This window comes from Onychomys torridus, chromosome 7 (genome assembly GCF_903995425.1).
Source record: "Onychomys torridus chromosome 7, mOncTor1.1, whole genome shotgun sequence".
Classification (NCBI taxonomy): domain Eukaryota; kingdom Metazoa; phylum Chordata; class Mammalia; order Rodentia; family Cricetidae; genus Onychomys; species Onychomys torridus.
In genome coordinates this window covers 103,573,901-103,862,258 of record NC_050449.1, presented here as the reverse complement: position 1 = coordinate 103,862,258, position 288,358 = coordinate 103,573,901, and the positions used below count along the sequence as shown (strand labels likewise).

At 42.3% G+C, this 288,358-nt stretch overlaps 4 protein-coding genes across 12 annotated transcripts in view; 1 reads left to right on the top strand and 3 right to left on the bottom strand.

Annotated features, from left to right (window-relative positions):
- Positions 1-80,186, bottom strand: part of Trank1 (tetratricopeptide repeat and ankyrin repeat containing 1) — an 82,467-nt gene extending 2,281 nt beyond the window's left edge. Inside the window, exons 1-21 of the mRNA XM_036194107.1 lie at positions 79,713-80,186; positions 52,395-52,521; positions 48,804-48,954; positions 47,804-47,922; positions 46,062-46,145; positions 45,715-45,853; positions 44,225-44,356; positions 41,449-41,619; positions 31,325-31,579; positions 29,543-29,719; positions 26,084-28,951; positions 22,182-22,381; positions 21,754-21,891; positions 17,461-17,604; positions 16,334-16,490; positions 11,976-12,064; positions 8,639-8,742; positions 8,401-8,533; positions 4,959-5,104; positions 870-3,919; positions 47-145 (exon numbers count right to left, since the gene is read on the bottom strand). Coding sequence (XP_036050000.1) covers positions 47-145; positions 870-3,919; positions 4,959-5,104; positions 8,401-8,533; positions 8,639-8,742; positions 11,976-12,064; positions 16,334-16,490; positions 17,461-17,604; positions 21,754-21,891; positions 22,182-22,381; positions 26,084-28,951; positions 29,543-29,719; positions 31,325-31,579; positions 41,449-41,619; positions 44,225-44,356; positions 45,715-45,853; positions 46,062-46,145; positions 47,804-47,922; positions 48,804-48,954; positions 52,395-52,521; positions 79,713-80,122 — 8,893 coding nt within the window. The 5' untranslated portion in view covers positions 80,123-80,186. The remainder of the gene's footprint in view (positions 1-46; positions 146-869; positions 3,920-4,958; positions 5,105-8,400; positions 8,534-8,638; positions 8,743-11,975; positions 12,065-16,333; positions 16,491-17,460; positions 17,605-21,753; positions 21,892-22,181; positions 22,382-26,083; positions 28,952-29,542; positions 29,720-31,324; positions 31,580-41,448; positions 41,620-44,224; positions 44,357-45,714; positions 45,854-46,061; positions 46,146-47,803; positions 47,923-48,803; positions 48,955-52,394; positions 52,522-79,712) is intronic.
- Positions 80,187-97,055: 16,869 nt separating this feature from the next.
- Epm2aip1 (EPM2A interacting protein 1) lies at positions 97,056-101,046 on the bottom strand. Its single transcript, XM_036192562.1, has one exon. The coding sequence runs from the start codon at positions 100,914-100,916 to the stop codon at positions 99,096-99,098; it is 1,821 nt and encodes a 606-aa protein (XP_036048455.1). The 5' UTR covers positions 100,917-101,046; the 3' UTR covers positions 97,056-99,095.
- A 221-nt stretch (positions 101,047-101,267) lies between these two features.
- On the top strand, positions 101,268-152,398 carry Mlh1 (mutL homolog 1). Of its 3 annotated transcripts, none has more exons than XM_036194076.1 (19): positions 101,268-101,466; positions 103,528-103,613; positions 106,594-106,692; positions 108,901-108,974; positions 112,089-112,161; positions 113,246-113,337; positions 114,389-114,431; positions 114,799-114,887; positions 116,895-117,007; positions 121,529-121,622; positions 123,545-123,698; positions 136,745-137,124; positions 139,494-139,642; positions 143,997-144,105; positions 146,356-146,419; positions 148,352-148,516; positions 150,029-150,121; positions 150,250-150,363; positions 151,569-152,398. In XM_036194076.1, exons 6-19 carry the CDS (start codon positions 113,270-113,272, stop codon positions 151,734-151,736), a joined length of 1,803 nt encoding a protein of 600 aa, XP_036049969.1. In that variant the 5' UTR covers positions 101,268-101,466; positions 103,528-103,613; positions 106,594-106,692; positions 108,901-108,974; positions 112,089-112,161; positions 113,246-113,269; the 3' UTR covers positions 151,737-152,398. The 3 variants fall into 3 exon arrangements, with proteins under 3 accessions (XP_036049969.1, XP_036049967.1, XP_036049968.1); XM_036194074.1 differs by having other exon boundaries at positions 103,523-103,613; XM_036194075.1 differs by having other exon boundaries at positions 103,523-103,613; positions 150,856-151,636.
- A 76-nt stretch (positions 152,399-152,474) lies between these two features.
- On the bottom strand, positions 152,475-262,629 carry Lrrfip2 (LRR binding FLII interacting protein 2). Of its 7 annotated transcripts, XM_036193365.1 has the most exons (28): positions 262,360-262,629; positions 260,995-261,066; positions 241,919-242,064; positions 223,638-223,724; positions 215,236-215,292; positions 215,097-215,141; positions 211,725-211,793; positions 209,318-209,392; positions 206,435-206,497; positions 205,476-205,550; positions 203,464-203,514; positions 202,616-202,663; positions 202,229-202,285; positions 199,083-199,151; positions 197,245-197,340; positions 192,786-192,830; positions 191,331-191,447; positions 188,462-188,533; positions 180,678-180,848; positions 174,367-174,459; positions 172,169-172,261; positions 166,520-166,621; positions 166,151-166,289; positions 164,306-164,355; positions 160,634-160,754; positions 158,014-158,093; positions 156,760-156,864; positions 152,475-156,187 (listed from the first exon to the last, which is right to left on the bottom strand). In XM_036193365.1, exons 3-28 carry the CDS (start codon positions 242,006-242,008, stop codon positions 156,077-156,079), a joined length of 2,181 nt encoding a protein of 726 aa, XP_036049258.1. In that variant the 5' UTR covers positions 242,009-242,064; positions 260,995-261,066; positions 262,360-262,629; the 3' UTR covers positions 152,475-156,076. The 7 variants fall into 7 exon arrangements, with proteins under 7 accessions (XP_036049258.1, XP_036049259.1, XP_036049261.1 ...); XM_036193366.1 differs by lacking the exons at positions 197,245-197,340; positions 199,083-199,151; positions 202,229-202,285; ... (6 more) ...; positions 215,097-215,141; positions 215,236-215,292; XM_036193368.1 differs by lacking the exons at positions 172,169-172,261; positions 197,245-197,340; positions 199,083-199,151; ... (7 more) ...; positions 215,097-215,141; positions 215,236-215,292.
- Between the last annotated feature and the right edge of the window lie 25,729 nt (positions 262,630-288,358).

The following is a 288,358-nucleotide window of genomic DNA, read 5'->3' as shown; positions in this document are numbered from 1 at the left end:
ACCACAGGATCCAAAGTATCACCTGTCCTAGGAGAACAGGCCTTACCTTCATCTTTTAAGCGGAGCTCTGTCTTCTTCAGCCACTCCTGAGCATTCTTGACTGACAGGGCCAGAATTTTGACCTGTCGAGTCATCACCTCCTCGGCTACAGAAACCAAAGCACAGAGGCTCTGAGTAAAGAGATGGCTTCAGGCATTAGAGCATCAAGCACTAGGCCAACATCCCCACAACCCAAAGCTGCCTTCTGCCACCATAAGCACTGGCTGCCTTAAGCACTAGCTCAGTGCCACAGCTGTGCATCTGCGGATTGCCAAAAGCAAACCTTTCCGGCAAACTTGTACTCAAAAGTTCATTAAGCCCTAACCTGGGAAAAGTGTCTAAACTACAGAACTTTTTCAATGTAATTTTGTTAAGTTTATGCTTCATTTCCAGTGCTGCTAAGAAACAGCTAGTAAAGAAGCAAGGGGGAAACTTGACTGCAGAGCAGATGAGAACACTTACTATGGAAGCTCACACTGAGTGTAACTCAGGGCTATCCTAAGAAGAGACACATGTACTCAGTTTCTACCCTAGGGCTCAGCATCTAGTTGAAAGAAACGATCACTGGATGAGTAACACAACAGCACCTCAAAGAGTTTTCTCACAACTGTAAACCTTCTCCCTGTGTCTTCTCCATAGAATTAGACAGCAAACCACTTCCTCATCTGAAGCACCCAGAGAAACCATACCAGCTTACACTAACCACAAATATTCAACAGTGAGATTTTGCTGGAATCTGAGAACAGCCTTTTCTTGTCCCCCCCTAAGTCAGCGGTAACTAAGCCCCTGGCAGGTCTACTAGTACCTGGACCAATCCCATGAGCTCTCACCTTCAGCCCAGGCCTTCCGTCTGTAGAGCTCCTCCACCAGATCTGAAACCCTCCTGATGTGCTCCTGCACCTTTCTCTGCAGCATGTGGCTCTGCTCCTTGGAGCCCAAGTGGCCACGGATCCAGATGCTCTGCTCAATGTCCTGCACCACTACTTTGCCTTCTTCGATGGCTGGGTCCACCTTTTCATGGAAAAACTCTAGATATTTCTGGTAGGCTGCCTGCTGCCTCCGGTGGCCTTCCAAGCGAATGTGTTGCTCATATGACTCACTGATTCTCTCTCGACACTCTCTCCCTTCCAGTTCAGCCCTGGAAATGATCACAGCCTCTGATGTTCCCTCAAATGCTTTACCAGGACTGAAGTAGCTTTCAGGGCTGCGGGTGAACTTCACACCACACAGGTCACACTGGGTCCTGTCTACATCGGCTCTTTTGAAATTCCCAGCCCTGAGCTCCCTAGCCTCCTCCCTGCTATGCTCTGTCTGGATCCATCTTCTCCAGCTGATGCACAGAGACACCACCAGGCAGGCTCTGCGCAGCTTGCGCTGGATCAAGGCCTTCCGCTGCTTCTGGGAAAGTATGGCAGCCAGAAAATGATCTCGGTCTTCCAGGGCCAGTTCATCTAATTCATGTGTCTCATCTTCACCAAAATCCCACTCTGGGTCAGCAAACTGGTCCACGGGGCCCATACAGAGCAAGCGGTTCAGTCTGACCTCTTCATGACAGAGGCCACGGACCACAGTGCCTTTGGTGTGCACACTGTCCCACCGCCAGTGGCAATCAACCAGGTACTCTTCATCCCGCTCAAAGAGCAGGTCCTGCAGTGCCTCGGCCACAGACTTCACACTGACTGCCATCAACACCCGCTGTACCACTTTCAGCAGCCTCTTGGGCACCTGGTCTGGCCAGTTCATGCTCATCAGCTGCAGCCTTGTCTGGATCTCCCGGAAACGGCGGTACAGAAGTGGCTTGCAGAAGGGCTGCAGGACTTCCTCAGCATTCACCAGCATCACCAAACACAGCACCAGTGTCCGTTCTGCCTCCCCAGAGATCACATAGTCTATTTCACTGAAGGCGTCAAGCAGAACATTGAAGTTCATATTCTCGTAACCACACATCACCTTGACAAGGTAGGAGAGGTGGAACCGGAAGTCCCGGATGGCTCTGGCCACATCCTTTGGCTTGTACTCTTGGATGATGGAGAACACATCCCCAGATTCCCTGTCCTTCTTGCTGAACAGGAACTCCCAGAAGTGCAAGAGTGCAATGTAGCTCTTGGGGAGACACAAGACAGCGTTCTTCCAGAGGCGGGCCAGCACCACTCCACAGTGGATGAACTGCAGCTCCAGCAGCACCACTGTGTTGCTAATACTGGGGACCAGCGGCGCTTTGCACCTCCTAATGAGGACGTTCATGAAGCGGAAAAAGAGCCTCTTGTAGTCTTCAGGGTTCCTATGCACATAGAGCTGGTCCATGGAAGTCTCCAGCAGCCGGATGAAGCACAGATAGGACTTCTCCACATTCTCATCTTCCTTGTTGGGCACCAACATGCCGAATTTTCCTTCCACGCCTTTCACTCTGCTGCCTCTCCCCTTGCTTCTGTCCTCTCGGTCAGACTCTAGCGCTTTCAGTTCCCGGTTATAACTGTCCTCCTCCTGGTGAAGCAGCTTCTCAAAGTCCTCCGGGTAGCTGGAGGACAGAAGGAAAGCCTGCATGGCGCTCACCCACAGGTCTGTGGACTCCCTGCGGCTGTGTGCACTTTCTTTTTGAAACAGGTCATGGATGTACTCTTTCAAGGCGAACCGGTAGGAGCGGAAGGATTTGTAATTTGGCTTGAGGATTTCTTTGCAGGCCATGGGGTTTTCTGACAGCACTCTCTGATGGAAATGCCGGGGGAAGAGGAGGTTTAGGAAGGCTTTGCAAAGGCCATATGTATCTAGAGACAAAATAGAATCTATTTCTTCAAGTTCTTCAGCTAAGACCTTAGGGAATACTTTCTTGGCTTCCAGAAGCAACCCATTAATTGCTACCAAGTGCATTTTTGACTGAACCATGCACTTGGCCTCACAGCGTCTGAGGGGCCTGTGGAAATCTTCACACTGTTCATCCTCACATTTCAAACCCACAATAAATCTCATGCAGATCCCCGAATAGGTCTTCCCAAGCAGGATCTGTGTGATCTGACACAGTCTGCTCAAAAGGTGCTTGTTCAGGGCTAACTTCACTTGATCAGTCACTATTAAGAAGTGATCTTTTGTTTTCTTCTCACTCAAGGTCAAATCCAGTTCAAAAATTATTCTTAATATGGGCCCAGGGTCATTCTGGGCTATCTGGCAATATTTAGCATCCACTTGAGAAATGCCAAAAAACTCAAAGCAAGATTTGACCATTTCTTTCTCAGCATTGTTTGTCACATTTTTAAGGGCCCTGACCAGGTTGAGAAGGACTTCCAAGCCACCTGGAGCCAGGGCCAGAACCTTCTGATGCTCAGACTCACACTGGCTGGCTGCTTCATAGAGGGCTTCTACCACTCCTGCTGAGTGGTTGAGCATGTCAAACTTGATGAAGGCATCTCTAAGCTTCTGAAAGTCCCTCAGGATAACACCTTGCAGGAACTGGGCCTCTGCAATGCCGGACAGCTGGCTGGTTTGATAGCAAAGATCAAGCGCTTCTCTCAGAATAGCCTTTGTATGTTCTATGTCAGAACCTCTGGCTACATTGATGCGGGCAACCCCCAGTAGGCATGAGGCCTGGAAGTCCTTGTTAGCAGTGAGCCTGGCAGCCTCCAGGAGACAGCCATGTTGCTTCATCAATAGGGCAGCCTCTTCTCTCCGACCCTCCTTGTTCAGCAATTCTGCCGCTTCTCCTAGGCATTTCCGTGACTTCAGGAACACCAGCTGATCTTCTACGTCAAGCTTGGAAAGAACAGCCATCATCTCCTTACTCTTATTTGCACTCAGGTACTTTGCAGCAGCTTCCAAGTAAAACTGGCTGGCAGAATAGGAAAGCTTAGGAATGGGAAAGGTCTTGTTCTTTACCATTTCTTCATATCTGTAAAGACAGAGTGTTGTGAGATATTTGTACACTGCGTGAGGACATGTTGCTGTGATTGGTGTAATAAAAAGCTGAACAGCCAATAGCTAGGCAGGAGAATATAGGCGAGACTCTGAGCAGAGAGAGAACGCTAGGAAGAAAGGTGGAGTCGCCAGCCAGAGGAGGAGGAAGCAGGATGGGCAGGCAGTACAGAGATGAGGTAACAAGCCTCATGGAGGAATGCAGATTAAAAAATATGGGTTAATTTAAGTTGTAAGAACTAGCTAGGAACAAGCTTAAGGTAAGGCTGAGCTTTTATAATTAATAAGAAGTAAGCCTCCATGTCAGTATTTGCTTATGGGCTGGCAGTCCTGACAAACCAGTACAACTACAACAGAGGGTATACATGACAACTTGTTACCACCAAAATAGGAAGGTCCTTCCAAAATGCAGTACAAAGCAACTTAAATAAAGCTGCCATGAGCAGATATTAAAGAAAAGATCTAAACCTATCTGGCACTCAAACATTTATAGAAATGTTTAGTTGTCCAGGCAAAATATACTCGTACTGAAAACCAAAACATAATAACCATGTTGGGTATTGGGCTTTGGTAAACATGATTGTGATACTGAAAAAGGACACAATGTGGCTGTGTGTAAACACCAGCTGTGGCAGCAACACTCTTTGTTTTTCATCTAGCTTGCAATTCTGCTTTTTTGCTAGGTGTTCGTGCAAGTGACTGGAATCATGTTACACTGATAAAGCTCTCAGGGGTCCTTGCACTCCACTGGCTAGAGTCAGGATATCCTATTATAAACACGCTGGGATACATCCTTCATCTTTAGCCCTCTCCTGTGATGATGGGTCAGAGCTTGGCATGAGGCTGAAAGGCAGAGTCCACTCTCAAGGAGCTCTGATACTGCACTGAAGTGTCCTCTCCTGTGAGGGAGATTGACATGGCCAGGCACTTCAGAAGCAGCAGAGTGACACCACAGCAGGCCATCCTGAGGGAAGGGAGAAGAAGGCAGAAAGATGCAAAAGAATAAAGCCACCTACTTTTCCACTGCAATAGCGGCTTCTTCAAATAGCTCCTCTTGGCAGTACATCCTGAGTGCAAGGTCAAACTCCTGAATCTGCTCAAAGCATCGGAAAGCATCTTTGAAGCACTGGCTTCGCTTATAGAAATAGGCAGCATCTCTTATCTAGAACAGTAAAATTTTACTGTTATTTAAAGTATTGTAATTTTTAAGCTTAAAAAACTATTACATGGATAATAAAAGTAATTATATATCTATTTCTTAGAATCCAGTTAAAACCACTATAGTATAGATAAAAACTAATTCCTTTTAAAATAAAGGGGCAAAGTTAAGTCCCAATGTCACATCATATACAAAGATGGAGTCCAGGTGGATTCAATTTAAATACAGGGGCTAGAGAGAAGACTCGGCAGTTAAGAGCACTTGCTTGTCTTGCAGAGGACCCAAGTTCAAAACCCAGCCCCTACATGGCAGCTCACAACCAGCCATACCTCCAGTCCCAGAGGATCTAATGCCCTCTTCTGGTCTCCTCAGACACTGCATGCATGCAGTACACACACACACACACACACACACACACACACACACACACACACACATCAAAAATAAAGATTAAAAAGTTTAAAAATTTAGATACAAAAATTATTGAGGAAAAATATATGGGAATATCTGTGACCTGTAAGCAAAAATGTTCCATATAAAACCTAAAGATACAAATCTTAGGAGAAAAGTTAATGAATTTTATGACTTCAAATCTGTTCAACAAAGATCTTATGAAATAAAGCTAAGAAAAAAAGAAATTTTGTGGGTTGGGGATTTAGCTCAGTGGTAGAGCACTTGCCTAGCAAGCGCAAGGCCCTGGGTTCGATCCTCAGCTCAAAAAAAAAAAAAAAGGCAATTTCAAGTTCAGTTCAGTGATGGAGCACTTGCTTAAGATGTATGTAAGGCCCAGGTTCAATTCCCAGCACTGGAAAAGGAGGAAAAGAAGGAAGAGAAAGAAGAGGCAAGGAAGAAAACCAATGTCAGCACTGGGAGCAGCACTGTGCAACAGATCTCTACGAGAACAGACCTGTCTTACTATTGTGTGATCCAATCTAGTGGCCACTAAGTGTGAATAGAGACCTTGTTATATGGGATACTGTATCCTGAAAACTGAAATTTAAATTTTATTTCATTTTAATTAATCTTAAGTAGCCATATCTGACTAGAAGCTACCATATAAAAACTGGCAGGTCTAGAACATAAAAAGAATTTCTGTCGCTACAAAGTAAAGACTTTTGAAACCAGAATTTTAAAGACACCAAAGGCTATAAACCACCATTTACACCAGGAGAATGTGAATAGCTGACATGAAGCTGCTCAACCTCAGTCCAGAGGAATGGAAATTTAATCCACAATGAGATACATCTAGAGGCTTGCAAAAATTAGAATCTGCTAAACATGGCCAAAGACATATGGAACACAGAATCTTTACACACAACATGGCATGGCCATTCTGGACAGAAAGGTGGCTGTACCTAGTAAAATGAGATGATAGCACAACACATCATAAATGGCTCCAGTAGGACTGCCACACCACAGTGTTGTGTGTGGCAACCAGGCACTAGTGGGCAGCCTGAACTTTCATCACTGGAGAAATGGGGCAGTGGTACAGAGAACGCTCAATCTGGAATGGTAACCATGGTCAGAGACACAGCTTAACACAAGAGAAAAGGTGGGAAAGCCAAGACACAGAACAAGACAAGTTTAGACAAGCTTAAAATCCATGTGTATAGGAAACACCACTATCTAATCTTCAGCAATACAAGCATATGAGGCTGAGGCAAGGTTAAAAAGACAAGTGATGCCTGGCTCCTTTCCCATGGCCGGCACTGGGAGGCAAAGTGGGGAAGTGATAGGCGATACCTGCATCTTGTAGCCTTGTATGCTTCAAGATGGTAGCACCAAAGATTGAAGGGAAGAGAGTAAAGAAACTGGAAAGCCTAGAAACTATCTTAATTCCTAGGATGTAGGATGTCTGTTCCCACTAAAATGTAGTATCCCTATTCTACCCCATATTCCATGTAAGTCACATCCCATAACAAACACTGAGTCAGGTCTGCAGCATTGGGAGGGACTAATCTCTTTCTTAGACACTGACCTGGGGCCCACAACTTCAACTTCTCAGGAGCTCTCATTCGCTATTCCCCACTCTGACTTCAATATCCAGGGTGTGCCAAGGATCCTAGAAACTATCACACTGACACACAGACATAGAAAGCCATGTTCCAAATAGAGGGTAGGAAACCTAGGTAGAAAACGCAACAGTTCAGTCCCATGCTTTCTAACCCAGTTTTTGCAACTGGCAGACTGTTTTAAAATTCTTACTCCACCACAATTGATACACTGACAAGGAATTGCTGGGCTGGGGAGACAGTTCAGTGCTTGCTATATAAGCCCCAAGATCAGAATTCTGATCACCAGAACTCACTTAAATGCCTGGTGAGGAGAGTGGCTTTGGAAAGTAAAGATGGAATCCCAGAGCAAGCTAGCAAGCAAAACTGGCCATACCAGTGAGTTCTGGATTTGATTCACTGACCCTGCCTCAATGAGTAAGGTGAAAGAGAGATGGAAGATGATTCCTGACATCAACTTTGGGCACAGGGTGGGCAGACAGACAGGCAAACAGACACAGACACACACACACACACACACAGAGAGAGAGAGAGAGAGAGAGAGAGAGAGAGAGAGAGAGAGAGAGAGAGAGAGAGAGAAAGAAACAAAGGAACTGCTGAGAAAATGCCCACCACTTGGGTACATATCAATGCAATGTACCTATGAACAATTTCTGCTTCCTTTCTTCTCCTGTTTTAACCTTGTCACAGACAAGCAGCCATTTGTGGCCCACTGCCAGTTTGCTGACCACTGAGAAGCTATGTTCCAGACTAGAAGTTCTGCCCCAACAGAGTTTTGGGCAATGATTCTATTCTGTAACAGTGATAATTCACACTATGGCTAGTGACACCGAGGTTCAAGCTTTTAACTTTACTTCCATTTAATTAACTTTATATCAAGTAGCTGCACATGGATGCTGAATTAGACCATAATGATCTAGGTAATTACTAGGAACACAAAAAACTCTCCATGAATACACCAGACTATTCACTCAAGCTGACTCCAGACTGAACATATGGAAAGAGAAAGCAAGAATATTCTAACATCCATCTGGTTTGGGTCTGTGACTTAGCCTCCCAATGGGTGACTTCAGGCCTTGAATATTAACACAGATGTGGATGAACACAAAGACACACACACTCTGTTGAGCAAAGTGAAGAAAGGAAGATCACAGATAACAGGGCCAGCTTCTCCTCCCTTCAAGGATTGGAGTCTCTTTCTGCACAAGCAGAGGCTGAGGGCCCATCCCTGCATTTGATCAGATGAAGCCCCATTCTTCAAGGAGCACCTTTGGGTTGGGGCCATACCTTTCCCAGCCTCTCACATAACTGGGCAGAGAGCTGGAACTCCTTAGCGTAGCTCAAACACTTAAGAGATAGCTTTGGCTCATTGCACTCCAAGTAAGTCTTAGCCAGTTCCAAATATTGCAGCTCCTTCTCCCTGGGGGAAGGGAGAAAATCAGCAGCATTGTCAATGAAATATGGCTAGTATATCCAACCTGCTGCTCTCATCAGGGAGCAGCTGAACTAATCCTGGGACACTTACTTGGGGCTGACTTTCTTTGACTTCATATTCAGAGCAGTGTAGTGGGCCAGAGCCAACTTCTCTTTCTCAACTGCATCTCCTTTCTGGTAACACTTAGCTGCAACCTGGAATATGTCAAAGGTTTGATTCCCAGCAAGGTAATGGAGGTAACAGAACAAGAATTAATGCATGCATTATGTTGCTATGGACAGAGCCCTGTGTCTGGCCCAGTCCAATCTGACAGGGAAGAACAGAAAGGTGCAGGTGATTTAAAGTGGGGAGTCTCCAAAGACAGAGCCCAGCTGTGGGACCGGCTAACACAACCCAACGGTTTCATTAGGAAATAGCCAGTAGCCATGAAAAAAGGTGACTACAACATATATATCTATAGGCTACCACAACACCAACTTTGTTTAAACTTCCAACAGCCTCATGCAGAAGGCATATGCCTCCTCACTGTATATAGTAGCAACCTTAGTCAGAGCCATGGAGCAATGAGCCCAAAGTCACCCACCAGCTTCTCTGGGCTTTGACACAGCTGCTACTACAGTGGCCCTGTGTGCTGATGGACAGCAGTGTAGACGTGGTGGAGTAGAAATGCAATAGAGATAGCATCAGGGCACGCCCAGATCCTTGGAGCATGCAGGTCTATGTTAACAAACCTCTGACTATGACGTGTGCAAAGGAGTGTCAAAGGGTCTCCAAGCATAACCCAAATCCTGGCCAGCAGAAAGCTGCTCTTCTGAAACAGGAGGTCTTGCATTGTCTCAAAGTACGAGCTACAGAAGCAGTAGGCTTGCACTGCACCAGCATTAGCTCTCAATGTCGGTATGGGAGGCACTGAGTGGTGCTTTTTGGTGAATCAGACAGAACAACCTCTCCCACTCATGCTCTTTGCCCCCATCATCCCAGCCCCATGGGTCTGGAACCAGTGCCACCCTCCTTCCCAGGTGGGGCCTTTGCATGCATTGTTCTAGCTGAAATGCTCCCCCTTCCTTTCTCTGCCTAGTTCACTTCATTTATTCTACAAATCTCAGCTCAAGACCCCCTTTCTCAAAGAAGGCTTCCCTGACCAGGACAGGTGGCTCTGGGGACAGCTGGCTCTCATCTGTGACACCTGCAACCACTGAACTGTGCACTTGTCTATGTACCACTGCTGCTCACCATCATATTTTTAGGATCTAAATATAATGTCTGGCCCATCGTTCAACAAGTATTTGTTGGATGAATGATCTTGCATGGTTGTTCTGACACATTCATTGACATGCAGCCAAAAACTCAATAAGCCACCTGAGTCCTGAAGTCCTTTAGCGGGGGTCAAAATAAAGTCAGGCGAGGAGAAGGCTTTTTATAACATTCTCATCTGTGCCGGCTCCCCTAAAAAAATTTTAGATTCAAACATTCAAAAGGTATTTTTAAAGGGATAAATAATTGGAAACCCATGGACAACACATATGGGCAACATCAATGATGTTCTGAAAGGAATGAAGGGTAAGACTTCATATTATACTCTCCGGTCTCGTGCCCACACCTGTGGCTGCCCATCCTGCCTTGCCATTCCCTCCCTGCTGCCTCCCTCCACCCTGCCAAAAAATATTTTGGTTTTACAACAATAGCCAATGTTCAGTGCTTCTTCCCAATTATAACAAGGATCAATAAAAGTTTGGAGCTCTATCACTTTCTATAGCTAAATAGTACATATTTTGAAAATGACTTTCCATACATACCAGATCTATAATAGCATGGTTTTTTCTTCACCTCATCGCTAGAGATCCAAAGGGGCCACAGCCCTCATACCTCTGACCTCTGACACACTCCTTTGAATACACCTTTGCTGCTTCTACCCCAGCATTCATGAGTCTGTCTGTCTCCCTGTCCTTTAATGTGAGCTGTGACTTATCCAGCCAAGGGAATTCAGTAGAAGTGCTACAGGGTTAATTCTAAGACCAGGCCTCTAGGACTGACATTTTTTTTTTTAACCCTGGCATCATATATACTAGCCCAAAGTGACCTGCTAGAGGATCAGAGACAAGTTTTTCAAGAATCCTAGTGACCCCACACCCACTCCCCATTACCAGAGCCAGTAACCAGCTAATCACCAGAAACAGAACACCACAACTGAATGGCAGCTGTGTCAACACACAATTCCCCTAGGTGGGTCCAGAAGCTATTTAGCTATTGAACTGCCAGCCCACAGAACGGGGAGCAGCACAAATGACTTGTGATAAGTCACTAAGTTTGGGCAGGAGTATTTGTTATGCAGCAACAGGTGGCTGAGAAACCCAGATAAGAATTCTTTTCTGTACATGTAAACTACTTCCCCCGCCACAGCAAACGAAACTCTTCTAGGAATTGAGGCTAAGGAAACCTGAAGAGGCCTGTCTCTTGTCTACACCTCGCGGCAGCTTGAATCAGTTCTGACCTCAGCTCTAGAGTCTTCACTGCCGCCTAGTTCCTTCACTCAGGCCCAGCTGCAGACCCCAATAAGAAGGGTCGCTAGCGGAACCCTGAGCCCCACAGTCTGTTTAGACATGGAAGGGAAGCTGCAGGCCTGTTTCTGTGACACTTGAGAAGCTGGACCCCATACATGTAGTACAGAAGGAGAGAATGCCTTCTGCCAAACCCAGCACAGCTGCTCTCAGTCATGGGTACCCAGTGCCCAGGCACCCAGGCAGTCAGCTCAGGAGGTGTGCGTTTCCTGAGCTCAGCCTGTGGTAGTAGATACTGTGGCTACCCACAGCATGCTCCTTCCTTTCTTGCCAGATCAAAAAATCTCATCTACTACAGGGCTGAAGCTGACAGGCAGGACTATACTCCCAGATGACTTTGCAAAGAAGAGGTGCATGTCACCTAGTACTGACCAGGAGAAGTATGGGGAAGTCCACCGGGGACTTTGGATCTAAAGGGAGACCCTAAAGAAGCAAGCGTCTGCCCTCCTTCCATGTGGAATGCTGCTGAGTGGGGTGCCCAGGGCTGCTGAAGCAGCCATTGTGCAGCTACAGAGGGGAACATCTCTAACCAGCTGCAGCTGACAAAGAGAAGAGATAAAAAGTTTGACTGAGCTGCAAAACTCCATCATGAAAATAAATAGGAGAGTTTCTTGACAGGGGACAGGCCATGTCACTCTATCTACCTATCAGTATGTGCTGGCACTTTGCTGAAATGAAGGACTGCACTGACTGGGAGGGAACCAGGCAGAGGGCTCTACTGTGAGGATAAACTCCGAAGTGGCACAATCACTGCCATCCTCACTTTGTCCTAGTCACCAGTGTGACAGTGGGAAACCTTCCCATGAGATCTGCCAAAGCCAGCAGTCACAGGCATCCCTCACCCTTGGCTTCTGGCCCCAGCTCCTTACCTTCCAGCACTGGTGCTTGGCATAATAGTCTCCTTGTGTGATCCACTCACCAGGAGTTGAGGTCTTAACAAACATGCTATCGTCAAAGTCTAAAATGAAAGTGGAAAGTCAGTTTGTTTCTCTAGGCAGTAACCATCAACATATCTGTTTGGAGCCTAAACTACACCCCACCCCCAATTCATTTGTTGAATTCTTAATCTCTACTACTTCAAAATAGGGCTTTTTTTTTTGTAGAGAAGAGCTATATAATGAAGTTTTTAGGGTGGGCCTTAATCCAGTCTCACTTGTTTCTTGTAAGAAATCAGGATACATACACCACACACACACACACACACACACACACACACACACACACACACACACACACACACACCACAGTAGTGCCACATAAAGGAAAGACCAAGTGAGGACACAGTGAGAAGGTGTTCTTCATCTGGAAGCTCAAGAGAGGCCTCAGAAGAAACTAACCCAGTCTACTCCTTGATCTTGGACTTCTAGTTACTAGAAATGGGAGAAAATGACTTTTGTTGCTGTATTGCAGGCAAATGCACTGTGTTGACCTTCTAGACTTCATCAAGATGTATTTTAGCACCAAGACAGGTTGGTGTAGGTTTCAGAAGGAGGAGGTGGAAGTGAGAAACAGACATAATTTGCTTTTTAAATTCTGTTCTACTTTCCTTGTCTGTAGCTATGAACTAGAAGACACATAGCAATTATTAATTCCTCATTGGAAATAAAAAGCCAACTAGTTCTTAGCAAGCTCCCAGAATTCAACAAGGAACAAGGTAACAGGAGTTTACAAAAAACATGCTATTCAGCTTCTGATAGAGTTGCATCTCAATAAACCCCACAGTAATATCATAATTCAAAAGAGCTTTAAAAACAACTAACCTACCAGACATCATGGCTTAACAATCCAGCACACTGTGGTTGCTAACTGTACCCACTTATTACCAGCTGAGGAAAAGGTGAAATTTCAAAATATGGTTTCTACTGAAGTGTATCAATTCTATAGCACTGTAAAGCTGAAAAATTCTAAGCTAAACAAAACCCATTTTTTGTGCTTCCAACTGCAGGTGTTGTCCTCATCACAGTAGGCAATCAAATACATTGCTGTTGGTGAGCACACACTACTATAACCATCCACAGTCTGCCCTTTCTGTTCTACACCAGGCTCTCTGTAACTATACCAGCCCTCCCCACCATTGGCCCTCAGAATGTCACCAGCAACAAGCAGCAATGCACAGCTCATGAAGGACCAGAGATACAGTGAATATTAAGACAATGTCAGCAAGCCAGATCAAAGCTCAAGGGACCAGAGATGCCTAGACTAACAAGTAGCAACTAGAGAAGCAAAGCAACGGTGTTCAGAAGGAACAAAACCCAGACAGAGCTTCACAGCCTGCTCCCTCCCTGCTTTCCTTCCAAAGTCTTCTGAAGCACAGTGCAGCAATGACTGCAGCCTTGAGTGTGGACTCCATGTTCCAGGTGGGAGTATATTCCCACAGCCAAACCCCATCCTACAGCTGAGGAGGACAAGGTGACCATGCTAAAGCAGCCCAAAGTGTATCATCACCACACTCACCTCACATTCCCTGGACTGGAGAGACAGACGGTCTGGGAGAGTTTCCTGTGTTCAACTACAACTTGTGGTTAAGCCTGCCCTTGCTCTTGTGATCCTACTGCTACCATGATACAGAAGGAACTGTCATTCTTGAACATTTTAACTTTGCAAGTAAAAACTACTCATCTTAATCATCTCTTCCAGTGGGAATTAAAGCATATTTGGTGATTAAAAGGAGTATGAGTGAGCTGGGCAGTGGTGACACCTGCCTTTAATCCCCACACTCAGGAGACAGAAGAAGGCAGATCTCTGAGTTTGAGGCCAGCCTGTCTCATTTCAAGACCTCCAGAGCTACACAGAGAAACCCTGTCTTGAAAAATCAAAACAGAAAAAAAAAAAGAAATTGAAAATTATATACTAGGCCAACCCACTCCTTTTCTTTTTAATGATGGAAAAGGGTCCATGAAGAGGAAGTTGGTCCTGAACAAGGTCATGTGACTACTCAGATGGCAAGATCCTTGAAAAGATGAATTTTTAATTTTAAGCCTTCAACTTTTCTCACATAGCACAACAGTTGGGCCCTAGGAAAAGAACATTGGATCCTGGTCCCCAGTTGAGCTATGAGCAATAACTAGAAATAGCCAGGCAAGCAGCAAGCCTCTCTACAGTAGGTAAGCTCTGATAAGTAGATAACCCTTCAAGAAATTAACCATAGTCTAGAGGAACTAACTCATTGACTAGTTCTCAAGAAAAAAAGGCAGTTTTCTTCTCCATAGAGGGAAGATTGTTTTTCCCCATGGTTCTCTTACTTAGAGAACTTCATTTTTTAATTAGCTAATCTTTGTAAATTACAATAATAATAATATGTGATCATTTTTAAACCCTTCTAATACTGCAGAGTATCTAAAGGAGAAGGAAATGATGTCCACATCTACTCAACAAACACATATACATAAGGTCTATACAAAGAGAAGCATTGTAAAGTCTGCTTCAGAAGTAGCAGCTATGCAAATGTGTATTTATGCATTTTCTTTATCCAGACCAGCTCACCATAGGGTCTTTTGTTACTCACAACCAGGAGTTGAATAGATACAAATGATGGCTCCCTTGCTATCTGAATTCTTGGTCCTTGTGCTGTGACACTCAGAAGGCAGAGAGCCAGACAGTACAATCAATCTCACTGTGCTGGTTGGAATGATAATGGCCCCTATTGGCACGTATGTTTGCATGCTTGGTCCCCAGTTGGTGGAACTGTTTGGGAAGGATTGGGAGGTGTGGCCTTGTTGGAAGAGGTATGGGGATGGGCCTTGAAGTTTTCAAAAGCCCATGCCAGGCCCATTGTCTCTCTCTTCCTGCTGCCTGCTACTTATGGATCAGGATGTAAAGCTCTCAGCTACTACTCCACACCATGCCTGTCTTCTTCCTACCATAATGATCACTGACTACTCCTCTAAAATTGTAAGCAAGCCCCTAATTCAGTGCTTTCTAAGAGTTCCCTTGATCATAGCATCTCTCTTCATAGCAATAGAACAGTAACAGGACACTCAATAACCAATTCCTTAATGTACCAGTGTGCAAAATGAGTTTGGTTTAACAGTTATAGACATACAAACATATTTCATATGCATATTTACATACATATGTACATGCAAATGTTCTATTCTGCTATATGCTAATGTACATACAGTTTTTATATTTGTATTAATATAAAGTTCTTTAAAATTGGATCATTCTACCCTGTTTGTATTTTGCTTGTTTTTATGTATCATACCTTGAACATCTTTCCATACCAATAAGTAGAAATCCATCTTAGTCTTTTTAATAATAGCATGATATTTTAGCCTTTTCCATACTGGATATTTGGACTACTTTCATTTTTTATTATTACAACTAGGGCTATGTGTAGTGGGTAGCCATCCCAGCTTTGGCCTGGAAGTTCCAACCCCCATTGAGGCTTCGTAATGGTCACGCCCACAAGGCGGGGCTGAGGGAGGAAGCAGAAGACCCAGGAGGGAGAGGAGAGGTCTGGCTTGGTTCTGGGACCCTGGACACTAGAGGGAGACCAAGCAGAGTTCTCCAGAGAACACCGCTGGACTGTGCCATACCTTTGTCAGACCCTACAACCTATCCCTTCATTTGTAAGTTACCCCACAAAATAAACCTCCCTTTTAATTATGTGGAGTGGCCTTAATAAATTCACCAATATCTGGCACCCAACATGGGGCTCGAACCCACGACCCTGGGATTAAGAGTCCCATGCTCTACTGACTGAGCTAGCCGGGCTGGCATTACCAAAGCCTCAATGGGGGTTGGAACTTCCAGGCCAATGCTGGGATGGCTACCCACTACAAGGCAACTTCAATCAAGCTGCCCAAAAGCTTATAGTACTACTTGTATTATAACACTGTGACCTAGTTCCTGCAGCCCTTATCCAAAACACTCGCTTTTAAAGGACAAATTCCCTGAAGTAGCAAAGTGTCCCCAAATGTGCAACAAACACTCTTTCCCAGACACCTTAACATAAAAAAGTTAAAATGCTTTTTCTTAGAAAATCATGGAGAAGGTGCTATTAACCAAAACAAAACTCTACACCCTAGACTAGAAGCATAGATCAGTGGTAGAGAATTCAGCCTCACATGAATAAGGACCTGGGTTTAATCTTCAGCAGTATAAAGCACAAAACAATAAAAACTGCCCTTTCTACATGATAATCAGAACAGTAGAGAGACACATCTCTCCTCCGACAGCAAGAATATTTTAATGAGATCTTACCTATATTTTAATGAGATCTTACCTTTATTTTCATCTGTCTTTACAACTTGGACAAAATCTCTCCTAATGAAATATTTGAAAGCAGGAGCCCGTTTCTCTAGGTTTTCATCAAAGATCCAAAGGTTGACCCGAGCCCGTGTGATGGCAGTGTACAGCTGTTTCAGCTCTCCATTGAGAAGCTAACAATAAGATTTAGGACACAGATGATGAGTCTTGTGTCCAAGTGACAATGTGAATATGTTTTAAGGAGCTTACTCTGATCTTAGAAAAATATAAAAAACTATGCTAATTTTAAAGTTTATTTTATTTATTATTTGTATGTATAGGGTATATGCATTGTGAGCACATGTGTACAAGTCACAGGACAACTTTGTGGAGTAAGTTCTCTCCTTCTCCTTATATGTAGGTTCTAGGAATTGAGCTCAGGTAGTCAGGTTTGCCTGGCAAGCATTTTGAACCATCTCATTGGCCCACAAAAAAAGAAAAAGGAAAGTTTTGGAGACTACAAAGTTTGTTCTTCAGTTAACATCACTAGCTGCTCTTGCAGAGAACTGAATTCCATTCTTTGTCATGTAAGTTCCCAGCCGGTAACTCATGGATGACAGTAACTGCGGCCCCAGTAGATCCAACATCCTCTACCAGCTTCCCAGGAACCCAAACACACACACATAAATAATAAAATAAACCTGTTTTAAAAATCAAGTTTTAAAGAATTATTGCAAACCTTTGAGAAGGATACCAGGACCTCACAAATGCTGTGACTTGCTTTTTCTTTAAGGTTTTTTGTTTTTGGGGGGTTTTGTTTGTTTGTTTTTGTTTTGTGTGTGTGTGTGTGTGTGTGTGTGTGTGTGTGTGACTTGCTTTTTAAAATTAAGATAGCCATGCCTTGTATGGCAACTATCACATTCTGTGGTTTTATCAACTTTTCTGAATAGAGTTTAGTTCCGCAGGAGATGGAAGGCCCTTCCACCTCCATAAGGTCCAGTGATCTGTAGAGAGGGAGGGGGCAGACAAGACCACCTTTCCCTCCCCCATCCCACTGTCAATGGAATGGAAGGTGCAATTCTCCACTTCTCAGCTCATCTCTCTCCAACTCCTACTTACAGGTTCCATGTTAAATCAGTGTGTGGATGAACTGCAGATACTCACCTTGTACATTTCTGGGCTCACCATAAGGGGCCGAGCCTGAGAGGAGCCTGATTTCTCCAGGGGAACCTCAACCAATGGCCGGTTTTCTTCTCTGGAGTCAGATGACGGTGTGAATGAAGAAATGATCTTCCATTCCTTGTAAGCCTGAACAACAACAACAAGTTGAAGAACAACAGAATTTGCTTTTGAAGTGCCTCCCAAGCTTCTTGGGAGACTGAGCCCCAACTACAGGTGTGGAGCCTTCAACACAAGCTGTATGGGGAACATCCCATGGCCTCAGAATAGATGCTGCATAGGCAGGAGTCGGAGAAGCCACCATGAAAATACACCAACACTTGGGCAAATGACTGAGAAGCCAGATAGAGGAACCCTCTACAGGCAAGAATGCTAAGGGCCCAGGGTGTTACAGTAATTCAAAGAATGTCAGCATATAGTAAGGACAGAGGGAGCCTTACTCCTTCTCACAATGTGGTTAAGAAAGACCACATAGGGACAACATTTAGACACAGGTGGCAGAATTACCTAAATTAATCAACCAATGAATGGAGAAAAAACAGATGCTGTATGTGACATGACAAACAATAGACAAGGCATATTAATAACTAATTCTTCCACTTACTAGCTGACCTTGGACACAGTGTTCTCAAAATAGTGGATAACAGGACAACTCAATTTGTTGGTAAAGAAAAGGAGATAATGTTGAGGGCATAGTGCTTGCTTTTAATTCATTCTTTCTTTTACCCAAACCCCCAAAGCTAATGTGGTTATATGACTAGGGGACAGCAAGTTTTCCTCTAAAGAAGTGGTTCTCAACCTGTAGGTTGTGAAACCCTTGGGGGGGGGGGGGGCAAATGACCTTTTCACAGGGTTGCCTAAGACCATCTGAAAACAGATATTTACATTATGATTCATAACAGTAGCAAAATTACAGTTATGAAATAATGAAATTTTATGGTTGGGGGTCGGCACAACACGAGGAACTGTATTAAAGGGTCACAGCATTAGAAAGGTTGAGAACCACTGCAAAGGGCCATACTTGCATGTTACATGGTCTTTCATTGGTCAACCTGCCACAGTGCTTAAGTAACCACAGACAACATGTGAATGAATGGACATGCTGTATTCCAATAAAGATATTGGTCAATGCTAAACTGAGTTTCACATAATTTCCATGTGCCATGAGATATTATTCTTTGGGTTTTTTCTAACCATTCAAAAACATAAAATCCATTTTTAGTATGAAGATATGAGAAACAGACAGTGAACTGGAATTGGTCAGCAGGCTTCAGAATTGGTTTCTGACCCCAGCAAGGCTGAATTGTCCAGTACATGTGGTACTTAAAATGCAAAATTCCGAGGAGTCTCAAATTCCACAATTCTCGGTGTCCTCTAAATGCAGCCACTTTATTCTCCCAGCTTTTCAATTTTGTAAAGCAGTGCCAACTGCACACACACCTTTGTGATGTTCAAGAATGCCCAAAGCATGGAGTGGATAGAGCTGATAGATGCTTACTTTAGGTTATTCTGCTTAACTACATGACTAAACTAAGATAAATGCCTAAAACACTGTCTACTAAACAGGGCTGGTTGTTTACTATTAAAATCAATTATGAGATTCATTACTATACTTCAAAAAATGAAGTAAACCACAGGTGAAGTCATTTGAACAGCTGAAAGGTTCAGAAAAACTCTTTAGGACATACTCATAACATCCTCTTTGCAAAGCCACTGAGCAGGCAGAGTCAAGGAAAGCAGGTAAAAGTGCTGACATTCAAGAGGACCCTCCTGGCAGGCAAAGAGGCAAAATGACTGCCAAAGGGGCCAGGGAAGCGCCATATATATTCAACTGCTGGGAGAGAAGCAAAACTGCTCAGATGGTTTGTGGCTACCTATTTCCAGGAAGCAAACCTTTTTTATTTTCAAGATGGAGACAGGAAGGTGCATGTGTGTTCATAGCAAAGATAACAGGCCTGAAGCACTTGGGACAATGAAAAGAGCTGCTTCTTCCAAGGAAAAGGCCTGGATTCCACTAGCAAATCTCCCACAAAATTCGTGGTTCAAGGTCCCCCCATCCCTCTCACATATGAGTGTGAAAGAAAGAATGCCCTCAAAAATAGTGTAAATAGCAATCGCTCTTCTAAATTCCCAAGGAGGATAGTATAGAGCTGTCTGAGAGAGTAACTTTTCCCCTAGGGTGAGAGTCTGGCATGACCACTCCTTGTTGTCTCCCCCCTCTGAAGACAACCCGGGATTGTGTGGTTGATCAGCAAAATCCAGTCTACAGAGAAGAACTACAGACAGTGCCCACCCATGTCCAGGCACATCCAGGCCCAAACCCCCACCCAGGCCCAAATGCCAGATGTTCCAAAGCAATGCCTGCCTAGGACACAAAGAGGGACAAAGACAGATGATCTGCACTGTCCCCCATGTCAAACATTGATCACTGTTCAGCAACCTTCATCCAACCACCTCGAAAGAAACCTGAATCCAGACCATGGAGGGGGGGAGGTTTGATCTACTTTCCCTTGCCTCTTTTTTTTTTTTTTTTTTTTTTAATGCATTTCCTCTCCCTGTAGAATTTTTCTGGCCCGGAGGTTGTAAAGGATAAATTGGGGGCATACTTTGCACCAGGGAATGCACAATTGCATTACACCAGGAAGCACTGTATCAAAATCTCACTAGAGGTCTCATTATATACACAGAATAAAGCAAATGCTTCCAAAAGACTCGGTTTAGGTGTTCGTTGCTTTTGTATTTCTGAATTTCACAGAATTCTCAGTCGGCAGCAGGAGGACAGGGAGAAGCCTGTGCCATTCCCAGGAGCTGGTGAAAAGAGTAACTTTTTTTTTAAAGCAAAGCTCCCCCACATAGATCCTTAAATCTTTGACCTTTGACTTTATCACTGGCATGTGCATACAAATGGCACTTAATAAAGGACAGGAATAACAAATTCTTACCCCTTTCTCTTTCAGGAGAGCCTCAGTCCAACCATGACCAGTGGATGTGTTATTAGGAAAAAAAAGTTAGACCTCAGAGATGAACAATGGTAGCAGGGTTAATGAGCATGCATCTGCTTTTCTTAACAAGCCTCCCAGGAAGGGGTGGACATAAGAAATGGCATGATAGAGCTATTCACTGTGGAAGGTTCTAGAAGCCAATTCACATGTGAAAAGGAAGGGAGGACAAACAAAAGGTATCTGGAGCTCAAAGCATTTGGGTTTTCTTCAGATTCTGCTATGAATATTATAACTTTGGACAACTTACTTAACCCAATAACCTTTGGCTTTACCTACAGAACAAAGGTCATAAAAATACTTAGAGCATTGGCGGGATGAGAAATTGCATTCAAAAAGTTCTTTATAAACTGTGAAGCACCTGTTGCAGTATCAGACATAAATACTGTTAAATCAAATATGACATTTTAGAATGATCAGAAAAATTTAAGGAAAGATTCTATTTCAAGGGTCAGATCAGAAGTAGATTTTAAGGAATCACAGCTAAAGGTACACTGATTTAGGTATAAAATAGCCTCTCCAGGTATGTAACAGAAAGTCTGCAACAGGGGCCAGAACACAGCCAGCTATAGCACAAAGAAGACCCATAGCAGCCAGCCTGAGTCCCCACCAAAAGACAATGTTAGTGAAAGGAAGCCAGTGGCTAGACGCCGATGGCAATGGTCTTGACTTAGTGGTTCTCCAACAGTAATTTGGAGACTTAAAAAAACAAAACACAAAAACACATGGCAAGGACCCAGGAACTACATTAAGGCTGACAGAGAAGTCACTGGGGGTCAATCCAGGGACTCTGGCTACTGTGGTCTACACATGTGAAGCTGTGACAGTGAAGCATGCCAAAGGGAGCTAGAGACAGGGTGGCTGTTTTTGTCACCCACATTACCTGATCAGCAGACTGGAACCAAGCCTCACTGTCTTCCTGGAGTTGTTTTTCTATCAACTGACTGTGCCCAGTTCTGTCCTCATAGAGTGGACATTCCTAACCTTGCTTTCATGTAAGGCTCTGCTTAGAACTTGCTCCAACTTAGGCATGCATCCCTGGGAGCCAATGATAACAGCAGCTAAAGAAAACTGGCCCCTGAGTTCTGGCCATTCAGAAGACACAAATACACTCCCCCCCATTAACTCACAAACCCCCGCACTAAATACAAGATGTTCTACAACACACACAGGCACCTGTGACAAACTCTCAACCTTAGCTCCAAACTGTCTTCAGCAGAGCAGAAGTTCTGCTCAGGCACAGACCTTGACTGTGTGAAGAGAATTCCGTGTGACATACCTCAGAATCAGTAAAAAAGTTGTAAAGGAGGACATCATCAAATTCCAATCCTTTTGCCTCATAAACAGTTAGCACAAGTGCTAACCCCAGCTCTTCTGGAATTTTCTCCTTTGCTGTTTCATTGGCCACAAGAATCACCTAAAATAAAATAAACCCAAATAATATGAGATTCTATAAAGACAAATAAAGGAAAGTGTCATCTGTTTCCCTAGGAAATGAGTAATGGTTTTAGAGAGAAATGGCCGGGGTAGACATGGTCAGCAAGGACTGGAAAGATAGTCCCAGGCACTGGCCTTTCTCAAGCACTCACCCATCCTAGATCAAGAGCTACTGGATTCTTGTTTAATAATTCAGCTGCTGTTCCTTCTTCTTCATGACTGAAACTTCAAACTTACTTATTTCAGAACATACAATCCCAACAAGCTTACCTGGTGGGCACCAAATTCAATGGGCTGGGTTTTTCTTTTGTTCCCTCGCAGCAAAATTGCCAAGTCGCTTACACTGCAAGAGTCCAAGAGAGTTGGCTTGGGACCATCAAAAAGTCCAGAATCTCTTGGAAGGCGATCAAAGGATTCTGGGAAGTAGAACTGAAGTAAGTCCACCACTCCAGATGCAAGATTGAGGATTCCTAGGATGAAGGAGAAAGCATCTGTCAGACACTGCACAGCATGGCTGAGTTTTTTTGGATATTTGTTTGGTTTTCCTTTTCACAAATGAGGCAGTATACATCACTGACCCAGGCAGAATACTTCATTCCAAGCTTACATCTAGTTCCCACTTGGGTAACAATGTGGTCCTAGCCCATCTCACTCTGGATGTAGTGGACGAGGGCAGGAATGCGCTGCTGTGCTGAGATGGCCACTTCTGATGACAACTGGAAGATCACTGCCTAAAGAACTCAAGGAAGACAAGTCTCTACAACTACAGATACTGGAATGTCCATATGATATGGTAAGAATAGAGTAAGAAACCAAAAATCCCTGTCTCCTCTCATTGGTCCCCACAGCACTGGAAGCAATATTACCATGGTAACAGCATCAGTAATTGTTAGCTGAAGACAACCAAAGGCTCTATCATCCTTTTACTGCTGAAATAGTACCGTACAAAGAAAAATTATCAGAGTCAGAGAATATACTTTGTAAAAAGCTTTTTTCCACCAGGTCTCATTTCTTATCTACACTCTGAAGCAATACTGACCAAAGCCTGAGAGACAATAGTCACCCTCATGAAAATCACTCCATGGAATCCTTACAAGAACCCAATGGGGCAGATGACACAATGGAGATATTGCTAATGGACTCTATCACCTTAAAAATAACTGAACTCCTCTAAGTGATGGTATCTTAAGTTAGACTGAATACCTATATTTCTGGGTCTCTCTAGTTCCCTTTGAAGCCATATGTCATTTGCCTAACACCAGATAGATTACAATGATCAAGGCAGAACACCATGAAATTCCATGTGTTATCACAACTATTATCAAATAGTAAGAAGAAAATGTATTATTTAATTCTTTAATTATTAAAGGTTTCCAGTATAGACCAATCATGGACATAATTAGTAACTGCTGTTCCTAAGAAAATCAGTTGCCAACTGTGATTCCCTTTCATTAAGATCTAGCAAGGGCCAAAGATTTGCACTAATGGGGGCCTAAAAGGGGCACAAAAGTACCATGGTGAACAACTGGAATTCACTTAAATATCATCCAGGAAACTAGGTAAGTAATTTTTGCTATCACCATATATAAGGAATACAGGCCAACCATAAAAGGGAAATACACACACACATGCTATGCTTGGATTACTTGGGTAAACCTTGAAATATTAAGTAAAATAAACCATACAAAATAGCTACATACTATATCCTTCTACTTACATGAGACATCCATAATAGGCAACTCCATGGAAACAGAAAGATGAGCTGTTGCCAGGGAGTAAAAAGAAGAGAGCAATGAGGGATGGCTGCCTCAATAAATAAGTTAGAGAAGGATCAAAGGTGACTTCTAACTTCAGCCTTGGGCCTCTATACACACATGCATGTACACCTATCTGCAAACCCACATGTGTGTACCAATACACTTAGGACACACAACACACACACATACACAACATGCAGATACATGAAAAATGCAAAAGGAAAAAAAGTTCTCAAGTGTAATGATTTCCCAATTGGCTTGTCTGAGAGAAAAGCTGTTTTAAGTATTGATGAATTATAACCAAATATTACTTACTCTAAGCAAGTATTTCTGACATAAATAAAGTAGACTTGCCTTTTCTTGATGGCACTGGACAAGTGTTAAGTATTGTGAAAATTCAAAGTTCATCATTAGAGTTAATAAGTCCTTTTTGCATTTTGATGTTGAGATAGGGTCTCACTATGTAAACCAGGCTGGCCTTGAACTCAAAGATTTGCCTGCCTCTGCCTGCAGAGTCCTGGAATTACAAGTGTGCACCACCACATCCAGCATTAATAAGTTCTTTAATGTCTTATAATTAAGCAAGGAAGTTGGGAGGTGGGGCACTTTGATGCCCTAACTGACAGCTGTTAAATTCTCCCTTGCTGCCCTGGCCATCTTGAGCAAAAGGACTATCTGTCAAACAGTCAGTGGACTTACCCTTGTGCCAGCACCAGCCATTTGGAATTCCATGAATGCCTTGAGAAAACTATGTATGGTGGCAGCTGACTACCCCAGCTCCTGAAGGCACAGCGACAGTCAGTTTCTAGGAAACTTTGCTATCACTAGGCTCAATGAACTCTAGATGGCCCTGCAACAATTTCCACCTACACCAGAGGAAGAGTAATTCCCCTAGTGACTCAGCAGAAGGGTAGCTAGGAATGGTATTAAAGAGACAACCATTGTTTACATTCAAGGTGTGCTGTGACTGGTACAAGAACCCCTGCTCTGCTGTATAAGCAGGCCATTTGGCTCAGGGAGCTGAGAGACCTCCTCCTGAGCTGCCTCCCTCCCTCAGTGTCACAATATTAGACACAATACAAGGCTTCTAGAAGTGAACGATCTTTTCTCCTCTATTTTGAGTCCACTGAACTGGTAACATGAAGAAAGAAGCAGTCAGTCAGCTGAGGCAGCAGAGTGTCATGAAGACAGTGGCAGGAGAGAGGCCATGGCGGTAGAAGTAGCAGCAGCTGAGCAGCTGACACACAGCTGGCTGATGAAGAAGCACTGAGTTCAGCAGAGCAGCCAGGACAGGGAAGTGGGATGGAGTAAACAGAAAGAGAAGAGAACTAAGGCTGCAGAAGGAGAAAATCCATTAAGGAGCCAAAGGGACACTGTAGGCCCAGGTGGCTGGAAGGGTTCCAAATAGCTGGTTTCAGAGACCCCAGGCTTGAGAGTTAAACCACTGGCCACTGTCAAGAGCTGAAAAGTCCTGGTACTTAAACCCACCTGGAAGGTGCAACACCAAATGTAGCCAAGGGTAAAAAAAACCCTGAGTTTCAGCCATGTCCCCTGAACAATGCTAACACCCACAAACGTGCTAATGTGGAAGTGGGAAACTGGGCCCTACCACTACTGCTGGACTACAGAGAGAGGGATAATTGGTCTTCCTTGAGGATAAGTTCCCTACAAACAACAATGAACAGACTGAGTAAGGAGTGTGTGTGTGTGTGTGTGTGTGTGTGTGTGTGTGTGTGTGTGTAAAACAATAATAATTAAAGAATAGGAAGCCATGAATTTGAGGAGGGGGAGATGGGAGGCTTTGGGGGGAATATAATGAGGGGTAAAGAGATGTACCTGTATTTTAATTTTTTCTAATTTTAAAATAAAAACAAGAAAAGAAATTCTGACTTCCCAGGCTTACACAAGAGCCGTAGCATTTGTAGAGTTAAAGGTTCTACTCCCTGGTGCCTGCACAACTTCTGTGCCAGTCAACAATGCCACCTGCTGTTGCTCCTGCCTGACTGCTGTCACTTCCCACTACTGTAAAATTCCAAGAGATGCAAAAGCTGTTAAAGACCAGCATAAGAAGAACTGCTTCTTGTCAACAACAATCTCTACCAGGTTAGAGCAGATGCACCCAGGCCAGATGACTGGTGTCACTACAAAGGAGTGCTAGTTAGCAAAGGTTTCCAGAGCACTTTAAATGTCTGCATCACAAAAACATGGAATACATGGTCCCTTAAGATTCATTTCTATCAAACCACATTTTCAGTGATGCATTTACAGACAAGTGGAGGCAAAAATCCTAAGTTCTCTTACTCATGAACATATTTACTAGCAAACTTCAAACCCTTAGTCTTACTTCTAATACAGACATAGCCCAAGGCCAATGCCCCAGCCCCTCCCCAGCAGATGAGCCATGGCCTGAGGTACCTGAGTGAGATCTGTAATTCTGGTGCAGCTGGTGAATCCTCTTGGGCTTTCGGACAGCACACTGCTTATCTACTGTGTTTCTGCTGGCATAGTGGAACAGAGAGAGCAGATCACTGAAGCGGAAGGCCACACCCTTCATGATGCTTTGGGCAGTGTCTCCAGTGAGGAACATGGCATTGGGGTCATTGATGCATTTCATCAGCAATGCCAGCTCTGCTTGGGTGAAATCCTGAATCTCATCACCATAGAGCTCGTGGATGGACCAGGGGAGTACCCTGAGCTTTGATAGCCTCCAGGACAGATTGTACAGGACATCTTCTTCATCAAAGTACCCTTTCTGGGACCTGATCTGCTGATACAGGCAGAAGAGGTTGTAGATCTCACTCCTGTCTTCTTTGAAATTGGGGGATCGTTTCCTTCCTAACTTCTTATAGGCTTCCTCAGTCAGTCTCCCATGAGGACAACTAAGAGCCTCAAAAGAGCCCTTCAGGAATGATTTTATTTCTTTCCAAATCAGTGCCGGGTTGTAGGAACTTCTCCCTTTGATCATTTTGGGCCATATCTCATTGGTGAACACCTCAAATGTCACATACACCCGGGGATCACTATCACCTGCATGTGTTTCTGTAGCTTTCTCCTCCTCACTATAGTTCCCATCTGCCTCAACCTCTTCATCATCCTCTTCCCAGCTGGGGATGCTAAATTCTTCCTGTGTGGACCATCCTACAATGGCTCTTTTTAAGCTTCCATCTTCATTTCTCAGAAAAAAAGGCTTTGGCAGAGAAGCATCAAGCAGGAGGAGCAACTGTTTGGAAGTGACAAACAGAGGGAAGTTCTCATCCCTCAGGTCCTGGAGTTTGTGGACACTGGGATCCAGTGGTTTGTAGTGACTGGTGGCCTTGGTAGACTTGCTGAGCTCAATAAAATTCCTTTGCACCTCCTGACACAGAACGTGGTTCTTGGTCACAAAGATCTGATGGAGGTGTTCCAGCTGGTGTGGGTGTTCTGGCACACATCCTCCTGCTATTTGGCTGTCCCCTGCTGGCTCTACAGTGGCTCCCCCAGCACAGCCTTCACTCTCTTGCTCCTCATCTATATTATCCACTGTCTCCACTTTGATGGAACCCTCCTCTTCCTCCTCATCTTCTTCCCGACCTTCTTTTCCAGGCTCTACTTCCAATCTTCTCTTTGGCAAGATCTGTTTGGACAGCAGTGGGCTTCCTGCCTGCTCAGCTTTCTCCCAGTAAACATGGAATTTCTTCCAAAGCCTGTACAAGCAACAGGTTGTTTTCCCAGTGCCACTCCGCCCAATGAGGATGATGGGCTCTAGAGGCCTAGGGTTGAGGTCAATCACAGCGTACTCAAGCTCACCCACTCTGAATGGATACTCCACCGTTGCTGTCATGTCATTGAGGATGTTTAAGGCCATGTTGGTGCTGAAGCTGTGGAACTTCATGATGTTGTACTCTGTCTCCACAGCACTGGCTGGGGGAAAGTACTCAGGATCTACCTGCTCTATGCTCTTCTCAGACTCAGTGTCTTCCACATAGCATCGGGGTATTCGCTTTTGGATTTTCATGTTAGCTGATACTTGCCCTTTGTTGATACCCTTCAGCTTCTTCCGAAGGACACAGGACAAGCCCCGGGTATAAGCACTGCAGATGGCCATGATGGAATCTGACAGCTTGCAGTGATCTAAGACAATGTCCCAGATGCGGATGATCTCTGTATAGACCCGCCCTGATTTTTCCAGAGAGCAGGTGTTCCGATCTGTACCCATAATTTTCTCAGAGTTCTCACTGCACCGAGCAGAGAAGTCAATGGCAAGCTCCCACAACATCCTGGCACCTTTGTCCAGCTTTGCTTCAAAGAGTTGGATGTTTCCTTTTGAGTGTTTCAGCCTCTTCTGCAGGCCCTGGGTCCATTCACCATTCCCCAACTGCTGGATGGCAAGGATTGTTTTCTTCTTTATAACTTTGGTCATAACCTTACTGGACAGCTTCTTTAGCATTTCTGAAGTGCACTCAATCTCCCAGGTCATGTTATCAAAGTCCTGCAGACAGGCCTCAATCTCCTGCATGGTCCAATTTTCCTGATTATCACTGGCTACTCCCAATCTGTTACCTACAGGAACAAGCTGTGAGGCCCCTGGGCCTGCCTGAGCGTGCCCATCCCCAGCCTCGGAGACAACAGGGTTGTTTGTACTACAGCCAGAGCTCCCTCCACTCTGAGCTCCCTGGAGTTTGTCTTTCTTTCCTTCTGTGCCAGCTGCTACCTTGAAAGAGCCTCGCTGGGGATAGTCCTCTGGTAGAGACATATCCAACTCAACCTGCTGGATCAGAACTGTGATGTCCTGTACAAGGCGGTCTCTCAGGGAACGTGTCCTGATGGCTTCAGGCTCATGCCTGGTTACCTGAACATCAGGGAGAATCTCTGTGACTCCAGAGGAAAGGGTTTTGTCAGTGGCACCACATGGCAGAGACCTGAAGGAAGTTTGGGACTTGAGCTGAGACATATGGCCAGGGGCAGAAGACCTGGAGACCCTCCCCAGGTGGGCAGCAGGGTCTTGCCGGTTCTTCCGCCGACTCTCTGTCACAGCTTTGTTCCAGGCCAAAAGCAGAGCATCATTTTTCTTAACACGGTGCCTTACGCCTTTACCCTCTTTGTTCTTCAGGTTGAAGTTGATGTCAAACTTCACCAGCAGATCTATCAGCTTCTTCGTGCGCTTCAACATGCCCTTCTGGAAAAGGAGGTGCATCAATGTGTTTCCATTGCTATCTTGAACGTTAGGATTAAGGTAATAAAATTCGGAAGGGTTGGACAGAAATAAGTCCAACAGGTGGCTGAGGAAGTTAAAGCCAATGTCAGCTGAAAGACACAAACAGAATCCTGTGAGTGCAATGCCACTCTTCTCAGGGGACAGCAGAACTGTGGGTATGAAAGCGTGCCAGTTTGAGGCATCATATAACACTGACCTTCTCGAAAGAGGTAATACTCATTAAATGACCCAATGTTCTCAACCAAGCTAACTTACCCATGGGAAATCTGGCAATGTGGAGGCAGTTTGGTTATCACAATCAGGAAAGTATACTGGCAACCAGTAAGCAGAGGCTATACACAAGATAGCCCCTGTCAACAAATATCTGCCAGCCTGGCTATCAGTGGTACCTCCTAAAATTACCTGATGATATTACAGCAAGATCCTGTAAATCAGGATTCTTGAAAAATTATGAAAATATATGGAAAGTATTTGTAATCTATATACAACCAACTTTAGAACTTAAGCCCCACTCCCACTATGATCTGATCATTCACCATGACATACAAGGACCATTTCTTCAGACCTGGTCAGGAAACAGGCCTTTTCCAAGTGCCTTTTTCCCAGATAAGAGAGCAAAGCATCACTTCTAACATCCAGCTTCTGTCTCCAGAAACAGACTGCTTAAGAAAGAGGCTCACCATTGATGTCCAGGAAGATGTGGAGCGCTGCATGCAAAGGAGTGTCCCCTTCCATGAGAGAAACACCACGGGGGTCTGCACCCTTGGTCAAGAGAATAAAAGCCAGGTCGAAGTCCTCGTGTCTCAGGCACATGAGGAGTGGCCTGTCCTGGCTCTCTTGGAGACCCTCAGGCAGTGCTGGGAGAATGAGAGAAAGAGAGCGTCATGACCCTGGAAGGAGGCAGACCCTGGCTCAGTGAGAGGGGGAAGTTGTTGATCTGACTTCCAAGATGTTCCCTCACCACACACACCCTTTCGGAGCAGCAAGGCTTCCTGGGCCCTCAGAAAATCCTGCTCCTTCAGGGTGCTGTTCTCTGGCCATACCCTCCCACCTCTCCTGTCCCTCCTCTAGTCTTACCACAGTTCCTTCCATAGAGTGAGGATCGGGCACTGGAACAATGGAAACCTTTTTTTGGGGGGCAGGGAGGATTTCGAGATAGGGTTTCTCTGGTAGCTTTGAGTCTTTCCTGGATCTCGCTCTGTAGACCAGGATGGCCTCGAACTCACAGAGATCCACCTGCCTCTGCCTCTCAAGTGCTGGGATTAAGGCGTGTGCCACCACAGCCTGGCACCTTAATGATTTCTAACAGCATCTGCCTGATAGAGTCAGAACCTGAGTATACTTCCTAATGCTTTGCTTCTTCCCTCCCTGACACGCCTCCACTCCACTCACCACCTCACCTTCTTTTAAACTCAGTCCACACTCCCCTTGCACTGCAGCCTCCATAACCTCCACCCGGAGGCAACCCATCCCTGTAAATCTGCAGCCCTGCTTGCTCTACTAGCACCTGATGCTGGAGAGGCTCTGTGAGTGTTGGCTGAATCAAAGACTAAAACAGGAATTCTGTCACAGCAGTACTTTCTGAGATAGCAGCACACAAGGAAGAGGCTTGAAGAAATAACTGGTAAACAGCACTCCATCTCCCTATGAGCCAATACCTGGAGGCTCTGTGCTGTGTGCAGCAGTGTGAAAGACAAGGATCAATACTACTCTTGAAGGGTTACAACTCAGAGGGCAAAACCACACAGCCAAGGCACTATTCCAAGATCCTGCACACATAAGTTCATTTAATGTGCAAAGCAACTCTAAGAAATACAGACTGTTGTTATTCCCATTTTATAAACAGATAAGGGTATGACAGCCTACTCAAGGCCACACATCTAGTAGGGCAAGAATAGTGATGTAGGGAATTTGGGGAGGAAGAGGCTGGTATTTCTGAATTATTTCTTTAAATTAAATCCAATCTAGCACAATGTCCTGCACATTCTAGACACACAGCCAACTCTGTGCTCTTACTGGAGCATCCAATGTTTCTGCCCATGAACTACTTGGCTGTTTCTCTATAAACAAGCACCATAAATTCTACTGAAAAGAATGCCACAAGAGCGGACAAAGGGCCACATAATATCCAGGGCAGAAAATGTTTAGCCAAAAGCCAGGTGGAATTGACCACTGTGACTAAGCCAAAGCCAAGGACCATCCACGTACATGGTGCTTCCCACATAAGAGAAAAATAGGAAAGGACTAACGGGCGTTCAGAAGAACGCAGCATTCCTTCCTCAAGGCAACTCACTTAGGGGTTAAATGTTCTTTAACCCCTCACTGTTTCCAACAAGGAGATACTGGGAGAAAAGGATGCAAATGTGCTGGTTTCTCCACAGGAAGGGACAGATAGGCTACAGTTGAGATGCTGTCCAGACAACTCACAGAGCCTCTGGCCCACTATGCCCTGGCACACTCACCTCCACTGTCAATCAGGCGGCTCAGAAGCTGCGTCTTCCTCTGGTCCCAGGAGCTGAGATGGGGAATGACAGTACAGATGTCCAGGTCTGAGAGGTCACAGTCTTTGATGAGGCAGTTTCTGAGATGTGACTGCCCACTGACTTTGCGGGTGAGCAGCAGAAGTACTTCAGGCCACTTTTGTCTCTCCAGTAAGAACTTGATGAAGGTGTTGGCACAATCTCGGTTAACGTCACAAACCAGGCCAGCAGGAATTTCTTTCAAAATAAGAATAAACTATATTCCAAATTTGTTCATATGATTTCTCTTCCTCACCCAACTAAAACCCAACATACACACATAATTAAAATGGTTTATAAATCAACTTTTAAGCACTGTGAAAGTTTTATGAAGAAATAATGGATTACTTTGGACAAGTTACTTAATCACTAATGAATGTCAGAACAGGCACTGACTCAGGCTCCAGGGCCAAGAATGAAAACTCCCAGTAAAGTAGATAGAGCCTAGCCCAGAGTCCAGAGTTAAGATGTGTTTAAAGACAGAATGTTTGGTTCGGGGCAAAGGAAAGGTCTGCCTTCACTTTTTCATAACATTGGGAGGATACTCTACTCAGATACATTGAATTACAGGGAAATATGAAAGAAGAGCTGAAAAATCCAAAAGGTATTAGAGATGAGCCAGAGGACGTATTAGTCTTTAGTTTCTAACTTGGTCATGGTACATAAGTGTTGAGCCCTACAAGGCCCGGGCTTGAGGCCCAGTGTAACTTCCGGAGCCTAGCTCTCAAATTTGACGACCTGTCCTGGGACATGACTTCCAGGTACCGAGTGACTTAGCACTACCTGACCTAGAATAAGCCTCTGCCTAGTAACTGCTGAGATGGCATCATCTCATTGGCCCGCTATCCTCACTCTATATCCCACCCCCTCCATCACCCCAATCTAAATAAATTCAGTCCTGATACAAAAAAGCGAGTTCCTGCTTCCATAAGACTCCCGGCCCAGTGTGTTTCTCTCCAGTGGATGGGGGAGGTCGGGGTCATTCCGACACTCATCATCCTGCTCAGCCCCAGGGAGAGACCGGCTGGACTCGTCCTGCCTCTACCCTACCTGTCGGTTATATCGGCTAACTTTGAATATACTATGTAGCCCAGATAGGCCTTGAACTCAAATCCCCCTTCCTCAGACTCCTAAGCAGCTGGTACTGATTACAGGTATGTGCCACTGCTCTTGGCTAAATTTGAATTTCAAGTGAACAAACAATTTTTTAGTAGAGCTCATGTAATACTGAGGATATATTTACACTGAAAATTGTTTATCTGAAATTCAAATTTACTGAAAAAGTAGGATAAGGATAAACCACTCCCAAAAAGGTTCCTATGATCTCTCTTTCTCCAACTACAGCAGATGGGAGAAATCAAAGATTAACCAAAAAAAAGAAACTTGATTTGCTCTTACTGGCTTTTGCTTCCCATCTTTTTCTAGATCTTTGAAATGAATATTCATTCTAATACAAGAGAAATTAAATATAGGCTAGTCTGTCATCTTACTTTAACAAGGCAAACTTTTAAACAGATTTCTACAGTTCTGACCTTCAGAAGCTGCTCATGTCCTCCAGGAGCAGCACACTCCCTGCCAAGACCGAAGGAGTTAGGTCTCAGCTAACCAAGACTCTCCCCCATCACAGATTCAGCTGCTGTGATCAAAAGTGGGGGTATTCAACTGTTGTAAGAGAGAGGTGAGTCCATAAATCCAAACATGCTGACAAGTCTGAGGTTAGAGACTTGGGATAATCCCACTGAAAGTTGAAGATGACAGCTGGCCAGAGGACAGGCTGAGCTAAAGATGAAAGACGTGGACCCAGGTGACAACGAAGCCAATTGTGGGATTTCTAACATATAAGTCAAAAAATATTTTAAAAAACAATTTAAGCCAATTTGAGTGTGGCGGGGGAGAGAGATGAGCACAGGAACATACAATCCTCAGCAAAGCCAGGAGGCCTGAGGCCACATACCATACAACATAGAGCCTTTGGGAAGTTTTTTGCCAGACTTCAGTAATTGAATTTTTACTTTCACAACCTTGAGTAAGTTTACATGAGGACAGTTCAGGCATCATGAAATTCCCAGCTCAAAGGTTTCCTAAATGCAATTTGTCCAAAATGTCTGCATCTAATCTCAAAGGAGGTGGTCCCATCCTAGAGTCTGGGGCACACCAGACTCCTTTTATCCTTGGTCCATTATTATACAAAACTAGGCTGACCTTTTATATAATCCAATTTACCTAACCTCACTCTAACAGCTACTGGACATGAGCATTTTAGTAAAGGATGAAGAACTGTTTACTATACATTGTGCAGTTGGCTCTTAGCTGAGGGGAAAAAAAGAGGCAGGATAACAGCACCAGAGACAACTGATCAGTCTAAGTCACATATCCGGCAAATGGTGGAGCCTAGAGTCCCAGGCTCAGCTTTGGCCGTAACCACTGTGATATGCTACATACCCTGAAAAGCATTTGGGGTTTCTCCAGGTATCTTTTCTTGAATTCTCTGTAAAACTGTCACATCCCCTTACAAAGCCAATCTTTCTAGTACTAAGGATTGAACTCAAGGTCCTGTACTTGTTAGGGAAACATCCTACCACTGAGCTACATCTTTAGCCACCTCCCCATCCCCAACTTTTTTTTGAGGGTTTTTTTGTTTTGTTTTGTTTTGTTTTTTTTTTTTGGTCTCACTGTGTATCCCTGGCTGGTCTGGAACTCACTATGTAGACCAGGCTGGCTTCAGACTCACAGAGCTCTGCCTGCCTTTGCCTCCTGAATGCTAGGGATAAAGGCATGTGCCACCCCCAGGCCTCAATTTTTAAAATGCTAAACTTTAGCTACTTAGGACCTAAAATCTTCCATAATTATCTAAGGTGGATCATCTAAAGTTCTTTTAGGATAGTTTCCTGATTTTCTCAGGAAGAAAATAAATTAAACAGCATTCAATTCTACAATAGCCTATACATCCACCTCGGCTAGTATCTACAGAAGAGAGAAATGACTATGGCACTGTGGTTGGAAAGGAAATGGCCCCAAAGGGAGCGGCTGAGGTGTGGCTCTGTTAGAGGAGGGGTGGCCTTGGTGGAGGAAGTGTGTCACTGTGGAGCTCTGAAGGCTCATATATGCTCAAGCCAGGCCCACTGTCTCAGACCACTTCCCCATTGCCTGCAAACCCAAGATGTAGGGCACTCAGCTACTTCACCATGTCTATCTGCCACCATGTCACACCATGATGATAATGGACTAAACCGCTGAAATATAAGTCACCCCAATTAAATGATTTTTCCTTTATAAGAGCTGCTGTGGTCATGGTGTCTCTTCACAGCAATAGAAACTCTAACCAAGACAGGCATATAAAAAATTATTAGAGCACCAGCTTTTATTGCCAGCACTACAAAAACTTGAAGGATCATTAGCAAAACAGCCTCCATACTCCCCAAGTCAAAGTGAAGGCACTCCAAAGTCAGGGGCACAGAGAACAGTAATGGAGATCTGAGGAGGTCCAGGAAGAGTCACATTATTTGATGTGCCTTCTAAAGTCAAACACCAGAAATATACCTACACCCATGTCTGTGATAAATACCTATAGACTCATAATCCAAGAGCCTGAGCTGTGAAGCCGCAGGAGCCACCCTCACTACTACAGGGAGGACACGGCAACCACTTGTCACTGAGACAGAAACTACGCATAGTGTTACAGAGACTGACTTTGACTCCTGGACTTTGCCTCTTCCCTGCATCCAAAAATACCTAGGACTACACTGAAACCACAGGAGAGAAGGGAAGAACAGCCTCTGTAAGAGGAGACTTCATTCCTACTGGGCTGATGGGAGCTTGTACTGGTCCCCCTGTACCACACGTTTAAAAGTCTTCCTGAAAGATCATTCTTCCCCCAAGAAAATTAGTTTAGCATAAAAGTCACATGAAAATGAACAGAAACAAAGAGATAATGCTGTACAATAAACACATGACTGCATGACACAAACTAGTTAAGAAGACAGTTGCAGACTGGAAAACCTCCAGCATCGGGGGAGGTTCATAAAATGTTATAAACAACACAAAATGCTTAAAAGCAGCATTCTAAATGTGACAAATGGTGTCCCTAGATGAAGGCTTCAGGTGCTTTTTTATCATCTAAGTTTTCTGTTCCTTTTTTCAAAATGTCCACAAGCTTAATAAGAGACAAAAGAAACATCAGAAAACAAAGTTGCTTGTGTCCCATAATTGAGATTTTTTTTAAAAAGATGACTATTAACTGAAACATAGCAAGACAGAATAAAAATATGCCAAAGTATAATTAACAAAAGATTGTCATTGTTACACAAAACTCCAATTTTATAAAATATTTGAAGTCAAAATTAAAGGAAGCTTCTGAAGTTGCAACAGAGCTCAGAAGTCATCAAAAATAGAAATAAATCATTTCAAAAAAAGACTTCTGTTTTACCCAAATACTATCACTCAAGGTATAAAAGATAAAACTGGTAAATTTTATTACATACAATGCAATCATCAAGCTAATATATCAATTCCATTTTATAAAAGAAATATAAAAATACATAACTGCCCAGCGGTGGTGACACACGCCTGTAATCCCAGCATTCGGGAGGCAGAGGCAAGTGGATCTCTGTGAGTTCGAGGTCTACAAAGCAAGTTCCAGGACAGGCTCCAAAGCTACAGAGAAACCCTGTCTCGAAAAACAAAAAACAAACAAACAAACAAAAAACCAAAAACCATAACTATGCTTAAAATAAAAGACTAAATGATCAATTCACAGATATTTTAAGTTTTCCTGGTAGGTAAATCCATAGAAAATTAGTATTTTCTTTCCTACATTTCATGCATTTTCTTTAAAAATACTGGCTTACAAAAAGGAAGAAAATGTAGCGGACATCCTAGGTCAACGCCCCAGCCTGCACTAACTGAAAAGAAGAAGCCTCCCTCCCAGTGTTGACAGAACTCAGCAGAAAACATCCAGCTCTTCCAGAGCCTGGATCCAAGCTCACTAGGCAAAGCCTCAGGAGGCAGGGAGGAGGAGAACACAGGCAGCAGCAGACAAAGGCTCCATCTTACTCCTGGTCCTAAGAAAAGGCCTAGCAACAGCAACCAAAGCAAGTGGACATGGTGCCATCTGGTGGTGGCCACCAGGAGCTGTCAAAAACAGTTTTATAATCTTGACTGACCAAGAGTAAAGCTATATTGCTCAAAATGGTGACTGGAGAGAAATGCAGAATCTAGGGTCCCTTCTGAACCTTCCAAATCACAATCTGCATGCACACATTGAGAAATCTCTGGTCTTAAGAACAATATTTGGCAAATCATTTATTTCTCATTTGATGCCAAAGGCTGCCCTATCCAACAAGATTAGTATCACTACCAGTAAACGGGGTACATGACTTTTGGAAAGAGTAAATGGAGAAAGTACCTTTAATCCTATTCTGCAAGCTTTTCAAAATTCATCCAGGTGGAAAACAAAAAAATTGTCCCAACAGTGCTGAGCTCAGGACCACATGTGTAAAAACCAAAACTCATCAGATCAGAGTGATCAAGATGAAGATACAAGCAACCTAGGGGTGGATCCTCCACAAACTGGGATTTTTATTTGTCCTGCAAATGATGAGGATGAGGAGGTAGGCCTACACAACTGAAGGTAGATTCATCCTCGTGTCTGTGCCCCAACACTCTCTTCCTTTGGTTCTTCCAGAGGAAAGACTAAAGTCTAAAAGTAGCCAGATACAGTAACCTGTAACTTACTTACATAAGATCTAACTAAATCAAAGTAAATTTTCAGTTCTCAAATACATAAGCCAGATACATCAATAGCCATATGTGACTAGTAGCTGTTATGTCAGACTAAAGGGATACAGAACACTTCCATCTCCTCAGATGGTACATACATTGCATGGAGCTGATCTAGAAACATATCCCACTGCCACTTTAGTTTTCAAAATTGTACATCAGGAAAAATCTTAAAAACAAAATAACGGTATACAACTCCATGCAGCTATGTACATTCCAAGGGACCATATGATACATGATCCCACTCAGAATTATATTCAAGGATTGCCTTCTAAGCTCTAGCTAGGAATACTTTGATAGATACAGAATTCAACTTACAGTCCCTTCCTGCCACTGACTTCCTTTTCTTGTTCAACTGTATCCTGTTGTTGTTGCTGTCATCACTTTTAATTCTGCATTTCACAATTGTCTTTCACTATTCCTTCAGCATAGCAAGGAATATTTTCATGATCAATGTTCTGAAACATCTCTGCATGATCAGTATCTGCCAATGAGAACTGGAGCCAATGAAAGGTGGAGCCATTGAGAACTGGGGCCAGTGAGAGATGGAGACAGTGAGAACTAAAGACAGTGAGAACTAGAGACAGTGAGAACTGGGGCCAGTGAGAGCTGGAGACAGTGAGAGCTGGAGACAGTGAGAGCTGGAGCCAGTGAGAGATGGAGACAGTGACAGATGGAGACAGTGAAAACTGGGGCCAGTGAGAACTGGAGCCAGTGAGAACTGGGGCCAATGAGAGATGGAGCCAGTGAGAGCTGGAGCCAGTGAGAACTGGGGCCAGTGAGAGCTGGGGCCAGTGAGAGCTGGGGCTTTGAACTAGACTGTAACCACTGTCAACTGGACTACCTGGGAAGCGAACAAGCAATCCTGGAACACTGCACATTCGTTCCTCTTGTGTGTGCTTTTCTGCCAGCAAATACAACTTAACTCTGATGAGCACAGAGACCAGCATAGAGTCCACTGAGCTTCTTCTCTTGGTTCAAAAACCAGACTACTAGTTAATGTTAAAGAAGAGGAGGAGGAAAGCTGTCTCAAGGTTAGGCTGTGGCTCAGACATGGAGCACTTGCTTAGCAAAGACAAGCCCCTGGCTTCCAACCCCACCATCACAATAAGCTAATTAATTAAAGCCTGTGTCAGATGAGATGTCTTTAGGATTAGATGATATTAAAAGGCACCATTAAAAAATATTCAAGCTATTCTAAGAATAAAGGTGAGAATTAATAATTTTATAAACATGTCAGCCACTTCCTACCTATTAACTAATGTTCCTGGTTTTGTTTTTTTGTTTTGTTTTGTTTTGTTTTTGTTTTGTTATTATCTTAAGCCTTCTAAATTCATAGGCAAAGTAATCTCTTTGGTTACTTTAGATTTCTAAAACTGTGAAGGCCATTCTGAAACTGGGATTATATAAACAAGTTATCAGAAAGCGCATCACAATGATGGGCTAATTACACTACCCTATGGGGGAAAATCTTCATTTCTTAAAAGATGAATACATTTAAAAACAAAACCTGGTATATCACAGTCTGAAGTCTGAACATCCATGGGGCAGAGGAGAGTTGAGACTCCACAAACAAGCTTCCCTCCTCTCATTATCATGGCCTCGTGTAAACAACAGAAGAGAGTTTAGATTAATAAAAGTGAAGAGTGTGAAGATGCCAGAGGGTGTTAAATGAAAATCAGCTTCAGTCTCCCCATCTTACTAAGACATTCGTATAACGGGTGCTGAAGAGCTGGCTCAGCAGTTAAGAACACTTATTGTTCTTCAGGAGGACCCAGGTTTGAGTCCCAGCACCAACAGGTCAGGTCACAGCCACCTGTAACTCCAGTTTAAGTGGATCTGACACCCTCTTCTAGACTCATGTATGGTACACTTACACACATGTAGGCAAAACACTCAGAGCCATAAAAGAAAAATAATAAATCTCTTTTAAAAATATCCTGCTGGGTGTTGGTGGTGCACATCTTTAATCCCAGCACTCAGGAGGCAGAGGCAGGTGGATTTCTGTGAGTTCAAGGCCAGCCTGGTCTATAGATTGAGTTTCAGGACAGCCAGGGCTACACACAGAAATTCTGTCTCAAAAACCAAAACAACATCTTACTGAACTCTGGCAATTCCAATAATCTTGAGATGACATCAGACTGTCTCCCACCCCCAGCAACCCACTCCCAACAGCTGCCTTTATCTACCCATTCAAGGGACAGGGTCTTTCTGAGGAACTGAAATAGCTGCAGGATACAAACACTGGCCATTTCATATGTATTATCAATCTCGCCCTTTCATTTACAAATATAAATGACAGAAAAATCAGGAGCTAGTTAAAAAAAGCAATGGTGCCAAGCAATGAATCAGGAAAAGGGGCCAGCAAAACCTCAACAGTAACAGAATAATTAGGTGAGGACGGCATTCTTTGAATGAATGTGGCTGTAGTGACATTCTTAGATGTAGTTTGAGAGATGAGGCAGATGAAAACCACCAGCACTGCAGTAAGAAAGGCTGGAAAGAGGGCTGAGCAGTTAGAGCACTGGCTGCTCTGCTGGAGGACCCGGGTTTGATCCCCAGCACCACATGGCAGCTCACAATTGTGTGTAATCCAGTTTCAGGGGATCTTACACCCTCTTCTGGCCTTTGAGGGCAGCAGGGACACCATGGTGCAATGACATCCATGGATGCAAAACACTCATATACATTCAAATTTTTTAAGAAAAAAATAAAACAAGAAAAGAGTTCTTAGAAATTAAAACAATGGTTTTCCAAATTTTAAAATGTAGCAGTAAACAATGGGAATTACACAAGGAAAAGCTGAAGACCAAATAAGTATATGTATGTGAGGGAAAATAAGGAGAGAAAAATCCAAGATATTTCCCCAATGACTTACTAGTAGTAGAAAAAATTGAAGGGGAATAAAATGATAGGAAATATTTTCCCTTAGCTAAGAAAAAACAGATTAAAAGGAACCAGCAAGTTCTACAAAAGAATAAGTAAAGACCTCCATCCTGATATATCCAAGGGAAATTTCAGAACTAAAGGCCAAGAATATTCTAGGAAAAAAAATGAAATGACTAACATGAGACTTCTGATCAGTGGCGACAGGGGTTAAAAGGAAATTAAATAATTTTTTCAAGTTGTCACACAATTTTATATAATATTGTATAAACCTAAAGATACTATAGATTCACAAATATACCAGTAAAGGCTGCCACTAAATGATGGCAGGTTGCTGATGGTGAAACACAGCCTAATGACCAAAGTACTAACAAGAGGGGATAGGGGAAAAGCAAACTGCTGTCAATAGATAGAACAACTATATCCAAATTATCAAGCAATGTGATGAATATATGGAGTTTCAAAAATTCCATAACTTTACCATCCATGCCTCCTCCATGAAAAACTTAACTTGAGTAGGTATTCTCGAAAATCAAGAAAGAAATCGATAGGTAACAGAAAGTATAGAAGTCATAGATGAGTTCTGGAGGTATTAAACAGCACTACTTAAAGAGGGTCACATTGAAAGAGCAACGGTTTCAAGACAGTTGGTGATTCATTTCTATGGGCCCAGCCATGCCACTTATGGCAGGAAGGGTAATATTTTACACAATCACACTACCATGAAAATGCCACCTACTGGTTTCCAATTTTAGAATCAACCCATAGATGAAGCAGGGAAAACTTAAGAGTTCAGGATAGAAGGTAAGTGGTACAAATCGCACTAGCACACTAGCCTGGCAGTAGAACTAGAATAACCATCCACTCTGTCTTACACAGCAGTCTCTCCAAACCAACAGTCAAGAAATAGAGATGCAAGTGTATTCTGAATTGTCGGCAGTGACCGTTTCTGAGAAGTAGGCTTAATTTTGGTTGTCTCCTATTCTGTATGTTTTTTCTCCCTTGTTCCATGTGAATACATTGTGTGTGGGGGGGGGTCACCCATACTCTTGAAATGTAGACCTGGAAATGTTCCAAGGACATTGTAGATGCTCTATAAGAGTTATCTCATTCTGTTTTTACAAACGCATTTTCTGAACATTGGAGGGGAAAGGTCTCACTTCCACCTACATATGAAGAAAAAATAAATCAATTTGCATCTACTATGACAGAACCAATTCCCCAACACCTCCCCACAAAAAGTAAATTCACAAAGGCAGTATCAGCTACTGCAGCCTTAAAACAAAGCTGGTGTCTCTTTGGACTTTAAAATTGTTCCTATGCAGCTTATTTTATTTTTGTTTAATCAAATAAACAGAGGGTCTTACTGTGAAAAAAAAAAAGTAAATTCACTGGTGCTGTACCTGATAAGCCCTTAGAACTTGAAGCCAGCTTTTCCAGGTGACTGTTGATTTTCTCAATAGCTCTGAAGTTCTTGTTCCTCTTCAGGACATCCACAGCAGACCGAGAGTGTTGATCTAGCAGAGTAGGGTCTGCTCCAAAGCTCAGTAGCATCTGCACATCTTCTGTTTGTCCTGGGGCAGGCCAAAATGAGAAGAGGGGAGGCTCATGGTTCCTTCCATAAGGAGATGTCCCCATGAGTGCTCAAGGGATTGGGGATCCTCTTGTTTAAGGAGCCTAAACTGACAGCCTTAGGCAGTCCACCCAACTGCCCCAAAGCAAGGATCCTGGTGTGGAGTGGGAAGGACAATAGCTTTTAAGAGGTTCAGAAGTGCACTCCTCTCTACCTTTCTCCCCTCTCCTTGGCAACAAGCAAAGAGAGGGGAAATCTGGTTACTAGGCAACAGTTACAGCTGTAAGGATTAGAGTAAGCTGTACTTCAGATTTCTTTATCCCCCAGAGAAGAAGCAGAATATTGTTCCAGAAAAAAATTTAAATAAATTCTTCGTATAATATATATAAATATAATTATATATTACATTATTTATTAGGTGTAACATTATATGTAATAAATATTATATATATATATAGAAACAAAAGCCTGCCTGGTGACAGAAGAAAGAAGCAGCAATTTCTTTGGCATCAGGGTTTGTTATTGTTGTCATTGTCCCCACTTTCTAGTCCCAACCTTCCGGGTGTGACTCCATTTGAGCCCTGGTGTCTGACAAGCATCAAGGTGTCTCAGTGATCACAGGTTTGATTATTTTCAGACTGAAACAGGTATGTCCCTGGGGTGCACAGGACTTAGGCAGGTACAGAGAATTAACTCAATGCTAACCTTCAACTCCCCTGTGTAATATTGACTAAAGCTTACTGTCTGACAAGGATCTCTATGCCAAGGGTCAGGCTGCTCCCTGTGCTGTCTTCTCCCATCTCTACTCACAGCTGCTTCTCTCACCATACAGAAATGAAAAACTTATACTTCCTATCCACTGAGATCTTACTGTGGTAGGCACAATACTAAGCCCTAAAATTCCAGACCCATGGTGTGCATACACCCAATCATACATTAATCTAGGTACTGAGCAATGAGACTCTGCAAATCCACAATCAGCTAACCTTATGACAGATTATCCAGTGGGGCATGACCTAGTTATAGAATCAGATGCCAAAGTTCTGGAGACCAGAGAAGAAAACCAATCATCAAAGACTGGAAGATGAGAGGGCCTTGATGCACAGGAAGTTCTCCCCAGCTGGTTTTGAAGGTAGAGGATGCCACAGAGTGACTATGGGTGGCCTATAGAGCAACTTCAGGCAGACGTTCAAAAAAGAAAACTGAGACCTTAGCCCAGCATCTTAGATTCTGCCCACCAACTATCCTGAACACAGACCTGTAATTCCAGATGAGAACACAGCCAAAGCCAACACTTTGAATTCAGCCTCTCCGGAAAATCAGCAAAAGACACATCATATCAGGCCAGACTACAGGCCCACAGAACTGTGAGCTTAAAAATGGACATCAAACAAAGAGAGGGAGTGTCACTGCAAGCCACCACATTGTTGGTACGTTGTTACATGGCACAGGAAACTAAAGCAATTATAAACAAAGGAGGTAAAATCTTCCCATCTGCAGGGTAGCAAATGGCCAATGAAAACTAACTGATGCTTGTTTTCAATGGCATTGCATGAGCCGGCAAGATAATTCAGCAGGTAAAGGCACTTGCCACTAAGGCTAACAACCTTAGCTCAACTCCTAGAACCTATATGGTGGAAGAAAGAGCACCAATTCCCAAAAGCTGTCTTCTACTTACACACATGCACACAAACACAATGGTGTTGTTGTTTTGTTGTTGTTTTTTTTTTTTTTTAAGAAAGAAATCCCTATTTCCAATGTTGCTTGCCGTCAGAAGGTCACAGCTCAGCCTTGGACACCAAATCTGCTCCAGATGACACCACCACCATGCATAAGAGCCAACATTCCTGTCACCTTCATTGCACTGATGCTGAGGTTTTATTACCATTGTAGAAAAAAATGTTCTGTGTTTGAGGCAGCATCTCACTATATAGAGCAGACTGGCCTCGAACTAAAGAGATCCACCTGCCTCTGTCTCTCCAGTGCTAGGATTAAATATATGTGCCACCACACATGATGAAAAAAAAAGAATGTTTTCTTATATAACCAAGAGAAAACAAATAATGATGGGTCTGAGAGTTTGGGGAAAGTGAGTCATCAAACTGAGCTCCCTGGGAGTGAACAGCTTTCCTCCTTCAGAGTCTAACAAGACTTTCCATGTCACAATAACTAGCCTCTCTTCAGCTATGCCAGTCTCTCTTACATGCAGCCTGTACAGCACCATATGCATGACAGGATGGAAGTTCCATGTTAGGTTCTAAGGACCATAAAGACCACGTCGGTTGCCTGCTTCACAGATTATCTCAGGCAGCCAACACAGATCTGGCATAAAATAAAGCACTTTGTAGCATACAGTCAGGGAGTATGGGGCGGGGTGTGGCCAGAAGCCTATGTTCTTGCATCATTTAACCTCACAGAAGCCACCTGAAAGAGCACAGGAGGCCAGTGATTCTCCTGTCACCCATCTCCTTCATGCTGACAGCCTGTTTTCTCAGTCATATTTAATTCAGGGGAAGTCTGGTCCTTTGAGCCTGCCCTGTGTGGGTTTCTAATGTCTGCAGTCACGGGACCCACACCACACCTTCCAGCATAATCTCTCTACTCACGCTTGATGGAGTATCCTGGGAAGTGGGCAGCAGCAACATGCAGGACAGTGCAGCCAGCATCGTCTGTGTAGTTGATGAGGCCTTTCCACTCAGGCTTATGCTCCATTATCCACCTGAAAAGCTGACTCTCCCCTGGACAGAGATAAGTTGCAAATATTATTTTCTACATAAAATCAACAAAGCAAATCAACTGTATGTCCCCTAAAGGATCAAAATGGGAACTCAGCACACACTTTTACTCTCCAACAAAAGGTGTGAGGAGAGGCAGGCATTTCATGATAATCTCAGGTCAGGTCCTCTAGAAGGCTGGCAGGGATTTTTACCCATTTAACTTACGGGGGGGGGGGGGGGACCTCAGGAAAAAAGATATGAACCAAGCAGGGCAGGGGAAGGAGCTGAGCAAGGGTGTGGCCCAAGCTACATCTGGTTCCCTATTGTAAAGAGACAGGACGGGGTCTTGACCTTCAGGACACAGGCAAATTTCACAAGTCTCCTCATTTGAAAATGAGGTCCAGGATTAGACTGCTGCTTCTAGTCAGGCTTTACTTTCACATGTTTGTCTATGAACCCTGTATAAGAGGAAGACTAGCATGTACAGAATCCTGAGTGCATGACATGGATAATGATGGAACACAAATGAAAGACGGAAGAATAAAGCCACAACATCCGGCCACCTTACCCCCTCCAGGAAGATGACACAGACTAGAAGAGCAAACAGAGCTCTCTTGGCTCCTTCTGGTCCAGGAAGATGTTAAACTTACCCCATCAAGAAAACACAAGTTTCTATCTGAAGTGTTGGTACAAGTGTATGTGTATAATGACAGACTCAAAGATTTAATTTTGTAAAACAAATGATAAGGCTTTAAAGAGTCTATTTTATGAAGATGGAAAGTCTTTAGGTCTAGTGGTACATGCCTGTAGTCCCAGCTACTCTGGAAGCCAAGACAAGAGGAACACAAATCTAAGGCCTGCCTGCATTACACAGTGAATTCAAAGCCAGAGAGTAACTAGCAAAACACAAGTCTTAAAATTAAATGGGTGTGAGAGTAGGAGTAGCTTGCCCAGCATGTGTAAAGGTCCTTCTTTCTGTCCTAAAAGAGGGGGGAGGGGGGAGAAAAGAATGAGAGGGGGGGGAAGGGAGGGGAGGGGAGGGGAGGGGAGGGGAGGGGAGGGGAGGGGAGAAGGCACACAACTGTATCAGTATTAGTCCATGTTCCTCTCAAGGATCCTCCAGCTACAGTCCCAAAACACAGTTGTAGACCCTCTGGGCTACATAGAAAAACATGCTGAGGGACAGAACCATACAAGCCACCTCTGTTTTTACAGTTAGCTGTTCCCATCCCTATCTACCCTTAATAAAGATGCTTTGTCCTTGCTGAAAACCAGAATCGCTTGGACAGTCTGCTTTCAAGTGGCTCAACTCTGGACAGAGCTCTCAGGTTCTGAGCTGTCAAGCAGCTAGGTAGGTGTGTGAAGGGGAGAACACTCACTTGCTTGGATGCAGAGCCGCATGAGGGCATGGAGAGGGTAGGGTCCTATGGTTTCAACATTTGCACCAATGGAGATGAGCCACTGAACCAACTTGGGCACTTGTTCCATTTTCTCATAAAGCCCAATGAAGACATACTTCTGGAAAGAAACAACATACACCAGTAGAGTCATAGATGTTACTACATCAATACAAAACTGAAGCTCCCCCAACCACACATTTCTGAATCAGTAAAACATGAGTGAACTATTCTCAGCCTGAGAGCTGCATAAATAACACAACTACAAGGCAGCAGGTACAAGTGACATGGCCTCCTATAAAGGCACATTTCCAGAATCACTCCCTTACCTCAAAGAGGCTTTTCAGTGACAGCTCAGAGACATAGATATCGCGTGGCAGTCTGTCTTTCTTTGATGACAACAGTAGAAATGACTGCTTGTAAGGAAGAACAAGAAAAGGTTGGCATAGTAATTTTCTCCACAGCTTATTAGAGCAGAAAGGTTACTGTATGTCCCAACAACAACAAACAAAAAACAAGCTTCATCTACTTTTTAAGCTACCTACAAAGTTTGTCAGCCTGAGCCACGATAACCAAAGCCTCTCTGTCTAGCCACCTCCCTGGCTGATTGTAGGCAAAGCTCTTTCCACAGTCCCTCACAACCTACTAAAGACAAGACTCTCTAATATCAAGCATCTTGGCAGAGGATGAGGGTAGTCTGATGTCACACAAACGTAAAATTCCAGGCTCTGTAAAATCATGCCTAGGGATACGGCCCTCATACACATCCCTGCCAATGGACTAGGAGCATAGAAACTGAGAGTAAGGCCATATTTTGCTTCTAGATCCTTTCAGTTTGATGTACAGTCAATGCTCACCTTTCACAGGCCCACTGTCCATGCTCAGTCCTAGATAATGCATTCAGGGCTCTGATAGTCATGACTGCTGGCCTGGCTTTTACAAGATGCCTCAGTCTCCAGTACTTGAAAACTACCTAGACATCACACAGCCAGGATGTTGGGTCTGCCTCCTTGGGCTGAATTCCTGAGCCCTCCATTGATTGTGTAGGATGATAATGTCAGATTACTATAAAGTTCCTTAGCTCAGCAGTTAGAGATGGCTCAGTGGTTAAGAACATTGGCTGTTCTTCCAGAGGACCAGAGTTCAATTCTCAGCATCCACATGATAGCTCATAAACATTTGTAACTCCAGTTCCAGGGGGCCTGATGTTTTCTTTGGGGCACCAGGTAAGCATGTAGTACACAGACATACATGCAGGCAAAAAAAATCATACACATTTAGAAAGAAAAAGCTTGTTAGCCTAGTGCTTAGCACATTGTAAGACTTCAACACACAGTAGCACACTATCACTAGGTGCTCTTCGCCATTCTTTTTAAATTCTCAGCCAAACCCTAAGAAAAATAAGTGAAGTGATTTTGTATGCTGCAACTTACAAGTGAAAATCTGCGATTCAAAGGAGAAATTATTAGTCCAAGTAGTAAATGGAGGACTAAGGTCAAGGATACCCCCAGGCTCTTCTAGCTGTTATTCACCAATCAGCAATTTCCTAAAACTACACAGAAAGCTTGAGTTATGAGAATGGCTCCCTTGGAAAAGTGCGTGTGGTGTAAGTACAGGAATCTGAGCTCAGTGCCTGGCATCCACTTAAAAAGCCAGGCACAGACACAGACATCTACAACTCCAATGGAAGCAAGAGAAGACAAGTCAATCCCTAAACCTCACTGGCCAATCAGCCTAGCTGAATAACGAGCTCTAGGTTAGTGACAGATCTCGTTCAACAAATAAGTAGAGAGTGATCGAGGAAGACACTCAACATCAACCTCAGGCCTCCACACACAAGCACACACATGTGCATATACATCTGCATGCATATATGCACACACAAAGAAGTGCACACCACACACAATATACATAACAGAGGCACATCCACACAGAGAATAAATAAATGTTTTTAAGAAGTTATTCTGGTATCAAGATAAACACAAAATTCATTATATTCCCTTGGTATCAAGAGAAGATTTTATTTAATAGAGTGTGTTCTCCTAGTAAGGGAGCCACCTCCTGTACTCACGTGCCATAATCCTTTCTTTGCCAACTTCTCTATTACAGATTGCCACACTTGGGTTGAAAATCCAGCAGTGAAAATATGATCAAAGCAGGGCAGGAAACTCTGCAAAACAATGGAGTCACCTGAAAGAAAATTGCATAGTTTAGAACTCTCAAGTGAGGGAAGTCTAGAGCCTTGAGGAAATGTTTCCCCAATGAAGACCACATCAAGTTAAATGTAAGTAAAAGATCTCAGGTTGGGGATTTAGCTCAGTGGTAGAGTGCTTGCTAAGCAAGCGCAAGGCCCTGGGTTCGATCCTCAGCTTAAAAAAAAAGATCTCAGGAGGAAAACTCATTTCAAAATGTGAAGTCCATTATGACTGAATAGGGTAACAAACATTTTAAATTTAGCCAGGGCCCTGGATACTCTCAGGGCCATCGACTGCATCATCTCTGGCAAGGGATGTAATACAGAAGGTCTCTCTGAGCCCTCCTGGAAGGAGTAGTAAGGCCTCCATCCCTGGGCAAGGAGGGTTAGAGCTATGATGCCAAACGCACATTGTGAGCTGTTACAGGACCACTAGGTTATTTTCATAATGAACAAGGGGTCAATGAAATGGTGCAGCACAAGAAGGCTTGCTACAGTCTGAAAACTTAAGAAAAAAGATTAATAACATTATTTTTTTAAAAAACTTTTAGCAGATTAGAGAAAAATACTTGAAAGTCATAGGAAATAACAAAATCATCTAACACAAATAGTATAAGTAGGCAATCTCTAACCAGCAACAAAGGACACTTCAGGTTATAAAACAAGACTCTAACAGCTTTAAGTCATTAGTGTAATCAGACTTCCCTGTTTTTACAAAGGTACAAGTCACTGAAGCTTCCAAAATGCCTTCTGGTAAGACCAGTTTCTTTCTAACTGAATATATTAGCCCCAAATGAACACTTTGGAGTCATTTTCCCATGAGGCATTCTGGGTTAAGTAACAAAAACTGAAAATACTTTTTCCCAATTTGACTTACTGCTCATAGTTGTGAAGATCCCAACAAGAAAATCAGGAACCTGCACTTGGTCTTGGCTTCTCTGCAAAAGTCGAAGACCCTCAAAAAACATTCGAGCAGCTTCGTAAGGCTGGAGCAAGTGCAGCAAGGAGTAGCCGGCTCGGTAGTATCCCTGGAAAAGGACAAAGTAAAGCTGATGTTCCCTCAGCCTCTGGCCTGCTGCTGGAAAGAAAACAAAACTGCAGTGTGGGGATATAACTCCAGAAGCCTCACTGTACGCAAAGAAGCTCTCCCCTCTCTCTCACACTCACTGTCTGCCTCGTGTGTGTGTGTGTGTATGTGTGTGTGAGTGTGTGTGTGTGTGTGTGTGTGTGTGTGTGTGTGAGAGAGAGAGAGAGAGAGAGAGAGACAGACAGACAGACAGACAGACAGATGGATGGAGGCTTGTGTGGAAGCCAGAGGTCAACTTCAGGTGTCTTCGGATCCACCTATCTCCCTCTCCAACTAGTGCTGAGGTTAGAGGTACGTGGGTTCTGGGGTTCCAAACTGAGGTCCTTATGCTCTTACAGCAAGTACCTCCCCCACCCCAAGTCATTCCCCTAGAGCCAAGAAGGACTTCTGAGAAGCAGCAAGCACAGGCTTCCCACACTGTACTTTGTGTCATGTCTTTCTGATACACCTTAGCTGTTAGGAAAATATGTATCCATGCCCAACTCTATCATCTCCATAATATCTAACGTGACAGTGAGGGTCGAAAGCAGGCTGCTCCCAGTCATGAGTATGGCTTACTGTTCACACTGCCGATCACAGTCTGGGCAGGACAATGAAAAGTGTCCCGTAGTTGGTGTTCAGGAAAGAGTGAGACTTCTGTGTTTACACAGAAGTTGTTTCTTTTACTCAAAGTAAACACAATTTTCACTATGTGCAAGAAAAAACTGCAATGACATGACAAGCAGAGAGTTACTCAGCTCTGTATTATAAGCAATAGGAACAAGAGGCAAAAACATTTTTTCTGTAAAAAAGAAGAAAATCACAACTAAAAGTGAGAAGAGCCCAAAAAGATGGCTCTGTGAGTAAAGTCACTGACTGACAGGCCTGATGACCTGAATTTCAGTCCAAGACCCACCCGGATAGACAAGACCAACTTCCACAAGTTGTCCTCTGACTACACACACACACACACACACACACACACACACACACACACACACACACACACACACAAATAAATAAATAAATAAGTAAGTAAGTAAGTAAGTAAGTAAATAAATAAATAAATAAATAAATAAATAATAAATAAAATTTAAGAGGGAGAATGGGCCAGGCTGCGGTGGCGCACACCTTTAATCCAAGCACTCAGAGGCAGAGGCAGGTGGATCTCTGCGAGTTCAAGGCCAGCCTTTAATCCAAGCACTCAGAGGCAGAGGCAGGTGGATCTCTGCGAGTTCAAGGCCAGCCTTGTGTACACAGCGAGATCCAGGACAGGCTCCAAAACTATATAGAGAAACCCTGTCTTGGGGAGAAAGAGAGAGAGAGAGAGAGAGAGAGAGAGAGAGAGAGAGGGAGAGAGAATGGTCTGATTTTATAAACACACAAGTGCAGGGCTCCACATAAGACTGAAAGGACACTGTCTCCCCAGTTCTGTCACCTGCAGTGGCAGGGACCCACCAAGACTACTGTCAGAATTAACAGAAAGCGTTCACAACCTGGGTTCATGCAAAAGCAAGCCTTTAGAAATTCCACTTAACCTTGGATCTCTCAGTATTCATTGATCTGAATTAACCTTTCTTTGAATGTCTAAAGAGCTCAGATAACAACTTGAAACAAAGGGAAAACTATATCTGTACTGTGTTGGGTTTGTTGGGATTTTGATTTTTTCCCCCAACCATGTGAGCTAGCACAGAAGTTCCCATTTATTTGTTTCCTCAGATCTAAATTTTCATCTTTTATTCTGTAGGGGTGAAGAGGATGTCAATATTCTATCCCCAAACATGTTGCTTTGTCATAAAGATTATTTTAAGATGTAGGCATTTGTGATCCAAAAGAGGCAGAATAAAGCCTTCCTGGAGTACCCCTCCATCACACCAACCATCAGCCCTGAGGTGTCTGCTCACAAACCTGCTTTCTAAAACAGCTCTTACTTTCCATCTGTTTCCCTCACAAGCTGCAGCCCCTACACCTAGGGTCCCTTGTCTTTCCACTCCTGTTAAAAATAGCATCAACTTTCCGTCTTGTTTCCTTCCTTAGAATCTCCTAGGGAATCCCCATTAAAAACATATCAACAGATAAAACTAAACTGGGAATATCATTCAGAACTTTCTCGGGCCATGGGCAGAACTGTGGGAATGCATGCCAGACCCAACTACTCCCCACTCTAGCATACCTCTGAGAAGAATTCTCAGAAATGTGCTTCTATTTTCAAGCTCAATAGTATCCATTCCCCACACTGGGGATGTAGCTCGGTAGAGGAGTGCTTTCCTGGCATGTACTGTGGGTAAGTACCTACTTATAATGTAAAATATTCAAGCCTCTCTCTTACTATTTGAGTCATTTGTGGCTCGAAGTTCCCCACATCTTCCCATTGTGTTCTGTTGACAACTATTTTGTTTTTGAGTATCTCCTTAATTCTTGCAGCCCTAGGTATCATCCATCTCATTTTACAGTTGAGGAACCTGAGTTTATAGCTAGAATCTCTCATGCACATCACAGCATGTAACAGAGAGGCTAATGTTTGGTGCTATTCCCAGCTTATGAAGGAGCCTTTCTCAACTACTCAGACCACTAATTTCACACTTCAGAGTCTGTTGCCTCAGATAGCTACAGACTACTGTTGAACTTAAAGCCTCATATTTTTATTTCCAAGCTATTCTACTCTTCAGTTTGAGTATGAATTACTCAGGGTCTGACATGACGTCTTTCCTTCCTTTTGTGTGTCTTGAAATTGCATTACAGGGTCAACACTTGGGACATTTCAACTGAAAAAGCCTCAAATTAGTGCTTACCAGGCTTGGCATAGTGGTGCATGCCTTTAATCTCAGCACCCAGAAGGCAGAGACAGGCAGATAGATCTCTTTGAATTCAAGGCTAATCTGGTCTATATAGTGAGCTCCAGGCTAGCCAGGGCTGCATAGTAAGACCTTGTCTAAAAAAAAAAGAAAAGAAATGCACACACCACCACCACCACCACCACCACCACCACTTACTGACCTTTGTTAATAGCCTTGAAGAGTCTCACTAGCCTCTCAAACTTCCCCATCCCCTCAAGGGGTCTGCTTTCTACTGAACTGCCATCTGAAGTGGAGCTTTGCTAAAATGAAGCTCAAGCATCTTCGTCTAACTACATGAAGTCTAAGGAGCTCTCCCTACATACCAATCTCCAGCCTCTCACTGAGCCCCATCTACTAAGGAGTAGGGTTCCACGCTCCCAGGCAGCATGTCTCAACACTCACCATCCCTGTACCTACTCCTCTTGAGGCAGGGCTCCCCCATCCCATGGACCTCTGTCTGAAGAGCAAGTGCATTCAAGAAGAAGCATTCCTAGAACATCCACTTTGACAAGAAGGAAGAAAAACAAGCAAAGTAAGAAGAGGGAAGCAGTCACTGCTACCATACCTTCACATAGGTCGGGTCCCACTGGAGACACTCCTTGGCAGTAAGAAAAGCCTCGTTCCATTTCCCAAGGCTGTAAAATGCATTGGATTTGTTGCACAATATCACAGCCAATTCCCGAGGGGGCGCCCTGTGAGCAAGAACAAACCAGAAATCAGCAAAGACATCATTCTGCAAAATTAGGACACAGACCTCAAAGGCCACCACTCTGGAGCTGGCTGCTGGCTAAAACCAGACAGAGGGTTTTAGCTGGAAATACCTGTTATGCATATAATATGTCTTTTGTAGCCCCCTAAAAAGGCTGGAGCACTTACAATGCACAAACCTGTGTTTCCCTGCTCCCAAATACTCTGCTCACACTTTTAATTATAAATGCTTTCAATATCTTAATTCCATCCCCAGACTGATCTCTACAAATGTCTTTATTTGTAGAGAACATTGGTAAAAATATAACAATGATGATGCCATATAAGTGGGGATGGGAAGGCATTCCTACCAAGACTTTAAAGAGTGCAGATGTGGCATGCACACTATATCATAGGAAGGACCTCTCAGAACACATGATTACAGTCTCCATTGCCAACCCTGAGAATAGGCTATAGACAAGTGGCCTCTGCAGGCTTGAAGGCAGGCTCCATGGGCAGGGAATTCCAGAGTACTTGTACCCATTGTGTGGATTAAAGGGGAGACAAGGGTTTTGGGTGAATGAGGCACAAGCTCCTAACTCCTGCTTGTAAGGAGGAACATAGTTGGAAGATAGCCAAAGAGAAGCTCTCTGAAGCATTGGGGTGGGGGCGGGGAGCAAGGGCCACCATGCCTGCACCCAGGGCATACAGAGCAGCAAGGGTAATGCTGGAAGCAGGCTGGAAGAACAAAGAAAAGTTCCAAATGCACCAGTGTCAGGGGAGCCCAAGTGCCACTGGGATGTTAGACACTCTGAGGGAGAAAACAAGATTTGAACTTTGTAACACAAATTTTTTATTATTTAGAGCTGGGATTAAAGGCATGTGGCTTCTCAAGCAAAGACATGAGATCTCAAGGGCTGGGATTAAAGGTGTGTGCCACCACTGCCTGGTGGTGAAGGGATGTAACCCCAGAGACACACAGGAGGCAGTGGGGTCAGCAGCAGATAATAAGCAACAAGAGAAAGGAATAAAAGACAAACATGGGAAATCTCTTACAAAACAGAAAAGGCTTTGGATGAGGGAGACCCCCACTACACAGGTGACATCTACCTGTAGGAGGGACACAGTGCTTCCTCTCAGAGTTCCTCTCTGTGCCCCCTCCCCGCCCCCACCAGCAAAGCAGAAACCCTGCTAACCCCAGACTTCTGGCTTCCAGAACCATAAGAAAACAAATCTATAGTCTTAAGCCACTAAGTGTATAGTAATTTGTCTCTGCAGCAACAGGAAACTAATAGAACAATAATGCTGAGGCACCATGTGCTTTTTTTCATGCATACAGAGAACTTTCCAGAAATGGCATCACAACAAACTAGATACAGAAGCAGGCAAGATTTACAAAAGCAAATTTCTTATTATACTGTTTATTTTGAGAAATATATTATTCATAAAAACATTATCTTCCTGCATCTATTGTTGCTATTTTAATTTTTATTTTTATGTGAAATGAACTTTTGTAATTACTATTTCAGATGAGCTTAGCAAGCTATAGGTTTCATCCTACTGTTCATGCGTGTTCTTTGTTCTCCTGCTTCCCATTGCCCTCCTGTATCCACAGCCTACTCTGGCTAGGTTCCTTCCTTCACCTAGACAGTCCCCCAATATTTTACACATCAGTAATTATTTTCTCAGTTTTGAGTTCTAGTCCAGACTATATTGACAGTTATAGCCTATAGAAATAAAGAATCTCTGGTATTCTTGATCATTTCTTAGCCTGTCACATGATATTACTATGTCTGAAAACAGGTTTCCTAAAGCTGGAGAGTGAGGAAGGCCTGGGAGCCTGAGCGCCTGTAGTGTGGCCCTGTGGCCAGGGGGAAATGCAGAGAAAACTGACAAGATGAAAGCGATGACAATGAGGACGCCTGGAGGATCAGCCACCCCAAAACTATGACCCTTACCCAAGGGGAGGGAAGAAGTTCTCTTGGGTTTCCTATCAGACTCCATTTCCCTGTCCTAACAGCATCCCTTGACCTCCTGTACTAACGAGGAACAGAGGACAAATGGGAAATGCTATGAGAAAGGAACCAGAAACTAGGTGACAAGGCACGTGAAGAAACCATTAAAAACAAAGCCCTTCTTTAGTCAAAAGGAAACAAAGGCTAGAAAAGCTGAACACTCACCCACACTGTATAACTGCCAAAGAATCTGGATGGCTTCATCATACGTTTAAGAACCTGGGTACCAGATTATTTCAATAGATGAACATAAACAACTAGGTCCACCCTGTAGGAAGTGGAAAGCTGGCCGCCCTGCTTGCTACCAGGCCCATGTGGGGTACAGTCACCTTCAAGCCCATTTTGTGGAGTCCACAGAAGCAATTCATTCTAACCCCACCCACCTTGAAAGAGTACACCCTACCCACATCTCCCGCCAAGGCAGGATGTCTGAGAAGACTTTCCTTTCTCAGTTTCCTTGTAGCAAGATTCCATTTACTCAATGGCCTGCTAGGAGCTGCTTCCAAACATAGGACAATCCAACCCTAAAAGGTGCTGAGCACTAAGACAGGCACATTTACTTGTCACCACAACCCATGAGGAGATCTAGTTCCCAATGTTCATGTATGAAAACAAGCTCAAGGGGGTTCAAGTCACTTGCCTACAGATCTGCAGGTGACACTTTTCATTGTTTTACCCCAGATCTGATCAATTCCAAGTTTCTAACCTAGATCCTATGCATGTTAGGACAAGCAAAATTCAGTTGACAGTCCTTCTTTTGCTTATAACACACTGACACAGAAATCCACTGTGGCTCTAAAGACCCCATCTATACATAGTTAGGTAATGGTACCACCACTTCTCCAGCTCCTTCCTTCTTAAAACTATAATACAAGCCTGGGAACATTTGACCCAGAAGTTGCTTATACCCTCCAAAAAGTCCTTCTTCTTTCCAGTCGTGGCCTCTTCTGCTCACTGTCACAGCTCTGTGACCTAGCATCCAAGGCCACTTAAAGAACTGCTAGAACCATTTGAATGTCAGACATGGAAAGGGGACAGATGACCACCTCGCATTTGTCTCAAAGGTTGGGGAAAAGGGTCTAATAGCCCTGGCTACATGATGGGGACTCTAAATATGATAAACAAAGGCAGGAGCAGAGAGGCCTGAGAAAGCCTTAAGAAGCAACTACCAAGGATACAGGGAAAAAAGTGGGGAGGGGTTCAAAAGAGGTACCCCTTCCAGTATGGTAGTAATGAAGGCAAAGTGGTGGGGAGAGTATTAAATAATGACAACACAGGCATCCATGTATGCCTTGTACCTATGGGGTCATAAAGTCTGTTGAGTGTCTTGTTGGCCAAATAAGTTCTTGTTTCTGTAATAATTCTCATTGCTTTTATCATTTCAAGTCTTGTCAAGGAGTTGGAGGAAGGACCAGAACTGAGCAGATATGATGGTGGCTTAGTTTAAACACACATGAGCTGGCTGTGAAGGACATTTCTGGACCTTTCTGCATTCCTTAGGTAGAACTTTATGAAAATGAAGCCCATGACTTCTATACAAGTCAGAACACAAAACTCCACCCACACTTATTCTGTGATCTCCAAATTACATGACTTGCATTTATTAAGAAATTACTAAGGGGCATGTGAGAAAATGTCAAGAACTGACTTAAATGGTAACAAAGTGGTGTGTTTCTCTTCCAAATACTGCCAGCCATTTGCCCAACAAATATTTATCAAACCAGTCATTACCAGAAAGCTAGAACATGAACATCCCCACAACTGATAAAGGGCTAATACTTGTCCTGTAAAATACCTTTCTATTGCTAGAGAAGTCCAACCAAGAATGTGGTGATTTGTTATAACGCCAGCATTCTAGATGCTAATGCACGATAATGAGTTTGAGGCCAGTCTTTATTACCCAATGAGACAAAAATATTTCAAATTTGAGGAAATAGCCTCGTGGATGTTTACCATAGTGAAAATTGGAAATAATCCTAAATGTTTCATCACTCATAATAGATTTAAGTCGATTATAGATTATCCATGCAATAGAACACCATACATCATCATACATTTTAAAAATCATGTAACAGACATTTAATGACAGAGTAAGTTAGTAAGGAAAAATATGGGCTACACAAAGTCATACAATCCCAAATGAAATTTTCAGCAGATAAAGTATTGAAAATATGACCAAATGGCAGCAGCCACACCACTGAGGCTGAAGTAGGGTTTGGGTTTTCCTCATAGTTTCTCCCGAATTCCGCACTTTACAATGCATGACCTTGATAGCCAGAGCATCAATGACATCCAAATGAGAGTGTAGGAGTACAGCTGGACCCAGCACAGACATCTCCCTGACATGCAGAAGTGCAACGACGTTTGTCACTTCAGAATGCTTTCACAGAAACCTGCAGAGAGCCCTAGGTGCTGCATGGGCAAGTGCTGAAGACAGCTCCACACCACAGTCTACATCACCTCCATGTATCTCGTCCAAAGGAAAGAGGCTGACTACAGCAGAAACTGTGACCACAGACAAAAATCTCTCAAAAGGTTTCTTACCAGGCAACTTCCTGAATCTCTGCTATGGGACTGACCTCCAAGGTCAGGATGACAGGACTCTTTGGCTCCTCATTAAAAAATAGTAATAATAAATTGAAATTGTAATACAAAAATTTGTGGGGCTGGAGAGATGGCTCAAGATTAAGAGCCAGCGCCCACATGGCATCTCACAACTCTCTGTAATTCCAGTCTCAAGGGATCTAACACCTTCTTCTGACCTCCTCTGGCACTACACACACAGTATGTGCAGACATACATAAAAGCAAAATACCCATACACATAAAAATAAATAAATCATTTTTAAACATTTTGTCAACTAGTTCTTTAGACAAAAGCAAAATTTTGGTTATGAGAACTGTGAATCTGATTTGATCTTTTTTTCTGAGGCAGTCTTTGAATTCTTTTGTCTTTGTACCTCATTTGTCACAGAGTGAATCCATAGGAAAGAACATAGGCTATGTCTGAACTAGCCTATTGCAATTATCCATGCAGACTGGGAGTTCTGTGGCTCCCATCAAGCCTGTGTCTAATATTTAAACAGAAGTTCATTGTGGATCCCTGAAACAACAGCAATGCAAAGTGGATGAGGCTACCTTCTCACCTGGTATATGCCATACAAGTTTGGCTTTGTGACCAAAAACTACATAGTCTCTGTTCTCTGCCATAAGAAGACAGAGGTGTTAGCCTATGTCTTCTGAACCAGCCAAAAAGCTGGGAATTCAGGATCCCAAAGATATTAAGCAGAATTCTGCTCTCAGGAGATTGTCTTAAATAAGAGACTCCACTCCAGAAGGAATGTCTATGCCCTGACTTTTGTTAGCCTGGTTCATGCTGGGAAACCCTCAGCTCAGAATCACTTGCCAGGTATCACAAATTAGTGGATCTGTAGTTCAAGGTATCTCCTATTTCCATGTGTGGGCAGAGACATTTACACCTAACTTTAACCACCTGTGGCACCACCTGTGGCAACAATGGTCTTGACCTAGACTCTCCTAGTCTCTGAGAGTGAGTTTGGGATGGTAGCTGACACGGCTTCTACAACTTCAAGAACACCTCTGGCTCTCTGACCCAGCTATCACTCTAACTTCACTGCCTGCTGACAGCCTGTTATGACAATTAACCTGTTTAGCTTTGGTTTTGATTCCTGTATACCCCGACCTACAATTCTCTTTGCATTTCATTATGCCTGTCCCAACACAAAAATGTTACATGCTACTGAAAAGCTCTCAATGAACTTTAGCCGGCATGACTAAATGTTCGAAGCTCTGCTGTGCCCTGCCATATGAATTTAAGGATAAAGGGAGAAGCAGGAGGGGAGAAAGAAAGAGAAGACCTTCGGCTCTTCTCAGTCAAATCTTGTATTCTAAAAACCATCCTACATTCCTTTCTTAGTAAGTTCTTTAGTCCAGAAGAAAAATGGTTAAAATTGTTCTGAACCACCACCAGGCTAATTTGCTTTTAGCAGCTCTTTCTGACCTGTCACCTCTAAGGAGAAACACAGGTTACCTGGCCTTTGCATACAGGCCGGTTGAAGGGCTAGAGCCCCAGAATACGGCAGGACCAAACTCTGAGTTGCAAGCACGTTTCAGCTAGCAGAGGCTGCACCCCTGCTCCAGTTGTAGAAACCCAGTTTCTTGTCTGTTTTGGTTTTATGTGTGGCTTGGAGTTTGAGACATCTGCTTGGATATGCCTTTGGTTTAAAACTGGTTAATATTTAGAGCACTCCATCAACTTTTGTTCACTTTTTTCTCCAGAGCTGAAAAGGAGCTATATATCCAAAAAGAAGGCGGCAAATTATTTAACACATTTCAAAAACAAGCCACTGAAATCCAAATCTGGCAAAGAGAAAAAAATTTAATTTTCATCTTGGCTACAAATCACTCCACATTATGGAAAAATGCAATACAAATGGTTAGAAAACTCAGACCCTCACTGTCACTCATGCTATAGCACAAGATGTGAAGAGAATTAAAAGTGACTGAATCTGTCTTACAAACTATCCTGAATATACCTCTAAAAACTATATGAAATCTGTCTATTGATCCCAGAATATAAGAGGTCTGGCTGGGATGACGATATTCTAAAGAGTTACATAAGTCTCTTCCTTTGGTTATAAGACTACTGAAACAATGGTCTCTAAGAAATTAGAATTTCCCAAGGAGTCTCTCCCTACGAGAAGAAAAAGGCTGAAGCCTGGTGCCAGCCAGATAGGAAACTTGCCTCTGTGAAAGAAATTGCACACACTTCTGACAATATCACACCACCTGGCAGCAAGAGAGAGAGCCCAACCAATGATTGGTCAGTGAAGGGTGTGTTCACACCTGACTGTAACTGCATGGCCATGCACACCTCTAGTCCTCTACATAGACCACAGACAAGTCAGGACATCGGACTCTTGGGCAGAGGCAAGAATGCCTGTGGATACTTTAAAAATAAAAAATAGAAATAGATTAATATATCAGGGCATTAAAAATGACACTGTCCTGCTCTAAAAGAAAAAAAGAAGAAACATTTTACTAGCGTTTACCCACGATATTTAATCTGCACATATGTTTCCCAAAACTTCTTGGTAAAAACATACAATTTCTCTCCAATCTTAAGACATAAAATTCCCAGTCTCACTTAAGAAACTTTCATAATGAAAACCTTGATGATTCTCAGGAGAGAAAAAGGCTAAAAATATTTGCTGCCCATCTCATTTAAAGCCTGACAAGGAAGGGTTGCTTATTTGTTGGTTTTTTTTTTAATTCCATATTTTTATGTAAATGAGTGCTTTGCCTGCATTTATGCCATGTACTATGTGTGCACAGGGCCCACAGAGGTCAGAAGAAATTATCAGATCCCCTGAAGCTGGAGTTACAGATAGTTGTGAGCTGCTATTTGGATGCTAGGAATTGAACTTGGGTCCTCTGGTAGAGCAGCCAGTGCTCTTAACCACTAAGTCATCTCTCCAGGCCCTGATAATGAGATATTTTTGAAGGTTAGGTTTGCTTTTTTTTTTAATCTCTATGGTCAATTCAATTTAACTGAAAGTTGATACTCAGTAAGGTCAGCTTACAATAGAGAAACCTGCATACTGTGTTTACCATGACAGTTCACAATAGTCATGTTATAGAATCTGCCTAAGTAACAACCAAGAGATGAATGGATAAAGAAAATGTGCTAGAGAGGCGACAGAGATGCCTCAATGGTTAAGAGCACTGGTTGTTCTTCCAGACGACTAGAGTTTAATGCCTAGCACTCACATGATGGCTCACAACACAACCATCTGTAATTCTAATTCCAGGAGATCCAATGCCCTCTCCTGTTCTCCAAAGGCACTGAACAGTGTACAGACATACATGGAGACAAAACACTCATATACATAAAATAAAATAAAATAAAAATCTTTTTTAGCACAGGGACAAATAGCCAATCAAATGGAAGCACATGAATTATGAACCAACGGCTGAGGAGCCCCCAGCTAGATCAGGCCCTTGGATAAGTGAGATAAATGAATAGCTTGATTTGTTTGGGAGGCACCCAGTCTGTGGGACCAGGAGAACAGGGGAACCCATGGCTGATGTATAAAATTAAAACACATAATAATAATAAAATAAATTTTTTTAAGAAAAGTAAATCTTTTTAAAGTAAGCAAATTTTTATCTACTGATAAACAGATGAACAACTGTGTGAGATATGTACAATGTAATGTCAGCCTTTAAAAAAGAAGAAATTCTGACATAGTCTATACCATGGATGAATCTTTAAGGCAATATGTTGATGAAATAAACCAGACACAAAGAGACATACAATGCATAATTCCACTTCTCTAGGGTACCACTACAGTCAAATTCATAGACACAAAAGCAAAATGAGGCTTCCTGGGGTGGGAAAAGGAGAAAACATTCCCAGATCAGCTGGAGGGATGAATATGATTGAGATCCTGTCTCAAAACTGAAAGGTAAGATGGTAAAATGTGTGGCTCTTGTGCGTGTGTGTGTGTGTGTGTGTGTGTGTGTGTGTGTATGTGTGTGTGTGTATGAGTGTGTATGTGTGTGTGTGTATGTGTGTGTGTGTGAGTGTATGTGTGTGTGTATATGTGTGTATGTGTGTATGTGTGTGTGTGTGTATGTGTGTATGTGTGTATGTATGTGTATGTGTGTATGTATGTGTGTGTATGTGTGTGTATGTGTGTGTGTGTGTGTATGTGTGTATGTGTGTATGTATGTGTATGTGTGTGTATGTGTGTATGTATGTGTATGTGTGTGTATGTATGTGTGTGTATGTGTGTGTATGTGTGTATGTGTGTATGTATGTGTATGTGTGTGCATGTATGTGTGTGTATGTGTGTGTACGTGTGTGTGTGTATGTGTGTGTGTGTACGTGTGTGTGTATATGTGTGTGTGTGTGTGTGTGTGTGTGTGTGTATGTTTGGCAGTGCTAGTGATCAAATCAAGTCACTGAACCAGTTAAGCACTCTACCACTGAGCTTGCAGCTCCAGCCCTCAGAATTCTGAGACAGAGTCTTGCTTTCTAACTTAGGTCCTTCAACTGTGGATGCCACTAGCCTCCATCTTCTGAATGCTGGGATTATAGAATGAGCCACCATACCCCATCTGTTTTGCATTTAGTTTTTGTTTGTTTTTTTAAATAAAAATAATAAAACAGAGGTTCAGAGAAAACACTAGTACAGTGTAAAAGAATATTTTCTTGATTTGTATTTCTACTTAAAAAGTATTTATTTCCTCATGCACACTAAGCTATGCCAAGATACCCAGAAGCTGACAGGATAGCAAGCCTCCCCATCTCTGGTAGTACTGAATGACATACACCTCAGGAAAGAGAGGGCAGGAAGACACTAATTGTTTCTAGCCACGCTGGGGTCCTGCCCCACTGATATGACAGCAGCTAAAACCTATCCTGTAGCAGGCATCACATGCTAGGCTTACAGCACCCAACATGTACCTACAGTGATCAAGAAAATGAGCACATTATATGATGTGTTATTAGTAAGTGTATATTATCACCATATAATACTATCAACAATTATGAGATAATTATGAAGTTTTTCTAACTGTTTTTGTACATGTCTTTCAATAGATAAGTCTGTATTTGTGAGTGCATTCCAGGGAATAGAATCACTGGGTCATGGGGGAGAATGCACTGTTTAGTTTCAGTAAATACTACCTATTTTCAAGTTAGTTCAGTCTATGCTCTCAACAGGAGAATATTAGAAACATAAATCAACAACGCTTTTTTGATGCTAGGTGTTATCAGTCTTTTTAACTTAACCTAAGGTGGTATCTTGTGGTTTTAAACAGTATTTTCCTAGTGATTGATACTGTGAGTCTTTTCCTGAGTATATTGGCTATATGAATCTCACCTTTTGAAGTTCCTAACTAACCCAATCATAAGGCCATGTTGGGTTTGTGTTGCTGTTGTTAGATTTTTAAATAATAACATGCCTTTGGTTGTGTTGTTTTTAATAAATAGTTACTAGCTAACAGTCTATCAGACCTGTGTTAATTAATTTGTCAGCAAACAGTATCACTACTAGACAGCTGAGAGAGAAGTGGGGTCTGGACAGGAACTTGACACCTGTCATTCATACAAGTCCTAAGCAGCTCAGGAAATAAATTTTCTAAAAACACCTATTACTAGTAAGTGGCTTAGGAGATCTCATTAGATTATATTTTGTTAGATAACATGGTGCCAGTGTACGGTTTTGTAATTAAAAACTAAAAATAGATTAAACTTTTATGGCAGAAATGTGACAGTTGACTCTTAACAACAACGATGTTTGGAATTTGGGAAGCTGACATCTCCATTTGGATGAAATGAGCCATTCTCATGCCCTTTAAAGTAGCTATTCCTGCTTAACTGAGCCCAATTGTGCTTCTGTTATCTACTTCCAGTGCCAATTCCCTTGGCATTAAGAGAAGCTGGCTCAACTCTAGTTTCCAAGGGTTTGATGAGCAAACTGTATCTCCCTGCCAGACTGGTTCAGTACTGACTGTAGATTTTTCTGAAGGACTAAAGAGATACTTTTTGAAGGACTCCCAGACAGTAGGGGCTATTTTTTTCTTGTGGGATGGTATGCATGTCCATATGCACAGGAGTGGGTATCCATGCATGTGTGTTTCAAGGGAAATCATGGGTGTTGTTCCTTAGATTTCTGCTACAGTCCACCTTGGTTTTGTTGTTTGTTTGTTTGTTTGTTTTTTTAAGACATGATCTCTTAGTGGCCTGGGTCTTACAAATTTAGCTGGACTGGCTGGCCAGCTAGCTGCATGGATCCATCCATCTCTGCCTCTTTAGGGCTAGGATTACAAGCATGCAGCACTGGGTCTGGATTTTTTACATAGGTTCTGGGGATGGGCCCCAGGTCTAATGCCTGCACTGCAAGCATTGGCTGTGGGATAAAGCTCTTGCACACTAGTTTAATAAAACGATGACTGGCCAGTAGCCAGGCAGAAGCACAGCGGGGTGAGCAGACTAGGAGAATGCTGGGAAGAGGAAAGGCAGAATGAGGAGAGTCAGCACTGCCAGAAGAAGCAAGATATGAAAGTACCGGTAAGCCACGGCTACATGGCAACTTAGAGACAAATAGAAATGGGTTAAGTTGTAAGAGGTAGCTAGCAAGAATCCTGCCACAGACCATACAGTTTGTAAATAATATAAGCCTCCATGTGTTTACTTGGGTCCAAGTAGCTGTGGGACTGCAGGTGAGAAGGATTTGTCTGAACTGCTGGGGCTGGGGCGGGGCGGAAGGGGCAGGCCGGGCAGGATCAGAGAAACCTTCCAAATACAAGTTTTGCATCTCCTAAGGCAATAGTTCACAACCTCTCAATCTTCCTAATTCTGTGACCCTTTAACACAACTCCTCATGTTGTAGTGACCCCCAATCATAAAATTATTGCTACTTCATAACTGTAATTTTGCTACTGTTACGTATCATAATATAAATATCTGGTATGCAGGATATCTGATACGCAACTCCTGTGAAACAGTCAGTTGGTGCAGGAGTTGCGACCCATAGGTTGAGAACCACTTCACTAGGTCATCTTCCCAGCTCGGCAGCAGGATCTTTGTTTTGTTTTGTTTTGTTTTGTTTTTTTCGAGACAGGGTTTCTCTGTGTAGCTTTGTGCCTTTCCTGGAACTCACTCGGTAGCCCAGGCTGGCCTCGAACTCACAGAGACAGCAGGATCTTTTTTAAAAATCACTTTTCTAAGTTTCCAGAGAGGAGCTATCTGCTACTTCGGGCAATATGGAAAGAGGCTATGAACCTAAGTACCTTGAGATGTGTAGGTGTGTGACCCTAAATGTCCTTCTGCACTAAGCAGAAAGCCAAACCTTGAAGGAAGAGGACAGAGCCCAGAGAATCACAGGACAGTTGGTGGGAGACATTAATCTGAGGAATCTAGAAGTTCTGGACTTATATTTATGAGTGTGCACCAGTTAGGAATGCTTTTGGTTCCCAGAACATTATGACAGTGTTTGAACCAAGAGGGGTGATTTTCTACAAAAACAGAAGCTCGACAGGAAGAGCACACCTCCTCATCTTTCTGTGACACCATCAGGCTTGTCCTTTTGAGGATGAAGAAACTCTAGGCATTATCCTAAAGACAAGAAGAGGGGGACGAGAAGAGCTACCTGGCTCCTGTCACCACTCAATGCTTATAAGTGAGTAAAACTTTTCCCAAGCCCTCAAGTAGACCTCCTGAGTCCCCTGGTGAGAGATGGGAGTAGAAGGAAGGAAGAGGCCAGCATCAGGCCTTATAGTGGTAGCTATTCAAAAAGAAGATTGACAGAGGGTTTCCAACAGCAAGGTGTCTCCAAATGAGCCAGAGTCCTTATTGCCTACCTATTTCTTAAGAGTTAACAGCACAGTAGCTTTCCTCTGGCTACTGCCATTCTATCTAGCTACTATGCTGTTCTACGAACAGCTTTTCCAATATGGTACCACTAGCCAAATATAGATACTAACACTTCAAATTAGATAAAATGTAATTAAAGCACCCACTATCTTTAATATGTATTTTTATATGTGATGAGTGTTTGACTGCATACACATACGAACCTGGTGACCAAGACCAGAAAAATGTATCAGATTCCCTGGAACTGGAATTATAGGTGGATATGAGCTGTGGTGTGGGTACCAGGAATCCAACCCAGGTCCTCTGTTAGAGCAACAAGCACTCTTAATAGCCGGGCCATCTCTCCAGCATAAAGTTCCCATTCTCCAATCACTTGAACCACATCTCAAATGTTCCATGGCTACATGGCTAGTAGCTACTACTGTTCCTTTAAAAGAGTGGTTCTAAACTATTTCCACCATAGCAAAAAGTCCTACTGGGGAGTGCAGTTCTGGGTAGAACTGTCACCCAGGTGAAATATCAAAATATTGTTTTACTAAGTGGAAAATTTGTCTCCACCCCCTATACAACCAATGTATGAACATCCAGGGCTGGATATTTCTGTGCTCTCTAAACAATCCTGTTGCCATCTTGAGCATCATGCTTCTTTCCATTCTGACCATCCCTTAATGTAGAACAAGTAGTACCTGTGATCATGGGCTAAGTTCTCTTGGAAGAACTCCTTGAAGCACAGTTTGGACTAAAAAGTGGGGGTCATAGGTTGTGCTAAGCAAACTTAACCCACATCTCCTAGAGCATGCCCTCTCTGTACCCAGAGCATGGCAACTAGAAATGTGTTGCTTCTCCAAACTACTAAGTGTCTTTTCTACCTAGATCCAAAGATAAGCAATGACTAGCAAAACCAAAGTGCGATCCAAAATTTCCTGACATGATTTCATCGGACAATTGGTTTGCTTGTTGGTTGGTTTGTTTGTTATTTGAGAGCAGGATTGGAAAAAGCCTTACATTTTACTGGTTTGTTCCAGACTTAGCTTGTTGCTGTGCAGATTTTCAATACAATCAATTTTTAGATCATAAATGTCCCCTGACACTCAGACTAGGACTTGACTCACCTCAGACTGACTCACTCTTGTTCCTTGGCTAAGCAGTACTTCAAAATATGTTTTTCATTAAATTTCAGATTACAAATGGAACAGCTCACCCTGTGAGAAAAGCAAAAGCAGGACTCCTAGGGAGGTTAATTAACTTGACACTGCTGTATGACTTGGCATTTACAAGCTGAAATTAACACAGGACTAAAATAACTTGTATCTGTCCAACCTGAGGAAAGAGATTTTGAAAGAAAACTAGAATAACAATATACTAAATTTAGTAAACATATAATTCCTATAGGAAATTTTAAAGAGAATCTTTATTAAATATCTATGAACACCCGTAAGTTTGCAAGACTGATTTATAGGAAAAGTAAAATAAATTTTACTCACCTATCACAGTCTCAGCTTTTACAAATACCCTGCATTTCTGTCTGGGGAAATTCATGACTATAAAATGTCAGATCTTCCTTTATTAATGATTATACTTCAACAAAATTTGATTTAAAATTTAATTACATTTATTTATCTATGGGGGCTGTGCTTTGGCACATGCATGGAAGTCAGAGAACAACTTGCAAGAGTTGCTTCTCTCCTTTCAGCATGTGCTTCCAAGGATCACAGTCAGGTCAGGAGCCTGACACTGCCCTTACCTGCTGAGTCATCTCACCAGCCCCTATTTGATCTTTTAACTTTTACAAAGATGTATAAAGAAATTAATGAAATATATCTCAAGTTCATCTAAGAGATTAAACAAGTCAGAGTAGCCAAGGTATTTTTAATAAGAGAAATATTAAGGTAAAATATTCTTTAGCATTTTTAATGTATTTGTAGAAACTTACCTACATTTTTTGAAGTGGTGCTAACATGTAAAATAATAAGCATGTGAATGGAACATCACAGAATATCCAGAAATAAATATATGACATCAAATTATTCCCTGAGGACAAAGGTAGCTTTTAAATAAACTAAAAGGAATAACTCATGACTTGGTAGAACCTGGAAAAGAAATTTCCCCTTCATACTCTGTGCTAAGTCAAATAATGGATGCTTCAAGGCTATCCACACCCCAGTCACCAGACCAGCACCTGTGAATACATCACACAGCCAAAGAAACTTTACAGATTTATTTTTGTGTACCTTAAGACGGGAATATTCCCCTGCATATGTGGATGAGCCTTATCTAGTCACAAAATCTATAAAAGCAGGGAACTCTGTAGCTGCAGTAGTAGAGATACCAGAGGACAAGGAAAATCCGCAGCTTCAAGCCTAAAAGGCCTTGAAGATGAAGGATCACAGGAAATAGGTTCCTAGTGGCTGAAGAGATGGCTCAGTGGTTAAGAGCACTGTCTGCTCTTGCAGAGGACCCACATTAAGTTCCCAGCACCCACATGGTATCTCACAACCATCTGTAACTCCAGGTTCCAGGGAAACCTGGTGGTGCCCTGTTTGGACTCCATGGCTCTAAACATGGACATGCCTACAGACCAATACCCACACCTATAATGTTTTAATAGAGTAAAGAAATAGACTCCTAGGTGATAGAAAGAGCATGGAAGTTTAGGTCTATGGCCACAAGGAACAAATAGTTCCTGCCGACAAAGTGACTGAGTAAGCTGTCTAGACCACACAGGTGTACATATTTGCCTAAGCTCATTCAGTCAGTGCCTTTTACTACATCAGTTGTCCCATCTTCAGTGAAGCACTGAGAATATGTAAGCACAAATTTTAGATCACCTTCCATGTTCTACGGAGAAATCTGTTCATATCTAGATGACGCATACAGACAGCTTCAATCTGGGACCTACCTACCTCAACACCCAAAAAGAAGCTTGTTTAACAAACTAAAGAGCAATCCCTGACAAAAGCCACCTACAGGAAAACTGGTTTCTTTTAGCTCACAGCTCACATTATATAGTCCATCATGGCAGGGAACCCATGGCACCAGGAACTTGAGGCAGCTGATCACACTGGTCACATGGCACCACAATAAGGAAATAGATGGGGATGAATACTGCTCAATTGCCTTTCTCCATTAACACAGTCCAGGATCTCACCTAGGGAAATAGTGCCATCAACAGTGGACAGGTCTTCCACCCTCAATTATAGCAACAAGATAATCCACCACAGGCATGCCCAGAAGACCATCTCCCATCTCCCAGATTCTATCAAGTTGACAAATAACATTAGCCATCAGAGCACCCTAACAAAAAAAATATACTATACAATATTTTTTATAAAAATACTTTAGATGATCTCTATGTGCTGATATGGAATCATTTTCAAAATATATTTAAAGAAAGCAGGTGCAGAATATTGTGTGTATTATGCTCCATTTTCTGATAAAGCAAATAATAAGTAGACAATTGTTAACTAAGAATATAAATATGCATTTGTTTATATATACATTAATTCTGGCTCAGTCAGTAGAGTGCTTGCAACACAAGCATGACAAATTAAGTTCAGATTCCAACACCTCCATAAAAGAGCTGGAAACAGCAATAGTGTCCAAAACCCTAGCATTGGGAACTGGAGACAGGCAGATCTCTGGAGCTCACTGGTTAGAAAGTCCAGCTGAATTACTTACAATAGCCAGAACCTGGAAACAACCTAGATGCCCCTCAACCAAAGAGCGGATAAAGAAAATGTGGTACATTTACACAATGGGGTTTTACTCAGCAGTAAAAAACAGTGACATCATGAAATCTGCAGGCAAATGGATGGAACTAGAAAATATCATCCTGAGTGAGGTAACCCAGACTCAGAAGGACAAACATGGTATGTACTCATTCATAAGTGGATACTAGATGTAAAGCAAAGGATAACCAGACTGCAACCCACAGCTCCAGGGAGACTAGCCAGCATGGAGGACCCTAGGAGGGATGCATGGATCTCCCAGCAAAGAAGAAATAGATGAGATCCACATGAGCAAACTAGGGGTGGGATGTGGGGTAATAGAGGACAAGGGATAGGGGATGAGATCATAGGGGACCAGGAGGTTTGAGCTGGAACAGGGACAGAGTAGGAGATCAAGGAAAAAGATACCATGATAAATGTAGACATCATGGGGATAGGGATAAACAGAAGTTCCCAGGAATCCACAAGGATTACCCCACCTTAGATTACTGGCAATAGTCAAGAGGGTGCCTGAACTGGCCTACTCTGGGGATCAGATGGGTGAAGACCCTAACTGTCATCACAGAGCCTTCATCCAGTGACTGATAGAAGCAGATGCAGATATCTACGGCTGGGTGCCAGGCCAAGATCCAGGAGTCCAATCAATGAGAGAGAAAGAAGGGATTCTATGAGCAAGGGACACCGAGATCATGATGGGAAAATGTACAGAGACGGCCGGCCAAACTAGGGAAATGCCTGAACTGTGGACCAATAGCTATGGAGCTCCCATGGTACTGGTCTAGGTCCTCTGGATAGGCGAGACAGTTGTTAAGCTTGAACTGTTTAGGGGGCCCCCAGGTAGTGGGAACAGGATCCATCCCTGGTGCATGAGCTGGCTTTTTGGAGCCCAGTGCCTATGGTGAGACACCTTGCACAGTCTTGGTGCAGAGAGGAGGGGCTTGGACCTGCCTCAACTGAATGTACCAGGCTCTGCTGACTCCACATGGGAGATCTTGCCTTGGAGGAGGTGGAAATGGGAGGTGGGTTTTGTGGGGGAAGGCTGGGGGATGTGGGAAGAGGGATAAGAGGGAGATCTGTGGTTGGTATGTAAAAGGAATAGAAAATTTAATAAAATAAATTTAAAAAAAAAGAAAGTCCAGCTGAACAGTGAGCACCAGGTTCAACAAGACAGTGAACAAGAAGACACCCAATGTCCACTCCAGGCTCCATGGACACATACACATAACACAGTATTAACTAACTGATTAATTCAAATACTTTCAATATCTCGACGGACCCATCAGAAGTAAAATTACTTATCCTTACTAGAGACAGGGAAAAGAGTAGAGGAAGGAGCTTTATCTTCATAACCACTTTATATTTTACAGGTTCCTAAATTACCAAAATTCAAAACCATTTTAGTGAAGACAAAAAACAATTTAGATAGTCTTTCCTCATATTTGAGAAAGGGACTCTAATGACACTAAAAGCGGAAGCCCTAAGGAAAGTGACAGACATGAGTCCATCAAGGGACCAGGAAGTCGCTGACAGCACCAAGCTCAGCGAGTGTGGCAGTCATTCTCACCTACACTGGTGGCTAGACAAAGCATCGGTCAACAGAAACATTCAATGTTCAAACCTTGAGCATAGCTTTCAGTTGTTGGGAATTTGTTCTCCAAATATGCTTTATTCACTGTATCGTTCCCTGTAAAAGCAAAAACCATTCAAATGCAAAATTAAACATAAATTTATGTAAAGTGTGGGACATCTTAGAGCAGAACAATACTAAGATATTTAAAAATAAGAGGTACATCTATAAAAAGTGTAGAAACTGTCAAAATATGCCATTAAAGTGAATAAAGCAAATTGGAGGGCAATTTGTAGAGCAACTTGGCAACTTGGAGAACAAGTGAGAGAACTTTGTGTGTGTGTGTGTGTGTGTGTGTGTGTGTGTGTGTGTGTGTCTCTACAAGGACATTTAAGAAATAATAAAATGGGGCTGGAGAGATTGATCCATGGTTAAGTGTTCCTACTGCTCTTCCAAAGGATCTGAGTCCATTTCCCATCACCCATATTGGGAAGTTCCCAACTGCCTTCAAGTCCAGCTCCAAGGGATCTGACACTCTTCTGATTTCCACAGGCACTGCACTAATGTGCACATACACACACACATACATAGTTAAAAATAAAATAAACTAATCAAAGTAGCGGTCTTCATGAAGGAGATCTAGCAATGGGAGAGTGTTCCCGAACTGTGAGAGGTTAGGCTTCTATTCAGTCCCTCCATTTGTGGTAACTCATTCCTGTTGCTTTAGGAAGTGAATGCGCCACCTTGCTAAATATAACACTGAATCACAGAAAAGGCTTAATAAATGATGGTTGGACTCCAACTGCTACAGCCCACAAAGCCTCTGAATGTGCCCCAGGCTGGCATTTTTTCTGCTCACTACTTTTATGGGAGTAATCCAAAGCAGCTGCAGAACAAGAGGAAAAATGTGCTGCATACTTCCTACCCAACAACCCTGTGCTAAACCATTCTCAGCCATTTTCCAGGAAATATGAATGAAAAAAGGTCAATATAGGAGACATATAGTTATTCCAATTTGACAGATCAGGAAACAGGCTTACATAGGAAGGAAGCCTCTTTGAAAGGTACAAGCTCAAGTCTGAAACCAAAATCTGTGCTCATGATCCCTCAGCAAGACAAGGAATACAAAGAGTGACAATGACTAGAAAAACATAAAGGAAGAACTTCAAAGTTGAATGCAAAGCCTCAAAAAATCAACCCAAAGAAACAAAAACAAAAATGTGCATCCATACCTATTTCAAGACAAACAAGAAAGTGGGCATGGGCCAGGCTACACGGTATGTTCATCCACACTCCCACAGACACACATAGGATAAACTATTATTATTGATGTTTCTAGTATAAACATCAATAACACGTTGACTAATAATATGCTGACTAATACTCTTAATAAGCAGCTGGCCCTAGAATCTAGAATCTTCCTCTCTCCTTCCTGATACCGCTCATCCTGCCTACCTGAATTCCTCTTCCTCTATCTATATACAGCTTAAAACCAACTTCCAATTTTTCTTCCTAGGAGGACTGAGCTACAACCTGAGTTCTTGCTCACATCTCCACTCACCTATTCTCAAAGATCTACCCAGCATGAAATGTGTTCTATCCCCATTAGCAAAGCTTATCAATTTATACCCTCAAACCAGAGTCATCAGGTATCTCCGAGGATCATAACTGACTCAAAACAAAAAAAGTCAAACATAAGTTTAAAACAAGAAAACATAATATATCAGAGAGAGAGTTCAGAAGATATACTTAGTACTGATCAGTGTGCTAAGTCTTAAATTAGCACTGTGTGTGCCCCCCACATAGGGTGGGCCCTGATGGACAGAGAAGGATCTGGTCCAAGGCTGACCAAAGTTACAGGCTCACTTCACAGTGTATTATAATACCATGTTTGCACTACATGCTGTGGGAAAGAAACCACATGTAGCTCAGCACACACACATGCACCCTACTAATGGTTTGTTCTGAATTAACTTTCAATCTAGATGTCATTCATACAAATCCTCCCCCAATATAGAGAAAGGATAATGAGGCCACAGAAACATGGCCAAAGGCCCGAGCAGAGGGGTACGACTAAACTTTGTCATGACTGGAAGCCTTTGTTTCCCTTCTCACAATAATCTGGCTAAAGATGAGGTGGAAGACAAATCTTTGGGATGGTGACCCACTGTTTTCTCAGACTGCTGGCTTTCTGAACAAAGTTTAAAAATCACTTCCTGGGGTCAGTGAGATGGGCTCAATGGGTAAAGACACTTGCCACCAAGCCTGACACCTGAGTTTAATCCTCAAGACCCATCCACATGGTGGAAAGAGAGAACTAACTCCAGGGAGTTATCCTCTGACCATCACTCACATGCTATGGCACATGTGTACCACACAGATACTCACATTATCTATCTATATAAATATACATATATTTATATATAGTATATATATACCTTTATGCATAATATAAATACATATATATGTATATATACACCTTTATATGTAACATATATATACCTTTATGTATAAAGATTTGTTCCTGGTTTTTGTTTATGTGATGAATGGTATACGCCAGTTACAAAGGAAAGGGCCCTGGAAGCACCCTGGACCATAAGGAATCTACCCTTGCTCACCCCTGATTATATACAAGCTGCCAAACATTCTTATCAGTGAATCAAGATGGCCAGGTAATCCTCTGTGTTTGCTGTATTGTGCATCCTTAGTCTTATTTCCTCCCAGATATCCTACTTGTTTCTCAGGCTAGAAATCCTGCCCACTTTCAGTACTGCCCTCAAGGACAAGACCCAGTGCTGAGCAAATCAAGAGTCTACATAAATGGTACTTGACCTTCAAAGGCTGAAACTGATAAACTCAGAATTGCCTTGAGCACAGAAGACACACAGTCCCACCAGCTTACCAGGTTCATGGAGTTTAGTTAAGCAGGCTATGGTGAGTGCAGAGTAGGCAACATCTAGGCAAAGGATGGAGCTAATTCAAGCAAACTGGGCCCAGGATATCATAGGTAAAGATCATTTACCCTTCCAGATTTTTTAACAACAACAAAAAAAAAGGTCATATTCATTTCATACACTTGTCGATCAAGAAAAATGTCTGGTCAAGGAAAATGGTCACATGCTGTAACCATCAAAAGAACACCATTCTTAGTTTCAGCATAGTGACATTTCTCAATTACAGAAGTATCTGTTTATCTAGTGCAATGCTCTTTTTTTTTCCCAACACTTTTCCCAGCTCTGCCTCCACTGTTGATCTCTGGTTGTAACTTAAAAGTACTATCTTTCCTGTGTGTGTGTGTGTGTGTGTGTGTGTGTGTGTGTGTGTGTGCCATTCTTGCATGTAAAGATTTCTTATAACATTCTGCACTCTTAAGGAAACCTGTTGGAAAAGTAGTCTTTCTGAGGCTAAAGCACTGGCTTTTCAGCTCCATTTCCCCATCTGAAAAAGCAAAGGGAATCTTGTTCCTCACTGTTACTAAAAACAATGGCCAGTAGAAAAACTAAAAATAATTTAAACATATATAGTATAAAAGTGCATATAGACATATATGCTACAAAAATAAGTTTTATGTATGATATAGCCCATTACACATAGTACAGCATTGTATTAGAAAATTATGTTCAAATGCACATTTCAAAATTATCAAATAAATATTGGGAAAAGAGAAAAAATAATAACCAGTGCCAGAAGCCAACCTTCAAGCTCCACTTCAGTTCTTAAGTGTCCTCAGCGTCTCTCTACTGCCCTCAAATAGAACACCCGCAGGCTCTATTTTCACAGAGAAGAGGAATTTCATCCCAAGGAGCAAAGATAAAATAACAAGAGAGCACAGACCATAGATATAGTCTTTAGTAGTAACCACAGGAAATGAGGAGCAACCAGCAAAAAGAAGTTTAAGAATTCCACAGCAACAAAGCCTGTTTGTTGTGGGTTGAGAAGTTAAGAGAACAGGTGTTTAATCCAGATGCACCCAAAACTACTTATCAATGCCTTTATTATAAAATGACTGTGATCCTGTTAGTGAATTTATGACTAGCTTTTGAAAAAGGTCAAATACACTTGAAAAATCTAAAAAGTCAAGTATTAAGTATCATTGTAAAAAATTACTGTACTGAAGTTCTTAGTTCTATTTCAGGCTCATCTAAGCATGTAGGTTTGTGGAAATGGCTCTGTGCAGTGGGCCTTGGTTTAAAAAAATAGACAGAATCCCATAGGCCTGTGGTAGTGAGATCCAGTTCTGAGTGAGCATGTCATATACATTCACCCCCATCCTTACATCTTCTAGAGGATTTAAACCCCTACAAAATATACTTAGACTCAAGAACCCAACCTGAAAACCTAAGGAAAAGGTGGAAGATTAGAAACTGACTCACATGGCATGGTACATTAGAATCTGGGTTAATACAGAAAGTATCATACTCCAAAGATGGTAGAAAACCATCGGAAATCACAAAGGTGGAGATAAGACATCTGAGTAGTGGAGATACACAGAGAGCAACACAGCAGAAGGAGACAGGCCTCACAGGGCTCCAGCCCTGTAGGGTGCCCTACAGAAGACAGGCACAAAGGGTTTATCTGAAAAGGAGTCGCACAACACTGATGCCACAAGACTGGCAGTTCTACCTACAGGACAGGCCCAATTCATACTTGAGGAAATCAGTACCATGGGAGAGAAAGCAACAAGCATGGAGAATCTAGCCGTGTAATTGAGATTTTTGAGGAAAAAATAGAAATATTAAAAATGTGTGTCTAGATATGGCTCAGTGGTTAGGAGCACTTGCTGTTCTTGCAGAGGGCCCAAGTTCTATTCCCAGCACCTACACAGTGGAACATAACCATCCATAACACCAATTCAAGGGGATCTGATGTCCTCTTCTGACCTTCGTCAGCATCAGGCACACATATGATACATACATGCAGAAAAAAACAGTCATAGACATAAGATCAAAATAAATAAAACTAAGTCTAAAAAAGGGAGATGGTAGAAATTAAATTTAAGCCAATTTTGTTTTAGGTAGAAAGAGTCACCAACAGACTATTGGAGACAGATGGAAGAATGTCAGGGATGGAAGACAAGGTCTGGGTAATGCAGTATTCAGACAGAAAGAGAAGGAAAAAATACATAAGCATGACCACAATGTCCAAGAACTCACAGCACATTTAATATACCAAGTCACTAGAAGCCACAAACAAGCTAGTGTGAATATTCTGATATCAAATCAAGTAGACTGTGAGACAAAATTCGATAAAGAAGGCATAAAGAGGAAACAATTCATCAAGATGACAAGATAATTGTGACTAGAGTGCATCCCAAACACTGGTCTTCCAATTTCATGAGACAATACCAACAGACATAAGAGAGATGAGAAATCAAAATAATAAAATTAGAGATGAAAAGGGACATATTGTAGGAGATACCAATGAAATCCAAAGGATCGTGAAGACAGGCTTTAAATTTTTCAACTCCAAAAGACTTGAAAATCTAGACGAAATGGATAAATTCCTGGGGGTAGACAGATGACTTATCAAGATAAAAAACAAGAGAATATAAGCAACTGTAAAATATCTATAGCAATCAGTGAGATTCAAAAACTAATAAAGAGTCCCCCAACAAAGAAAAATACAAGACTGGACATATTTACTACTGAATTTTCATAAACCTTTAAAAGGCTAATACACCAATGCTCCTCAAACTGCTCCATAAAATGGGAAGGGAAGGAACTCTCCCAAACTCATTCTATGAAGCTGGAATTATTTGAATTCCAAAACTAGATTAAGACACAAAGAAAACTATGGACCAAATTTGTGACAAACATAGATGCATACTTTCTCAATAAAATGTTTGCAAACTGGATCAAAACTTTTAAGAAAATGACAGTGTTGGTTTCATCCCAGAAATGCAAGGATGGTTCAACATACAAAAACCAGTTAGTATAATACAGCACATAAATAAACCTAAGAGCAGAAATCATACAATGGTCTCACCCAATGCAGGAAACAATTCAGATAAAGTTCAATATCCATTTATGATAGAAAGCCCTAAGGAAATAAGAATAGGCAGAACATATATTAAAAGTTATTATAACGTTATACTAAGTGAGGGGAGGTTGAGAACAATTTCTCTAAAATCTAGAATGAGAAAGGGATGTTCATTCTTTCTGCTCTCATTCAACATAGTACTCAAAGTCTTAACTAGAGTGGCATGAATAAAAAGAAAGAAAAAGTTACAAATGGGAAAGGAAGAATCATAATATTCCTGTTTATAAACAACATCATCTTATACCTGAAAAACTGATGCCTAATAAATTCAGCAAAGTAGGACACAAAACCAACATTCAAAATTCAGTAGCACTGGGCGGTGGTGGTGCATGCCTGTAATCCCAGCACTCAGAGGCAGAGGCAGGTGGATCTCTGTGAGTTCGAGGCCAGCCTGGACTACAGAGCTAGTCCAGGACAGGCTCCAAAGCTACAGAGAAACCCTGTCTCGAAAAACCAAAAAAAGAAAAAAGAAAAAAAATTCAGTAGCTTTTCTACGTAACAATAGTGAACCCACAAAGATACCAGAAAGGGGGAACCCATTCACAATGCTTCAAAGAATAAAAAATAAAATACCTGTAAATAAACCTAACCCTGGAGGTAAAAGACCTTTAGAATGAGAATTTTGAAACACTGAGGAAAATACTAGAAGACGGAAAGGTCGCCCATGATCACAGAAGAGGAGTGTTGCTGTATCACTGAAAGCGATCTAGAGTCAGTGCAATCCCCATCAAAGTCCCAACATACTTTACAAAACTTTTAAAAATTTCAAAGGCTTATATAGAAGCACAAAAGACCCTGGATAGCCAGAGGAATCATTAGAAGAATGAACACAGTGATTAAGTATTATCATAATACCTGAGCTCAAATTATAATACAGAGCCAATGTAACAAAAACAGACCAACTGATTAGAATAGGGGGCCCATGAATCAACATACACAGTTACAGCCACCTAATTTTGGCAATGTACATGTCAAAATGTACATGGAAACAAAGGTTCCACAGATGGTGCTGGGAAAACTATATTCACATGTAGACACATGAAACTAGATCACTAACAGGTTAATACAAGCCTTGACACTCTGAAAGGCAAGAACTTTCTGAAAAGAGCTCCAGTAACTGAGGGAATAACTGCATTAATTGACAAGTAGGACTACATGAAATTAAAATGCATCTGCACAGCAAAGGAAACAGCAGAGTGAAAAAAAAAACCGGGAGGAAATCATCAACTACACAAATCTGATAAGGAATGGATATCTAGAAATCAGTAAAGAACTCCAAAATTAAAAACTTAGTTATTTTCATTTTTTGTGTATCAGTGTTTTGTCTCATACATACATACATGCCTGTGCACTGCCTGCATGACCAGTGCCCACGGAGGCCGGCCAGAAGAGGGCATCAGAAGCCCTGAAACCGGAGTTCCAGAAGAACTACAGAAGGGGCCAATAAATATATTGAATGCATTCAACATTCTTAACCTTGAGGAAAATGCAAGTTAAAACTACATTGCTATTCCATTTCACTCCAGTCAGGATGTGTATCATCAGGAAAATTCTTGACAGCAAAAACTGGTAAGGATGTGAGTGGGGTTAGAGGAACCCTTAATACACTGGTGTCGGCGTAAACTGGTAGGTAGTGTGCAGCCATTGCAGAAATCTGCATGGAAGCTTCTCAAACGACTCAACGGTATCTACCTGGAGGAACTGAAGTCAGCAAATCACGGATACTTGCACATTCATGTTTATTTCTGCAGTGTTCACATGTCCAAGATAACAGAACCAGCCTAGACACTCATCAAGAGATGTGGATAAAGAAAATGGTACACATACACCATTGAGTTTTACTCATCCATGCAGAATCAAACGACGTCATTGGCATGAAAACGAATGGAACTTGGAATCATCAAGTAAAACAAAATTAGCCAGACTCAGAAAGGCAAATCTTGTTTTCTCTCACATGTACAACCTAAATTTAAAACACACACACACACACACACACACACACACACACAGAGAGAGAGAGAGAGAGAGAGAGAGTGAGAGAGAGAGAGAGAGAGAGAGAGAAGGCAGAAAGGGACTATTTTAGCAAGTGGAGGGTGACTGGTGGGAAGTTAATATAAGCAAAACACAATGACATATGTATGAAAACTCTTAAACCCACTGTGTACACTAAAAAATTCATGAAATACTGGAATAATAAACTATTCTATGTTAAATGTAAAAAAAGACAAGGCTTGTATATTTCCTCATATGGAGAATATATATATAATATATATATATATATATATATATATATATATATATATATATGAATGATGTGAAGCAAGGGGGCAATTTGAGGGGAGCAGAGACAATCAAAGGGGAGCCAAGTATGGGTAGAGTACAGTAGTAATATTCATGTCATCATGAAGCTCATTATTTTGTGCAGAATTTTTAACAATTTTTTAAAAGACACAAAAAAAGGAATTCATCCTACAAAACAGTAGATCTGTCTTAAAAAAAACAAAAAACAAAAAACAAAAAACAGGCCTGATAGAAAAACAATTAAAACAAATTTCTGATCCCTCCACAAGGTACTTTCTAGAAAGCACCAAACAGGCTGTTCAACAAAAGACCGTGCCAACTGGGTAATAGCCTTTCCTCAGAATCAAAACGATGCCTGGCACGGGAAAAGCTCAACACTAGGCAGCTGGAGATAAATACTGGCCTGCGGGGCGCCTGGCCTCTTCTGCTCACCCTCTCCAGCTAAAGAAGCAGTGATCGGGACAGTGACAACTGAGCTGAAGCAGGTCCCAGCCTGCAGATCTCACAGCCCTCTCTCCCTTCTTAAATTTCTCTATTTACTGTTTTTCAAGTTGCACATCTCCCTAAGAACTGTCTGTAAGCAGCAGCACCTGAGCTTGCCTGCCTCCGGGCAACGCCCCCAGCAGGGAGCAGAGGCAGCCGGCCAGGGAGTCCACGGCTGCGGGCGGGATCCAAGTGCGCAGAGCCCCCGAGGGCAAGAGTGCGGCCAGAGGCCGAGGACGAGCCAGGCCAAGCCTGGCCGAGCAGCAGGCTGAGCCCGCGCTTCTGCGCAAACCGGCCCGCGACTCGGGTGGGCCGCGGAGGCCGCAGGGATGGAGGACGGAGGCCTCCTCCCCGTCAGGGGGCAGCCCGCACCCCGCGCTCCCCGCCGATCCCGCGCTGCCATCCCCGGGCGGCTCCGCGCACCTCGAGCCCGGCCGGAGCGCGAGGCGCGTCCGCCCGCAGTGTGGCACCGAGGCCCCCAGGGGGTCCCCGCAGGGAAAGCTCCGCTGGGCCGCACCACCCCGGGCCGTGTCGCCGCGCGCTCGCGCGCCCTCCCCGCGCCAGGCCGCGGTCCGGGGGCGGGGGACCCCCCGGGGGCCCTCAGGGACTTACGGCCCCGCAAAGCCCCAGACGCCCCCACACACACAGCAGCTACGCACCTCGCCATGCGCGGGTCCCACATGGCCGGGGGTCGTCGCCGCCGCCTCGGGACGCGCGCAGGTGACACGGAGGCCCCGCGTTCCGGGCCCGGGGCCAGGCGGGAGGCTGCTTCCCGCGGTTCGTGCGGGACCGGCTGGGGGAGCGCAGCGAAGGCCGAGTCCGCGCTCCCACGCGGCTGCGGGGGCCCGAGAGCCGTCACGTGTCGCCGCGCGGCGGGAGGGGATGGTGTCGCCTTTGCTCCGAGGAGCGTGTCTCGTCCCGCACCAGCGCGCGGGAGAGGTCCGCGGCGTGGAGGCCCGGCCTCCGGGGTCGTGAGCTTCGGGCCAGAAGTGCGGGGCCGCGGCGTGGGGCCCCGTCGCGAGCTGCGTCTCCTCGGAGGCCAGCGGCGGCCCGCGGTCATGGAAGCCATCGCTCCGCACGCACACGGCGGCGCGCTTCCCTCGGGCCTCCCGCGTCGTCCCCTCAGACGCCGACGTCGCACTCACCGCGCGCCCGACGCGCCCGCGCCGTCCCCGGAGGTCGGGAGCGGACGGGGCAGCGAAGCCCCGAGCTGCGCGACGCTCGTCGCCTCGGTCATGTCGAGTTCCTGTCACGCGGGCGGGAGCCGTCCAGGCGCCTGGCAGGAGGGCCGCGAGGTCAGTCGTGGCGGCGCGGTGAGGCGGCTCCGAAGCTCTCGGGAACCAGGATGCGCACTCGCCCCCCACCGGGTGGTCCGGGAGACTGAGGGGACCCGCGGCACGTTCCCACCCTCTAGGGGGCCCCCGGCCCAATCAGAGGGCGCGGCTGCGGCACGCTGCCTCCTGGTGGCTCATGGGTCTCCTGGGCCAGCGCCCGGGGCGCCTCGAGGGGCGGAAGACAGGAGCCGGGGAGGCGGAGGGGCCCGGAACACCTCGGCCCTTCCCAGCACACGTCAAGAAGGGGTCGGAACCAATCAGTCCTAACTTGCCGCCTCCTTCGAGTCTTCTCCCAGTTCAACGCCCCCAAACTGTGGCATCATTCCTTCCCTCCTTATACTCCTTGGGTGGCATCCCGTCGCCTATAGCTGGGCCACTGGACTCCTCATTTTCAGCCTATGGTCCCAGGCACATCCCTTACACAAACACTGCACTCCAGTAATTCCCAAATTCCGTGGCATTTTTAAAATACTGGTGCCTGCCTTTTATTCCAGTTTAATTGGTATGGGGGTGTATCTCCAGAGTCCAGTTGTCAGCCCGGGGATTACAGCATGAAGTAAAATTTTTAAGAAGCTTGCTGTTTCCAGATATTGCTAGTCCTTTCATTTTAAAGAGGCTGTATGTATCCTTCCTAGCTCTAACTTGTTTTGGTACACACACACACACACACACACACACACACACACACACACACACACACCTTTTATTCAGCCTTATACTCTCCATCTCCAAACAGCCCAGTGGGTTTCCTACATCAGAGTAAGAGATTGCAGAGCCAGTACAAGGTTAAAATGCGCCCCTGTGCTTCTGCATCCATTTCCATAGCTTCTCTGACTCCGGTCACACTTTCTCCTCTAGTATCTTTTGTTACACCCTTCAAACACATCACATTTTTTTAAATTTTTATCAAAGTGAGATAAAAATGTATGTTCCTACCCAACTCACCCCTGAAGCAGTCACCTTTAAGTCTTTTAGTTGAAGCTTATTTAACTGTGGTACTCAAGTCTGTAAATGTGCTTGATTACCACTTGTTGGGATTTTCTTCCCAGTTTTATATGCTAACCCTATCTGGTAAATATTTTGAGAGTGCTTATCAAAAAACCTTCATCCTTGGTATTCTAGTTTGTCTGGGTATAAAATCATTTGACTCCAGTGACTTCTAGCTTCCGGAATTATTGCAAATGCTGAAAGCATTCTATTATTGACCTCGTTTATTGTTTCTTTTTCTCTTCAGTGTTTTGGCATTGCAGAGGTGTGGGCTCATTTGTCCATACCACTGGCTACTGGGGGTATTATTTCGTTCTTAGCATTCAAGCTCCTGAATTAACTTGTTGATTATTTCTTTTCCATTTTCAATATTTTCTCTTCTTGGACGGCCCTATCATTCAGATATTGGACTTCCAGAATTGCACCTGTGACTTTGTACCTTCATTTTCAAATCACCATTGTCCTGGCAGACATTTTTGTTATTTTTCTTCTCTAGTTTATTTGTTTGCTTGTTTCAAGACATGGTCTCACTGTATAGCCTTGGCTAGCCTAGAACTCACTTTGTAGACCAGGTTGGCCTTGAACTCACAGAGACCCTCCTGCCTCCGCCTCGTGAGTGCTGGGATTGAGGGTGCGTACCATCCACGCTCAGCTACAAACTGTCTTAAAAAGTAGAATTATATTCTAAATTAATGTTGAAAAGTATAGATGAGTTGCCACAGATTCACTTATCATTATCAAGCATCGTGTACTGTAGGAAATTGTCAGCACTATACTTTCACACCACAGACAGAGCAGAACTGTTTACACCAGTATTGAGCAAACATATGACATCATATGCTTTTACGGATGTGTTATGTTTGTTTGTTTGTTTGGTTGGTTGGTTGGTTGTTTGGTTGGTTGGTTTGGTTGGTTTGGGTTTTTTTGTTTGTTTGTTTGTTTTTTTAGACAAGGTCTCACTATGTAACCCTGGTTGGCCTGAAACATGCTATGTAGACCAGGCTGGCCTTAGAACTCCTAGAAATCTGTCTGCCTCTGCCTTCTGCCTCCCCAGTTACGGGATTAAAGATATACACCTCCACACCCAGCCGTCTATGTATTGATTTCTTTAGTGTGCATGTGTATTGTGTCATGCCTGTGGAGGGCAGAGGAACTCCACCGGGTGGGTCCCAGAGACTGACTTGGGCCATCAAGCTCGATGGCAAGCGCTTTTATCTACTGAGCCACACCATTACGTTATAGGTAATGTCACGGATTAGAATTATCAGCTCCATTATGATGTTTTGGGTTTGGGGTTTCTTAGCAACCCTGTGTATTTTTCCATGTATTTATTTTGTGCTGTGGAGGTGCGTGGGTGCACATGCACCACAGTTCCTGCGTGGAGATCAGAGGACAGCTTGTGGGAGGCAGTGCCCTCCTTTCACCATGTAGGTTCCAGGAAGGGAACTCGGGTGGTCAGCCTTGGCAGCAAGCCCCTCTATCTGCTGAGCCATCTCCCCAGCCACTCTATCATCTTAAGGGACCAACATCGTATCTGTATGGTTCATTATTATGCATTTTGTTATGCATTTACAATTGTGTTGCTACTACAGAAAAAAGAAATGAATCCCTGCTGTAGGAGTGTAGGGTCCTAATTTAATATGGCCCGTGTCCTTACAAAAAGATGGGCATGTCAAGACACAGACATGTGAGGAGAATGCTATGTGAAGACAGAAGCGTCAGACCGAGAGCCTCAGCAGGAGCTAGCACAGTCTCAGACAGAGACCCTGTGAGGCACCAAACTGACCGGCCTCTTGGATTTGACTTCCTAGCCTAGAGCTGTGAAGAAATAAGTTGCCATGGGTTTTTCAGTGCAGACCTAGCAAATTAAGTCAGACATCCTTGACTGTGGTAACTCCTTTGTGTCCTTGTGTCTGCCAACACCTCCGCCCTGGCCCTGGACATGTGTGATTCCAGGACTCTGACTCTCTTCTGACTATGCCTCTTCCTAGAAGGTGAGGCATCCACTGACCCATGGGGCTATGGCACCCAGAGTCGAAGTCTCCACTCTCCTTCAGATCCTGCAGATCAGATGTTTACATTATGATTCACAACAGTAGCAAGATCACAGTTATGAAGTAGCAGCGAAATAATTTTATGGTGGGGGTCATCACAGCATGACGAAACTATATTAAAGGGTCCCAGTGTTAGGAAGGTTGAGAACCACTCTAGACCATTATCTGTGTACTAAGTACCTCATAGTTGTTTTTTGTTTGTTTGTTCTTGCTTTTTTATGACTCTAAGATTCCTGTAAGAGTTTGGCCACCTTGGAATCTCAAGTCTGTCCTCCTGAAAACAGACAAGGCATCAATGTGATACCATTAGCCCAAAGGGTGTCTAAGGGCCTTGGGAGCTGTGGATAGAACTTGAACTGGAGCTGGAGTGTCAGCACCCCCTCATTTTTCAGTCTATGAGGCAGGAGTGGGGACAGGATGACACAGGGGACAGCTATGGTTTCTAAGTCTGGATCACCATTGCATGCTTGCCTTACAGAGGGCCCTATGTCCACTCTCACAGGCGAGGATTAATGCCCAAGGAGGATGCCCTGGACATGTTTGTTTGTTTGTTTGTTTGTTTGTTTTGAGCTGAGGATCAAACCCAGTGGGGCCTTGTGCTTGTTAGGCAAGTGCTCTACCACTGAGCTAAATCCCCAACCCCAACCCTGGACATGTTTGTGCATCACTCAGGAGCCTTATTTCTACTGTGTCCTCCAGGTGTGTTCTATCTCACTGGCCCTCAGCAGCTGTATCAGCTCCAGATCCCTGGCCTTCCCTTCCCATCCACACTACCAGGAAGACCTGTGGTATGTGTGTGTGTGTGTGTGTGTGTGTGTGTGTGTGTGTGTGTGTGTGTTGCATATGTGCATAGAGAAGCCAGATGTTCTATATCAGATGTCTTCTTTAATCACTTTTCCACCTTATTTGTTGAGACAGTCTCTCACCAAACCTTGAAATCACCAGTTTGGTAGGCTAGCTGGCCCGTGAGTTTCTGGAATCTGTAATCACTGCCTCCTGTCCCCAGCCTCTGCACTGGGTTATAGATGTGGACCACTCGCCCAGCTTTAATGTGGGTGCTGAGAATCTGGAACTAGGTCCTATGCTAAATAGCTTTCTCTTAATTTGACACAAGCTAAAGTCATCTGAGAGAAGGGAACCTCAGTTAAGAAAATGCCTCCATAAGAATGGGCTGTGGGTGAGCCTGTAGAGCATTTTCTTACTTAGTGATTAAGCCAAATAGAGCCTTGCTTCCCTTAGCTGCTTCGGTCAGTGTTTTATCACAGCAGTGGTGACCCTAACAGGCCTTCATTCTCCTGCAGTAGGCACTTAACCGACCGAGCCACCCCTCAGCCTCTGGTTTCTTACAGATCAGCCAATTCCTGTAACTGGAGTCCTCAACTGTGTCAACACACAAGTCAGAAATCCAACTGCCCACAGTAGTCAGGCAAGTTTCCTAAGTGAGTAGAACATCCCAGAGAGGGGTGAAGTCTACCAAAAAAAGTGGAGCAATTGTAGGCTTGGTGGAAACAAACAAACAAACAAAGCTTTTGATGTTTTTTGATAGAGTTCTAGAAAACTTGTTTTGCCCAGAAATCCCCATTAAACTAATTCAAAATGTTGATGCAGTATCCACCAAGTGAGAACCAGCCACAGAGCAGTCAGGTAGGTCAACAAGTTGATTACCATTAATAAAACTAAACACCTACACCAGACCTACTGGGTAAGCTGAGACAACGTTGGGGATTCCCTCCATTTGGTCTGTCCTGATCTCACTGATTCCCCTCAGCTAGAGGAATCAATAGGGGTGGGGTGGGGGGGTGCTGTTATTTTTCTTTCGAATGTATATATTTTTATGTGACATGAATGCTTGGCCTACATGAATGTATATGTACCACGTGCATGCCCGATGTTCATGGGATCAGAAGAGGCCTTAGATCCCCTACCACTGGAGATACGGATGCTGAGTTGACATGTAGGTGATGGGAACCGAACCCAAGTTCTCTGCAAAAGCAGCAAGTATTCTACACTGCTGAGTCATCTTCAGCCCCTGTGCTGATGCTTTTGCAAACTTGTAAGGCCTTCCTATCCTCTTCGGTCTTGCAAATTCCCAGTGTCCCTGTCTCCACGGTAAATCTCAATGTCCCGGCCAGCCTCTCCTTGTTCACACTTTGCAACCTTTGGCAGGTTGCTTTAAGACGGTGATGTGCAAGGTAGCTCTCCAAACCCTCAGGTTACTTGTGTTCCCAGCTCCCTGGCACTTAGCTGGCACAATGCTTGCAGGATGAATAAAAAAATAGTGTGCATTATTAATGAGATGAATATCACAAAACTGCTAACTGTAATTTTAAATTAGTATGCATGACAATAAGCATCATCACCCTGGGAATCAAGAGTGGGGCAAAATAATATTCAGAAGGAATATTACATGAAAGGAATTTACATTAAACTGAGAAAGTGATTCTCATGGGGGAAGTGAGGACTAATAATGTCAAGTGTCCAAGGACAGAAAGCCTGAGGTAGCTCTGGGAGGGTGGGTGGGCTGAAGGCAGGCTTGCAAGTGAAAAGCAGTGATGCAGAGCAGTGGGGAAGGGGTGTGTATATGCACGTGTGCCCTGCTGTAGGGGTGACTGGAGCGTGGGGAGATGAGAATAAGAACATGCTGCTGGTGCTTTTCAATGTGTTAGTTACCCCGGGCAGCCTCACCTGAGAAAGTTTTTTGTTCTCCCGATGTTTCAGGAGCGCCTGAGGCCTAGAGGTCCCCAGTGTGTAGTCTGCCGCCCCTGTGCGGCGGGAACGCGTACTGCATGGAACCGGTGGACAGCTTTACCACCAGGGGGCGCAAAAGGCTTAAACCCCCAACAGGCGTAGACCTGTGATGTCATTTAAGTATTATCCAGAGTGATCAAGCAAAAGACCTCTAGCACTCATTTCAGCCAACCAGGATCCCTCTCTTCTGTTTATTCGTTGTCTGTTTCTTCCTTACTGCCCAATGAGACACCATGACCAAAGCAGCTTGGGGAGGAAAGGGTTTTATTTCAGCTTCCACCTCACAGTTCATCATCAAAGAAGTCAGGACAAAAATTTATACAGGGCAGGAACCTGGAGACAGGAGCTGATGCAGAGGCCACGGAGGGATGCTGCTTATGCCTCATGACTTGTTCAGCCTGCTTTCTTATAGAACCCATGACCATCTGCCCAGGGATGGCACCACCCACAATGGACTGGGCCCTCCCCTATCGATCATTACTTAAGAAAATGCCCTACAGCAAAGGCATTTTTCTCAGTTGAGGTTCTCTCCTTTCAGATAACACAAGCTTGATATAAAACTAGACATCACACTTACTACTTTATAAATTGCCATGTCTGGGAAGTCTCATTCAAAAACACAACACACACACACACACACACACACACACACACACACACACCTTCACACCTTGTACATGGCAGCTGCTTAATCTAAATGTCTCCACTTCACTTCTTGGATTTATATGAAGATGACATCTATGAAAAAAACAACTTAGCCCTCCCAAAAATTTTTTTTTTCTTTTTTTCTTTTTTTCGAGTCTTTGTGTAGCCTTGACTGTCCTGGAACTTGCTCTGTAGACGAAGCTGGCCTCAAACTCACAGAGATACTCCTGACCCTGGCCTCCTGATTGCTGGGGTTATCTGCTTCCTGAGTGCTGGGATTAAAGGTGTGCACCACCATCCAGCCATTGTCCCATTTAAAAAAAAAAAAGATGAGAGTGAAAATATGTTTTCTCTCACTCACTCTCAACCTGTCACTATTGTGAATGAGCAAACAAGTCCAAAGAAGTGGACTCCTTCGTGTTCTCCATGGGCCATTTGCCATGTGGAATTGCTGGCCCCAATAACAATATGGAAAGAAGTGGGAGTGGGGGTGGGGGTGGGGTTACCTAACCAATTCAGTTCAGAGTGCTTTTGGCTTTCTGTAACAGAGAAGCCAAATCAAATTAGCTTGAATGGAGACCTGCTGGCTCCTGCGGGAAGGTTCAGAGATGGTACAGGAAGTTGCCCTGTCTGTCCTAGTGGCAATACACCAGCTAGAAAGATTTCCCGAACCTAGAGTCAGGTTTCTCTTTATGACATTTAGTTCCTCCTCATCTCTTTGCCGAGTAGCCCAGTCAATTAGCCTCTCATGTACAGCGCCATCTCAGTCAACCTTCCTCACTATCAGACTAATTAAAGAGACCCCAAAATTTGTGAAAAGCATGTATGTGAATGACAAAGGACCATTGACAAAATAACTTCTAAGGAGATAGAGATGGCTAAGGAAAAAAAAAATTAAACAAAAATTGAGGGCTAGCAAGACGGCTCTGCAGCTAAAGGTGCTTGTTGCCAAAGTTGGAGGACTGCAGCTGGACCCCCAGAAATCATGTGGTGGAAGGAGAGAACTGACTCTGGGGAAGTTGTTCTCTGACCTCCACATGACTCAAGTGTGCCCCCACACACAGACAAATAAATATAACTTTAACATTTAGGCTGTGTGGTGGGGCATGCCTTCAATTCCAGCTCTCAGGAGCAGTGGCAGGAACATGTCTAGTTTACAGAAGAGTGACCTGGTACCAAGCAAAGGAGCTGAAACTTAAGATGCAGAGATAGTGTGTTGACAATAGGTATGGCTTGAAACCAAAATTAGTGAATCCTGAAGCATGATCCTAATTAGTCTTATCAATAAAAACCAGGAATCAGATATCAGGGTAAAGTTGAAAGATCAGAGAAGCAAAGAAGTAGCCACGGTCACTTCTCACCTCTCTATACCCTCAGACCAAAAGCGGGCCGAGATCCGGTCTCCACTCGACTTATATTTTTGCCTCCACCTCCTGACTGTGCTGGGATTAAAGGTGTGAGCCTCCACCACCTGGCCTCTATGGGTAACTAGTGGCTAGCTCCACCCTCTGCTCTCCTGGCAAGCTTTATTTGTCAGAACACAAACAAAATAGCACACAACAGAATCCATTAACTAAAAACATCATAGAATTAAGAATTATAATGTGTCTCACCTATCACATTAGCTTGTACCTAGATGACTAGGAATGTAATGAAATAGCTTTTTTTCCCCCTTTAAACACTGGTACAATGTTTTTGCAATATGTTAGAGACATTTATTCAGATTAAAAATGTTATGTGTTTGGACTTCACTTCTAGAAGGTAATAGCACATTAGGAGACAGACCCAGGAATATTTGCACAGTGTTTTTATTCAAACTTGGCCCAAATGTCAACTGATAAGAAATTACTAACTCCCTTCCATCAACAAAAACCCACCAAGAAATCACTTCCACAGCAGTGGAGGTGTGAATACATGTTGAGGGGAGGAGAGTGTGACAGATTTGATACAGGATTTTAAAGTCTGGACATAAAATGCATTTTATTGTCTGGATGTTGGCCATGTGGGTGTTTAATGTTAAGAATTCACTAAGATATTCTTTTTGTCGGGCTGATGTTATGGCTCAGCAGTCAAGTGCTTGCCTGGCATTCACAAGGCCCTGGATTCAATACCCAGAACTGAAGACAATACACATTTGTGTTTGTGTACTTTTCCTCAAAGTTCAATGGGAAAATAATTTTGAATTTAGAAGTCTATACTTAGCAAGTTGGCTATCCATCAAGATGGACAACAAATTAAAGCCATCTATACTTAAAGCCACTGAAAGGATTCAAAGAGCTCCTTATGATTTGCCCTTCTGAAGGAGATAGCTGGAGACATCAGTCAAGAAATCAAATGTGCTGTGTATGTAGAAAGGGGGTGGCAGAGCCAGCCCTGTTAATCATGGGAAAGAAACCGGAATGGCAACGTGCAGTATTTGTGGCTGTATTTGAGCTGTGGTGGTAGCATGGGGAAATAAAAACCATTTTCCAGTAGTTGTGGGTTTATTTAGATAACTCTTTATACTTATTTATTTCGTGTGTAGGGGCAAGTATGTGACATGTGGAGGTCAGAGAACAATTTGTCAAAGTCCATTCTCTTCTTCCACTATGTGGGTCCCAGGGATTGAACTCGGGTCTTCAGCCTTTGCAGCAAGCACACTTACCTATTGACCCATCTCACAAGCCACACTTTTCAGTTGTCTACATTGCACCATGAGCAGTCCAGAGAAATGACATTAGAAATACAGAAGAGCCATGTCGGTGTAGTGGTGAATATCTTTAATCCCAATCCTTCAGGAGGTAGAGGCGGGTGGAATGTTGTGAGTTCAAGGCTAGCCTGTCTACATATCAAGTTTCAGGTCAGCCAAATTACATTGTGAGAACTTGTTTCAAAAAAAAAATGTTATAAAAAAAAAAAAGGGCTGAAGAAATGGCTCAGTAGTTAAAAAACACTGGCTCTTCTTCCAAAGGACCCAGATTTTATTCCTAGCACCAACATGGTGGCTCACGACCACCTGTAACTACAGTTCCAGGGGATCTGATGCCCTCTCTTGGTCTCTGAGAGCACTAGACACACAGGGTACCCAGACTTACCTGTAGGCAAAATACCCATACCCACAAGAATAAATAATTTAAATCCGAGTTCACAGAAACTAAAAAGCAGATGTGGGAGGAGAGATGAAGGAGGCAAGGACATGAGGAAACCCAAAACACACTGATGAAAATTGATAGAATAAAAAATTAAGTTATTTCAGAATAAAATCTAAGTCTATAAAGTGACTAATAGGAAGAAAACTCAACGACATGACTATGAAAACGAGTCTGGTAGAAGAAGGAAGGATACTGAATGATCAGAACAGGCAACTGGGCACAGGGCTGATAAACTAAGACTTGGCAGGCTGGCCAGATGGCTTAGGGGCTAAAGGCACTTGCTGCTGAGCCTAATAAGCTGAGTTTGATCCCTGGCATCCACATGACGGAAGAAGGGAAACAACTTCCACAAGTTGTCCTCTGACCCCTACATGTGTGCCCACACACAGTAAAAAAAAAAAAAAAACCCACACACACCTATTTTTTTTTTATTTAAAACATAATTCACAATATACAGATATACATGTGAAGCCAAAAAAAGTTAATGTAAGACAATACTGTGAGTAGTTGTTATTAGGGCACATTGAGGCAAGAATAAGGACACCCAGGCCTTTTAGCATCTCTTTCAGCACGCTGATATTTTCTAAAACAAATCACCCAGAGACTTGTTTACCCAGACCAAAATGAAATACTATTTGCTGAGGACTTCCTTATGTGCTGTTGCTATGGATAAGTTCGTGTCTGCTGCCTGGAGCTACTCATTAAGTGGACCTCGGTTGCCAGGGAAACCAGATCTGATACCAAAGGTAACACTAAGGCCTACTGTTCACCAGGCAACCTTTCCAATCTCGCTCTCCTCCTGTGTGATGCCGTCAAGCCGTAGGAAGCTTAAGGCATTCCCCATGACACTGGCTAAAGGTCATACTGGTTAGCAGTGACTGTTTGGGACAAACATGATCATGAGGCATGAATAGCAGCCAATTAATAAATCTTATACCTCGGTGTTCCTAATATCATAAATACCATCCCCTTCGTGTTCAGCTTTACACGTATACTGGGGATCCAAACTCAGGTCCTCAATTGTATCCACCTAGGCCTTTACTCACTGAGCCATTTCCCCAGCTCTCATTTTTAAAAACAGCATCTAGCCTACTTGGTATAATCTTGATTTATTTTTTAAAAGATTTTTTTTCTTTCAATTTTTTTTTTTAAGCTGAGGATTGAACCCAGGGCCTTGCCACTCTACCACTGAGCTAAATCCCCAACCCAAGATTTTCTCTCTCTCTCTCTCTCTCTGGTCTGCCACATGTGTATGTGTGTGTGGGTTGTCTGCCACATGTGTATTTGTATCTGTGTGTGTGTGTGTGTGTGTGTGTGTGTGGTGTCGGCCACATGTGTATTTGTGGGGGGGGTGTCTGCCACATGTGTATTTGTGTGTGTGTGTATGGGGGGGTGTCTGCCACATGTGTATTTGCGTATGTGTGTGTGTGTGTGTGTGTGTGGTGTCCGCCACATGTGTATTTGTGTGTGTGGGTGTCTGCCACATGTGTATTTGTGTGTGTGTGTGTGTGTGTGTGTGTGGTGTCCGCCACATGTGTATTTGTGTGTGTGGGTGTCTGCCACATGTGTATTTGTGTACCCTCAGAGGCCAGATGATGACACTGGATCCCCAGAGATACAGTTACAGAAGGTTGTGAGCTGCCCAACATGGGTGTGGGTAACCAAATCTAGTCCTCTTAATCCCTAAATCATCCCTCCAGTCCCTTGATTCATTAAAAAAAAATAAAAATCTCTTTCCAAAGGTGCCCAAGAGATGACTCTCAGGTGCTCACCCTCAAACTGTAACAATTAATACTCTGGGTACCAGGCAGAGAAGGGTATACCTCCTCTATAGTAACTAAGAGCAAGGATGAAGAGCTATTCAAACTGCCGTTTGGTGTTTTGGAAGTATTCTAGGGGCTGTCTAGGCTGGATGAAAGATGGCCAGTCCTCCTGCCCATGTTCAGGGGATGGGACAATTAAAGGAGCAGCAGAGAAAGGTCAGTGTTTGGGCCAGGAAATGACCCTCACCATTGTTTATCACACAAAGGGCAGTTTTATATTTATTATTTATTATATTATTTTGGTTTTTCGAGACATAGTTTCTGCATGGCCCTGGCTGTCCTGGAACTTGTTCTGTAGACCAGGCTGATTTCAAACTTAGAGGTCACCAGTCTCTGCCTCCTAAGTGCTGGAATTAAAAGTGTATACCGCCACCGTTTTTTTTTTTTGTTTTTTTTGTTTTTTTTTTTTTAACGTGTGAGCATCTACACACTTTACCAGCCCCACCCCACTCAATTCTCATGCTGAAATGTGACTGTCCTGCAAGAGTTGGAGGTATGTTGTTGTGAGAACGTGGTTGGTACAACAAGGCAAGACTCTCTCTCCACTCTGAGGACACAAGATAGCCCATAACTCAGCAGCAGCTTATCACCAGAGTGGAGCTGAAGACCATCTTGAACTTTGGAGTGTCCAGAGCTACAACAAATGTTATTTAACACCCCAGTCAATGGTAATTAGATGTAAGTCTGAACCATGACATTGCCTTTGAACAAAGTCCTTATTTTCCTCATATTAGTTGACACTAAGTAAATTTTTAAGAATGTTTCTTACTTTTTCATGGTCTCATGGCCTGATGTTGGTCAAATCTAAATTTAATTCTTTAAACATGTCAAGTTTCTAACACTTCAATTGTATAATAGTTATAAAAAGATGTGTAGCTTAAAAATTCTTTTTTAAAATGTACATGTTAGGGGTTGGGGATTTAGCTCAGTGGTAGAGTGCTTGCCTAGCAAGCCCAAGGCCCTGGGTTTGGTCCTCAGCTCTGGCAAAAAAAAAAGTACACGTTATGTGTATGATGATCACAGAGAACAGAGGAGAACATCAGATCTCTTGGAGCTGAGTTCCAGGTACATGTGAAACACCTGACGTGGATGCTGGAACCAGGAACCAAACTATGGTCCTCTGAAGGAGCAATAGGAACTCTTTCTTGCTGAGCCTTGTCCAGCCTCAGGATCTAAACTCTTATTTTATAACCACTAGGGATATACCATCAATGGCACACTTAAAGAGGTCCCTTACAGCTGTGCTATTTTACTTAATACAAGTACTGCTTTATTCCACTGCCTTCTTCCTAACTCCTCGACCCTAGTAGCTCCAAGGACCCACTTAGGCCCCAGGGACATGAACTATTAACAGTACCATCATTACATTGACAAACTAATTAGAACACATTTCCGAAATCTGGATGGTCTTGTGTTTTAGTATCTAAATACCTTTTAAGAGTTAGGGACCAGTGCTCAGTGGGATACTTAACACATCATAAGGTAGTGTTATATCTTCTGTCAAAGCCAGTGGAATTTGTGTCTTGAAAGAGCATATGCTTCACATGCTTAAGGCCCTGGATTCCGTCCTCAGCCTAAAAACAAAACCAACGCCAAGCTCAAAGCCTCAAAACAACAAACAGCTACTCAGATTACAAAACACTGACCTCCCTCTCCAATTCATAAGCACAGCCTTCAGTCCAGAGCAGAGTAAGGAGCGGGGGAGGGGAGTAAAGACAAAATGTTAGAAGAGACAGCAAGGAGAAGGTACATGTGGCTACAGATCATGCAGGAACTGTCTGACTTCAGTTTCCATTCTGTGATACCAAGCCATTAGAGGTTTCTGAGTAGAAAAGTGGCATTATCTGACAGATTTTAAAGTAAGGGTCACTCTGCTTTGTAGAAAAATAACCTGTAGAAAGTAACAGAAGCAAGGTTATCTGCCAAGGAATACACCCACAGTAGAAGTAACACACGTTCACTAAAAGATAGACACAAGGTTTTAATAGCAATTTTATTCATACCACAAAGTGGAAACAATCCAAATATTCAACATTGATGGATAAACTGGTACAATGAACGGACTATGACACAGAGGTGAAAAATGAACTGTTACAATCCACAACATGGATTACTAGAGCAGACATAGAGAGAACAGAAGATACAAAACAGTGTATATAATTACACTTGGTATAGATTTAAAACAGGCAAAACTGACAGGCAAGGAAGGTCAGACCAGCAACTATCTGTCTGTGCAAAAGGCAAAGGGCACCTACTGGAGTAACAGAACTATTTTCTACCTTGATCTGGGTGGTGCATTTACAGGTGAATATAAAAATCCACTGAGGTGGACACTTAATATTTGTAAACTTTTATCTCAATGAAAACAGACATATTTAAAATGATGTAACTAGGGGATCAAAACCACGATAATCAGTAGTGTTATCTTCCAGATAGTTCGTTTTCCTCCAGCTGTACAGAGGGATTACACTTCTTAAACTGTGGTGTGGCTGTGGCTTTGGAGCCTCTGCTATCTGCCATACTTTCTCTTCTCATTCCCCAAAGTGAGCAGCTAGCTCCTAGTGAGTAGCTACTGACCCCGAGCTAGGGGCATTTTAAGCAGAAATTAGAACTTTTCCATAACGTATTGTAGCTTGTGTTGCACACACACTGTGTCAGAACTACTCAGGTCTGCAACTGCAGAGGAGGCAGCCATGACAGTTCGCCTTGGCCTGCAGGCTGTCGTCTGCCAGCCCCTCACCTATACGAAGTCCTAGACAACTCGCTACAGAAAGTTGTGGAGATATTAACTGTAGTTATTCACCTCATAACAACCTTACCAATCCTGATGCAGAACTAAAATACTAAACATGTTGCTTAGTGATTAGCTGGGAGGCATTCAGGAAGATTGCTACTGGAAGATAGAAAAAAATAATTACAAAGGGGCAATTTATATTATGGACAGGCAAAAGTACCCCTTGAGATGAACTGGGAGACAGAATATCTACCCTGTGTTAAAGAAGAAAAAAATTGTCTTATGGTGGCTGTTGGCTGCATTTGACAAAATGTATAGGACATGAACTCAGTACTTGGTCAGTTTCAAGGCATAAATTAAAGACTATAAAGTACTTACAGAGTAGGATGAGGCAATTATTCAAATATAAGATAAAAATGAGAAACTCTAACCCTAAGATTGATGAAAACCTAGTTTTACAACAAGGATCAAATCTCTGGATAACTGTCGTACCTACTACCAAGATCTCAGAGTGAATTAATTAATTTATGTGACTTCCTAAAACTGTAAGTTCAATTAAGAGAATGATGCTAGTTCATCTTTTAAATTGGGCAAAATGGCTTCATGAAAGAGACTCAGGGTCTGGTTTTCTGACTTAAGACTGAAAAGTCCCAGTTACTTAGAAATGAAGTTCATAGAGGCATGAAACAAGAAAGCAAGGAAATACAGCAAGTCGAAAGGTACATGTTAACTGGACCTCATCTGGGGGTTTTCCCCTTGGGGAGATGATGTGGGCATTCCACATATAAGAAAATTAATGAGCTGAGGATATAGTAGCCAGAAGGGCTAAGACAACCTTCTCATAAACAAGTTTACTTACTTTGAAATTCCAGAAGAGCCAGAAATCATCTGTAAAGGAAAGTAACTACTAAATAGCATGACATTTTCTCCTAGGGTTGACGCCTACAAAAGGAAAAATGGATGTTAACTCTTATGTGGCATTTTCTTTCTCCAATACTGAAGGTAATTTTTAGATTACTGAACTCAGTTCAATCTAAGCAATTACCCAATATTTTCCTTCTGTATGTAGGTTCCTTTGAAAATTAAAAAAAAAAAAAAAAAAGACTATATTATGGATGTATTTAACACTACAGAGTAGGTTTGTGAGTACACCTAGGTTTGACTCTTGACATTACTACTAATTTACTAGGGTAAATTACAATCTGTTTTCTTAACAACATTCACATAATATTCGAACCACATGCTAAGCACTGCACTAAATTCAAGAAACACAACAATGAGGTCCCTAGTCACAAATAAGGTGAGTTTCATTTCTTAATTTGCAATACATAGCTAAGAGCTATTCAATGAACAAGCAGGATGTCTATGAAGCTCAAATGAAGACTGTGAAGGTTTCAAAGGTCATCAAAAACCATACAAGTATTTATTTGCCCCAACATTTCTTCAAATGCCAGGCTTTGAACTATTCATTAGAGATGAAACAATGGGTTAGACTTCTGTTGCAGTCTAGCAATGACCAATCTGCAGTAAGAAATGCTAAGGAGGAAGCACAGGGGTGCTTAGCAAGCGTAGTTGGGCACCTGGCCTAGAGGGCACCACTGAAGCTCCTTAGATATATAAACCAAAATCTGCAAGATGAACAAGTTTATAACCTGTCTATTCTGACAGCAATGGTGAAAGCCATGGAGCAATATGAATGTGTTAAATGAGTTTGGGGCTTGGGAAAGGGCAACTGACCGACAACTGCAAGGCCATCTGCTGACAGGAAAATGAGAGAAAGCAGGTTTGGGAGAAAGAGCCAAGATGTGGTGGGAGGCCTGTGAGAGAGCAGTGTCAGTGATACTAGCAACTAGGATTTAGGGGGAAATCTTAATCTTCAGGAGATAAGAATTTGGAAATATCTGCAATACAGGTGGTAACTGAAGCCACAGAAAGAGATGAGATCAACTACGGAGTTAATGTAGGGAAGTGAGGCAAGGGAGATTAGGTAGCCTAAAGGAAAAAAAAAAAAGCCAAGAAAGCAACTGACAGACATACTCATTCAGACTTAAAAGAGGTCCTGTAATGAGTGAACACACCAGGAGCTGGTTCTCTGCAATGCTAGGATGATTTCAAGGAGGAAAAATACTGACAAAGCTACTGAAGTCGAGTGGTTTGACTGGCAATATGGGAGACTGGTCAAGCAAATATTGGAACTAGCGGCAGGAGAGAAGTGGGGAAGGAACAGTTAAGGACACAGAGGAGTTGTTTTTTAAATGGCACTTATTTTAACTATTTTCACTGATACCACAGGTCCAGTAACAACTATATATTTAAAAAGGAAAAAGGAAAGAAAAAAGACTGCCATGCAGCTAGTTATTTAATACAGAAAACAGCAAAACACGTAACAAGCAGTTCTCAACCTGTGGGTCATGACCCCTTTGGGTCACATATCAGATATTTACATTATGACTCATAACAGTAGCAAAATTACATTTATGAAGTAGCAACAAAATAATCTTATGGTCAGGGGGGTCACCACAACATGAACTGTATTAAAGGAGCATATTATTAGGAAGGTTGAGAACCACTGCCTTAAACAAACAACAGAAAAACTGAAGACTAGTTACAGCAAACTCTCTATTGCTGAGGGTCAATTAAAAAAAAATCCTTAGCTTATTAATATCTTCCCCATACTCACACAGTGGCTACATGATGCAAACTAATTTTATTATCACCTTAAGCAACACGATAACTTGATAGAATATACAAGATATTAATATTTAGAGGACTAGGAACAGAAAGTAGAAGCAGCTTTCAGGATTTCTGATCATTCTCTCAAATAATAAAAGTATTTGCTGTAAAAGGTAGTACACAAAGCTACTGGGAAATTACCAGTAGAGCTTCTGTTTTTCAGGCATTTAAGCTTATTTTTGGATAAGCAAAATGTCAACCTGATACTTGTTTTCTTCTCTGAACCACTGGAATTGGGCTTCCCTATCAAGTATGCCATCAGCTTCTACTGGAGATTCTCCCTGTCCCTTGAAATAAGATAATGTATACTTGGTGGGAGAGCATGCTGGCACTTTAGGAGGGATCACTCTGTACTGAACACTACAAGAGAGAGAAATCTTTAAGCTTATATGCCAGCAGAACCCTCCAGTAAGTAAGATAATCACAAAGATGCCCTAGGCACTTGCCAGCAGCACACTCTGGAAGGAAGGGCTTTGGCTGAGAACCATTGATGTGACTTGGGTTCTTAGGCTCGGATGGATTAGGCATCTGTTCCCTCTAAATTCTTGGTTATAATCAGGTTCCTTGAATGTAGCAGGAGATGATGTGCTACAGTCTTTAAGACAGAAAGGAGCCGATAGCTTTTCAACTGTACTTGAGGATGGGTTACAAATGGGGTGCTGCTTTTCCACCAGGCTACGGTGCTGAGCTTTACCATTAAGGTTGACATTTTCACAGTTAACATGTCTGATAACGTGATAGCACAGAACCAACATCTCTAGGAATAGGAAGTGTTACAGTCTGTGGATAAGGCTGCTTCTTCAGATTTAAATTTTACTATACACTGTCTTAACTATTCAATGTGGAAGACAGTTCTAGAGTAAATCCATTTTCAGCAGCTAACAAAATCTGACACTTGTCATTTCAAAATAAAGTGTCTCCCTTAAGCACAGTTTCTTCAATAAAACATTAATAGCCATGCAGAAAAGACAAATAAGCTAAAATCTCTCATAAACTCTTGATCCTAAAGTGTAAAAGCCCCCCCAACCTTCCATTGTTTTGCTAGGACCACAGTTCTGTCAAGAGTAGAAAAGAGAATTACGGACTGGCAATGGTTAAGATTCCATACTTACCATGGTCCTTTGATAGATGAGCTGAAAAATTGCGCCTAGTTGTTAAAAAAATTAGGAGCAAACCTTCAAAAATCATTCATTCTTAATTCCTGATAGTGAGAGGCCCCCCCAATCAAAACCTTAAAGTAATTCTTGCTGCTCCATCTGTACCGTCACCATCAACTGGGTAGGTGGGGGTGGGGGCTGAAACTGCCAGCATTTACTTCAGGCTCAGAAATTTGCTTTCAAAAATAATCCTAAATTCTGTTAGCTAGACAAAATACCTTCACTGTGTATATGCTTCTTTTCAGAAACTTAATTTGCTATGTGAGTTTCTGTAAACTGACTCAAATACACTTTTAAGGAGTTGGTCATTTCAAACCATGTATCACACTTTTTACACTGTGTCAAAATAAGAGCTGAAACTTTTGGCATATATCTCCAGAACATCTTAAAACCAGACTTCTAGTTCAACTTACAATATCAATACTAAACTTGTTGAAAATCAGTTATGACATAAAAGTAAAAGGCAATGACATTTCTATTAAACTAAGTATTTTAAAGGTGGTATTCTTATGTTTCAGTTCCATGTTGCCAAATGAGATGAGGAAAAGGCAACCTGTCAGAAAAGATTTCAATGTTTATTAATTTCAACATCTTCTAAGGAGCTCAATGCTTCCCAACAATCCAAATTAGTAAATGTGAAAAGAAAATCAAGCTCATTTTTCCTTCTCAAATCGAATCTTGTTGTACTACAAAGGCTTATGAGTCATTTCTTTCTCTCACAAGATCATCCCAGCGAGGATCCATTTCAGTTGTGGCAACTCGAAATAGGGCTTGGAGATGCTCATCGGTCAGTGGCTGGCTCAGTGTGTGTTGGTTTCGAGTTAAATATGAAAAAGCCTTATCACAGATTTGGTTACTATCAAACAAGGATGCCACCTTATAGGCAACCCCTTTGATAATTGGGTAAGCTTCAGCAGACAATCCAGCATAAAACTGTCCCAAGTCTTTGACTCTATATTCATTCCACAGGTCAGTGTTGGACTGAAGTTTCGTCAGCTCCACTCTCACGGAAATAGGCGCATATTCAGGCTTAAAGCTAAATGGATTTGCAAAAAGTTCCAAGTCCTTCTTGATGAACCTGAGGTCCTTAAAATGTCTCTCAAAATCTTTCTGTAGGCGGGAGATCACCATCTGATACCTGTCAGGATCAAATATTTTTTGATCTTCCTTAAACTGCTGCCTAAGCTCATCAACGATGATGCTGAAGGCGGGAAAGTCTTCTAGATCCACTTCCTCCATATGTCTCTGAAGTGAACTCAGCTTACCCTCAAAGACGCAGATTCGTTCAAAGGCGGCGGCAGCAAAGACCTTGCTGATCTGCAGTTCTTCACTGATCTCTCGAAGATAATCCATCATATCTACCAGGAAGCCAAAGTCACAAAGCCACTGCTTGTCTGAGAAGTGGACTGTTGTCGCCCCCACCGAAACCAAGAAGGCCTCTATTTCTTTTCTTAGTGAAAATATCAGTTTTAACGTCTTGCCTCTTCTCAGCCAGTTGTTCAAACACCGTCCGTTAACCCTTTCACCATGTTCTGCTTCAGACTCAGTCAGTAAAGGCTGAAACTCTGGTCGTCTAACACCTCGGGTCTTAATCATAACTACCCACTCAGATATGGTATTTATGATCTGATTAATATCAACATCGTAAGAACTCAACAGTTCCAAGTGCAGAAATCCCGAATAGTGGATAACGTTCCAACAGTTGGGGCTCACGGCCTTTTCTCTCATGTAGGAGACCAGTCCCGAGTTCTCACCAATCATCCTTAAGGTGTGGGTCGTGGTCAGTCCCACCATTCGCTGTAAGCTGAGTCCTGCTGTCTGCAGGGCCTCCAAAATCGCCGACATGAGGGCCCCAACACTGAAGTGATGAGTCAGGTTGATAATCGTCAGAAGATCTTCCTGCACCTCCAGGTCGCGGCCGACGCCACGGATGAAGACCAGGAGGTAGTTCTCATAGGCCACAAAAGCCTGGTCATCCAAAGCGAGGGAATAGGCCTTAAAGTCCCTGGCCCGGTTAAACAGCTGGCTACGGAGATTGCTGTCAATGCTCAGAATCCTCTGCCGTGTGATCTCTGGGGATAAATCAATGCCTTCCAGGACGCCGACGTGATCCGGCAGCACCTCTCTCAGCAACACCTCCATGCACTGGTGTACGAAGTCTCCCTCACCCCAGCCGCGACCCTTCAAGGCCAAGAAGCGACAGAGGCCGAGGCCTGCCCGTGTCGCTCTCTCCTCCGGAGTGAGCACGGAGGCTAAGGACATGTCGCCCTGACGCAGACGCTCCACCAGGGCCGCGCGCTCCGCGTCCCCTACAAACCGTTCGTAGAATTCGTGTTCGGCCTCGTAGTGGCGTCTCACGTCGCGTTCGCGGGTAGAGGCGACCAGGCGGCGACACACCAGGCACAGGGCCCCGTCGCCCTCCGCGGGCTCCACCACCAAGTAACGCTGGGTCCACTCGGGTCGGAACACAAGAGCCTCGTCGACTTCCATCCTAATCCTCTTGGGCGTCATCCACATACTGCGGGAGGCCACAAGATAACGGCGAGCTCAGAGGCCGCAGCAAACGGGGAGGAGCCCGACGAGCGCCAAGCACCCCTGGGTTCTGCGCCAGATCACCCGAGCAGGGGCGAACCAGCCTCCGCCAAGGCACCTCCGTTCCTATTGGCTGGAGATTTCGTATTCCCTTAGCTCTCGGGAATGGACCAATAGGAAGAGCGGGCCGTGAACCTTGACGCGCAAGCGCGTTGCCGTCTCGCCTAGTGGGCGGCCGCTGTTTAGGGCGGGACAGAGACCAGGAACTGACGTGTGCAAGCACTTGACTGGCATTCGTGCTGCCCAATCATCACTTGTCGCTGGGAAGGCCGTGCGGGAACGGCGTGGGCCGAAGCTGGAGGAAGGACGTGAGCGTGAGGAGCCCAAGTGATTGGCTGACGGCGAGCTCTGGCGCCAATATGGCGTTCGTAGCGGGAGTTATTCGGCGTCTGGACGAGACGGTTGTGAACCGCATAGCGGCGGGGGAAGTTATCCAGCGGCCGGCCAATGCTATCAAAGAGATGATTGAAAACTGGTACGGAGGGAGCGGAGCCGAGTTCCCTGAAGGCGGCACGGGCCGGGCCGGGCCGACCCACCTGCTGCCGTCGGCCACCTGCGCGGCGCTGGCACGGGGACCCTGAGCGCGCCTGGCCGGCCTCCCGCTGGCAGGGGTCCTCCCGGCTTCCACGAGACCCGTTTGGGTCGCAAGTAGAGGAAGCAGGCTTAATACTGATTTAATGGTACCTTCCCGAAGGAAGCTTAACTTCACATCCCATACGCTGAAGATGTGTATTCGAGTGTTTAGGGTGGAAAGATAAACAATCTTCAGCGTATGCCGTGTTTATCGTTCATTCTCGGAACAATCCGTACACATCCAAGGCACAGTTCCTTTTGAGTTTTAATCAAAATTATTGGCGTGAACATGGGGCTTTTTTCTGACTCCTAATTGTACTAATTAGTGACCCCAGTTAGTGTTCTAAGGGGGTGGCGTTTGTTGCTTCAGGGACTTAAACCCATCACGTCGTGGAGGGGAGAGGTTAAAAAATGTGGACAGAAAAAGGAATGTGAAGAGTATACCTCAAAATAGACATACCACCAAATATGTTCAGAAAGGACACCCATAGAGTGTAGATAAACAGTCAGATCCTTGCGTTAGTATCAAGTGATGTTAGCGAAGCCCATACTAAAGTTACAAGAAAAGATTTCTCCAGTGAAGAATAGCAGTCTTGTAGCAGGTCACTGAAAACAACCCATTCAGAGCAATGGTTCTGTGACAGCGAGAAAGGAAAAGAGTTAAGAGGTAACCAAAAGAAGCAGCAGGAGCCTGGGGACGTCTGATTGGGTGTAGCACCCAGACTGCCATAGTAGAGCTTTTGTTTCGACAGTGTTAGATAAACTATCAGCATAAGTTGGGTCAGTTATTGTTCTATAAAACTAATCTTAAAACGAGCATAGTTTATATTCGAGCAGAGATTTTTGCATGGACTCTAGTTAAGTGCTTTTTAAATAGTTAAGGTTTTTGATACAGAAGTGCCAAGAAAAGTTTATTATTTAAGTGACTTACTGTCTTTTTTTCAATAGAGAATTTTTCATGGGAGGAATTGATAACTTCCCCTTTCATGCAAGCCCCAAGCCACATTTATTTTCTATGGTGGATAACTTCTTCCTTTTAAGATTATTTCCCCTTTTTAGCTTAATTAAATTTGTTTACTGATCTGTCTGTATGGTGGAGGTTGTGTGTAAAACACACTTGTGGAGGTCAGAAGAGAACTTTGAGGAGTTGGTTCTCTCTTTCCATATTGTAGGTCCCAGGGATTAAACTTAGGTACTCTGGTTAGTGGCAGGTTACTCTGTCTTTACCCACTCAGACATTTTATGAACCCTATTATCATATTTTTCACATTTAGATTTTCATTTTATGTGTATGGGTGTTTTGCCAGCATATGTCTATGCACCATGTGCATGGATTGCCCTCATAGACCTAAAGAGAGCATCAACTCCTCTGCAGCTGGAGTTACAGATAGATGGTCGTGAGCCACCCTGTGGGTACTGGGAATTAAACTCTGTTCCTCTGAAGGAGCAGCCAGTGCTCCTAACTGCAGAGCCGTCTCTTCAGGCCCCCACCCCTTAACCCTCCATTTTTTTGTTTATTTGATTTTACGACAGGGTTTCTCTATGTAGTCCTGGCTGTCCTGGAACTCTCTTTGTAGACCAGGCTGGCCTCGAACTCACAGAGATCCACCTGCCTCTGCCTCCTGAGTGCTAGGATTACAGGCGTGTGCCACCACCGCCTGGCTAAATGGTATTTTATTAGAGTCACTTAGAAACCAGAGACTGATTAAAGTTGTTTTAACAGTAAAATTAGTTGAAAAGAGAGTAAGTAACAAATGTGCTAAAAGGACTGTCCTTCAGGAACAGAAATGTTAGCTCTGCACTTACCACTTATGTAATGTATACATTCATACAGTACCCACATTGAGTTTGTAAGACAAAGAGAAAACATGCTAATCAAGCACTCTGTTTGGAATTTGTTATTATAATATGTGTATCAAAGTAGTTGCAACTGACAAAATATTTTCTCTGATTGCCAGTTTAGATGCAAAATCTACAAATATTCAGGTGATTGTTAAAGAAGGAGGCCTGAAGCTAATTCAGATCCAGGACAATGGCACTGGAATCAGGGTAAGTAAAACCTGGGGGAACTGGGTTTGTGTATTTCAAACCTCTAGGAGAATGTAAGCCCTCCCCCTAGCCTGGTGACTTTAGTCTTTTGCAGAAGGTGTTTTTGATTGAAAGCTTGAACACTAATAATTATGTATTGAGTTTCTATTGTGTATTGGACATTGTTGAGGGGATAGATATATCAGTAAATAAAATGGACAGAAATCCTTTGTTTTCTGTCCTGGTAGTGGGAGTCAGTAAATAGTGACTAGTGTGTCAGATGGTATACAGTGCTGTATAGAAGGTAACAGCTAGAAGGAAGACAGGGTCAGAGAGTGGGGAGGAGTGCTGCAGTCTCCGTTTATTGGTGACTCCGGAGGGCTTTAATATGGATATGAAATTTATGGAGAAAGCTAGTGGAGATCGAGGAACGAGTTACGAAAGCGTTGAAAGGATCCGTGTCCTGGGCAGAGAGAACACAAAAGACAAAAATCTTGAAGTTGAGGTGTTCCTGAACTTGATGGACCGGTAGGAAGCCAGCGTATCTCCAACAGGGAGAACAGGACATGAGGCCTAGGAGGAAACATAGTAGATCTTCTAGCCATAGCTTTTTGGGGGGCAGCTATGGTGGATAGGACCCAAGGATTTTAAGCAAAACAGCTCATGATATGGTGATGTGTTTTATTAAAAAACAAACAAACAAACAAACAAACAAACAAAAAACCTTTGAATGGGCCTGGAGTGATGACTCAGTGTGTGAATGGTGGTGACACAGGGTGACTACCATAGCAGAAGATGCAGCAGTCAATGGTTAACAGCACTTGCCACACTTACAGAGGACCCAGATTCTGTTCTCAGAACCCATATCAAATGTCTCACAACAGCTAGAATGCCAGTTTCAGGGTTTCTGGTAGCCTCTGAGGTCACTTCATGAATGTGATACACATACAATCAGGCACACACACAAACACATAAAAATAAAATGAAAAATTTAAAAGAGACTGTTGGAAACAAGTTGCTGAAGGACAGTGTAGAGGCCGTCAGAAGAGTCTGTTAGGAACCCGGGAAAAGGGTCACAGTGCCTTGGACCAGTCGGATTGTATTTGCGATGTAAGGACCAGGGGGATTCCTGAGTTAATTCTGAAGGCAGACCTCTCAGAATTTGCTGATGTGGGATAAAAGAGTAAGTAATTGAGTAAGAGTTGTCACTTATCAGAATGAGAAAATTATGAAAGAAAGGTTTGAAGGGAAGAGAAGCAGTTCATTTGGGAACATGTTAAAGTGCCTTTTAAAGGTGTGTGTGTGTGTGTGTCTCAGTGAATACATGTAGAAGTCTGCAGATAAAAATTTCAAACTTCGCCTTTTGATATATGAAAAGCTTTAAGATTCATCAAAAGATGTTCAGAGGTAGCCATTACAGAAGTGTACATCCAAGCTGTGAGGAGATACCATTTCATTATGACCACTATCAAAGAAATAAAATTAAATAGATTGTTAGAAGGTAGAGAATTCAGTCTCTGCATTGTTGGTGGGAATGTAAAATAGTGTAGCAATTACGGAAAGTGATGTGGCATTTTCTCAGATCTACAATTACTGTTTCTACTTCTGTATATATGCAGATAAGTGAGAGAGGGACATGGGTAGATTTGTATGGTTATATTCATAACATTACAATAGGCCAAAGGTAGAAGTAACTCGTGTCTATCAACAGGTAAATGGATAAACTGTGACACACACCCACACAGTAGAAGAGTATTCAGCCTTGGATAGGAATGAAACTCTGATGTGCTTCAACAGGGATAAAATTGGCAGACTTTATATTAACTGAAATAAATTCATCACGAAAAGTAAAAGGATTAAACAATTCCTACTATATAAGGTTTCTAGAGAAGTCAGCCTCAGAGAGACAGAATGTAGAATGGTGATTGACCAGAGATGGGGGGATGAGGAGAATGGAAAGTTACTGTTAAACAGGTACTAAGATCCAATTTAAGAAAAATGATGACGTTCTAGACATGGATGGTTGTATATTTTTTACTTGTTAAATTTATATAAATTTAACTAATGTAAATATGTATTTAGTGTACTGAACTATACACTTAAAAGTGGTTAAGATGAAAAGTTTTGTTTTTTATTTTTAAGGGGTGTGTGTGTGTGTGGTGTGTGGTGTGGTGTGTTTGGGCTGTATTTATGCCTGTGAGTGCTAGTTCATATAGAGGCCAAAAGAGGGCATTGGATTCCCTGGAGCTGAAGTTAGAAGTAGCTGTGAGTCACCTGATGTGGGTGCTGGGATCTGAAGTCAGGTCCTTTGGAAAATAGCCAGTGCTCTTACCACACTGAGCCACCTCTCCAGCCCTTGCTCATGGCTTTGCGGCAGGGTCTCCTGTGACTTAGACTCACCCTGATTGCACTGTACGCAAAGGGTGACTATAATTCCTATCCTCCTACTTCTATTTCCAAAGTGCTGGAATTTCAAATGTGTACCACCACACCCAATTAAAATGAAAATTTTGTGTTATCTATTTTTACTACAGTTTTAAGAGTTTCCTGTAGATTAAAAATAAAGATTTGTTTTGTTTTAATTTAAAAAGAAAATGAAATTTGGGTATGATGTCAAATGCATACAATTTCAGCACTTGAGAGGTCAAGGTTGGAGAATTAAGTTTGACACATCCTGAGCTATACAAAGAGGCCCGTCTCGAAAAAGGATGGGTGGGGGCAGGAGAAAGACAGAAACGAGTACAGGTAGAGAAGAGGTCTAAGGGCAGAGTCTCAGGGCTAGGAGGTGGGGACATGAAGTGGAAACCACATTACACTGAGAAGGAGTGACTTAGTGATGAAGGTGAACCTCCAGGTCCGCTGATGTTTTGGATAAGGAAGGTAGTACTAATTTAAACCTCTTCTGAGAATTTCTTCTCCGATGAAAGCAATACAATGGAAATCCAGAAAGATTTGGGAAATGAGAGACATAATTATTTACTCTTCCCCCTTAACCATGTAGAAGGAAGATCTGGATATTGTGTGTGAGAGGTTCACTACAAGTAAACTGCAGACTTTTGAGGATTTAGCCAGTATTTCTACCTATGGCTTCCGGGGTGAGGTAAGCTAAGGTTTAAAGAAATGTATAAAAATGTCCTCCTGTGATCATGTTGTCATTTCTCAACAGGGGCAAATGAAATTTAATACTTTGTACTTGTTAAATAACATAAATTTTAACAAATTTACCTTTTCAGGATAGAGTTTTTAAAAAATATTTGCTATACTATTTTATCTACAGAGGCACTGGGTATCATGTATCTCTTTATAGAAGTCCCTAATATCACCTATGAAGTTTTATCAAAAAATCAAATGTGAATCTGATCAACACTTCCATCCAAATATCAGTGTATGAAAAATATAGAGGGCATATGGGAATTGTAACGTAAACCATACTGGGATTAGAAAACTACGTACAATAGACTCAACTGGTAATCCTCACAGGAATAGAGAGCAGAGAAGGAGCAAGGACCTGTAAACTAAAAGATTTGAAAAGCCTGAGGATCTACCTCATCTGATTCCAATCTCTCTCTCTCTTTGAAATAGGGTCTCACACTATCTCAACAAAAGTAGTCCTGACTGCCCTGGAACTGACAAAGATCTGCTGCTTCTGTCCCCCAGCACTCCCACACTCACACTTCATTGACTCTTACCTACATCCTAATTTGAACAAATGGCAATTTTTTTTTCTTTTTTTCTTTTTTTTTTTTTTTCCCTTTTCAAGGTAGAAATAGTTGAATATATTGGCCCACTTTCTTCCTGAAAATACATAGGATTGTCTTCTATGAGCAGGTCTTGCCTTACACGGGTCTCAAAGTCATTTATATTTTAAGTGTGTTTTATGTTTTGAACCAAGTCTTCTATGGCCCTGGTTGGTCTTGAACTCCTTATGTAGTTGAGACTGGTCTTAAGCTCCAGATCATCCTACCTTTTCCTCCAACATATTGGGATTACTAGCTGCAGTACCACACCCAGCTCAAGTCTGTAAGTGTTGAAAATGATATAAGCCAAGCTGGGTGCAATGGTGCATGTCTATAATACCAGTACTGAGACAGGACAGTTGAGAGTTTAAAACCATCCTGGCTGCAAAGGGAGAGAGGAGGATAGACTCCACAACCTGGGGAAACCTGGTGATGACCAAGTCATCTCTGAACCCGAAGAATAGTCCCTTTTTTGTTCATTTATTTTTGGAGATGGGGTCAAGCTCCTTTGCTGATCTCAAAGTCTTGGGTTCAGGTGATCCTCCTGCCTCAGCTGCCCAAGCAGAGCCATGTTCCTTTTAATGAACTGAAACTGCCTCAGATGTGTAGATGTTGTTGCACAGACCCATTGTAGCAATTTTAAATTCATATTTTTATTTTTTATTTTATTTTTTAAAAGATTTATTTATTTATTATGTATATAGTGTTCTGCTTGCATGTATCCCTTCAGACCAGAAGAGGGAGCCAGATCTCATTACAGATGGTTATGAGCCACCATGTGGTTGCTGGCAATTGAACTCAGGACCTCTGAAAGAACAGCCAGTGCTCTTAACTTCTGAGCCATCTCTCCAGCCCAAAATTCATATTTTTAAAAATATAATTGTTTCTATAAAGCAGTTTTAAGATATCCTGGGTTTTTTTTCTTCTTTCAGAAAGTACATTTTTAATTTCTCGGAAGATGTATCACTGAAAATATATTAAATACATTTACTACCACTTGGAACTGCAGGGTCCCCTAGAGACGCATGCACCAAAAGCTTGGTCCCCACTTAATTGTTAATGGTAGATTATTGAAGCTAAGTAAAGGGAATAGTGAAACCCCTTCCTGTTCCTTTTCTCTTTGGCCTCTGTGGATGTCAGATGTGAGTGGCTTTGGTCTCCATGAACTCTATGCCAGGATGAATTTCTTCAGCACAGGACTAAAGCGTCAGGACCTACTGACCATCGAGTGGGTCTTCTAAAACCATGAGCTAAGAGAAGCCTTTTGTCTATAAGTTGATCATCTCATGCACTGTTAGAGTAATGGGAGCTCAGGACAGCCCTTGTGCACCAGCACGAGATACAGTTGCTGTTACCACAGGAAGTGTTTGTAATCCCTTTTGGAGTTTTAATATATGCTTCCCTTGTTTTAGTAATTACCCTAGGAATTAGATTTTATCTCTTTTTCTTAAAACATCAAATTGTTCTTTGTTGCTACATGAATGTAGATCAAAAGAGGCAAGTTAGGTAATTTTCACCTTTGATGAAGCAACGGTGAGCTTTCCTTTCATCTATTTTCTTCCCCTCCCTAGGCTTTGGCGAGCATAAGCCATGTGGCTCATGTTACTATTACAACCAAAACAGCCGATGGAAAATGTGCATACAGGTATGTGATAATGACTTTTGTGAGGTATTTGATCTCAGTGTGACTGACCCTCCCTAAACATTTGTTGTTGTTAAGATACTAGTTTTCTTCCCTTCCTATGAATAAAGTGTTCATCCACAGGGATGATCATGAGGTGGTACTCTTACTTCATGACTCCTTTTTAAATTTTAAATACATTTATGTGTATGGATATTTTGACCACATGCATACCTGTGTACCAGGTGCATGTCTGGTGCCTTTGGAGGCCAGAGGAGGGTGTGGATCTCCTGGGACTGGTGTTACAAATGATTGTATGCTACCATGTGAGTTCTGGGAATAGAATACAGGTCCTCTGCAAGTTCCCAGGTCATGAGGTGTATCTTGTAAAGGGATAGTGAAACCTCTTTTTGCTCTTTTTCTCTTTGGCCTCTGTGCTCTGCTAGAAGATCAGCCAGTGCTTTTAACAGCTGAGCCATCTCTAGCCCCACTTTCTGGCTTCTTAAGAGATAAAGTTGTGCCATGCCATGGTAGCGCATGCCTTTAATCCCAGCACTTGGGAGGCAGAAGCAGGTGGATCTCTGAGTTTGAGTCCAGCCTGGTCTTCAGAGCAATTTCCTGGACAGCCAGGGCAACGTGGAGAGACCCTGCCTTAAAAAAACAAAAATGAGAGAGAGAGAGAGAGAAAGAGAAAGAGAGAGAGAAGTTGTAACATAAACATATTGCAAGCACCAAGAAACGTATATATTGCACATAGATTTTTCTAAGCAAATAGTAGTTGCTAGTATTATTTTGTCCTTTGCCCTTTAGTGGGGTCGCACTTTGGGCTAATTACAGGTCTGTGGCTGAGATGCTGAAGACTCACAATTCATTTGCTAGCTCCTGAGCTTCTGGTTCCCTTCAGCCTGTGCCTACGGCAGCTGGCCGCTGGCTGGCTGTTGTACATCCAGTTTACAGAAGCTCAGAATGGTCCTGGTACAGAACAGAAATGGGATTCAAGAAATCAAAATCATGCTCTGGTTTTTAAGCATTGGTTGCCACTGGCTAAAGACTAGTAGTAGTATCTAATGAGTGCAGAAAGAAGAAAGAAAAGCAAGAAGACAATACATTTAAGCGTGTATGTTGTAATTAAAACAGGAAATTCTGTGTCCTCCATCTTTTTCAGAAGACTAATGTGTGATGTAATAGACAGTGCTTCAGAGTATGCAGGGCTGATGTTAGGGGACTTGATTCTATGTGAATTTGGGTGGGCTGATTGGCATGTTATAAACCAGAAGGACAATTGTGAGTTAAGTTTTGTGTAGGTACCCTGAGATATAAGTTTTGTTTCATGACCTCAGGTTTTGTGTTAGGCCTTACGTGGGACTTCTAGTGGCTCCCTTCTGAGGCTGGATGAAATCCAGAGGTATCCTCTTGATACCCAGTGCCTTCCTGTGCTGGATTGTCTTATGTCAACTTGATACAAGCCAAAGTCATTTGAGAAGAGGGAACCTCAATTAAGAAAATGCCTCTGGGGCTGGAGAGATGGATCAATGGTTAAGAGCACTGGCTGCTCTTCCAGATGACCCAGTTCAGTTCCCAGCACCCACATGGCAGCTCACGACTGTCTAACTCTAGTTCCAGGGGATCCAACATCTTTACACAGACATATATGCAGGCAAAACACCAATGAACATGAAATAAAAATAAATTAAAAAGAAAAAAAATGCCTCATAAGATCTGGCTTTAAGATATTAGTGATTAATGGTAGGGGCAGCCCATTCTGGGTAGTGACTTCCCTGGGTTGGTGCTTCTGGGTTCTATAAGAAAGCAGGCTGAGCAAGCCATGTGGAGCAAGCCAGTAAGCAGCACCCTCCATGGCCTCTGCATCAGCTCCTACCTCCAGGTTCCTGCCCTGCATAAGTTCCTGTCCTGACTTCTTTGATGATGAATTGTGATATGGAAGTATAAGCTGAATAAATCCTTTCCTCCCCAAGTTGCTTTGGTCATGGTGTTTCACAGCAGTAGTCACCCTGATTGAGACACTTCCCATATGCCCTGAACCCACTTTCCAGCCCCTTCTCTCCTCATACTACCAGTGCCATGTCTTCCAGATTTCCTTGTTCTCTGACTCATAAGGTGCTTTTCTTGCACTATTCTCCTGAAACTATTCCTCCTCAAAGCCTTGATAAGTTTCCTTCCTTTCTCTCATGCTGTCACCCACCCAGCTCACCCCTCTCCCCAAGGCTGAAGGGTTCTTCCTGCTTTCAGGATCACTTAGCACATTGGTCTACACTTGGATAAAAGACTGTTCCTGTGCCAGATCAAGAACTGTTTTGTTTGTGGGATATTGTGTTTTGTTTTGGGTTTGAGACAATATTGCTGTGTGTACCTCTGGCTGCCTGGAACTTACAGTGACCGTCCTGCTTTTGTCTCTCAAGTGCCTGGGATTACAGGTGTGCACTACTGTTGCTGGCTAAGGCCTTCTTTATTATCAGACCTCAGCAGGCAAATGGTTGCAGAATTGTAGCAATATTTACAGCTACCTTCAGCAATGGCAAAGCTGTGGTTAGTAACTCAGAATTTAACAGCTCAGGCAAGGTTTGCTATAATAGCTTTAAAATAAAATCCAATTAACAATATTTAATATGGCTATGTTATAATGTATTGATATAATTTTTATTTTTAAAGTGTGGTAATATGGACTGAATCCAGGTAGTAGACACGGTTATGAAAGAGGTCAGAGAGTGCATTGTTTTACTAGTTCTGTTGTGGATTGTTGTTTGGGGTAGAGGATAAGCACATAAAATATATTTCATACTGAAGGTGTAAAATTTAATGTGAAGCACTACAGATTCATTTCTCAATATCTGTTCTAACTGTATAGAAGTTCATTGTGTTATATAGACTTTGGGCCTGGCTAATTTTGATGTCTGAGCTTTTATTTATTTGCAAGCTTTTTAAAAAAATAATAAAGTTTGTCATTTTAAATGTAGAGTATTAATGCATTTATTGTTTTATGTAGTTCAGGAACTTGCAAGGCATTTCCAGTGTTGAGGTTACAGATACATGCTATGGTGCCTATACCATGATTTTTGTTTTTATGCTTTGGATAATCATCCTATTAGATACTAATAATCTTTTATGTTTTCTGACTAGAGCAAGTTACTCAGATGGAAAGCTGCAAGCCCCTCCTAAACCATGTGCAGGCAACCAGGGTACCCAGATAACGGTAAGAATGGTACATGGGAATAAAACTGGTGACAAACGGCTTTGTAGAAATGCTTGAAGTAAAATATAAAATGGCTTTGAGTTTTTGATATAAAAATCAAATAAATTTTGGTTTCTAATAGAAGTCTCAAGATACCTACACTTCTAAGTAAGAAAAATGATTATTGGGTTTTATGACATGGCAGCCTGTCTACCTTCTTGTCTTTTGTAAGGGTCTGGAATGGTAAAAATCAGTGGCAGAGTAGTTGGCATTGAAAAAAATATTGTGGTTGACTACAGAAGTCATGGGTTGGAGTCCCAGTCTTATTTTTCAGTGTGTGTGTTTACAGGCAAATCACTTAATATCTCAGTATTTCAGTTTCCAGTGTCTCCAGTGGAATAAAGAATTCCTATCTGTCTGCCTCAGAGGGTCTCGGGTGGGTCATGTGAGTGTTGTTAGTCAAGAGGAAACTCATGCAGCCTTATCATAGCATCTCAGTGTCTTTCCAGGCTGGGATCCTGTAGAGCACCTCACTTTCATGTTACACTTCTTGGATCCCTTCACTCCTGACCCCAGCTATAGCACATCTCAAGTCCTAGGCATGAGAGATAGGCAGCAGGCAGAAACAAACCTGGGCTTCAAAGTGCTGCCTAGAGGGAGCCTTAGCTGCATGCATTGTGTGATTGTTGAGAACTCCAAATCATCTCCAGAGTTTTATGATTGTCTTTAGTTTGAAAAATGTCTGTGAATGCCATGTAATATAGTAATTGATTATAGAGTTACATTCATGTCTTACTCTCTTGAGCAAGACAATAATTTTAAATGTCCTCATGTTTTTAGTTCTTTATATTTTTAACAAACAGCATGCCATAGAGCCATCCCCCATTATCGGTTTGAGAAGTCAATGAATGTGGATGTAGGAAAAATACCCTTTAATACCTTTGTTGATGCTTCCTTACCCCTTTTCCCTCCCTGAGTCAGGACTTAGAACAGTGCTGTTGGTAATGGCACTGGGTTCATCACCTTGAGATCCAGCTTTAGGTAGACAGTGCAAAGCTTTCCACATACACCCATGAACTTACAAGACAACTGGATCTCTCTTCAGGTGGAGGATCTTTTCTACAACATAATGACAAGGAGGAAAGCTTTGAAAAATCCAAGTGAAGAGTATGGGAAAATTTTGGAAGTTGTTGGCAGGTACTGTCTGAAATCCGGGAGTGAGTCCTTGAGCTCTGTCATGAAAGGAATGTGCCCCAGCTTATAAATTGAAAGTGTTTGAAAGCTGGTGCAGACAACAAAGCTGGCCTGTGTGCTGGTCTGGTCCAGTTTGCTCCTCAGCCCTGAGTCTCCTGCCAGGGGCACAGTTGGTCTCTTTTGGTGGGGTTCACTGCTGCCTGATGAAGCAAGTTAATCTTAGCTACCTTGAACCAAAAAGAAATCACTGAACAGTTGCTCACTGGGTAGGAAGAGGTAAGACAGGGTATTCTCTTCTGCCTCTGCTTTGAAGGTCTGTCCTGGACAGTGCTATGATTGGCATTACTGGGATTCATGGTTCTGTGCCCACAGCTCTGGGGAAACTTCTTGGTTGACAGTCTTTACTTGACATGCCTTAGGAGGGATGGGATAAAAGGAGTTTCCCAAAGCAACTTGGAGGCTGTTAATAGGAAAAGGGGTTTCAGAGCAGCTAAAAGCAGAATTGTCTTTCAGTAAACATATAGTATATTGGTACAAATGGGTTTCTAAATGTGGTAAGGTGGAAAATTCTTATTTAATAAATGCATTTCATTAAACATGGTACTTTGGTTCATGGGGTTGGTGAACAGAGGAGTGATAAAGTTGTCTTCAAAAAGGCTGTGGAGATATTGGAACAGGACCCAGCAGCTGGGAAAAAGCAGTGGGGAGAATCAAGTATAAAGGGTAAATCTGAGTATTAAGGATGTCCTGATGGCAGCCAAGGCCTTCTGATGTCATGAAAATAATCCTGTAGATTTAGATTGGGCCAAGATCCAGTCAGCAGCCTATAACATTCTGTGTTTTGTTTGACATAGCCACATTTGGCAGTGTTATCTCCATGAGTCTCTGTTGCTTTGTTTTCTTGTGGATAATATAGGTTATACCAAGGTATTTTGAATGTACATAAATCACCTTTTTCTTATAAATCTACCAATTTATTTAATTAAAAGTAGATCTCTGAATTTATTATGCATTTGACACTATCCTCTGCTTAGCTTTACCTTTTCTTTTCCAGGTATTCAATACACAATTCAGGCATTAGTTTCTCAGTTAAAAAAGTAAGTTGTGATTTTTTTCAAAAAGATATATTCATTTTTGTTTTATATGTACAAATGTTTTTCCTGCATGTATTTCCCTGCATTATGTGCATTCCTGGTGCCCACAGAGTCCAGAAGAGGTCATCAAATCCCCTGGAAGTGGAGTTACGGATGGTTGTGAGTGCTGTGTGGATGCTGGGAAAAGAATTTGGGACCTCTGCAAGAGCCTCAGCCTTAATGGCTGATCCACCTCTCCATTCCCTAAGTTACAATTTTTGAAGGACAGTTTGTATTAGAAAAGAAAAGTAGGCGATTTTTAAGAAATAATTCTACTTCTCATCCAGTAAATGCCATTGGATGTCAAGTCACCATGCTGTCTGTTTTCCAGCAAGGTGAGACAGTGGCCGATATCAGAACACTACCCAATGCCACAACCGTGGACAACATTCGCTCCATCTTCGGAAATGCTGTTAGTCGGTATGTGATCCACGTTTAACAAAATCTTTTTAATCCCTTCTCTTGATTCATCAACCCATTGTATTATTTTGAAACCTGCCGAGACAGTGGATGCTGTTAGAGTTGGCGTAGTCAGATATCCAGGCCTGTTTTCATGGTTCACGTTAGTTGATGCAGTCTCTATCTCCACGTAATCAGTGCTCTGGGAGTTTTGTCTCCTGAATGCTGTGTCTGTACATCCACTCGTTGTTTTGGCCTTTGTTTTCAAAATGTTTGTAATTTAGAATTCTGTCTTCCTTAATGTTCCTGTTTTCCTTTTATGGCATTATTGCCAGGTGAGGATTTAATTTACTTATCATTCAACATTGATTAATTGCCTTTCTTATTTCAAAATTTTTATCAGAAATAGGGGTGTAAAAGTGAATGCAATTTTTTCTGTCCTTTTTTTTTTTTTTTTTTTTTTTTTTCAAGGCAGGGTTTCTTTGTGTAGCTTTGGAGGCTGTCCTGGAATTCACGCTGTAGACCAGGCTGGCCTTGAACTCACAGAGATCCACCTGTCTCTTCCTCCCAAGTGCTGCGATTAGCGGCGTGTGCCACCACCGCCCAGTGAAATTTTCTGTTCTTAAAGACTAAATTTGCAGGTGTCAGCAGCCCGTCATTAACAAAGAAGGCCCAAGAGAAGAATTTGCTTATATTATGAGTTCTCTTGAGCGCCCCTCTGTTTGTAAAACCCACCATTTTCATCACAGGTTTCTTGCAAGGAATTCCTGATTTGGACTTCACAAAGTCCCTAAGGCCCATGCCCATACCCCAGGTGACAATATTAAGATTCTTCCTGTGCCAAGCATACATGAGGCACAAATGGAGCCAACCAGATCTGCCTTGACTTCTCCAAGGTCTCTAAAGCATTGGCAGTTGTCCTAGTACTAGAATTCTACTTCCAGTGACAAACTTGGTTCTTTAGTCAAACCAAGGGAACAAGGAGTCTGCTTGTCACCACCTTTTCTTCCTAATTAAATGAATTCATTTACAAAGCTGCACTCCTAGATCAAAAGAAAATCTCCATTCTATGGGGTGACTTTTGAGAGCTTTTGACAAGATTTTAAGACTGAACACTAGTTATGGACTCCCTAGGGCCTAGAAGAGATTGGACATGGTCCCTAGAGAGCATTTCTAGAAGTAGGTTTCCAAAGAAAACCAAAAACATAAACAAGCTGGGCAGTGGTGGTGCATCCCTTTAATCTCAGCACTCAGGAGGCAAAGCCAGGCGGATCTCTGTGAGTTAGAGGCCAGCCTGGTCTCGGAAAAAAGAAGGAAGGAAGGAAGGAAGGAAGGAAGGAAGGAAGGAAGGAAGGAAGGAAGGAAGGAAGGAAGGAAAAAACAAACAGAAGTAGGTTTCCAAACTGGCCTGAGACATTGGGGAAAGAAATGGTTTGTGGGTCAGTGTGTATGTACAACACTGCAGGCTGCACTCTGCACCCTGGGACTCAGGGCATGTTACTGCAGGAAAAGAATTACCTAGTTGCCAAAAGGTTCATTCTGAAAACTTAGGAAGAAATAAGTGTGACTTTCAGAGAGACCGACTGACTCTTGTTTACCTGTCCTTACCAGTAAACCTCATTGGTGCTATTCAGCACAGTAAAGGTTCAGGTTAACAGAGATGAGTTTGGGGACTTAAAGCTCTGGGGTTTAGTGACATAAAATTTCAAGCAAAGTAAGGATTGAGAGCTTAGACTCGTCTTTACTTCTCAGCAGTTGGAGTAGTGTCCTACACTCAACATAAATACCTGAAAATACTGAGAAGGTGGGTGGATAGATGAATGGACAGGTGGTGTAGACTCACAGGACCTCAGCTGAACCTAGTCTCACTCAGGCCTTTTTTTTCCCAGAGTTAGTTAATGGGAAAGAGCCTTGTTTTTTTTGTTTTGTTTTGTTTTCTTTTTCCCCCTGTTGTGATTCTTTTATAACGTGAGATTTCTTATACTTTAAAAAAATTAAAAAATCTCAAAATTTCTCTTTTCTAAACAGAGAGCTGATAGAAGTTGGGTTTGAGGATAAAACCCTGGCTTTCAAAATGAATGGCTATATATCCAATGCAAACTACTCTGTGAAGAAGTGCATTTTCCTACTCTTCATCAACCGTAAGTGAGAAAGAGCTACTTTGTGGAACGTGGAGAGTTCCTGACTCCCAGGTTAGATTACACAGGGAAACTTCATGTCAGAATTTAGCGCTGTTTTATCTTAAGTCTGTGATGTTAGCTGTTACCTCAAGCTGTGCTGGCCAGAATACCTTCCTCATTACATCACAGCCTTTATAAGCAGGCCCAACTCTACCCTAGGTCAGGGCTGCTTTTCACATTGTACAGCAGAAAACCAAGACTTGGGTATAGGCATTGTCACTAAAAAGCTAAATCCTAAGACCCTTGAGAGTTTTTCTTTTAAAGAATTAAATTTATAACACTAAGGATAATTCTAGAAATCAAGGAAGAAATTAAATGACTTTGAGTTAGTTCTTTTCTCTCGGATGACCTATTATTTACATGATTCTTATTAAGTAAGTGCCGTTTGATTTGGATTTGTGTAGCTTAATTGTATATTGCAGGGGTTTGATGGTGCTAGAGTAACATTGCCCCCCAACCCCCAGCAGTGTCAGCTTAGCTTCTGCTCAGATGCAGGAAGCATCTTTCCATTCATTTAATTTTCATATTCTTTTTTTTAATTATTAAGAATTTTTTTAATTCATTTTATATATCAATCACAGATTCCCCCTCTTCCCTCTCTGACCCTCCAGCCTCCCCCCACCTCCCGCTCCAATCCACTCCCCATTTCCTCCTACAAGAAGGTAAGGCCTCCTGTGAGGAGTCAGCAGAGCCTGGTACATTCAGTTGATCTAAGCCCCTCCCCTGCCTCAAGGCTATGCGAGGTGTCCCACCATAGGTAATGGGCTCCAAAAAGCCAGATCATGCACCAGGGATGGACCCTGATCCTACTACCAGGGGCCCCTTAAGCAGAAGTTGTTTTTTGTTGTTGTTGTTGTTTTTAAGCAAAATTGGAGTTTAAGATTCATTTATTTAATATATATGCAGTGTAATGTCTGCATGGCCAGAAGAGGGCACCAGATCTCATTACAGATGGTTGTGAGCCACCATGTGGTTGCTGGGAATTGAACTCAGGACCTCTGGAAGAGCAGCCAGTGCTCTTAACTGCTGAGCCATCTCTCCAGCCCCAAAGAATCAGTTTTTAAATCAGATTTAAGATGGGTATTGAGGGAATGAAAGAGGAAGACTTAGAAAGAGGATAATATACACCTAAGAGATGGGTATAGGCTTTTAAAATAAATTTAGTTTTGGATTTATTTATTTTGTATGTATGAATGTTTTGCCTCCATGTATATTTGTCTACCATGTGTATGCCTAGTGCTCTTGTAGACAAGAAGTGGTTGGATCCCTTGGAACTAGAGTTAAGGATGGTTGTGAACCCCCACGTGGGTGCTGAGAACTGACCTGGGCCCTCTGCAAAGCAACAGGTGCTCTTAACTGCTAAGCCATCTCTCCAGCCCAAAGGTATATGGGCTTCTTTAGAGAGAGTGTCACCTCTAACATGTGTTGTTTGTTTGTTTTTTAAGGCATAGATATATTTACTTTGTTTCTTAATTTACATACAAAGTAACAGGTTCATGGCATTTTCATGCATACATTTTGTCCCTCCTCAGGTCCCCTCCCCCTGCCAGTGCCCTTCCATGCCTAGTAGTTCCATTTCCATTTTCATGTCACAGTGATCTGTCCCATGCCACATTTGTCTAACCTAAGTTAACTGAGTTAACTTAGTTCCTGAGTTAACTCACTATAATTTCCAGTTCAATTTCTTTTTCTGTAAACTTAATGATTTCATTTTTTATGACTTAATAAAATTCCGTTGTATATATCGGTCACATTTTCATTATTTATCTGGTGATAAACATCTAGGATGATTCTATTTTCTTGCTATTGTGCATAGCGCAGCAGTGTACATGTGCACACGAATCTCTGTGGTGTCTTACAGGTCCTTTGCCTTTATTGGAAGCATTTCATCATAAGTTTAGTTCTTCTATTCTTTGTTTGCTGTTGGAAATTGTATATTTTCTTCCTTTTTTTAAGCCGTAAGTGGCTATAAATGTCTCAAATTATACATCTTAAAACTAATTTTTTACATGTGTGTGTGTGTGTGTGTGTGTGAGAGAGAGAGAGAGAGAGAGAGAGAGAGAGAGAGAGAGGTGCACTCATACATGCATGAATGTGGGAGTGCAGTGCCTGCAGAGTTCAGAAGAGAGTGTTGGGTCCTGTAGAGCTGGAGTTTCAGGTGGTGGTGAGCTGCCTGATGTGGGTTCTGGGGTTCTGTGTAAGAGCGGCATCAAGAGCCACTTCCCTAGCATCCAAGTCATGTATGTTCCCAGCAGTTGTTCAGAGCAATTAGGAGAGGCCAACCACTGGTAGACAGGTTCTCTTAATGCCACTTATGTTAGCAGACGTTTTCCCTACTATCTCAAAGGCTTATCATATGCAAGTCTTGGGAATAGCATTTTATTTGTTTTGTTCTAAACATAAGATTAACAGCATGGGGGACAGTGTGAAGGCTCAACAGGTAAAGGTATTTGTCAGCAAGCCTGATGACCTGAGTTTGGGTCCCAGGACCCACACAGTACTCCTGCAAATTGTCCTCTGTCTTAGTTAGGGTTTCTATTGCTGAGAAAAGACACCATGACCACAGCAGCTCTTAATAAGGAAAACATTTAATTGGGGCTGGCTTACAGTTTCAGGATTTAGTCCATTGTCATCATGATGAGAAGAATGGCAGCATGCAGGCAGACATGGTGCTGGAGAAGAGCTGAGAGTTCTCCATCTGGATCCACAGGCAGCAGAAGGAGACTGTGAGCCACACTCCTAGCTTGAGCATAGGAGACCTCAAAGCCCGCCCTCACAGTGGCATGCTTCCTCCAGCAAGGCCACGCCTCCTAGTAGTTCCCCTCCCCATCGGCCCAGCATTCGTACACATGAGTTCATGGGGCTGTGCCTATTCAAACCTCACATCCTCTGACCACCACATGTACTTCTGCCCCCCAAAATAAGTCAGTGTTTTTAAAATTAAGAAATAGCTGCTCTGTATCATACATGTTGACTGCAGAGCAAACAAGCCAAAGTCAGTTGAGTGTCATTTGACTGCCTTTTTCATGTTTTTGATGGGTCCATGTACCATACATAGTCTGCGTTATGCTACAGTTTGTTCATAACGGCAAAAATAGGCCAGTTTTCTCTTCTGTCCTACTGTGTATGCATGGATGTATGCACCTAGGGAGCATGGACAAAGGTCACTGTGATAGCCAGCCTCACTTTGAGAGACTTTGGCAGATTTGCTCCACCTGTCTTGTCAGGTACACTGCTAGGCCTGTGTCCTCACTCAGAATAATAGTCTCCTTGCTGATAAAGTCATCAATCTTTAGAAATAAAAAGATGGGACAAATCCTCAACTGCTAGTTCACAGTTCATCAAGCTGTCCTTTAAAATCTGTCTCAGGAGAAAAGGGAGCTAGGTTTTTCTGAAAACAGATCTTCCTCTGTCTTTAGTCTTAACTTCTCCTAGCCTTTATCTAGCCTCCATGCCTGTGTCATTTAAATTACCTTAACCATGCATAGAGCTGTTTGCCTGCCCGAAGTGCTGGAAAGCTTGCTCTTACCCTTCATCATTTAGTATGGAACCTGTTGTGGAATATTATTTTAAGATGTGTTACATTTATTTATGCTGTGGAATATTTGTTTAATGATATAAAGATGTGTTGCATTCTTTTATTTTGCATTTGTTTAACTCTGTAAAGCTATTTTACTTTGCCTGTCTAAAACACCTGATTGGTCTAATAAAGAGCTGCATGGCCAACAGCTAGGCAGCAGAGAGAAGTAGGTGGGGCTGTTGGGCAGAGAGAATGAATAGGAGGAGAAATCTGGAGAAGAGAGCACAAAGAGCAAGGAAAAGAGGAGAGGAGGATGCCAGGGACCAGCCACCTACCCACACAGCCAGCCATGAAGTAAGAAGGGGAGGAAGATATATAAAAATAAAGGTAAAAAGCACAGAGGCAAAACATAGTTAAAGAGAAACAGGATCATTTAAGTTAGAAAAGCTGGCTAGAAACAAGCCAAGCTAAGGCTGGGCATTCATAAGTAAGACCAAGTCTCTATATTTATTTGAGAGCTGGGTGGCGGGCCCCCAAAGAGTGAAATGACCAACTGCAGGAGCCCGCATGTTGGAACTCCTTGGACAGAGTTAGCTGCGCTCCCATCTCGAATGTGTCACACCTCTCTGTTGCAGTGCTGGACACTTGGCTGGATTAGTTTTCACCGCTATGGTATCTCTCAGCTTTTGGTGTGTGTGATTGGTCTTTGTGGATTAAAACATCTGAGAACTGCTGAGGTCCAAAGCCAACAAAGCTAGTGTAGAGGAGCTTATGGGGAAAAGGAGTGAGGAGGCAGAATTGGACCCTCTCATCTTTTCTGCTGCTTGGGTGAGAGGAAGAGCCCCGGTTGTCCCTCCAGAGGTGTTCTTCCCAAGGTGACCTCATGACCCTGTGTGAGTATGCACCTGTGGCCTCGTCTTGCAGGGTAATTTTGAACTGGTTACTCTCCTTTTCCTTTTCAGACCGGTTGGTAGAATCAGCTGCCTTGAGAAAAGCCATAGAAACTGTATATGCTGCATATTTGCCCAAAAGCACACACCCATTCCTGTACCTCAGGTAATGTAGCCTCTCTGAGACCCTGTGCCCTCCGTGAAAGAGATTGCCGAGCAGTATTCAGCCCGGGCAGGTGCTGGGCACTGCTGGTGAGAGGATGCTCTGTCTCTCCCCTTGGAGAATGGCCCAGTTCTTACTTAGGGAGTCTGTGCTTCCTCCTGCTTGGGTCATGAAACAGCATCCTGCCCTGTGGGGAGTCCTTAAACATTTACTTGAGAGGATGGAGAGAGCAGAAAAGTGAGCATGGGGCACAGCACACATGTGGAAGTCTGAAGGCACTTTTGTGGGGTCGGTTTTCTCCTTTCATCTCCTGTGGATTCTGGTTGGTGGGCCTGCATGCTAACTACCTTCACCTACCTGCCTTCCTGTAGGTTCTTGTCTTAGCTTGACAGATACCATGGCTTACTTAAATAACTTGGCAGTTATTTTTCAGTTACCGCACATAGTATAGGGCTTGCCTTATTCAGACCAAACCCCCCCCCCTCCAAAAAAAGTCAGGGTCTCTTCCTTGTTTCTTGTTCTGCTTGTCTGAAAAAAATCTTTAAAACCAGCACAAAGAGTGACCATTCTCTTTGCAAAAAGGTTACACAGGGGCCCAGTTCATATTGAGATCTTTGAGGTTTGAAACCTTAGCCTTCTGGCAGAAACTACGTTGGAAGTTCATCCTCAGCTGAGCCTTTTAGAATAGTCCTATAAACCCAGCAGTTTGGAGAAATTTAAGTTCCAGGCCAGTGTAGCAAGAACCACTCTCAAAAAAGTTTTCTTTGTTCTGCTCTTGCTGAAATGAGAATAGTAAAAACCGTGGTTCTTTTAAATGAGATCAGGCATGTTGAGGGTGTTGTGGCCATAGACTAAAGTAGTTTTGAGATTTCACGTGCAGTTGTTGACTCCGTCTTGTGTTTCTTCGATGGGTAATGGATCCATAATGTCATCAGTATGCTCTGTCTTTGTACTAGGTGGGATCTAAACAGGAGAGAGAAATCATGCAACAGAACAAGGAAAGTTTATTGAAATAAATTACATACTGAATTCAAATCAGGGAGCTGAGTAGTAAGAGATGAGTGACAGGCAAACAGGTGCAGAGAGCAGCCGTTTCCCTGCGGCTGAGGTATTAGTAGAGCTTCTTGCCTTCCGTCCTTCAGTACTGTGCTGAGAAGGCCCGGTGAAAGAATGTCACTGTGGCTTGCTGCACTGGGGAGAAGTGGGCAGGCACTCCTCTCCACTCTGAGGGACTGCTGGGGGGTGTACTGCCTACCAGAAGAAAGGACTTGCCACTGGCTCTGTGTGCAAAAGTCCGACAGACTTGTTCCTAAAACTGGCATAGGAAACTCCTGTCATCCCTGTAGTGGCCTCTACTAACAGAGCTTCATATCACAAAGCTCCATTATCAGTAAGCCAGGACAGATGGACTTGGAGCGGGGTTAAGAACTCTTGAGTTGACTAGCAAGTGTTTTTTTTGTTTGTTTGTTTGTTTTTTGGTTTTTGTTTTTTACCTGGAAAGTGAGTGGAGGGGATAGTTTGTTAGTTACCCTGTCTTTAAAGCTGAGAAAACATTCAGACAAGTTAGGTACTTGCCTGAGGTCACAATCCAGCAGTCCTAGATAGCTGACAGCTGACCTGTAATAACTACCATACGCATGTAAGGTGCCTTGTATATACTTAATTCCCACTGTAAATCTGTGCAGTGAGGAGAGCTGTTGTGTCTACTTTATAAATGAAACTAAGGCCAAGAAAGATGATGCACAGCTCCTCAATACCAGAGGTGGCACTCAGCCTCTCTGACTTGATCCTGAACTTTGAGGCTGTGGTGATTGGGCCTCTCCGAATTGTCTAGTCACCACATGGAGATTTTCCCATTTTTTGTGATATCTCTCTCTCTCTCTCTCTCTCTCTCTCTCTCTCTCTCTCTCTCTCTCTCATGACAGTTTGGAAATCAGTCCCCAGAATGTAGATGTCAATGTGCACCCCACCAAGCATGAAGTTCACTTTCTGCATGAAGAGAGTATCCTGGAGCGTGTGCAACAGCATATTGAGGGCAAACTGTTGGGCTCCAATTCGTCCAGGATGTATTTCACCCAGGTGAGGGCATCTACCTCCGCTGTCTCTCTGAGCTTTAAAATGTGTTCCAGATCATAAAACTTCAGATTTTTTTAATATAATTTTGAATTATCTTTGTACTGCTTTGATAGTTTTCTTTCAGTAACATTTTTCTCTGGGGTGTGTGTGTGTGTGTGTGTGTGTGTGTGTGTGTGTGTCATGCACATGTGTTCAGGTCATGCATCCACAGACTTGTATGCAGAGGCCAGAGCAAGATGTTGAATTTTTTTTCTATCTCCTTATTGTCTTGAGCCTGGCTTCCCCTGAACTGGTTGGTGCTCTCTGAGCGAGGCTGACAGGCAAGTGGGATCTCAGGGTCTGCCTGTCTCTGCCTCAGTGATTGGGTAATAGATGCTTGTAGCCAGGCCAGACTTTACTTGAGTGCCAGGCATTTGAATCAGGTCCTCATGCTTGCACAGCAGATGTTCTTGCCACTGAGCCATCCTCCCAGCCCCTCTGCTGCATTGTGACTGTCTTCAAAGAAAGGTGTTCCCTTTTGAATAGAGCTGTTGCTTTGTTTTTGTTGTGTGTATTTCTAAGCACAGATAGAATTAAATGGTAAATATACCTGTTACCCAGCTTTAACAACATCTGCATTTGCCCTGCTGGTTTTAGCTAGTCCTATCTTGCTTAGTGAAGGGGAAAGTACATATGAAAGCACATTTTAGACATTGATTTCTTCCTTAGTACTTCACGATACATCTAAGAAGTCTCTTATATAACAGAATATAAGTACTACACCTAATAAAATTAATAGCAATGACATCATTTACTACTTAGTCTATATTCACATGTCTTAATTTCGAGAGAGTCCATTTAATACCAGCTGTGTTCATATCTGTATCTAGTGATGTCCAGTCAAAATATTTGGTTCTTACATTTTTTAAATCTCTTAAGTTAGTGCTCTCTCAGTGTATTTATTATTTTGGGGCAAATAGGGTTTCATAGCCTAGGCTGGCCTTGAATTTGCTTGTAGCTGAGGAAACTTGAACTTCTGATCCTCCTGCCTCTGCCTCCCAAGAACTGGGATTACAGGTGTGTGCCACCTGTAGTAGGAATCTTAAAGAGTTCTTATTAATGAAACTCAAACCCGAGGCCAGTTATTGGGGTGATTGCTGGAAGATCAGAGACACAGAACAAGCCACAGTTTCCTCACCTCGCCAGTCCCTCAGCTGGTTTTGTTTCGTCAGACTGGAAGCTTCTGAGTCCTCCTTCCAATGGCTCTCAGCTGGACTGTGCTGCTCCAAAGCCCGAATACTTCTCCAGCCAAATGCTTAACTAACTAAATGCTTAACCCACTACATGCTTTTCTCTTTAGTTCCTGGTCCTCGTGCCTTATATACCCTTTTCTTTCTGCCCCCACTCCCTGGGATTAAAGGCGTGGGTCACCAAGCTTAGCTGTTTCTAAAGTGGCCTTGAACTGGCTAGCTCTGTCTCCCAAGTGCTGGGATTAAAGGTGTGTACCACCACCGTCCAACTTCTGTTATGGCTTACTCTTCCCATTTTCTAGCCAACATTTCTGGCTCTGTTCTAGTGGCTGTCTGTTCTCTGACCCCAGATATGTTTATTTCGGGGAACACACAATATTTCAGGGAACACAGTACCCACCACATTTCCCCTGTTTTTGTCTAAAATTAAAAAAAGGTTATAACTAATACAAGAAATATCATATCCAATAAGTATATACAATATACACAGTCAATATTACATTAATGATGTCTAGTCCATTAACATTTGACAGATTCAGGTGAAAAACTCCATTATCTATAATAATGTCCAGTCCAGTAACATTTGATAAACTCAGACAAAAATTTTTCATTACTTATCCTATCTTTTCTTTTCATAATAGATTCAGTAGTCTACCTTTTGTCATTTTTATATCTTCTCCTTTTTCTTTTTAGAGTAGATCTACCCATTTATCCTATTATTTCTTTATCTTTTTTTCTCAGGGTAGATTCAGTGATCTACCTCATATCTATTTTCTCTTTTCCCTTTTCTTTTTTTTTTTTTAACAAAACCTCTGAATCTAATCTTCATGTTCAGCTTTTTTCCTGACCATTAACAATTAACAACTTGTAACCAATCATCATAAACAATGACAATATCCAAAACTCATTAAACGACCAAAAACTTCCCATCCCACCTTTTGGGGATGTGGGCGTCGTTTTCTTAAAATTACTTCCATCTTTAGGGGATCCTGAAAAGAAAATTTTGGGGTTAATTGTCAAGTCCTGTATCATTTGTCCCGCCGCTGCATAATGATAAAATGCAGGGCTTGTTTCCAGTCCTTGTTCAAGTAGTCTGTCAGGCTGGATCATCTCAGCTAGCCATCTCGAAATTGTCCTCTAAACAGTTTGTAGTCCAGAGTCGATCTTTCCATGGTGTTAATGGCTTTACCATAGTCCATGTTGCATCATCATTGTGGAGTCCCATCATCCTTTTGAAGGTTTCAAAGTCACTGTTAGGCATGATCATGGTTCCCTTCTTTTTTTTTTTTTTTTTTTTTTTTTTTTTGTGCCTCCTCTGTGGTTTGGAGCAATCACAGTCTGATAAATGTCTGTCTCTTGGAACCATGAACGTTCTTCCCTAGAAGAGAAAATCTTCACAGCAATTTCACCCCAGCATTTGTCTTGCCAAACATTTCCAAACTGACCTTTGCCGACGCTTTCTTGTAACACACTGGTCCTGGCAATTCTTCTCTGAACAAGCAGCAGTAAATTCTTTGTTCCAGGTAGCAGCATCACCAAAGTCACCAACACGATGAGAAGCAGCCAGCAACTCAGAGCAGCTGTCACTGCCTCCATGGTCCCACTGCCACCGTTTGTAGCTAGTCCCCAGCCAGCCGTAGCTTCTCCTTAGCAAGCCTCCTAGGCAAGCCTGAAACTCAGGATCCTCCTGCCTCTGCCTTCTTCAGTAAATCCTACCGGCGTGCTCCACCACAACCGGCTGAGTGTAGCTCGGGCCTGAGCTGGGGCTCACAAGGCCACAGGCAAGAGGCTTTTTCATGAATTTGTACCTCGAACGTTGGGCGCCAGATATTGGTGAAATTATTAAGGCCACTCCACGTAGTTAAAAGGGAGGTTTATTTTGTGGGGTACTTACAAATGAAGGGGTAGGTTACAGGGTCTGGCAAGGGTATAGTGCAGTCCGACCGTGTTCTCTGGAGAACTCTGCTCGGTCTACCTCCAGCGTCCAGAGTCCGGGAACCAAGAGAGAGACCGCTTCCCGATCCTTGGTTTTCCGCTTCCTCCTCCGCCCCGCCTTGTGGGCGTGACCATTACCGAAGCCTCAGTGGGGGTTGGAACTTCCAGGCCAATGCTGGGATGGCTATCCACTACATCTCCCCCTTTTGTCTAAATAAGAAAGTTCTAACCTAATACAAGACTATATACAAAGAGATGGTTATCAAATATTGTCCAGGAGTAATGAGGGATAATGACCTAGATAAGTTGGAATTACAATAAGTGCAAACAATATCAAGCAAAAAACACATAGTAAAATCCAGGGAAGTCTAGGGCATGGGTAGGTGGCGTGTTACAAAGATCATTCCAAAAGGTGTCCTATCCTAAAGAACCTGAGTCTAATACTTAATATATCCTATCTAAGATATTATATATGTATATATACTAAGTTGTAACTATAACTGCTAATCTCCAACCTCATCAAAGACCTGAGAAGGAATATAATAATACCTGAGAAATGGAAGAAGGACGCAAGCAACTTTCGGGAGTCTTGCAAGAGTAGACAGAGACAGCTAGCAGCCTGGACAGTCACCTAATGTTTCTCAGCATTGTTGGTGCATTCAAATTGGCTACAGGCCTAGAGTATCTGACAGACCATTTTCAGAAGCAGGAATTCTGAAAGACCATCTTACCCTGTCTTGGCAAAGTATAGTGGTCGCTTTCCTTGTGTCCCGCTTGTCCAGAAAGGACAGCATTTGTACTGTCAGCAGTTGAGGCAAGGGCAGTTCTTTGCCCAGTAGGCCATTTTGTGCCAAGAAGACAAACTTCCAAATGGAAATGTCTTAAAAGCCCAACATTCTCTCGGGATCAAATTGGTGCTGCCAGGAGCAATTATGTCTCATGTCAACAGAATTCTAAGTTATTTAAATGCCATGTTCTCTAGGTCCATGAAGTGTTTGAAGATTACCTGTCCATCTGACCTATGTATTTATAAATCTGGATAACCTAACTAACGTAATTATAGAGATGACAAGCATAGGTGACAATAACTATGTAAGTCTTATCTACCTAAACAACCTAAGGACTAAGCTTCCTATAAATAAGGCAAACAGTCTGTAAGCAAATGCACAGTAAAAGGACAATGACTTTAAATTGTGACAATACACAAAATATCTTTAACAGAGGTAGGAATGTATAGTGCAATATGCAATATGATAATAATCCTAAATATATATCAGTATACAGAATATCTTAAATAGAAGTAGAACATACATACAGTATGACAGGTATAAATTCACATTTGTATCAATATACAAATATTTCACATAAGAGTAAAAATATGTGTACAATATAACAAACATAGTTCTGTATTTGTATCAATATACAAATCTTAAATAGGAATGTAAAAAGTTTATAATTGTATCAACATATAAGAATTCATAACAGTGCAAAGGCTGCTATATTACTAAATTTGTTTACTAATGTATATGACAGTCTACCATAATATCTTATACCTATCCATTCCATTTCTTCTTTTCCCATTTTTTTTTTTTTGAGACATATTTTCTTTCCTTAAGGAGAGTACTGAGTTTAACAGTTTCTTCCACCCCCAACCCTAGAACCATTATCCATAACCCTGAGAAATATGAACCTTAGGGAGAAGGGGCGTCGTTTTCTTAGAATTGCTTCTTGCTGTTTAGGGAGCAATGGTATCTCTGTTGGGTATTGTGAGAAAGCTCAGATAGTTAAATCTCAGTTAGACTAACTGTAGATTCTGCAGCAACTCTCAGAGTAATGGGTAAGATTGTCTGAAATTTTGGCAAGAAGTGTAGTATGATGATGATTACCATTGCATCATTCTGGACTGGGTAGAGTTGTTGGGGCCCCGTCTTCCTTCTGGAGACTTCAGAGATTGCCTGTGTAGATTGGTACCAATAGATTCTTTCTTTCTGCTGTAAACATCTGGATATCCAAGGCCTTATGATTTCTGGAAGATGGGTATTTCCATTATCCTGGAAAGACAAAAACAGAACCCTACCCCAACCTTTGATTGTTAAATTTTTCTTACAACCTGAAGAGATGTCACATTGGTGGATGATCTTTTACTTCTCCTCATCAAGGGGGTTCTCCTGTTCGAATCGAATTTTTATTAATTTTGTTGGTATCCATAGCTTTTCTTCTCCTGTGGAAACAAAAGCAAAACCCCTCCCCCAACGTAGGACATATCCAGGTTTCCATTCTGAGGTCAACACATCTTTGAAATAAACCGGTTGGTTTAGCTCAGGAGTTTTGTCTGTCGTCCAATGTCTCTCCGCAGCTGTTGTTCCTTTCTCATCAGCATTGAGAAAATTCAAGGTTAATAAAGCACTATGCAATCTATTTCTAGGAGTCATTGTTACCTGTTGCTGTTTATTTAGCATATCCTTTAAAGTTCGATTGGATCTTTCTATGACTGCTTGGCCTGTGGGATTGTGTGGTATACCTGTAACATGCTTTATATTGTAATAAGCAAAGAACTGTCTCATTTTATTGGAGACATATGCTGGGGCATTGTCTGTCTTAATTTGTACAGGTATTCCCATGATGGCCATAACTTCTAATAGGTGTGTAATCACAGAATCAGCCTTTTCAGAACTCATAGGAGTTGCCCACTGAAATCCTGAATAGGTGTCAATGGTATGGTGTACATACTTTAATCTTCCAAATTCTGCAAAATGAAACACATCCATCTGCCAAATTTCATTTCTTTGTATACCCTTTGGATTGCTTCCTGCAGGTAATGGAGTTTGGTTATAGAAGGAACAAGTAGGACATTTTTTTCACAATATCCTTAGCTTGTTGCCAAGTAATGGAGAAATCCTTCTTCAAACCTTTGCTATTTACATGGTGTTTCTTATGAAATTCTGAGGCTTCTAGCACATTACCTATTAGTAACTGATCAATCTCATCATTACCTTGTGCTAGAGGTCCTGGCAGACCTGTATGGGATCTGATATGTGTTATATATATAGGATGTTCCCTTTTTCTGATGATTTCCTGCAATTGTATGAATATTGAAGTTAATTCTGTATTATCAGGAATAAATTCAGCAGTTTCAATGTGTAAAACAACTCTCTCTGCATATTGAGAGTCAGTGACTATATTGAGGGGTTCTGTGAAGTCCATCAGTACCATAAGAACGGCATACAGTTCTGCCTTTTGTACAGAGCTGTATGGACTTTGTACCACTTTACTTAAGTCTCCTGATTTGTATCCTGCTTTCCCTGATTTATTTGCATCTGTATAGAATGTGAGGACTCCAGAAATTGGCTTGTGTCGTACAATGTGAGGAAGGACCCATTCAGTCTTCTTTATGAATTCTATTCTCTTGCTTTTGGGATAATGGTTGTTAATCTCTCCCAAAAAGTTACTGCAGGCTCTCTGCCAGTATTCATTATCTTTCCATAGTGACGAAATTTCCTCATTAGTTAAAGGTACTACAGTTTATGCTGGGTCCATTCCTGTCAACTGACGAAGTCTTAATTTACCTTTCTGAATCAAATCAGAGATCTTTTCTATATAAGTCTTTAATTTCTTATTTGGTTTACGTGGTAGGAATATCCATTCCAATATAATATCTTCCCTCTGCATCAAAATACCTGTGGGGGAATGTCTGGAGGGGAATATGACAAGAATACATTTAAGTTCTGGATCCACACGATCCACATGTGCTTCTCGAATTGTCTTTTCTACTAGAGCCAATTCCTTCTCAGCTTTGGCTGATAATTCTCTTGGACTATTTAATTCTTTGTCCCCTTCTAGAGTATTAGCCAAATTTTGTAGTCCATCTTTGGGTATTCCCATGATACCCAATAAGTTGGAAATGCTTCCTAACAACTTTTGAAAATCATTAAGAGTCTTTAATCAATCTCTCCTCAGTTGTACCTTTTGGGGTCTAATTTTTTGTAACTCTATCTTATATCATAAGTAATTAATAGAATCTCCTCTTTGTATTTTTTCAGGAGCAATTTGCAGTCCCCAGCGAGGCAAAACTTTTTTTACTTCTTCAAACATGCTTTCTAATGTGTCTAACTTTGGATCAGCTAATAGGATATCATCCATATAGTGATAAATTATGGATTGTGGAAACTTTACACGAATTAACTCCAATGGTTTTTGCACAAAGTATTGGCATAAGGTAGGGCTGTTTAACATACCCTGTGGGAGGACCTTCCATTGATATCTCTTGACTGGCTGAGAATTGTTATAATTAGGAACTGTGAAGGCAAATTTTTCTCTATCATTTTCTTGTAAGGGTATGGTAAAGAAACAGTCTTTTAAGTCAATAACTATTATAGGCCATTCTTTGGGTAGCAGAGAGGGCAAGGGCATCCCAGTCTGTAGGGAGCCCATTGGCTGAATTACTTTATTAATAGCTCTCAGATCTGTCAGCATTCTCCAATTACCAGACTTTTTTTTAATAACAAATACAGGAGAATTCCATGGGCTGGTAGATTCTTCAATGTGTCGAGCATTTAACTGCTCTTGAACCAGCTGTTCTAAAGCTTGTAGCTTCTCTTTTGTCAAAGGCCACTGTCCAACCCAGACAGGTTTATTAGTTAGCCATTTTAAAGGTAAGGCAGTTGGTACTTCTGAGAGTTCAACAGCAGTTGTGCTCTGTTTGTGTACAGCCTGAATGTTTGGTGACTGGTTTTTATAGCATGTTATGATATTATTCCTAGAAACATGCATTGGCCTGTATTCCTTTTCTGAGAGTGTAGGAATTTTAATCTGGGTATCCCACTGTTGTAACAGATCTCGGCCCCATAGATTTACTGCTGCATTTGCTACATATGGCTTCAGCCTTCCTCTCTGTCCTTCTGGCCCTATGCATTCAACCCATCTCGAACTCTGTTTTATCTGAGATAAGGTGCCAATTCCTAAAAGTTGGACATCTACCTCTTGAAGAGGCCAATTTGGATGCCATGATTTTGGTGTAATTACAGTCACATCCACACCTGTGTCTACCAGGCCCTCCAGAACCAAGCCATTAATTCGAATTCTAAGCTTTGGTCTCTGTTCATTTATGGAAGTCTGCCAAAATATTTGTTTTATTGTGTTCTTTGTAAACTGTGATTCATCTATCAAAGCTGTTTTATCATCCATTGCAGTATCAGTTTTTACATTAGATATTGGTTTATTCAGTTGTCCTGGAGAGGAATGTCTTCCACAGTGGCTGGGAATGTTCTTACCACATTTGATTTGGGGGCCTGCAAGAGGCTCCCTGAGGCGTTTCCCGCTACTAAAGGGTTGCCTCGTATATCTATTTTTGATCTGCACTCACTGGTCCAATGTCAGCCTTTGCCATATCTTCTACATAATCCAGGAGGTGGTTGGGGTCTTCTGTTTAGGCTATTCCTAGAAGGAGTATTACTTCTAGGATTACCCCATGAACAGTTTTTACTTATATGACCTGGTGTGCCACATTTAAAACATTTGGTACCATGGGGCCTTCTTACACCTCTGGGATTTGTCTCTCCTATCTAAGCCTCATTACTGTAGTTAAGAGATTCAACACTATTAGTATACTGAATCCATTCTTCCAAAGGAGCTGATCTGATCTTTAATGGTGTAAGTATTCTTTTGCATTCTGCATTAGCATTGTCGAATGCCAAGGACTCAGTTAATACTTTTCTTAATTCTTTATCTGATACAGCTTTTGTTATAGCTGTGTTCAGCCTTTGTAAAAAATCAGTAAAGGGTTCATGTGGTCCCTGAAATATCTTTGTGTATACCTCAGTTGCTTTTCCAGGTTCTGGAATTTTTTCCCAAGCATTTAGAGCTGCTGTACGGCATAGGGATATTGTATGCTCATCATAAATGGCTTGTACATTCCTGTCAGTGAAACATCCCTCACCAAGTATTTGATCTTGGGAGATCTCAAAACCTCTGAGATTACTTTGTTGTTCTAAATTTCTTGCCTCTTCTCTCAACCAGCTTTTCCACTGTAACTGCTGGCTATATTCTAGAATAGCTGAAATTAACTGATGCCAGTCATCTGGAATGATTCTATGTGAGGTAGACCATGAATTTAACATCTGTTTTACGTATGTGGAGTGTATCCCATATGTAACTACTGCTTCCTTTATATTTTTAAAGTCCCTTGTTGAAATTGGTTGTAATGTATATGTCGTATATGGCTCGGGGTGTGTGTCATCTACTGGCTTCTCATGGATGATAACAGGATAAGCCATTGTATGAGAGCCATTTGGAGATGTTACAACCTGTATGGTCTTGCCCTTCTGCTTATTAGGTCCCTTGTCATGTTTATTTAGAGTTTCCTCCAGGGCTTGTAAACGAGCACCTAGGGTCTGTTCCAGGGAGTAAACCTCCTCTCTTGTAAGGGATTCCAGATTTTTCACGGAATCATGGAAGTTTTTATGTTCTTCTGAAACACATGATTCCATGGACCTTATCTTATCAAGTAATGATAATTTTTCTTCCTTATATAGTGTCTGAGTAGCTACAACTTCACTCTGGAGAGTTAGTATTCTATCCATTAAATACTCATATTTATTATCAATAAAAGCAATTTTGGGTACAAGCTTGTTTTGTAAATTCTGGTTAGCAGATTCCAGAGAGAGAATCTTTTTATGTAAGTCCTGGCCAGCAGATTCCAGAGAAAGAATCTTTTTCTGTAAGCCTTCATTGCTATCTTTTAAAACCTGTAAATCCTGGTTAGCAGATTCCAGAGAGAGAATCTTTTTATATAAGCCTTCATTGCTATCTTTTAAAACCGTAATTCCTGGTTAGCAGATTCCAGAAAGAGAATCTTTTTATGTAAGTCCTGGTCAGCAGATTCCATAGACAGAATCTCTTTCTGTAAGCCTTCATTGCTAACTTTTAAAGCCTGTATCAGTCCCAATAATGACTCATCTTTGTTCTTATTATTAAGTCAGTGTTTGAACACTGTGTGAATTATTACAATGAATGTCAAAATGGTACAGGCCAGATATGTCTTAGGGAGGTCGTATATTTCTAGGAAAATGTCATTCATCATACAGGCAAAAAGGTTATTAAATTCTTGTGAGGTAATGTCAGCCATATTACAAGAATTACTCAAGATTTGTTAGTCAGTTTTAAGGTGTAAAATTATCAAGTACTTTTACTTGAAAGAAGCTTACCTTTCCGTGGTTTTGGGGGGTGCAGTAGCACTTTTCAGCCAGCAGGAGGCGTTGGTATAGCTCCAAAGCAAGGCCTGCTGGCGACCTTGGCTGGCGGCAGCTGAAGGCAGGAGCCAAGATGGCGGGGAGCCGGCACTCAGGGAGGACTGGGAATGCCTCACTCACAGCGGATTTCGCTGGTCTGGGGGATAAGCTAGGGAACTGAGACTGGACTAGCTGCTCCCTTTTTCGGGAATGGAACCGTGTAGGCGTCCCCTGGTTAAATGGAACTTTGCAGGCGGGTTTAGGTACCCGCCAGCCGGGGAGGAGGCTGAGGGAGGGAACTGCCTAGGCCTTTGGAATTTGCCCCACGTGAGCGCCAGCCACCAGGCCTGCCTTCAAGTCTCCTCAGTCTCTTTAAATTAAGTAAAGGCACTCCCTTTCATTTACCTGTGGGGGATGTACACATGCACTGTAGGAGCTTGTGGAAATCAGCAGGTAACTTTCCAAGTCAGTTCTCCCCTTCCAGCTTGTGACTTCCAGGACTTAACCTAGATTGTCAAGGTTGGCCACAAGCACTTTCACCCACTGAGCCATCTTGCCAGCCCTGGCTTCTCCTTTTTTAAAAAATGCTGTTCTCTCTGACTTCTCTAGTTTTCCTGCAGCATAATGTGCTTTTGGATTGGCAGATTGTTTCTTTGTGGTGTTATTTAACTCTCTCCGATCCTCTGTATTGCCTTTGAGTTGGAAATCTAGAGGCATAACTATATTCAGACACAAAAACATTCTTCTTTTTTTAAATTAATTTATTTTTACCTTATGTGCAATGGTATTTTGCCTGCATATATGTATGTGTAAGGCTGTTGGATCCCCTGGAACTGGAGTTACAGACAGTTATGAGCTGCTGTGTAGATGCTGGGAATTGAACCCAGGTCCTCTGGAAGAGCTGCCAATGGCTCTTTCTGAGCCATCTCTCAGCCCCTTAAAAACATTCTTTTGCCTAGGATCTTTTCACTTGTAAATTTTGTTCATTCTGGTTTGATCCCTTAAAAAAAAAAAAAAAAAAAAAAAAAAAAAGCCATATCATCATATCTTAGTTTTCCATACTGCCAGTGGCCCTCTCACAGTGTTGTAAATTCTCATTCTCCAGTCCAAGAGGTGATATTTGGATGTTACAAACTGTGGCTGAAAGAGACATAACAGAATTTAGCATTTGAGGCATCTGACCATATGTACTGATCAGTGGTATTAAGTACATTCAAATCGTTGTTGAGTTGGCTCCGAACATCCTGAATCACAGCCTACAATCAGTGTGTCAAGTGACTGTCACCCTGTCCCTCCCATTCATTCTATGCCAGTAATTTCCATCTGAAGATGTCCTTTGTCGGGTTCACTCATGTGTCCATCTTCCTCTTCTTGGTGGGAAGGAGCCAAATCACTGGGAACGTTTCTGCTGTGGGTGAATGGAATAGGGCTGAAGCTTTCCTGGGAGGGAGGGAGGGAGGGAGGGAGGGAGGGAGGGAGAGAGAGAGAGAGAGAGAGAGAGAGAGAGAGAGAGAGCGAGCGAGCGAGCCCAGAGCGCACCAGCACCAGAGCGCACCAGCAGTGAAACTTGAACCTGGGTGGTAAGTCCCTGCACCCCCAGCAGGAGTGCATTGGGCTGGAATCCAGATTGGCTGCTTCAGAATCATCCCCTGCTGGGCTTTGTCCCTGTCATTCTGTCCCTGTGTTTAAATTATGAACATCAAGACCTTCCTCTTGAGGAAGGCATAAATGTGTCCCCCTCCATCACAGTGAGTCTTGGGGAGTTTAGTGGAGTTTTCTGGGTCTCTCACAGCGGTATTGGTATTTGGTAACTAGAATCTGGGACCCCAGGGTTTCTACTGCTTCTGGGTAGTCACTGGTTTTTATACACCAGTGGATAGAATAAAGGAAGGAAGTGTATTTAAAAGTAGAATTCTCGCTGGGCAGTGGTGGTGCACACCTTTAACTCCAGCACTTGGGAGGCAGAGCCAGGTGAATCTCTGTGAGTTCAAGGCCAGCCTGGGCTACAGAGCAAGATCCAGGTCAGGCACCAAAACTACACAGAGAAACCCTGTCTCGGAAAAAAACAAACAAACAAACAAAACAACAAAAAAAAAAAAGTAGAATTCTCAGGTTATAGTTCAGTGAGTGGTAGAGTGCGCGTTTATTATGTGAGAGGCCTGGGGTCAGTCCCTTGACAAAGAAATTAAAAAACAACAACAAAAACCCAAACAGTGGAATGGTAGTTGCCAGGGCCTGGGATGAGGAGGGAATGGGAAGTCTAGTGAGTTGGGAGGAGTAAAATGGATGCACAACTGTGTGAATGTATTCACTGCCATGGTATTCTAGCTTAAAAATAGTTTAAAATGGTATGTTTTATGCTGTGTATGTTTTACCATAAAAAATAAAATAGAATCTTCTTATAGTAGAAAATAGACAAAATATAAAATTTTTTCACGTTTTATTTCAACCTAGTTTTAAGATTATAAGAACTTTGCTTAATTTTTGAATTTTATGCTTATGAATATTTTATACTCCTTTAATGAAATTTGCTTCTGCACTGATACCTGATATAACTCCATCTGGCTCTGATGTCTTCATCCAGTACTGTTCTTTTTTGGGATCTGGATATTTATGTGCTAAAGTCTGACCCTTTCTTCTGTCTTCTCTTTTGAAACAGACCTTGCTTCCAGGACTTGCTGGACCCTCTGGGGAGGTGGTTAAATCCACGACAGGTGTGACTTCCTCATCTACTAGTGGAAGTGGTGACAAGGTCTATGCTTACCAGATGGTCCGTACAGACTCCCGGGACCAGAAGCTTGATGCCTTTCTACAGCCTATGAGCAAGGTTCTGCCCAGCCAGTCCCAGGACCCTGGCCCAGGGGATGATAGAACAGAGGGCCCTCCTGAAGAAGCCGTGCAGAAGGATGAGGAGATGGTTGAGCTCCTAGCCCCCATAGAAGCAACTGCCATCTGTCAGAACTCAGAGAGGGACACAGTAAGAGGGGTTTCTGAAGTGGCACAAAAAGCAGCACCCTCTTCCAGTCCAGGCAACCCCAGGTGTGGCCTCCTTTGTTTTCCATTAAAACTGTCTTCTAGCAGGTTCTTCACAAGTCAGGTGTGCCTTCTGCTACTGTGTGCATTTGTCAGTGGCTCACATGGTTTCCTGTGAGAGTCTTGCATGTTCGTGGTTTTATGTCTTAGTAACACATTGGAAGGAGCACAGATGCGATTTTTGTTTTGGTTTTTGTTTTTTAAAGATTTATTTATTATATGTACAGTATTCTGCCTGCATGTATGCCTGCAGGTAAGAAGAGGGCACCAGATGTCATTACAGATGGTTGTGAGCCACCATGTGGTTGCTGGGAATTGAACTCAGGGCCTCTGGAAGAGCAGCTAGTGCTCTTAACTACTGAGCCATCTCTCCAGCTCCCGCGACTTTTGTTTTTATGAAAGCACTTGACAAACCCTTGACACCTGGTATGAGTGAAGAGCAAAGCCTGAGATGGCTCTCCCTCCTTGCCCCAGCTGCTGTTGGCCCCTTCAGAAGCAGCTCGGTTTACAGTTCCCTGACATTTGTGAGCCCAGGGGAGAAGAGTTAGTGTGGAGCTGGAGTAATTAAAAGGCCATTTAACCGTGAGCACTTCTAGTGCGTGCTCTGAAAAATACTGAGTCCCACTGAGGCTCATGAGGTGGCCAGTTGTCATGTCATGAGCTGGCAATAACCTGGTGCTCAATGGAAAACCACTTGCCTGAGGTGCATGTTCTGGAGGTGTCATCAAGAGCTCTGGCACTGGAGTGAACATGTGGACATACTGCTTAACTCCGGTTTGCTTGTTCCTGCATTGGCCTACCAAGACAGCTTCTAAGGAAGTTTTGCCAGGGAATAAATGATGCAGGTATTTTCAGGCTGGGTACTTTATATGTATTATCTTGTTTAATGCTCTTACCCTGCCAAGGAAATATTCCATTTGTTCATCATTTAGGGAACTGAGTGCTATTTATCACAGGGCAGTCAAAAAACTTTAAAGAGAAAGAGGGTTATATTCCTCCCCCTGAAAGCCTTTCCAGGGCTTCCCATTACACGTAGGATGATAGCCTAAATCTCACCTTGCTTCCCTCTTCCCTCTTGCAGTATTGTAGTCACATGACCCTTGGCACTGGCCTGGACTGGCTGAGCTTCTTAGATCCTTTTACTGCCCTTGGTGTTCCTCAGCCTGGAACTCTGGGCTCTTGTCACTCATGTCTCAGCTCAAATGTCACCTTTTCCCAGAGGCATTCTGTCTTAGTTAATTTTCTGTTGGTATGAGGAGACACCATGACCAAGGCAACTTATAAAGAAAAAGCATTTAATTTGGGGCTTCTTACAGTTCAGAGGGCTAGTCCACGATCACCATAGCAGGAAGTGTGGAAGTAGGCAGACAGGCAGGCATGATGCTGGAGCAGTAGCTGAGAGCTTATATCTTGTCTACAAGTTGGAGGCAGCATGAGAGAGACTGGGCCTGCTGTGGGCTTTTGAAACCTCAGGCCCACTCCCAGTGACACACCTCTTCCAAAAGGCCACATATCCTAATCTTCCCAAACGTTCTACCGACTGGGGACCAAGTATTCAGATAGGGTCATTCTCACCCAAACCACCGTGTTGTCCGTTCAGACAGAAAGACCCCTCCCTCATACATTCCCGTCAGTCTGTTATATGGCCTTGTATTTTCTTCCTAGCATCCGCCACTATTAAAACTTTTGTTCTTCAACTAGAAAGATGGCTCAGTAGTTAAGAGCACTGGCTGCTCTTACAGATGACCCAGGTTATAGATGGCCCATGATTCCTAGTACCTAGAACATGGTGGGTCACAGCTGTCTGTAACTCCACTCCCACGGAATCCAGTGCCCTCTCTGGCCTCTATAGGCATCAAGAATGCATGTGGTGTACAGACACACATGCAGGCAAAACAGCTGTACACATAAAAGAACTTTTTAATTAAGCATTTAAAATTGGATTTTAAATGTCTTTCTGTTGCTGACTTTCCCGCTAGACAGTAAGCATGAAGGCTTCCCTTTTCTAATGTGTTCACTACTGTATGTAGTTGGTGCATATCAGTGTCAGGTGGATGGGTGGATGGACAAATGGATGGACCTTAGAATGATTCATGAACGAATGAGGCTTGACAAGGTCAATTTACTTGCTCAAGGATCTGAGGGTTGTCAGGTAGGTACTGTGACACAGGACAGCTGCTGGCCTGCCACGGCACAGCATGTGGAAGCGGCCACCTTACACTGGCTGAGTTAAAAAATAAAATGGAGCTGGGCAGTGGTAACACACACCTTTAACCCCAGCACTTGAGAGGCAGAGGCAGATGGATCTCTGAGTTCAAGGCCAGCCTACAGAGCAAGCTCCAGGATAGCCTGTCAGTTCTTCCCTTTCATTGCAGAAAGAGACATCGGGAAGATTCTGATGTGGAGATGATGGAACATGACTCCCGGAAGGAAATGACAGCTGCCTGTTACCCCCGAAGGAGGATCATTAACCTTACCAGTGTCTTGAGTCTCCAGGAAGAAATTAATGAGCGAGGCCATGAGAGTACGTAAGTGCTGAGGTGTGTGTGGCACTCAGGGTTTTGGAAATGTAGAAAGCACTCATGTTGCAGGGTGGGCACTGCCGTGTGCTCATGGAAAGGCTGTTTTCCCTTACACAGGAGACAGTTCTCAGGAGGAAGGGAAGGGCTGTAAGCAAAAATAACTGGTATTCCTATAATAAAAGAGGGCGGCCATAGTGGTCATTGCAGTCATTTCTACTTTGTTTCTGTTTTTACTAAAAGCAGCATCATGAATAAGCAGTGAAGTATTTATCCTGTCAAGTGGGTGTGCTTAGCTGAATGGAGGACGGAGTCAGTAATTAGATGTGTAAGGAGACTGGCTGTGACAGCCATGCTGCCCTCATAGCCGTGTTCCACACTCTTCCAAGTGTGGGTATCGTGCAGGCTCCAGGTGTGCTTGAATCTGTCATCTAGCCGTGACTTTCTGTTTTCATCTGTTGTGAATAAATCTGAAAGGTCTGCAAGATGGCTCCCTGGGTAAAAGCACCAGACTCGATAATCTGACCCACATGGTAGAAAAAGAAAACTAACTCCTGAAAGTTGTCCTCTGACCTCCACATGTGCACTGTGGTACATACGTGACCACCACCCACCCCCAGACACAACAAATAAATGCAGAAAAAAATCAATCAATTTTACTATTACTATAAAATATAAATTATGATCATCTGCATTGTTACTTTGTGTTGTGTTTTGTTTTGAGACAGGGTTTCACTGTATAGTTTAGGCTAGCCTAGATCTCAGTTTTTTAGCCCACTAAATTTTCTGCCTCCTAGGTCTGAGATTACAGGCATCTGCCGCCATATCAACCTCCTGGATTACTTTTTGAAAAGATTGTACAGCTCAGGAACAAATTAGTCCATCCACTAAGGCTGAACCCTCTGCCATAGCCGCCCCATGTCAGCCTCTTCCAGTTTCCATCTCTGTCACCGTGGTCTGAGCTGACATGGGAAGGCCTGAACTTATTCATGTATTGCTCCATATATGTCTGCTTGGTTTCTTCACCCCACCCCTCATTCTGTCAAGTTACATGTGATGCACAATGTCTTCCTGTGACTGGGCTTCTGCCCATTGCACACATTGCCAGTTGGCTCCTGATTGTTATTTCCATGATGTGTTGTGGTTGTGCATTCCTTTGCGTTACTCTCCAAGCCAAGAGCTCTGAAAGCAGTTTTAAATTGCATAAGAAAGATGGGCTGCTGCGTGATTTCTTCAGCTTTCCTCAGAGCGGTTTTTAGATAATCTCCCTCATGCTTGGAGGTCAGTAAAGATCATTTCAGTGACATTTTAACTAATCAGGTTTTTGGTACAGGGTAAAATTGGCCTATATCAAGTGTGGTCATATTTATTTAGAGTCTTGCTGAGTCCAAAATGATGGTTCTAAGTGACCTAAAAATATATATCCATGCACACTTTCTTACTTAATTCTCAAAAAGTCTTTGGAGGGAGCACATGCTTCCATCTTCTATTTTAGAGATCAAAAAAGAAAAGATGAAGAGATGAGGAAAGGAAAAACAGATGACATGGAAATATCTGGACAATCTAAAACTGGCCTGGCATGGTGGTCCTTGCGTTGAGTCCTCACTCACCACCTTGAAAGCTGAGCAGGAGGATCACTTCAGCCTAGGGATTCTAGGCTAGCCTAGGCAGCGTAGTAGAACTTCATGTCAAAACAAAATAAAAGTAACACAACAAAGAAGGACAGCCAAGCACAGTAAATTGGTACTGGCAATGTCCTTGGTGGGTAGGCTCACCTGATATTTAAATGCAAAGTCTGTTCAGTGCATTGTTCTTCGGTAACCGTCTTGGATCAGATGTGGACACTATTAACCTGGTTTTCACAGGGACTGATGTGCTACCTATCAGTTAATCATTTATAACCTGATATTAGTTAGTTAATTTGTGCAGTGTGTTGCACCATACTTGGAGTTGGTAGCTGAGATGAATGGGGTCACACAGATTGTTTAATGAACCTTGCTGCCCCATCAGACAGAAGGGCAAATAAGCAGTAACCACCCCACTCCCTGAGGCCTAGAAGACGAGGCAGGGCCTCTGTGCTAAGATCCCCCCTTAGCTTAGATTTATCTGTTGGTGCTGAGAATATGTCAAAACCCACAGTCTCCCTTTTAAAGTAGGATGTATGGTTTAGCTTTGATATAAAAGAAGGATTTTCTCCAATTTGGTCTTTGCAGAATGGAGGAAAACACATAGAGAAACCTTTTAGGGCTGGAAGAACATTTGGGATGGGATAAAATACAGGACTTTGAAGTTCTATGAAAAGGCCCCTGTGCTGGGCCAGCTGACATAGAATCTGCCTTCCTGCTGGCTGGAGCTGGTTAGAGAGACCATGAATATTCCTCTTAGGAACTGTCTGGCCTCCTTTCAGGGGACTATACTGCTCTTTTCTCCTCCAGTGGCTCGTTATTCTAGACTATTTGATGCTTTCCAGCTTTAAAAATAATCAATAATCATCTCCACCTACACAGAACATCCTGTAAAGAGACAGAGTTTCCAGTGGACTAGGGTAGGAGATGGATGGGGGTGGTGCTTTGCTTATTCCTCACGTGAAGAAAGTAATCGTCTTTATGGGCATAGTTACAGAACTACACAACAATGGAAACTCACAAGACAGCAGCAACAGCCGTGACAAGCTGAGTTTGTTTTCTCAAAATCACTTTTGTTTTTAAAATTCCAGGTTGATAATTGTGTTTTTGTTTGTGGGGTTTGTTGTTGTTGTATGTGGTAGTTTCTTATTTCTACTGTTGAAAATTCATCCATGAGTCAGATATTTAATATTCATGGTAATCTCCCTTTTCTTTCTGAGTGTATTTAAGTGCTCTTTAGTTCCCCACTCCCCAGTAGCTTTTGCATATAGTTGAGAGTGTTGAGAGGGGTGATGTTTGGTTAGGGGTTCTCTTTTGGGGGGGTTACTTGCATTTCTTAGAACTGAAGCTTGACATGTTTCATCTTTGTGAGATACTGTTGCGTATTTTCAGACCTTAGCTCCATCCCACCCTCACCCCCTTCTGGACTTCAGTTTTGTTGTTTTCCTGCTGTCCTCGCCTCTTCTCTTTGCCTTTCTGGGCTGTCCTGTGAGACTGTCTTTATTTCGTCCACTGACGTTGTGTAGTCTGTCATTTGTTCGGTGTTCTGAAGTCCTGCTGGTTCTTCTGAGTCCACGTGATGTCTGCAGTTGAGTCCCTTCTGCTCCATCGTAGCGTGGTTCTCGAGCGTTCTGAACGAACATGTTCTTGGCAGTGTCTCTGGTCTCCAGGTCTGTCCGCTGTAGGTCTTCTGGGCTTGTTTTTGGGTTCTGAAACTTGGTTTCTCTTTTATAATGTGGTCGCACTTGCACTCACATGCACAGAGCTGCTAGTCTTGGGGCTTACTCAAAGCCTGGTATTAGTGTAAACCACTATCTCCATTAGGCTTCTCAGGCAGTCTGTCTGCCATCATGTCTGTCTGTAGCAGCATGTGAGGATGAGTTTATGGCTGTACACTCTGGCTGTCAGGGGTTTTGTTTTGTTTTTGTTTTTGTTTTTGTTTTTGTTTTTGTTTTCTTTTTCTTTACTGCCAGCACAGAAGCATCAGATATTTGGAGAATGGACATAGGTATTGCTTCCCTTTATGGGTATGGTTCTTGGAAATTCAGCTCCAGCTGTGGGCATTAGTCTCTCAGACCCCCTTCATTTTAAACCATTCATTCATATATATAATTTATTTCTATTTTATGTGCATTGGTGTTTGTTTTGCCTTCATGCAAGTCTGTGGGGGTGGGGGTCAGATCTTGGAGTAACAGACAGTTGTGAGCTGCCATGTGGGTGCTGGGAAATGAACCCGGGTCCTCTGGAAGAGCAGTCAGTGCTCCTAACCACTGAGCCACCTCTCCAGCCCCTTCGAACATTCTTATCTGCCCTCCTTTTCACACTGTCAGAGCCCATGAAAGCTGAAGGTTCCAGTTCTGGAGGAGCCTTTCACTCTTGGGTAAAGCTGGCTTTAGAAATCTTGTCAAATATCTGGCTTCCTAATTTGCCTTTTATTTTGACCCTGTATGTCCCTTAATCTTTTTTTTTTTTTTTTAAACCCAGGCTGGCCTTGAACTCGTGATCCTCCTGCCTCCGTCTCCTTCAGCAAATCCTACCAGCATGCACCACCACAACCAGCTATCCCTTAATCTTTTAGCAACTGCTCTGTACATCTTTAGAGGCAAATTATGTATTGTTCCATATTTGGTTTCTTTCAGCAGACCTGGTTGAGGTATCTTTGCTTGTGCAGGGCTTGGGGTGTGAAGAAATGTTTAGATTCCATTACTTACATGGTTTTTGTTTTGTTTTCTAGCTCTCCGGGAGATGCTCCATAACCATTCCTTTGTGGGCTGTGTGAATCCTCAATGGGCCTTGGCACAGCACCAGACCAAGCTATACCTCCTCAACACTACCAAACTTAGGTGAGTCTGTGTGACAGTAGTGGAGCCACCAGAAGAGTGTCTCTGGGGACAGGCACCAACGCTGGGTGTTGAGGGAGAGGAGCATGTGAGGTGGCTGGAAAGGACAGATATAGATATAGCCTTGAGAGTCACAGACATAAGTTCAGATCCAGGTTCAACCTTTTTCCATTTCCAGGATGGGAAATTTCTTTTCTATACTGTATCGCACGTATCTGACCTGTAAATCAGCATAGCAAGACTAAATTTGATTGATATTTTGTAGGACTAAGTGACTAGAGAAGCCCAGCCCTTGGCTTAGCACTCAGGAAACGTTGGCTAAAACCAGCTGAAGTGGGCTTTGTGCTGTTAGAGATCTGGTGTCTCTTATGTGCAACAGGGTTACAGGGAGGCAAGAGAATGCCTCTCTCTTGGCTTTGAGAATGCAGCAAAAGCTTATATTCTAGCCACCAAAGTCAGGCTGTTGTACAACATGGGAAAGGTAATCCCAATAGTGCCATTCACATTGTTGACACCTGGTGACATTTTTTTGTTTCCAGGGACTTTGAGAATCCATTGCATGTAGAGTTTGTAGTCAGTGTATTCTCAAATAGGTGATGTATATGGGAGGGTGCTGCTGCCTGTGTCCACTATGTATCACTTATCTACTCTAGGACTTCTTTCTATTCTAAGCCTTTCTGTGACCTCAGAGTGCTTCTTGGTCTTACAAATGGAATAGACACTGTACACTGTATCGACATGGTACATGGGCTAAAAATCTATTTGCCATCTCTAATCTAGAAGCAGCCCCAGTCCTAAAGCTCCCTGCTGGCACAAGTACTTTCTCCAGAATTCAGAGTCATTCTTGGGTCGGGAGCCTTTTTGGCATAGTGCTAGGTTCTATTGCATTGACTTGTTCCTTTTCTTATTTCTGTGGCCAAGTACATGGTGAGAAGCAGCGTAAGGGAAGATAAGTTTATCTGGGCTGCATTCTGCTGCAGTCTGCCATGGTGGGGAAGGTATTGTGTGGGAACGGCTCCTGGCAGCAGGAGTGTGAGACAGCTGGGTACATGACCTCAGCAGTCCAGAAGCCAGAGCTCAGGCCGAAGCTCTGGTCCTGCCCTTACGGCCTTAGTCTGCCAGCTGCACCCCATGGTGGAGTGCTGGTGTTCCAACCACAGCAGTGTGCCGTGAGCTGCCTTATTGGGAACTCCTCTCTCCCTGCTGTTACTTTTCTAGCACACGTGAGTGTGTGACTTGCGTGTCTCTACAGCTCACCTGTGTTCACCTTCTTTCATCTCAGAGTAACCGTCATGGCTAGTACCAGAATTGCAGCTTTTTACTGACACCCTGAATCTGAAATCCACAGTCCATCCACGCTGATTTCATGAAGTAGAAAATTCCACACCATGACTGTGGGAACTAGAAAAACAATTCGCTTTGTGTCTTCCTTCATGACTTGTGCCATTTACCTGTGTTCAGGTCTTTCTCAGCCCCTAATATTTAGCTTCCTTGTTCTCCTTTCTACATGTTGTACTGTACCCACATATACTTTGTTTACATATTTATACTGTAGGCTAGGATTTGCATGTGAGGAAGAACGTAGTTTTTATTAGTAATTCAGTATGCATACTTGATTGCTGTTCTGGGGTTATTATCAGCCAGTGCAACATACTAACTCAAATATCAATGCACTTCCAGACCGGGGGGGGGGGGGGACGGGACACGACACCTACAATCCCAGCACTTGGCAGGTAAAGGTATAGGTAAAGAAGGATTGTGAGTTCCAGATTGGGCTACATAGCAAGACCTTTTATCCCACCTCATCCTCTCCCCCAAAAAGTCAGTGCAGTATAATTCTGCCTTAGGGTCCATTTCTGACGATTTGGGGAAAGCTGCCCTTTCTAAATGCCCCATATACTTTTTCCCCATATAACTGTTTGTGTGGTGGTGAATGGTGAGCTGTCAGAGGGTAATCTCTAGGGCTCTGCTAGGGAAAGGTCTGCAGACAGTGCTGTAGGTTTAAGTGCAGCATCTGAAGCCTTTACAGCACTGGAGAGGAGGAGGTGAGCCAGCCTGTGTTTGAACTTGTCTGGGAGGGATGGCTGCAGAGTCTAGGCAGAAGCCCCGTTAGCAACCCCAGTGCTTTACGTAGAGAAGACCTCTTTACCAGGTGCACAGCCAGGCAGCAGCATCTTTGTCCCATTCTGTCCTTGCTGCTCGGCCCTCAAGCATAGATTTATTTTTCTTAAAGTTTTTCATTTTTATTTTCAGTGAAGAGCTGTTCTACCAGATACTCATTTATGATTTTGCCAATTTTGGTGTTCTAAGGTTATCGGTAAGTTTCTTTCCTTTCCTCCTTACTTCTGAAATGGCAGCTGGTTGTTTCTCAGAGTATGAGCTATAAGGTGATTTACTACTTAGCAAGCGTAAACTTTCCAAAGTATGTTTAAGAGTTTGTGTCAATAAAGTTTTTTGGTTGAATCTTTTCAGGTAAATAGTTACTTTTATAACCAGCTTAAACACATGCTTCTTGTTACAGATGTTACTACATATGTACTTGAAATTAAAAGTAGAAATGTTCTCTAAAACCACAGCTGGAACAGGGATGGGGGTGTGTGTTTGAGGTTTCTATAGTATGCAGCACTGTAGTAGACACACACTCTGCCATGGACTTTGCTATAAACCTCTAACGATTCTAGCTCGTCTCTTCCAAGAAGGCTTTGGTGCCAAATTTTAATTTAGCCTTTGGAAATTTAAGATTGTATTGCATCTGTAGATAACTTTTGAGAAAAGATAAATTTTATTAGATTAATGTCTCACTTTTTCTATGGTACTGTACATGTATCAGTTTCAATTTCTATGTTTATTGCCAGACTACAGAAATGCACATGAGTTTTTTACATAGATTTTTGTGTCTTGCAGTTTTGCTAAACTCACTTAGTTTGGTTAGTGCCTATACAGAGTCAGTTCTGCATAAATGGTCATAATATTGAGAATGAAGGCAATTTTACCTCCTTTTACCCAGTGGATGCTCACCCTTTGTCTTGACAGTTGCAGTCTGGGTTAACTAGAAGTAGCAAAAATGGAAATCCTCCCCTCCTTCCAGTCTTGGGGAAATGTTCACACTTTTGTTGTTGAATATTCTAGTACCTGGGAGAGAGTTTTTGTGGGTGCCCTGGATGTTGGGGAAATTCTTTTTTTTTTTTAATTTAGTAACAGATACTGAAAATTTTCAAATGCTTTTTCTTCCTCTAAGATATGATCTTTTTATTTTTTAGACTATTAATATAGTGAAATACATTGACAAGTTTCCATGTGTTAAACCAATCTTGCATTCCTGAGATGAACCCTGCTTGGTTATGTGTTACCAGATTTCATTTTTCTCAAGTTATATTTATAAGTTTTTTTTTTTGTGTTGTTGCGTCTGTGTTCATGAGTGTTACTAGTCTGCCTTTTTTTTTTTTTTTTTTTTTTGGATTTGTGTAGTTTTAGTAGAGGATAATGTTGACCTCATAGATGGGTCCGTAAGCTCGCCCTTGCTATTTTTTCTGAAAGAGTTTTGTAGGGTTGTTACTCATTGTTTAGAACAATCTGGGCTTAAAGATCCCATGATAGGGAAGTCTCTATTAGAGATTCAGGTTATTACTTAGAGTTGTTCATGTTGTCTTTCCCATCTCGTGTTGTGTGGGTGTTTTAAATTTGTGTGTGTGTGTGTGTAGGGCCAGAGGACAGTGTCAGGTGTTGTTCCTCAGGGTCTACCACTTCATCTTGTTTTTGTCATTATTTTCTTTTTGAGACGGGGTCTCTCACTGGGACCTGGAGCTTTCTGAGTAAGCTAGGCTGTCTGTACTTAGGTCTGCATCATTTAGCATCTAGTCTCCTGGGGGTTTTCCAGAAATCTGTTACTGATTTCTACTTTAATTCTAGTTTGGTTGAAGACAATTCCTGAGTGTGTTCACACTTACTGAGACTTGTTTCATGGCCTGGAGCATGTGTTTTGTCAGTTTATGTTCTTTGTGCACCTGAAAAAGAACCTGTATTACCTTGCTAGGGTGTTCTGTAAATGCCGTGTGGATTGTGCTCATGGTGTGCTTGTTGACTATCTCCATAATGATTTTCTGTCTTCTTGTTCTGCTGGTAATAGAGGTATTGAAACCTGCAATGGTGAGTGGGCCTTCTGTCGCTGTTGGTGCTTTATATCAGAACTGAGTTTGGTCTGTTGGACTCAAGCTTCCCACTTGACACCTATGTTCTTGCTTCTTCCCAGGAACCAGCACCACTCTTTGACCTCGCCATGCTGGCCTTAGACAGTCCTGAAAGTGGCTGGACAGAGGAAGATGGCCCAAAGGAAGGACTTGCAGAATACATTGTTGAGTTTCTGAAGAAGAAAGCTGAGATGCTTGCAGACTATTTCTCTTTGGAAATTGATGAGGTGGGGCAGCTATTTGCATGCCTTTGAGCTTTCTTTCAGATAAGAGTCAAGTTCCTTGGTTAGAACCAAAAGGCTGGCCTCCCCTCAGAAGCAGCATGTGCCATACATGACATTTTCTCCACACCCCATTTGTTACAACCAGTCATTCATCATACTGTTCTATCGAAATCCCCTCAGGTGCCTGCCCTGAGGAGATTTCTTCCAGAGTCCTAGGGAAGACACTAGGCATGGGTTAGAAATCAAATGAATCTACTTACACGAAACCCTTAGGTCTGTTTACTCCATTCTTCTGAAACAAAATTCTATCTACACAGCTTCAGTTCTGTTCTCACACTCAGCTCCTCTCTGTCCTTCTCCTCCTGTCCTCTCATTGTTCTCAGTTCTTTCCATCCCGTTCTCATCTCCACCCTCATCTCTACCCTCATTCCTTCCTCTCGTCGCCCGTGACCATGTCCATACACCTACCATCAGCAGTACTCTGGCCCTGATGCTTCTGGTCTGGCAGCGTAAGTAAGTCTCCCCGGAGCTAGGGAACCTGCCTCATAGTTTGATGCCCCTGGTATGTCAAAACCCTTTTTTTCTGAGTTAACTGTTTGAGGGGAAAAAACTGGGGTTGCCACTAAGACTGTGTAAGAAAGGAGGGTCTGACCTTTATTAATTTGCACAAGAAGCAAGGCCATGTACTTAATGTCCGCCTGGCCTAGGCGCTGTCTCCATATGGTTGTTTACCTAGCGGGTGGTCTGGAGAGCTTGTCCTGCCATTCGTCCTTGGATGCTTCTGTCCTGAGCTGGCCCTGGCTCTGTGTGCTTGCTAAAGGAGATGAAAGCGCACATCTGCATTCCAATGCTAAAAAGAAGCAGCAGGAAGCCTTGCCTGCATGACTGTATCCAAATACCTTAGTTGTATATGCCCAAGGAATGATCGATCAGTCCACACTGTTAGAAGTTCTTAGGAAAAGAATCAATTGGGAAAGCTGCCATAGCGAACAAGAAAATCATTGCAGGAACCAGCTAATACATATATAAAAGCTAGTATCACCAAGACTCCTTGAGGCTTGGCTTTTTCCTCTGGAAGAGCCCTGCCTCTTCCAGGTATTAATTAGCCTTTGCTAATTAATTCAGTCAGCTGAATTCCTGCTGCTTGCTATTTCTGTGGCCCACAGCACTGTTCCTGTCCCCAGGGTGGAGGACTCTCCCAGGAGGGTGAGCTGAGATCCCAGTCCTTACGGGCCATGGAGAACGACACTATGCCACTGGCTTCATTTCTTCATCTTCCTCTTGTTCTTTGGGGCTTCTGCCCTGATGTTTCTGAGCAGATCCAGAAGGAAAAGTTGTTCCTGACCAAAGGCTCTTTTGAAATGCTTAACCTTGTGTCTCACAGTGCCCATCCTACAACCGGTACCCAGTATAGGGCTTGGAGAAGCGTGAGAGAAATGAAGCCTGTCAGCCTTAACGCCATTATTTCTTTCCCTCCTTTCTTGCCCCTCCCTCTGCCCCCACCTCCCCAAGCAGGAAGGGAACCTGATTGGATTACCTCTTCTGATTGACAACTATGTACCCCCTTTGGAGGGACTGCCTCTCTTCATCCTTCGACTGGCTACAGAGGTATATAACAGCAGATGCTAAGCAGTGTACGTGTGTCTGTCTGCCTGCCTGTCTGTCTGTAATGTTTACAAATGAAATGTTAAAACACTGCATTAAATGCTTTTCTTGTGTTGAATTCTATGGATCAGGTGAATTGGGATGAAGAGAAGGAATGTTTTGAAAGCCTCAGTAAAGAATGTGCTGTGTTTTACTCCATTCGGAAGCAGTACATACTGGAGGAGTCAACCCTTTCTGGCCAGCAGGTACTGTGGTAATTAATGCACACTAGCATCCAGGACTGGGGCGGGTCTCATGTACTTTAGGATATGGAACTTAAATCGTCTCTAAAATCCTATAGTTTCACTTTATATGACAGGGTCAAACAACAGCTCTCAACTTTTTTTTTTAACCCAGGAATTTGCATATGGCTCATGTTAGCTTTGAACTTTTTGATACTCCTGCTTCAGCCTCCTAAGTGCTGGGATTCTAAATGTGTAGCAGCACACCCAGCTCTTTACAATGGCCAACTTTTATTCATGAACTCTATTTCATTCTGCTGGACTTGAACATAGACCTCCAGAATGATCCGAGAGCCTGTCAGATAGAGATTGGTACCTGTGACAGTGAGAAGGGACAGCTTAGATCAGTGTTCTAAGCTAGCAGCTCTGTGTGGACCACGTCTTCATTACTAGACCAGTCTTCTGTCTATCTCAGCTTCTCCCTGCTTTGCATCTGATCTCTGTCTTCTTTACCAGGAAGCCATGCCTCTATAATCCCTCAGAGGCCAACCTGACAAAGAGAGGCTGGCTTCCTCCTGCTTCTTCATCATTTTCAGTCAGATGATAATGCTCACTCACGTGTCAGAGGAAGGCAGAGAGTCAAGAGTTTCTAAGAACCAGAGGCTAGCCGCTGTAGTGCACAGCCACTTGGTGATGGTGCACATGTTGTCCACTGCTTGGGACGCCTGGCGTGCTCAGAGGTTCTGGTGCTTCACAGCGGTGGAACAGAAACTAGCCCTGGCTGCTGGCTGGAACCCTGGTGTGGAAGTGGACACACAAACTCTTCTAAACTTATCTGATAGGACCCACATGGCAGGTGGGAAAGAGCCATACGTGGGGCAGCCAAGGCTTCCACAGAGAGGAACAGTGAGGCAGATCTGCCCTCCGTGGAGGGTCAGAGCAGTGCTACTTTAAGACACCCCAGGTTTGGTGTCATGATCCAGGAGTCAGGCTCAGAAATGTTAGAGCCGCTGCAGTGGAAACAAAAAGGTAGGCAGTGGTTCCTCAAAATACTGGTTTCTTTCCTTCTTCACAAATCTTGCTGCTTCTGCTCAGACCTGTAGGATCCTCAAGACTGTCCTGCAGAAGCCCCACTACACACCACTAAGATCCTTCCAGGCCCAGTGCCTGTCATGTCAGTGGGACAGCCAGTATGTGGGGAGATAAATCCAATTTCATGTATTTTCCAGAGTGACATGCCTGGCTCTCCTCCAAAGCCCTGGAAGTGGACTGTGGAGCACATTATCTATAAAGCTTTTCGCTCACACCTTCTGCCCCCAAAGCATTTCACAGAGGATGGAAATGTCCTGCAGCTTGCCAACCTGCCAGATCTATACAAAGTCTTTGAGAGGTGTTAAATACCATCACAGTCACCTTAGTGATTGTACACTCAGCATCCAAGATGAAGCATGTTTTACTGATAAGGAAGCCACAGGACAGTTGGCGTGCTCAAGGGTTTCCAGTGCTCGCTGTTCATGCTTTGTATCCAGCGTTGTTACTACAACTTATGTTAAAAATTCACATTTGCCTTCACCTGTGGATCGGCTGCAAATAAACTTTCCTGTGTTTCAATGTATTTTTTAATATATATAACTTCACATTGGAAAACTATTTAAGCTGATTTTCACCTAGTATCTATTGGGTTTTGTTGAAGATTCCAAAAGGCCCCTTGGCACCTGAAGAGGCATTTCCACATACACTCTTTAAAAAAACTCTTGAAGTTTTTTCCAAATCATGCTGTGATGTTTTTAATCAGGAAATTAGTTATCAGATACCATAGGCTGTATCCATTCAAATTCCTTTTAAAAGAAGCCCTGGAACAGCAACTTTTGAGAAGTCCATATCTTGGGTTTCCTACACATCTCCTCCCTCAATGCCCAGGCTTAAATCCATCTTAAAACTTTAATAAACGCCAGCTTTGCTTTAAAAACAAAAATAAATCAAAACAAAAAGTCCCAAGGACATGGTGGTAGGTATTTTAATCCCAGCACTTGGAGGCAGAGGCAGGTGGATCTGTGAGCTTGGGGCCAGCCTGGTCAACATAGTAAGTTCCAGGCAAATGGAGACTCCAGAGACCCTCCCTGCCCCCCCCCCCAAAAAAAAGTACCAAGCACGTGTATGCTGGTCTTGTCAACTTGATTGGATTTAGAATACCTGGGAAAGACACCTGGGCATGTCTGTGACAGTGTTTCCAGAGCAGATGACTGGTCAGGAAAGACTTACCTTCAAAGAGGGCAGCAGGCAACTTTCAGAAAAGTGTACACCTGCCTGTACCCATCACTGACATTGTCATCAGACTCTTAACTTCTTCACCCTCCGAGGTGGAAACAATACCAAGATTCCTGTCCAGGGATCTCCTAGGCTTTTGAGCCAGATTGGGCCTACGAAGGCATCTAAGCGCCTTGTGAACTGAGCAGCTACCAAGTTTTCCACCTCCCCAGCTTGCAGACAGCCATCCTTGGATTGCCTCATCTTTTCTTTGTAAATCCCTTTATACAGCCCATGAATTTTGTTCCTGTAAGAACCTGTCTAAAAATTACTGGTATAACAAGTACGAACAACCAAGGGTGGTTGACTTGATAAACTTGCCATGTGGTGTATAAGCCTTGGAACAGGTGTACATGAGGGATGTGGAAAAGTCTGGAGTTAAAGGCAAGGGAGTGCTGGAATACTGTAAACAGAACTTAATGGGTGGCTCTAGTGGGAGTGTAGAAGAAATGCAGCCAGTGGGGGCTTGGCTCATGTGGTTTGAGATGGGGAGCAAGGACTGGAGTGGGATCTAGGCTATTTGTGTTGCATTCTGGCAAAGACCTGGCTTTGTCTTGTCTCGTGTTTTTGAGTAAGGCTGAATTCAAAAGTAATGGATTAAGTTGTTTGGTAGAGGCAATTTCAAGACAGCTTAACCTCTGGATGGTGGCATGGTTATCACTGTGTTTACTGAGGTTGATAATGACAATTCAAAACAGAAAGATGAAAACTACATAGTCTGATGAGAAAAAACGCGAACAAGGAGGATGAACATGTTTAAAGTTGCAGAAAAGGAGGGTGCAGACAAAGAATCCATAATTGTTAGAAATGAACCTTACACTTTGTGCTGGGCAGTGGCAAAGGTGCCCTGAGGGTCCACTGAATGAAGCTCCAACATGTAGATATGCAAATACTCTTGAAAAGTGCAAACAGAGTGCCAAGTAAAAGGTTCCCTGCTTGAGAACCATCTGCCAAATGCTGCCAATGAATTCTGCCACACCTTCCCTGTCATGATGGAGTTTAAACTGTGAGCCAATCAGTCTATCCATTTGGTCAAAGGTAAGAGATGTAAGAAGACTTACTGTCAGTAGTCAAAGCTAGTTTATTAGTAGGGACAAAATCCTTGCCCAGTCTTCTAACTGGTCAGAGTTAGCCTAGCCCACTTAGTGGTCTGAACGTGTTTCTAGGTGTTCCTGTTTGGAGGATTCTGGGGAAGCAAAGGAGACAGCAACTGTCTTCCCCTTCTCTGGCTCTATCTTTTTTCCTCCTAAGTCATTCTGTTTGGGGGTTACTTTGGAATTGAGGAATAACAGGACTGGTGGTGACTCCCAAGTAACCCTCAAAATGAGAAACTACTAACAATAATGAGGCTGCACTTTGGAGTGGGAAATGATCATGTCATGGAAACCATCAAGAGATGTCAGCACCACTTCTCCAGAGCCTTTCATAGGACTGGAACTTAATTACCAGTCAGCAGACCACTGGCCTGCCAAGATGATTTGCTTCATCAGCAGTGCATACCCCAACTGTCTCCTTTGTTCCCTCTTTTAAACCGTTAACACTTTGAAATTAATTTGGGGTTCCAGAACCCTTTTATCTGTTCTTCCCAACATGGCCACGTGAAATGAATCTTTCTTTGCCTTCACTACTCAACTGGTGGCTTGCTGGGGTGGGTGGTCAAATCTAGTATACTACGAGTTAGCCAGGGCTTTCTCTAAAACCAGAAATAAAAATAAAGCTCTTCAGTGCCCAGATAGCAGCAGCCCTGCCTCAACAGAAATACAGCACTCAGCGCAAGAACGAATGAATGCCTAGGGGTTTCAAGTAAAGCACAGACCACAGGAAGCAATGAAGAAGGGCCCAGGGAAAACAACGTATTGTAGGGAAGAAATAGAGCCATTTCACCCGGAAAAGACTAGAAACAACTGGGGCCAGGGCTTCTCAGGAGAGGTCCATGAGCCCAGGATGGGTACAGGCTGAGTGGTGCCTTCTCCATGTGAAGAGCTGGGTCACCTGATCAGCTGATAAGCTCAGTCTGCATTCGCACCCCTACCCATTCAACTGTAGTTCCCATTAGGAAATAAATGCACAGGATGCTCTCAGGACAGTTTCTATATCCTAAGAAGGAAGGGCTAGTGACTAAAGGAGGGAACAACTGTCATTCACTTTTTAGTTAACTTTATTCTCTAGTTGCAAGTCTAGATTTATTAAAAGGCTTTGATTCATTAGACTTTTCCTCAATATAGCTTCTTTGTAAACACTTTTGAGCTACAGTAATCATTCCCATGAAACCACCTTGATTCTAACAAAAGAATCGCAAACCCTATGAAGAGGCTACAGTAAGAGGAGGGGCAATATCTTGAACTGGGCTCTTCAAAGATGAAATTAAAGTTCTTAAGCATTTTTATTCTAGAACCAGGCACAATGATATATGCCTGGAATCCCAGCACTCAAGAGGCCCAATGACAATGACTAGGAGGTGGAGGCCAATCTGGGCTACATAGACCCTGTCTCTCAAAAAACTAACCCCCCCCCCCAAAAAAAAAGTTCTATGCTCTGGATTATCTCATCTTGAGAAAAGAACAGGGCAAGACAGGACCATACATGGCTGCCATGAGTTGTCCTAAAAAGCGTCTGTAACAATGACTATGGTGCCAGTCCTGGCTGGCAGAAAGGTGTGTTTAATAGTTCTCCAGGCAGATTTCCTACCTGCCTGCACTGCCCCTCCCTCAGTCCTCAAGCTTGTCTGAGGTTTCATTTCACAAATAAGCAGCAGATGAAAATACTAGGAACAGCACAGTGGATACGGAGACTAAGGACCCTACTCTTATAAGAAAGAGTATGAGCCTAGACTTCTTCTGCCCCATGCAATAAAGTTTAATATACACTCCCCATATCTTTTTCTAACATTTTTATATAAATTTAAATATCTTACAAAAAAAAGGGGGGCCTTTTTCCTCCAAACATATAAATTTGAGTGAAACACAGACTCCCACCCCTGAATACTTCCTCACTGAAATATAAATGCTCTGGTAAGAAGAGGAGGAATCTTGGCCACTTGGTCTCTGAAGCCCGTATCACACCGTGGAGAAGGCACTTGTGTTTTTGAGGTCTCCAGCAAGTATCTCAGCACTCAGAATGGCCATCCTCCAGAACCCACACCAAGGCCTCCCAAGTGCCCAGTCAATGAGGCAACTGGAGGAAGATGGTGAGAAAACGTGATTCTAGAATGCTGAAAATTAAAAATTAAAAGCACAGACTAGTTCTCACTATAGAAGTGAGCTACAAACAAAATCCAAATTCATGACGATTAAACCTGCTTCATTCTCATAAATTATAAAATACAAAGGTGGCTGTTTAATGACAAGACTCAGACAGTACTAGAAGGGTTTGTGTCAATATACAAAAGAGTCAGTATCTCTGGGCAAGGCCTTCTGAGCAGCACCCAGGCCTACTGCTGGGCTAGTAGGGCGGTCCTGTTGGCCTTCATCTTCTCTAGACGCTTTGCCAGGTGGCTGTTGGTCATCTCCATCTCCTCGATCTTGTCCAGTGCTGTCCGTAGCTGGAGACAAAGAGCAGAGTCACGTTATGTGGTCAGAAGAAAGCCCAGCATCTCTTCCTTTCTGCTTTCTGGGAAACGGAGCTCTGTTAATAATGATAGCCATGTATGGGGGTCCCCAATCAGCTGCCACCTTTCTCCAGGCAGCTAGAGGCCTCAACAGTGGTGCTGAGGATTGTAAAGCCAGAAAAGAAAATGTGTAAAAGCTGCAAAAACTGATGTCATCTGAAGCAAAACCCCAAAATACATTTTTACTCGCTGCCTTACCAAAGTCAATGGCAGCCACTGTGCAGGTCCAAAGTCCGTACAATGGACAAGTGGCTCCGCTGTTCCTTTCCAGGCCTTTTTGGGGTTGGTTATTTGAGACGGTCTCATTAGGTAGCCATGTCTGGTCTAGAACTCGCTTTGTAAATCAGGCTGCCCTCCAAACAACAAGTTGGCCTGCCTCTGTCCCAAGTGCTGGGATTAAAGGCATGCACCACCACACTTGACTACAGATTTCTTGTGTCATGTGACTTTTCCCACAGACTTTCTGTTTAGGAATGTGTTCTCCAAGAAGCACATCAGCACAGTACCTCTCGCTGTAGCTTCCTCTTCTCTGCTTTCAGCTCATCTTCAATTTTCTCAGCATTCTCAGCAGCAGTTTTGTACCGCAGCACCTGCCCCTCAAGCCGGCTGATCTGTAAATAGGAGCAACCAAGGCCTCTAGGGTTTGCCACCACTGCTTGGCAGCCAAGATGGAAACTCTGTCACTGGGGAGCCCAGGAGAAATACAATCGCAGAGTCATTCACTATGGGCCCAATTTCCCATGTTAAGTCTTCAGGCATTTGAAATGTACAGAAGGGACATTTTTCTGAAGAGGCCCTGTTTTAAAATTCTCTAGAAATAGCCTTTAAAAAATGACAGCTACAAAGTACTGTGTTTAAGAAAATATTACACCTGTTTATTTACTGTGTGCACATAGAGGTCTGTACTTGTTTTATGTCAAAGTGACAGAAGCTAAAGCCCCCTGGGAGGAGGAGTCCTCAATTGAGAGAAAGAAGCCCTCCATAAGAGTCAGTTATAGGCAAGTCTAGAGGGAATTTTCTTTCTTTTTGGTTGAGACAGGGTTTCGCTGTGTAATAGTCCTGGCTGTCCTGGAACTTGCTCTGTAGACCAGGCTGGCTTCGACCTTGGTGTTCGCCACCACCACCCAGCTGGGGATTTTTCCTAATTAGTGATTGATGGGGGAGGGGTCCAGCCCACTGTGGGTGGTGCCATCCCTGGGCTATTTGTTGTGGGTTCTAAAAGAAAGCAGCCTAAACAAGCCATGAGGATCAAGCTAGTAAGCAGCACCCTCCATGGCCTCTGCTTCCAGGTTCCTGCCCTGCTTGAGTTCCTGCCCTCACTGTTTTTGATAATGAACTGTTGTATGGAAATATGAGGAAATAAACTCTTCCCTTCCCGAGTTGCTTTTGATCATGGTGCTTTTCAGCACAGCAATAGAAATCATAACTAGGACAAGATAAGACAACATGTGGGAATCAGTTGTCTATTGCCATGTTGTGGGTCCTGGGGATCAAACTCAGATCCTTTAGGCTTGGCAGCAAGTGTCTATCTGCTGTGCCATCCTGCTGGCCCAGTCCTCCATCTAAACACAAAGTTGAATTTCCCCACCAAGTGTGCTCTGCTGGCTTTTCAGCTGTAATGTAGAGCTTTTGAAGAAATCCAGTGGCAGAGGCCACCTACAGAAATTCAAAGGTCTAACCACTTTGATGCAAGAGGCTGAGAGGCATCTGATAGCATTTAATGGCATCTAAATCATTTGCTGCCTCACAGAAGTACTTACACTTTGTTCCAAGGTGGTTATGTCTTGTTCTGCTTTGGAAAGCTTGAATTTGTATTCACTAATTTGTCTATTGGCATCTCCTAAAACAGAAGATAATAATGAATTACACTCATTTCCAGAATTGAAACTGTGAAGTAGCATATAGAGGACATACAGTTCAGGTTCTGGACTCTATGTACTGCAAGATAGCTCCTGCACCTCTGCTCAGCAGTATCCCTAGGGCCAAAATGTCCTTCTTTCCCTCCAAATCAGCGGTTCTCAACCTGTTGGCCAAGACCCCTTTGGAGGTCACGTATCAGATACTTATGACTCATAGCAGTAGCAAAATTACAATTATGAAGTAGCAATGAAATGATTTTATGGTTGGGGTCACCACAACATGAGGAAGTGTGTTAAAGGGTCCCAGCATTAGGAAGGTTGAGAACCACTGCTCTAAATGCATGAGAACAGAGCATTGGGTAAGAAGTTCATAGGGTGGCCATGGCCCCTGCAGCCTCTGGGCCCCCTGCTTCTCTGAACCCAGCCCTGTACCTTCTAGTTCTCAGGCAGTGTTTCTGCTTTCTCACACACTCTGATTCAACTCTTCACCAGCCTCAGTAAGATGCACTCCCCATAACTCGAGAACTGTAACTTTTTCCCTTGCTAATTTTATCTGCATTCTCTTTATGATAACTATGTTCTGTAATACTGTTTGTGTATGTAAAGAGGGGGTCCTGCCTTAGTCTTCTTAAATCTATGGACCTAGCCAAATGCTTTGTATTGTATGCTTCAATAAAGCTGAGATAAATGTTTTTCAATAATATGGTGATGTTATAGATATAGCTACAAATCATTAGATGTACATCATTCCCAAGAAATGAAGAGCTTAGAAGTTAGAAATGGGGGTGGGGTTAAAATTCCCACCAGGATCCTAAAGTCTTCACCCTTTGGAGATTATACAGTTGCAATCTATAGAACATACATATAACTCACCAAAAGAAAAGTTCAAAAAACCCTAGAACATTCCTCTATTTCCACATGAACAACAGGAAGCCTACCTATGCAGTGTTCAGTGCAAGCAGTTTTGCTGACTGGACAGTTACTATCACTTTAACAGGAACCACAGGAGGTGGCACCCCCCTATAGCCCCAAATGCTTGCTCTTGGGTGGCTAAGACAAGAGGATCATGGGTTTGAGGCCGGCCTGAGCTGCACAATGAGACTATTTCAAAATTGGATAAAGCAGCTATCTCCCAGGGCCACCTCTGGTCGTGGGAGAACTTGCCATTCATGAGCTCTTCAACAGAAGTTGCAGTCCTGTTTTCAGATTCAAATCTCCAATAATCTATTGGTTATCAACGTGTGCAGCTACTTTATCACTTCCAAACACTGGTTCCTTCCTGTGTACAAGTCTGTTCACTCACTCTTGTATGTTTCTGAAACCCTACTCACTACAGGTCGAGTTGCTGTTCAGAACTAGCAGCTGCTCACATTGTCCTCAGCAGTCAGTCCTGGCTTCCATGTGCTGATCAGGTCATTTAACCGCCACCTGCAAAGCCCACCTGTAATACCTGCTTGGCTCCAGGAAACAGTCACGTGAAAGCTAATCTGTTCCTCTTCAACTTGGTTCCTTTCAAATTTGCTGCTTTTACAATCTTTCAAAATTTACTTGTGCCCTCTGGGACTACTGGCATCTACTATACTGGTCAAGCTCACCGTACCCAGCCTCCTAACTAGCCTTACCACCTTCTGTCACCTTCCTGTCCCACCAAAGTGAGATTCTAGAACAAACTACTCATCAAGGAATATGAAAGACCTGAGGTCCAAAAGAAGTAATACTAACCACATAAGTTATTACTAATAAGCTTCAACCCCCAAATTCTTCCATTCAGCCTAAGTCCAATTGTTAATATGAAAAGGACACAGATAGCCAAGTACATTATCAGTAAAGCCCCTACAAATTACAAAAATAAAAGCCCGTTATTGTAAGTTACACATCACTACCAACAGGGTAATAATAAGAACGGATGTTGGAACAACTCTACTGTGGTATGTATGTAGGGTAAATACAGTAGATAGACACTTACAAATATGGGGCCAAGCATGGTAGCACACACTTTTAATCCCAGCACTTGGGAGGTAAAGGCAGGTGGATCTCTGTAAGTTCTAGGCCAGCCCAGTCTACATAGTGATTTCAGGCTAGCCAGGACTACGTAGAAAGACCCTCTCTCAACCAAACCAACAATATGGGGTCAAAAGTAAAAAGGGAAAGGAAATACAATTTGTATAAACAGACTGTATTTTGTAGCCTTGCTTTTAATTTCATGAAAAGATGAATTTTTGTTAAAAACTAGTAAATTTCAGAAACTCAACATTAATGAGCTGGTCTTAAAATCTTCAATTTTCCAAGATGAATTCCAAAGAAAAAGCTTAAATGGAAGAGGGACCCACACAGGAGCTCAGACATCGTATGTGGGCAGTGACTGGCCCATGCCATCCCTGGGACTCACAGGTGAGCAGAATCCCTGTTCAGCTCTTAAGAGGTCAGGACCACTCTCCTGGACTCCAGCAGCCCACATCCAACCCTATTCCAGGGACACATGCCACATACCAGTGCAGACTGGCCTGTCCCTGGTACCTACTCTGCATCTCGATGAACTGCAAATCTGAACCATTCTGCAGTCCTGCCAGGTCCCCAGATGTGCCATCATTCCTGGAACATTTCTGCCGTTCTTCTTCTAACTGCAGCTTCAGCTTTCTAATCTGAAATGGAAGGAAAAGTCACCAGTGAGACCAGCGTCTGTCTGTTTATCTCTTTCTTTGGGGATGCTGGGGTGAAGCCCAGGAACTCAGGCATGCTAAGCAAACACTACGACAGAGCTGTAACCATATCCCTCTTTTTTGACTTTGAAATAGGTCCTCACTAAGTTGCCCAGACTGGCCTTGCACTCACTCTTCAGCTCAGGGAAACCTTGGACTTGTGATTCTCCTTCCTCAGCCTCCCAAGTAGTTGTGATTGCAGACCTGTGTCACCAGGCCTGGATGGAAGATAGTGTCTTGAGTTTGTATGTGCTCACGCATATATAGAGGCCAAGGGTCTATGTCAGATGCCTTCTTCAGTTGTTCTTCATGTTGTTTTTGAGACAAGGATCTCACCAAGCCCAAAGCTAATCAACTTGGCCTAGCTGGCTCGCTAGCAAACTCCAGTGAACTTCCTGTGTCCACCTCTCCAATGCTGGCATTACAGACACATGCTGCAGTGCCTACTGCTGGGAATTCAAGTTCAGGACACGTCTGCACAGCAACTGCTGCAGCGACTTTACCAGCTTCCAACCCCATCCTCTTAAAGGAGGTAACTGGTCCAGTGGCCATTACATACAACAAAGCAGATCCTTAGTAGTAGTAATAGTAGCAAGTCATACAAATCACTCAAACAGTTTTTCCTAAGACAAGAATGGCTCTAGGCATTTGATATAAACTGATATAAACCGAAAGGAATGTGTCAAAGAAACCAGGTGTCTCAATAAAGACTTCTACTCTTTATTACTTACTTGTGTGTATACAACAGTACATTTTTGAATATTTTTTCTTAGTCTTATTAAAATGAATCTCTTCATGGGTAGATAGGACTTTTTGTCTAGTTTTTTAGAGATAAATTGAATACTTAGAGAACTTTAAATACTCAAAGTAATTGGAAGCACAGATGTTTGGCTTTCCCAGTTTCCTTAACTCTGCTACCAGAGATTAAAAAGGAAGCTGAGAACGAGCTTTGCCACTGTCCATGGGAAGGGCAAGTATTGATTTCACACCAGTGAACACATGCTTCCCAGGCACTTCTGCCCTTTGCACACATATGGGTTTGCCGTGAGAGAATGGAGTTGTTATCCCATCATTCCTACCACACTCCAAAAGGGGCATCCCTCTTCTTCAGCACTCTTACTCAAAGGCCCAGTGCCACACCTAACCTTACCCCCCCACACACACACAAACTTCTCCAATGCCTCTGCAAGCATCAGCCTGCACCAGCTGATACTCCTGCCACAGCCTTATCTCAGAGGACACTTTTCACCTTAGTACTCTCACAGAGAGAGCCCTGCAGTTCTATAACCCGCTAAGTACTACAGCTTTTGTCTTCGTAGGCTCATGCCTCAGCCTGCAAATAGAATAGTGCTCTCAGGCTTTCCTTGCTGTTGCTGAACTATCCTATAGTCATACTCCCTAGAAGTCGCCGTTCTTAATCTTCTCTGTTGAGAGTCATATCTAACTGCCTCACATCTTCACTGGTGTACTGTGCCTCTGTCCTGTTAGCTCCTGACTTGCACTCCCAAACTACCCTCTATCTTGGCCATTTCAATACACATCTAGAGTAGTAACATGCTCCCATAATGCACCCCCGATTCTGGAACACCTCCCCTTCAAGGATCCTGCCATCTACCTCTTTTTGCCCTTGGCCTTCATGTAACACATAATAACAGACTTTAACATTAGACAGCCACACTACCTAGGTTATTTCGTTCCACATACTCTAACCACGACTGCTGATCCCCCCGTTCATTCTCTCTATCCTAACCCTGACATCCTTCAGCCACACTCACTTCCAGGCATTGATCTATCTTCTTTCTACTACAGCTGACCTCTACTTAGACGTCCTCTCAACACTGCTCATTCAGCTTGACTTCTAGGTCCAACCTGATCACCGCAGTCTTACATGCCCACCACCACATCCCTTGTCCTGACTATGTCTGACCTGACTAACAGCCTGCCACACAGCTGAATGTCACTAGAGAAACACATGATAAATGTGTTCACAGAAACTTCACATACAACACAGCTTAATTCCACTGCCTGACCTCTCTCTCTAAGGCCTACCAGGGCATGGATTTTTCAAATAAACCCACAACAATCTGATTATTCATCCAAATTTCCTAAGTGCCATGAATAATGTCTGAAACAGTAGATTATCACTTGCCATCTGCTTGCTGACTGAATAGGAGTGAGGAAGGAGTGACTAAAATCAACAGGGGCTGCTATCATGCTTGAAAACTTCTGAACACATCTCTGTGAGATTTCAAGGTACGGGAGAGAAAGACTAGGACAAGCTTACAGAGGAAAAGAAAACATCACCTATGAGAGATCAAATCTCAAACTGTCCTCAAATTGTTGTTTATTACTGTTTATTGAGTGTTCATGCACATACACAAAAACACCCTCTTCTGGAGGTCAGAGGACAACTTGGAGGAGTCAGTTCTCATGTGCTACCTTCATGTGGGTTTTAGGAATGGAACTTAGGTCGTCGGGCTGGCACAGCACACACTCGGCTCACTGAGCCATCTCACAGGCCTGTCCTCACAATTCTGAACAACTATCTTCAAAGAAAGGACAATGAAGGAAGAGATTTTTAAAAACCTGAGGGAAAATGACACTTTCAGACCTTCAAAGTCAGGGAATTACCAGCCCACACGCTCTTTCCTCAGGAAGCTACTGGGATATACAAAATAAGAGTGAATGGAAGAAGAAAGAAGCCGAGAAAAGGGAAGCCAACCCAAAGCACAGGCAGAGAAAGTCCCCCCAGGCTTGAAGGACAGTCGCCTAGGCACAGAGTGAATAAGCTGCTAGTTCAGACTGAAGATGGAGCCCAGGAACCTGCTACGGATCAGAAAGCTGAGTGGGCTTAAACTACGCTTAGAACAGGGGCTAACTTGATGATCAACACAAGAAAAGTCACCCAGAACAGAGGATGGCTCCCTATGGAGCCAACGTTCAGAGTCCTGCAGATAGAAACAGACTGGCTGTTGAGAGGCTCCAGGAAGTATGCACATGTGTGGCAGAGGTCTGTCTTCCACAGAGGACTGTCAACAGATGGCCCCTTTAAGGAGTAGCATCATGAAGTCAGTGACTCTCACGAAGGGACAGCTGAGAGAGGACAGAGATGGTCAGGGTGAGGGTAGAAGGGCTGAGCAACCAGCTTTGTATGCATCGCATACATTTTTTAAGACAATATCAATTAGCTTTCTTCTTTTAAATGTTACTTGAGTACTAAAGTTAAGAAATATATTTCATTTTTTCTTTTTTTTTTACTTTTTTTTTTTTTTTATCTTATTATGTATCTCTGGCTGTCCTGGAACTCACTATGGGACCAGCCTAGATTCAAACTCACAAAGATCCACCTGCCTCTGCCTCCTAAGTGTTGGTATTAAAGGCATGCACTACTAGACCTAGCAATATTTCTAATTTCTAGTGAACATTTAATTTATTAACATTTTACTGCCTATCTTATATGAACTATAATGGTTTCAGATCAGCAGACATCTCACCTGTGACAGGAGCTCCTCCTTTTCTCCAGCAAGTTTCCGTAGCCTCACATCTGGAACAAGTGGGAAGCTGTAAACTGGACTTGGAAAGGTTTTCAAATAGCCAGCATCTACTAAATTACATTGTTTATATTCCGAACATGAAAAGAAGCAAAGGCCTTAACTCCAATCAAAAGAATACTTTATTCTCTCAAACATACTCCCAGCTGGTGACAGTTATGACATCAAATATCTGCTCCCAGAGCAGTGACTTTCTGCCTGGACACAAACTGGAGTCCAGAGGAAACCATTTTGTTGTTGCAAGAACGTGCAAGCTTTTCCCAGTTGTCTTCAGAGGCTCCCAGCCTTGGTGGGGAGCAGAACATGGAACAGGAGTGGGTCCAGGGTGCGGGTCAAGGCCCTGCATAACGCTGGCAGCAGTGAGCCTGCAATGGCTAAGGGAGCGGGTGAGTGAGGAGCGCCAAGACTGGTGCTGAAACGGAGAGAGCCTAGTGATCAGAAAACCTGGGGTGGGCTTCAACTATTTTTTAAGCCTGTGGCTAACCTAGTGAGGAACACAAGAAAACCAGGATAGGAAGCCTGGGTTCCAGCCAGGGGCAGATGCACAGGGCTGCTGCTTCCTGGGCGGGAACAGGCCCCCTGGGCTGAGGAGACACCACTAGTTCAGCTAAAGCAGCAGCTCACAGTTGGCCAGTGGCCCACAATAAATGAGGGACGGACCCAAAGAGGTGGAGGAAGCCCAGAGCTGCCCATTGCTGTCTTCAGTTCTATACACTATCAGGCTATAACAGCTATGGATGGGAACGAACAAAATGGTAAACTTACATGATTTTTGGTTTGGTTTGGTTTGGTTTTGTATGGTTTTTTGATTGTGGGCTTCGTGAATGACAATGTCATGTCAAATGCCAAAGGTGAGCATGCCTGCAGGGTTTCCCTTCTAGCTCACTTGCATCCTCTATCAAGGTACTCAACAAAATTCTACAAGAGACGACATGCCTACTAACTTTAAGACAGTTTAGCCTGTGCTGCTTTTATAGTGCCTCACATTCCCTTAAGAAAACTACACACGCCAGGCGGTGGTGGTGGCACATGCCTTTAATGCCAGCACTCGGGAGGCAGAGCCAGGCGGATCTCTGTGAGTTCGAGGCCAGCCTGGTCTACAAAGTGTGATCCAGGACAGGCTCCAAAACTACATAGAGAAACACTGTCTCGAAAAACCAAAAAGAAAAACAGAAAAAGAAAACTACACATACACAAACAAGGTAAAAGGAAAAAAATTTTAATTAAAAAATTTTAAAAATTAATAAGCTGATGGCGCGATATCTATCTGTTATTTCTCTTCCCCTAGATTGGTTGTGGGAACAATAGCTGGGCCCCTTTGTGACTTTCTGGAGAGTGTCGTTAGATTCGCTAAGGGTCACTTTTAACAGGCCTGGACCTTCCCTGGAAGGCACACTTCAATATGTGCCTTTTCCATCATCCATTTCTCGCCTTAAGAAAAGTGGTGGCAAAGAGCTGTAGAGCCCTGGGGTAAGCTTAGACTCTGAATCCAGGTGGGCAAGGAAGAGCTAACCACATGCTAGCAAGTCCCCGCCGCCCTGAGCTCCCCTGGGATGGGCAGCTGGACTCTGCACAAAGTCTGTTATAAGTGAAAGGCAATGTGTGTACCCCTGCAATGCTTCCATCAGTGCTAACACACACGATGACTCCATTTCTGCTTTCCCAAGATCAAGCATGTCGAGACAATGTCCAGATTCTTGTCTAAATAGCCGTATACTGCCCCCCAACCCCAACCCTGGGCTTGAAGCCCAACATCAATCCAAAACGCAATACCAAGCAGTGTCTTACCTAGTGGCCCTTCTCCTGCTGACTCCAAGACCTGAGCAGCTTCCTGAGACACAGCAGTAATGGCTCCAACCACAACAGGCTCACCATGACTGACATCGCCATTGGGAGTGCTGTCTGGGATTATAACTAAGCCATGTTTCTGTGGGGAAGAAAAACCTGACATTACAAGCAGTAATCCAAACAGAAACTAAGTTCTGTTGAGGTATCTCTGCAACAATGTCTGTTTGCCATGGGTAAGAACTAGTTAGAATTAGTTATGTGATATACCTATGAAAGAACTAGCTCAATCCACCATCGCATCAAGGCTGTTGTTTATGGGCAGCAAAGAACTAAGGCAAGAGCAGGGGAAGAAGGCCCAGGCTGACATACCTCTGCCGTCCTCACTGTCTCCTGCAGGTCAGCCAGCTCCTCTCTGAGCACATCTCGCTCATTCCTGAGGCAGGTAATGTGTTCCTTCTGTTTCTCTAGGGCCTGGTTTTAGGCAGGGTAGCAAAGGAAAGAACAGCACAGAAAAAGAGCAAGAGACAGGTGACTAATCCAATAAGCAGGTAAGGCCTTCAAGCAGAAGGTTAGAAGTGTGGAGACAGCGGCCAGGGAGGGAACAGCCTCTGTGCACAGCAGCAGAATGGTTTAAACAGAGAAGAGTCCTCATGCATGCACTTGGAAGACATGCTCATCACATGAAGATTATCTTTACACACAAAAATTTCCTGCATAATTTGCTCATTACATTTTCATTTGGTGAACAACAAAACCCAACACGTTTTATTTCATCTTTAACAGAAGTAGTTAAGAATATGCTTGAGTGTTAAAAATGAAGATGGTTTGGGAAAAAGAGCAAATCTGGATAAGTTATTTAAATACTGGCTGTCTGCTTGTTCTCAAGTATTATCAAGATACTCAGTTACCACTTGGCCCAAGACAGCTCAGCTCCAAAGGAATTCTCTACAACCTATTTATGTTAATTGTTTTTTTGATAAAAATTAGTTTATACTAATAAAGTGAGTGGTCAGGAGTTTCAAATCTAGCTTTGGGGACTTGACCTATCAGAATCCACCCATCTACAAACAGGAGGCCTAACAGTGAGTGGCACCCCCTCAGGAAGCACACTGGGCTTGGAGTACTGCTCACATTGGCAGGTTGCATGGAGGGTTTGGGAAGGCAGGAGGTGGGCTTTCCTCAGGAGCCTCCCTGTTTCCTGCATCTGAGCTTTCAGGACAGCAGCACAGACAGAAGGAGGAAGCTACTTTGGTTATTAATAGTGAATCTGCAACCACATTCAAACACGAAGAAGAAAGCAGGTGCCTGGTAACCTGGCGGCAGGGCTGTCTTTACCAGAACCCTTCCGCTATTTATTTCTCTTGATTTAATGTTTTGTCCAGCATTAACCCAATAAGGTAAGCTGTACCTTTGATCACCAGATCAAAGTGTAGGTCAACTGCTTGGTTACTAATGGCTAGAAAGTGTTTAGTGGTTGTCCTTGTTGCTGAATCTCTAGAGGGTCTCATATTGCCTAGGCTGGCCTTCAACAAGCTATGTAGTCAAGGCTGACCTTGAACTCCTAGTCCTACAGTGGAATTAACAGGCATATGTCAACATGCCTGGCACTGATTGAGTAATTTTTATAAACCATTATAATCCTATTCTGTGACCAACTGGAAACAAGTAAGCGTGAGAGCACCACAACTGGGCTGCACCAACGGGAGCAGACACTGTGATCTGGAGGTGAAGCCCTGCCCTTCTGCCTTCTGTAACGCATCTATCATCTCCCTGTCCAAAGTTACAGCAACTCCAGGGGAGCAATGAGTCCAGTTCAGTTTGGTTCTAACACCCTTGCTGAATTCTGCTCCTTCATGGTCATCCCACATAATGCTGGGGATGTACCCCTTATGCCAGCCCTCTCCTCATTTTTCACACTATAATGTCAATCCCTAACTTCCTTTCTATAGTGGTGGAAACTGGCACATCTAATGTATCTCCAATTACCTAACCACCTTAACAGCAAATGAACATTAGAACAAGCACAGAAACATTTCTTATCTGCAGGCAGTCACCTAAACCATATGGGTTATGTTAGATGTGTGTTATGGACATGGCAGTCACCTGCACCACAGGTTAGATGCATGTTACAAAAGCATGCCATGCAGTTGTGTTATAATCACAACATGAAGCTGAGGAGGTGGTCACTTTCATGATATGCTGTGTCAATAATCCCACTGAATACAAAAGACCTCTCAGGAATAGACCAATCTCAAGTTAAGAATTCTAGCAAACACTAGTATGTGGCTTTTGTGCCTCCTTCCACGATTATAGTACTGGGTTCTTGTTTTACTTCTAGATTTTAAAATTTCATCTTCCTTTAATTACAGTTAGGAAAATAAAATGTATCCTGTGTATATGTTCATTTCCCCACAAAGCTTGGAAGCTACTGAAGCACCTTTATAGTTGGGTCAAACATAGGTGCTCTAGATCTGCAGTCCCCTGTGCCATGCCGCCTGACCACACAACCACTGCCCTGTGCTGCAGGCAGCAGTGACCTCTGTAGCACAATTTTAAAGAGTAAAAAGGACATCCTTGTAGAGATCTAAATAATCCTTTGTCAAAGATCTAACATCTAATTTTAGCATCAAAAAGCCAAACAGAGATGTGGAACAGGCTAAAATGCTAGGCAACAGGTTCAATAACTGCAGTTATTGAGAATGAAAATTAACTGATGCCAGTCTGGCCCAGAGCCCAGGCCCTTTATATGCACTACTCTATTCGACGTTGAGTACCTATAGAGACCCGCAAGAAGCTAGTGATAAAGGAACTGATGTCACCAAGGGAAAGTGAGAGAAAACTCAGTTTCAACCTGGGACCTGTTTCTTGATTGAGTTATTAGATTTTATTCTTGAAAATGAACCTAGAGATGAGTGATGCATTAGGTACTGAAAGCAAGCCCTTTGGAAGTAAAAGAGAAGCTGGGTATGGTGGATTCAGCCTGGTCTACACACTGTCTCAAAAAAGAAAAAAAAAAAATGTCTAGCGATGTAGCTCAGTAGTAGAGCATTTGCCTATCAGGTGTGAGCTACTGGGTTCTCTTCCTTAGACTAGAAAAAGCAAAAACAGACGACATGACAACACCAGAAAGAGAAGTAACAAGTGTTGGTAAAGAAGTAGAAGAATTCCATCTTTTGCTCATTGCTGAGGGGAATGTGCTACGGAATACAGATTGGATGGTCCTTAAAACAATGTTCCTAAATGACTTAGCTAAGTTATACTCTGGGTTATACACCCCAGAGAACTTAAAACAGAGTACAAATAAGATACTTGCACAACATATGCACAGCAGCATATTCACAACAGCCAGGGGTGGAAGCTGCTACCCAGGCGTCAATTAAGAGATAAATGTGGCCGGGCGGTGGTGGCACACGCCTTTGATGCCAGCACTTGGAAGGCAGAGCCAGGTGGATCTCTGTGAGTTTGAGGCCAGCCTGGTCTACAGAGCAAGACCTAGGACAGGCACCAAAACTACACAGAGAAACCATGTCTCAGAAAGAGAGAGAGAGAGAGAGAGAGAGAGAGAGAGAGAGAGAGAGAGAGAGAGAGAAATGTGATACATTTGTCTATTGAGTTTCAAAAAATAAGGATATTTGCTTAGTGTAGGTAAAGAATGCCTGGAACCCCAGAACTTAGGAGGAAATGGAAGGGTCAGCCTGAACTACACATAGTAAGATTTCTCTCTCTCTCTCTCTCTCTCTCTCTCTCTCTCTCTCTCTCTCTCTCTCTCACACACACACACACACACACACACACACACACACACACACACAAATTCATTCTGACACATCCTTCAACGCTGATGATGAAGCTCTAAAGCTCTAGGATACTGTGCTACTGTAATAACGTAGCCATAAAGTGCTATGTGAGTCCACCTCATTGAGGAACCTAGAGTATTATTAACCTGGAGACAGAATGGAGCAGTGGTTGGCGGGGGTGAGGTGGATGGCATTGCTTAGTGGGTTCCATTAGCTGGACAGGATGGGAACAGTGCACAGCAATACAGGTGAATTTAACTCCACTGAACTGTCCAACTGTTAAAATGGTAGATCATTCTTTGTAATAAACACAATTAAAGAGAAGCTAAGGGAAGTATAAACTACTGTTACAATTAGATAAACTTTTTTAGTCCAAGTATATTATACACTGTTGGTTTCTATTTATACAACATTCCTTTTGTTTGCTTGTTTTGTTTGTTTGTTTTTGAGACAGGGTTCTTTGTATAGCCCTGGCTGTTTAGAACTCTGTAGACCAGGCTGTCCTGGAACTCAAAGATCCACCTGCCTCTGCCTCCCAAATGCTGGGATTAATTAAAGGCATGTGCCACCACCACCCAAATACAACATTCTTAAAATGGCAAAATTACAGAGTGGCTCTGAGTGATGGAGACCAGGAGTAGGAAGAGTATCCATAAAAAGGAGAAAGAGTTGTGCCTTTATCTTCACTGTACCACAGACATGTCCTGGCTGCAATACTGTACTACATACAGAATTGCAAGATGTGACATTTTAGAGCAAAGGGTATGTGGGGATATCTTGGTACCAATTCATACATTTGTATGTGAATCTTAATTTTCCTCAAAATAAACATTTAATTCTTCAAAAACAGTATTAATATGTACATGATGTATGAGTGGGCACACCCACACAGTAGAGGTAGAGGACCACTTGTGAACTTCCTTCTCTCCTCCCACCTTTAGGTGGGTTCTGGAAATCCAAATCAATGCATCACGCTTGCAAGGCAAGCCCTCTACCCACTGAGCTAGCTGAGCAGTTTGCAAAAGTTTACTCTTTAAAAGTTAAATATATCTTATAGAAAACTTCAGACAATTAAAAGCCAAGTAATTTACATCTTAGCCATCAGCATGTATATTATACATTTCTTTCTTTTTTTTCTTTTTGAGACAGGTCACACTGTATAGCCTAGAACTCAATACACAGACCAGGCTAGCCTAAGAACTCACGAGATCCACCTACCCGCTTTTCTCCAAATTCTGGGATCAAAGGCATGTGCCACTACAACTAGCATTGGCATGTGTTTCTAGTAGGAAACCAAGGTCTGTTTTAATGAGCTCCTTTAGGGGGTGTGTAGTTTTACTCTAGCTACTAAGCTAGTCCAAGATAACCAGTTTAAAATGCTAAGCCATACACATGAGAAGTCCCGGGCCTCCCTGCCTCATGAGATGGCCATCCCAGACAAGATGTACATTTTCAACGTTTCCTCCACAAACTGTCCACTCTGTGTGCCCACTCCCCATATCACTTCACTCTTCCAAGGGAAAAAATGTATATAAACTAAGGAATTCACAATCAGAATGTCCCCTGGGAAAATTTTCTAGTTATTGACGGAATTTTGGAAATTTGGTAACTTAAGCTTCAGAAAATTATCTAAAAGTACCTTTAGTTCTTTACATTTCTGCCCTATGGAACTAGAGATGTGACTAGTTTTGCTACCCTCCAGCATGATTGGAGTGTATCTTCAGTGCTACACAAAGCAGTAGTGAGGGTGTTTTCCTTACCAGGCCCCAAGCTAGGGAGTTCTGGGCTAGAATCAGAGATGGCGTCACAGTTTGCAGCACTGTGAGCTTACGTTCCTATCCATTTCCATAATGAAACTGATTTGTAATCTTCTCCTACTTTATTCACCAAAAATTTACATGACAACATTTTCCCCATCTCCACCTCCAACTTCTTTTTAATCCATACTTCTGTAAGGTAAACATAGCCAGCTACCCACAGAATTTGAATTAGATGCCTGTGGTAGCTCTGGGATAAGAACCCTTGGAGAATAAAGAACACTTCTTTTAAAGGTTTCTATTTATGAGCATCACAAGAATGGAGTCTGGAAAGACAAGTTCTCTCTAGGCACACTACCAGGTTTCCTAGAGAAGTCTCTGTCTTCTGTTTATTCATATTGTCTACACTTTCTTGGTCTATTCCTCAGGAATGAACTTCTCCAAAGCCCCATCTCCTCTCATACCCCAATTGTTTTATCTTTCCAAAGCAGGGTCTCTTGGAGGTCAAACACCTCTTTTGTCATGGTGTCTATTTTCTGCTGGAGGCGCTGATTCTCCTGAAGAATAAGAAGAAGAAGAAGGGGAGGGAAATAATAAAAACGGAAAGAAAAAGCAAGGGCATTAGAAGAAGGAGAACAGAACGAAAAAGAGGCAGATGAATTTTAAAGGGAAGGGGGGAAGTCTATGGTCAACAGAACAGGGAAAGATGACAGCCAGTGTCTCACTGGCTTGCCCAACAGTAAGCAAGGGAGGCAGTGTGCTGAGTGTGCAATGGCCCTGGGTTCGATCACCAGCACAAGAAAAGGGAGTGGGGCAAATGTCTAAAAGGGTACTGGGAAAAACTAACTGTTCCAACAGCAGCTGAGGCAGCTGGCCAGCTGCGTTCCTGCGTATACACGGCACTCCTGCGTGTTCACCCTGTGATAATTGCCTTTCTACCCAAACTTGAAACCGCTTATATTTGCCAAAGGAAACGTGTTTACTTATGAACAAATGATCCTTTACCACAGAAAGCAAGCTGAAGACTTGAATGGTGCTTGGTAAAGCAGAACTAAAAAAAGGACAGACATAGCTTCAGATGGATCACTCTGGTTTTCTGTTGTCAGAAACTGAAGTATAAAGAATATCATAAACTATAAGAGAAACATGAGTTTCAGCGGCTCTCTAACAAGTCTTCTGATGGGTAATGATGTCATCCTAGTTAGCACAGGCACAATCTAGAGTCCCCTGGTGGGAAAGTCTCAGGTCTGGAGGCATGTCTGTGAGGGATTGTCTTGATTGCTAACTGATGTAAGAGGCCCAGCCCACTCTACCACAGGCTGGGCAGATGGTCTTGGGCTGTATAAGGAAGCTGTATAAGGAGTGTAAGCTTCAGCCAGTCAGTGAGCTAGCCATGGTTTCTTGTGCACTTCCTTGGCTGTGAGTGAGCTCCCTAGGTGGAGATAATGCTGTGTGGAACAGCAAACAGGCCTACCTTCAGGTACCTGCCCTGACTTCCCTCAGTGATGGACTGTGACATGAAAATATATGAGATAAATCTACCCCCCACCTAAGTGCTTTTGGCCGTGGGTGTTACCACAGCAACAGAAAGGCAAGGGCTTGTCCTGGGCCTCTTACTGTGTTCCCATTTGTCACTGACAAGTTACCATCAACACTTTCCTACTCACACATCTCCACTTGATTGTGCAAATCCTAATTCTGGAGACCCAAAGGCATTATGTGTGATACTCAGTTTTCAGTCATGCATGACCAAGAGCTACTGACACTGAAAGGTAGTAATTGTAAGCACAAAGAGACTAAGGCTTTCAAAGTTTGTATCTAACACCCTAGGCTTGTTTTTCAAGAAAAAATGGTGATAAATTACAGAAATCCAGCCTTACTATCCTCTTCTGTGTACTTCTTAATACAAACGGAGGCAGTTAACCACAGCTGGGGTGGTGCACAAACTGTGTTGCTGCAGACCACCGTCCTTGACACTGGGATGCTGTAGTGTGGTACAGAGCTTCTCCACCACAGAGAGCTGGGGTGCTGTAGTACAAGGGGAAGGCCTTGACAACTTCCTTTTCTTCAGCTACCTCAAATGCATCAACTTGAGTGGAGATCAAGATTCTTACTCCTCAAGAATCGCATCCTACAGGATGCCATGCACTAGGACCCTGTAATGCTTCCTTTTCTAACATCTCACAATACCTTCTGGGGAAAGTGCTTAAGAATAAAAGACATTGGTCAAAACCCCTGCTATTAAAGGGGGATTTTATAGAATGTGTAAGCATTCACTCTTTAAACTTGCCTGTGTATTTCATGTTGGAAAATTTTTGAGATAGACAAATGTTTACATAAGTAAACTCTTTATAGCAGCAATTCTCAACCTGTAGGTTTGGACCCCTTTGGGGATTAAGAGACCCTTTCACAAGGGTTGCCTAAGACCAACAGAAAGCACAGATATTTATATTACAGTAACAAATTACAGTTATGAAGTAGCAAAGAAATAACTTTATGGTTGAGGGTCACCACAACATAAGGAACTATAGTAAAGGGTTGCAGCATTAAGTTGAGAACCACTGCTTTATAGCATTGTAATATTCTCCCAACAAACACACCACCACCCTGTCCAATTCATCTATTTTTCAAAATCAAGTATTTCCACAGTTCAAATACATACCTCAATGAGCTCGTCTCTCTGCCGAAGGCCTTCTTTGAGTTCATCCATTTTATGCTGCAGCACACTGCACATATGTTTCTGCCTTTCTAACTCCTGTTATTAAGAAAATGATATTGTTATAAAGTCAAGGGCTACAAAGCCGAACATATGTAATTTAGCACCAAGACCAAGTCTGGCTTCCAGACCCAGGCCTGCGTGGATGACCTGCGTTTGGTAGAAAGGGTCACATTCTCCATCTCCATCCTGCCTGAGAGGGTGAGAAAGGCAGCAGAAGGGACAGCAACTCATAGGTACTTCCTAACATAAGCAACTGCAGAGTAGAGGAAACTATTTTAAATTAGTCCATTATCCAAAAACAATAAAGGGGAAGTGGGGTAAGAGACCACATAAAAATTACAATTTTCAGAATAGCAAAATCTACCACAAAGTAAAGATAGGAATGACAAGCTACACAAGAAATTGTAATTTATATTCTGGGACAAAGATTTATTGCTACTTTTCCAGTTGGAGAACTCCTAAAATAAGATAATAAAGTAACAACCAGAACACAAACCACTGACAACATGGAAAACCAGGCTAAAGCCCAGGAAACAAGACGGGAACAGCTCCATTATAACACATGCTCAAGGGAGAGAAACACACAGTAGCTCTCGTGTGTCCTCACCCGTGGCTTACAAAAGAGAATTCCGTGGATCCACCTGCCATGGCTCTCTTTCACAGACACACTGATAAAACCACAGAACTATCCGAGCACTCCTTGTCTTGCAGGCTGACTTCTGGACAGCAAGCACGTCCACGAACTGGGAGCTGTGGAGTAGTGTCTGCACAATGGAATAGCCAGAGCATGGGAAGGAGTGAAGATCTGTGTGTTACAAGCAGAACAGAATTTATAGTGTGCTGCTGTTTTCTAAGAAAGGAGGGCCACAAACACATGTGTTTAAATGCATTTCAAATGCTGTGTGTGTTTTTAATCAACATTGGCTAGCATATCTCCTTGGCTTATAAAAATAAAGGATGAATCACTAAACTTAAAAAGAATTTCCTGGGGCTGGAAACATCACTCAGCAGGTAAGAGCACTAGCTGCTCTTGCACAGGACCTGAGTTTGGTTTCCAGCACCCACGTGGTGGCTCCTAGCCACCTCTAACACTAGTTCCAGAGGATTCAATTCCTTCTTCTGACCCACACAAGCACCAGGCATGCATATGGCACACAGACATGCACAAAATAAAAGGAAAGAATCTTAAAAAAAAAAAAAAAAAAAAAAAAAAAAACCAATTCCTCCAAAGAAAGAGGAAAATGAGGATGAGAAGATAAACTGAATTCATTTCCTTTGACTTCATATCTACCTATTTTTACCTAAGTCAGGCAAGTTCAATTTAAAGTCCAGTTTCTAATAGAAACAAACCAAATACCTGGAGTGGATGGATAAAGTGCAGCAGAGACACGGGAACAGTGCTCAGCCTTTGAGAGAAGGAACTCTTATCATGAGCACTGGGGACAACATGTAAGCATTATAATCATGAGCACCGGGGATGACGTGTAAGCATTATAAGTGAGTCACATACAGATGGAGGCTGCCAAGGGCTCGGGAAGGGCCAAATGTCCCTATTTATTTAACTGTTTGGAGTTTACTTTTGCAAGATAAAATGTACAGATTTCATACACAATATAAATATATATAACATCCTACTGTGAATGACACCCTTTAAAATGGCTAAAATGGTAAATTTATTGTGGTGTGATTTTTACCATAATAATAATTTTTTTAATTAAACTATTTCAAGTAACTTTAAAAAAACATATTTTGGCTATGCATAGCCTCTGTCCCAGAGTAAAGCCAAGCCAAACACTATGGCTCCTTTCGGTAACTACACTGGTGTGACCTAGTCTTGCTCTGTTGAGTGGCATGGAATCAAGCAGTAAAAATTAGAAGTTGCAGTGTGGCACAAAGGAGATGGAGAACAGAGGGACTGAGTACAATCCCTAGAGTCATAAATGTAAACTTGAACCATCAGAGTACAATGTATTTTATCATATAAGCAAACAAAAAACCCCACATACATTATTTCCACTAAGAGAAGGGCCTATGAAGGGATCGACTGAGCAGCCAGAGCAGCCCCAGGCCTGTGGGAAGAGATGGAGGACTGCTTGGACAAAGGATGGACCCAAAGATAAGGCCAAAGCATGTTCTTCTGTCAGAAAGCATGGAGGCTATCAGTGAGCCTCCCAAAGAACTTGAGAATCAGCTCAAAAGAGGCTCACAATAGCCAGAAGTGGTAAAATCTGAGCATCAAAAGGAACAAAAGCTGTCACTCACAACACTGAACTCAACTTCATAAAGATACTTCTGATGAAGATGATTGGTCACTGTAAGAGCAAAACAACTCTTTATAGCATGAAACTATAAAGCAAAGGAGTCTTTATCTTGACTTCCAAAACTATGCAAATTGTCTATCTAGGTAATAAAAGATGAAGATCCTCTTTAAAGATGGACATGATAAAAAGACAAAAAAAAAAGATGGCCATAGGCTAATAAACAAAGAATAAGTTAAAAAGAATCAAAGAAATGGCGAAAGATATCTGTAAATGATTTATCTGGTAAGTGACTTATATCTGAAATATAGTTTTATAACAGTAATAAAAATTTTAAAATAGGCGATTTCAAAAGATAAACCATGCCGGGCGGTGGTGACGCACGCCTTTAATCCCAGCACTTGGGAGGCAGAGGCAGGCGGATCTCTGTGAGTTTGAGGCCAGCCTGGTCTCCAAAGCGAGTTCCAGGAAAGGCGCAAAGCTACACAGAGAGACCCTGTCTCGAAAAACAAAAAAAAAAAAAAAAAAAAGAAAAAAGAAAAAAGATAAACCATTAAGACCATGAAAACATACTAAAAACCAGTAGTTTTATCAGAGAAATGCAAATCAAAGCACTAAGATGGCTAGACGTGACAGGCCAGACGACAGTAAATATTGGAGAGGATGTGGACAAAGAATGTAGCCAGTGAAATGCACTGAAATGCTGACACTGCTTTGGAAAGTCTGCTCCGCCTCACTTAGTTCGTGCAGTTACTAGAGGACCCAACAATCCCACTGCTATGTATTTAGACAAAGGAAAACAGTGTCCACACAAAAAGTACACGATGTTCATGTCAGCATTTTTTATAAAAGGCCAAAGGGAAAAACAACCCAAATATCAATTATTGCTGCTGGACCTCCCAACACATGTGGCTACCCTAACAATGGAATATTAACAGGCCATCAAAAGAAATGAAGAACTTCTATGTGTGCTGCAGCATGGGTGACTCGGGATTACTACACTAGGTGTAAGATGACAATCATGAACGAGTTCCTTTTATGATTTTGTCAGTGTCAAAGTCTGGAATGGGGAAATCTACACAGATACAAAGGTCAGTGGTTACTTGAGGCCAGGGGATCAAGCACAGGAGAATGATGGGTAGGGAGTATTCAGCTTCTAGTTGGGAAAATGAAAATACTCTCTGTGAATATGTGAATATCCTAAACCCCACTGAATCATAGACATTACATGGGAAGCTGTATATGAATTGGATCATTTTTTAAATTTTATATGTATGGGTGTTTTGCCTGCATAGATGTCTGTGCATCACTTGCTTGGTGACTGTGGAGGCCAGGAGAGAGCATCAGCTACCCTGGAACAATGACAGCGAGCTTCAGGGCTCTGTAGGAAGAACCACACTGGTAGAGCAGGCTCCAGTTACATTTGAGACATCTCTACACTGCTCACGGGAACTAAAGAGCTAGGGCCCAGGAACGATGCCCTGGAATGAGGAGGCTAAGTCTTTCAGAACAGCAAGCCTTGGGACAGGCAATCAAATTTCCTCAATATCTAAACTGGATGAGCGAAAGAGAAAAAGGAACCTATTAACTACAGTCTTAAAACACAGCAACTCATTTCAAAGTGTGGAACTTATCTGGATCCTGAGAGTGTGTGGCTAGGAGAGGCTGTGGGGTGGAGAGGGGATGACACAGGGTCTCAGGGTCTCACTGTACAGCGCTGGCCTCAAACTCACAAATGCCCTCCTGACTCTGTGTCCCCAGCACCAGGAGTAAAGATGTGTGCCACCACACCCAGCTTCTGGTTTTGTTTGTTTTGTTTTGAGAAAGGTTCTCAGTATAACCAAGGCCAGCCATAAATTCATGATCCTCTTGCCTCAGATTCTCAAGTGCTAGGATTACAATATGCACAACCATGGCTAGCTTCTGATTTCTAAATATAAAAAAAAAGAACATTGTGTGTGGGCATTTTAAAACTACTAAAATTTTAAGTGACTGAGTATATAATATAAAGGAGTTGATAGTAATTTTTCAAGTGTAAACTGGTTGTGTGTGTGTGTGTGTGTGTGTGTGTGTCTGTGTGTGATGAGAAAGAGACAGAGACAGAGACAGACAGAGACAGAGAGACAGAGAGACAGAGCACAGGTGCATATCCACCTGTATATATATATTTACTATTTGTGTATTTTAAAAAACCAATACATTATATATAGTTACTATTTTTATATTAAAAAACATATATATTCACTATTTGTATATTAAAAAACAATACATAGTTACTATTTGTATATTAAAAACAAAAATATATATTTACTATTTGTGTACTAAAAAAACAATACATATAGTTACTATTTGTATACTAAAAATGAATATATATATATAGTTACTATTTGTATACAAATGAATATATATATATAGTTACTATTTGTATATTAAAAATGAATATATATAGTTACTATTTGTGTATTAAAAACAAAAATATATATTTACTATTTGTGTACTAAAAAAACAATACATATAGTTACTATTTGTATACTAAAAATGAATATATATATAGTTACTATTTGTATACAAATGAATATATATATAGTTACTATTTGTGTATTAAAAATGAATATATATATAGTTACTATTTGTATATTAAAAATGAATATATATATAGTTACTATTTGTATATTAAAAATGAATATATATATAGTTACTATTTGTGTATTAAAATGAATATATATAGTTACTATTTGTATATTAAAAATGAATATATATATATATAGTTACTATTTGTGTATTAAAAACATGGAGGTCAGAGCACAACTCGTAGAATTTGGTCCACCCACCCCCCAGGTCCTGGGAACTGAACTCAGGGTGGTGACAACTTTAACACTGCTGACGTACAGAACTCTCATCATGTGCAGCCATAATGAAGTTCATCAGAGAAGCTGGCCTCTCTGGGTTCTGTGCAGATGGGCCTTCTATTGCAAGAGGCAACATCAGTTTGGAACAAGCAAAGATAATGATTCAGAACCTCCAAACTGGTGTCTGGGACAGAATACCAAAGAATAAAGCACTCACTGTCATCCTCTTCAAGGCCCATCCCGACCTAACATGAAAGATGCCTTATTTTCACACATCTAGACCCCAGCAGCATTTTCAAATAGGCTTTAAAGAGCAGCTGTCGAGTCACAGAAAAAAATGAGAGGCAACTGAGTTCCATATATCTCCTCATAACTGCAGCCCCTCCCACATGTGACTAATGTCCACACCTGAGCAGTAAATTCAGTTCAGTGAGCCTACACTGGACACCATTACTATGGAAGTTCATCAAACACTAAACAACTCGTTATCCCCTTTACTATGTACTGTTTCCAACAATTCAACCAATACATATTTCCTAAACTGTTTTTTTACTTTTTTTTTCTATATTGGCAATACAGTAGTAACTAATCTCTAGCAATAATATCCATTTATTCTCTGCTTAGACATCAACACTTTAAAATGTCCAGGTCCAATAAACTATTACTACAACCCAGCTTCTTTGCTGCAGCTGCCCAAGGGCAGACCTGGCACTTAAGACAGTGGCCTTTGTGCTCCAACTGTATATAACTTCTTAAGAAAACATCTGTCAGTTTCTGACTCACATCTTTAAACCGCTGCTTCTAATTAACTGGTTATCTGGAAGTGGACTCTCTTAGAGAACTTAGAAGCTCACAGGAAAAATTCCCTATCTCACTAAGCTCTATGTCTTTCCACTTATAATGGAAAGAAGTAAATTAATGTCATTATCATAATTAAAAGAATAATACTTGAGTTGTAATCTAGTTTTTAAAAACTTTAAAAAAGGATAAAAGTTTTCCTTCAGAAAACAAAAAAATTTTAATTGATAGGGCAGTGACTAATTTCTCAGACCACTCAGTTCTGCAGTTTCCCACCAAGCCCATCTTCTTTAAATGCCAGGCTTTGGTTTTCTGAACCAAGAAAAGGGTACACAAGATGAACAGCTACCTTTGATTTCTCCTCGTTTTCTCGGTACACCTCTGCCATCTGCTCCTCCTGCTCTTCAATAACGTCCTTGAGGGTGTCCACCTGGTAGATCAGGTTGTTCTTCTCGTTGTCTAGCTGGGCGTTGGACACCATGGCCTTCTTGTATTTCTCTTCTACTTCAGACAAAGACTCCTAAATGACAAAAACCATCAGCTTGATATCTACAACAAGGTGGCTGCACATGAGTGAACAACAGCAGAGTATGGCCTAGTGCACATGAAGAAGCATTTCCACACAATACAAGCAGGCTAGGGACTCCTTGTTTAGTAGCGTGCACATGTAGCAGAAGGATGATAAGACACTAATGCCTTTCTGGGAAGTGTTCTCTTTGCATGCCAAGAACACAAAATAAAGCAGCGATGAAAAGATGTGCAGAAAACATATGTTTCTAGGAAGTAGAAAATGCAGAATCGTTAACACTTTCAGAGAGTTTCTCTTGTAGTTTTTAACAAGTAGAGTCTGGTGTTCAGAATGCAGCACTTCGAGAGAACACAGCCTCTCACAGTGCAATGCAACCACACACTTCTCTGAATGTTCCCACTTTGGGTTTTGTTTCCAGTGTTTCCTCAGTGTGCATAATGCCAATGTGAATGGGACAAACATTTTAAATTACTCCAGAGCTATTGCACAGTGCCTGAAATTTCATATAATTAAAAAGCTTTTACCTAAGACAGCATATACATTTTTTTAGAACAAGTAAGTTGGTAATTGTAATTGCCTATTGTTTTATCAAAAGATAAAAAGAAAAACTCATTTAGACTTTGGAGATACTTTTTTAACTAGTACAAATGTTTGACAAGCCAAAATCAGTAAAATAGACCTAGGACCAGAACCTTACACATAATCCATTTTCGACAAGGTGTCTGTCTACGTAACACAAAGGGAAAGAGTGAATGACGCTGGGACCACTTCATTCTTCTGATGAGTGAGGAAGAATGACTACCTAACACCACTCATGAAAATTAGCTCAAAATGAACCAAAGATCTCTAAAGCAAATACACAAGTAAGTCTTCATGACTCTGGGTGGGTAATGGTTTCTTAAACAAAGATTATACCAAAAGCACTCTCAGCCAAAGAGAAAAAAGGAGACCTTATTAAAATGTAAAACTTCCCACTGCAAATGGCAACCCCCAGACGGGAGAAGCACTTGTAAGTGTTCTGACAACTGACTTCCATTCAGAACACTACAGAATCAACAGCAAAGGTCTGAAACCCAGGGTGGTAACAACTTGAATAGGCAGACCCCCATTACTCATTAGAGAATGCATACCAAAACCACCCATGTGAGCCTATGTCTCATCTACTATAATCTTTAGACACAGGACTGAGGGCAAATGCTCAGTAGAAGAGACCCCCCACCTCAATCCCTAGCAAGCTCCTTCCTCCTCAAAAGAAAGAAGGATTGGGGAGGGTATGGTGAAGCTGGATCCCTTATACTGCTGGTGGAAGTGGACATGGTACTCTAGAAACAGTTTGGCAGTTAGAGTCTAAGGCTCTAACCATAGGATCCAGTAATTCTATGCTTCACAAACCAGAACCGAATACAGGTACGATTAAAAATAGTATTGAGAACATTTAACTAAAAGCATATTTTAAAAAGTCAACTATAGAAAGGCCCAAAATCAATGGTATCTATTCATATAGTACCAAATTTCATCTAGGAAGCTAACAGTGGAAAAAATCCTTATCACAGTTCAGCAGCATATAAAATGGGGTGTGACTCCATGGGGAACGGAATCCAAGGAAGCTCCAGAACTAGACACATGAGCAAAATACATGATGCAAACAGGTCCATGTAGAATATGTACAACATGACTTCCCTGCAAAAGCACATAACAGATCCTTAAAAGTGGGGCTGGAGAGATGGCGCAGTGGTTAAGAACACTTGCTGTTCTTCCAGAGGACCCAAGTTTGATTCCTGGTACTCACTATAGACAGCTCACAACTACCTGTATCTCCAGCTCTAAGAGATCTGATGCCCTCTTCTGGCCTCTGTGGGCAACCACCCATATACACAAACATAAATAAAAATGTTTTTAAGGGAGACTTTTAAAGTGCCAAGGTGGAAAAATATCCTAATCTTGCTTGTATCTTGAGTCAGTTTCATGAAAACACAATTTTCAATCCATCCCAGATCCACTGAATATAAATCCAGAGATAGAGACCAGAGATTTCTATTTTAAGTAGCTCCAGGTGATTTTTGTGTACACTCACATTTTGAAGCCACAGTGTAAATGTTTAGGCTTTGATAATCTATGCCCAAATATTCCCCTAATAAGCATTCATAACCCCGTTGTGGAACCCTCTTACTTGTTTGGGAGTACTTGAATTCAGTACCTTCATCATGTTATTCTTAGTTCTCTGCATAAAGTGGACACTTCATATACTAACCAACTTATAGCTGATAAAACTCCTTCTTACTAGTCCATTAACTCTTCATTCAACAGTTCTTTCTGGACTTAATCTATTCCCACTCTCCTACAAATAAAAGGTATGAACACAAGAACATTGTCTGGGAAGTCAGAAACAAAATCAGTCCACACAAATGGACCAGTACCTATGTCAGACAATCTATACAAAGACAGATGAACTGCTCCTGTTCTCCACGTCTCAAATCCTAGGTGAGTGAAGACAACAAAAGGCTGAGATAGTGACCTGCACATTCTAAGGACCTGATTAATCTTAACTGCTTGCCACCAAAACATCAAGTCCTTGTAAAGGCATAGATACTTTCAGAGATTAGAAGAATGAAGGATGCTAAATTTGGGCTGGGGTCCCCAGAGACATAAAGCCAGAACTGTGCCTTCATCTCACGGAACTGGGTTTGTTCTGCTTAGATCAAGGTTATGTGCTTACTTACGAAGCTTGTAACAGCTAAGGATGCAGAGACTCTGCCTAAGGGAAGTACCCAGCTGTGCCTCTCAACTTTCCAGAGGAATTTCTGGATTCTACATTTTTATACACATTTAGGGTTTATCCTGGCATCTGAAATCTTAATAGTTTGTGTTTTTGCTGTTTTGTTTTCCCAAAGTTTTTTATGGTTGTTTTGTTTTTAAGATAGGGGTTCTTGCTCTGTTGTTCAGACTAGTCTTGAACTCACAGGCTCAAGTCCTCTTCCTGTTTTAGTCTCTCAAGTACCTGGGGCTTCCAGTGTGTTCCACTGAGTCTAGTTCATCCAAAGGTCTTTTTCTCTCTCCCTTCCCTCCTCTCTCCTGTCCACCCACCTTGACTTCAGTTTGTTTTTGAGACAAGGGCTCATGTAGTCAAGGCTGGCCTTAGTTTTTGCCCCTCTGGCCTCTACTTTCCAAGTGCTAGGATTATAAACATGTGGCATTACACACGCTGTGATGGCTATTCTTGGTTGTCAATTTGACTGCATCTAGAATTAACTAAAACCCAAGTGGCTGCGTACACCTGTGAGAGATTTTTCTTTATTGGATCATTTAAGGTTGGAAGACCCACCCTAAATCTGGGCCGCACCTTCTGGTGGCAGCCTGTAGAAAAGACACTGAAAATGGGAGCTTTGCTCTTGCCTGATTGTCTTCAGTCTTGGTAACAAGGTTAGTCCTTCACTGGTATTATAGCCTACTTTGGGATTCCAGCATATTCTGATGACCAGTTGAGATATCCAGCCTCACCTAACAAATATCAGATTCTTAGACTTTCCCTAGTCAGACCACACAGCCTGTAAGTCACTCAAATTAATCCCATTTATATAAATATACATATAGTTGGATGTGTGTGTAGTGTTTATGTATACATGTTTATATGTACACACACACACACACACACACACACACACACACACACATACACACACATTCTATCAGTTACATTTCTCTAGAGAACCCTGACTAATACACACACCAAGCCCAAAGGATCTGATGCACAATAGTTAATAATTTGTGGAGGAAAAAAAATCAAATCATCAGTGCTAACATGACTGGAACAAGTCAAACAGTAAAAGCCAACTACAGGCCCAATCAACTGTCTGACAGACCAACACTTCTCTCTAGTCCAGTGCTCAGATACAAAACACCACAGTGTCAACTACAAATACATTAGGTTTTAAGGTTCTTGAATAATGTCATAACTAATACCTGATAACAACGGCATTTATTAAACATTTTTCAAGCGCTTCACATTGCCTTATTGCAGACAATCCCGACTAGGTAACTCCATCAGGGCAGGTACTATTTACACCCCTCCTTCCTCATCTTACAGATGAAAACCACCCAGAGACTGAAGAACTGCAGGTTGGTCAGACAGTAGTCACTGTGGAACACTATCCCTCCCATTAGCATCTTAATCAGAGCAGTCAGAATTAACCACAACAGACTGGGCCTGTTGGGGCTGGAGAGATGGCTCAGTGATTAAGAGGGCATACTGCTCTTGCAATGGAGCTGAGTGTGGTTCCTAGCACCCAGGTAAGGCAGCTCACAGTAACTCTAGCACCTCTGGCCTCCATGGACATGCACACAAGTACACAAACACAAATATACCTACAAGAAAGAGAAAGAAAGAAAGAAAGAAAGAAAGAAAGAAAGAAAGAAAGAAAGAAAGAAAGAAAGAGGGGGGAGGGGGGGAGGGAGAGAGAAGGAAGGAAGGAAAGAAGGAAGGAAGGAAGGAAGGAAGGAAGGAAGGAAGGAAAGAAGGAAGGAAAGAAGAAAGGAAGGAAGGAAGGAAGGAAGGAAGGAAGGAAGGAAGGAAGGAAGGAAGGAAGGAAGGAAGGAAGGAAGGAAGGAAGGAAGGAAGGAAGGAAGGAAGGAAGAAAAAGATTAGGCCTGTTGACATTCTCTCATAAGAAAATGTGGAAATGTCATTAGATGTCACTTAAAATTCCCAGCATTCCCTCCTCTCTGTAGCACCCTGCCAGCTGAATGTACTTCTACCCCAGATACATATCATCTAGGGAGGTGCCTTGAGTACACAGACTGGAAATTGAACTGGAGAGAGGCATCTATGCAGCTATGGGGAAGCCTAAATTCCTCACAGGTTGACTTTCCAATGATAGAACTGTCTGGGGGTCACCCATACCCCTGTAAGTAAGCCAGGAGCTCACCAGCTCACCAAGCTAGGCTGGAGGAGAATCACTACTCTAGTCTGTTTCTGGTGCCCTATCTGAGGTGAGTAGACCAGATACACTCACTAAGCATGCCCAGAGAAGTTCATGTAACACTAGGTTTTAAGAAAATGTTTAATAATTCTGAAATGTTAACTACCAGTTAAAAACTGCTCTTAAAGCCGGGCAGTGGTGGCACTTGCCTTTAATCCTAGCACTCGGGAGGCAGAGGCAGGCAGATCTCCGTGAGTTTGAGGCCAGTCTGGTCTACAGAGCGAGATCCAGGGAAGGCGCAAAGCTACAAAGAGAAACCCTGTCTCAAAAAACAAAACAAAACAAAACAAAAAACCCTGCTCTTAAAAATACGTAAGCAAAAAAATGTGGTAAGATTTTATGGGAAGAAAAAAATTATAAAACAAAATTCTTCCTTGCCCACCCTCCCTGCAGAGGCAGCAGAGCCATGACTCAGGCTATTTCCTGTTCACATGTGCCACATACCCTCTTGCCTAGTTTAATACAAACTGTATACATACATTTTGTCCCACAGCTTCCTATTTTTTCAATGTCATGGAAAGCTTGTACACACTAGAAACAGTTAAATTGTATTCTTTTATTTATCTCTATAATTCTGTATTAAAATTCAATAATTATGTGGGCTCTGGGGTAAACACTCCGAAAGTAAACATAATCACATGAAAACGCTGTGTGCAGTGAAACAGCACCCTTTTTAACAGCAGACGCCACAACACCACGGTCAATCATCAACCACATACATTTCTATTGCTACTTTTTCCAATTAAATGAATCATTTCAAGGATAAATAGAAATCTAAAGTCAAGTTCAATCATACACTGATAAGAATTAAAAGAGGGGGTTGGGGATTTAGCTCAGTGGTAGAGCGCTTGCCTAGCAAGTGCAAGGCCCTGGGTTTGATCCTCAGCTCAAAAAAAAGAATTAAAAGTGGGCATCTTACATGTTCTAATTTCAAATCAAATTTGTTGATATTTTTATTCAAGGAATTTAATAAATGATAGATATAAAATATGAGGACAATGTTTTAAATGAAACAAACAACAGCCAAAGCCAGTTAGGAATTCCTCTGAATCACTTGATTGCTGCCTGGATGTTCTAATGTACCGAGTTTGTTCCCTTGTTGCAAGATGTAAGTTATACCACTGAGCCCCCAAAGGTAGGATTAAACTTGAAGATTTAGATCTGTGAAAATAAATGGGCCCATCAACTGACTGAGCTCTCCTGATGTTTACTGACAGCCTCACCCCAAGGGCACTCCTCACAGGATGGATGCTCGTCCTTTTTGGTACCACGTCTTCACTGTGAATTCCATTTGGACCACACGCCCTACATGAAAGCTGTGATTGGTAGTAGTAGAGTTATTTCAGATCAGGAAGCCTGTTTGATTATGAGGCTGAGTCACCTCTGGAATACCCTGCCTTCACTCTTCTAGAGACTTGCTAGTGTTTGGATCTTAAGCCTGTCATGTTTAAAGAAATCTCTAGTTTCTTCACAATATCCAGCTTGAACTTTATATTTGGGGTAGGGAGCATAACCAAATGCCAGGTACAACCAAATGCCTCCCTGACACATTTACACTGGCAAATACAGACATCCTTGAGGGAATAGATAAAGGTCATTCAAATTGACCTCCAAATTGTTTTTTGTGAAGATTAGATCTCTTAAAATTTTTAAATTACATTTATTATTGATGTGTGTGTGTGTGTGTGTGTGTGTGTGTGTGTGTGTGTATGTGTAGACACAAATGCCAGGACACACATGTGGAGGTCAGAGGACAACTTGCAGGTTCCAGTTTTCTCTTTCTGCCATGTGGGTTCCAGGGATCCAACTCAACTCAAGACTTAAGGCCTGGTGGCGACTCCTTTACTCACTGAGCCACCTTGCCAGCTTGGATTTTTTTTTTTTTTGGTTTTTCGAGACAGGCTTTCTCTGTGTAGCTTTAGTGCCTGTCTTGGAACTAGCCAAGTTGACCAGGCTCGCCTCAAATTCACAGAGATCCACCTGGCTCTGCCTCCCGAGTGCTGGAATTTAAGGCATGCGCCACCGCTGCCCGGCAGCTCTGAATTCTTTAAGATACTAAATATAAGTAATCTTAACTTATATACAGGTAAGAAAAGAATCAGTACGTATGCCTTCAGGTCCCTTCTTCTCAAAGGGACATGACAAGGCTTCCTCCTTCCACTTCTAAGACTGACTGGACTTGGTGACAGAATCAGGCAATGTTTTCATTGAGCTGGGAAGAATTTCAATTTGTAGGGTTAAGACCCAAGGGACAACTAAATACTTTACGAGTCGTAAAAATTATAAGGCGCTTTCTGTGGCAGCACACAGTTAGAATCCCAGCACTGAGGTCAAGGCAAGAGGACCACAAATTTAAGACCAGCCTGGGCTACACAGAGAGTCCCTGTGTCAAAATAATAAAAGTACAAGTTATATTATCTTCTGCTCAGATTCCCCCAAACGGACACTAAACATGTAAAATAGGCCCAGCCTGCAAGCTTCCCTGTCCTGTGCCCTGCAAGTTAAGCACATGCTTGAAGGACAAAGGCTGTTAGTAAAGCTGTGAGCAGCAGGTTAATAGGACTCTGGAACCACCATTACCAACACTTCTGCATACAGAGCATGCGTGGGCAATGAGGAGCCCTGTACCTTCAGTTCCTTAAGCCCCTGCATGTATCTCCCTTCTACATCATGTATCTGGTCCTTCAGGTCATAGATGTCCTGCAGGACATAGGAAGGAACCGTTGCAAAAATATATCTCAGAACTCAAAGGAATCAGATGAAAACACAACTTAGTTTGACTAAAACTAGAGAAATCCAAACATAAAAATGCAAACACCCCTACTCCCAAACCACTGCCAGAGGCAAATCCTTCAGATGACAGTGGAACCAGAGCAATCAATCTAGTATCAAAACTTTCTTAGCAGGAATCCTTTGAAAAGAGCATTAGAACATGGGAGCAGGAATACAAATACAAATATAGATATGTGTATATATATGGTAAAAATGTATATAAATTCCAACATTTTTAAATTATAAGGTTTTTAATTTTATAAATCACAAATATTTTTTAGTATAATACTTCATTTACAACTAGTAAAATACATAGTAATTAATTGGAAGCAAGTTTTATTCTTCATGCATAAGTTTCAAAAACCGAAATACAGTATAAAAACTAAGTCACTTAAAATCGCTTAGTGACTGGGCACATTAATTTGGGAGAAAGAGAAGGAAATTAAACACAATGAACAATTTCCAATGAGAGTCTATTCAGAGGATGGATACATTTAAGTGATGAGAAGAGCATTTGCTCCAAAGGTTTCCATAAATTCTTTTAAAAGAATTGACCAATTTTTAAATGGAAAATATTATTTCTTGTGTCCAATCATGTCATGTAAAGTCAAGGTGGCTCTAACTGCAACAGGACTCTGAGTGCAGCAATGGCGACAGAACGGGACAGTTGGAGACCATCTTGCTCTGTGTGTTCCCTGCCTCTGTGCGTTCACTCCCTCTGTGGTAGGTTAGCCAGCTTTGTACTCATGAATCATTCAAAAGACACTTTACTAGGGCCCATCAGGAGTCAGGCACTAGGACCCAAAAGCTCATCTCTTCTCAGAGGTTTTTCTTTCAAGGGGAAAAAAACTAAACAAATGCTAAGTACTATGATAAGAGCTACCTAAGTCCAAGACTGGAAGAAGTTGTCTCAGTGTCCTTCTGTCCCATTAGAATGCAGCCCCTAAAGGCAAGACTTTTCCTTATTCAAAATCTGTGTCCCCAGCATTTATGCCTGGTCAACAGTTCAAAGAACACTGACATCTTCCAAGGCATAGCTGCACTGCCCTGCCAACTCTCCTCCTCCTCCTCCCTGCCACTGTTCTATACCTCCTGTCTGCTGCCCTGCAATTTCACAGACAGGTGCCTGCCCCAGGCCACAGTCACCCTCCTCTGCTAGGTGGCAGTGGAAAGGCATGGCCACAGGCATGCCCTCCAGGTAAGCCCCATCTCCTCTTGCCTTAGACATTGCTGTCAGCTGTCCTCTGCTCTCTCTCAACTCTCAGCCTCCCTTTCCACATGCTCAAGCCAACCCACAGAAGCATCATAAGCAACCTCACTTCTACAAAAAGAGAAGGAAAAGAAAAAGAAAAAGATGGATACCTATTGGATCTTCCATCTCTGTCAACTCGCTCTGCTACCCTAGTCCTCATGTTGCAAACTCACCTCAGGGCCAGCCACTCACACCTTCCCCCTCAAAGTTTGCACTTGCCCACCTCACTGCTCAGGCCTGGGTCAGCTTCTCCTGCCATCTAATGCTCCCCCAGGACTGTGGCTAGAGTCACTTTTAAGAACCGCTCTATCCAATACAGCACAGCCGTGATTTGTGCCCCCAGATCCCCACCCCACCCCTGCTTTCCTTCACCAGCAACCCCTCCTTCCTTGATCTCCCAAGCTCTGGCAAGTCATCTGTACCAATAACCTTCAAGTTCTGGGAACCCATTCAAGAGAGACTGCCCTCCAGCTTCCTTGCTTTCTTTGTATTCTCCCTTCAAGACAGCTCTGATCTTGCTTCTCTGAAAAGCCTTTTGCTCTCTCTGTTCCCAGTCCAATTTATAGGATGCCTTTCTGAACTAACTTAACCTGTTCTTAGTATTACTGTATACAATAAGCTGGTTTAACTGGCTCGAATCAGTTTGTCTTTTCAGTGATCTCCTGAAGGCCAAAATATGATTAGCTGTCTACATGTCCACTGGCAAGTGTTCAAAAACGTGAGTGACTGAGTGGGTGAGTGAGTGAGTGAATGAATGAATGCAGTTTTTTCTCACCAGTCTTGATCCATTACTCAGATGATAGATTCAGCAAATAAGACAGTCAAAATAATTTTTGGTACATCCTCATCTTCCAAATAAAAGGGTTAATAATGATGGAGATGTGACTAATGGATCCAGTAAACTATTCACTAGCTCAGCTATTTCTGTTGTCCAAATATTATACTTTACTATGAAATACTGAGAAACTGTATTCAAGCACCTAATATGAGAATGGCTCAAAAGGTCCCATAATCTGCTATTCTTTGTAAATCCAGATATTTTCCAATTAAAACATGGCAAGGTCATTCTTAAAGAATTACTTTCATATATTTTACATAACTGTTTGTCATTGGCAGAATCCATTACAATGCCATCACATCTTCAGAAAAGATAACTGGAGGTTGGGGATTTAGCTCAATGGTAGAGCACTTGCCTAGCAAGCGCAAGGCCCTGGGTTCGATCCTCAGCTCAAAAAAAAAAAAAAAAGAAAGAAAGAAAAAAGGGGAAAAAACAAGAAAAGATAACTGAAAAAAGAATGATCTAATCTCCTTCCTTTCAGCTCTGAAACACTCAAGTGGGATTTTAAGATGTGATAACCATGTTTTTACAGAAACCCCATTTTGTTCCTCCTAAGTCACATTAAATGTTAAAAAGCTCCATGAACTACAGAGAAACCCAGGCTGCTTTGCAAAGGCAGACAAACTGTGCTTTACCCGAAGCTCACTCAATGAGGTATCTGGATCTATTAAGCTGCTGGTGTCCCCGCTGCCCCGTCTGGATGAGTTCCCGCTTAGAGGTGTCGTTGCTGAGGCAGAATTTCGAGAAGAAGGCTGGAAAAGAGAGAAAATGACATGTTTGCTGTGAAGATTAAACATAAGCAGAGTGGTAGACGCAGGTGAGAGCTTCGGATGAACATTCTAACAATGCAGTCGAGAAGTTACCAAGCGCAATACACGTTGGCAATTTAGATAGGTTTGGAGAGAGAAAAGGCCAGCCATACAAAGCATCATTTCATTACTCAAACATTTTACCAGAATCTAAACTCCAAATGTGGAAATAATTTTTATAGAAGCTTTTGAACTCTAGGCTTTTCTTCGTTACATCCAAACACTACTTGGGTGAGCTCTCAGGCTAATGTAGAGTTGTTTTAGAACAACATTTGTTGTTCCTAACTAATGTCTAATTAGCACTTCCCCACCTTAGTTCCTAACATTGCTTAAGCAGCTCATCTCTGCTGAGGAAGATGAACCTACTTGTAGCTAAGAGCGAGAACACTGTACTCGGCTATGACTTTAGACTGTTCTCTCTAAAACCCCACTCCTGACCAATAAATAGAGATGTGTGCTACCTGGAATACTTGTCAAGAGCCATAGGAAACTACCTGAAATGTAGTTAGGAGATAGAAGTACAAAATATACACCAGATTTTGAAGGCTTATTGCAGAAGAAGAATGAACAAAGTACATCATCACGATCATTTCTAAGTGAGTACAGTGGTGCAGTACTGTAATACCAGCAATAGGCTGAGGCAGGAAGTCAAGGTCAGCCTAGGCTACACACCAGGACCTTGACTCAAACATCATCAAACAAAACATCTACATTGATGCTATGTTGAAATATGTTGGTTATTTGGGTTGAATATTATTTTGCTTTTTCTAGAATGTGGCTAAAAAAACTAAAATAGCATAGGCTTACAGTTTTGCATTATAAAATTTAATGCAGTAGATCATTTCCACGGCTTCTTAAAAATACGTTTAGAAAATACAAACTTTACTACAGAGGTACTCCTCTATATCGGAGTTACCATACTTCCTTATAAAAGGAACTTAGCTATAGGGGGAAAAAATCAAAGCTATGGGTTTGTTGGTCCGTTCCTAGATATTTCATTTTCATGTTTAATGGTCTGTCAGTATCAGTTTTTCGAGAGTGGGACTCAAAGGAGTAGCCAAGAGCTTTAGGGATGACGTCCTGTGAAATAAAACTCAAGCTTCTCTCTTCCCAGGGCTTTCACATGATCTAAGGCTGGAGGAATTCTGAGGGGTCAAGGACAGGAAACAGACGACAAGAAGGGCAGGTCTATTGGCCAATTGTGCTGGACAAAATGAACAAGTCACAGGAAGTGCAGGGCTGACCTTGAGAGCCCCATCCTATTAAGAATTTTATACTCACTCTTGTGTAATTTTCAGCATACTGTTTGTCTGATTTTTCATCCAACTAGAAAAAAAAAGAGAGAGATGAGGATCAAGAAGATATACAGCATGCTGACTTGTTTTTGTGGGGAGATGAGCAATCTCAATGGGGCTATCTAAGTTCAGTGATGTGTAGAACCAAAAGCAAACACATTAAAACTGAAATAAAAGTTATAACAAAATGTCAAGAATTTTTAGTTCGTAGCCTAAGGAATATAGACTGGAAGCAAGCTGCATAAACTCAAATCTTTAGATTGTTTAGACTGATTTTTCTTTTAATACATTAAAGAAAACTACATACAAACCTCAATATGAGCACTGAAACTGTCATAAAAAATGCTTTAAACTTCAAGACACAAAATGCACACATAAGATTATTGAATGACAAAAGCAGGTTATATACATATGTTTTCTTACACACATAGTCAACTCAAGCAGTACAAAAGGGTATAAGAAGTCGGCCTTTCTCCCTACCAGGCTCTGCTCTGCCAAGGACAATCGGCCCCAAGTCTCTCAAAATCTTGACAACAATGTCGCAGACACATTCTCCATCTTCTTTTTTCCCCGCTTTTCCCCAAGCCTCAAAGTTTTGAGACTACATTTCTCTTCACAGCATTTCTTTCCCCGACGCTGAGACACTGACCCATTTGTTGTCCTTACATCTGCATATCCTTTTCTGCTCTCCAACAAGGAATAGCACCTAGTGTATACGGGCTCAGAATCCACTCCACCCATCTGTGCTCACAGGCTTCACTGATTTTGGTATCTCCACAGTGACACATTATCTCAACATGCGCAGTCAGACTAACCTATCTTCTGCTGCTAACTCGGATTTCCCTGGCTCCCCAGACCGCTACAAGAAGGAAGGTTCCTTAAAGATCTATTCCAAAATTCTAACTAGAGCTAAGGGGGAAAATTCAGAGGTGGGAAACTTTGCTTGAGGCTGAGCAATTACTAATGGTCCCAGCTGTTTCTGAACATGTTTCATGAACTCCAGCATGCATATTTACTTGCATATACTATTAGCCATAGTGGGAAAGTGACATAGGAACTTAAAACTAAATGAAAATAAAATATTCCCAGTCCTGAACTCTGAGATCAACCTTCCCAACCCAATCCAGAAAGGGGATTTGAAAACCTTCTTCTTCGGTGAATTACTAAACAGGAGGCATTTCTGCCTTTGCTCAGATGACTTTAACCCAACTTCCTCACATGGAAAAGTTTCTAGCATATTTTTCATTACCCAGTTATCATGTTTAATAAAGACCTTTTACTCAACTAGTATTCTTACTGGTAATACAAATGCTGGGTGTCTTGATGTTTCACTTCTTGCTGTAATACTTCCAAAAGGAAATCATTTTAATTTATTTGGACTTACTTAAAAGTAACAGGAAATGTATTACAACAAGCAAGCAATGACAGCTGGGATTTTAATATTGCCACTTTCTGCACTAAATGAGGAAGAATTCCTCTCAAGCTGCACTGGTGAAAAGCACTGAGCAGTAGTTAGTGTCATTCAAAGTAAAGAAGTGTATCTTCATAAACGGCTTTATTTTATAAGTATTTTCTAGTTCTTTTCTGCTAGTAAGTTAATGAGAATAGAAGTACTCAAAAATTAAAATATTCAAGTCCAAGAAATCCTTCTTCATAGCATCTTTCTTATAAAAATGACCCCAAACTCACCCATTTTACTAGACCATCACCTTGGAGTAATCTTACATTTCAGAAGCTGCATCACTGAAGCCACCACAATGTTGACTCTATCGTCTTCACTGTATTCTAATACATCCCAACTGCCGCAACGCAAACTGATCATGCGCCAAACCTCAAGAATCATTAAGCCAGCATAAAGCAGCCATGCCGCAGTCCAATCATGTTGCTGCAGTGACTTGGCCAAAGACTCCTTCAGTCTCACTTCTGAGGCTGACTCTATAAAGGTGCAATGACAAGCTAATGTCTACAATGATGGCTGAAAGCACCTGCCAGATAGATCCTGAAAAGCCTTTTTGAATGCAATAAAATTTAATCCTGCTTAGGGTATAAAAGCATATTCTAAATAAAGTGTTTACAGTGCGGTTTGTTAACTGCATTCATTAGGTCACAATTATCCATTAACATCTAATAAATGCCCTTCTTTGACATACTTGGGAAAAGAAGTGTTTCAAATTTAGGATTGTTTTCCAGTTGTAGAAATAATCATATATACACACTGAGATCTCTTGGTACCTAAGTCTAAACATAGACTGCATCTACATTTCACACTTTATACACATACATTAATTTGATATATTATAACAACCCAGCTTACATAGCACAATGAAGGTACTCAAAAACTTTTAGATTTTAGAACATAAAGAATTTTGGATCTTTGTATTAGGAATGCTCAAGCTAATAATGACAAGGTTATTTAAAACTTGTTTAATGAAAAACAAACAAAACACAAAAAGTGGATCTGATTCCATAACCATAGGAGGGAAGAGAACAATGGGCTTAATGATTTCTGGAAGTAAATCTGGTTAAGGGTTTCTTCAAAAGACTGGTGCAATGAACAGTAAGCTAGCACACATTTATACTCTTTTCCTTTATTCTACCCTGACCTACAGAGCAAGACTGGAGCTTACAGCATGTGAATCCTGTGTCTTGTAGAACTGGCTGGCTGGCACCTTTTTCCAGCACCTCCTGGAGCCAGGATTGTCACCCTAGGAGCATATAATGGGCCCACAACATAGAAGCTAGAAAGCATCTTGCAAAGGCAGAGCCAGGGGACAGGGATAGATGGACCAATATAAATCCCTTTTTCATCTGCTTCAATGAGGTCAACTAAAGCAAATGCTTTTTAAATTAGAGAAGGTCACCTGTTTAGAGGACATTATCAAAAAGCAAAATCAATGGCATTTTATAGCTACTTAAAAACACAAAAGGCAATGGCTTTCAGGCCATGAGACAACAGGAAGACTATTTAATAGACCTGTTCTAAATAATCTTTTGCTTACATTAAAGAGGTATTTAATTCATAGAGGCAGGAAGAGACAAATTGTAACATTCTTCATTTCTATATAATTACTAAAGCAAACTGCCAAGAACTAAATGTACAAATGATACAACCCCTATTCAGGCATCATGAATTGTGAGATTAACAGAGAACAAGCTACCAAGAAAACAGGTATATACAGTAAATTCAAGTATATGTGTGTGGGGGAGGCGGGGGAGAGCAGGTACCAATAGACCAGTGAGATGGCTCAGCAGGTAAAAAGCACTTGCCACTGAGCCTCACGACATGTGGTCCCCAGGACCACATAAAAGGAGAAAGCCAACTCCTGCAAGCTGTCCTCTGACCTACACATGTGCTCCATGCCATATGCTCACATGAACATACATAACACAAAATAAATGAAAATGTTCTAAAAATTAAAAAGAGGTTACTAAGCAGATTAACAAAATAGGCAACATCTCAGAATAACTGGGAAACAAGTTTCTAATTTCATAATAGACAAAGTCCTTGGTTCAATCCACAGCAAGATGAAATTGCTGTATGGCCAGATTTAAGCTAATAATGTGGAATAATTATGACCACAATTAAAATAATTAAGATTTTAGAGGATTGAAATAGTTCAGAACTAGCTACTTTATAAGTGAAGTGCTAATAAAAAACAATCTCTGCATTTCCAAGAACTGCTACCTCTCATCCTCTCCAAAGTGCTGGACCATCAGAATGGGGCTTGTCTGCATGACCCCAAGCCAGTGGGGGAGGGGCTGGAGAGATGAGCTCAGCAGGCAGGTCCCAAAGTACATGAAGCACCCAGAAGTGCTTCCAAGGACACTCAACTTCCACTCGGTTCCCAAGCACCAGGAAGGGAGCCTCAGACCAATCCAGAGTCCACGTCAAACCCCTTCAGCCATTCTGACTACTGAAAATCAGGGGCATTTTACCAAGTTACATGCTTTATTATTCAGCTTTGAAAGTCTAATACTTTATAAACTTATCAAAACAAGAAGGGGGCAAAAGGTAAACCAGAAGCACCTGAATATGGGCCAAGTGTGAGCTGGTGTTAGGAAACTATTTGTTTATTTCCTTAGGAATGGTAGTTTAGGTATGCACATCAACTACCTGTTAGGAAATGACATGATGTAAATGGACTGGCTCTAAAATAATTCAGAAAAAAAGAACAGTAAAAAAAAAATACCAAACAAAATTAGCATGATATTAGGAATCATTGAGTATGCTAATGAGTTCTACAAGGGGATTCCACCAGGTAAAAGAAAGAGGGATTTTAAGTACATCTTAACAAATATATTCCAAAATAATTATGTTTCAGGTTAATATGATCAAATAAATATGTCTAAGGAGTGAATTAAATTCCAAACTTTTAAAATAGCTACTACATAAGCTGTTAGTCACATGCGTGGGATAATACAATGACCCCATGCAATACACTCACACTGGTCAAGTCTGAGACGCCGGCGGCGGCATCATCCACCTCAGAGACAACACTCCCCCTGCGATTGGAACGACTGAAACAGTCAGCAGCAGAGACCTTCCAGTCAGAGAAAACAAGAAGCTTTACAAGTCAGAAAGAAGAAAGAAACACTAGCTAACTGGGGGTTGTGTGCCCGTCTTCATTTGATGTTTGATAAAGTATCACAAAATGAGGAAACATTTACAATTGACCTATTTCAAATAATAAAAATGAAAAGAGGCACCTAACTGAAGTCACAGCTCCCTAAAAATAAGCTCTCTCATCATTATCAAGTGCATGTCTATGCAAACCTTCTACACTGAAGCACTGGAACTTTCAGCTGGTGGGGGCAGTGCTCCAGGCCACTATCAAATCTCTACTATATTTTACAATATTGTAATTCCTTATAGCTATCATCTCTGGCAATACTCAATTTCCACAATAATTTCTTTCTTTTCACTTGTCATATCAGAAACTGTTGGACAAAATAATGAGGAAGACCAGCCTGGAAAGTCCCTTCTCTTGCTCTTCAAACAGCTGAGCCTCTTCTATCAGAAGTCACTGTCTCTGAGGGCTCTCCCAGGTCACTCACAGATCCTCTTATCACCTCAAGGTCCTTTCTCTATCACGCTCAACTGCTCTTTTCTTCACACCCTGAGCTGTCTTCCTTGGGTGTCCTTTCTTCACTAATTTAGTTCTTATGTCTTTTACTAGGACACAAACAAGCTCAGTGAAGTCAGAGATCTCTCCTTGGTTTAGCACTCCCAGCACGTAACACCATGCCACAGACATAAAAGGCACTCCGTTAACACCTATCAAACGACTATACCCCACTCATCAGTCATTCTTAACTGAAGCTGTTTGCTTGCCTTGCTTTAAAATTCCTCACCAAGACGTGGATTCAGAAACCCATTCACAGGAACAAAATAGTTTTAAAAGTACAATATATAAAAGCACCTACTACCTTAGAAGTTTGAAAGGTGTCTTCCAGAGTTACTCACTGAACACAGGTATTAACCTAACAAAGAGGAGAGCCACTGGCATCTCCACTGGACAGAAACACCTAACAGGTTGTTGAGGTTGAGGCAAGCCTAGCACCATCATCACTGTGAAGTCCTACTTCCACTGCTTCCAAGGTGCTTTCCGGTGTTATGACAATTATTTCTCCTTCAGCCATGAGTATGAGCATTATTGGACGGCTGGGGGACCACAAATGCTTTAATTAGAAGCATTTATCTCACACAAACATGTGGTGCTCCCTTTATGAGAACTTTGGGTTTATAATCATCCACATTGAGCTTGCACCTTTTCTAGAAGAAATTACAGCTTCCCAGGCCTCTTTATTCTAGCTCCAAACTTACACATAGTCCTCTACTCTAATTTCCACATCAGTTCCTTATGAGAACAAAAAGGTCACTCCACAAATTTCCGGCTTCATTAAAGAATAACATGAAACTATTACCATGTCCACAATGATTAACTGGGTAAAATGTCTGGTGTTTTTAAATCTTGCCATCAACAGCTGACAAAAGTCAGTCTTACACACAAGGACTATACAATGGTACAAGTGTGACTCTTGCTTTGAAAGGCTCATTTTGAAAAATAAGCACATAAAATGTGTACATAAAAAACAGCAAATAAAGTGAAAGTTTTCAATAAATAATTTGTACATAAGACACAAGTCTATGACTCATTACAAAGCAAACTATTCATATAAGCCATATTTAAGACAAACACAAAGTTTACTTTGCAGTAGGTCTCACATAATCACACACTGTCACTGTAAAAGCTATGTCTGTTTGCATGCAGACCATGCTCACCACACTGTCCCTTCGCCCACGGCTGGCACGCTCAGAAGACACAATGCTTGCAGTATCATCATCGATGGACTACAGAAAGTAAAAAAGATTCAATTTCTCTAATGGTCTCACAGACTGCAAACACATTGCAAGTTTCAGGAAGCCACTCACCACTTATAAGCTGCTATAAGGCATAATGAAGTAGCACTAAAAATCAAGATACTGCCCAAAATCACAAAGAATATAGCAAAATTCTCTTTTATTTAAGTTAAACACTGGTAAGGGTGTAAGTAAACAAGACAAAATCAGCTAGGGAGGTCATGGTTTTAGACTTGTAGATCTGTAAAGTCCCTTGAGAGTTCAATAAATACACTTAGGATTTCAATTTGAGAAAGGAAACAAATGTTTTAAAATGAAATACCATATGTCAAAGAAGTTCCTACCAGTGAAGCCTGAGGCAGTGACTCATTTCCTGGTCCTCATTCCTGTGCAGCTGGCAGTGACGGTACTATTCTTATCCCTCACAGGACCGTGTCCTTCCCACTCCACTGTAGAACTCATCCTTGGCATACTAGTTTATCCCCATTCTGATGTCACTAAGATGACATTTTGACATAACTAAGGTAGTCATTCTAAACCCAAATTGCAAATGAAACAGATTGTAGCCAGCACACAAGGACAAGGACCTGAACTGTTGTGTTTTTGAAAATACAAAAGTTATCAAAATTTTTTGCAGGGGGATACTACATTTGACATATTAAAAATATCACCAGGTTTGAAAAATTTGAGTATACAGTTGGTTAAGAGTAAACACCTTCTTTTGTAAAAAAAAAAAAAAAAAAAAAAAAAAAAAAAAAAAAAAAAAAAGGCATTATGCCCTAAATACACCCATGCTAGTTTTTATTAAGTACAAGGGTGGTATCTCTGAGAACATTCTGGAGGGTCAAGAACTGCAAACATAAATGTAAAAGAAAGCCCACAGAACTCATCTTTTCTCTGATACAAAGTAATCTTAATTATTAGTAATAATTATTAATTTCTCCAGTTTGGGATAATCTGTAAGAATAACAAGAAAGTAATAACTAACACCTAAACACCTAATCAATTGCTTTGGAAATGTAAATGAGTATAGTCGTTTTAGTTATCAATATGGTCATGTATAGCAAAATTAAAAGGCATATGCTCTGAGTATGGTGACCCACACGTTTAATCCCAGCACTCAGGAGGCAGCAGAGGCAGATGGATCTTGTGAGTTCGAGGCCAGTTTAGTCTACAGAGTAAGTTCTAGAATATCCAGAGCTACATAGTGAGACCTAGCCTCAAAAAATAGGACGGCTGGAAAGATGGCTCAATAGTTAATATCATTTGCTGTTCTTGCAAAGAACCTAGGTTTGGTTCCCAGCAGCCATGTAGCTCACAATCTCCTATAAGTGCAGTTCCAGGATATAATATTCTCTTCTAGCCTTTGTGGACACAGACATGTGCTGTGGATATCACTCTGTAAAAATAAAATGCTGTTTGGCCAGTGGCCAGGCAGGAAGTATAGGCGGGACAAGAGAGAAGAGGATTCTGGGAAGTAGATGGCTCGGGGGAGACACCGCCAGCGGCCGCCATGAGAAACAACATGTAAAGACACTGGTAAGCCACAAGCCACTTGGCAAAGTATAGACTAACAGAAATGGGTTAAATTAAGAGTAAGAGCTAGATAATGGTAGGCCTGAGCTAATGGCCAAACAGTTTAAATAATGTAAGTTTCTATATGCTTTCTTGGTTGGGTCTGAGCAACTATGGGACTGGCGGGTAAGAGAGATTTGTCCTGACTGGGCCAGACAAAAAAACTCCAACTACAGACATGTACTTGGTACATGCATGTATATGTAAGCAAAACATTTCTACACATAAAACAAAAATAATCTATTTTTAACTGCATATGCTCTTATAGTCTTAACATTTCCTGATACACAATTTGTCTTATAGATATACTCATGTAAGTATACTGGGCATGTGTATGGGTATGCAAAGAAGAGAAAGACAGAGACAGAGGCAGAGAGAATGTAAGAATGTTTATCATAAGGCTGGGGAGAAATTGTGCAAGCATGAAGCCTTAAGAATTTGGACTCCCAGCACCCATGTAAAAGCCAGGCATGGCAGTGTGTGCACTGGGGGACAGTGGCTCTCTGAGGTTTGCTGGCCAGCCAGTCTAGCCAAAACCATGACTTCTAGGTTAAGTGAGACTTGGTCTAAGCAAAGAAGGTAGAGAGGAGTAACAGACATAGACACCTGACTTTGACCTCCAACCTCCATATGTGCATGCACAGCTCATGTGTACATATAGAAAATGTCTGACCATCTCAATAACCATCAATAGTAAAATGATTTGTAAAATGAATATCTATGCATTCATTAGCCAGTACACTGAGATTAAAAAGAGGTGATGATATGACACTATCTCAAAGAGAAAATAACTGAAAAGGAGGCATAGCTTAATTGTTTAAAATACTGATAATAATAGCAAAAAAAGATGCTATAAATCTGTATGCACTGACCCAGAAAGACACCTTAAGAAAATATGGAGGAGTAACACATACTAGAAAGAAAGCCATTTGTGGCCAAAATGAAAAGCACTCATACATGTCCAAAACATCTCTGAAAGCATGACGATGAACAGGTTGCATGTAAGGACTTGCTGAGGAACTTTACTCTGGACTTGTTCTTTACAAATATTACTTACCTACATAAACTGCAAAATAAACTGTAATGCCCCAGAAAGAGTAGCAGTGGTGTGGAACAAGCTTTAAACGCGTCTGTTTACTTCTCCCATCACTCCACTGACAGAAGGGCTGCTAATCAAGGGAAATGGCAGTGCACGAACATGCGCAGCGCAGCCCAGAGCGGCACACCCAACAGGAATGATTACTAGTACTTGAAAGGCAAAGAGTTTCACAAAACTTTAAGCCTGTCCAATGGCCTCGGTTCCAGACTCAGTTAACAAATTACTTGGGCCCACACAAAAACAGTCAATTAGCACCTATTAGTATTTAATTTTTACGGATGTGGGAGCACATATAATCCATGCATAAGATGATAAAACACACTACTCTGTTCTAAAGTAAGAATGCAGAGCAACTAAACATGCCTAAAGTGTGCAGAGACGCCGGGGAGCTTACCACAGGACTGCTTCGGGAGGAACTTGCTCTCGATGAGTAGTAACTGTATTCAGATGGCTATAAAGTTTCCAAGAAGAAAGGCTTTACAACAGTGGCCAGCTCAGGTTGTCTGCTGGGAATACAGTGACCCTACTCTTAACTTGACTCTGGAGCCCAAGGTGAAAACAGCTGCTTTTCCTCACCTGGCACTCTACCTCACACCCACCCTCAACAGGGGAGGAGATGTCCCAAGAGTTTCTCTACAGACCCCCTCATATGTTAACTCATAATCTCCAGTAGTCACCTTCTGACAGCTGGCTCAATGAATGGGTCACAGCTTTAGTACAGGGCCAGACAAAATGACTTCTTGTCCCCTCCTATATCCACCCCCTTCCCATTTAGACTTACAGTTCGAGAACCATAAGGGTTATATAATCCACCATCATACAATGATGCCTGGAGAACAAAAGAATATTACTTATTTATTTAGTACTGGAATTATTTTGAAAATATCTTTATTACTTTGGCAGTTCATAATTCAAAAAAATGTTTGAGGATGGTGTGTTATCTTCACTTACATGCAAGATTCACTGTACCAGTTGAATTATAACTCCAACAATATACTTGGTTTAAAAACTACTACAATATTTTCTTTCTCCCTCATGTAGTAACTTGGGAAGGTAATAGTGATTGATTTATTCTCTTAAAAGAACCAACAGTGAGGAAGTAAACGGGTAAGCAGTCTGGACCCCAGTCTTCTGCAGCCAGTTACAGAACGCCACACAGCTAGAAGCACCAAGAGCCGGCACATCACACAAGCTGCTGGTTATGCTTGGAACTCAGCTTGCTTAGTCGACTTTTGATTGCCACAGCCTAGGGTCATAACCATACCAAAGAAAATTAAGCGAATATGGTAGAACCCAAGGAGACAGATTCTTAACATAAGCTACCAGAAGTCATCCATTTCTACGTTGGCAAAGAGAACCAGATTATTTTTCATGCCCTGGGTTTTGTAACCTAAGCACAGGCAGCATACTCTGCAGTACACGTGGCAGAAAGGCCACACAGCTCAGTCAGCACCATGACAGTGGCCCTACCACAGAGCACACACCGGAAGAGGAAAATACAAACCAGGCTGGTACTTCTCAGCGGACCAGAATTTGCAGTAGAGGAGGTCTAAGGAATAAGTGAACTAATTAAACCTAAAGAAAGGCAGGGGCAGCTGTGATGGCCACACGCTCCTCGGAAGTACTGACCCTTTTCTTACTCAAAGATGTCCCCAGTGGGTCACTGCACAGGGAAGAAGACTGCAAAGAGAGGCAGAACAGTAGAAATGAGCAACAACAGAAACACAGGAGAAAGCACCTCGCCAGCATGCAGGCAGAAGACTTTACGTTATGGTTATAGATTCCGTAACTCATCAGCAAGCTCCAAGGGCTTAGAGTAGTGTAAACCAAGGAGTAAGAAAGAAGTCACTGCACCGCAAACTGTTAGGGGAAGAAAACCAGCGCTAGCAGTCTTCTATCATTATGTACAATCATGGTTTTAGAAAACGATTGGCAGGATGTGAGACGGGGACCCGGGAAAGTACTGAAGAAGAGGGACATAGCAGTGGGAGTATGTCAAATGGTGGCCTCAGACCAGTCACCAGTAATTCCTAGGGCACTGTGGAGTATTTTGTGACAGACTCCCAATGGGCTTGGCCAGGTTACAAGTAAGCGAGCTCTTAGTTACTGTTATCACTATTTTTTCAAATAGATTTGAAAGCCTATCTTTCAAAAGCATGCTAGTTAACCAGATAAGCTGCACCAGTCACCTGAGTCCATGCACTAAAAGTACCTTTTATAAAGAAATTACATTTCTTTCCCTGGCATCACTTAAGACACATTTTCAGTTCTTTTTCACTAACCCAGACAAACAAGAATGTGAAATGGTGTATGCAGGCAGGTTTTTCAGCTGACTGTGTTTTCCGGGGCGTGGGATTGAATCCAGAACCTCGTATGTGCTAATGAATTATGCTACCGTGTACATTAGCTCCCATTCCTGAATACTTTTAAATGCACTGGGTACCACACATTACAGTATGCTTTAAATGTTCAATGTCTTGGGAAAACACAAGATTCTAGATGACTATGGTGATACCAGCCTGCAACCCTGGCACACAGGTAGCTGAGGCAGGATGAGCAGGCTAAAGAGACAGGTCATGTCTCAAAAACAAGCAAAACCCCAAAAGAGACAAAAGAAAAACAAGATTCTAACATTACATTAATATTCTTTTTGTTTTGTTTTGTTTTCTTTTTTCGAGACAAGTTTTCTCTGTGTAGTTTTGGTACCTGCCTGGAACTCACTTGGTAACCCAGGCTGGCCTCAAACTCACAAAGATCCACCTGCCTCTGCCTCCCGGGTGCTGGGATTAAAGGCGTGTGCCACCAATGCCCAGCTTACATTAATATTCTAACAAGTAATAACATCCCTCTCATCCTATACATAACTTCTATTTTCATGTGTCAACTTTTTAAGAGTATCTATCAGGGAAAGGATCAATACCTATAATAGCTTATTTTGAAATGAATAAAAAAAAACTAGATACTCTTTTTCTCTTTCTGCTCTCTTCCCTCTACGAAGTCTCTCTGTTTCTCTAGTCCATTCTCTCTCTTTCTCTCTCTCTCTCTGTCTCTCTCTCTGTCTCTCTCTGTCTCTCTCTCTCTCTCTCTCTCTCTCTCTCTCTCTCTCCCTCCCTCCCTCCCTCCCTCCCTCCCTCCCTCCCTCTCTCTCCCTCTCTCCCAGTAAAGCTCTAGAAAGGTAGCAAAAAAAAATAAAATAAAATAACAAAAAAACTAGATAGAAGCTGACATTGTAGTCCTCACCTTAATACCAGCAACTAGGAGGCTGAGGCAGAAGAATCTTGAGTTTGAGTCTGGGCTACACATATAGTGAGACTGTCTTAAAAACAAACAAATAAAAAAAAAAGATGGAATGATAAAGTAATAGACATAATTATGAGACTAGAAAATAAACTATATAATCTAAGCAGTAGAACACAATGTTCAATGTACAAATTCTTTTTCTGTTTGAAATCTTCATTACAAACATGGTGATTTAACAGTTCTCACTGAAAACACCCTCAAGAACTATATGAATCAGTTACCAAAACTGGTATATCCAGACCATTCACAGATTAGTTACAAATGGTCAAAATGCAAAATAGGGGATTAGAGAAGTGTTAAGGGTGAGGAAGATACACGAGACCAGAAGACTTCAGACAAACCCGAAAGTAGTAGGTAGAGGAAGGCTTGCTATGTCTAAGACTGCTGTAGTTTCTCTGGTCAAAATAGAGGCCACTCTGCAAAAATCAAAATTTAACAGTTTTTCTCAGGTTAGATGTTTTTGATGCAACCACACACCAAGACAAAATTTGAACACACAGGCAAAATCTGATACTGCCAAGGCTCCTTCTTCCCCAGGGCAATGCCTTTAAAGGCCTGGGTCACAGCAAGGGAGGGGCAAATAGCAATGGTTTAAACTTGCTTGTAAAGGGTGGGCATTAAAGGTCAGCTACTTCAAACAAGGTCACTACTACTTTTAAAAACAAGATAAAACACCCTCAGATAAAAATGAAAACAAATAACTGAGTTATTCTCATTCTAGAGTTAAGAATGCCCCTGCAAAATCGAGGACCACTGAATATGTAACACTTCTGTACTTTACTAGGTTAGAGAAATCATCTATCAAACCCGCTTGCTAGGGGTTAAGCAAAGGTATAATCCCTGGCTTAGTGTCTCCTTTCGTAAAGCTGACACTACTTGCAGGGCCCTGCTTCTGCCCCATCCGCAGCACTCTTGGCCCTGCCTTTTACCACCACTCACCCCTCACCTGGTCACAAACTGCTCCATACATCAAGGCCTCTCTGTGATCTGCCTTCAGCCACATTCTCCTCCCTCTTCCCTTCTAGCAAATCTTCCCAATGCTCCCAGGGGAGCCAGAATTGGCAGGGAGCTAGGAACTACCTTTCTGCCACCAGGACAATAGGGGAAAGAGGCGTTCTGCAGTGCCACCCCACAGGTGAGAGGTCTCAGAGTTCCCACGGGGACTCTATCACACACTTGACTGTTTCTACTGGAAATACATTCCAAGTTTCTAAAAGCAAACTTAGAGAACAAAATCCACTTGTAATTTGGGGCTGTCCATAATATCACAACTAGATCAAACTTCCAAAGCAGAACTAACCAGGGGGTCTTTATGAGAACTAGATCGCTTCTTCATCCCATAGCTGTGACCGTAAGAATAATTCTGTAAGTAAAAATTGTAAGTTAACTTTAATGGCCATGTAGTGAAATTTTAAGATAATTTTATTAAATTCATCATAAAACAATTGCAAAGGTACATATGATACAGAGTAGTATGCATGCAACTTACTTCCTGTCAGTAACAGATGGACTGAACTTGGAAGGCTGAGCTATGGGAGACACATGACCCTCCCTTACCTCTCCTTGTACCCACTAACTAACCTGGAGTCTGGCTGGCTAAAGGGAACCTAAGTAGGGCACAGAGTCAGAAGGATGTCTATGGGGACTATTGTGGGATATCTGTACTCTGTATGAAAATGTATTGCTGTGATTGGTGTAATAAAAAGCTGAACGGCCAATAGCTAAGCAGGAGGTATAGGCAGGACTTCTAGGCAGAGAGAACTCTGAGAAGAACAAGGCTAAGTTGCCAGCCAGCCATGGAGGAAGTAGCATGGGCAGTATAGTGAGACAAGGCAATGAGCTACATGACAGAATGGAGATGAAAATAAATGTGTTGATTTAAGTTATAAGAGCTAGTGGAACAAGCCTAAGCTAAGGCTGAGCTTTCTTTAAAAAAAAAAAAAAAAGTATTTATTAATTATGTATACAGTGCTCTGTCTGTATGTATCCCTGCAGGCCAGATCTCATGATAGATGGTTGTGAGCCATCATGTGGTTGCTGGGAATTGAACTCAGGACCTTTGGAAGAGCATCCAGTGCTGTTAACCTCTGAGCCATCTCTCCAACCCAAGGCCAAGCTTTCATAATTAATAAGTCTCCATGTCATTATTTGTGAGCTGGTAGCCCAAAGAAAAACCCAACTATAGGGGTTGGGGATTTAGCTCAGTGGTAGAGTGCTTGCCTAACAAGCACAAGGCCCTGGGTTCAGTCCTCAGCCCTGGAAAAAAAAGAAGAAAAAAGAAAAAAGAAAAACCCAACTACAGGGCACCTTCACTATACACCTTCCTTGAGTCTTGTCCCCCATTTTTATTTTTCTCTAGGAAGCTATAGGTGACGAGAGTCTACTCCTCCTCCTAACTTAGTCATCGTATCTAAAGCAAAAACAATGCTGCACATAAACCAAAAGGACATTTCTCTACTGAAAACAACACTCTTTGGGGGGAATTTAATTTGTGTGTGTGTGTGTGTGTGTGTGTGTGTGTGTGTGTGTGTGTGTTTGTATATGGTCTATGTGTGCAAATGCCAAAGAAAGCATGGATCCCCAGAACTGAGTTAAAGGTCATTGTGAGCTAGTCAACACAGATGCTGAGACCTGAACTCAGGCCCTCTGGAAGAGCAGTAAGTACTCTTAATCCTTGAGCTATCTATCTCTCCAGCCATCAGGCCAAGTTAGTAGATCCGAGGCATAAGCCATTCAGAAGAGAAATACCTAAAATGTATATACTTAAGCTTACACAAAGTACTTTGAAAAGGTGATTATAGGGGCTGGAGAGATGGCTCAGTGGTTAAGAGCACTGGCTGCTCTTCCTGAGGTCCTGAGTTCAATTCCCAGCAACCACATGGTAACTCACAATCATCTGTAATGAGATCTGGCGCCCTCTTCTAGACTGCAGACAGAACACTGTATACATAATAAATAAATCTTTTCTTTTTTTTTTTCAGAGCTGAGGACTGAACCCAGGGGCCTTGTGCTTGCTAGGCAAGTGCTCTACCACTGAGCTAAATCCCCAACCCCATAAATAAATCTTTAAAAAAAAAAAAAAAGAAAAAGAAAGAAAAAAAGAAAAGGTGATTATATAAAAACATCACCTCTCCCAGGGGGACAAAGGTCAGGACTATTACTCAACAACAATCAGCAGACAATAAACTCAATCTAGATAGTGAGGTGAGACTGTGCAGCTGCAAGTACCCTAGACCAGCCAAAGACAACAGGCTGTCCTAGGAAAACCACTTCACACAGTTAGATCCTCAACAGTAAGGATAAGCTCATTTTTCTCATTGTGAATATTCTTTTATACTTTACTGTGAACATCTAAGTGAAAACTACGCAGTCTAGAAACTTGGGCAATCAACCAACATAATCATAACCCGAAGAAAACAAGCCAGTTTGACTTCCTTAGCCAATTCAATATGTCAAGCCAAAACTCTTGGGCATCTTCAGCTGCCACCCCTCACTGCTGGATGCTTTCTTTAGTAACCTGCCAGCCAATGACACATAAAATGAGCTCAGGTCTGTGCTACTGTAGCTCAGGATGTATCAGAACACTATCAGAGGGGCTGAAGAGAGAAATAGCTCAGAGGATGAAGATGCTTGTTGCCAAGGCTGATGCTAGATGACCTGGGTTCAATCCTTGGGACCCACAAGGTAGCAGGAGAGAAACAGCTCCAAAAAGTTGTCCTCTGACCTCCACGTGTGCCATGTGACACACATACACAAGCAAAATAAATAAGCAGAAAGTTAAAAAAAAAAAAAAAAAAAAGCAAACCAGCCTCCTATGCAGTAGGTGAGCACAGGGAACCAGCTCTTCTTTGGAAGACGGAACTACAACTGAACTTAGAACTTAGAAATGTTTGATCCATTTGAGGCATTTTTTTGTTTTTTGTAGTATTGTGGAGCAAATATAGCCTTGCAATGCTAAGGAAGTGCTTTACCACTGAGCCATGCTCTCAGCCTGATCCTGACAACTAATGTTCTAATAACAGATAATGCCACAGTTGCAAATTCAATGGTTTTTGTTTTGTTACACATTTCCCCCAAAAAGATCGTAACAAAACCATGAAAGTTAGTCATAATCTATGATTAGCAACAACTGGTGTTTAGAAAGAAAAGCCTCACGTGTAACACAAAGTCATGCACTACATACTAATGATGAAAGCCTTGACGATCTGTCCTTGAGGGTATCATACTGCACTTCAGAAAAGTGGGAAAGTTGGTTGCACTGCCAAAGTCAGGAACATAAGGGAAAAAAGCAATATTTGTCACTATTACAATCAACACAGTGATACTTCAAAAGTAAAATATTACTAAATGCAAAAGCTATTATATTTAGATATAACCTTTACATTTTTAGTAGAAGTTACTGCTAAACGGCATGCGTAATTAACTTTGTTTTATGCCAAGCACAGTGATATGCACAGTGATAAGCCCCATCCTAAACATCCAGAAGGCTGTATTCTCCCCCACCCGGACTTTTAGCTGCACTTAGAGCCTTGTCGATGTTGTGCAAGCATTTTATCATGAGATACACCTCAGCCTCCGTTTTCCTTTCAAATAACAAAATTCAGAATCAGTAAGATGATTCAGCCTTAGGATATTATGGAACAGCCTAAGGGCAGTTTTAATGGTAAGTATAAGCCATTCTAAGGTCAAAGATGCTCTCCTCCTCATCTCTGTGACTGCTGCCACTGTTTACCATTGTTTGAAAAATAGCAAAAGCAAGGAAGAGCACATAGCTGATCTGGCTTGCAAAGGTATAATCTTGGAATCAAAGCAAAGATACTTCCTTTCCTTGAACCTTAAAGACATACGCCTAAAAAGCATTTCCTCAAGAAAATGCTCAACAAAATGAAAAACTTGCCCAAGACAAAATGTGGAATGCACAGTAGATAAGCAAATGACATTAAATACAAATCAAAAAATTATATAAAATTACTAAGACCAGAGAATGCACATTTCCATGTGGGTTCCTTTAATATACATATCATGTTTTAACCCAAGAAAATGGATGGATTTAGTCTCCTAACAATGCTTTTTCTGCATTCTAGCTTACAAGTTTTTAAACAATCTTACTTGAAGGTAAATTTATATCACAAAGCATTTAAAAATACTATTTTGTAAAAATATCTTTCTTTACATTCTTATACTGATTTAGAGCTTCTGTTAATATGATAATATAAAAATAAATATAAAATTTTGACCCGAAGTAACATTTTCCTAAATTTAAGTTGATTCTCTCTTAAAGTCAATTCAGTGAGTTTAACAGACAGTTAAACAAATGAAATACAGGAGAAAAATATCAGTGTATTGTACACAGAAGAGGTGTTATCACTTCAGGACTAGGCGTGGTGGCACACATCTCTAATCCCAGCACTCAGTAGGCTGAGGCAGTAGGAAACTGAGTTCAAGGCTAGCCTAGCTATTCAGTGAGATCTTATCTCAAAAAAATAAAAAACAAATATATGTTATACATACATACAGATACTTAGTTTTATATATAATTTTCTGAAACTTGTTTCAATAATACATTTATATATCTAGATATATACACATATACACAGAGAACTAGAAATCTGTACATATAGACCAGATAATGGAATAAAATATATTTTATAAAGCTTAAAATATCCTAGAAGAAAATATGCAATCCAATTTTAGTAAGACATTAAAATAATACTTCAAATAAAACAAAGCCTATCTATTTGTATTAATTTAGACAATCACTTAGAATATATATAGCAGAAACCTCAAAAATGCATTCCATTTAATATAAGGCTGTGGTACAATTCTACCACTGGTATAAATTCACTGAAAATGCTATATGTGACTTTTCTCTGAAAATAAAGGCCCTTCTCTATAGAAGTTTCACTTATTTCTTTTCCCAAAGTATTTCTTTTATTAAAAAAAAAAAAATCCATGACCAAAACATAGAGTACCATACAGTACTTAAGTTGCACATCCTTACACCTAAATTATCCTACCCCAACAAGATAAACCTGCCTTCACCCTCTCTGGAGCTGTCAGGGTTACAAAGGCAAAGATTTTTAACAAATGGAATCAAAAAATTTATTTCAAAATATAATGCAAGGTCTAGCTAAGTTTTTAAAATTCCAGAATATATACGGTAGAGAAATCCATGAAGAGGATACATTAACAACTGGGCACACAAAAAGAACCTTTCTGATAAATGGCAGCTGGTAGTAATGTCACTTAAAAATAAATGATTTATCAAAAGAATAAAAGACTGAGTTCCTGCCCGAGTTCTCTCAATGATGGAACAGTGACCTAGAAGTGTGAACCAAATAAGCCCTTTCCTCCCTAAGCTGCTTCTGTCAGAATATTTTATCACGGTAACAGAAAGGACAAATAGGACAGTATTTAAAAGGGGGAAAAGTTTCAATTCTCAGAGAAACTTGCTTTAAAGTTTTCACAGGAAAACAAAGTAGAAACTCCCAAGTGTTACTAAACTATTCCTGTTGCTCCTATGTCCAAAACACTGAAAATCAACAATACATACATAAAAATCTAAGACCACACATTTCAGAATTACACACCATCATGTCTCTCCTTTTGGGTGTACTGGCTCTGCTCCAGTGTGTCCCAGTAATATCCTTCGGTGAACTCTTCAGTGAAATTAAACAAAAGACAAGTTTAAAGAATAATTTAAAAACTGAATACACCACAATTATTTCAAACCACTAATATACAACATGGAACTAAAGGAACAGTAACTGAACAGTAAAAATCTCCACTAATGCGCCCCCTCCCACCCTCCCTCAGGCATATGCCTTTAATCCCAGCACTCAGGAGACAGAGGCAGGCAGGTCTTTGTGAGTTGGAGGCCAGCTTGATCTACAGAGCGAGATCCAGGAAAGGTGCAAAGCTACACAGAGAAACCCTGTCTCGGAAAACAAAAACAAAAACAAAAACAAACACAAACAAACAAACAAAAAACTCCACTAATGAGGAATAGCGACTATCCTATGCTTCAAGGTCACACTATTTCCTAATTTGAGATTTCTACTACTGTCTTCTGGTATTTAGCACCCAAAGCAATAATCAAGCATTTATACCATTTTTAAGGCAGCTACTTGTATCCATATTATTAGCAATCTATTCACCTGGAACAAGTAAGCACACCATGTTTCATTTCTCACTCCACGACTTTGACCTATTCCTCCCCTCTCCTAAGCCGAGATTCAGGCTCAGGCTTACTTTCTCCTTTTGACTTTCAGTCTTAACATCTATAGCATTTCAGCCCACACAGCTTCTGGTGGGCACCTTCCAACAGATTCGTTTCTGAAAAGCTAACCAACTGGCCAAAAGGAGAGTTCAGTCCTAAAAATGCAGCATAAAGCCCTAAGTGCACCTGACCCACATTCACATACTGCTAACGTTTCAAAACCAAAGACATGTGAAGACAGTGTGAGTCTTTTAAATACATAACTCTTAAGTTTAAAAACACAAGTAAAGAAACACTGAAACCTCTAAATTATATGGTAAACCATAAGATTTTTTAGGTCACCATTTTAGACCATCATATTTATTTTCACAGAGGACAAAAATTGTCTGACATATTCAGATTAATGGAAATGGTAAAGTCATTTTAAAAGTCAATAATCCAGAGCTAGTGATAGCTGAGCGGTTTACCACATACCCTGGGTCCAATCACCAAAATAAAACAACAAACAAAAACTCCAAATGGTTGGAATTCCTAATGTCATATAATTAAAACAAAACAGAAAAAAAAAATTATCTCAAGGGCTGGGAGATGTTGACCAGACTCATTGGAGGAGCACTTGGAACAGGGTTCTATCCCCAGAGTCATTAAAAACAAAGAACACTGTTTAAAAGAAATAAAATTTATTAATGAGTTTTCAGGCTTAATTTTGTAAAGGTCTATACATGTAAAATATGTTGAATATGTACACCTACATATAGGACAATACAGCCTCCTTTATTAGTTTTCAAGTTCACATGAGGTTTTTTTTCCTTCCAGTGATGGAGATTAAACCCAGGTCCTTGCACATGCTAGTCAAGAATTCTATCATTTGGCACTCATATATTAACTTTTAAAAATACAAAAAGTTGGGGCTGGAGAGATGGTTCAACATTTAATAGTACTGTCTGCTCTTCTAGAGGACCTGGGTTCAATTCCTAGTATCCACACAGGGGCTCACATCATCTGTAACTCCAGTTCTAGAGGATCTGACAACCTCTTCTGGCCTCTGAGGGCACTGGACACACATGGTGCTAATATGCACTCCAGCATCAATACACCTAAAATAACCTTCAAAGATCACCAAGAGTTTTCTTCTACCCATGGGAACACATCTTTACAGCTACCATAATTTTAAAAAAGGAGAATTAAAACTGTATCTCTAATGTTTGCTGATACAATTCCCATTAAAGGGATATCTACCTGGTAGCTTTCTACCCACTCCAGGTAAATAGTTCCTTATCAGCTTAACGGTAGATTTCTTTTATTTGGAGATTTGACTTAAAGCTCCCTGACTTAAGTCAAACTTAAAGATCAACTAACATAATCCAGCTTCTCCAAGGTCATATGCAAATTGACAAATGCTCATCACAATAATCAACTGTGAAAATTCATGAGCATTATAACTGAAAGCAAGAAACCGGTCACAAAAGGAAGAGGGAATATTTCATAGCCCTTGACTGTCAAATTGGTAGACTCATTATATAATTTTTTAAAAAGTTGTTAAAGGAAGAAAAAGTACCTCTAGCAGCAAGCATGACAAATGCATACATTTTCCTTCTAAAAACCATTCACATATATAAAACATATATTTAAAGGAGTGTTTTGTACATGTATGCACACTGTGTATCTCCGGTGCCTGTAGAAGCCAGAACAGGGCATCAGACGCCCTAGACCTGGAGTTAGAAGTTGGTGAGTCGCAGCCACGTGGGTGCCAAGAATTGCTTTTTAACTGCTGGATCAGTTTTCTAGCCCCCTATTAAGCCACTGGTTATCTTAAACTTCTTCAAATATTTGTAAATACTATAAAAGCAAATCTACAATTTGTAACTAAACAGAGCACTTATGACTTGAAACTAGTTTATAAAGTTATTCTAGAAACACAATAGACTGCATACACCAAAAGAAAATAATGTATTGGAGTGTAATGGAGAAATTACAATCAGAAAAATGTTAATACCTGGTTTGTCAGAACAGCTTAAGTAGTACATTTTTATATAAAGTAAGAAGGAAATCAGAGTTAGAACAAATACACCCCTTAATATGAAAGATGGTTTTACTGATGAAAAACATAAATAATACAAATACAAAACACTGTTGTAAGGCACAATTCTTTAAGAAGCAAGAGGAGAGATTGTGCTTCAGCACAACACACAGGATCTTAGGCAGCAAATCATCACTCTACTTACAATGATCTATGCTAAAAGGCTGGTACATTATAAAATAAATTAAAATGTCAAGGCATAATTCCTATACCTATGGTAAGAAAAACTTTCAAGTCAATAGTTCCATGTAATTATAATTGTAATTAGCCAGACAAGCCCCAAAGCTATGCTCATTCAATAGATTGTCAATTTAAGATAAGGAAGTAGGAAAAATCTAAAAATTAGGACAAAGCAGATGTTATTCTATAAAACTCAATCTTATCATTTTGTGATACTTTTCTGAAATCAAAGGTATTTGTACCGAAAACAAGAACAGACTGTGTTAAGATAAAAAATACTCAAGATTTTAGAATTGATTGGCTTCTGGCAATAATTTGAGAAATAGCATCTCTCTCTATTAAAGAGCTTGGCCAGTGTTGTTCACTTATGTTAAAGGTAAAGGCATAAGTGGACACTGTCAGATTGCTCAGGTAATCACTGACGCTGAGGGAAGCTCATTGTTAAAGCTTTGCTATTCGGTGTAAACAGTTTAGAATACCAACCCTGTAACTGCCAAGGCTTCGAAGAGACAATGTATCCTCAACTCCCTGATAAAAATAAAAACAAACATATTAAAATTTTGCGGCTACATGAAGCCAATGAGGAACAGCACTACATGCAGGTCTATATGTCACTACCAACCAGATAAGGACGGTGATGGCCAGACCGGTGAGAATACCTGGCCCTCTCTGAATCTTCCTGGGAAAGAAGAAAGCACATGGGTAATTAATCACTGAACAAGTAATTGTTTATCAGAGCAAAGGAGCAAAAATCAGCCAGTCAAAAGCACAGCGACACCTTCTTAGAATAGGCAGGTTATGACACCAGTTCCAAAGCTGAGTTTGGTGACATCACATGCTCTGGGTGGAAAGGCAGCTCCACCAGTGGCAGTGTTTTTATTTCAGTAAGTGTGGATGTGTCTGAGCACTTATTATATACATGTGGCCCACAGAGCTCAACATAGGGAGACTAAAACACACAACAGTACTCAGCAGACAGACACTGAGTTGAGTACTGAAAGCAGTTGTTTATTTTTTCATTTTAAGTGCTAGCTTACACAGGCAAGAAGAAATGTCTACTTTGTCATAAATGTAGAAAGAAGAATGTACACTGCTTTAAAAATACTTAGATTAGCCGGGCGGTGGTGGCACACGCCTTTAATCCCAGCACTCGGGAAGCAGAGGCAGGTGGATCTCTGTGAGCTTGAGGCCAGCCTGATCTACAGAGTGAGTTCTAGGACAGGCTCCAAAGCTACAGAGAGACCCTGTCTCGAAAAACCAAAACAAACAACCAACCAAACAAACAAACCTTAGGTTGTAGTTTGTGCTCACTGTAAGGAAGGTTTTTTGTTTTTTCCCTCCTCTCACTGTTCTAACTGAAAAATAAAAGAAATAAGAAAATAACACCCCCTTGTGTTAATGTGATAAACTAAGAAATAACATAAATATTTCATGGTTGATAGCTAAATCATGCCTTAAGCAGATTATAAAGAGACTGACTACACCGAACAGTACACGTAATTGTGCACAATTCTAAATGTTTCCACATTTGCCCATCAGCACTGAGACAGTAAAGCTTGAGTCACGGGTAGCAAAGAGCTAGTCCCCAGATTATGGTCGCCTGACACCCTGAGGAATTTCTGATTTTTCAGAATTTTAACATCCAAATTGCTAAAGTAATTTCCACTGTGACTAAAAACTACACCTAACAAGTCTAGGTGGACTCACCTATCAACAGCAATGCTATCTTTCAACATGAAACAATGCTACAACATCCATAGCAATCCAGCTAGACCACTATGCAGCTGAAAACCAGATGAGGCTATCTCTGGCCATTTATCTCAGAACAGAAACAGTAATTTAACCAAAGTGCCACAGTTTACTGCTTCATTTTGGTCTCAATCTTTGCATGTCATTTTTTAAAAAATCAACTTTTGACATCCACTGTATATACTGCTACACTTGATTAAAATGTGTCCCAAAGTCTGTTCAAAGATACCATGATGATTCGGTGACTTGATTTCCAACAGAATGTGATCTCTAGGCATTAATCACCAGTTTACACTTTTTGTAAGTGATGTCACAAAAGTCTTGGAGACGTGTGAGTTAGCAGAGCAGAGCATACAGTGTTAAGTGGTAACTGATTCCAAACTAATTAGAAAGCCCTGTATCACACAGGCAAATTAATTTTACATGCTGCTCAGTGTCATCTAGGGTACTAAGCTGATATCTAAGGTGGAATCCTCCCTTCACTCTAGCCTTCCTTCCCATCCCACCAACCATAGAGCACTTCTAAACAGCACATCCAGCCAGATGTGATGGTACATTCCTTTAATCCCAGCATTTAGGAGGCAGAAGCAGTCAGATCTCTGTGAGTTTGAGATGAGCATGGTCTACAAAGTGAGTCCCAGGCCAGTCAGGGCTGCATAATTAAGACCCTGTATCTAAAGCAAACCAACAAAAACCCATCTGAAGAACATGTCCCCAAAGAGATAAGGACACATGAGTCACTATTTATTTGCAATTATATCATTATCAAAAGAACTCCATAATAAAATCTTATTAAATACTGATATACTTCTGTATTTAAGCAGTTTTTCTTTTTAATTCCATTGAAAATTTGATACTGGGGTTAGAGAGATGGCTCGGTGGTTAACAGTACTTATTGATCTTCCAAAAGAATGGGGTTTGATTCCCAGTACCGACATGGAGGCTCACAACCATCTGTAACTCCAGAGGATCTGATAATCTTTTCTGACCACTGCAGGTACCAGACATGCAAATGGTCTGCATACATAAATGCAGGGGAAGTACTTATGCACAAAATAAAGCATGAATAAATAGAATTTTAAAAAAAACCTTGTTTTTATTTTGTTTTTGTTATTGTTTTTTGGGACAGGGTTTCTATGTGTAACAGTCCTGGGTGTCCTGGAATTTGCTTTGTAGACCAGACTGGCTCTAAATGCACAGAGATACGTCTGCCTCTGCCTCTGTCTCTGCCCCTCTGCCTCTGCCCCTCTGCCTCTGCCCCTCTGCCTCTGCCCCTCTGCCTCTGCCTCTGCCTCTGCCCCTCTGCCTCTGCCCCTCTCTGCCTCTGCCCCTCTCTGCCTCTGCCCCTCTCTGCCTCTGCCCCTCTCTGCCTCTGCCCCTCTCTGCCTCTGCCCCCCTCTGCCTCTGCCCCCCTCTGCCTCTGCCCCTCTGCCTCTGCCCCTCTGCCCCTGCCCCTCTGCGCCTCTGCCCCTGCCCCTCTGCCTCTGCCCCTCTGCCTCTGCGCCTCTGCGCCTCTGCCTCTCTCTGCCTCTCTCTGCTCCTCTGCCCCTCTGCTCCTCTGCCCCTCTGCCTCTCTCTGCCTCTCTCTGCCTCTCTCTGCCTCTCTGCCTCTCTGCCTCCTAAGTGCTGGATTAAAGGCATGTAGCACCACATCACCCAGCAAAATAATTAATTAATAAATTGAAAGAAAAGAAAGAAAACTGGACCTAAAAAGACTACAGAGTGAAATTTATGCTCCATATTGTCCAGTTCATTTGCACAAAAAATATGGCTTGTTTACTTCATAGTCAAAGCCATTCTTTAACTAGCATTGTTCAATAGTGATGCCAGAAATAGTTTATGTGCATGATATTATGGTAGCCCACTAGCCACATATGGCTGAGTACTTGAAACGCTGGAACTGTGTGATGGTCCAACTTGCCACAAATCACTCAGTCTCACCTGAGTAGGGCCTCAACTGAAGAACTGTCCCGCCCTGACTGACATAAGAGACAATCAGAGTTCAAGCAGCGCCTTCTGGTAGCAGCTCAGACACAAAGGGGCAGAAGGAAACCGATGCCTTTGGTAACTTGGCCTTCCCTTCTGCTGCGGGGCTGATTTTACCCTGTGGCCCCTGCTGCCTCACTGACAGCAGAACCAGTCTCTCCAGGCTTCCAGCATAGTTTAAGGAATCATGGCTCTCTGGGAACCTTCCAGGTTTTTAGCACCAGGTCCAGACTGGTGAGACACTCCTCTGTTGGACAGATCAAATGCCAAGTTGCTGACCTCCCAACAGCTAGAAACAGCTCCTGTGAGAGGACCCAACTGCTGAAGCACACAGTGAAAGGCCCAATTAAATACCTACCTGTTTCTCAGCCTCTCAAGTGTGAGGCCGTTACTATTTTAATGTAAGTTAATTTAATAAAATCTCTTACATACATTCATCCTATGGCTCTGTTCCTCTAGAAAACCCTAACACAGTGCACAATTCCAGATTCTATTTGATTCTAATCAATGTAAATCTAACCACCTACACATGACTAAGGCTACCAAAATGCACAGCAATTCCCTAGGCCAATTGAAAATATACGTTCAGGAAACGCCGATGACGCCTTAACAGCTGAAAGCCTCTTGCTCAGCAGCACCACTACTTGCAGCAAGGCAAAGCACCATGGCTGTTCTTCATTATCTCCTGACTGTGGAAAGCAGTTCTGTGGCAAATGTGAGGAAATTAGAAGAAAAGACCTTGGTTACAACTCCAGAATTCTGTTTTGAGACACGTCTCACTCAGTTAACCAAACTAGCCTCAAAATCATGGCAATCCTCCTGCCTCTGCCTCCCAAGTGCCACAATTATAGGCAGGTGCCACCATATTGGGCTCTGGAATCCCTGGAGAGGGTCTTATCTGATCCCTCATCTTCAGCATAGAAAGTCATCACAGGGAAGGGTTAAGGAGGGATCTCGCAGAGTGTAAAGCTGGGGTCAGTATTCAGATCCTCAGACTCAGCAGACCACAGACCCATGAATACAACATCCACCACAGCATCCACCCTGCCGAGGCTCAATCACACAGAAACGACAAACTCAGGAATCCTTCCACAGAAGAACAGCCCTCTTTGCTGTCCAGGTGGGAGCTACAGTACTACACAGAACAGCCAGTGGCTTTTCCTTAAGTAATAAATAGCACCAGAAGCTAAGAAAACAGACAGCAGCGAACTTTGTTCTTGGGTACTAAATACAAAACAGAGTATTCCCTTCAGTCACGAGAAAACAACCACTGTCACAATCCTGGGTGGCCTTATTAGGACTGAACAATCCAATTAAATGACAGGGACATATTTAGCCCAAACTTTTGGGCGTCTTCCTCCTTGGCTGTCTAAGGACTGGCCACTATCATAAATGACAACGTAAGTACCCAGACCAGGAAGTTCATGACCAGCAGACTATTTCTGCCAGGACAACTCAGACTTTGTCTCAAAAAAACAAAAACTAAAAGCAGGGTGTAGATAAAGCTCAGTGGCAGAGCTTCTGACTAGTCTAAGTGAGCCCCAGTATTCTCAACATGGATAAAAGGCCAATGTTGGTAATGGCACAATACAGATGGAGCAAAGATTCTACAATGTGATGACTGAGTTTCTTATAAGAATTAATAAAGTATAAAAAACTTCCTGGAAAATTATCTTGTTATATTCAAATTAGGTTAATGAAAATAAAACACACTCTTTTTAAAAATTTCACTTAAAGTGAGGCGAAGTGGTTTTAGTAAAAGAAAATCACAGCCCCAAGAACATGCCTAGCCACCTTCTGTGTCTACAAATATTATTAAGCTGGGGCTGGAGTTGCTCCTTCAGTGTCAGACCAGAAAACACTAGGAACAGCATCTACTCTTCCAGCCACACACCAACATGCTGCCAACTGACGCATGCAACTTAAACGAGAGTCCTGAGAAACAGGGAAAGCTGGCTATACGAGACTGCATAGAGACCCAGGAAGACTCCAGCCCTCCCCTTGCTTGCTTCACCACTGTCATCAAAGTGGCACTCCTTGCTACCTTCAAATTCTGACTCTGCCAATGATTACACAGCCTCCTTCCATCACCAAACCTCTCCTGCTCATCTCTGGTCCTAGCTTGCTTTGTGCTGCTAAGATAAAACCCGACTCAAACCAAGCTAGGGAAGCAAAGGTTGTTTGGCTTACTGGGGCAGTCCATCAGTGAAAGAGTCTGGGCAGCAACTGAAGCAGAGAGGGTGGAAGAACACTGCTTACTATGCTGCCTCCTCTGGCTTGCTCAGCTACCTCTCTTATACAGCTAGGCCAACCTACCTAGGGATGGTGACACCCACAGTGGACTGGGCCTTCCTACATCAATTAGTAATTAAGAAAAAGCACCACAGACATGGCCATAGACCAATCTGATGGATGAAATTCCTTAGTTATGATTCCCTCTTCTCAGGTATGTCTAGATTTGTTTTAAGTTGACAAAAAGAAAAAAAAAAAAAAAGCCACTAAAGAACACATCTATAAAATGTAGAGCGCCCCCTATGGTAAAGGAAGGTAAAAAGCTCCAGCACGGTGCTGAGCTTTGTGTTTCTAGTACTCCCTACTCACATCCCAGCAAACCAAGTGTGACACACACGTGCTATAGGAGAACGCTCTTGTACACTAGATTTGTCACTCCTGTCGGTTTAATAAAACACTGATTGGCCAGTAGCCAGTGGGCAAGGTGACCAGAGGAGGAGAAGGCGGGAAGAGGAAAGGCAGAGACAGAGTCGCCAGCCTAACACAGAGGTAGTAAGGTAAAAATGCTAGGCTGAGAAAAGGTACTAAGCCACGTGGCTAAACATAGACAAGAATTTTGGGTTAATTTAAGCCTAGTTAGTTATAAGCCCGAGCCATAGGCCAAACCGTTCATAATTAATATAAGCCTCTGTGTGTTTGTATAGGACTGAATGGCTGTGGGATCAGGTGGGACAGAAACTTCAGTCTACACACACACACACACACACACACACACACACACACACACACACACAGAGAGAGAGAGAGAGAGAGAGAGAGAGAGAGAGAGAGAGAGACAAAAAGTTATAATTAAGGGAAATATTTGACATGAAAGGAATCATAAGCAACAGAATCCTATGCGTGGTCATACACTACAGATTTCACCAAAAATTTACTAGCCCCATATATAGTTCATATCAAGAACATCACATGATAACCTGTGGGCTCACAGACTAGGGAGCAGAAGAACCCATTGCAAGGGGTAAAGAACGGGGAAGAAGTAGTAAGAAGTAACAATTACTTCCATCTGAGACAAACCCCACCTATGCCCAAACCTAGCTATCCAAGTCAGGACTCAGGTTAACCACCTACATTCTAAACCCCAAACCAAAACTCCTAAGTCTAATACTCTACTACAAAAGCTACGCACATATCAATGATTCTTTTAAATGGTTATCTTCACAGCCCCTGAACAGAGAAAGGAAATATTAGACTTTCAATATATGTTTTTGTTTATATTTAGGATTTTCTAGTCTGGCCTAAACTACTAAAACAATACATTCATTTACTCATTCTTTCTTGATCTGGGACTTTCATGAGTTGAAAGTGAGGCTACTGACCACAAAAGACAATGGCTAGACTCCTAGTACTCATGGCAACTACCATAAACAGAACAGCTACTCTGTGACCTCAAGGTCACAGACCAAGCGCCAGCTTTGCAAACCGTTAGTCAATGTTTTGCTTCAATGTTGCATTAGTTCGACAGTTTATCATAGCATGCAGGACAGGCAATCCTGGCCTACCAGCCACTTCTGAATCTGTCCCCATTTCCGGTCAGAGCAATGATGAGAGGGCTATGAATACAAAAGTTTTACAAACTGAATGGTTTTCAATACACTGCATTCTCAAAAGAAAAAAATCTTAATCACATACACTTGCCCAACACAACAATAGTAGTTGACTCAAAGCTTACACTTTGAAAATACAAGAAATTACTAAGCTAAATAAGTCCAGGAACAAAAAGACACATGGTTCTCTGCATAGATAGAACTTCTATTATAACTGTCTCTTCTATTTATAATTTGGTACAATCTTAGGAGTATAAAGACGATGCATAGGAACATTACATTTCAAACCAATATTTGAAACTGTAACTAAGGGGAGAAAATTACATCAACATAGACCACAAATATATAAATTTCTTTTTTTAACTTGTCGAAAGAAAATCTACCAATAACACCAAAATAAATTGCTTACTAATCCTCTACAGATGTTTCCACTTTGATACAGTATCAAAATATTTGTGAGAATTTTCAGACCCAAGTCAATGTCAGAAAAGTTAATAAGTATGTCATCTAAGCTCAATTTCCATTTACTTATTTTACTTTTTTCTACTTTTCTGATGACAAAAGCATAATATAAATCTGTAGTCTACAGAAAAACATAAGACCAATTATAATTGCATACTGTCAAACCAAAGTACTGATTAAACCAGTTCTTTCTGATCCTATATTTTGGCACTGGTTGTTTTGGGGTGTTCTACGAATTTTATAGTTTGGGGTTTTCTCCCATATTCTTACATGAACATTTTTCTACAGTATTAAATATGCTTCAAAATGGTGAGCATGGGGACTCAGTAGCTATCTGGGGAGATCAAGGCTCGCTGTGATGTTTCTACTTGGATCTGCATATATGTCATGTCAAACAAAACCTTCCGCTTTAAACCTTCCAGGCCAATCCTCATTTAACACAGACCCAGTAGAGAGGTCTTCTATGAATATAGGAGGATTAACAGTGAGGATGATGACAATTACTGTAAGTAAGAACATATAGAAAAATGTCCAGAATAGACTTCCTATGCTGGTTATTTTGAAGGCAGAGGATTGGGATTCTGAAGTGAAGAATACAGGGGTCTTTAGTTTTGCCACCCTGGGGACCCAGTGCTTTTAACAACCCATCCTTGTTATCTACTGTCTGCAACGTCTCCTCCTCTCTGAGTTCATTCTTAACTGGTTTATCTAAAGAGAAAACGCAGTTGCTGACCAGGAGAGCAAGACTTAAATCTACATTCAAGTGGAGAAGACAGCACCCTGAAGAGAAAGAAGGTGTCCAGCCTGGGGATTTCGCTATATATTATCTCAGCCTTGTAGCTCACTAAAGTCCTCTAGACTCCTGAGCCCTGGAAATGGAGATACGAGATGGTGAGATCTCGCCTTCATCCAACCTGTTTTTTATCCCTCACTCCAATACACTGCACGCACGCACGCACGCACAGGCTAAGATGACACTCCTCATTACCTCTCTTTGCTGCCGTTCCAGTTCCCTCATGCGGATGTCTCTTGCTTCTGCCCGGGCGGCCCGCTTTGCTGCTAGCCTTGCTTCTGCCTGAAAAGTAACATAAAGCTCAGCTTTATACAAAGGCAAAAACACTTACACACCAGACTCGGCAACAAGGAACAATAGGACATGTCTGCCAAGGAGGCTGGAAAAAGAAAATGTCATCTATCAACAAGTTTGGCTGACTTCAATCAACTTCCATACATTCCCCCTCTTTCTCTAGTCTCAAATATCTCTCTTTAAATCAGGGCCATTATCTTTAGGTGCTAGCCTTGGTTACACATTTAAAGATTTATTTATTTATTTTGCACACAGTGTTCTGCTTGCATGTATGCCTGCAGGCCAGAAGGGGGCACCAGATCTCATTACGGATGGTTGTGAGCCACCATGTGGTTGCTGGGAATTGAACTCAGGACCTCTGGAAGAGCAGTCATTGCTCTTAACCTCTGAGCCATCTCTCCAGCCCGGTTACACATTTAATACATAGCTCACTACTTACTTCCCCAAAACTTGCTCTATTCCCATATTTCTGTCCTATCAACTCACTCTTACAGACTAAAAACTTGAGAAATAGATGCTATTTCATTTTCAATATTGCTAATATTTAAACGCTTGAGTGTCTTGAACTCTCCTTGTTTCAGGGTCTCCACCCCTTCCCCTTTTCCTTCATCTCTCCCCCTCCCTCTTAAATCAATATATAATTTAAGCATCAGAGATAAATTCACCATTTTTAAAGGAGAGCAGGTATGTTCAGGGTGGTATAGTAATAGTTTTACAGTCTTATTAAAGAATGTAATCTGGTGCTTTTTAGTACATTAATAAGACTGTAAAACTATTACTATTAACTCAAGAACCACAAAGAAAAGCCCACACACACGAATAGTTCCTTCCTGTTATATCTCCCCACTAGATCCTGGCAACTCCATTAATCTCTAATAATCAGCTATCCTGGCATTTGATGTAAATGGAGTCACAGCAGGAAAGCTCCATCTCCTGCTTGGCCTACAACCACCTCCAAAATCCATCCCTCTAGAATCTGCCCTATACTTCATCTTCTATGTGGCCATAAAATTGACAAAGACATTCTGAAGTCATTTGGCTGTTTGATATCCCCTACTGGTCCCCACTGTTTGTGGTTAAAGTAAGAAGTGGAGGGACTTCCTCAGAGAAGCAGCAGGCAAAAGCAGAAACAAGGCTCCTCACACTCAGGGCCAGTCACCCATCTCCTCCTCTGCCTGGACTCTATCGCTTTCTAAGCCTCTCCTCATAGACTATCTGCTTGGCAGGAAGTACTGCCATTGTCTCTGACTCAGCTAAAATACTGCTTTCTATGATGTTGTCCAGTACTACCCTTGGAGCAGAAGTCATCACCTTCATCAGAGCAGCTCAAGATGGGACCTGTTAACTGCTGGCACTTCCTCACAGGAGGAGGGCTGGGGAGGACCATCACTCCCTCAACCTCATATCTTTTTTTTTAAGATTCATTTATTATGTATACAATGTTCTACCTATATGCCAGAAGAGGGCACCAAATCTCATTACAGATGGTTGTGAGCCACCATGTGGATGCTGGGAATTGAACTCAGGACCTCTGCAAGAACAGCCAGTGCTCTTAACTGCTGAGCCATCTCTCCAGCCCTCAACCTTGTATCTTAAACACCCTCTCTGCTCCCTCTCCCCTGCCCACTGAGTATGACTCTGCCCCTAACTACACACACAGGGCCTGTGGTCTCAGGAGGAACTAGAGCACAAACTGTAGAAGGTTAACGGACAGGGAGACTCCATATAAGCAGCTCTGCAAAAATCACCATTCTCCACAGGGTGAGACTTTGGGGTGGTGTGGCTGCTTTGCTTCTGTAAGTAATTCCCTGACCATGTTCTAACTATTAGTTAGTTAGATTCCCTGACTAACTTTAGTAGAATCATACTTTGGTTTATTGTTGGTACCCTCTAATAAAGAGCTAGATATTTGTTTACATCTCCCCAGGAAAGAGTTCCCACAATATATGATGATTACTCCTATTACATCTTTCATAAATACTACACACTCTTATCTTTCTGTGTCTTTATAACTGTATATTAAAATTATAAGCCAGGTGTGGTGACATACACCTGTAACCCCAGCACACAGGAGACAGAGGCAGTAAGAACTTAATGAAATTTCAAGACTAGCCTGATCTACACAGTGAGTCCCAGGCCAGCCAGGGCTACACAAAGAGAGACCCTGTCTTTAAAGGGAGTGCAGGGAGATGATTCAACAGATAAAGGCCCTTGTCACCAAAATTGACAATCAATCCCTGGGCCATACATGGTGGAAAGAGAAAACTGACTTAGGCAAGTTATCATCACACACACACACACAATGTGTTTAAAACAAATTTTTAAAAATAAAGGCTAGAGAATGGCTCAGTAGTTATGAGCACTAGCTGACTTGAGTTCAGTTCTTAGCACCCACATAGTGGCTCTCCATGGTCTGTAACTCAAGTCCCAGGCAATCTGTGCCTTCTTCTGGCGTCTGTGGGCACCAAGCACACAAGTAGCAGACAGACAAGCATTCAGGCAAACAACTCTACGCATAAATCTTTTAGAATTGCATGCCTCTTGACACCCCACAACTTTCATGCCCCGACATCTGCTAAATAAACAAGTGCATTTCAGGTTAAGGCCAGAATATCAAGGAAATTCATTAAAGAGCTCAGTGTGCCACGTGGAACTTTCAAACCTCTCTGGTTTCTGCTTCGTAGTGATTCCCTGTCCTTAGCCACATTCTTACTCCAACCCAGATTAGCTACTGGGGATGCTTCTCTCCGTGTTGTCATATTTATGCCAATCTCCTAAGAATAGATTCAGTCAGTGCTTAAAAGAATCTATTCCATCAGCAATTATATTAGGTGCTAAGAACACAGTGTGAGATGACAAACCTCTGCCCTGCTCTCATGTTTGGGAATCAAAAATGCTAGGAAGAAATGAGTTGTGCCTAGCAGCACACAGGTAACAGTTAATTCCTATTTGCACCATTCAGGCAATGCCCCGGGCTGCCAAAAAGGGCTTGTAATAGCAAAAGCTTATGAAATAAATGAAAATCTCTAGACTAAGCTGCAACCACAGATGCATCTAGAGCAACTAGTCTTCTACCAGAGTCTGACACCGGCCTTCTTAAACACCTATTCTCTGCCTCAAGTTACATCCCCCTTCTTGACCCCATGGACTATGAGCAGACATCACTTCCTTACTAGAGTTTGTACTTCACAGAAAAAGACTTTAAGGCTAAGTTACATTTCAGTAGATAGCAAATACATTTGAATCTACAAAGTAATAAAAATTTCAAGTATTTTAAATTATAGCCATGGCAATAAGTAAGAATTTTCATTCTAAGTACATTAGCTTTGTACTTATAGTCTTACTTGCAAATTTAATTCAAAAATACTGATTCCATCTCTCCAGGATCTCTGGCCAACTCTATAAAATCTACACTAAAATGAGACTTTTTTAACAACCTAAATTATAGATTATTGGAATCTGTTCAATGATATTTCTTTAACAACCAAAGGGGAAAACCATGCACTCAGAGAGACACACACACACATTTTCATCTTTTTGTTACTCCATCTAGTTCTGTGGAGATAGCATTTAAGCCACACTTTGCACATACAGAAACAGGGTTTAGAATTCCTTTATCTGCTTCTTCCTATACACTGCTCAAGCAGCCTGAGGAGCCAGGGCTGAGTGCATCCCAGCAGACAAAATCTTCACGCACTCTGAAACTGCATGACAAATTTTAAATCGACAATAACAAACACAGACAGCAGTTTCTGGGGAGAAACAGCAATGTTTTCACCCCAGAATACAATCCACGGAACAGTTGCTGCAGGTTTATTTTGCTACACACCTCTCTCATACACACAAAATAAATGGAACACAACTAAGTTCAAACTAAAGTTAAAACTAAACACAGAAAGACCATTTGATCCAAATAACTCCACTGAGAGATAAATATACAAAAGACTTAAAAGCAAAGACCCAAACAGACGTTTCTACATCAATGTTTACAGTGTCACAGTCTGAAAAACCACAAGGTGACAACAACCCAAAAGTCCATTAACAGATGAATTAGCAAACTATGTTACAGACACATGACTGGATACTATTCAGTCTTTAGGAAGGAAGAACATTTAGATATGATCACATCGGACCTGCGTGGGACTGGACCTTTGCAAATGGGAGACGGCTTGTGTGGCTGGATCTGTTTGGGGGACTCCTGGCAGTATGATCAGGATCTATCCCTGTTCATGAACTGGCTTTTTGGGATCACATTACCTATGGTCAGATGCCTTGCTCGACCTTGGGGCTGGGGAGAGGGGCTCAACTTAATGTACCAGGTTTTGCTGTCCCCCCATGGGAGAACCTGCCCTTTTGGAGAAGGGGATAGAGAATACGTCAGAGTGGGGGTTGGACGGGAGGGGGTAGCGGGAAGAGGGATGGGGGAGGGGATCTGTGGTTGGTATGTAATAAAAAATCAAAAAAAAAAAAAAAAAAAAAGACCAGAAGGATGAATCTTGTAAAGACACTAAATTAAGGAAGACAGACCCAGATGAAGGAATCCTTATGCTTATGCAAGGTACCTAAGGTCAGATTCTTGGAGACAGAATGTGGAAGGGGTGATGGCTAAGGGCTGGAAAGATGGGGAGTGAGGAGTTAGTGTTTAATAGGGACAGTTTGGGGACTAGAAGATGAAAAGGTTCTGCAGAAGGATCGAGGTGACAGTTACAAAATATAAATGTGCCTAATGTTGCATTAATGCACACTCAAAACGGTTACCATAGGAAAGCTTTATGCCATGTGTATTTACCAAAAAAAAAAAAAAAAGATTTAGATAAATTCAGAAGTGATCATAACACATGAAATCATAAGTATTCAGAAGTTTGAATCATTTATGTTCTTTAGTGTAAAATGACCCCAACTCCTAACACTAATTAAAAAAAAAAAAAAAAAAAAAAAAAACATGAGGAATTGGAAATCCAGGTTGAAAAGTTTCCTGTGCAGCCAGATCACAGGACCAGATTTCTAGAAGTGATGCTGGTTGTGGTGCTTTCAAATATGAGGCACAAGTATCCCACTGGACAGGTGCAGAAACTCAAGAGTAGGAAAAGAAAAGAAAGAAACGGTGGCACAGGAAGTAAAAACAACTTGGACAGAGTTTAACTATATTTCTGACTAAATTTGGGGGCAAAGAGAAAAAACAAAATGGTAACAAAAAGCATAGCTCTTGGTCACCTCAAACTCATAACCTTGTGAATCTACAGAACATTCACTCCTGACTTAAGAACCGTCACAATCACAGCGAAAGCACTTCTAGAACAGGGAAGCCCCACACAGGTGCTGCGGTCTGAGTAAGCTTGTATTAGGGATTTTTTTCCTTTTATCATCAGAACTTCTCATTATGGACATTTGAGGAAATGAGGGCTGCAAATTAGGGGGAGAAATAATTCAATCTTAAACTGGATTTGAATAGACACTTCAGTGAAAACGATATACAAACAGCAAAACTAAAAACATCCTAGACACCATTAGTCATTAGAAAAAATGTAAATTCAAACCATACTGGAGGTGGGTATGATGGTGTGTGACTGTAATCCCAGTACTCAGGAGGCTGAGGCAGGAGAGTTGTGAATTTGAAGCCAGTCTGGGCTACACATCCAGTTTCAGGCTAGTTTGGACTAAGTAGAGACTGTCTTGTTGTGGCATGAATTTATAATTTCTGTTAGTCAGTCTCAGCTACTTAGCAGGCTGAGGAAGAAGGATTACTTGAACTCAGCCATTTAGGTCCTACAGCAGGGGAACAGAGAAAGAGATCTCACTGAGGAAAAACAAAAACAACAAAAACCTCTAAGGTTTCTGCAATGGATTTGCTACCAGAACATAGATGCCATGAAAACTACCTAAATCAAAATGGGAAAGGAGATTCATCTATCAACCTCAATATGCACATGTAGACTCAGGCCGGTCTAACACTACTGCCCAACTGATCTGCAAATGTGGTGGAACAAAAAGAAAAGAAAAAGAAAACATTGAAAACTCTGTGAAGCACGGGCTAGAGAAAGCCCAGTGGTTAGGAGCTCTGTTACTCTTGCAGCTCACAACCATCTGTAACTCTAGTCCCAGGTCATCTAACACCCCCTTCTGACTTCCTTGGGCATCAGGCACACAGGTTGTGTATTATACATATATGTAAGCAAAGCACTCAGACACATAAAATAAACCTCAGAAAAAAGTGAAAGCTTTGTGAAGGAGCGTTGAGATGGGAAAGGGCTCCTTCAAGTGTGGCTGGGTCTCAGGATAAAGTGAGGGCTGAGCTTGAGCAGCCATCACCAGTGACATCCCCTATGCAAGTGCTGAGTGACTATCACTGATGCTCCCGACATAGACTTTTATAAAAAACATGATGACAGGTGCCATCATTACAGACTGCCTATGCTGTCTTGATTGCTGCTGCTAATGTTGGCAAATTCAAAGCTGGTCTCTCAAAAAACTGGCAGACCACTAGATGGTGGTGGCACATGCCTTTAATTCTAGCACTTGAGAGGTAGAGGCAGATGGATCTCTGAGTTCAAGGCCAGGCAGGTCTACATGGTGAGTTCTGATAGCCAGAACTACACAGAGAAACCCTGTCTTGAAATTTAAAAAGAGCTGGCAGGCACATGAGCATACCTTCTAGCTTATACACTTACTAACAGCCAGAAGAGGAACAGCCTTTCAGGAAGGCAGCTCCTACACTAAGAAATGAGCTACAACCCTCACATTGCAGCATTTGGCCCAAATTCCCGGCCTGAGTCAAGTGCTACCATGCCTTGGTTCACAGGATGGAATGTCACTCACAAGGTGGCAATGCAAGTGGAACCACACCAAGTATAGACTGTGTCCTGCCACCAACCTGTCCAACGGCAAGCCTTTGTGCCTGCCCTTCCAGAGTGTTCACAGAACTGGTGGTGTGGACATGGTCCCTGTGAGCTAGGGAAACTGGAGTTCTCAACCACAGGATGGCCAACGTCACAACTGAAGTACAGGGTGTTGAAATGCACTCCTGAGAGAGCTGTCCATCAAATGTTTGTCCTGGCAATGCTGCAATGACCTGTCACTAGAAGTAGCTCTCCTCACTGTTCATGATTATCCTGAACCATCCAAGCCACATCAATGCAGGCTCTGACCCTCCACTGGCCTCTCACACAGCTTACTGCCTGCAAGTTTGCTGAAGAGAGGAAGATTCATCGACATTCTGGTGCAAAGCTGGAAGGCAGTCCTCAGTTCCATAAAGCTGGTGCAGCTGCCATAGGTAAGGTCCCTAGCAATTCCTTATGTTAAGACATTTCACTGACTATGCTCCAAGAAGGGGCCAGAGCTGGAAAGGCCACTAATGTGCTCTGGGAGCTCAGGGGCAAGCTGAGATTCATTCCTAACACTTGTTACCTAATTGGTGGAAAGAGAACATCTCATAGAAGCCTGACCTGGAAAAATCTTCAGAAAGAATGTTGTGTGGACACTTGTTTGTCTGACTATGGAAGTTTTGAGTCATTACTGTTGTTTCTTTTCAGTCGGTGCTTCTTATTGGAAAGAACTTAACCAAAACCGTGTCACAAATTTTAAAACTTGTTTAAAAAGAAAGAAAAAAAAAAGCCAGTTTAATGAGAAAGGAGAAAAAAGAGGGTGAAAGACCTCACATACACTGAGTCACCATTTCACAGCTACTAGAATGGCTGTAATAAAACAATTATTTTTTAAACCAAAGTAACTAGAGCTGGCAAGAATGTGGAGAGATCAGAATGTGCACAGCACTGCTGGAGGTATACAATGGTCCAACTGCTTGGGAAAAGTGGGGCAGTTTCTCTAGAACTTAAATACAGAGTTATCAGAAGCCAGCACCCACTCTAGATGTGTGTGTACCTAAGGTAGCTGAAGACACATGCCCCCACAAATGTTCCCAACAGCTTTGCTCATAACAGTCAAAATGCAGAGATAACCAACATTCCAACAGCTGGTAAATGGATAAACAAATGTGGAGGATCCATTGAATGGAATACTACTCAGCCATAAAAACAAACACAAGAGTGTTACAGGCTGCAACATGGATAAACCTTGAAAACACTTTGCTAAGTGAAAGAAGACAGATATGAAAAGTGACACCCATGATTCTATTTATATAAAAGATCAAGAATAAGCAAATCTATACAGACAGAAACTAGACTACTGGTTGCCAGGGAAGAAAGAGATAGAGAGGAACTGCTAATTAAGAAGGGTGTTCTCAGGAGCTGATAAAATGTTTTGCAATTAGATAAAAGATGACAATTGTACGTTCCAGTAAGCAGATTTTAAAAGCATGCAATATCTTAAAATGGCACATGTGTTGGTCACTGAATTATATCCATTTGTTTTGTTTGTGTGTGGGGGGGTGGAGACAGAGTTTCTCTGTGAAATGGCTCTGGCTGTCCTGAAACTTGATTTGTAGACCAGGCTGGCCTCCAACTCAGAGATCTGCCTCCCAAGTGCTGGGATTAAAGGTGTGTGCCACCCCGCACAGCTTTACCTTTATCTTTATTTTATGTATGGGTGTTTTGCCTGAATGTATGTCTGTGCACCATGCACATGCAGTGCCCACAGAGGCCAGAAGAAGGTGTGAGCTCCACTGAGACTGGAGTTACAGACAGTTACGAGCCACCATGTGGGTGCTGAGAATCAAACCCTGGCCCTCTACAAGAACACTCAGTGCTCTTAGCCACTGAGCCATTTCTCGGGCCCACTGACTTATACCTTAAGTTTTCTGAGTAGATAAGACTGAACACAACAAAACCCACCTAAGTTCTGAGGTGTGGAGGCACACACCTGCAGTCTAAGCACTCAGGAAACAATGGTAGGAGATCAAAAGTCTGCCTCCTTGTCTACATAGTGAGTTGGAGGCCAGCCTGGGCTACATGAGAGCCTGTCTTAAAGACACACAAGTACACACAAACACACAGAGAGAAAGAGAGAGAGACAAAGAGAGAGAGTTCAAGCTAAATAAATACTAAAATATACAAAATTCTAGTTTACAAAGTTTAATGTATAAACTGGAGGAAGGAGAGTTTATGACCTAGAAGGTTTAGGAAATATTGGACTGAACTTCTTTTTAAGTCAGAATATTTAATAACAAACTTTAGGGATCTCAAAGAGGGGCAGAGAATATATAGCATTTCTTAGACATTATGGTCCAGGAATACAGTCTGAGAAATACGCTTATGAAAACAGATCAGAATCCAATTCAAACTGTAGTAAGTCTGTTAAGGGATAACCTTACCTAAAATTAAACAATATTATCAGAATAATCTCCTCACAATCAAAATTCAAACTTGCACCTGGCACAGTGGGGCACAAGTGTAGTCACAGCTAGTCTGGAGGCTGAGGCCAGAAGATCTTGAGCCCAGGAATTTGAATCCAGCAAGGACAATAAAGCAAGATTCCATGTCAAACAAATAAACAAAAGCCACACTTTCCAAAGAGTGGGCAAACTAGATCTCACACTACCCTGATTTTGTCATTTGAGTACTAGCAAGGCTGGATGACTAGTTGTTTTTAATCCACAAAATCAACCTCTGAAATACAGAAGACAAATACTGTGCTAATAATATCACTTAATAGCAAATACTGGAGCCAAGACCCACATCCTAAGACTCATACTGTAGTCCATACTCTTAACCATGCTACTCCAACCTGTCCATTTATACACCAAGTCTGAGCCCATCTCCTCAGAGGTTTGCTTTGGGCGGTTTTCAAATGAGCCCGGTTCCAAATGAGCCCGGTTCTCTTCTCTTTGGAACTGCTCCACTTTGGTCCTGTCGGTTCTAGGACCACTCCTTACCCAGATACAGATAGTCTCCTTTTACTATGCCCAGCCTTTGTCCTCATCTTTGACTGCAGTTTCAGCTCTGAGCCAATGAGAAGGACTCAAATCCAGCATCACAAACTCTGACTTCGCAACCATAATCAAAGTCTCCACTTCTACCACCTGGTGGATGACCTAGTGTAGACCTAGAGTGAGTGAAACCAACTCCACCCTCACCAGTGGGCAGCTTCGCTTCCAAAGTCCCCAGTCTCCAGCAATGGAGCCCACACCACCCCACTTAATCCCAAGTCTCAGGACCCCTTAGCTTCCTAAGTTTCCTTCCAACAGACCCCCCTCTTCCCAATAGCTTTTACCACTTTTACCTTAGAGCCTTTAAAGCTTCCTAATTTTAATTTCAGTTTCGCCCTTCCCTGAGACTACCCGCTATCTACTATAGGGTTAACCTACTGAAACCCAAGAAACAAGCACAGTAAAACTTCTCAAACTAGAAGCATTCACAAGCTTTCTGCATTTTAAATTCGGATTCTGTAACTGCTTCAGTTTAGCAGGCATGGGACTAGGTTAAACTTGCTGTGGTTCCCTGTAGCATTCCAATCAGAGGCTCACCTGAGGCCTGTCAATCCTGTTATAAACTGTGGTCACTGACTGGGTAGACAACAAAGGAGAGACCTGCTTGATCTGCTGGGCAGTGCTCACCATTTCCTTCGATAAACTCCTTCTTGCACATCTTACCTGAGACTACTATTCTGGTATTGGAACAAAGGGATGTTTGTTAAAAACAGTCTGAATCTAGTATCTAACAATTCAGAGGCAAAAGAGTTAACCAACTACAAGACATGCATACATTCTATAAATCGGGGTAGGTCCATAAAATTATGAAGAGTACCTAGTGAACACAAACAGATGCATGTTTTTGTTTTGTTTTTAAGACATACACTCTAAGTATGCAATGAACCACAGAGGCTTTCAGAAACAAAATAGTACCACTCAAAACTGTGTCATACTACTACGGACTGTTTTAAATAAACTGGAAGGGGAGAGTTTCTTTTAAAAAAATGCAGTGTAAATGGTTTTCATTCTCCAAGGAGAAGTTCTGCAATATAGTTTTTCTTCTCTCTCCTACATGAGGTATTTCTGCTCCTGTGCCACTGATTTCCCACAACAGAAGGAATCTTTCAAATGTGTCTAAGAAGGTGCTGTAAGTAGAAAATGCAGGTTGTAGCCTGAGGAAGTCACTCCCTCCACATCATCCTGTGCAGGACAGACCTTCCAGTTCCTATGCTCTCCCTTTTCCTTTCTCTGAAGTCCCACTGTTTTGGGTCAATGCTGCCCCAAGCCCACCACTCTCAACACATCCCTTCCAAACTGCCATACAGGACTCACCCACCCAGGACCCTGCCCAACTGTCCACCTTTCCTGTCTTCAGCTTCTCCTTCTATTGGTTCATCAACCTTGGGTACAGGGTCTCTCCCATCTTTAAAAAGTGAGTAACAAGTCCCCACCCCAGCTCAGATCCAGTCTTCTCTTTGCAGCCATGTTTTCACATACCTCCCTCCTCTCTTCTCACTTGGTTCAAATGACGACAGTCTGGCTTCTGGTCAAATCACTGGACTGAAACTACTCAGGCAAAGGTCACTAATGACCTCTAACTACCAAACCCAGTGGAATTTCTAAGTTCTTATCTCACTTCTTTCTGGAGAGCTGACATCACTAAGCCCTCATTCCTCCTGAAAGCTCTTGGCATCCTGCAGCACTAATGCCTTTGGTTTTCCTCTTCGTTCTCTATGTCCCTCTTCAGAATCCTGTGTGGACACACATTTCTTTCCTAGATCCCTCAAGTTTGAACAGAACCAGAGTTTCTTTTTTTGTTGTTGTTTTTTTGTTTTGTTTTGTTTTTTGTTTTTCGAGACAGGGTTTCTCTGTGTAGCTTTGCACCTTTCCTGGACCTTGCTTTGGAGACCAGGCTGGACTCGAACTCACAGAGATCCGCCTGCCTTTTTAATTCTGTCTTCTGTCCTGGGGATACTGACTTCAGATGATACAAATCAGCAAATCTTTATGTCCAAGACAGGCTTTCTCCACCATCCTGACCTAATAGGCTATTAAAAATGGATAGTGTCCCACAAGAACTTCAGACTCAATAAATCCCTAATTAAATGCATAATCTTCCCTTTAAGTTGCCTTCTGTTTATAGCTTCTGTTACTGTCCCATTACCCAGAAGATGAAATGAAGACTCTTTCCCTTTTTCCTGGCTTCCCTCCACAACTCAGTCCCTGAGTCCCACCTACCCGGTATCCACAAGTCTCTACACTTTTGCCATTCCCCCAAATGTCTCCTTCCCCTATCACCAGCTCCTCAAGCTCTCGTTAACAAGATGCACACAGCCACTTTCTCACTGTGACCTCTCTTCCAGACACATCCATGGTAGCTAGGGTTACTACCCTGGGAAGTCAAATCTGATTATGGCCCCACAGCTTTCAAAGTCAATTCCAATTCCTCAGCAGAAAAATCCCTTCCTGAGTGGCCCCATTCCTCCTCCCATTGTACACACTGTAGGCCACAAGATATTAGCCCAGTAGTTCTCCACATTCTGCTACCTGCTTCACATCTTTGTACCTAAAGATATTTGATTCAAAGTGGCTTAGGGGCCACTATGAGTTTGAGGTCAGCCTGACCTGGAGTGAATCTTTTCTCACTCACTAGGTGTGTGAAGGCATGGGCCTACCATACCAGCACTTGGAAGATCACAAATTTGAGGTCAGCCAGGGTTATATAATGAGACCGTGTTTCAAACACACACATTAAAAAAAAAAAAAAAATATGTGAAACACTCAAGAAAAATGACTAACTCAGGTAGCTCATAGTCAGCATTTACTGTGTTAACTTTGTTTATTCTTCCATAGCACTCAGGCCAAAAGAACACTGAAAGACAAATTAAGAGACATAATATTTATTGTGTTGCCATGGTTTCCAAATTAACAAATAAAAGTTATTACTCCATGTTCCTAGCAACTTCCCTTCAATCCAAAATGTGAAATATCATTTTTCTTAATTAGATCTTGAAATGTATTGTATTAACCATTTTTCTAAAGAAGCCTTTGGTACTTGAGGACAAGTATTTAAATTTTTCTGAACATAAGCACTAATGTGTATTAGATAAAACCAAAAAAATAAAATCTAGCTGGGTGGTGGTGGCACACACCTTTAATCCCAGTACTCGGGAAGCAGAGCCAGGCAGATCTCTGTGGGTTTGAGGCCAGCCTGGTCTACAGAGTAAGTTCCAGGACAGTCTACCATCAGGGTTCTCAGCCTCATCCCTGCTAATCCTTGGGCTGTGCACTGGGAAGTTTAGCAACATCCTCAACCTCTACCCACAACTGCCAGGGCACCTTCCCCACACCACCCTCCACTGTGACAGACACAGGGCACCTTCCTCACACCACCCTCCACTGTGACAGACACAGGGTACCTTTCCCATGCCACCCTCCACTGTGACAGACACAGGGCACCTTCCTCACACCACCCTCCACTGTGACAGACACAGGGCACCTTCCCCACACCCATCCTCCACTGTGACAGACACAGGGCACCTTCCCCACACCACCCTCCACTGTGACAGACACAGGGCACCTTCCCCACACCCATCCTCCACTGTGACAGACACAGGGCACCTTCCCCACACCACCCTCCACTGTGACAGACACAGGGCACCTTTCCCACACCAGCCTTCACTGTGACAGATACAAATGTCTACATATATTGCCAAACATCCCAAGGAACAAAACTAGCCCCTAGCTGCGAAACACTAACTTGAATTAGCTAATTCCTCTTTCTTCTCTGTCTCCATTGTCACCCTGAGGTAACCAGAGACACCATAGTTAAGAGGGCAGGAACCATGGGAAATTCCAGCACTAGCCCTTTCTAGCACCATGGTCTTGGCAAGGTTACTAGACATTTCCATGGCTTCTATTCATCACTGATGAAAAAGTGAAGCACGAAAAGGCCTGGGGCTGTTTGCTAGAGGACTGAGAGGGTACAACAGTGACCCCTGAGTAAATGTCAGCCACTGCTGTTAGTCCCTTCTCCACACTCCTTCAGCCTCATAAGCTGAGGTTCTCTGACAACTCCCTTCCCCTGGGGGATAGCTCTCATTCTTCAAACCTCAGGTGAAAGGCCACTTCCTCCAAGGAAGCCTTCCCAAGGCCCTCAAACATGTCCCCTGTGGTACACTCTTTAATAAAACTGTTTACTGTTCTCTCATAGCACTTAACAAAGTTATAAATACACATATTACATATTTCCTCAATTCTAGGAATGCCAGTGACTACAGCACACACAGATAACCAGTTTTCAAGACAAAAAGAAATCACTAAGTATCTGAAATTTGAGGAAGAATCCATTACATGGTCTTCAGTGTCTACTTCCCCTCCAGAATCTAAGCTCCACGCTAGAAGCTCCATACCCTCTAAACATAGCAGTGTCCACACAAATTAGGTGCTCAATAAATGTGTGCTGAATGAGTATTAGAAGTATTGCCAGGTGTGGTGGACCATGTCTACACAGCGAGCTCCCAGTCAGTCAGCAAGCACTACATAGGGAAATCCAAACAAAACCAAACCAGCCAGGTGGTGTCAGATGCCTTTATCAAGGCAGAAGCAGGTGGATCTGTAAGTTCGAAGCCAGCCTGGTCTACAGAGTGAGTTCCTGGACAGCCAGAGCTATAAAGAGAGACCCTGTCTCAAAAACAGAGAAATAAACAAAAAACAATAAATAAAAAAACCAAAGTTCATGTTTGTTTTAAAAAGAAACTATAGCGTTAAATGAAAGCTGGAATTAATACTCATAATTCCTGCTGACTATGGTAATTCTTCACATTTTAAGAAAATTTTTTTACTTGCCAAAAGTTTTTTTAATCTTTTATTTACCATGACCTAAAAATAAATCAGTTACTCAGAGTAGCAATGTCACCATCAGCTCTGACCAGCTCTTATGACTGCCACTCCATCAAGCACTGCCAGAAAGTATCTTTTTACCTAAGCACAATCTACCTCTTTGTACTCTTTTCCTCAAGATGTTAATCTATAATCAAAACCCACAAACTTCTGGTTCTCCTAGATGCCTGAATGGCTATTATGTCCTTAGGCAATAGATGATAATCCAATAAAGCAGAACCAATAGATGAACATATAAACAAACAAAAACCAAACATATACACAATGGAATATTACACAGCCACTGAAAAGGATCAAGGTTGCCTAAAAGAAAATAAGATTGTTAAGAGGCAGAGATCAGGGAAGACTGCTATAAAACAGTGTCTTCTAGACACGACAGGGCTCTTGCCACTAAGGAGCTCACAGCAGCTGTGGTTGCCCATATGAGACAAAAGATCAAGCCAGTCACCATTTCAACATGGATAGGGAAGGCACTCACAAGGCCCCACCCCTAGCTAAAGAGCTATTGGCAACTGGGCGCTGGGAAAGGGAGAGTCAGTTTTCTCAGGGGTATGATTTCTGGTAGGCTGCCCGTGCTCCAGCAGGTGTACCCACACCAGTGTGCATACGAGTAGCACTAATTGGACTCAGAGGGTTATTTAAAAAAAAAAAAAAAAAAGAGGGCATGAAGTTGGGAGGGAGATGGAGGATGCTGTGGAGGAGTTGGGGGTAATGAGGGATGGCTATGAGCAAGAGATATTGAATACACATGAGACTCTAAAAAATGATAATAAATATTTTTACAGAAAAAATGGATATCTGCAATTCTTTCTAGAGGCTTCAATTTCTTCTCAGCGTATCACTCATATATAATTGTTTAAAAAAGGGGGGAGGGTAATTACTCCATTTTTAGAAAAATAGATTTTATCCCCCTGTGTATGTGGTGTGTGCACACACATGCTCCAGGGCACGTGTGTGTGTGTGTGTGTGTGTGTGTGTGTGTGTGTGTGTGTGTGTGAGATGGATGCATATGCTCCAGAGCACATGTGTGGGTTCAGTGGACAATTCTAAGAGTGCTTCTGCCCTCCACCTTGCTGAGGCAGAGTCTCTTGTTTCTGCTGCACTATGTACACAGACTACCTGGCCCTCAAGCTTTCAGGCAATCCTCCTGCCTCCTCCTCTCATCTCACCATAAGTATGAAAGGATTACAGGTGTGTGCTACAACATCTGGCTCTTTATATGAATTTCTGGGATCTGAACATGTCAGGCTTGTGGAGTAAATGTTTTTACCACCAAACCCTCTTCCCTACCCACCTCCAATTTTAAACCAAACAGTTCAGTAATTTTAATTTTTACCTAAAAGTATGTAACTTATGTAAATACTTAAGATCACTGTAAAGGACTGTTTTGTTTTGTTTTTTTTTTCATTTTTAGCTAAAAAAATATCTGGCTTCTAAAATAATTTTATAGCCAGTTCTTAGGTGACTTTTCTGTACTTACATACTCTCCTACTCGATTTTTAGGTACTGTTACTCAAATGCTTGGCTTCTACACTACAGGACTGGCTGGCTCAACAAGCATGAAAACCAGAGCTTGGTCCACGGACTCACAGGAAAAAGCAGTGCACACCTGCAATCCCAGCACCGAGGAGGGAGAGACAAGGGAAGCCCTGGGGCTTGCTGGTCAACCAGTCTAGCCGAATGAGCCAGCTCCAGGTTCAGTGAGAAACATTCCCTAAAAAACACAGGGTAGAAGAGCAATGGGTTCAGAGGTAAATGCATCTGGTGCACAAGCATGATGATGTGAGTTTTGAGTCCCGGATCCCACAGCTGAAGAAGAAAAATGACTGCAATACCTGTCCTGACCTCCACAAGCATGCATGCTGTGGCACGCCAGGGCACGTACACATGCACGCACGCACGCACACACACATTCAAATTAAAAAGGCAGAAAAAAGCTCTTGAGGAAGGTATTCCACATCAACCTCTGACCTCCATGTTTGTGCGTGCACACACACAAGAAGTAATTTTAAAAGGGTGTGGTGACACAGACCCGTGTTCACAATGGGAGTAGGGGCAGGACAGACAGACTTGGGAGAATCAGAATTTCAAAGTCTGCATAGGGAATTTGAGGCCAGGCTAGGTAGACTACATAAGAAAATACTGAAATACCAACAACAAAAGAGTTCAAAATAAAACACCAAAAGGATCTCACTACCAACTTTCCTGATTGAAAAAGGTGTTAAAGTTTTATATATACCTGCTAAAAGTTCACCCTTCTAGAGTATATAATTCAGTGTTTTCAGTATAATCATAGAGTTGTACGATCATCAAACTCCAGAAGTTTCCATTATAACACACACAAGGAAACCCATACACCTGAGAAGTCACTCCTTAATGCTCCTAGCTCTGATATCACAACCCATCAACTTCTATGGATTTGCCTACCCTGATATTTCATACAAATACAATCACAAACTAGCTTTCAAGAGGAAACAAAGACTATGTACACTAAGTCCAAAGGAAACAATGCTAATCCTGAATGAGTCTTTTACTAAGGTCAAGTCTGCAACTACAGTCAAAATCTGAAACATAGTTGGCGCCTCAGGAAGAAATCCCAGCTGAGAGCTATCCTAAATACTGACACACAACAGGAAATGCTGCTAAGAATCCAAAAGCAATGTCCCTTCCCATTCCTCTACACTCCCCATCCCCCCTCCCGCCAGCCCGCCTCAAGTTATCAACAAATAGAAACAAAAACTCCCTAGAAGCTCTGTTAGTATCTAAAAGAATAAAACACAAAAAAATCCAGCACAGCCCAGGATCCAGCTCAGTTGGTGGTGCTTGTCTAACGTGTACAAAGCCCTGGGCTCCAGCTCCAGCACCATAAAAGCCAGATATAATGACACACGCTTGTAATTCTAGCATTGAGGGGCAGAGACAGGAGGACTCGAAATTCAAATTCATCCTTGGCTATATAGGAAGTTCAAGGCCAGCCTGGGCTACATGAGACCATTTCTCAAACGAACAACGATCAATCAATCAATAAATAAATAGCTAGCCACTGCAATGTTTCGAAAAGCAACCTCAGAATGCAGTTTCCGTCAACATTCACACAGCAGCAGCTCTGAGAGCTATGAGGCCCAGGGAGTCCTAACACAGTTCTCAGAACGCCAAACTTCTACGTATCCTAAGTGACATGCTGAAATACATATAATCCACATTATAATAATGAGAAATTCATCTCAGATGAAGTCTCAGAAAATTGAATTCAGAAGGGATACAAATCTAAGAACATTTAACCAGAACAGACTGATAACATGTGAGAGGCCAACCATAATGTCTTGTTCCCAGCAGCCATCCCACAGCTACCTGACAAAGGAATGTCTGCCTGCCTGCCCCAGCACCTGGGAGCATCATCATGCTCCTCAGCACATACCTCTCTAGCGATGTTACTCAAAGCTTCATCTTCAGCAGAAAATCGATCTTTTACGGGTGTTCTTTTCCTTCCGGAACCAGGCGTCCCCATCTTGTTTTTTTAAATAATTCTTTAACTCTGAAAAATGAGTTTGCTCGTGTTCAGCCCTGAAATAAACAGAAACAGTAAGATAGGCTGTTCCCTTGTAGAGTGCTAAGGCTTAGTTAAACATTCAGTTTCGACGCTGCACTTCTGTCTCTCCTCAAAGACATCAGTAACTGAACTCCTTTTCCACACATTATCTCAGTGCATTTTAGAACATTTAAATCTATGTCAACTACCCACTTGCTAACTTTACTCAGCTATTCACAACAATCTATGAGAACATGTTATCGCAGCTCAGAAAACTGTAATCAAGTTGTAATCGTACCTAACAATACAAAATTAATACAGCTTTTTCTAAGATCTTTTTCTATTCATGAAAGATATTTCAGAAAAGGCATTCAGCCTAGAGTTTTAGAATACACTGACAAGATTTTAATATTGAGCTGTGAAGTGACAGAAAGGCAAACTTGCTTTTTAGTGTGATTTAAAAACCAATTCCAATTAAATCACAACACACAGAACAACTAACTGAAGTTGTTCTGCAGTTGATTTATCCACCACTGTTCGTGCAGTCGTAGCTGCGTTCTGGCTAATGCCGGGTACCACAAGTACTGAAGACAGAGTAACAAAACAGGCAGCCGAGCAATTAAGAATGTATCTATGCACACAACATCATATATTATGTGTTGTGGGATACCGGGACACTGTGAAGAGATACTGCTGTGATTTATGTAATAAAAAGCTGAACAGCCAATAGCTAGGCAGAAGAGATAGGTGGGACTTCCAGGCAGAGAGAGGAAGAGGATAATCGAGGTGCGCGGGAGACACCATGGAGATGCGGGGAGTCGGACATAAAGAATGAAAGAAAGGTAAAAAGCCACATGGCAAAACACAGGTTAATATAAGCAGGCTAATTTAAGCTATAAGAACTGGTAGGACAAGCCTAAGATAAGTCCAAGCTTTCATAATTAATACTAAGTCTCCATGTCATTATTTGTGAGTTATCAGCCAAAAGAAAAATCCACCCATGTGTGTGTGTTTGCATGTGTATATATATGTACATACATATATATAAACATGAGAGTAGAAACAAAACTGTCTAAAGGAACAAAGGAAGCTAACATGGGGGAAAGAAAAGGGAAGGCACACGGGAGAGAACACAGTCATAGTAATATATATATTATATATGTTCATATGTATAAAATGTTCCTATGTACAATAAATATATGCCATAAAATTATTGGCATAAGTAACAACAAGTGTTATTACTTTTATTATATTGTTATTATAAGGCAAGGACTATAAGAATGAGCTGTATGCTCAAGCCCCTTTTCTTTCTCTGGAGATGGGTGCTCACCACGCTGCCCATTCTCTTGAGCACCTGAGGTTATGGAACTATATCATTGTGCTGACCACAGTTTTAGGCTTCTAACTAAACAGAGATAGTCTTAGGTCTTTTTCTTCGGCATGCACAAGTGATAGCACTAGCCAAGCTATTTTGTTGACTCAAAGAATAATTTATGAAAAAATTAAAATACTTTTAACGATAACCATTTTACTGTGAATGACATTTATATAATGAAAAGAAAAGGCTGTAAGGTATTTTATGATATTTGAAGTCACTTCTTAGAACATAAGGAAAACACGAGTTTGGAGATGGCAGCCTCAAAGTTTTTCAGTCTCCTTAGCAGAAGGCAACCGGTCTACACAGAAACAAAACTAAAGAAATTATTCAATGGTATACTTAAAATCTGTACAGATTTTTCTACATAAATTTTGTCTCAAAAGAAAAAGATCTCTCTACAAATCTTAAACTCAGCTAATGATATGCAAGCTAAAATACACAGTGTTGAGACATGCTAGTATCTGCTGCTTATTTATGCGACAATAAGACAAAGTGATGATGGTAAGTTCATTGTACTCAGTTACAGCTATTTCAAATTTCCTATATGTTTTAAAACTTTTAAAATAACACATCTGGGGAAAGCAATGGTCGAGAATGAATGACTAGGTCAACAAAAGGTATGGGAACTGAGAAATTATATTTTTTTAACACTTGATTTGAAAAAATTAAAAGTAAAGGTAATATCATACAAAAAGTTATATATGCACTTGAAAAAAGTGATTGGCAAAGGAAAGAATAGTCCAATTCCCTGAATTACAAGAGAGGTCACGGGAGAGAGAGGAACAAAAGGAATTAGTTCAAGACATCAATCCTACAAATATCAAGATGAGATCAATACATAAAATGAGTAAGCCATTTGCAAAATCCATAGAAATAAAAATCAAGAAACTGAGAAAAAGGCATAAAATTTTTTTAAATGAGCCTAGTGGCATGTGTCTCAAGATTTCAAGTTCAAGTGTTTTGAGTTATAGAATGAGACCATGTCTCAAAAAGAATAAAGAAATGAAAGACAAAAAAATAATTACATAAGCCAAAACCCCAGGACTTCACAGAATAAGGGAAGAGAAAATGAACACAAACTCACTCTCCAAAGAAAATCAGAGCCTACAACGGTTCTGCTAGGCTTGTGTTTCTGAAGCATAACACCTACACTCCACAGGACTACCCTAAGAACTGCAAAAATGCCTTTTTAAGTCTTGTGGTCTAAACATACACTAATCTCCACACTCAACAAAACAGATAATCTGTCTACTTCACAAGATGATAGGCCAGTAAGGGTACATTTCCTTCCTTGCTAGCCCTGCTATTCTATAATGAACAGTAATGGGGTATATGTATGAGACAGCTTTTATAATAATTGGTTATCAATCAGAGAACCCGAAGCTGGATGATGTACTTTTACCATCAAATGCATTCTCCACACCCTGATAAGCAAACTACTTTCTAGGATGGTTCAAATGGCCTTCTTTCTCTATGCCTATTGAAGTATCTCAGAGTATGAAATGGCGGTGGGGGGGGGGGGGTGTCTGGGGAGACAGCTTACTAGGTTAGTATGATGCAAGCATGAGGATCTGAGTTCAAATCCCCAGCACCCCTGTAAAAATAACTGGGTGTAGCCTTGTACCTGAAATCTCAGCACTCCAGGAGGTGAAAACAGGAAGATGACTGGGGTTTGATGGCTGCCAACCTAGCTCTAGGTTCAGCAAAAGGCCCTGTTTCAGAGGAATAAAGTAGAAAACAACAGAGAAGGACAACAGGCATCTTCCTCTGGCACCACACACACCTGTGTATACACAACACATATGCCATATACATACATACACACAATAAAAAATGTTATAAGTGAAAGTGAACAATATAAACCAGGTAACAAAGAACAAAGCTGAAAGCAAAACCAAGAAAGAAACACGTAGTTGATTTAAAATTTTTTGACACAATAAATATGGAGGGTTTTTTTTACAAAATATGTCATAAAGCTTGACTTGTTCTGTATTTTTAAAAATCCCTGCTATTTTAAAGGCATGTCTTTAATCCCAGCACTCAGGAAGCAGAAGCAGGTAGATCTCTGAGTTTGAAGCCAGCCTGGTCTATATAGCAAGTTACAGACCAGCCAAGATTACATAGTGAGACTCCCATCTCAAAAAATAATAACAATAAAATAAAAATAAAAACCAACCAGCCAAACAACAAAAAATAAAATAATAATAATAATAATAATAATAATAACAACAATAATAAACAAAAAAGTCTACCAAGAATTTGCAAGGCACTTTTTGTACTGTATGGCCACTGCCTTGTAGCTGAACAAAAGAGAATGAGAAAATCAAAGTGGAAAAATGTCAAGAGAGAAAGTACCTATACTATATCTATCCATCTTTTTTTTTTTTTTTTTTTTTTTTCAAGACTGGTTTTCTCTGTGTAGTTTTGGTACCTGTCCTGGAACTCACTCTGTAGACTAGGCTGGCCTCGAACTCACAGAGATCCACCTGCTAATACCTGCCAAGTGCTGGGATTAAAGGCATGCACCACCGCCACCCGGCCTATCCATCTTTTTGAAGATTATTTTTATTTGTGTATGTATGTGTGCATGATATACACACATAAGTACATGAGCTTGTGGTGGCCAAAGAGTCTTGGGTCCCCTAAAACTGGAGTTACAAGAGGTAGTGAGCCACCTGGTGTGAGTGCTTTGAACCAAACCTAGGTCCCCTGCAAGAGCAGTACACACTCTTTACTGCTGAGCCATCTCTGCAGGGCCTCCATCTACCTATCTGTAAGGATGTTCTACTAAGGAGAGGAAAGGATGGGCTCCAGAGATGGCTTACAGGTAATAGCACTGGCTGCTCCACTAGAGGACTCAGGATCAATACCCAACACTCATACGATGGATGACTCACAACCCTCTGTAATTCCAGTCCCAGGGGATCTGATGCCTCCTGGACTTTGTGGGCACTGCACACACATGGTACACATACATGCAGGCAACACACTCTTACACTTAAAAAGAAAAAATTATTTTAAAGAAGGACTATTTATCTTTCCTTTGTTGCTTCTTTTGGTATTATATCCAAGAAACCACTGCCTATCCCAAGGACACAATATTTACTCCTGCTTCTATTATTCATGAAGTTAACTTCTGAATATGGCATAAGTTAGGGATCAAACTTCATTCTTTTGGGTGTGAAAATCTACTTGTACTGGCACTATGTGTTGAAAATACTCCTCTTTCTCTAGTAAAATACCATGTTAGTCTTATAAAAAAAAAAATCAGGTGGTGGGCGAAGATGGCTCCCTGGGTATGTGTGCTTGCCAACAAGCCTGCCAATGGACCTGTGTTCAATTCCCAAAACACAAAGGTACAAGGAAATTCCCAAACAGAAAGGTACAAGGAAAAAATCAAGTCCACAAAAGTTGTTCTCTTACCACAAACCTGCACCATGGCTCGCCCACACGCTCCACCCCCACCACACACACTAATAACATAAGTAAACAGAACTCTGCAATCACCGGGCTATAAAAGTAAAGGCAGATTGGGGTTACTTGGTCCCATACCATCAATCTATGTATTTTTCTTTATGCTTGTTCCACACCATCTTCGTTTGTGGGGCTTTGTATAACGTTTTACCATTGGAAAAAGAGAGTCATCCAACTTATAACTTATTCCTTTAGAATTTCTGGCATGCAAATCCTATGCACATCCATGTAAATTTTAAGACAATTTGTCACCCTGAATTATAATAGCAATTACAATAGCTTTATAAGTCACTTGGGTACAACTTTAATAATATTAAACCCCCAACCCAAAGTGATGGAACTCTTTTCAGTCATCTTGGTCCTCTTGATTTTGCTCTACAGCATCATGTTTTCAATGTGTAGGTCTTGCATTTCTTTATTAAATTCATTCCTGTGTCACAAGTGTCATTTAGAAGCTCAAACAGGTAAGTTCTATAAATTGTTACATGCGACAGAAATTCATTATCACTGATACCAAAAGCAGCAAAGGCTGTGAAATCCATGTAACAAGGAGAAGGTGTCAAAGGAAGGCTCAGACGTCATTTCTCTGGGTATAGTTAGTCTGTAGCTGAGCTGAGGGGGGTAGGTGAGAAAGTATACCTTTCAAACACAAACACAAGTGAGGTGTGGTGGCACACAGCTACGAGGTCAGCACTTGGAAGGCTGAGGCAACTGTGGCAACAAGAGCGACACCGCTTCAGATCTCTTACTGAGCAAGGTGCATTTCTGATCCAACTATGACTTCCAAGGGCATTGGCACTGACATGTACATTCTGACACAGACACATACACATAATTAATAAATCTTTTAAAACTAAATTAAAAAGATTAATAATAAAGAAAACAAAATCACATGAATAATATGACTGTCCCAATTTCTTTTTAATCTATAATAAAACAAAACAGAAAATGGCCCAGGCTGACAGGAACAGCTTTAAGTCACAGCTGATGAACATGATGTAATAAATGGCAGCCTCAGAAAAGTGAAGAGAAACAGAAAAAGAGGAGGCAAATTTAATATGCCTATTCAGTAGAAAGGTGGAAAATGGCATATGAAACAAGTGGGCAAATGTGCTAAACTATGCACATATAAATAATAGCAAAGATATTATTCACATTTTCACCTTTAAGCTTTAAATGCTGCTGATTAAACCTTCACATTAACAGCTGAGACAGAGCTGCTTCCTAGCAGAAAAGCATCAACCTTGGGCTGAGGAGAGAGAGCTCAGAAACTAAGGCCCTTGCTGTAAAAGAGTAAAAACAGGAGTTTGAATCTCCAGCAGCCATGTAAGGGACAAGTGGATGTGTCCCCACTCCCTCTACACCCATGCCCCCATGTAATCCCAACACATCCTTGGGGCAAGCTGGCTAGTTAGATAAGTGATCAGCAAGCTCCAGGTTCACAGACAGACACTGCCTTAATAATGTAGAGAGCAGCTAAGAACTTCAACCTCTAACCTCCACATACATGTACACCCACACATACACACAAGAACACCATACACACATAATACACATACAAAAAGAAACAATCAACTTATAATAACCAACATTGAGACTATAGCAATAAACTAAATAGAGGAGAGATCCATTTAGTCTGAGAGAACAGCCGGCTGAGAATTCTGTACCTTGCCCATCTTGCATATCTAGGTAAGCACTCTATGACTGAGCTAACAAGCCAGGCCCTTTACCCATGTTTTTGTGTCATGTAGCCTGTGCACAGCAAGATGTACAGTAAATGTGGAATGAATAAATGAGAACTAGTAACCTCACTAAAACTGATTTTGTTTGCCATTTATTACAGAAAAAAATAAGGCCTACCAGTCTAACTTCCACAATGAAATAGAACAGCTAGATAGGAGGGCGGCAGACTGTGGGTCTTGACCTCCAACACTGAAGGGACTATGAGGATCCTCAAAGCAATTAATTTGATTTTTTTTAATTCATACTCAAAGTTTAATTTAAACACATATGATCACAATTTCAAACATAAATTGCTAATGTTTTAATGTCTTTAAAATAAAAAGCTGAGGGCCAAAGAAATGACTTAGTGGGTAAAGGCACTTCCTACCAATCCTGATGACCTGAGTTCAATCCCCAAGACCCACAAGGAGGAGAGAACCAACTCCTCTACACAGCCACATCATGGCTCACGAGTATTACAAACATGTACAAGCACACAAATAAATGTAATAAAAAAAAATTTAAGACTTGAGTTCTGGTTATACATAGAAGAATAACCACAGTTACCTTCATTTACTTCCTTAAACTCCAATAAATCCTAAGATTTGAGGCATGGTAACAGTGGGAGGCTGTAACTTCAATAAATATTTAAGATGCATAAAGCTAAATGGAGAAGAGTCAACTGGGGATAGCCAGCAGTGACTATCACAGCATAAGGACCTGTAGAGAGTGACTCCAACAAGAAATAAGCACTCTGACCTCCACAGAGCTGTGCAGCATCTCTAAATGGCAGGCATAAGGGCAAGACCAAAACAAAACAAAAACACCGCTTAAAGGTCTCCTATAATATGCAGTTAGACCTCCAAGACACTATTCATGCCAAGCCAGAAACAAAGATCACACACTGCAGATATTTCCATGAAATGTTCTTTAGAGGGGGCACACAAAGACAGAAAGCAGACACAACCTTCAAGAGCATGAAGGAGGGCATACAGGGAGTGGATTCTTCTCTGGGTTGGACAGTGGTGGTGGTGGCTAGAGAGCTGTGTGAATTCATTAGAACCACCACAAAGACTATGGCTTTAAATGGGTAAATGTTGTGATAGGTAAGAAATAATCTCAGCCCGGTGGTGGTGGTGGCAGCAGCAGTGGTAGCAGCGCACGCCTTTGATCTCAGCACTCAGGAGGTAGAGGCAGGCAGATCTCTGTGAGTTCAAGGCCAGCCTGGGCTACAAAGCAAGATCCAGGGCAGCCAGGACTACACAGAGAAACCTCATCTCAAATTAATAACGATAATAATAATAATAATCTTTAAACCTCAGACAAAGTGGAAAGTGAAGTACAGGAAACAGAAGGAAAAAAGGACAAACTGAAGACTCCAAGTTTATATAAGCAGAAGGAGTAGGGTCTGCAGTGGTGACAGCTGAGAAACTGAGGAAAGAAAGATGAGCAGGGGGTGAGAGAGACTGTGAAGCAAGGAAACATGTACACTTTCCAACAAGGACAGTTGAGGACAACCGCCAGACTGAAAAGGCCAGCTCAACACCAGTGTCTGATTCACACCAAGATGTGCAACAGTGGGTTATCACAGTGAACTCAAACACTGGAAATAAGATAATACTAGGCCTCTGAGACTAGGAAAAATAATCATAGAAGTTGACGGTTAGAATGCCTTCAGATTTCTAGTTCTGGAAGCAAGAAGATAAATTCATGAAGCAAAATCACAGGCAACCCACAAATGGCCTATAACCCAATCAAGCCCTACTCTTCTCAAACTTGATTATGAAAGACATTCCAGATATGTAAGGGCTCAAAACGTCACCTGTTTCAGGGCTGGAGAGATGGCTCGGAGGTTAAGAGCACTGGCTGCTCTTTCAGGGGTCCTGAGTTCAATTCCCAGCAACCACATGGTGGCTCACAACCATCTGTAATGAGATCTGATGCCCTCTTCTGACATGTAGACAGAACACTGTATACATAATAAATAAATCTTAAAAAAAAAAAAAAAAAAACTTCACCTATTTACAAGCTTTCCCAGTAAGCTATCAAAATGTTTCATTAAATCAAAGAGGACAATTAAAAGACCTAAGCATATGAGAAATAAATGTAACACGAACATACATTAGGGGTCATTAGTGGGATGATGGCTATTCCAGAAAAAAAAAATTGAAGCCATGTAATTCAAAAAACGTAACAGAGGACCACTGTCACTACTAGACTCCCAGTCTTTGGGATGTCCCTTTAACCTAAATCTTGTGCAGGTTTTCATCCAAATTCAGTCTGCCTTGACTCCATGTTGAGTTGTGGACCCTTCCTCTGATGCCTAGATAGGTTGACCTACTTCACAACAGGGTGTTGGACTTTTATCTATCCCCAAGAACCAGAATATGATGTGCTCAGAGGCAAAATGCATACAAAGCAGTCTGCTTCCCTAACCACATTTTTCCAGGTTTTTATTAATACCTTGTAAACATTTCAGCTACAATAGACAGCTTGATTATTATGAGCCATGTGTTTCTCAGAACTCATGAACAAGTTTTCCCAAAAATATACCCATTAAGGGCTTGAGGAAGAATCTTCCAATTTTCCACTCTCAGGAGCCTTCATCTAGTTAGCAGTGGGCAAAATGGATTTTCCTTCCATAGTTACTCAGTTTTCCAAAGCCAAACAATATACCAAAGAGACACACCGTGACAAAGACTGGCTTAACCATTTGCCAGGCTGTTCTCCTTTTCTGCCTGGACCCCAGAGTTATGTTATATTTTCATCCTTCCTGGGAGCTGAGTACCGTCATTTCACGGCATTCTATCAATGCAGTATGAGCAAGAGTACAGGGTCCAGGTGGGCACCAAACTTTCTGAAATCTACCACACTCCCTCTCTTTATCCTGGCATCTGCCAGTCAGATGCAAAGCACTAGTGAGGCCCTCCAAGACCCTAGGGATAGAATAAGATAGCTTATTCCTCAGTGATTGTGGAATAAGCTAATTCTTGAACTGATTGCCAACTCACAGCAGACAAGGACATAAGTGTGAGGGAAAAGAAGCTTTGACTGCATTAAGTCACCAAAACTTAGGGATTGTTAAAGTGGTTAACATAAGTCACGGATGTCACACGTGGCAGGGCACTTACCTGACATGCAAAAAAGCCCCAGGGTCAATCCTCATCACCACAAAAAGCAATTAATCTGTTCGAAACAGAGCAGGTGGCACAAGCTTCCAGTTTTTCCAAATTAAACTGCATACTGAGTAGGGATGCATTCGAGAGTGAAGGAAACCACAGTAACTGGGGAGCAGCAGCCCCCAAGAGAGCTACTGATGTGTAACTATGACTGTGACCAGTGGAGAACAGGAGATGCCAGGGAAGGAAATCCTGAGGGCCCATCCCAGATAACTGGTACATGTACTTTCCTAGCCTAGTAGTGAGAATACTGATGCTCATTTTATTATTTAACATTTTTTGTTTCATATTTTTTCTATATTCCATAAACTAGTTGCTACTTATGTTACATGTTAATAAATATAGGAAAATCTGGAAAAAATGAAAAACTGTTGGAGCATGTGAGTAGAAGCAATAGATAAACAGAAAATTATGCAAATTTTTAATAAAAATTCAGAAAGCATCAAAATATATGCAGCTGAATAATAAACAGTATCTAATTATAATGAAAACATCAATTACTGACTTCAAAGTTACAAAATGTTACAAAGAGGTAAGGTAGAGCATAAAGAAGAAATGAAAGCCAGGAATGGTGGTTCATGCCTTATATTCCCAGCACATGGGTGGCTGAATCAAGAGGATCACTACCGGTTAGAGCCCAGTGCAGGCTACATAGTAAATTCAAGACAGCACAAATTACAGTCAGACCCTATCTCTAAAAAAAAAAAAAAAAATAAAATTACAAAATCACAACAAAACCAAACAGCAATTCTAAAGAAAGTAACATTTAAAAGCATACATTTCTTTAAACAAAGGGGGTATATACAATGTGTTGTTTTTGTAACCAGCTATAGCAAACAAATTCTACAGTGGCTCCCTGCCCTAAATCTCCTCTCCAGTGGTCATCATGGTGTAAGTATCACTGATAGGTAGGACCTAGGATTCACTTCTAACCAATGGAATATGGCAGAGGTCACAGGATGACGGCACGCCTGTGACTGTATCACGTTATATAAGACTCTGGTGCTAGCTGACTTGTTGCATGGCTTCCTGTGGTGGCTTGATGGAACACAGGAACTACGGACAACTGCAGGCTGCCCCAGGAGCTGCTGACAACAGTCAGAGGTCTCTAGTTGAGGAAGAAGCCTCATGTTAAACCACAAGAAAATCAATCCTGGCAACAACCGAGATGAATTTGGAAGTGGATTTTCTCAAGTAAGTCTCCAGGTGAGACTCAGCCGAGTCAACACCCTCAGTACAGCCTCAGTACAGCCTCAGCATGCTGCAGAGAAGCCAGCTCAACCCACTCAACTGCCCAACCACTCTGACTCCTGCCACATAGAAGCAGGGATCAAATACATGCCGTTTAAAGCCACTAAGTTTGTATAATTGCACACAGTAGTTCTGACCTTTAAAACTTGGAACAGAAAAACTAAGCAAAGTTAGAGAATACAAAAACTAATACAAACACAAAGTGTGTGTGTGGGGGGGGGGTTCCCCCTGGAGAAAAGAGGGAGGAGACAGGAAAGAAGGGAAAGAGACAGATTTCTATAAACCAACAATCTAACAGGGAAATTCAGAAAACAATTCCATTGATGATAGCATTAAAAATAATAAAATACTTTGGAATAAACTTAACCAAGGAAGCAAAGTCTATACATTGAAAATACTGCCAAAAGAAATCAGGGAAACATAAATAAATTGAAAGACACCATCCACACCATCCACACCATCACAGAGTAAAAGACAGCACTATTAAAACAGCAAAATTGGTAAAACAATCTACAAATTCAATGCAATTCTATCAAAAGCCCAACACGCTGGTTAATTTTAACTGATAACTTGACATACCTGGGAAGATAGTCTTAACTGAGTAACTGCCTAGTTTGGGTTGGCCTGTGGCTTGTCTGTAAGGGATTATCTTAAGACTCAGTCCACTGCTGAGGTTGGGCCCTGAACTCTATTAAGAGTGAAGAAGCTATCAAGTAGGTCAGCAACCTGGACTGTGGGTGGAATGTGAGCTGTAAATTCCTGCCTTGACTTCCCCACATAATGGACTGTGATCTCAAATTTTAGACCAAATGAACCCTTTCCCCTCAACCTTTCTTGATTTAAAATTTTACTACAAAACTACAGTATTTAAAATGGTATGTTACTGACATAAAGCAGACCTACCTATATATAAATCTCTATATGCATGATCAAATGATTGCCAACAGACCATCCAAAAGAGAATAAATCATCTTTGCAATAAACAGTGGTACTCATAAATTCATACTTGGATAAAGTCAGACCCTTTAGATTACACTATATACAAAAGTTAACTCATGGGCTGGTGAAACAGCTTGGTTGTCAAAGGCTATCTCATAACCAAAACATAAAAAGTTAACATAGGATGCATCAAAGCCTAACTATATGAACTATAAATCTTTTCAAAGAAAACGCACAGGAAAATCATCATGACATGGGATTTAACATTTTTTGTTAAATTTGACAAAATTAAAGGCAATAAAAGGAATAGACAAACTAGATTTCACCAAATTTCAATTTCTGTGCATCAAAGCACCCTGTCAAATCAACAAAGTAAAAAAGCAATCTACAGGAGAAAACATTTGTAAATAAAAGGTTGGTATCTAGGATATATAAAGAACTAAAACTCAATAACAACAACAAATTAAAGGTCAATAAGATGGCTCAGCAGGTGACAGTATTTGCCACCAAGCCTGATGACCTGAGTTTGATCCCTAAAAACCCAAGTAAACATGGGAGGAGAGAACCTCCACAAAGTTGTCTTCTAACCTCCACATGAATGCTGTGAGCACATGTACATGCACCCAGACACATACCCCTACCCTGTGCCTGTGTGTGTGTATACTAAATAAATAAATACTAATATAATTAATTTTTTTAAAAGATGTGGGACTAGAGATATGATTCAGTGGTTAAGAGCATTGGCTGCTCTTCCAGAGAATATAAGTTTGACTGGCAGCTCACATGGCAGCTCACAACCATCTCAACTCCAGCTCAAAAGGGATCTGATGTCATCTGGCCTCCTCCAAGAGCACTTACTGCATACACATGGTGCATAGGCATACCTGAGGCAAAACACCCATACACATAAAATAATTTTTAATTAAGAGATAGGCCAGGTATGGTGTATGGTGACACAACTTTAATCTCAGCACTAAAGAGACAAAGACAAGGCCAGTATGTTCTACAAAGACAGAAGTAGCCAATAAGTGTCAAAAAGATACTCAGCATCATTAGTAATTAGGAGAATACAAATCAAAATCACAATGAGATATACTTCACAAACTAATTAAGATGGCTTTCATGAAAGCTGGGTATGGTGGTACATGATTTTAATCCCAGCACTCAGGAGGAAGAGGCAGGTGGATCACTGTGAGTTCAAGGCCAGCCTGGTCTACAAATGAGTTCCAGGACAGCCAGAGTTGTTACAAAGAGAAACCCTGTCTCAAAAACAAAAACAAAAACAAAATGGCTTTCATGACGGAAAAAAAATTTTTAAAGAAAAGAGAAAATAACAAGTGTTGGTAGGCAGAATATAAAAATGGTACAGCCTCTGTGAAAAACAGCATGGTGATTCTTCAAATAGTTAGACATAAAATTATCATAATTCAACAGCTCCCTTTCAGGGTATATACTAAATAACAACTGGGGACCTGAATGCATAGTCATATCCCCATGTCCCTGGCAGTACTGTTCACAATAACCACGAGGTGGGAGACTTACATGGCAATCAACAGAAGTCAAACATATATGCTTCAACATGAATGACTTTGATGGCATTATGCTATATGAATAAGCCAGAAATATGAGAGGTAGCTAGAGTAGAGTAGTTAAGTCACAGAGCCAAAAGTACCAAAGTGGCTGCCAAGGGCCGGAGGAAGTGAGTAGTGTGGTCTGATGGGCAGTTTTCAGTTCAAGATGATGAAAAAGCTCTGGAGACAGATGTCTGGATGGCTGTACCACAATTTGAATGTACTGTAATGCCACGAAACTGTAGAATTACACATGGTTTAAGGGGTGAGGGTGGAGATTGGTGGCAAAGGGTTTATGTAGCATGTGCAAGGCCCCTGGACCCAGTCCTCAGCACTCAAAAATGAGGTAGAAGAGATTTAAATTTTACATTGTATACATTTTCCACAATGAAAAGAATGGAAAAACTCAATATGCAATGTTATTTAAGTTTTACCACAATCAAAAAAATAAAACAGGATGGATTACAAGGGATGAATTTGGCAAGACAAGGAGACAATGACCTCATTTCCTTGATTGTTCACATAAATAAAGCATTATCCATAACATGGGGAAAAATTCATTTGAAATGGAAATATATGTCTATCTTTAACACTATAAGCATTGAATCTCTCAGCTGGAGTACTTAATTTTATTTTAAAAAAATAGTAACAACATGTGTTTGCTAAATTTATTCAATTTTATTCAACATAGATTGTTTAAACCATTTAACAGGAAAATAAGTATCCTAACATCCTACTGTCTGTAGACAGTATACTTTAATTCCTAGCTGTTAAAATGTTTCTGTTTGAAAATGAGACTATGAAAGAATAACAAACTGCTTGCAAACAGCTTAAAAATTAAATGTGACGTGATGCTCATGTGAAGAAACCCTAAGATATATACAAGGTTCAAAGTGAAGACAACGGGGAGAGTGAACTGTGATCTGTTCGTGGTGGGGTACAGAGAGGTGGCAGTTCACTTCTCAAAAAATAAAAACACCTTGATATGCAATCTTAGGTTTCTCCCGACCTTTTACCATTCTCAGCTCACCCTGTGTTTTATTTTTCATTTTGCTTTACTGTTCTAGGGGAGAAAGCCTGAAAGTAGGAAGAGATGATAGGAATAACCAGCTAACAGAAGAAAAAGAAACCATCGTTCATCTTGCTCTCCTTACATTGAACCTGAAGGGCATCATCATGAAATGCTAATGACCCCACAACTAAATTCCTGATGTAACAATCTAATCTAATGTAAGTGACCAGGAAACCATCGATAAATTATACTTGCAAGCTGAATCCTTCAGAAACCCTTGACTGTAATACAGCTCAGCAGTGAAATACGGAGACATGAACCTTGGTCCCAGGGTGTAACAGTAAGTTGTTCAACAGCTTCTAGTCAAAGAAGTGAGGTCACCTAAAGAACTTTAACCTAAGTGCTCACTAAACATAGACAACGCCAAGGTTTTCATGCAGCACTACACAGCACAAGAAGGTAACTATGGAGTCTGCTAAAAACCAAGAGTTTAAAGGTACAACTTCAGGGCCGGGAGAAGACTCACTGGGTAAAGGCACTTGCTTGCCCCAAATGTCCCAGAATTTGATCCCCAGGAGCCATATGTTGGAACACCCAACTCTTTCAAATTGTCCTCTAACTTACACACCCACACCCACACGCACACAAAATAAATAAAATGGAAAAAATATTAAATAAAAGACACAAATTCACAACAGTTCCTTGGGAAAAAAATAGAATAAGAAACTAATTTAGCTGTGTGAATACCAAAAACTCCTGTAAAACAGTCGTTATTCCAAGATCCCAGGGGCAAATGTGAAGGACTCTGAATTGAACCATTTCAACTATATGGCCTCCCTATACCCAAAACAATGCATGTGCATGCACACATGCGCGCGCGCGCGCGCACACACGCGCACACACACACACACACACACACACACACACACACACACACACAGTCAATCATTTTGACTGATTCTTGGCAAGTGCTCCTAGAACCAGATTATAAAACATTAAGCTGGGACAATCCTATGTTCCCTCTCATGCACATTATTCTAAAAAATTCCTCTTTAGTTCTCTGCAAACTTTTTTCCCAAAATAAGTAAATAAATAAATAACAGGAAACCCCTGGATGCTAGGATATGTAATAGACGTGCTCAGCAGATCCTCACTCTTCTGGAGGCAAATGGTCTTCCTAACCCTCTTCTGCAGTCCCCGCTTTCCCTAACCGCGGCCTTCCTGACTTGCAGCAGGGCCAGGCCAGATTACAGTTATGTGGTAGATCTGTCAGGCAAGTTTTGACAGAGCCTCAAAATAGACCCTGGACGCCATCCAGGGAAAGTGCCACTCATGAGTTCCAGCTTCACCACACTTGAGCCTCTCAGTACTTATTCTCTCTGGTCTCTCATTCCGAAAGGACAAAGGCTCCTGGACCTCATCCTGGGCATGAGTCACCTACAGAACTTCAAATTTAAAGTCTGAAACTCCCTTAGTCTGCTCACCAACTCTGCAGAATGAAGTCTAAATCTATACCTACTTCCAGCTTTGACAAAGGAATCCACCAACAGTGCTCTGGATTGCAAAGGGGTTTCTAGCTCTCAGGTTCCATCATGTATTCTACTTTAAACAAACAAACTAGGATGTGGAAGATGAAGAAACGGTGGGTCATTTCTTTCTCCTATGACTAATACTACTAGTTAGCTTTAGCAGAGCAAAAATATAAACTATTTAAAAGTTGTTTTTTATTTTTTGTTGTTTTCTGTATGTAGCCATAGCAGGCCTAGACCTGGCTATATAGACTTCACAGAGATCTGTCCCTGCCTTCCAAGTGCTGGGATTAAAGGTGTGTGCCACCACACCCAGCTATATGTAAGTTTTTAATTAACAGAAAACATAAACTCTGAAACAAGCCTATAAGGTACAGCCATTTTACCAAATATAAGTGGTTTGTGTTTGTCAACACCAGACTTCAACTATGGTATTTTGACATTTACCAGTTCAAATTAATCATATTCCAAATTATCTTGACTTACAAAACACATTTGTAATTTTATTTGAGACAAGGTCTTATTACATGCTGTACAGACCATGGTAGTCTCAAACTCTCAATCATCTGGCTTAGCCTCCCAAATACTAACAATAGATGCATGATATGAACCCAGTTCACAATAAAGTAATTTTTAATTCTTCCTCCTCTTGTGACTGAGAAAACATTAGCTTCTATTATAAAGTAAAGTCTAGTATAAAATGAATTTCTCATGTTCACAACCTGAGTATCAACCTCACAGTCATATATTCAAAACTACATTCCATAGATATATTTATAGTCTGCCTAATACTTGTTTAAAAGTTCTTATAGCATTGTTTATAGAAGAACAAAAATGATCTAATGTTTACTAATAGGGAATTAGTAAAACTACAGAAAATTAATAAATCCAGTCTTTTTACAGTAAAATGAGATTGGAGTAGGTGCTTATACAGAAAAAATACCTCAGATACAATACAGGTAAACGACACTTGTAAATACATGCATCTGTGTATGTACCTGAGAATTTAGAGGAGGAAACAAACAAAAAGCCCATTAACCATGGTAGCTTGGACAGGAGATAGGTGTATGGGAAGGTCAAAAGTTTGTGACAGATTCTTTTTACATGTTTTATCAATCTTTGAAAGGTTTACAAATGTCGCTAAGCCCACACCATCAGCATTTCTTTCTTTGTATGTCATTGTCCCTCTTTCCACTGTCTCTGTTTTTACCTATTTCTTCCCCTACCCCTAGACTAAAACAAGAGCACACGCAGGTTGCAAGTCTCAGTGACTGTCCAAGAAAGAACATTCTCTCTTAGCTCCCCATGCCAACCACAGGATAAGTAAATAACTGAACAAACAAAAACATATAGCACATAAACCCAGTTTTATAATTTATGGTTTTAGTCTAAAATATAATTGTTTTTAAGTCTAGACTAATTTACTGTTGACCAAAAGTTTGAAAGGTTAAAGTTCAAAGTGCAATAGGAGTCACTCATTTCCAAGATAGTCCTATCTATTAGCTTTCAGGGGGAAAATGGAGAAAAGGACTAAGATAGTTTACTCATAGAGAAAACTCTGCTCTATTCCTTTCCTTCTAAGGTTTTAAAAGCTGAGCTTTGGCCGGTGGTGCTGGTGGTGGTGGCGGCGGCGCACACCTTAATCCTAGCACTCGGGAGGCAGAGGCAGGCAGATCTCTGTGAGTTCGAGGCCAGAGAGATATCCAGGAAAAGGCTCCAAAGCTACACAGAGAAACCCTGCCTCAAAATAAATAAATAAATAAATAAATAAATAAATAAATAAATAAATAAATAAATAAATAAAATAAAAAATGAAAAGCTGAGCTTTGAATGATGATCAGAGTATTCTTTATCTGCAAGCTGGATAAGGTAGTATGTCTTCCCAGGTAAGGGATCGATTCCATTCACTCTCCAGAGAGAAAACAACTATCTAAAAGGAAAAGACTACAAACCACCTTGTTTTATAGGGACAATAGATAGCACTTCTTGAAGAAGGACAGAAGAATTGTATTTCCTTTTAAATAACCCTCACCAACGCTCGTACCATGCCTAAGAACTATCACCCTACCATCCTCATATCATCAGTTCTGCTCCTTTCCACTCTAGGAACAGGACAGCAATTCACAAAGACCTTTGCAAGAAATCACTCCCTCCTTCTTCCTAAATTAATGGGAAAAAAATTGTTTTTGTATTGTAAAAGAGCAATACCTTGTCAAATATATTTTCTATCTCTTTTCACTTTATTATGGAGATGCTTTAATCCTAACCTAAAAAGACTTCCCTTATGTATTTATGCATCAAGAGTGTTCCCGATGAAGGCTTTCACAAGGGATTTTCCAAAGGGAATCTCTGTTTACAAGGAACAGAAACTCTTAAGTCATCATCCTATCAGCTGGGCAAAAAATAAAAAGCAACATTAGGGAACACTCTGAATATAAGAATGGATACCCAAAGTAAAAAAGATGCCAAAATGTAGCCAAAGAATTAAAGGAATGTCTGTCTTAAGGAACAACAATAAAGTAAACTTGATACTACTTTCCAATTAATCAATAGAACTTCTAACTGCCAATCAAAGTAAAATAGGCAGGTCTCTAAAAACAAAACAAAACAAAAAAACGAGCAAACAAGGTCATCACTAACAAGAACTGTAGGATTCAAAGTTATTTTGCATCTCATTTTGAAAGACTAAAATGATCAAATTACATTGCTGCAATAAAAAGTTATTTCTAGTTTGAAATTAGTCAATTCTAAAAATAAACCAAAACTTCAATACACCATTCCTTCCAGAACAGAACATAAGTTAGCATAGTCTCATTCAACATTTTTCAGGATAGAATGCCAAGTGCTACAGCTTCCCACTCAAAAAGCTATTTTATATAGAACAGACTCTCCCACAGTACTTTTTCGTACCTTAGTGTTGGTAGCTCTTCTTCCCACTGGCATTTATTTGGCATCTAAACCCCTTCATCTGTCTTCCCACATCTGGTTAAAAAAAGGGGAAGGGGGTTAAATTGCAGCAGACCATTTAGTAACTAACAAAGAATTATAAATCAAAACACTCTGCAAGTTTTAAAGTTTTATTTCCATACCGTAGTGCATGACAATAACCACAGAGCAACAAACAAAACCAAACATTATACATCCCTTGCTATAAAAGGAGTAAAAATTATCTAATTAAACGGGGAGAAACAAACTTGGCTTTCCACTATTTCAATGTGAAGATCTGTATCAATGATTCACACATTGAGTGTGACCTAACTTCCTACATGAATCACACTTTCCGAAATTCTTATTCGGTATGAGTGTATTAAATACGAGGTCATCGTCTCTCTGTAGTTGTTAAACAGAGCATGATGTTGGTTAAATCAGGCTAACTCTGCAAGACATTCAAGCCACGGTAAACTTGGCCAACTAACTCTCCCTACAACACTATGCATTCTCCAGTAATTGCATCTTTTCACACCTACTTCTGGAACACGTCAACCACTGAGTAATAATGTATCCATCTATACCCTGCACTCCATCTCCTCGTTCCCTTACTGCGTCTCTTCCCATTGTGATAACACAAATAGCAGCCACTCTGTTATCCTTACAGTTTTGAGTCAACCTACTATACAAAAACTGTGTGGCAAAAATGCTGAGTCACTAAATGGAAAAATAAAGAAGAGCTACAAATAATAAAAGTTTAGGATGCCCTTTAGCCATGTTCCATAATTTTGTTTGTGTGTCTCGGGGTGGGGGGGTGGGGGAACACATAAAGCAAACATTTGAACTTTTCTCCTTTGGGTTTTCTTATGTCCCTTGCTTCCTGCTGGATATCCACAGCGAAGGCAAACCAGGCCTGACTGGAACTATGGAACTCCACTCCACAATGTGGGTGTAAATAACGCCCCGTATTAGTCAAGCATTAACCCTGACCGTCCTGCCCTGAGCCTGTTAAACCCGCGCTTCAATTCAGATCAAGAAGGAAGCAAGAGACGGGGGGAATCTCATTTAAAAAGCTACGCCCTCCACCGGCTTGACACCGTTCCCGGGGCGGCTCCTCCCGGGACAGACTGAGGACAGAGTCTGAGGGAGTGTGGCGCTGGGAGCAACGGGAGCTGGGGCACCCAGCTGTCCCAAGAGATGCCGGGTCCAAGGGGCGTAACCCCGTCTTTCCTCGCGGGGGGGGGGGGGGGGGGAGAAGCAGGAGCCGGCGACCCGCTAAGTCGACCCCAGCCCGGAGCCGCCCCGGGGCAGCTCCTCGGGACAGCCGGGCCCGTCGCCTGCTCTTACCTGCCTGTGGAGCGGGCTGAGGCTGCGGCGCCGCCCGGAAGGGCCGGAGCGGCCGCCCGGGAGCGGGGAAGGGGCGCGGCGGCCACACTCGGTCGCTACACCGTCCACCGTGCGGGCCGCAGGGAGGCAGAAGAAGGGCTCCTCGCGCCGCGGCCGGTCGTGCAGTCGCACTCAGGGTGCCCTCCGCGCCGCGGCCGGGACGGCGAACGAGACCCGGGATGAGCCACAGCCCGAGCGGCGGCTGCAGCTGCGGCGGTGGCGGGGCAGAGGGGCGGGGCCACCGGCCGGCGACCCGCTCACCCGGAAGTAGTTGTGGCGGGCGGCGGGTGGACGGGCGCGCGCCGCACATAGGCTACTCCCTGGACCGTGGAGAGCCAGGGTCGTATCGGATGATGGAGCGGGTGGCAGGGAAGGCGACTCGCTCTCGCTCAGGCCCGGCCTGCTCCCGAGAGTTGGTACCGGAGCCTCTCGAGGCCGTACTTACCGTAATTTTGGTCTCTAAGCGGTCTGGCGGGAGGGCTTGGGGTAAGTGAGACACCTGGCGCGCCGACTGTGGGAAAGGATGTGGAGGGTGGGTGTGGCGGAACCAGATGAAAATACCTGATTTTAAAGAAATTCCCAACTGAGGCTGTAGCGCAGTTAATCGGGTGCTCGCTTAGTATACCTGTAGCCCTGGGTTCCATTCCCACCATAAAGCCAGGTATGATGCCCTACACCTGTTGTCCCAGGTGCCCTGAAGCCTCTAGCAGAGCGCGGGAGTTTGAATCACCATAGTGAGACCGTTCACACACACACATACATACCAAATCGTGGACCTGTCCTTCGATCCCAAAGTGTCTGGAAACCCAGCAGGTTCAAAGTTCAAGGCACTCGAAGAAACTTACCTTCTAATTGAGTGGATGAACTTGAGGAGATAAACAAGGTAATGACCGGTTGTCGTGGAGCTCAGCAGCAAGCAATGAGGAGAAGAATTTGAGGGTGAGGTCTCTGGCTGGGGAAGATGGTCAGAGAAGACCTCTGGCAGGAAGTGATAGCTGAGCAGGTTTCTGGGGGAAAGGGCACAAAATGCTCTTGGACTCAACCTCCCACCTACAAAGACTGCAGATTTCAGAAACCCACGAATAAAGCCCACAGATTCCATGTTAGGATTTTGTCTAATGGCTTCCAGAAGGACTTCTGGGTTGCCGATTCCCACTGAGACATCAAAGGCTTGATCAACCTTAACGTTCCTGGGGCTGTTACTATAGATCAATCCTGGAGGTTCAGCACACAGGGGAAAGTGTGCTAAGACAAACTGTGTGTGTATCTGTCTGTCTGTCCACATACATTGGCACACATGGCAACCTTGGGTGTTGTTCCTCAGGAGTCATATTCCTTGGTTCTTTTTTAAGACATTAAATCTCTGATTGACCTGGAACTCACCAGGTCGGCTAAGGCAGCAGCCTCTCCAGGGCTGGGATTACAGGCATGCGCCACCACACCTGGCTTTCTTTTTCTGTAAAAATAGGCATTGAGGTAAAGTTCTGAAGCAGCTTTAGAAGTTCACTCTTACCGCTCCTTCATATTCTGCCATCTCTTTGGCAAGAAAAACAACAGCCGCTCCTCTTGTAAGAGTCTGTGAGATCAAATGATTCGATTTGTGGAGAATGTTGTAGACTAACACTAACATTTTGTCATTACAAGGAGTTCCTGACTTGGTCTATGACCCTGGATTGTATTGTAGGCAGTCTTTCTCTGCACATTAACTATTTCTTTCTGCCAAAAATATCTGTTCCCAGATCTTTATGGAATATTTTGACATGTGAATGCCCCAGGTCTGTGTGGGCTGGCTGCTCTGGGGACATATTAATAGATGAAGGAAATTTTTGCAAATGTTTATGCAGTTTTGCAGAATGAGATGGCTGGATCTGTACATATTTATTCTTTCCACAACAAATCATAGTTTTCCTTGATGATGCCAAGAGATAAAATTTTTCTTTTTTTAATAACAAATACTCATTGCTGTGTTTACTTACCTGAATCAGGTATTACACTTTTTTATTTCTATTATTGTGTTTGTTTGTTTGTCTTTTGAGACAGGATTTCTCTTTTGTTAACAGCCCTGGCCATCCTGGAACTCCATTTGTAGACCAGGCTGGCCTTGAATTTACAGAGATCTGACTGCTTCTGCCTCCTGAGTGCTGGGATTAAAGACATGCACCACCACCCAGCTATTTCTACTATTGTAATAGGTGAAAATTGATATATTTTTAACATAAAATTATCTTAATGGCATTAATTTGGTGATATTGTGTTCCTCAAAATATTGTGCACCCTAATAAACTTATCTGGGGGTCAGAGAACAGAACAGCCACTAGATATAGAGGCCAGAAAATGGTGGCACACAGGCCTTTAATCCTATCACTTGGGAGGCAGAGATCCATCTGGGTCTCTGTGAGTTTAAAGCCACACTGGAAACAGCCAGGCATGGTGGCTCACGCCTTTAATCCCAGGAAGTGATGGCAGGAAGGTATTTAAGGCGTGAAGATGAGGAACTAGAGGATGGTTAAGCTTTTAGGCTTTTGAGCAACAGTTCAGCTGAGATCCATTTGGATGAGGAAACAGGATCATCTGACGAACTGGCAAGATGAGGTAGCTGTGGCTTGTTTTGCTTCTCTGATCTTCCAGCATTCACCCCAATACCTGGCTCCAAGGTTTGATTTTATTAACAAGACCACTTAAGATTCCTGCTACATCTGAATGTGTTGTTCATGTTTCTCTTTCTTTTCATATTTTTAGACAAATTTGTCTTGGCAAAAGCAATACTATGTTTCTTTGTTTGGAACACATATCTGGAAACATTATTAATTCAAACATTAAAAATAAGCTGCTAGAAGTTGTATTTGCACAAGATCAAGCCAATCAAAAATTCAGCATGGATGGCAGAGGAACTCCTGAGACCCTTGTAACTAGGAGCTATTGACAGTTGTTGGCTGCTGAAGAAAAGAGAGTAACTTTTTTTGTAGATGTGGCCATGCTCCAGTGGCTGGCCCCACAACTATGTACATAATAATTGGACTTGGGTGCTGCAAAGATGGCTCAGTGGTTAAAAACACATACTGCTCTTTCAAAGGACTGAAGTTTGACTCCTAACACCCACATTCTGTGGCTTACAATCATCTGTAACTCCAGCTCAAGGGAAATCTGCCACCTCTGGCCTCATTGGACACCTGCACTCATATGTACATATTCACACAGAGACACACATATATGCATAATTTAAAATAATAAAATAAATCAAAACTAATAATTGGTCAGGACTATTACTACTAATAATAGGCTGCCACTTTGTAAGTCTAATTGTGTGTGTGTGTGTGTGTGTGTGTGTGTGTGTGTGTATGTGTGTATTGGGGCATTTTTAAATTTTTTGTTTTCTTTTTATAAGCCTATGGAAACTGGGTAATATAATTGCCATAGGCTATGTATGTTTATTTTGTATTCTTATAAAATTTCCTTGTCTATATTTATTTACTGTTTTCTTTTGATGTCATCTGTGTGTGCGCTCATGCGCCACCCAAATTTCTTAGTATCATCTTATATATCTATAGTCATTTTGTTTTGTTTTATTGTTTTTCAAGACAGGGTTTCACTGTAGCCCTGGCTCTCCTGGAACTCACTCTGTAGACCAGGCTGGCCTTGAACTCAGAGATCCACCTGCCTCTGCCTCTGCCTCCTGAGTCCTAGGATTAAAGGTATGTGACACCACCACCCAGCTACTATAGTACATTCTTAAATCTAGATTTAGTTTTTGTTTCATATCAAAAAGGTACTACTTTACAGTCATTCGTTTCTGTGTAATTCATTCAGTTATATTTGATTTGGCTCTTTTCCTTTACTAAATAAGCAGATGTCAATAGCTAGCTAATAAATCTGCCATGGTTCTCATCTCAAGCTAAGTTTATTTTCCAAAATTCTATCAGAGCCAGATATGGTGGTTGTATTAGTTACTTGTGTATTACTGTGATAAAACACTGTGACTGAGACTCCATATAGAAGGAAGGGTTGTTTGGGCTTATGGTTCTAGAGGGACAAGATGCCATCACCACCACAGGGAAGTGTCAAGCATGGCAGCTGGAGCAGCAAGCTGAGTGCTCAGATTTTGATCCATAGGCATGAAACAGAGAGAACAACCTAACCTCTATGTTTAATATTGTGGCTGTTCTGTCTCTGCCCCCAGATAAGTTTATTAGAGTGCACAATTTTCAGGGAACACAATACCAGCCCAAAGAAGCAAACCCATGGCTTCTGCTTCAGATCCTGGGTCCAGGTTCCTGCCCTGACATAAGTCAGGCGTGGACTGTTGCCTGAAGTAAGATGAAATAACTTTCCTCCCAGCTTGCTTTTTGTCGTGGTCTTTATTACAGCAATAGAAAGCAAACTGGGACAAATACCTAAGCATCAAAAGGAGAAGGCCATAGCCTTTTAATGCAGCATGGCGAGTAACTCTGGCTCTGCACAGATTCTTCCAGAAGGGGCAGTTCACCTAGGAATAAACAAGGAAGTATAAAGTACTTTCTTTAGTCTTAAAAGTGAGGAAAGACTGATAAGATGAAAGAAGCTGTTTTGATATCAGTTTCATTTGAACACCTTATCACAGATAATCAAGTGGTGGCTCTTTCTGCACTTATAAATGAGCAATAAAACTTCTCGTCATCCATCGTATACCAAGCACACAGGCAGTAGAAACATGACCATAAAATAGAACCTCTTCAAGATCATGATGGGGAAACCCACAGAGACAGCTGACCGGTGCTAGTTGGAGCTCACTGAGTCTGGACTGACAGCTCCGGAACCTGCATGGGACCGAACTAGGCCCGCTGAATGTGGGTGACAGTTGTGTGGCTTGATCTGTTTGTGGGGTCCCTGGCAGTGGGACAAGAACTTATCCCAGGTGCATGAACTGGCTTTTTTGGAGCCCATTCCCTGTGGTAGGATACCTTGCTCAGCCTTGATACAATGGGGAGGGGCTAGGCTCTCCTTCAACTTGGTAAGCCAGACTTTGTTAACTACCATAGGAGGCCTTACCCACTCTGAGGAGTGGATGGGGGTAGAGTGGGAGGGAGGTGAGGAGGCGGGAAAGGGGGTGGAGGGGGAACTGGGGTTGGTATGTAAAATGGAAAAAAATTTTAATTAAAAAAAAAAAGACCTACAAAAAAATAGGACCTCTTCCCTTTAGGAGCTCAAATACCACCATTTAGATTTATGTTGATGGGTATGCAGGTTTTGCCTGCATGTATGTATGAGCACCACTCAGAGGTCAGATCCCCTGGAAATGGAATTATGGATTGTTGTGAGCCACCAGTGGGTAGCTTGGAACTGACCCTGGTCCTTCTGCAAGAGTAGCAGGTGCTCTTAACCGTTAAGCCATCTCTTCAGCCCCTAAATACACTTTGAAATGACTGATTCTCTTTCTATGTTCCAGACACTTCCTCAGTGGAAGTGGAGATCCAGTGGGAAGGAGGAAAGATGTGGGGTTTTTGTTGTTCTTTGTTTTCATGAGACTTGCTGTCCTGTAAGAGAGTCAGCCTTACAAAAGAACTTTACAGCCCAACAAGTACTAATAGGTGTGCGCTGTCATGAAGGCACAAAAATATGCCCTTCCTTACCAAATACAGTGGGTCAGGTATAGAGCACACACTGATACAGTGTTGTCAGGTGTGGAGCACACACTGATACAGTGTTGTCAGGTGTGGAGCACACACTGATACAGTGTTGTCAGGTGTGGAGCACACACTGACACAGTGTTGTCAGGTGTGGAGCACACACTGACACAGTGTTGTCAGGTGTGGAGCACACACTGACACAGTGTTGTCAGGTGTGGAGCACACACTGACACAGTGGTGTCAGGTGTGGAGCACACACTGACACAGTGTTGTCAGGTGTGGAGCACACACTGACACAGTGTGTCAGGTGTGGAGCACACACTGATACAGTGTGTCAGGTGTGGAGCACACACTGATACAGTGTGTCAGGTGTGGAGCACACACTGATACAGTGTGTCAGGTGTGGAGCACACACTGATACAGTGTGTCAGGTGTGGAGCACACACTGATACAGTGTGTCAGGTGTAGAGCACACACATATAATCCCAGCACTGAAACACTTAGGAGGCTAAGGAAAGGACCATGAGCTTGAGACCACTCTGAAGACCCCATCTCAAAAAGGGGCGGGGGGTTTACAAGACAGCTCAGAGGGTAAAAGCATTGACTGTACCATCCTCATCACCTGAGTTTGTTGCTAGGCCCCACAGCCTCTGATCTCCACTCTCCCGTGTGGCATGCTCACACCCACACTTAATCATACACACACAATAACAAATGAATTTTTAAATGGCTGCATTCATCTTGTACAGGGAATAAGGGAGGTGAGGTTGGAAAGACAAGCAGATGTTCTAAGAGAGTTGCCTGGAGAAGTAAAGGGAGTGCTTAAGGAGGAAGAGTTGTCCTTTAAGACGGTAAGCCAGTATAAAATGGTTTCTACATGGCCCAAACACTGATAGGCAGAGAAGCATCTGCCTTGGGGAAGCCCAGCCCCAAAGGAAAGGTAGAGTAGTGGGAATAGTTATGGCAGTTGAGAAGGTCCTCAGTCAGGAAACATGGAAGGATGGTTTGGAGCAGAGAAGGACATTCTGGGGAGAGAGGAATAAAACTTAGATATTGTAAATTTTTAATTATATAAGACATTATACAAATTATATCATTTAACTTACATATGATGTTCCTGGAGAAGCATCCAGTGCAGTAAGACTTAACATTTAGCTTTCACTTAGCATGTTATTTTCCCAGGTCATTAAATAGTCTTTAAAACAGTTAATGAATCATAACAGTCCTGCATCAAAATGAGCCATGACTTATTCTACTGAATCTCTATGTCTGGACCTTGTGACTTTTTCTCATCAAAAATATTATTGTTGAAGAGTCTTGTCTCTCTGGTAACCGTCATAGGAAGGACTGTTTTAGCTGATTTTCTATAAATAAACTTGGGGCAGGAAGAGCAGTTAGGCTATCCTAGTAACTCAGGGGTAGAAGTAGTTTCAGTCTAAAGAAATTTTGAATAGAGACAGCAAGATTTGCTTGGAGAAAAGATTCAAGGTATGAGACAAAGGGCAATAGATGACACTTGGGGTTTTAGACCTTGAATGCCTGGAAGGATTGGGTTGCCATCAACTGAAGTTTGGAAGTCAGGAAAGGTCTACAAGATTTCGAGAAATAATCTCCCCAGACATTCTGAGCTCCAGATACCTGTTAGATATCTGAGCAGTGATGTCATGTCTACAACATGCAAATCATTAATTCATGAAATACTTACATAGGAAATACAAACATGCATATTAGGAATATGAGCATATTTGGAATATGAGCAGTACCTTGAGAATTAAGTGGAGCTATTGAAGGTTTAAGGCCTCTTAACCTTTGGTGTAGGTGGTTGTGTTTGTAGATAGTTATCAATTACTTTATATCCATTCAGATCTTTATATACCTTAATATATATTATTAATATAATTACTATCTCTAGTTCACTTGTTTGCAAAAGAATTTATACTTTAATTTTGTCCATTTGTTTTTTTTTGTTTTTTTTTTTTTTTTTGAGGCAAGGTCTCACTGTGTAGTCCTAGCTGACTTGGAACTCACTATGTAAACCAAGCTGGCTTTGAACCCACAGAGAACCACCTACTTCTGCTTCTTAAGTGCTGGTATTAAAGGTGTGCAACATCATGCTCAACTGTTCTTTCTAAGATTTTTTTTTATTTTTTATGCATGAGTGTTTTGCTTATATGCTTGTCTGTTCACCACATGTGTGCCTGGTGCCCATGGAGTGCAGAAGAGAGCATTGGATCCCCTGGAACTATAGTTATGGATAGTTGTGAGCCACCACATGGGTGCTAGGAGTTGGACCCAGATCCTCTGAAAAAGCAGCCAATGCTCTTAATGGCTAAGCCATCTCTCCAGCCCTTCCCGCTCCTTGAAGATACTGTTTTTTGTCTTCCCAAGATTATATTTTTTGAGGAAAGATCTATTTTCTATACACCATAACACCTTGTCCCTAAAACACACTTCAGTGTTCATAGAATAAAATAAAATGCCTAAATATAGAGTGCTATGGGATAATTCTTTTGTACACTGTAAAGATTTGTCACTCAAATTGATTTAATAAAACACTGATTGGCTAGTAGCTAGGCAGGAAGTATAGGCAGGACAGCCAGACTAAGAATGCTGGGAAGGGGAACGGCAGAGTCAGGAGTCGCCAGCTAAACACACAAGATGCAAGATGAGAATGTTGTACTGAGAAAAAGTACCAAGCCACATAGCTAAACATAGATAAGAATTATGGGTTAATTTAAGTGTAAGAGCTAGTTAGTAATAAGCCTGGTCTACAGAGTGAGATCCAGGACAGCCTCCAAAGCTACACAGAGAAATCCTGTCTTGAAAATTAAAAAAAAAAAAAAAAGACAGAGTGTCACTCTGTATCCCTGTCAAGCCTGGTTTCACTGTGTAGCCCAGGCTGGCCTTGTGATGATCACTACACCCAGATTTCAGTTTTCTTATAAATATTTAATTTAGACACAGTGAAGTGCCCTGGGAAAATAAAGACAAAGGTAGAGTTTTCAATCTTTTGCAATCTGTCATTTCAGCTTAGGTAAAAGAACCTTCTACAACAACAAAAATCCCATGGCTCTTCCATATTAGCTTTATTCTCAGACGTTCTGAGGCACCAAGAAAGTTCTCATTCACTTCAGTTTTACACACACTCTAGATCCCTCAAGAAAGAGATTCTCCTAGGAGCCCTGGTATTAATTTCCCACTGAAAGGGTTACTTTCCCATTCCTTAGGGCAGTGGTTCTCAACCCTCCTAATGCTGGGACCCTTTAATTAGGTTCTTCATTTTGTAGTGACCCCCAATCATAAAACTATTTAGTTTTGACTTCATGACTGTAACCACAATATTCTTCCAAAACAGACTGGCATGAACACCTTTAATCCCAGAATTTGGGAGGCAGAGGCAGGCGGATCTCTGAGTTCAAGGCCAGCCTGGTCTACAGAGCAAGTTCTAGGACAGTCAATGTTATACAAAGGAACCAGTCTCTAAGACCAAAAAAAAAAAAAAAAAAAAAAAAAAAGAAAAGAAAAAGAAAAAGAAAGGAAGGAAGGAAGGAAGAAGGAGAGAGAGAAAGAGAAAGAAAGAAAGAAAGAAAGAAAGAAAGGAAGGAAGGAAGGAAGGAAGGAAGAAAGAAAGAAAGAAAGGAAGGAAGAAAGAAAGAAAAAGAGAAAATGAGATGAATGGTCAGAAACAGTGTCTGCTATACCACTTACACAAAAGCCTGAGCTTCCTCAAGCCTAGGGTGTGGTGGCACATTTATAATCCCAACCCTGGGCAGGCTGAGGAAGAAGTGTTACATTCAAAGCCAGTCTGTCTTGAAGAAGAATATTGTGGTTTGAACAGGCACTTGGTTCCCAGCTGGGGTGGGGTTTGGGGAGGTTGTGGAATGTTGGAGAGAGAAGGTGCCTAGGTGACTGACCTGGGCTGCTGGGAGCTGGCCTTGAAGTTTCAGCTGAACACGTTCTGCCTGGTCCACCAAGATATGAAGAGCCCAGACCACACACATCGACCACCGTGAGCTCTGCCGTGATAGACAGACATTCCCCTAAAGCTTAAGCCAGAGTAAATTCCTCCTTCCTTAACGTTTCTTCCATTAAGTATTTGATCACAGAAGTGAGAAACGTAACTAGGGAAAGGAGAAGAGATCTGACTTGACACCTACTTTGAATGTGTCCCAATTTCATGCCCCGCACTCGATCATCAGGCTGTTAGAGAACAAGTTGGCATTGCTGTGTGTCACCAAAAAAGTAAACATTAAGGCATGACTACAGAAGTGAACCATCTGGAACAGTCAGTATTTCAGCACATCACTTTCCAAAACACTCCCACCTGGCCTGGCAGGTTGTTTCTTGTCTTTATAGCTCCTTCCTATTGTCAGTTCGCAGGAAAGTGTTCATTTGCTTTCCGTCAATGCCCTGGGGACAGGGTGGCTGCTGACTTAGACGACAGTGAATCAGCTGGAAGGATCCCGAAAATGCATCTACAGATATGTTCCTTTCTAGCCTCACTGCTTCCTCTTTAGACCAACAAGTTATTTCCTCCACATGGTGTGTGAGCCACTTCATGTAACACCATTAATATGTCATTTAAACTCTGCTGCAGACACCGCCAACCGTTATGTCCAACTACAGAGGAACAGACACAGAAATCGTGGTTCATATATAGAATGGAATTTTTTAGCCATAAAGAAGAGTAAAGTTAGTCAAGCGGTGGTGGAGCACGCCTTTAATCCCAGCACTCAGGAGGCAGAGGCAGGTGGATCTCTGTGAGTTCAGGGCCAGCCTGGCCTACAGGGTGAGTTCCAAGACATCCAGGGCTACACAGAGAAACCCAGTTTTGAAAAACAAACAAACAAAAAGTGAACATATATCACTTGCAGGAAAATAGATGCAACTGGTTGGAGGTGCTATTAACCAGTTAGTTAAGCTAGGCCCAGTACAACAAGCATCATATCTTTTCTCTCATTTACGGTTCCTGGATTTCATATAGTTACATGAAATCGTGCATATATAAAATGAAAATAGAAGTAAAATTATCTAGGACCCAAAGCGCACAGATGAGAGGGGAGGGGCGTGACAAGGGAGAGATGGAGTAGGGAGGCTTGCTCAATGTGCAATATACACCTGTCTGAAAGTTTTCAAACTAAAATAGGGAAAAGAGCTTACTGGAGAACATGTGCCACTTTGGTATAAAGAGAATTGGGGACGGTCTCTGGAATTGGAAATGCCCCCCCCTCATTTGCTACTTGTTCTAAGAAGCACTTGCAGTCAATGAGGAAATGGGCATATTATCAGCCAAGGGAAGTGAATGGTTTCTGGAGTCACATTATAAGCTGGTGCTGGGCACATTGTGGGCAGCTTCTGTTAACAAGCATGTTGGAGGCAACCTCCACTCTGTGGCCCATTCACCAGAATTGTAGAAACTGGCTTTGGATACTTAAAATAGGACATAATAATGAAACAAGTAGAATGTAGCTATTATATTTTCTATTACAGGAATGACAGAATATGTATTTGAATGTACAACGCTGTTTACTGAACAGTGTATTCTACATAATCTCGGTCTTGTTTACCATTACACACAGAATAATACTAAATAAAAGACACTTGATGTTAACCTTAATAAATGGAATTTCTGGGGACTGAGCCATCAGCGATTGGTGAAGAGCATAGACTGCTTTTGTAGAGAACTCCAGTTTGGCTTCTAATACCTGTGTGGAGCTCAGAACTACCTGTGACTCCAGCTCCAGAGGATCCAACACCCCCTTTGGTCCTCAATGATGCTGTACTCATGTACACTAAGACTTGCATACGTTCATATACATAACTAAAAATTTTTTTTTTTTTGGTTTTTTTTCGAGATAGGGTTTCTTGGTAGCTTTGGAAGCTGTCCTGGAACTCACTTTGTAGACTAGGCTGGCCTCAAACTCACAGAGATCCACCTGCCTCTGCCTCCTGAGTGCTAGGATTACAGGTGTGTGCCACCACCACTGGCTAAAAATAAAATCTTTAAAAAATAAAGTTACTGGTTATTTTAATTTTTGCTTTCTTAAGTATCCGAAAATGAAATATACTTTACCTATAGTCAGATGAATTCCTTTTTTTTTTTTTTTTTGAGACAAGGTTTCTCTGTGTAGCTTTGTGCCTTTCCTGGAACTCACTCTGTAGCCCAGGCTGGCCTTGAACTCATAGAGATTCACCTGGATCTGCCTTCTAAGTGCTGGGATTAAAGGCGTGCACCACCAACACCTGGCCTGATGAATTCATTTTTAAAGAAAAATAATTATAATGATGCTGTGGCCTGACTATTTGTGTCTGCTTAAAACTCAAAATTTTAAATCCTAACCATCAAAGAGATAGCATTTAGTCACAGAACCCTTAGAGGTGATTAGGTCATGGTGGCAAAGTCCTTATAAAAGAGACCTAAGAGAAAGCTGTCACCCTGGGTGAGAAAACAGCTGTCTGTTGAGAAATGGGCCTTATCCAGACACCAGATCTGCTGGTGCGTCATTGTGAACTTCCCAGCCTCCAGAATAAGTTTCTTTTGTTGATAAAGCATCCAGGCTTTGGTATTTTGTTTCAGCAACTCAGACTCACAAAGTCAAGTCCCTGAGCTTCTTGACACTGGGCTCAGGTGTCTAAATGTCCATCACTGAGGAAAGAGCACTTCCCTTTTTCTTCAGACCCATTGAGTAGAGAGATGCACAGTATCCATCACAAAGGTCGGTCCAAGTCACTTCTTGTAGATGAGCTGCATGCCACTAAACAAGTTCTCAAGGCGGTCACAGCTGGAGCCTGGGCTGAAGAGGGCCACAGTTATCAGGTCGGGCTTTTCTGGACACAAGGACACCATGTACAAATCCTGTGGGTGGTAATAAGAGTTGATAAGGGCATTGTTTCTCAAGGGCATCGCTTTGAAATGTGCTGGACCAAGCAGTGACACCAGGCCCCCAGCTGCCACAACAGCTGTTGTCACACAGGTCAATCACCCAGTGTTGAGACCACGCGGATTCCTAGACATATGGACTGGGGAGAAGAGAGAGGAAAGAATGGATTTCCCATAATTAAGCACATGGAGCTTCAGGCAACAGCCTGTGAGACAAGCGGATTCACTGGCTATCCATTCTTGAATTGTTTTATGGACTTCACTCTGTGCTTGAGGGATGTGACCGAGGACTCCTCCCACTGCTTCCTTAGTCCTGTGTCATCTTGGGAAGTTCTCTTCTTTCAATCATAATAATAAGGCCTTGGGTGCCTACTTCCAGGATCCTATGTGGAACTATAAATTTTGTGACCTATCCAATGCTATACAAATTCAAGGCATCCTCATTACTGTGACTAAGTGATTTACATCACAAAGCCCCTTCCTTTAATTGTATGTTAACAACTAATGTTCCCTTAGCATATCATAAATTTAGACAGCTAAGACATGACTACAGAGAATTGTAGAATCGAAGGTCATTTCTGCATTCTCCTATGTTACATAGAAATTTAAGGAATAAGAAAGCCATGTTCGTGGAGCTGCAGATGTGCAGATATGGCTCTGCTGTGAAGAGTGCTCGCTGTTCTTCCAGAGGACTAGGGTTCGGTTCCCAGCACCCACATCAGGAAGTTCACAACCTTTGGAACTCCAGTTCCAGGGGATCTGACACCCTCTGATCTCTACCAGCACCTGCATGCAAAGGGTACACATTAAACTCACAGAAGTGCACACACATAAAAATAAGCACACTTGGCTGGGCGATGGTGGTGTATACTTTTAATCCCAGCACTCAGGAGGCAGAGGCAGAAGGATCTTTGTGAGTTCCAGGCCAGCCTGGGCTACAGAGTGAGTTCCAGGAAAGGCACAAAGCTATACAGAGAAACCTTGTCTCAAAAAAAAAGAAAAGAAAAGAAAAAAAGAAAAGAAAAGCAAGAAACCCATGTTGGTTTAATTTTGTTTTTGTTTTTGTTTTGTTTTGTTTTGTTTTTGAGACAGGGTTTCTTTGTGTAGTTTTGGTTCCTGTTCTGGATCTCACTCTGTAGACCAGGCTGGCCTTGAACTCACAGAGTTTTATAGGTATATCTTTGAATGCACATTCATCAGTGTAAACAGAGGCGGAGCTTTCTGTCCCATAAGCTTGATTATACCTGGGGGTCACTTCCCAAATTACCACACAGAGACTTATATTAATTATAAATGTTTGGCAGATGGCTCAGGCTTATTACTAACTAACTCTTAAATTTAAATTAACCCATATCCATTAATCTATACATCACCATGTGGCCTGTGGCTTACCAGATCTCTGGCATCATGTTTCATGGGCTACTGGACAGCATCTGCTCGACTCTGCCCTTCTTCATCTCTGTCTTCAGCTTGATTGTACCACCCAACCTTATTCTGTCTGGCCATTATACAAACAGCTTTACTGTCAACCAATGATGTAGCACATATTTACAGCTTACAGAAGGACCATACCACTGCATATCAGTTTAGGAGACAATAAGTTACTCTATTTCTGTAAACAGCATCTGTTATTTTATAATTTTGATGTTAAAAGCCTGTGTTTCTGCTGTTCTATAGAGTATAATGATTGAGAGATGAGAGCAGGGGTCAACATACTGTGAACCATGGGACCGCCATCTATTTTTATATGGCCTGGAACCTAAGAATCATTTTGACACTTTAACTTTTTAATCAAAAGAAAAGGACTGGTGTCTCACACCTTTAATCACAGCACTGGGGAGGTAGAGGCAGGGGATCTCTGTGAGTTCGAGGCCAACCTGTTCTACAAAGAGAGTTTCAGGACAGGCAGAGCTACACAGAGAAACCCTGTCTTGAAAATTGGGAAGAAAAAAGGAAAACAAAAGAAAAGGACTGGGAATGTAGCTCAGTGGTAAATCCATTGCCTGGCATTCATGAAGACCCTGGGTTCAATTCCCAGCACTATAAAGAATAAAATAAAGAAAAAGAATACTTCATAACACATGACAAATAGTAATTCAAGTTTCAGTGTCCATTTTCATCCCAGCAGCATAACAACAAAAAGGAAATGGAATGTTTAAAACAATAACCTTTTTAATTAACATATTTATTTGGGAATTTTTAATAAAAGATTTATTTATTTGTATGTATGTGTATCACATGGATACAGGAGCAAAATGGGTCCTGGAGACTGGAAGAGAGTGTCACTCCCCAGGACTGGAGTCTCAGGTGAATGTGAGCCACCCTATGGCTGCTAGGGAGCAAAACCTGAGTCCTTTGCACAAGCAGTTAGTGCTGTTAACTGCTGGGCACTCCAGCCCCAGCTGGATTGGTTTTCTTGAGACAGAGTCTCACTGTGTTTTCCAGGCTGGCCTTGAACTCATGTTCCTCCTGTCTCAACTTCCTGAATACTAGGATTATAGTAGTATAGATATGTGCCTCCATGCCTTCTATTTGTATGTAGGTGTATGTAGGTACATATACACACATATGTGTGCATGTGAAAGTCAGAGGACAATCTTTGATGTTGTTCCTCATATGTTTTCCAGTTTTTGTAAGATAAGGTCTCTCTCTGACCTGGAACTCACCAAGTAGGCTAAGTCAGCTGACCGGCAAGCCTCAGGCATCCACCTGTCTCTGCCTCCCCAGCACTGGGGTTACAATTGCATGCCACCACACTGGTCTTTTTTTTTTTTTTAAATATGGGTTCTAGGGACCAAACTTAAGTCTTCATGCTTGTAAGACAAGCATGTTACTGACTGAACTATCTCCCCAGTCCATTGGTAGCATTCTTAATAGCACCAACAAACATTAGATCTGGAAATGTAATAAAAAATTTCAGTTTCCCCAAATTATCTACATATTAGTGAAATCCTAATGAAAACTCCTAAAGATTGTGTGTTGGGGTGGGCCTAGGGATGGAACTCTGGGTCTCAGCTGCTGCTGTGAGCACTGACTGATAAAGGCCATGAGTGCCCCTTTCTACCAATCGCCTTGTTCTCAAATGCTTGAAAAACATATGTCCCTGACTGAGGCAGCCCCTAGCCGGTGGCTAGTGGATTTGGGGTATGTTGTTGCCCAACAGTGCCAGGCAGCCATTCTCTCTGCAGATCTCACAGGTACACAGGCTGGGCTCAGGCTTGCTGGCCATCTCCTGCTCCATCCCTCCCCCGCTGCCTTTCAGGTTACCCCTTGAGAACACTCTTTTTTTATTTTTTATTTTTTTTTGGTTTTGGCTTTTTGAGACAGAGTTTCTCTGTAGCTTTGGAGCCTGTCCTGAAACTCGCTTTGTAGACCAGGCTAGCCTCGAACTCACAAAGATCCACTTGCCTCTGCCTCCCAAGTACTGGGATTACAGACATGCGCCGCCGCCACCACTGCCCGACAACAGTACTCTTAACCACTTGCACCAGACTCTCTCTGTTCCTGGGGAGACTAAATCATAGGCTCCATAAGACCCTCCTGGCCCAGAGCCAGGGAGCCCAGGCACACCAACACAAAATCACATTAGTGACAATATGATCAGCAGCTCATAGTTTCTTTGCTGATCTGCGGTTGTTCGCCTATCTCATTGGTTTCATAAAAGACCCTGGGAGCTTTCCAGTAATACTTTTTTGTTGTTGTTGTTGTTTTTTCTTTTTTTAAATTTGAGTTGGTCCAAGTTTGTATCTCTTCCTGAAAGCCATGTGACCTTAAACACAGCGATGGGTAATACAGGCCTGACCTACCAAGGCTTTGGAGTTAAGACCCACTGCTGCGCTATGCTAGCACCAGTTGAGATCCTGAGATCAGTTGCGATTCTGAGATGGAGACTCTCAGAACCTGGAAGTGCTGCTGGGAACATCCCCGGCTCCTAATCCTCTAGGAACTTGCAGAACTGCGTTGCTAATTTGATACCCAGGGCCATATTTCCCTAAGGCCTTCCTGATCCCTGCACCCCACACCCAATACCCCACACCCCATGCTGGAAGCTGGGAGAGCAACATTCCTTCCTCTGGAAGTCATCCTCTTCCATCTTTCTGTTTCCAAGCCTCTAGCATCTCTGTGAGCTTTCCTGTCCCTAAAATGTGTTTTTCTTCACCATTTGCTGCTCTCTTTGTGTATATGCATATGTATACATGCATGGTCCATGGGCATACATGTCAGGAGAGTGGGAGGGGAGGTGCTGGGCAAGTCGGGAGAGGTGTTCAAATGGCCGACCGCTGAACAGCAGATCACAGAGAAAGGACAACACAATACAAGCCTGATTAGTTCTGTTCAGAGCTGTTCACTGATTCATCAGAAATTTGACTCTCCTGACCCAAGCTGTCCTCTCCCAGTAGTCAAAGGTAGATTTTTATGGGGACTGTTCGTTGTGCTCCCACTGAAGTTTCCTGTTGTTTGGCCCAAGAGAAGTTCTACCACTGCCAGTGGGGATGGAGAGCTGGGAAATCAGAGCTGTGGAGGAGGATTGAGAACACAGTGATTGCAGAGGATGGAGTGGACTCTTGAGTTAGTTCTCTTACATTTGAAAGTTGGCTGCGTCACTGCCTGAATATGAGCAACTTACCCTTAAGTGGCCCCGAATTGATTTAATAGAGTGACTGGCATATAGCAAACAATAAGGGAGAGTTTACTATTATTATTTTTATCAATAAAACTGTAACATTTCAGTCCAAACAGTTAATAATAATCAATTATTAGGCTAGGGTTAGGGCTATTACCAACTAAACTGCAGATTGAAAGCCGGAGTAGCCCTGCATGTGCACACAGGTACAACCAAAACATTTCGTTTCAGAAGTGCCCTGGGGCCCAGCCTATGAGGATGAAGGGACCTAAACTCCTGCCACTGTTAGGAGGGAAAATGGTGGTCTAAACCAGGGCTAGGAGGGCAGGCACCCTGCTGAGTGGCAGAGCTGGGACAGCAGCCTGGGATGGCCTCCTGCCCAGATAGCAGCCTCGGAAAGTGGGTGCCGATACCAGGCTCCTGATGCCCACGAGCTTCCTAAGGGGCTGAGGAACTGGGCCTGCTAATGTTGACTGTGTTCTGATAAAGTGCTTGCCACACAAGCGTGTGGACTTGGGAAACAGCCCCCAAATCTATATTTTTAAAAAGCCAGGCATGACGGTGTGCCCTTATAATCTCAGTGCCAGATAGGCAGACAGATGGATTGCCCAGGACGTGCTGACCTGCCAGCCTGGTGAAATTACTTGGTGAAATTCAGGCCAATGAGAGACCCTGTCTCAAAAGAGGAGTGGGGCAGAACTGCCATGATGAGCCATGCCTGGCCTCCATACTCACATGCACACACATGAACACACACACAGGCCCACGTTTTAAAAAGAAGCAGACAGAAGATGGGGTGATGTTTAAAGTCCTGCTGTGGTCTAGAGGGTCTGCTGGGACTTTGCTGAGTGGCCACACTTCTCAAAGCCTGGGTTCCCCTGACTTTAGCCTTCATGCCCCTCCTCCACCTCTGTGGATGCACTCCACCCTTCTGGTGAAATTATTCCTTTTTTCTTCTACCCGGTGCTCTCAGGGTCTCTGAAACATACTCTCCTTGTGGCAGATGTCTCACCACAAAGTTGAGCTGGTAAACGTGGAGATAGACTTGGGGCATCATAAGGTAGCAAGCAGGTCTTTTCCTGGGGTCACTGTGGCATCTGGTTTTAAAGGAAGGTTGTGCTTTCCACCACATTCCTGCAGGGTAGGAGAGGTAAGCATTAATTTCACTACAGGAAACAGAACCACAATAAGGAGGGGTGGCTTGCCCAGACTACAGAAACAGGAAGTTGCCAGTTGACCCACATTCACTTCCTCTACCTTAAATCTGGGGTGTTCTCCTTCCCATTCAGGGGTATCCCCAGCCATCTTATCACCTCCAGGTTGTATGGCCACTGAAGAAAGCTTCTGGATTCAGGGATTAGGGAAGAGTTCTCTCGAGGAACAGGAGAACTTGGGTGGGGGATCTTAGGGTGTGTCTAAAACCATCCTAAGAGACTGTCCTAGTTAGCAGCTTTCTGTTGCTGTGATAAACACTGTGAAAAGCAACTTGGAGAAGAGAGGGTTTATTTATTTGGCTTACATATCTCAGGTCAGAATCTATCACTGAGGAAGTCAAGGCAGACATTCAAGGCAGATATTGAAGCAGAACCCAAGGAGGAATGCTGCTTGCTGGCTTGCTCCTCATGGCTGGCTTTTTATACAACTTAAGACCACCTGACCAAGGATGGCACTACTCACAGTGGACCGGTCCACCCTACATCAAACGTTAATCAAGAAAATGCTTCATAAACTTGCCTACAGGCCAATGATATGGAAGCATTTTCTCAATTGAAGCTTCCCAGATGACACTAGCTTGGGTCAAGTAGACAAAAAACTAACACAGAAATGTTTGCCTTCTTGAGTAAAAGAAACATGAAGATTCTTATCTTCATGGAATTGACATTTTGGTTAAGGAAGGAGAGACAAGCTGGGCAGTGGTGGTGCACACCCTTAATCCCAGCACTCAGGAGGCAGATGCAGGACAAATCTCTGAGTTTGAGGCCAACCTAGTCTACAGAGCTAATTCCAGGATAGTCAGGGCTATGTAGAGAAATCCTGACTAGAAAAAATACAAACACAAAGGAGAGACAATAAACATAAATAAATAGATTATATGAGATGATAAAAGTTTTTTTGAGACAGGGTCTTAAGTAATTGAAGATAACCTTGAAGTCATGATCTTCCTGGCTCAGCCTCCCAACTGCTGGGATTACAAACATGTGTCACTAATCCCAACTAACATGACTAACAGTTATAAGAAAGTTACAAGGGGGCCAGGCGATGGTGGCACAGGCCTTTAATCCCAGCACTCGGGAGGCAGAGGCAGGCAGATCTCTGTGAGTCTGGGGCCAGACTGGGATACAGAGTGAGTTTCAGGAAAGGTGCAAAGCTACACAGCGAACCCCTGTCTTGAAAAACCAAAAACAAAAAGAAAGTTACAAGAAAGAAACTGGGATGGGAAGTGAGTGTCAGAAGTGTCAAAACGAGGCTGGGGAGATGGCTCAGTGGGTGAAGGTGCTTGCCACCAAGCTGAAAACCTGAGTCTGATCCCAGAACCCACAGTGGAAGGAGAGAAACAATTTGAAGGGCAGATACTCAACCATGGCTATTTGGGCAGAGGATTCCAGGCAGAAAGAGCCAGAGCTGAAGTGTAATACAACCAGGGAGGCTAGAATTTGGGGTGCTTCTTGGACTGTTGCTGTGTAGCAAGTTACCCCAAAACTTAATAGCTCAAGCCAAAAAGTGTTACCTTGCAGCATCTGTGGACAGGAATGTACCAGAGAGGACAGCCATGACATGGGTCTCTTCTTATTGACATGGGGTCTCATATGTCCCAGGCAGGTGTCAGCCACACATGACCTTGAACTTCTGATTGTTCTGCCTCCATCCCCTGTGTGCTGGGATTGCAGGAGTGTGCTAACATACATGGATTATATGGCCTATGCAGTCCTGGAAATAGAATCCAGGGTTTTGTGCATGCTAAGCAAGCACTTTGCCAACTGAGCTCCATCCTCAGCTCAGAGCTAGGTCTTTCTTGGGGCTGTGATGAGATGGTACTTAGAGCTGTTGTTGGAATAACAGGCTTAACATATGAGACCAGCCCCAACTGTCACGAGACTGCAGAAAGGGAGGCAAACAAATCTAGGACTATATGTGGTGTGACTTATAGGGACACCCATGGAAGTGTAGCCCTGGATAACAACAGGGTGGGTTGGATCCCCATAATTTGAATAAGACACTAGCATAGTGTGGGTTAGGACAGAAGTGACTTCCTTTTGCATGGGGATACTCCTGGTCTGTCATAAGGTGACGTGGAAGAGTGAGGTGCTTTCTTGGACTCAGAGCCTGCTTGGAAAGCCCAGAAAACCAGTCATCCATTTAAGATTTGTTGGGAAACTGCACAGGAAAAATTGTTCAGGGTTACTCAAGGAGAATCATAGTGGTTACGACTCAAGATGGCTGCAGAAATGTCAAGCTGCATTCATTCAGAGTTAGTCCCAGGTGTGGCTGGCAAGACATTATGGGTTGGAGGAAGAGCCCTCAGTTCTGTACCACATGGATCTTTCCCCAGAACTGCTTGAACATCTTTCAAATATGTCAACTGGGGGCTGGAGAGATGACTCAGTAGTTAAGAGCATGTATAACTCTCTCTCTCTTTTTTTTTTTTTTGGTTTTCCAAGACAGGGTTTCTCTGTGTAGCTTTTCGTCTTTCCTAGAACTCGCTTTGGAGACCAGGCTGGCCTCGAACTCACAGAAATCCACCTGCTCCTGCTTCTTGGGTGCTGGGATTAAAGGCGTGTGCCACCACCGCCCGGCCATGTATAACTCTTGTAGAGGACTTGAACTTGGTTCCCAGAACGCACCTAAGGGTCTGACAACTGCCTGTAACTCCAGTTCCAGGGGATCTGATGCCCTCTTCTGGCTTCTGTAGGCACTACACTCATGTACACACACACACACACACACACACACACACACACAGAGAGAGAGAGAGAGAGAGAGAGAGAGAGAGAGAGAGAGAGAATATGACAAATAATTTCTTTCAAAATAGTGATCTAAGAGACTGAGGTAGAAGCTGCAAATGTTCTTAATGAGTGTCTTGGAAGACAGACATGCCATTACTTCTACATTACCTACCCATTGCACACACCAACCTTAGTTTAGTGTAGATTGGCACAGACAGGGAAACAGACATCAAAAGAATAGGGTAATTTGGAGGCTAGCTGCCTCAGATGGCAGCCAGAAGTGGCTGGATTATGAGCCCTGGCCTAGTGAACTGGCTTAATGGTTGCAAACAGCGCTTTGAGGTAAGTTTTCTTCATGGAACCACAGTCATATCTGAGTTCCCCAGTGTAATTATTCTCAAGTCTGAGTGCCAAGACATCTTCGCATAGACTTTTATAACATTTATCTTATTAAATATTATTTTTAAGTTATGCATGTCTATGTGAGTATATACCACAAGTTTGCAGGTACCTTTGGAGGCCAGAAGAGGATGTCTGATCTCCTGGAACTGGAGTTACAGGCATTTGTATGCTGCCTAATGTGGGTGCTGGGAACTGATTTTGGGTCTTCTGCAAGGACAGCAAGTGTTCTTAACCACGGAGCCATCTCTCCAGCCCTCCTTCTGGTAGGCTTTTAAATAAGCTTACTCATGTTAGTGTTTTGTTTTTTCCATGAGAATCATAATCCAGCATCAGTTGAGTCTGTCATGTAGCCTCATGCCCAAGGGTTTTTAAAACTCCCACGCCTTCCTTTGGCCAGTATTCAAGGCTTGGACCTGAAAATCCATGTAACCAAATGGAAGAAGCACCTTCTTCAGAAAGTAAGAAGTATGCTCATTCTGGGTCAGGGCAAACCTCACATCCAGGCTAAGCCTGCCCCTTTATATTTCTGAGATTCTCTGTGTGTGTGTGTGTGTGTGTGTGTGTGTGTGTGTGTGTGTGTCAAGGTTCTATTGCTGTGAAGGGACACTGTGACCATGGCAACTCTTATAATGGAGAACATTTGGTTGGGGTTGGCTCACAGCTCAGAGGTTTAGTCCATGGTTGTCATAGTGGGAAGCTTGGTGGCATGCAGGCAAACATGGTGCTGGAGAGGTAGCTGCGAATTCTACATCTTTAGCAGCAGGCAGCAGGAAGAGAGAGTGAGCCTCTGGGCCTGACTTGAGCTTCTGAAACCTCAAAGCCCACCCCCATTGGCACACTATCTCCAGCAAGGCCACACCGACTCCAACAAGTCCATACCCCCTAATGCCACTCCCTAAGCATGCAAATATAAGTCTAGGGGGCCCATTCTTATTCAGCACAGTGTGTATACACACCTGTGAATGCATACAACTGTGCTTGCATATAGAAGCCATAGGTCTATGTTGAGTGTCTTCTCAGTCACTCTTAGTTTTTGAGATGGAGGTTCTTGAACCTAGAACTCACTGTAATGGCTGGATTGACCTGCCAGCAAGTCCCAGAGACCCTCCTGTCTCCACATCTCCAGTGCTGTGACCTCAGGCACACATCTCTGCACCCAGCATTTTTATGTTGGCTCTGCTGTTCCAGACTCACATCCTCATGCTTGTCCTGAAAGAGCTTTATCAACTGAACCACCTCCACCCCTCTTCTTTTGTTTTTTAAAATAGTAAAAAAATATGCTTTTTTGGTGAAACACTTTTCAATAGGTTTGGTAACTGTAAACCTATAAAGGCTTGTATTAGTAGACACAGCATATATTATGATAACTAAAACTCTGAATTAAGTTTTGGGAACATGTTTTTCGATTTGTCTTTTGCTTGGGAATCCTCTGGTGCTGCCATCTTGTGGTCACTTGCAGGAACAACAAGTATGGTGTTGTCTTTAGTTCCATGAATTACTAGACAATATAGGCTTGTGTCCTTCCTTCATGAACTAACTATGGTGCCAGATTGCCAGTTACCTGTAAGATTATATCTATGATGTAAAACTTTGATTATTAGATAATTTTTCTGATACTAAGCCAAGTTCTGCTTTGCTCTAATTTCTACTTAATTTACCCTCCTTTTTTTCTGACTTAATTTTGTTTAAAACATTGTTTTAGGAGTTCACCTTCTTGGGTGGAGACATTCTATCTCGAGAGTGTTATGCCAATGCCCACAGCATGTAGTGATAGGTGCCCAGGAAAAATTTGTATCCCTTCTACTACTCTCCCATCACAGTGTAGAGCGGCACACCAACAGCCCAGAAATGACCTAACATGTAAATTTAAAGGGGCCGTTCAATCCATCCTCCTTAGTTTAGGAGTAAGACTCTAACTTAGGACTTGATTTAGGCTAATCTAAATCCCAAGATGTTTTTCTCATAAAAATTGCTCCCAGGAGCCAGCAAGTGGGTAAAAGCACTGATCTGCCAGGCCTGAGGATGTGAGTTCAATACCGGGTCCCACATGATAGGAGGAGAGAACTGACACCCACAAGTTGTCCTCTAAGCCCCTCAAGCACACGTGACACAACGTGGCAGCCCTCCCCACAGAGATAAATGTAAAAAAAAAAAAAAAAGAAAATTGCGCTCAAGACAAGTGTTTTCCATCAGTGGAGATGGTATGGTGGAACCAAAACAAAATCACTTTCATTCTTTTCCAAATCTCTGCTGACATTTGGGCTCACACCTGGCGCATCATCCTCTGAGGACTGAAAGACAATCTTTCATGACTCCGGTCTGTTGTCACATCAGATGGCTTGTCCTGTAGTACTCCTGTCTCTTACCGCACAGCAAGGAGTCCTGCTCTGTCCCATCAGCACAGAGAGATAGGAGTGGCCAGGAGCAGGCCTGAGGTCACGGCTCAGTCAGCCACGCTTCCACGGAAACGTCTGAGACTTAGAACCCTGGTTTGGAGACACCAGCACAAAACCGCAAAGATAGAAGGACCTCAGCCCTGAGCTGATGCCAGCCTGACGCAGGGGGATAGCTGATAGTGTCCTCACTCAAGCTCCAGATGCTCCCAGGTAGCTGGCTACAGCGTCATTGTCCAATCAGGGAGGCAGGCAGCAGGAAGCTGTCCCCTTATCTCAGCTGCCACAGCTAACTCACACATCTAATGGGCCTTTGCATGGGTGACATCATACTCCTTAACCCTGACTAAGGTGTTTGGGCAAAGCCTTCTTCACCCACCCTGACCTCCATCACCAGAAGGACCAACCACAACTTCTTCCTCCTGTCATTGTCCAGGGTTGGCAAACTGTTTTCCCTAAAGGGTCACAATGAAAGTCTGGTCATAATTAGAAACTGTGAAAAATAAATTTCTATGGTACATTTTCTTTAAGGGGGATGCTTAGCATTAATAAGAGTCACAAATATGGAGGAGGCCTTCTCTCCCCAGCCTGGTGGCTATCCCTGGTTGTCCCAGAACACTGAGAATTGGGGAGTTACAGGAGTCTGCTACTGACTGAGCCCATGATCAGGGAATGGGATAGTCTCAAACCCTAAATGATTCATTAGATAAGGTGTTGTGTCCTAAAGCAACAGGATGGGGAATTTGGGAAGAAGGAAAGTCCCAGCCTGGTGGAAGGGGCGGGGACAACCAACATTTCTCATAATGGGGGACTTTAAAAACCACTGTCTTAGCTGGACGGTGGTGGTGCACACAGAGGCAGGTGGATCTCTGTGAGTTTGAGGCCAGCCTGGTCTACAGAGCAAGATCCAGGAAAGGCGCAAAGCTACACAGAGAAATCCTGTCTGGGGGGAGGGACCACTGTCTTGGGCCAAATTGGCTCATCAGCCATTTTTCCCCTTTCTCTATGCCGGTGCCTCTTTCTGCAGAATTGTATATTTAAAACTTTCTGTTGATTAGTCTCTTGAATCTGTTACCATCTTTTTCCAGCAGAAATGCTGGGAACCCTCTAAAATCACCTCATGTGTCCATGGGGACCTGTGTGACCCACCAATTGTATACACTGATGACATGACCTCTCCATGGTATGGTTTAGGGGAAGGTTTTTATTGTAGATATGAGGGAGAGAACAGCCAAAGGCCTCTGGAAGGGTCTGGAGCAGAGAGAGGAAGAACTAGAATATGACCAGCAGATTGGACCTGGTAAGGACTACGTGCAAGAGAGGGAAGAATGTCAGGGGATAAAGAATAGAGAAAATGTAGTGAGAGAAGCAGGAGCAGGAGAGAGAGAGAGAGAGAGAATGTTTGGCCTACCTTAGGCTCATTTCTGGCTAGCTCTTTTAACTTAACTAAGCTGTTTCTCTCTGTCTACCTTTTGCCTTGGGGCTTTTTACCTTTCTTCCTTCTGAACATCTTGCTTTCACTGCTTCTCCTGGCTGGCTGGCCCTGGGTGTGTCCCTCTCCTTCTCCCTCATTCTCTTCTTCCTCTTCCTCCTTTTGGAGCCTAGATTTTTCCTATTTATTCTCTCTGCCTGCCAGCCCCGCTTGTCCTTTTCCTGCCTAGCTATTGGCCATTTAGCTTTTTATTAGACTAATCAGGTGCCTTAGGCAAGCAAGGCAAACAAATACAACACACCTTTACATGATCAAACACACATCCTTCCAACATTAAACAAATGTAGCATAAACAAATATAACACATCTTTGCCTAGTTAAAATAATATTCCACAACAGAGAGACAGAGAGAGAGAGAGAAAGAGAGAGAGAGAGAGAGCAGAATAGCAGGGTTATAAAGGGAGTGAATAGCTTGGGAGGGAAGCACATGAGCTGGAGGGAGTTTAGGGTAGGCATCTTAGTTAGGGCTTCTGTTGCTATGAATATACCATGACCATGGCAACTCTTATATAAGGGGAAACATTTAATTGGGGTGGTTTGCAGTTCAGAGGTTCAGTCCTGTTTCTTCAAATGCAGAGTCTGAAGCAGGATGTAGATGCAAGCAACATATTAAGGAGGAGCC

Excerpts from the sequence above, each read along its gene's own strand:
- Epm2aip1 (XM_036192562.1), bottom strand. The coding sequence starts at position 100,916 with ATGTGGATGACGCCCAAGAGGATTAGGATGGAAGTCGACGAGGCTCTT.
- Lrrfip2 (XM_036193365.1), bottom strand. The coding sequence starts at position 242,008 with ATGGGGACGCCTGGTTCCGGAAGGAAAAGAACACCCGTAAAAGATCGA. Across the intron at positions 199,152-202,228 it reads CCTCCCGAAGCAGTCCTGTG|TCCATCGATGATGATACTGC; the intron begins GTAAGCTCCCCG and ends TACTTTCTGTAG. Across the intron at positions 174,460-180,677 it reads AAAACGAGGAGAAATCAAAG|GAGTTAGAAAGGCAGAAACA; the intron begins GTAGCTGTTCAT and ends TCTTAATAACAG.
- Mlh1 (XM_036194074.1), top strand. The coding sequence starts at position 101,351 with ATGGCGTTCGTAGCGGGAGTTATTCGGCGTCTGGACGAGACGGTTGTG. Across the intron at positions 113,338-114,388 it reads ATTTTGGAAGTTGTTGGCAG|GTATTCAATACACAATTCAG; the intron begins GTACTGTCTGAA and ends TTTCTTTTCCAG. Across the intron at positions 137,125-139,493 it reads TCCAGTCCAGGCAACCCCAG|AAAGAGACATCGGGAAGATT; the intron begins GTGTGGCCTCCT and ends CTTTCATTGCAG.